This window comes from Mercenaria mercenaria, chromosome 1 (assembly GCF_021730395.1).
Source record: "Mercenaria mercenaria strain notata chromosome 1, MADL_Memer_1, whole genome shotgun sequence".
In the NCBI taxonomy this organism is placed as follows: domain Eukaryota; kingdom Metazoa; phylum Mollusca; class Bivalvia; order Venerida; family Veneridae; genus Mercenaria; species Mercenaria mercenaria.
This window is the reverse complement of record NC_069361.1, coordinates 76,691,063-76,979,420: the sequence shown is the minus strand read 5'-3', so window position 1 is coordinate 76,979,420 and position 288,358 is coordinate 76,691,063. Positions and strand designations below refer to the sequence as shown.

Here is a 288,358-nt window from a genome sequence, read left to right as displayed (position 1 = left end):
TCACGTCCATTTTCATATAAATTTGTAATACCTATTTTTCCGTTTTTATTGATAGTTTGCTATTTAAGCATGCTTGAGCGAAAAGTAGTGATATCGTGAACTGATTTTATGTTTCCATGGAAATGAACCACGCGACGTATATATGTAACTTCAGGATTCAAAGGCTTTGACACTGGCCTTTTTAAGGAACATAGGTTCAGTTATTTAAAGACACTGATTCTGGTATGCCAGGTATGTGGCCTATGGGGATGATAAGGTCTGCGTATTGGCGGTAAGGGCCAATACACAAGTCTGGACCATTGATAGACTTGCTTCTGTTTATCATAATAAGCGATTGTATAGCTATACTGTGCAGGTGATATTTCTCACCTTTATAGCAAATCAGTTCTCACCTTTATAACGAGTTTAGAAAGCTTGATTGAATTAGGGCTAAATAAACAAAGTGATAAGATACAACAGTGTTTTTATCATATTTTTAATAAATCAAGTTTTTTAACAATTACATCTCATCATTGCTGTTTTTTTTATCAAAAATATAAAAAAAATGCATTCAGGCACATAGCTTTTATAAATAATAAATTATGTGTATTTTGAACAATGATATATCTTTAATGCTGGATTTTATTATACGTAAAAGAAACATTATTTAGACAACACAAGGGGAATTATGCATTTTTAATATATAAAATCCTTCTGTCCATATTCCTTTTTTATCTATTAAAAATGCAACTGAACGCTTCTTTAATTTCTAATAAAATCCAGCAATTATCTTTCTGGTTTTATTCTGTTACTTTTGATAAAAAAGATCATATTCATTGAATAAACAGACTTGTAATTTCTCTTATTAAGTTTTAAATATTAATTATTTTATTGTTTATAAAAAAAGGTGAGAGTTTCCTAAAAGTAGTGAGAATTGCTTTGCTATCAGATTTATAATTTAATTGGGCAGGACATTACTCAACATGACTGAGCAATCAAAATTAATATATTATCAATTAAAATAATTTTGTGTACATTCCAAAAAAAAAAAAAAAGCAAAAAAGCATTTCAATCAATAAAATACAAAACACGACAGGATATAACCAATTTATCTGTAGGCAATAAAATTTATGATTCTCTGACAATAATTAGGCTGCATGTCAAGTCTACAGGGGTTTTATGGACCCTTATCAGACTGGACCAGACAGGATCTTGTATATTGGGGATTAAAAAGTCTGGTATTTGGGGGGGGGGGGGGGGTCACTTATATAGGAGATTTTCTTTGCCTTTAACTATATCTTCAAAATTGTCAATGGTCCAAGATAATAATTCCAAGAAAACATCACTTTTCCATATAAAAGTCGAATGTAGGGTATTACTGTAAGTTAACAATTAGATAATTGAAAATAAAATAAAAATATTACTTACATAAAAATAAAATATTTTGAAGGTTCATAAAAGGGAAATATTATTCTATTTAAATATTCTAAAGAAATTATCAAAATAGTAAGATATAATACATTTTAAACATCCCTGGTGCCATAGCAAATTATAATTCTAAGATACGACATGGTATCTTTATTATTATGCATATAAACATACCCAAATATTCCATATCGGTCACAAAGAAAAGGGCACCAAATCATATATTTTTCCTTATAAATTAATGAAAATGCGTTACCGTGGAAAGACGAGCTCCGAGTCATATACTTTATAAGCTTATAGTAGTGACAAAGGGGTAAAAAAAGACATAAAACATACATGAAGAAGGAACACAGTATGGTACTGCCTTGGAACGTTTAGCGTCAAAAACACAACTTGCGAGTTAAAACTAGTTTACTGGCATCAAACCTTAATCGTTAAGCCTTACCATGTTCCCATATAACAAAACAGTATAAACAAAAGTACTTCCCGCCTAGCGAATCCCTAGCAGACGAAATAATAACCACAGGAACACATTGTAAAACACAAAAAATGCTTCCGTAAAGATATATTAATCTAAACACATGGACACGAAAACATATATACTCGATGACTTTGTAGATGCCAGAACATCAAGTGGGGATTCCATTAAGGGCACGAAGAAGCAGGACAGGCGACAAATATCAAACCAGTCCGTCCTAAGAGAGGGATTTAAGAGCTAGCTACCATGGAGTCCCAAACCTGTCCCGTCATCGCACATCAAAGAGGAAAGCGTAGTGACCAACTGTAAAAAGGCTGAACAGTAAACATGCAATGTGCCTCAGAACAATACGGTCATAGCTTCTTGTAATAAAACGTTTGATAATTTTGATAAATAATTTTCAGATATGGCTATGCCTTGTAAATCTCCATAAATATATAAATACCTTGTCGCAGAAGGGTAGTTAAATTACTTATGAATTTAATCACTAATTCCAAAATACGCTGATAAAATTAGCAAACGATTTATAAAGTTTATGATAACGGTATCCCTGGTGAAGAAGTTTATTGGTAATAGCAATACTATGCAGACATGACTACAGGCTCTGGCTTTAACAAATGATTTCAAACACAATGTCTTCTTTCAAGTCGACACGCCTTGTCCGAGGATCGAACGCATTATCCCCGCGATCCGTAGATCTGAGCTCTCCATATTTGGCTATGCGAGAGAGTTGATAGCAATGTGATTGTAAGGACAATATTACTAAGGTGATATTTTTTCATGATAAAGAAACGACAAGAGGCAGGAATTAATGAATAAGGTGTCCTTCGTTCACTGGGACTTCAGGAAAAGTTTTTATAGTCAATCAAACGCTGTAATAACGGGAATGGTCCATTTCACGATAATTATGTGAATTAGAAAACTGTATATAGCTGTATCAAAAGGAGTGTTGTCTCGATTGTTATTAAAAGATAACTTGCACCGCTGAATATGGGTGACGTTGTGATACGTCTGTCTTAAGGGCTTCATGTACTGTTACACCGATAAACGGAGCACTAACATTGTGTCAGAATAATTTGTATGTTTGATACATTGATAACGTAACACATTAAGCACAGATAGTGCTTGACTCCCTTTCCATGCTATCATTGCTATAATTATTGTTGAATTGCTGTATTAATAATAGGATTTGGGTCATTTGTGGCTAATTTGGGTTAATTATGTTAATAGCTGGATCCCAGCATCACACATTATGTCATATACGGGCGCTTTTGTTTGCAAAAATCCGGTTTGGGTTTTAGGTTTTGGTCTGGATAAAAAATAATGATAAACTTAAACTGGTTTCTGTAAAAATGAGTTCTTGAACAAACAGGCGGTTTGTAGAAACAAAATGACGAATCTAGAAAAGCTGGTAATTAAATTTATTCTAAATGGAGATAAATGACAGCTTTTGTATCTAAGAGCCAAACATATTAAATAACATGTACTACTATTACTACTCCTCATGTGCCGACACTATTTAACATGTGTATATAGCAAGGCTAATTATGGCATAGACAGTTGAGTCACTGCCTTTTGCACTCACTAACATAAGCCATTAGACCAATTGAGTGAATACAAATGTTTGTTTTTGTTAAGCTTAATGTCAGACTGACAGAATTATAGGTCATATATCAACTTTCAATGCATTATTTAAGGCATGGACGGGCAGCTAGGTTAAGCCACTGTCCTTTAAGTCAGCTGGATTACTTAAAAATCCACACATGAAAGAATTCTACACCCTGAGCAAGGTTTCGAACACACAGCAGTGAAGGACAAATAATTTAAAATCAACTACCCTAACCATCCGGCCACAAAGACTAAGACTGAGATGTAATCATTTAACTGTATCCACTATCCAGCAGACTTTTTTTTATTTCAATTTGCTGAAAATTAGAGATTAAGTGTTTTGTAACAGGGATAACTCCTAAATTAAAATCATTGCTGTTTCCTTGTTTTAGACACACTCAGCAAAGTTTGACAGTTGTGATGTAGTTAATGTGCAAAAATAGATGATGTTATACTACTAAAGGTTCAAGCAAAGCACATATACTCTGACTCTGGTGCTGAACTGATTTAAGTAACCAGCTGTATTTTAGGCCAGCGATTGTATCTTATATCACAAAGACTTGTTTAGATAAATATTAATTAAGATTCTTCAAAAAATGGTTGACATATTTAATCTCTGACATTTTTTCTGATGACACACCGTACATCCAAAATCTGGCAACAATGAGCTGGATGGCATCCAATGACACCCCTGACTTGATCAGATAATACTTAATACTTTGAACTTTTATGTCACTGTATTAAGGGGGACCAGAAACCATGGATATACATTATTAAACATAATTGATATTTATGTATATAATTATATGTATTTCGGTGAATTGAAATTTCTCTACACTACACGCAGCCACAGGAAAACACTGCAGCAATTACAAGGCACTCATGAAGGCCGTCTCAATGATTGAAGACTCGGCAGAAGAAAGCTCCTCAGTCGTCTTTCTCACAGATGCACTGTCTGTCATGGAAGCTCTGATCAACAATAAAGCTCCGCAGCTAGCCAGGAGAATACAGACCCCGAGTATAACCTACAAAGTAGCACTTCAGTGGATTCCATCCCATTGTGGACTTGCAGGCAATGAAGAGGCAGACAAACTGGCTAAGCTAAGAGCTCAGTCAGAACAACCAACATAACCTGTGAGTTACAAGGAGAAAGTCACCATCATCAAGGCACTAACGAGACAATGCATTATCAATTGAAACAAACTTGTGCAAACTTGTTTCCGAAGTTAGCATTGTAATAAATTGTACAACATTTGACAAGGATCAGCTCTTTTTACAGACTTAATAGTCATTTTATTTTTGTAGTTGATAACTGCTTTGTCTATATTGAAATGGCTATTTCATGGTGACACGAATTTATGGAATTCAACTTTTGAAGATAAAAACGATGGTATTTTTCGGCTTGTTAGAAATTAATTACACAACTATGAAATCCATGAAAATTAGTCCCCCACAAGTATTTATGACTTTGCAGTGTTTTTCGGACATTTTTCTGCATAAGTTAACAGGTCCTAGAGCTGTCAGTCAAATTATTTTCAATTAATATCTTGTCAGGGATAAAAAAAAATGAAAATTTAGTTGGAAAATGAAATGTTCATCGACATGAATAGTTGTATGCATGAAAAAAAAATACTCATTTTGCTCTTAAAATTTAAAACTGCACCTTTTAGTCAGGCTAGAGAACTGCTTTGCATATGTATTTATATACTAATGATGTTTATGTGCATATAAAGTTATGTCAATGTGCATAGGGCTTCTTGCTAGGACTTGAACCTAGAATTCTTACAAAAGTAAGTGTGTTTCTTTACACTACAAGAAGTGATCCCTTGCTTAGCAACAGAGACATTTATTTAAATACAAAATATTGCATATGTATGTTATCCTTCAGAAACAGACACATTTACTATAAATTAAAACTTTATTCTATAACAGTAATTGGATTTTGGACTGTTGGAGGTCGAATAATCTTGGAACGAAATGAATGGAATATTTCGATGGTTAGAGAACCTGATGGAAAACGATGTATGCCAATCAAAGAGAATGTTTTTAGAAGTAATTATTGACAAATGAATTCGGCTGAGCATAAAGATTACCACGGGTTTTCACCAGAAATGAACCAATTCTTAATTTTTTTCTTTACCCGTTTCCATTTTGGTCCACACAGTCCGCCATTTTTTCTCGAACTGCAATAAATTTCGGATACAACAAACCGAACAAACCGCCTCCGGGGGCAGTTTGGTGGGTTTGACAAACCGGTTAGCGGTTTTTGAAAACAAATGACACAAACCTTTTCGAGATCAAAACCAGTTTTACAAAACAAATCGAAAGTTTGGCAAATCGGTTTGAAACCGAACTGAGTTTGTTACAAACAAAAGCGCCCTACAATAGTTAAAGGGAACAAGATATTTGATTGAGCAAGTACTCGTTGTAAAATACTACGTATACATTTGGACCAATCAGAAAACGTTCTATATATAGCACCAATCAAAGCTCACGTTTGCTAAGGTATAAATAGGTAGATGGAGGACAGAGAGATCATTCGGTATCCAGCGATGGAAGAAAAGACACATCGAAGATTCAACTAATAATTTATCCCAGTACCTTGATAAGGAAGTTATTGCAACTACCCTGTCAGGGCGGATAAATTATTAAAAAGAAAACGTGTGAGGTTCATAGACTTAAGAAGAGTTGCAGAATTTCAAGAAGGTTTCGAGCTATAGGGCCAGCGCAAAGGCGTTTTACCTTAACCGTAGTTGAATGCTATAGACGATAGCAAATATAGGCTGAACATCGGAAAGCTGAGACAAAGACCCAGAGTTTGGTAATCTACTGAGATAATAGGAGAGTTCCAGCTTATAGACGGTTCAGCGTTATTGGCGAAGTACAGCCAAGGCATCGGGGATATACCTATAGGGTAGCTGAATGCTATATGTGATAACATATAGGCGCTGAACATCCAGGAGTCAGGGCAATCATATAAAGTTGCAACTTCAATTAAGAGGACAGAGGCCGAGCATCTATGCGATAGGACTCGTATGTTGTTGATTCAAAGACATTGTCTGACGGGAACTTCAACAAAAATACCAGTCAAGTATAGAGACTCCAGCCTATAGGAGTCTGAGCCAATTATTATTAATTGAAGATTGTTAGTTTGAACCATTTAATGATTAGCCTGATCCCTGAAATTATCTAGCTCATAATTGAAATCATTTAAGAATCATTGGTACACGAATCATTTAGGCAAGGTAGCCAGAGGAAAATTTTATATATGAGATATTTGGTCTCACCAGCTATACGTTTTAACAAAGGACATTCTATATCGTTTGTCAACTAGTTTAAGACATACTAGTAGTCACCTTAGCGGTTGGACCCATTCCATTGTTCAAGATACTAAAGGCGTAGGCACTTCCCTGGGTCAAATAACTCGTATCCTGACACATTGTACGTATCAAATACATAAAAGATGTAAAGAAAAACAATTACTTTTTTACTCCAAAGTTACATTTCCATTTATGCATATAGCAATGTTTTGGAAACAACAGTGGAAACGTCCTGTTTATTTAGAATGCTTGTTTGTTTTGTTGGGTTTAACGTCGCACCGACACAATTATAGGTCATATGGTGACTTTCTAGCTTTGATGGTGGAGGAAGATCCTAGGTGCCCCTCCGTGCATTATTTCATATTTAGAATGAGTAGGTTCGTTTACTTTAATGTAATATAAAACGAGAGGGTTCTTGTATATCACTGTATAGAATGTGTGCGATAATAGGTAGCAATAATACATATCATTTGCCCCACAACCAACCAACACTAACTAAACGGTACATTGAATAACGTTTCCGATTAATAATATATGAAAATGCATTTACATGAACTTGAATTTAAAATACTTTAATAATTACGAAGATAATATTCAACAGATCAGGTATCACTTTGTATAGTTGAAGTTAATTTATCAATTTCATGAACTGCAAAGTGATCTATTTTATATAAAAGTATCAAAAAGTTCATTACATTATCATGTACTCTCAGAATCCAATTAAACTTTATTTTTACTTTGTTCTATTTTTTTTGTATTTAACCCTTTGGAGGCAAGTGATTCTGTCTTTGTGATCAGTGCAGACCAAATTCAGCGTGCACATCTGTGCAGACTGATCATGGTCTGCACTGTTCGCCATTCAGTCAGTGTCTTTTTGGTAAGCACTCCTTTTAACAGTCAGTTAATGGTACTGTCTAAATTGAAAGATGGACTAGTTCATTATAGAAATTAAGCAGGGTAAGGGTTAATGATTAATATTACAAACCTGACATGAAGTAAAAACATATTTGTCAAAAGATTTATATTTTAGCAAATTTAATGTAAAACTCAGATTTTTAATTTCAATTGTTTGTTCGAAGCGTGAAAAATCAGTTTATACATTCTAATCAGAGGACTATTTGATAAGCTTTTCGTTAAAGGTAGTACAATTACATTCAGTGCTAATGTAACTCTTTAATTCTGAATTTAGACTTTAATGTATATTTTAAGACTAAATATAAAAATACACTTAGATAATGACAGTTGTTGGAAATTCATGCGAGTCTGTTAGAATTGTATGAATTCAATTTAACATTCAAATATTTTTTTGTGTGCGGTCAAGGCTCTGGGTAGGTCTACTAACCTTCTATTAACCAGCTGGATGACTCCCTTGCATGAACAACAGAGGTATCGTACATGCAGTAAAAGGTGATTGATTGGTAATCAGCGACAATATCTAATCGCTGACGGATTGCATTGTATTTCCAATACCATCAGGTTCAATCAAACCAAGTTTGCAACATTTTCAGTTTTGTCGTGCTGGGCTAATATGAAAGTTCTATGTTTTTAAATATCAATTTCAATTTCAGGCCGATTGATGGAATATCAACAAGCATAGCTTTATTCATTTTATGATACACGTTAGTGTCAAACTGAGTGTGCTTACGGTGTACTGGTATCCGGTATTACTTCCATGTTTAGTATAATTTTCTAGTCCTGATCGTCACATCGTACTTTCATAGCATCTTTTCTCCTTTTATCTCAGGCACAATGTCCGATAGAAAGGCTGTAAAAATAATGTAGACATACCCGAGGATCAGCAATGCTATAGATGAGACTTTGTGGCCGAGTAGTTAATGCCGCTGACTTCAAATAGTTAACCCCAAACCTGTGGGTAGGGTTAAAAATTAGTGCATGTGATGAAGAAATCCTGTTGGCTTCTGGGTGATCTACAGCTCTATCCAATTGACCGCCCGTGAGGAATGATTCCAGGGGTAACAGGGTCTTCCTTTACCAACAAAAGCCAGGAAATCGCCATACGATCCGTAAATGTTTTCGTGTGACGTGTGACGTCAAACCCAATATATAAGTAACAACGGTAACAACGTCTGTATTTGAATCTAATGTGGAGGACAGAGACATACTGACATCTGCTGAATCGTTACGGAGAACATACAGTGATCCTGGGGATCAAAGTTGCAAACTCTGAAGGCAAAGCATTATGCTCTAATACTGGGTTAAACAGGTGGCCTTACGTGCCAAAATGAGCATTTAAAACAAAAGTGCCATATACTGGAACTACAAAAAGTAGTAAAGTTCTAGCAGTATATTTATTCGTTATTTTATCTCAGCACGCTCTATTTCTGTAGTTTGATAACTGGCAAATCTTAAAGAAAGAATGCTTCCGCGTACCGATTAAGGTATTGTTGGTTAGAAGCAAATGTAATGTTGTGTACGTTATATGCAAAGCATGAACGCAGGTTATTATTTAAATACCAACTTACTAGTCAGGTTAGTATGTGGTTAACAACCTGCGCACGTGCACTTTCCAGGTTAGCATACTCAATACTAACCCTATCACAATAATTATGTAATAAAAAGAGCCAAGCGGTAAATATGATATAATCATAGCCTTGGCGTGTTTTGGGTCAATATATAGGTAACAATTTTATACTTTTTACAGTTCCTTCAATATTTACATAATTTGTCATATCATTGAAATGCTGCTTTAAAGTGTTTGTATTTGTTAATGGTTTATCTCGTGGTTTTGGATGATTATCAGCTCTTATCCAAAAAGCACATTTATACGGTCATATGAGAAATGTACACAAAATGAAATGTATGCATTACTTATCCCGTCTATGTACATTATTCTGAAAGAAGCAGCACTTCGCTTGTTTTCTTAGGCTCTGCATTCATATTTAATTGCGACAATATTTATACTAGTATTAGAACCATTGGTTGAATACTTGCACTTTAATTTATCAATACGATATAAGGTAAGGTCAAATAATATAATAAAACATATTTATTTATTTATTTATTCGCCTTTAGAATAGCATTGGCCTTAACATTTTCTATGTCCAACAACTTTGTAAAATATTATATTTGCTGTTTAAACAACTATTCTATTATTGTATTTCTTAAATAAAACATACGCACATATGTTGTAGTCAATTGTTGAAATGCTCATGAGCACTTATTTTCTGATGATACAGTAGCCCGCCCACTTTTCACAAGCGTAGAGTTCCGCTTAAGCCGGTGCTAGGGGGGCATGAGAGGTGTTGCACATTTCATTCCCTCTCATGAACACACTCAATCAAACCGAGTCTGCTATTATTTGTTGCATTCTTTGCTTCCAAAGGATCTTTTTAAAGATTTTATTAACTATCACAACAGCAATCTTTAAGTGCCGTGTGACGGCTGTAAAATGACTCCCCGTACTTGGATTCAGTGTTGTTATATTTTCTGGTCCTTTGGGATCATGGAGTCCAGACAATAAATGTGTAATAGAGTTCCGCTCAATCCGGTGCTAGGGGGCGTAAGAAATGTTTCATTACCTCTCATAAACAGACTTAATCAAACAGAGTCTGCTATTATTCCGCTTGGTTGCATTCTTTGCTTCCAAAGGATCTTTTTACAATTTTTATTATTTCTTTCTTAAAATTGTTGATCAACCATCACTAGGTGATATATCCAATGATATTAAAGACAACTTGATGATAAATATTATAAAAAGAAAGAATCGAAAACAGATGTATAGTCCGAAAATGGTATTTTTTATCATTTTCTAATAATTGAGGAAAATTATTTCATATACCAATTAAATTAAAAATGATTATCAAAGAATACTCCTTGGTTAAATTACCATCAGTTTTGTTTGGAAACAGCTAATGAAATTACTACATATACTGCACCCTACTAATTTATTAATACGCCCGCACATTCAGGTGAACGAGACGATTTTAGTATATCACCGTATAGAAATGGCGCCATGATAGAAAGAACTAATGCACTTATGCATTGCAAGATATTTGCTGATCAGCCAACAAACTATCAGTAAACGGTACAATGAATATGTAAAAATGATATTACATGACTCTGCGTTAAAAACCTCCACTCAATACGAAGATACTTTTAAAAGGTGATACTTCAATTGATCAGGTAAGCTTTTAAATAATTTAAACGTTAAATTAGTGCTTTGTATTTAATTGCCTGCCACGGGATTTATTCAGAACAAATATAGCAGATACTAATTTTATATTAAGAGCGTTTTTCAAACAAAAATGCAAATTTTAAACAAGATTTACTGAAATGCTTTTTATCTGATTTGCAAATTTGTCAGATGCTTAATGAAATTTCTTGTGATGGTTGATTTATATATGTTACATTTTTTCTCCTGTCTCTGACAAATGCCATTATTTCTCTTGGTTTCTAATGTACCTAAAATATAACTTAAATTCGAACTTGAAATCTCAATATAAAAAAGGCTTTCAAAACTGCACGAAAACTGGTTACAACAAACTTATATTTTATAACGGGTAGATTATGTTTTCCACCACATTATCACATCATTCAATAAATTAAAAATAATTAGTACAAATAACGAGAATCTTTCATGACAGAAGAAAAATAAATAGTAACAGTATGAAATAAAAATGAAATATTCTTTATTTTATTGTGGATTATAAAATGAAATAATACTTGAAGTGCAATGCCATTGACGAAACCTTGATAAAACTTTTAACGGTAAAGGTGTTTTAAATGAATGAAGTGGACGAGATACTAAAATATGTAAATGTATGGAATAAAAAGTGTAACAGGATATCAAATCTTCATTGCTGATTATAACATCAGTTGCATACATTTGTAGCAGCTGAACTAAAATAATACTGAATTTTTTTGTTTATTTTTCTTTTTATTAATATTTCTTCTTTTTTTGTTGTTGTATTTTTTTTTCGTGTGTTTTGAATATTAATAAAAACAAACTTTCTGTGACAGGGGAAATAATAATGAGTAACAGAATGATAAATGATAAATGTTTGGCTCGGATAAATCGGAAAACGTTTCCAGTTTCAAACTAACTTTGATACCCTTTACATGTTTACATCAAAATCCTTAGAAGTCATTTATTGACCACACTAGCAAAAGTTAATCAGGTTAAATCAAGTGATGTATTTATTTGAAACTTTAACAGTTGGTTATTTAAACTTAAATACGTTCACTGAGTACTAAATACATCTTATATTTTCACTGAAGCTTTTTCTTAAAAGTTGATTTTCCTATCCTGGTTGCCTAAATAATACGTATGTATAAATTTGTTAAACATAATCCGCCTAAGGAATAATATGTATCTAATTGTTTTTTCTATCATATTTCTCAAAACTGTGCATTGACATGATTAGATTAAGCCGAATTTATATTCAAGTAGAATGTACGTTTGTAAAATATTTTCTACCTCCTGTTGCCAATAATAGCAATGCAACCAAGATAGATTTGAAAATAAATGAATTAATTTATATGTGGTTTAAAACTTGTCTTTTGGTTCAGATTGTTGAAATATAGTGCAAATCTAAAACTAGAATATATATTGAAATAAAAAAAAAACATCCCGCTTTTTAGATATTTTCATACTACGGAAGAGTAATTACATTTTTTATAAAAAAAAATAACAAAACACGTAATTCTAAAATGGATCTTACCCTTTGTCATGGAACTTCTTGTTCTTCTTGTTCATCAAACAAATGTCTAGGAGAATAATAAAAAAAAGCAGAAAATAACATAAATGTTGCTTAAATGTGAATGATCACTTTTTTAAAAAAATACGCTGTTTACATAAGCAAAGGCGTAGGTAATTGATTTAAGTCTTGTTATCATTGTGACCTTGACCTTTGACCTGCTGACTAATAAAATAATAAGGGATTTTACTGACCAGAGTAGTCATGCTATGAAGGTCGAACGCGAAAGTGCAAAAGATTTTCTAGAATTTAAGCCGAAACTATTTTCAGTGTTGAGTTCAATGTGACATTTATGTTTTATCCACTGATCTTTTAAGGCATTACGTTATACATAGTGAACAAAGACAATAACCCATATAGTTTGACGATTGTATACTAAAGCATTCATTAGTTATTTAGCGAAAATCGTTTTCATTTGCCTACTGGCCCCCAAAACAATAGGAGTCATCTAGTGACCGCAGATAATCATGCTGTAAAATTTGAATACTGTAGGCTTGTGTATTCTCTAGTAATTGGTCAAAAACCAATTGATGGGCCGATAGACCAACAGTCAGCAAAATATAGGGCGTATTGCTTTTATAATTTTGTGAAAGAAAGATTCGTATCGAGTTAACGACTCACGATAATCACCTTTAAAAACATCGTAACTTCAACATACAGCCAATAAAATTATATGAAGAAGATGAAATTCAAATTTTACAGGTTTGCACTGATGTGTGTAGTTTTTATCAAACGTTAAAGATTTTACACAAGCAATAAAAATGTAATGAAACCAGTGTTTGATAAGTTTTATGCAAAGTAATATTTGAAAAAACATTATGACGAAATATTTAGCCCTATATTACATATAAGTTCACATTTCCATACAAATGAATCAGTAAGTATGCAAAATGTTAAAAAGTGATAATTGGAAAGGGTGGGGGTAGCAGTCAGTATGGGATGAATTATTTGAAATATAGTAAAAGTCCATATGAGACATGTAAAAAGGGAGCGTTAGTAGGACTGGTGGATTGCGGGATGTAGATGAGAGATACTTAGAAACCATATGAGTGATACCAGTTCGTAAAAACATTTTGAGATATAAAATGACATTGAGAAGCGTATTTAACCTGAACCAATCTTTGCCCAAAGCGACCTTGGCCTTTAAGTAGCCTGTCCCTAAAACAATAAATGTCAATTCCTTTCTTTATAAGATCAGTGCTTAAGTGGGGTTTGATGATTTTAGGGGTAGTAGTTAAAAAGATAATGTTTAAACAGTATTTTTTCAACATTTAATCCTTGCCTTAACCCTTAGGATACCTGACCCTCAACAAATAATTGTCTGTCGCCTATCAGTGTCAACCCTCATATGAAATTTGATTATAATAGGAGCAACAGTTCGAAAGATATAACGAATTGAGAAGCTTCCTATAAAAACTTTAACCTGTTGGCAACGGCGTCGCCGACGCCAGGGCGAGTACAATAACCTGGTTATTCTTTGAATAGTCGATATAAAATGACTTAATCTGAGTGGGTTCTGATTGATAATGATCTCTTGACTAACTGAGAATAATTTACTAATTGATTGACGACAGACGGACGCATAAGATAAGATAAGATAAATTTTATTTTAAGTCGGCGAGACAGAGAAACAATACAACATAAGCGACAAGCGCTTTTTAACCGACTATATATAACAAAGATAAACAGTTAAAACATATAGTAAGCAAGCTGTAAAATAAGAGATAGGGTTATACAATATTACATGTAGCAGTACAACATGAAGTTAAACCTGTGAAAGACCTGCTGCTCTTGACCAAAAGCCTAAGAACTATTTAAGATAAACATGAAATAAAAAACTGAAAGGCATTACTGGCGCAAAAAGCTGAATAAAAAATATGCTAAACGAGAATATCACCTCAGATCAGATCTGAAATGAACTGAGCAGCAGCTCCTTCACAGAAGCACATAAAACATAGCATGAAAATAAGATGTAATAATGACAATAGCACATAAATAACATAAAATGCATGCAAATTATTACATAAAATAATAGAAAGAAAATTGTGCAACTAAAGCAACAAAACAAAGAAACCAGCTAAAGCAGCTGAACATGGAGAACAAGGCATAGATATAAGTCGACTACACAAGGAAACAAGGTATACAAAAAATAGCTAAAGCATGCAAAGCAAGACAAGTATTGACAACACAATGCAAAAACACAACAAGTAACTAAAGCAACTAAGCATGGAGAAAATAGCATAAAACTATGTCAAATACACAAAGAAAGCAAGGTACACATACTAATTGTAGCAAACTATGAGGGACAAGGCATACACAAAAACAGCCAAACAAAGCAAACACTACCAAGCAAATAAAAATAAAAATATCAAAAATAAAAAAGCAAAAGACCACAATGAGAGTACAAGCATAGAATTAAACTGGTTGGGTGTAATGAAAAGAGATGCCGTCCGGGCCTGCAGAACAAGCAGCTAAGTATGTTTGCACATTGAACATTTGCAGTCTTGATCATTCCAGTGTGAAATTAAGCTTTTAAATTGATTAAAACTAGATGTTTTCCTAAAATTTTCTGGGAGCGAGTTCCACAGAACCGGAGCGGCGTATCTGAAGCTTTGTTTACCATACCTAGTTGCTGTTACCCGGGGAACTTCTAGTAGGTTGGAATACCTAAAATTGTAACCAGTATCATGAATATGAATTAAATCATTTAAAACAGGTGGAGCGATGTTGTTAAAAAAATTAAATGTTTCTATGGCCATTGCTCTAGTTCTTCTGATATACAAGCTAGGAAGGTTTGCTTTACTAAGTAGCTGTTCATATGTACTTGAATAATCTTCATAAACAAAACGAAGATCTCTTTCTTGTATTTTTTCAATCTTATTTGTACTTTTATTGGAACAAAAATGCCATGTCAGAGGACAGAAGCTGAAGTTTGATAAGATAAAGGAGTGAAAAATAGTTAACCTACTTAGTTTACATAGATTTCTGCCTATTCTTTTCAATATGTTTAGTTGTTGTGCTGCCTTACTGCAAATAGTACTAATATGATTTTCGAAAGTGAGAGAAAAGTCTCAGTTTACTCCTAATACTTTAACTACATCATCACATTCTATATTGGCATTTTTAATACTGAGCTTAGGCTTCCTAGAGTGTGTTTTATTTCCAATAGCTATAGCTTGAAACTTATCGGGGTTAGCCTGCATACAATTAATAGAGAACCAGTTTATAAGAACATTGCTTTCATTTTGAAGGACTTTAATTAAAGAGTCGAAATTTGATGAACTAAAAGAAAGGGTGTTGTCATCTGCGTAATTATATAAAGATCCTTGTTCAATAAAATAAAATATATCATTTAAAAATATAATTGGGGCGTTCCATGAGAAAACCCGTATTAGTAACAAAAAAATCAAAATTGATATAATAACATATTCATAAAGAACATTCTTTTATCTTTCAAAACCGAAAATTTGAAGTGATTGTCTTCACTATCTTAAGAGCTACAATGTTTTAAAGTTAGTCACCGAGGGTATTTTGAGACGTGACGTTAAGAACGTCATGAAAGCAGTATGACGTCGTTGTGTATGGCGTGTATTTTTCAAGTCATTAATGGAACAAATTATGCGTAACACTTACTTAACATCATGCATTTGAATATTTAGGAACAGTTTAAAGCGATTTTACTGAAAAATAACTTAACCGTATATTTTTAGTTTCATCATGAGCCTTTTATCTATATACCTCTATATTTTCATGACGCATGGGTGCTTTGGAATTTCCGTTGCCATAACAACAGAAACAACATTTATATGAAAAATATGTTAGAATTTGATTGGTCTTAGATGACACAATTACAATATATTAGTTTCTAGTTTCTGGGGCAACATAAGAAAAACAGCCATTTTTCAGTATTTTACACTATTAATTATACAATAGTTACATCATGTCACTAATACAGGTTTTCTCATGGAATGGCCCATATTAAAAAGTAGAGGTCCAAGGGTCGAGCCCTTAGGCACCCCTTTAACTATCTCAGCCCAGCCACTAGTAGTATTTCCTATTTTTATCTGTTGTTTTCTTTTTGAGAGGTAAGATGTTAACAGGTTAACAGAGTTTTCAGACAAGCCATATGCTTTAAGTTTACAGAGTAAAATACTATTCTAGTTTTCTGATATTTTGCCAAAACGTAACAGGTTGAAAAATAAATATGGTACAAGAAATGTTCTAGTAAAATAGGATAAACATCACTAATAATAGAAATTTGATTCTATGTTGACGTAAATGTAATTTCTCTATACGGACATAACGTTTCCAATCCCCTTTCAATCTGAAAACCTTCCTTTTATTAAATTACCTTTTTTTCTGCAGTACATTTTATTACTAATAACTAATATCAGTATTATCAATCGTCTGTAGCTATCCTAGCATATAAAGGTTTGTTCCATCTTTTATTATTATTTCATTGTTATGGATTTTGTATGGAGTACTAGTGCTGGCACATGAATTTGCATTTTGTAGTACTTTTATGAAGAAAAAAAAATTTATATTCAGCTGTTGTATAGATATGTTAAATTCCATTTCAACGGTTTGTTCTAAGCTCTAAAAATAAAATTAATCTAAATACATCCTAAATTAAGGTCTATTTCATAATTTTGTTCCTTAAAGGTTATACGTTCAAAATTAGAATATAAATATGAAAAACCGACTTCCACGTAGACTGTAAATGTATTTTTCGTAACCAACAGAAAGTGTTTCTTATGCCTTGAGTTTGTTATAAACGTATAGCGAACAAGTCTCTTATAAACATTATCTGAATAGCGAAATTGCTTTATATATAATTATAATGGACTGAATGAATGTGTACGGAATACCAATTTTCTTTTAATTGTTTAAGAAATGTGATAATAAAATGTAGTTTATTTTTAAAATTAATTTATAATATTATCGTTTTGACTTTAGCCCAGCAAACTTAAGTGTTGAACTACAGTAGTCCGGTCAATAACACAAACAATGGACAGGCGACTTTTATTAGGAACCATGTAATAGCAAATAATGATGAGGATTCCAATCACTCGCCGGTCCGATACCCTGCCTGGGATGTACAATTCGTTCATGTAAGGAATAAAATCTGGAAAGTAGATCCCTCGGAAGCACCGAGAACAATGCAAACAGTGAAAATTGCAGACTCGGTTTGATTGAGTCTGTTCATAAGCAGTAGGAAGTCAGCCAGGTGGCTTACGGTTGGTGGTTGTACCTAGGTCTGCATCGATGCTTGGGATAATTCTCTGTGGGGTGGACTTTCTTTCGCCGTTAAAAACTGGATGATAGCATGCATTTCCACTACCGTCCAAGAACAGGTTCAATCGAGCTGAAGCCTGCAACATTTTCATTTTTGTCTTGTTGGGTGGGGTGACCTGTAAAGTTTCTTAAGTTGTGTGCGTGTGACTTAAAACTTAGTAAAAGGGATTTTCAGACTAGATATTGTATATGTTTATAAAGAAGAATACATTTGAAAAGGTCGTCCTTTTCATTTACGTCAATGAAAATTTTGTCAGCTCGGAAGATTTCAATGGAAAAACATATAAGTCTTCAGTGTGTATAATAACAAAACTTCAATTCAGGTATCAAGGAAAAATATATAAAATTAACTTTACATGGTTACTGGAAATGCACTCAAGTCATTGATGAAAAGTGTTTTAAACATTCAAATAGGTCCTCTCACTGGCTTTGTAAATACGAATTAATTGCTTTTTTATCAGTTTATTGCACAATTTGAATGTTGAAGAGTATTGCAACGAAGTCAGAATTTCTAATGGCTATTTCCATGTAATAATCTCATATTTTCGTGACTTTTGTATGTCTAATTGATAGTACTGACTGTGAACTAGTCTTTGAACCTTGACGATAGAAATTGCCAAGAATGAAAATGAGAACGAACTGGTAGCAATTGCTCACTTTTCTTTCCAGGCACAATGTCCGAGAGAAAGGCTGTAATCAAGAATGCGGACATGTCCGAAGACATGCAACAAGATGCTGTAGACTGCGGTACACAAGCCCTGGAAAAATATAACAAATTAAAGGAGGTTGCCGCCTACATCAAGAACGAGTTCAACAAAAAGCACAACCCCAACTGGCATTGCGTTGTTGGAAAGGAGTTTGGAAGTGACGTCACTCATGAAGCTAAACATCTTATTTTCTTTGCGCTTGGAGAAACTGATATTCTCCTGTTCAAGTCGGGTTAAAATGTTCTGTCGGAATAGTCTATGTAGATCAAGTTGATTTCCTCAAACAGATAAATATAAACAATAGATATAACGCTTATTTTAGACAGCATGGATATATCCAGTAAGTGTTATTCTTTAAAGTGTGAGTGCTTAGCAATGCGCAATATAAAGTTACACTTACTAACTGTTGTAAACACATTAACCTTATGTTCAAACTTTTTTTTTGAATTTCTGAAATAATAGTTTAGTATTAAGTAAAAATGTCATTTCTTGGGCTTATCATATCAGATGTGTTTCCATTTCCAACATGCACCGCGCAAGTTCTTGGCACCTTAACGGTCAAGGTTACGTTTAGAAACCAGACGTCTTTGTTTGGACGATAAATTTGCCTTTTTGACCTTTGAAAACTGAAAACTACCAAATTTTTTTCTTGAATTAAAGAATATAGATACTGAGAATATTGTTTGACATATCTATTTGTCCTAGATCTGCATCAATGACAAATAACAAAAATATTCAGTTGTTTACAAAAAATAACGTTAAGAGCAACACAAACTTTCAGGAGGGCTTGAGGATGTATTGAATCATGTCCATATATTGTTTTATGTATGTCCCAACAAAGTTTATATTATATACCGACGGATTTTGAGAATGCCGGCCACATGTATCCAAAGATTTTCATTACGAAATTAAAACAAGTTTTTCAAGTATATTCAAATATATTCCACCGAGCTTTAAGCCCATGGTGGCAAACATTTACATAATATATGACGAACAGTGAAATATATATAAGTGGAAAAGGTATGACATATTACAATTTGACATAATTATACGATTGCAGTTCATATTATATATCAATCATTGCAAATGTATATTTAAAGTGTCGGACAATATTTCTCACTGCTGCGAATATAGCTTATTACTCTATACCTTTACGAAACGAATATGAGCCGTGCCATGAGAAAACCAACATAGTGGGTTTGCGACCAGCATGGATCCAGACCAGCCTGCGCATCCGCGCAGTCTGGTCAGGCTCCATGCTGTTCGCTAACAGTTTCTCCAATTCCAAAAGGCTTTAAAAGCGAACAGCATGGAGCCTGACCAGACTGCGCGGATGCGCAGGCTGGTCTGGATCCATGCTGGTCGCAAACCCACTATGTTGATTTTTTCATGGCACGGCTCATATGTATATAGTTTTCTTATGTTATCATATAATTGGCATTCAAACATGAAATGAAATTCATACTTTTCTGTCACTTATTGGTTCACTTGTAGGCCTTGTCTAGAGCCCAGCTTCTATTTGTAACCTATGTGACAATACTCGTAATCTGGACAATGCTTTATTATATGTATCTACAGAATATTGTTCTATAAAATAATGCTCTTGACGAGTCTTCTAACTTGCTATGCCAAATTTGTAGGAAATTGTCTCTTAATCTTTGCTTAACAATAACTAACAACATATCAATATTACCAATATTTTGCTGGTGTCAAGCATCACAAAAACAAAAATAAACATAATTACGTTTTTATTGAAGAACACCAATTAACTGTTTGTGGAGCTTTATCAAAATCCTTACATTTTATGTATTTTATAAAACATATTTGGTGCTAAGAAAATGCTGCATATTGCATCGATGTACTTAAGCCAAGATATGTTCGTCATAGGCCATCATCAGAGTGCATATCAGGTATGTAATATAATCAGATTATGCATTATTTGCCGACGTAGAACAGTGAAATATGTAAAAATTGTAATTGAAAACTGACTAGAATCCTTGTTACCTTGTTTGGCACCGCTTCCTGAATGTCTGCGAGTGTTCCTAAATTGTTGCAGACAACTGCAAATGAAAATGAACCTGTAAGGGATGTCTATGAGAAGATGAACTCGTTTGGCACTGACTCTTAATAGTCTACGAATGTTCCTGAAAATGTTCCAGACCAATGCAAATGAATATGAACCTGTCAACGTCTTTATGGGAAGATGAAATAATTTGGCACCACCTCCTGAAGGTCTGCGAGTGATCCTTTATGTATCACAGACCAGTGCAAATAAACTGAAGCCTACTGGTGATGTCAACAGGGGGAAGGACTTGTTTGACAACACCTCCTGAAAGTCTCCGATTGTTCCTGCAAGCGTCGCAGACCAGTGCAAATAGATTTAAACCTTTTGGTAATTGATACAGGAGGAAAGACTTGTTTGGCACCGCCTCCTTAACGTCTGCGAGTGTTCCTGAAAATGTTGCAGACTCGTGCAAATAAATATTAACTTGTAAGGGATGTCCATGAGAGGAAGAATTCGTTTGGCATCGCTTCTGAAAGTCTGTGAGTGCTCCTTTAAGTATCGCAGACCAGAACACTGCAAATGGATTGGAACCTGTTTTGGATGTCTTTAGCAGGAAGAACTCATATGGTGTCGCCTACTGAAAGTCTTCGAGTGTTCCTGCAAGTGTCTCAGACCAGAGCACTATTCTGTGAAACTTTCAGAAACACTCGCAGACTTTCAGGAGGTAGTGCTAAAACGAGTTCTTCCTCCGTATTCATCACCAAAAGGTTAGAATCCATTGGCACTGGTCTGTGACACTTGCAGCAACACTCGCAGACTTTTAGGAGGGGAGGCTGAACAAATTCTGCCTCTCATAGACATCCTTTACAAGTTTACAGCTTCATATTCATTTGCACTGGTCTGCAACATTTTCAAGAACATTTGCAAACTTTAAGGAGGCGATGCCAAATGAGTTCTCCCTCCTAAAGACATCCACAACAGGTTCCAATCCATTGCACTTGTCTGCGATACTTTAAGGAGCACTCGCAGACTTTCAGGGGCCATGCCAAATGAATTATTCCTCTCACAGACATCCCTTACAGGTTCATTTTCATTTGCAGTTATCTGCATCTGCAACATTTTAGGAACACTCGTAGACTTTCAGGAGGCGGTGCAGAGTTCTTCCTCCTGTATTTATCACCAACAGGTTCGAATCCTATTGCAATACGGAATCCTGCTAGGACCATTTCGTATGTCGTCTATCGCGCTTTGAGGTCGACGCACGACAATGCGACACGACATCGCGACAACGCGACACGACACATGACAATGCGACGCGGCACGTAACACGATAATAATATCGTAGTGTCGTGTCAAATTGTCGCCTTTCAGAACCACGATATTTCGCATTGTTGTGTCGTGTCGAGAGTTCTTCCTTCTGTATTTATTACCAATAAGTTCGAATCCTATTGCAATACGGAATCCTGTTAGGACCATGTCGTAAGTCGTCCGTCGCACTTTTTAATTTCGACGCACGACAGTGCGACACGACACACGACAATAATATCGTAGTGCCGTGTCAAATTGTCGCCTTTCAACAGCACGATATTTCACATTGTCGTGTCGCATTGTCGTGTGTCGTGTCGCACTGTTCTGCGACACTTTCAGGAACACTCGCAGCCTTTCAGGCGGCAATGTCAAACGTGTTATTCCTCCCGTATACATCACCAAAAGGTTAGAATCCATTGGCATTGGTCTGTGACACATGCAGAAACATTCGCAAACTTTGAGGAGGCGATGCCAAACAAATTCTTCCTCTCATAAACATCCCTTACAAGTTACTATTCATTTGCACTATTATGCAACATTTTCAGACCACTGGAACACTCGCAGACTTTAAGGAGGCGGTGCCAAACGATTTGTTCCTCCCGTATCCATTACAAAAAGGTTCAAATCCATTGCACTTGGCTGCCGAAGCTTGCAGGAACAATCGCAGACTTTCAGGAGGTGTTATCAAACAAGTTCTTCCTCCTGTTGACATCACCAGCAAGCTCCAGTTTATTTGCACTGGTCTGTGATACATAAAAAAACACTCGCGGTTCACTATTTCATCTTCTCATAGACAACGTTAACAGGTTCATATTCATTTGCACTGGTATGCAACATTTTCAGGAACATTCGCAGACATTTAGGAGTCAGTGCAAAACAAGTTCATCCTCTCATAGAGATCGCTATCTTGCAGTTGTCTGCAACATTTTAGGAACACTCGCAGACTTTCAGGAGGCGGTGCCAAACGAGTTCATCCTCCTTTGAGGTCGACGCACGACAATGCGACAAAACATCGCGACGATGCGACACGACATCGCGACACGATATTACTAAAATGTCGCTTCGCATTGTCGAGCGTCGCTTCGCGTTGTCGCGATTCAGACACAGACACGACGCAGAACATTTCAAGACAATTTCATTGCGACACAGCATCATGACAATGCGACACGACAATGCGAAGTTTGAAGTTTTGCGTCGCATTCTCGCATGTCGTTTCGCGTATGTCGCGATTTCGGCACTGTCACGACACAAGACATTTCAAGACGATAATGTGAAAAACTGCTTTGCATTGTCGAGCGTAGCGTCGCTTTCTCGCGTTTAGTGTCGCGTTGTCGCGAATCGCGAGCAGCAAAAAAGGCAGACTGCAACGCACGACAATGCGACACGACAGTGCGACATGACATCGCGACAATGCGACACTAAAATGCGACAATGCATAATATCGCTCTTTGGCGACCAAGTGACACGACACTACGATAATATTGTCGTGTGTCGTGTTGCATTGTCGCGATGTCGCGATGCAATGTCGTGTGTCGTGTCGCGTTGTCACGATGTCGTGTCGCATTGTCGTGATGTCGTGTCGCATCGTCTTGTGTCGACTCAAAGCGCGACGGACGGCATACGACATGGTCCAAACAGGATTTCATAACAATGCGAAATATCGCTTCGCATTGTCGAGCGTCGCAGCAAAAGAAGGCAGACCGCGACGCACGACAATGCGAGACGAAATCGCAACAATGCAACATGACATTGCGACAATGTTTTCACAACTCACGAAAACGCGACACGTCACACGACAATGCGACGCGACAATGCAAAATATTGCGCTTCTGAAAGGCGTCAATGTGACACGACACTACGATATTATTATCATGTGTCGTGTCGCATTGTCGAGATGCCGCGTCGCATTTGTCGTGTGTCGTGTCGCTTTCTCACATTGTCGTGTCGCATTGTCGCGATGTCGTGTCGCATTGTCATGCGTCCACTTTAAAGCGCGACGGACAAATACAGCATGGTCTTAACAGGATTCCGTATCCAGCTGTACAAGGATCACTATGAAAAAAGTTTTTAGCAATCGATGCTTTTTATGCCGACGGAAAAAAAGTGAGCATCGAAATTTTAAGCATTATGAGGTGTCAGAAAACGGTCTCGCTTCCTTGTTACTGCTGTAATTTATAACGTTCAAAAGGGCTAAGGATGCATTGAACAATCTCGATATATTATTGGTATTGTTTGTTGCTGTTTTTTTTTTTTTTTTAAATAGTACATATTACGGATTTTATGAATGCCGATGACATGCGTCCAACTATGGCCTCATAACAATAACCAAAATATGTTTTATTTCTCAATAACTTCTGTGTTCTGCAAAAAAGGTCTGGGAAGATGCAATGTCAATGTTACATCATCAAAGGTGATCGTCGGAGACTGTTAAAAACACTATGAAATCGGTCTTAGAAACATTTACATAGACATAATTTCCATACAATGAACTCAAGGATTGTAATTCTGGTCATTTTTTCAGGTGTTTCAGAAAATGGACTCGAATCCTTGTTAAGTTCTCCTCAACTCAAAACATTCTGGAGGGCTTGAGGGTGCATTTAATTGCATGTATGTTTGTCCATCGATTAGTTCTTGTTACATTGCCAACTGTTTTCAGGATGTCGCGGAAAAATTCAAACGAAGATCTCATTACGAAATGAGAACATAATAACACAATTTAGTGCTTAGAAACTTCTGTATTCTTCACCAAAGCGATTAACTCGAGCCAAGCTTCTGTCATCTTACGTCATCATAGGAGTCGTTATGACACAATATGAAATCAGTTTTAGCAATTTATGAATTATGTGCTGACGAAGAACAATGAATTATTCTAAAAGTGTAATTTTGATCATTTTCAAGTGTCAGAAAATGGGCAAGTATCCTTGTCACTGCCGTAATACACAGCGTTTAGCAGGGCTGAGCATGTATTGAACCATGTCGATATATTACTGATATGTATGTCCGAAATAGTACATATTGCCTTGACATGGTGGATCTCAAACGATGAAATAGGAACATGTTTTGGTGCTTTGATACTGCTGTTTTTTGTCAAAACGATGAATTTGAGACAATATTTGGTCAACTACGGTATTTGTCGGAGACTAAGCAATATGTGCAGACCAATAACGGTGGAATCTCTTTAAAAGCATAAATGGGAGCATATTTCTATGTCCCACTTTAGGCTGGAACCTTTGTTACTGCTGGAGCTAGCAACGTTCTTGGGAGGTCTGAGGATGGATTCAACCATGTCTATGTATTACGGGTATTATTTTTCAGTAAACAGAAAATGTTATTGTGGCGACAGTTTTCAGGATGCCGGCAGCATACATCCAAATAAGTCCAAATCTAGAAAATTGAACATTGTCTGGATGTTATTCAAAATATGCGTTCTGTCTCAAAACAGTCATGCTGTAACTTTTTTTTCCTAATCTAAAAGCAACAATTAAAAGATGACTGGGTTAAAGTCGTGAAACATTACATTTTAGAAATGTTTACATGTTGATTCTAACACGATCCGATTCATTTTCCTATTAAACAAAGAAGGCTGGAGACAGTGATTTATTAAACATTCTAACACGATCCGATTCATTTTCCTATTAAACAAAGAAGGCTGGAAACAGTGAATTATTAAACAACAATTCACTGTTCTGACGTCACAACTATTACGTCATAGCGTGAAGCGGCGCGCTGGAAAAGAACCCGACTAAAAACGGGCAAATATTTAATGCTCGCCGACAAGGGTGTACTTTAAAGTCCTTGATAACGTGTTAGAATCGAAATATTACATCTCATTTAGTGATTTGCTCTTGAATAAATCACTGTTTGTCGTTCAGATGCGTAGCATTATATCACTCGGGCTACGCCCTCGTGATATAATTCCTTCGCATCTGAACTCCAAACAGTGATTTATTCAGCGACAAATCACCGATGAGATATATTATTTCTTAAACAATTCACTGTTCTGACGTCACAACTATTACGTCATAGCGTCAAGCGGCGTAACGGCGCGCTGGAAAAGAACCCTATTGAAAATGCGCTAATATTTAATGCATGCCGACAAGGTGTACTTTAAAGTCCTTGATAACGTGTTAGAATCGAAATAATATATCTCATTTAGTGATTTGCTCTTGAATAAATCACTGTTTGTCGTTCAGATGCGTAGCATTATATCACTCGGGCTACGCCCTCGTGATATAATTCCTTCGCATCTGAACTCCAAGCAGTGATTTATTCAGCGACAAATCACCGATGAGATATATTATTTCTTAAACAAAATCAACATTCTTCATTATTCATTAAAAATATTTACCGTTCTAAATGTTTTTTTTTTTTGTTTTTTTTTGTTGTTGTTGTTGTTGTAGTACACAAATGTAGTTGTTTTTCGTTAGGTTGACATTACACCGACACCATGTCATATGGCGATTTTTCTATCTTTTTATGATGGAGGAAAATCCCATCCGAGTATTGCTTCAGGCATACCTATGCAGCTGAGTAGAATCAATGACCATTCGTATGCCAGTTCGCTACTTGCATGAAGAATTTATCACTCCAAGCGAGGTTTTAAGCTATGGGAATGTGACTAATAGTGACCTCAACCATTGAGGCCCTAATATACAAGTCTATACAAATAACACTTTTAAGAAATATCAACGAATATCTAGTCAGAGCCTATTATTTCAAACGTGATGAGGTCTAACGCAGATTTACAAACATTTCCCATTTAGTTTAAACAATATTTTATTTTTTGAAGCAACATACACATAACATGTACAACAATTTTTTACATGTCAAGTACATGGATTGGAAAATATTTCCCATTTACATTTATATAATGTATTCACCGTTTTCAATTTCCTAAATTAGGTTATTTTGCTGGTACAACGATTTCAATGTCGGCATAGTGAGGTTTGGGTCAACTACCTGTATAAGCATCGGTACATGTATAATCGGTTTCTTGTAATACTCGTTTTTTTTTAGTTCAGAGTGACAAAAATTACTATCAAGGAAATTGATCGAGACCACCTCAGTTAAGATTGAAGCAGAGTCAAGGAGTATGAAGGGTTCTTCGTGGACGTCTGCACGAGGTCGCATATGTTAATCCCCAGTGCTGACAAGTGATCTGTGTATGCCACACATTAGTTGAAGGTTTTTTAATTCAGCTGGTCTAGAACATGTGTGGTGATGAATTATTCACCTTTATTGTTCAATGACAGAAATTTCTGATTTTTTTATTTTGTTTTTATCCTGTAAAAGATTATTGCGCAGAAAAATGAAATAAGGAATATCACTGGTGTTTAAATTTCAGTGAATAATATAACTATTTTTCCCTTACATATCTTTGTACCATTTCTACTTTGTTAACGTTATTATCATTATGTTTACCAATTTCATAAAAAAAAAGAACACTTGAACAGCTCTTTGAAGGTTTTTCTTTAAGACACTGAAAGAAAGACTTTGTTTCACAGTCTTAGCACAAAATACAATTTAACCTCAATACCACTGTGTTTTTAGAAGTATTAACATGGCTTTCTCGGGGATGGAGATTAATTATTGAATAGACAGGGAATTCGTTATATGTATATTGTGCTTTGTACGTCAAGAAGTTAAAGATTGCCAAGATCACTGAAGGTCAAGATCGATTGTTGTATTCTGTTGTAAGAGAGGTCATTTTTTTCAGTATAAGAATATTTTGTCGATTTTTTTTAGATAGGAAACAAACATTTGACAACATTAAAGATGGCTTAAAATGTTTTAAAAAAATCCTTTTACCAAATCACTTTGAGAACTTTATAATGATGTAGTTTTTATCTGGAGTCTTGCAAAATATGGCCACATTTCGTGAAAAATCACGGTTGCGTTAAAGCGGAGGTGTGATTTTGCCCGGTTGTGATTTTTCTGCTCGTTTCACAAGATGCTACTTAAAAGTATTTAGGCGAAATTTGATAGTATAGCACATGTTCTATTCACTTCTCTCGGACGTCACCATTTGTTATATAACTACTCGATCTTCCTAAATTTATCTATTGGATTTCCAGTATTGCTTTTTTTATTTCAACCTGTCTATTTTTATTTGAACCAGTCAGGCGACTTGTTTTAACAAGCGTTAGGCTAAATGGACTTGATTCTGGATTTTGGCTAAAATGATTTTTCTTTAGAACAAAAGTTTCATCATATTATGAACATAAGAACATGATATTTTGTTTCTGAACTATCTTAAGAAAATGTGAAATCAACAAATCGGGAATCGAACACGGGCCGCCGCGGCAATAATTTTTTTCCTGTGTTTACGACTAATATACCACAGAGGAAAACGTCCTTGCCGATTGTTAAATATAAAGAAATTAAGGCAGTTTACATCCGGTACTCCGTTACACATGCTGGAAAACTATAGGGATTAATGTGTGTATTTCTTTCTTTTCAAAATTAAACATGTAAATAATGACAGTTTTTTACGGGAAAACCGTTTAATCAAGTTTATTTGCCATTTTTAGTACCATTGTGTTGTACTGCAATATCATTTACCTTGGTGAATAAAAAAAAATGTTCTGTTCTGAAACAGAAATATTATCGAGTTGGCTGGTACGTAATGGCACTCGGTAATTTCCGTGGGTTTACGTGTTGTATTTTTCGGACAGAATGGCTGACTTTTCGCAAATGGAGAATACGTCATTGAACGGAAAGAACCCAGAATACGAAAGAAAACTGAGCCGCACCATGAGAAAACCAAGTTAGAGGCTTTGCGACCAGCATGGATCCAGACCAGCCTGCGCATCCGCGAAGTCTGGTCAAGATCCATGCTGTTCGCTTTCAAAGCCTATTGCAATTAGAGAAACCGTTAGCGAACATCATGGATCCTGACCAGACTGCACGAATTAGTTCGAATGGCTGACGGTTTCAATAAGAAATGTTTTATTTTATCAGTAGGACATGAATATAAGAAGCGACAGACTCACCCGCACTCTGAGAGACATGTTGTTTTAACCATGACGAAAACTGACCTAGATTTTAACCATATATCAGTAAGAGCAGCCTGTCGCTTCTGACTATTGACAATAAATAACAAATACTGATTGAATGGGATAAGGCCGTGACTTTTATTATTATAATATCATTACAGAAAATTAATGAAATATCAATGGCATATTGTATGAGATAGAAGTATCATGAAATGAAGCATGAAATGATAGATTTCTAGCCAAATTGCATAGAAACAAATAGGCAACGCTATGATGCCGAAGCTCGAACATGTACTAGACGATGGAGAATGCAAAATTGCAAATTGTGCTAGCAAATCCAGCTGCCGAAAATCTGAGGCCAAGATGCTCAGCGAATTCTCAACATCATGATGATGGATTTTGCTCTGATTGCCTAAATTATGCTGATTGTGTATACAATATGCCATACCGAAATGCACAAGTGTGTTGAGGGCCACCAAATATTTTATGAAATAAAATTTTCCCATAAAATGGTACATTGAATATTGTATCTAATTACTGAATAGCCACATGCAAGCATTCATTTCTTTAATTATACCAGATTTTCCGGATAATATACTTTCAAAGATGGCAATATAAGCTATATTCAACTCTATTTGACCATTATTTCTCTTGATTTTATCTAATCAACACTATGCAGCAGTTACTTTTCCCCTCATAAATTTGTTGGATCTAACCCGAAATAGGTCAAGCGGTAATCTTTATAAGACACGTACTTTATAATTCAGTCATTGTTCAAGTATGTAATTACGTATATTTGAATAGATCAAACGTTTTACTTAATAGTGTTTGGCTTACCCTGCTAGCAAAGTTTCCATTTACTTTCACCAGTCTAAGGTGAAAGAACTCCACTGAGGTCATGCCACCCTGCCACCCCGAGTGTATATTTAGAGTTAGCAAAGTCTCTCATGCAATCCACCAAATGGTACGGCAGTGCTCTCAGGCTGCCCTTCTATTCCTAGTGTACTGTTTGACTCGACAGTGCTTCTTCCTTGGCTCCGGTATAATAACATATATTGACAGTACAACGCCTGTGACAAGAGGATATAGAAGCTGCATACACAAGCATTTAAATAAAAGTAAATATAATATCAAAATTATTATCTATTATGTTGGGTTTAACGCTGCGAAATCAAATAACTAAATAATAGAAATACTATACAGTTTTTGATTATTGATAAATGATTTCGTTATTACGATAAAGTCACAAAGCGCACAGCCCTAGATTTGGCACTGTGGACGAAAATTATTAACTAGATGGCGGCATTAAGATATCATACTGATGCAATATTCGAGAATCAATGGTACTGCAATTCCTGTACGACTAAGCCACTGGCAGTATAATACGGAGTATTTTCTTACATAATACATGCATGCACAGGAACCATCTAGCACTGAAAACACAGTCAAAGTCGCAATTCAAAAGCAAAATTTGTATGACATATGCCGTTCAAATCAGTTCGATCAATTTAACCTCCTTAGAAATTTTGATTTAACAAAAGCCACAGCAAAACAATTTAATTACAAGCGTAAACATAGATATTATGGACATAAACCAATGTATAGTCTGTGTCATATACGGTAGAACAAAACGGACCAAAAACAACTTTTCAATAACATCGAAATTTTATCTTCCGCTTCTACAACAACCACATCAAAATAGTTTTTTATAAAAAGCGTTAACATAAATAATGTGGTCATAAACCGATTTAGATGGTAGAACAAAAGGGACCAAAGACAACGGTTTAAACACGGTTGTGATGTAATCCTTTGTTAGTTTTGTCCATTATATATGTTATTGTACCGATACCGTTCTAAACACACGATTATTTTACTATACATGTCCATTATTAACCTGTAACTGTCCATTCTTAAAATAATGGATACCTTAAGAATGGACAGGTACAGGTTAATAATGGACAGGTATAGTAACAACGTTGTACGTTGAGAGGGTGTGAGTACATCAACCTATGTAATTCGAAAGTTTCAAAATATAAACTGCAACGTTTTACAGAACTTGTAACTGCAATAAAAAAAAAACCCTGAAGAGGAACGTATGACTTTAACCCAAATCGCCCCACAAATTATCAGTCAAATGAAAATCAAACAATTTGCCAAAAGTAATTACAGAATGTTAGTTTAAATCTTCAATCGTTAGAAAGTAGTAAAGTCCTCTTTGTGTACTCCTAAAGCGCAACAGAAAAGTATCGCAGATATACACCTGGTATGGCATGTCGAAAGGGGGGCATAATTTTGTTAAATTGCAAAAAGGGTTATGGAACCTGTACAATGTATATCAGCTCATGACAATTGTGTAAGTTTCAATCCATTCCCATGAGTGGGTACTGAGATACCAGCTAACATACAAAAATTTAACAAGCAACTACTTAGTCGAAAAAATGGCATAATTTTGTAAAAAAAGTAGAGTTATGGAACCTGAGCACTGCATGTCAGATCGTCACAATGAACAAGTGTGTGACGTTTCAATCCATTTCCATTAGTAGGTACTGAAGTATTAGCTTACATATAAAACCTTAATAAAAAGTTATACAAAATACAGTTATGGAACCTGTGCAGTGTAAGTCAATTTATCACAGTGAATAAGTGTGTGAAGTTTCAATCTATTCCCACAAGTGGTTATTGAGATAGCAGCTTACATACAAAAACTTAACCAAATCGGGACGCCGACGCGGACGCCGACGCGGACGCCGACGCATGGATGAAATAAAAAGTGGAAATCCACAGGTCGCCTAACACGACATACACGAAAATTTTGCAGGCTCGGTTTGATTGAGCCTGTTTATGGACGGTAGTGGAAGTGCAAGCTACCGCCCACGCCCTCTAGCCTCGGGTTGAGCAGAACTCAACATTTACACAAGTTATAAGTACCAGAATGTAATTTGGAGACATCCGCAGATGTATTCAGATGTATTCATACGACGGTGCACATGGAACCTTCAATGATGCACAGAGTGCAATTCCATGAAAAGCGGCGTGTGGTCCCCAGAAAAAATAATGGCTGTGCCCTAAACGAGATAACAATGGGCAGAAATAAACAAACTGGAGTCCAATAGCTCCACCTTTTCTTTGAATACTAGTAGTCGAGCTAAAACACAATTTTCCTTTCTTTTTCAAATGCTGCAGACCTATCTTTCTCACGCAATGTTCGTGTAAAATTGGTTAAATTTGTGCCATAACTGACATTTGTTGCAGTCCTACCAAGAAATGTGCAATTTCACCTTTCTACTACTAAGACAAAAAACGAAAGAAAAAAACAACGTCAAGTTCCCTAAAGGTTTACTGCACGTTTCGGTTTTACAAGAAAATTTGGCCGTAATGATCTTAATTAAAGTTGAATACAATTGTCTTGCAATAACGGTATTATTTATTGTAATAACGAAATATTTTCTATTAAAAACGAGATGAGTCATAACGAGTAAAGATCTCATGTGATACTGGTAATTTTCTTCTAATAAAATTGATAGAAGATCTAAGAACGATTGTTTTCTAATAATGATATAAAATACATATACATACATTTTAGAATGTCTTCACCTGGACCCGGCATTTATTAAATTACTTGATTTATATAAAACTGCAAACTCAGCACGAACAAACTATTAATACATACATCATAAGACCAAGTTAAATTTTGCTTTTTGTAAAGGTACTTCAAGTCATTTATAGATATGACAAAACGAGATATTATCGAAACTTGAATATCATTAGTGTTTAAAAACTTTTAACTGCAATAAATATTTATATGCAGTCTCTAATTTAAACTCTATTTGACTTGGTATTTTCATTTAGCTCAGAGACACAAATCAATGAATGGTCTTTGCCTCAAAGAGGACAATATTAGAGACATTATATAATATCACGACAATCTTGATTTTTTCGTGAGGATCGTGTTTTAAGTCAGAGAAAAGCCTCAAACTATCCATTATGTGAAAGAATGGACAATCTCGGCGCGTTGCGCCTCGATTTGTCCATTCTTTCACATAATGGACAGTTTTCGGCTTTTCTCCTTTACTTAATGACATGTAACTTTTACCTGACTACTTACCTTCAGGTATTGCTACCAAATAACATATTTTAACTACATTACCCAACACCAGCATAAATTTCTATTGTCCACATGCCTGTTTTCTTTACCCATCGCTCAAAAGAAATTTACTTTCAATACCTGCTTAAAAAAAACAAAAAAACAATAGATTGTACTGCTGTACAATGAACAAAATGTAACGCAATCTAGTACTTAATGCATGATTAATTTTTAAACCATTTCCAGTTTCGGAAGATCAACATAGTACTGCTGTAATTATTACCCAATGTACAGTAAAATGCATAGTCTAATCATCATCATCATAACCGCCACCACTATCATCGTCATCACGATATTTTACTTTTGCGTTTAAATGTATGATTAATAGCTCAACGTCGTCATCAACATCATCATCATGAGGATACAATCAAAATTATAAAAATAGAACATGTAGTAAATAACCACGATATTATATTTCTTAAACTAGAGATGCTTTTGAGCAAGGCGCATGTCTCCCACAACTGCCTTATCAGACTTTCAGTGCTTTGATTATAACGCGACTGCCTTATCAGACTTTCAGTGCTTTGATTATAAAAAAACACAAGTTTCAAGGGCCTTAATTCCGAAGTGCCTGGACCGATTTGGCAAGTTATCGAACTTGGCCGAGATCTTATGGTCAAACACATTTCGTCAAGTTTGGTGAAGATTGGATGAGAAATGTTCATCTTAGAGTGCGGACAAGCTTTGTGACAGACGGACACACACACACACACGCACACACGCGCGCGCGCAGGAATAAATAATATATGTCTCCCATACCACTATGCGGACCTAGGAGACTGAAAATATAAGTTGATATCCAACGCACAAAATACTGGAGAATACTATTCCACAAACTGATAAATAAGTCATTACCATTTTAAAGCTAAATATATAAATGAATCCGTTTAGTAAATTTGTTTAATTATACATTGTACGCAACAGACACGGGTGCAAAGGTGAGGATCGGGCACATTGTGCCGCGCAATAGTTAACCCTCCAAGCAATCAACTGCACTAAGCGGCACACAAGAACATAAACAGTGGGGTGATGTCTGTTTCAACATACCCAAGTGTTAGAGGTTTGTAGCAAAGTGATCCACAAATATATAAAATATATAATATGTACTGACTTACAAGTACACATTTATAAACAACTTTCGACGGATCAAAGATCAATTGGCCGAAGAGTTGTAATCCCTGTTTAATATAAGATACAGTCAATTCGAGGAATTTGGTTGAACGGCCGACCATGTAGGTCAAGGCCCCCTCTAACGGTTAAGAAGCGCACGCCCTTAACACCAATAATGAGAGAAGGCCAGTCGAACGCCAAACTTAAGATGCTGATCTAGCGGCCAACCTAGGAAGCGAGCTTGAATTTTAAGATAATACCGCAGTATCAAACCTTTAAAAGGCATACCAAAATTGTGGATCATATAATTTTTATATAGCTCACGTGATCAACACGGACAGCGTAAAAAAAGCATTTTTGAACAAACAAACAAACAAACAAAATTAATTCTCCTGTACGAGTGCGTTGGACCAGTATCTCCTCTGAGAGACATAATAACAACGTCAGTAATAAAATTGATAATCGTTGTGATCATCATCAAAATCATCCATTCCAATGTCATCACAAGAATCGTCTTGACCACTAGTCGTGTTCACCAACATCGACCTTTTCTGTACATACATCTACTAAATCCGTTCTAGTATACTTTGTATTATCACCATCTGCAACGACAGCAACATGACCATAATTGACAGCATGATAAATTATTACGCTTTATAAGTATCAGCTGCTAGTAGCAACAACCATAGAAAAATGCGTTCATTCATTCTCAAATTTTCAATCGTTTTTTTTTTTTTTTTTTTTTTTTTAAATTTTTGCATTTCATTTGTAATAGAGTGTATATCTAAGGCAGTAGTGAAACAAATAAAACGTTGTTGATAATGCTGTTGTAAAATATGCACGTATTGAGACCTTCGGTCTTGAAATGTTCAAAGATATTTCATTTATTCGCTTTGGATAGTCGTTCAGGTTTGACTGTATAAGCAGTGTAAACTTTGAGCTTTCATCCTAAATTATTAGAATTTTGCGAGCTTTGACACGAGACATGTAAAACTGTCATCCAATATCCAAAACACAACGTCTCAACAAAAGGCCAACAAACAAATAATGACGATTGCTGCTACTTTTCAATAGAAACGGGGGTTTCCCTCTAAAAGAACCCAGTCCCTGATACGGCAAACAACGAATGACTGTTGGACACAAACAACAATGTATTCATGAGCCCCAGCGGCCAACCATTAATTTAATGAAATATGCTATAAAGGAAAACGACAATTTGTTCAAAAACCTTATCTGCATTTTTCTTGCATCCTCCTCTCTGTGGCAAAATTACTGGAAAACGCCAGCTCTTCAAACATGTGATGAACATATTTTTATACACGAAGTGTCGACTTGCCTGCTTAGTTATTTGTGAAGGAATGAACCGGTTTGAAATATAAAATTGATCAAAATGACCACACCCGTGAACTGCTCGTGCGTGAAATTGATTAATCGAGGCACGTTATATTATATGGACTGGATTAGAGTAACAGAAACAGAAATTATAGCTCTTGCGTACCTACTGAAAAATAACATAGATTTATTTCTCAAGAGAACATAAATTCCTTTAGTTCATCTGGGATTACAACTATGAAGAAAAAGTAGATATTATTTACTGTTTGTGCGCAAACTATACTACTTCTTACAATATTACGAATTCAGATAAATTTAGTTCACAACTGATGAACAGCTCAATGAAACAGGTGAGACTTGTTATTTTTATTATCATCATCATCATCATCACTATCATCTTTTTCAGTAGTTTACTATTATCATTGTAGTAACCACAATTATCATCATTATCCTCACCATCATCATTAATTGTCGTCATCATCGTCATCATCATCATCCTCTGCTTATGAAATCTATAGGGCTTCTAAATATACACTGCAACGTTTACAGAAATGTTCATGTGTTAAATTCAATTTATATTCAACGTAAGAATTATGCACATCAATTTGCCGACAATGGTATATACTTTCAGACTGCAGTCGCAGTTTTATAAACAAATACATATTTCTTTATTTTTTTCGGCACTTATCAATTTCGAAGTGTTTTTTTTTTTTACATTTTTGACAAGTATCATATCGCTTCCGGTTTGTTACAGGAAGTGTTGAACAGCAAATGACCGAAATGACGCCAAATATAGTTGACGTCACGTCACAGAGTCTTCTTATTTGGCAGAAAAAAAATATAATTGAATGAATTTACCAAGCCGTTAGATAATGCGCATTGGTAAATTCTGTTACTTATTAACCGACGAACGTAAATGCAGTCAATATTTACTAACTGAGCGATTGTTTTGCCTTTCTGATGGTATAAGAATATAAGCAACCGTATTTCTAAAACGAATTTCATGAAACATTAAAGTTTAAGAAATTAACAAAAGTCCTGATGTTCGCCAACAATGTACGCAACGTCTACTATATTTCAGCATGTTGATATCTTCCTTAATATATATTCTATATATTTATATTATAACAGAGACGAAAGATATGAATTCAATTATCTACATACCCTTGTTCTAAACACAGATAAACCCTGTTTTGTACTGAGTAAGAAATAAAAGTTAAATTTAGTCTTAAAAATGTACTTTAAAAACATTCAAATATAACAAAACGAGACCTACTTTATACGCTTCTAAAAAACAGCATTGAATATTATCAATGTCATGTCAAAACTTTTAATTGCAGAAAAGGTTCGTGCAATTTAATTTTAGCCCCGTCTGACTTGTTTTTAGTTTAGTTCAGAGACACAGATTAATGCATTATCTTTGCATTAAACAGTAGAATGACTCCGAAATTTTGTAACATTATAAATATCTTGACATTTTCTTGAGAACCATGTTTTAGGTCAGAAAAAAGCCTTAAATTATCCATTGTGTGAAAGAATATATTAAGCTTTCACTGACTGATGGTGCGGATGGAAATATCTGGCTCAAGAGTAACTGTTTATGCTGTAACAAGGCTCTGCCGAGATACCGCAAAACAGTTACTCGATAGTCAGATATTTTCATCCGCACCTACAACCAGTGACAGATTAAATTATTTTTCTTGCAAACCATATACGCTCAATAATTACAAGACGAGAGAATTTTTACAAACCCAGGGTGTAGGATTAATTTTCCAGCAAGGGCAAAAACACGACTGCTGTCTGGCATGCAAAAACAGAGAAGACGCATTGCGCCACGATTTTTCCATTCTTCTACATAATTGTCAGCTTTTGGTTTTTTATTTTACATAAAGACTTACCAATATTTCTATAAACTTGTTAGTTATATTACTGTTGACAGACTGCTAGTTTTACAATTGATATTATCATCATCAACAACAACATTTTCATCGTCGCCGGCGTCATCACTATCGTCACCCTCGTCCTATTCATCGCCATCATCAGCAGCAGCAACAGCCACATCATCTCTATCATTGCTGTTACTTTTACGAACAAACTAATTTCAGTGCATGTTTTTAAACGACCCGATGTATTTCCCTACTAATCAAAGTCGATTGAAACTACAGATGGCAAACATTAATTATGTGCTAGAATCGAAATAATATATCTCAGACTGTGGTTTGCTCTTGCATATTTTTCTTCCTTTTTTTTTCTTTCAGAAGCATATTTTTATATAATACGTGTTGCACCCCCGTGATAAAAGTCCTTCCCATTTAAACTCCAAATAATGATTTTATTCAACCGTTATCATCCTGGATCTCGTGTTAGAAACGAAATAATACATCTCAAACAGTGATTTTCTCTTGAATAAAATCAGTATTTGTCATTCAAAATTTTACTGGGTACTGTTATATCATTTGATCTCACCTTCGTAAAATAATTTCTTCGCATCTGATCTCCCAGCAGTGATTTTATGGTTATGCAGCGCCAAATCACTGTTTGGGGTACATTATTTTCCTGAAAAACGCACGCTCACAATCTACTTTGTTTAACAGGAATCAAGTCATGATTAATACTGTTTTTAAAGTGTTGCTTTTTTTTTCTTCTCAGGTAACGTAAACTCCGATTATTAAACAGCGGCAAGAACTTTACAAGATTCTGGAAGAATTAACATCAAAAGAATCTGAACATGACAGTGTATTTAAATCATTTGAGGATATCCTAGACAAGGTAATATACGAAGAACAAGGCGATTTTGAAAATGACCTGAACCTTTTAGTGACGTCGGATGAAGAGTCGGAAGAAGAAGGATTTTCTTTAAATTTGGAAAGACGTTTCCAAAAGAAAATAAAAAATACATGCAATGACATTTGTCTGTATAAAGGGAATAAAGAAAGAAAGGTCATTGTAAATGATTCTGTTCAATTGCTCAGCATGTAAAAAATCATTTAATAACACTGCACATTTCAGTGAACGCATGGATTTTCACAAAGGCCATCGTTTTCAATGTAAACATTGTGACAGGTCGTTTTCGGCATCTATTTCATTACGAGATCACACGAAACTGCACGAAACAAGTTTACAAGGTCAAATTTTAACCATTACGTTTGTAATATTTGCAGTAAGTCCTACAAGGTGAAAGTTAATTTAAATTTGCATATGGAAGTGCACAACGGTACACAGAAAGAGGCATGCAACATTTGTGATGCAAGGTTCAGCAGGAAAGCTGATTTGCGGAGTCATATTTTAACACATACTGGAGAAAAGCCTTACAAGTGTATGCTATGCCCGCGGTTGTTTCGACAATCAGGCGAGCTTGAAAGACACATGGCATGGCATCGGGGAGATTACACTTGCAAATACTGTGGGCGTAGATATGCGAGAAGAGTTGAGCTGTTAAGACACGTTAGAAGACATGAAAGAGAATTGCATATTAAAATAAATTGCAATGTAAATGCTGTTATAAGGTTTTAAGCACCGAATACAGTTTGCAACAGCATTTAAAAGTACATAAGTGATACAAATGTGATGTTTGTGGAAAACTGTTGAGTAACAGTAGTAATGCAGTTTGCAACAGCATTTAAAAGTACATAAGAGATACAAATGTGATGTTTGTGGAAAACTGTTGAGTAACAGTTGTAATTATCACAAACATACGAGAAACAAACACGACCAGAAGGTAAATCTCGAAGGTATATTGAATATTGACCCCAAATCTCAACATAAATTTCAATGTAAATGCTGTTATAAGATTTTAAGCAACGAATGCAGTTTGCAACAGCATTATTTAGAAGTACATAAGAGATACAAATGTGATATATGTGGAATACTGTTGAGTAACAGTAGTCATTATCGCAGACACATGAGAAATATACAAGACCAGAAGGTACATGGAAAATATCGGAAAGTGGAGAAGATGGAACGTTCGAGTGTGATCTCTGCTAAAAAAATGTACCAAAGCTAGTAAACATAGTTTGAGAAAGCACGAGAATATCGCGCACTTGAAGACAAATTAGCATGTTTGCCACATGTGTGATCTATGGACTGTCTGCAAGAAAACAGACCTAAAAATACATAAAGAGAAAACAAAACAAATTTAACAAGCCATTCTAATCATTGGAGGTGCGTTAAAATCCTGAAACAAACATCAATTTGGTATCATGGTTAACCTCTGGTATGCAAGAATGTTAACAAGCAAAAGAGTGTCGTTTATAGGGGCAGAATTTATCAACTAAAATTCAATGTTTAATTTGTGTGTTTGGAACGTCTATGTTTCTGTTGTAAGCTTAGCCTTATTTTACATAAAAAATATATTGATGAAGAAATCTTTTGTCGAGATATTGATATCTGAACATGAATATGCGTTTATTGATAGTAATTAAAAACGTATTGCAAACAAAAAAAAGATTCGCTGCATTTATCAACGTTAAAGGAGAGGCTGGCTGAACTTGTGCACACAGAGGGGTATAAACCGCATTATAACTTCTTGCAAGTCCATTAATTACATAGTATTGATCTTTATCTTGCCTCCTACAACTTTCTTGCATTTCTATTGGTCAATAGACGTCACGTGGAGACAGGATATATTCCATATCCTGCCAGTACATTTCAGATATGAATTTTGATTTTAAAAAAATGGCTACCGCTTTGTTAATTTACAAAATATTAGATAATAGCGTGTAAGTAAAGGGTAGTTGGCAAGATAAAATCGTTACACAGCTTGTTGGTGACAGGATACGGGATATACGTTGTTTCGAAAATCCATATCAGGCTCGAGCGAAGCTCGAGCTCGAGCCTGATATGGATTTTCGAGACAGCGTATATCCCGTATCCTGTCACCAACAAGCTGTGTAACTAATATCACCGTCTGTAAAAAGCTATAATGTTTAAATTTGAAACTTGAGTTGCCGGTTTTGAAAGGCTTTTATTTTCGAACATTTTACTTATGTTTTGGGGTGAATTATAGGATCAGGTCGCGTGTGCAGTCCGACAGAAAAGGGTCGTCCGATATTAATGCTCCTGTACTGTTTTTATGAAAATAAACGGGGTTTTATATACAAAAATATTTCAAACAGACATCATTATTTCATTATTGATTTGATATACGCACGTGTATTTACAGCAAAAACTACTAGTCATATAAGTGTAATGCGGTGTCAATTTTATTTTTAGAAACGGTTCCTGTCAAAAAGTAATTAACAGGAAAAAATGTAAATTTCATAACTGTTTTTCAGAAGTTTTGGCATTGTGTCTAGCTATATGATAAGGCTTTCGCACAAGGCCTTATTATTTTGTTCTTAAATTAAATTCGGCACCGTACGACTTATAATAGCAGAGCCATATTCTTAGTTTAACTACATGTACCTCGTTCCAAGACGAATTCATTGGTATGTACTTTTCGTACTGTTTTACAGTAATAAACCCGCAAATGTATTTTTATTTAGACCCACCCCTTTTTAGACAAAATGAACCTGAATGTACTTTTTAACATTGGGGCGTGCAAATGCGTTCCTTATATCCAATAGATTCGCTATAAATACGGTCATTTTACACAGAGCAAAGAAGGACTAAAATCGGTCTGTTTAAAATAGTTCCGTTTAACCGTTAGTTTAAAGGTGAAGTTTACTGTCTTTTCATTTAAATTTTAGTGAGTGACCTCTGTCGCTGAGTGAATAATGTTGTTTATTTCCAATCAATCATCTCATCTTTACAACACCACAATCATCCACGGGGTTACTGAAGGTCTATGGTTTTACCTAGGTCCTCGTCCGTGCCAGAGAGGAACAAAGGATTTTTCTCGGGCGTTAAAAGCTGTCACCAAAGGACTAAAGTTGTGTCAATGTAACTTAGAATCCAACAAAAAAGATTTTTAGACTTAGATACGTGTGTATGTCGATAAAGGATAAGCAACATTTGGAAATGTCGTACCTTCATTTACGATAATGGGAAACATTGCCACATTATAAGATTTCAATGCAAAGCATGTAAGCTTTCTACTTGAATTATATTGTAGAACTTCAATTAAGAAAAAAACATGTAACAATAACTTACGAGATAATGACGGACATTGGAAAGGCATGCAAGTCTGTTGTAAAAAAGCGGGTATTTACATGTACATATAATAATATATTATTTCCATGACCTTTTTGTGTAAGATGTAATAGGTAGAGAACAGAAACACATGGGTATCTAATTTATTCGAGGGGGCGTTTTTCCCGGGAAGAATCAGTACAGGCCTCATAGTTAGGCGGGAGACACTCAAGAGCATCTTAGAAATTTCCAGTGCCTGGAAAGGGATTCGAACCCCACACCTCTGAATTGACAGTCAAGCATGTTACCAGTAGACATAGAGTTATTGCCCTTTAATTGTTTAAAAATATATCAGCAACCTAAATAGTGGATACATGGATTGTGAAACAAAAGAGGGTCATTGACCCTAAAGCGCTCTCCTGTGTACAAGGTTTTAAGTGTGTTTGTATAAGTACAGAGTTATGTTTCTTCTATGTTAGCCTATATTATATACATGTCACACACTTTCTGAACCTAGAGCAATAATTTGAACAATTACGGTAGACATTTCAACTCAGATATTACACGCCAAATATCAGGGCTCTGGCTATTATTGATTCAAAGAAAAAGATTTTCTTATATAAAAGCCGTTTATAAATACATGTCAGACACAGGGGCGTGGCCATTTTTTTACCTTAGGGCAATAATTTGGACTAGTATGGTAGAGAGTCAAACCCTTATATCATATGCCAAATATCAAAGTTCTAGAAAAAAGGATTTTAAAAGTTTGATAGCTGAAAACCTATTTTTAACCTAAAAGACCCGTATGTTCAATGAATCGGAACCATTTGAACTACTTTAAAAGAGGGCTGCCCAGAGATTATTTGTGTAAAGTTTCATCAAAACCCATTCAGTAGTTTTGGAGGAGATATTGTTTAAAGAAATTGTTGATGAAAAGTGACCATGCCCTCTGACGGCCATGTTTTATTGACGAATCAGAAAAAAAATGAAAACTATTTGTAGAAGGTCACACAAGGACAAATTTTATGAAATTATTTTAAAATCGGGCTGATAGTTTTATACAAAAAGATTTTCTAATTTTCTACTATATAAATAAAGGGAAAAGTGACCACGCCTCCTGGCAACCATGTTTTTTGACAAATCGGAATAATTTGAACAATTTTGGTAGAGGGTCACACAAGGGCTATGTGTGTAAAAACTTTAAAGTCGGGCCAGCAGTTTCACACAAGAAGATTTTTTAAATTCCACAATATACTTATAGGGAAAAGTGAGCATGCCCCCCTGGCGGTCATGGTTTTTGACAAATCGGTAAAATTAGAAGAAAAAAAATCTTGGTTGAGGGTGATATAACGAACATTTGTGTGAAATTATTTCAAAGTCGGACCATCGGTTTAGGAGGAGATGTCGTTTGAAGATTTTTCTATCTTAAGCTCTGGTGGCCCCTATGTGCAACCAAGCAGTACCGTTTGAACAATTTTGATAAAAGACCATCCAAGGAACATCAATGCCAAGTTTCATCAAAATCCATTAAGTGGTTTTGGAGACGATGTCTTTTAAACACAGTTGTACACGACTGACGGACGGACGGACGCACGCCGTACGAAGCGTAATCAGAATAGCTCACTATGAGTACTGCTCAGGTGAGCTCAAAAGGCATGTAAACTATTCTTATCACTGATTGTCCTCTTAGCTTAGCACGGTATTTTTGCACCATTTATTTCCCATATAAACGATATGGCTAGTTTTCTGATATAAAGTGCATCCACATTTCATAGCCGGTGACAATGCTTGAAAACTTCCTTCGATCAACTTTCGATCACAGTTTCAAAGGTATTGTTTTTGCAAATAGCACTTTATTCGAAAATATGTTTTAAGTTCAAATTAAACAGTTTTGAAATGCTATGCAAGTTGTATATTAACATTTTTGTAAATACCTGAGTAAACTCTATACTAAAATTAATCTGAAAGAAGTTAGTAAAGATTTTATCATATAAACAGCATTTTACCATCAGTACTTATCCTCATGAATACATTTAATGCATGTGACGACTGTTGTGATATTTCAAAAACTATTTTATCTGGAGTCCGCGACAGAAAATCCTTTCTAAGTTCAGGTTCAACAGCTGTTACATTATAGGTAAGCTGTACATGTGGACACTTTGAAGCGACTCGCATGTAAAAAACATAAATAAATAAATAAATAGGTTTCTGCAACCCCCCCCTCCCCCCTCCAAACCCTCAACCCCACTCCCATCCATACAAACACACACACACGCACTCACACTGATCCTCAGCGAACAACACAGGACAGAAAATCGAATTAGAGAAACCTACTGTATCACCGTATAGAATTGGCGCGGTGATAGAAATAACTAATATTAAGAGTTGCTCAACAGCCAACGAACACTTTGGATATGTTTCCAATCTAATAAAATGTACGAAACCGCAATCAAAACATTTCACTGAATAGGAAGAGACCGAAAGTGATTCGACATTAAATCAGGTAAAAAATCTAATAATTTGACAGTTTGTAAGTGTTAATTAAAGGTAGCCTTTCATAATTATTCATATATTTCAAAGCGGTTTATTCAAAAGAAATTTTCGTTCATAAATGAATACAATATCAGTCGCTTCTCATATTTCGTTTTACTCTTTTCAATCTTATATGTATACATGACTTTAGAAAACCATTTTCAGACAATAATATGCTTCAGCTGTATTGATTTTTGTTAGAGCTAATGCTTAATTTTCACTTCAGTGGGTTTCCGATCAATACTTTGCAATACCACAAGAACTCAGATTCTATTATTAGACGGAATCGGGTGGCGTTCTAATTTAAAGGTGTTTCTCAAATTGTTGGGAACATAAATACCAGTCGTGTATTGAATCAGCATTCCTTCAAATGAAATATAAAAGAATAATGTTAAATACATTCTACTACAATGCAATACTGTTTCAAACTATGTGTTGTAAACCTGCAAAAATCATCTTATTTGCATCAGTGATGATTAAGTTGATAATGTTAAGGCTACAATGTTGTGACACTTTTTTTGCATGTATTAACCACATGCACTTAGGAGAAACGCATATAACAATTGATTAATGGAAATGCGTTAATGTCTATCGATACAATAACAAAAGCAATATTAAGTAAAACGCTTGTGTTGTGTATGCCAAACAAAATTCCATTCGAAACCAGAAACCAGAAAATGACGAATGAAAAATTCGTCATTTTCTGGTTCTAAAAGATGACTTTCATGAGCCTTGCTTTGGATATTGACAGACGAACTAGTGACTTATTATTTTCCAGGTAGAATGGGGGAAAGAAAAGCTGTAATTAAGAATGCGGACATGTCCGAAGAGATGCAGCAGGATGCTGTAGACTGCGCTACACAAGCCACGGAAAAATTTAACATAGAAAAGGACATTGCCGCTTACATCAAAAAAGAGTTTGACAAAAAGTACAACCCCACCTGGCATTGCATTGTGGGGAGGAATTTTGGAAGCTACGTCACGCACGAAACCAAACATTTCATCTACTTCTATCTCGGACAAGTGGCAATTCTCCTATTCAAGTCAGGTTGAACCTGTCATCGAAAACTATTTTTTGGCTCTGCTGGAGTACATTCTATGAACCGCAAGTTATGTTGCTCCAAAAACAGAACTACCAACATCAACTTTATAAAATGGGCAATGGGAATTTATCAATATATCCAATATGTTTGATATAATTTATTGTTGTTATAAAAACATAAAGGTTTGAAAGCTTTGTTAGCTTACTCGTTTTTAGTCATTCGTTTACACAATCCCAAGCAGATCTGAAAAATGTTTTTGTCTGGGTTGTCCTTAGAACTGTTTTGTTTACAAAGGACATTGTTGATTTTGTTATATGCATTGTTTTCATATTTAAATAAAAATCATCAATAATACTTTCGTTTTTAATCCATTATACATATATTCGTTGTTACTGATTACAATAAGCAGCGTTTGTATTTATTAGCTAGGTTTATGTAGGGCCCACTTTCTTGAGTTTAGACTATTTTTTGTCATTATTGTAAAATCTATAACAAAATCCTTTGGTCGCATAGAACGAGATGGTTGAGTCTGTTCCTCTGATAAATGAGACGATAACACTATGTGTTAGGCTGACGTCTCAGCCCAGATAAAATAGAAAAAGAGGAAACTTCACAGGTCGCTCAACACGACAAGAATGAAAATGTTGCAGGCTTGGTTTGATTGAGCCTTTTCATGGACGGTAGTGCAAATGCATGCTACCGTCCACGCCTTCTAGCCCCTGGTTGAGCAGAACTCAACATTTACACTTGCTACAAGTATAAAATCAATCTGGAGACACCCGAAGTGTTCATTCGGCAGTGCACATGGAACCTTCAATGATACACTTGCGTGTAATTCCATGAAAAGCGGCGTATGGTCCCCAGTTAAAATAATGGCATTGCTCTAGACGAGAAAACAATGGGCAGAACTAAACAAACTGGAATTCAGAAAGGAAATCTGAGGATATGGAGTCTGCATATCACAGAAATTGCTAAAAGACAAAATCAAAAAGCAGGCATAATATCCAAGGAATGGTTATACAATATACAAAGCTATGAAAGCGGCGGTATTGGAACCACCCAGCCTGAAAAATTAAATATCAAAGTGCAGGGACATATGTGGACGTAAAACATTTACCTTCTGTTTTGTATCTGGTCTATTGATTGGTTCCCGCGTAAGACATAACGGGTGTTTTAGAGTCAAACATAAAGACGGTCTGTTCAATAACTCTTTACACCAAAGCCCCTCATTTATTGGCACAAATGTTCCCCTAAGTTTAGCGACCGCCAATGTTCTCCCTATGCGCTTCCAGTATAACATTTGGTCGTGCACTGATGTTATTATTTTCAGGGGGAAAAATAATACTTTATCTTTATATTTAATGTATGCTTGTTAATTCTGATGACAGGTTTGGAAACCTTACACTGTTTAACTTTTTCAATTCACATGAAACAAGACAATTTTAGTCAAATGGTGTACAGTATTGCTAGAAATAAGGAAAGGCCAAGTTAGGGAATTACTTTTAGAAAACCGACCAATAAGCGTTACGTTCCTTCACCTTGAATTCAAAGCGGAGTTGAAGAAAAATTTATTGAAGCCTAGGACGCAACCAAGCAACAAAATAACACATTCGGTTTGATTGAGTCTGCTCATGAGTAATAATGAAATGTGCATCACCCCTCACGCCGGTTAAAATGGAATTCTATTACATGTATAGCGAAAATTAATAAACACTAATAAAATTGATGCACACCTTCATAATTTCAAGCCAGAATAGTGCAATTTTCAAAGAATGGCGAAATACGGGTGCTCGTTGGAGACCACGAATAACGGTAAACAGATTTTATATACTTTCATAGAGCAACTAGTGTCGGGCGGAGAATTCATTGAAAAAGATGGTGAATTACCGCAAAACGGTGAATTCAAAGCAAAACGTGATGAGTCCACAACGGTGATTACCCCGAGAAAAAATTGTTTAATATCATGAAATGAATAATAAATTCGATTTACTTTTCAGTAAAAGAAATATTTATCTCTTTAAAACACAGATATTTTGGCATCATAAAGTCAATTCAATGATACTATTTGAGCCTCACCATGAGAAAAGCAACATAATGCATTTGCGACCAACATGGATCCAGACCAGCCTGCGCATCCGCGCAGCCTGATCAGGATCCATGATGTTCGCTAACAGTTTCTCTAATTGCAATAGGCTTTGAAAGCGAACAGCATGGATCCTGACCAGCCTGCGCGGATCTGGATCCATTCTGGTCGCAAACACACTATGTTGCTTTTCTCATGGCAGGGCTCAAATACACTATTATGTACGTGTCGTTGATATCAGCAAATAGAATTTAGAGTATTTAAATGTGATTATTTTTTCATTAAACATTTGCATTAAACATTTGGTCTTGGTCTAAAGTCTTTAATTAGAAGGAAATACATTGTCAATTTACGTGTAACATACATACATAAGCATTTAAAGCAAATGCCGTTTTAGCGGGCTTTCATCATTTTTGAATGTTGAAATGATTTATTATTCGCGTGAAAATGTAAGGCAGTTTCCAGTAAACGCAGGGAACGAGTTAGCTGTTTGTCATAGACAAAAAGGAATTTCAATGTGCATGTAGTTGTAGTTATGTGTGTGGACTACATTTGTAGTCAATTTAAGCCTTTAAGATAGCTTAAGCTTTTACGTGATTTGTGCCTAGAAAAATAAAATAAATCTACGAAATGGTCCAAAGTTACTCACAAGTATTGAATGACATTTGAAATCAGTGAATACATTTTTGATTTTCTACAAAGTGACCTAGAACAGAGAAATGAATGAAGTCAAAATCGTAATCAAATAGTGACACAAAATCTGATGTCGACATATTATTGTTACATACTCGTCATACAACCGTGACACCTGAAATTTTACAGCTTACCTGAGCACCAATTGCTCATGAATCGTTGGATATCCGTCCGTCCTTCCATCTGTCACAATTTTTTTAAAGAACATCTCCTAAACCACTCAGCCAAAATCAAACAGACTTTACAGGGATGTTCCTTGGGTAGTCACCTTTAGTCATCCATTCAGAATTCTAATAGGCATAAGAACCAAAAGGAAAAATCTTCTCCTCAGGAACCCCTGGTCCGATTTTTAATTAATTTCACCGAAATATTCCTTGAGCAACCCCCAATAAAATTACCTCAGATTATTCGGTTTCGTAAAGGACATGCTCGCTAAGAAGTGAGGCAAATTTTCCATACATGCCTATACGGAAAACTCTAAAACCACTTGCCCAATTTCAAAATCACTTAACAGCAATGCTCTTTAAGTGACCCTATACAAAATCCCTTCAAACTAATTTTAAAATTTATTTAACAGCAATATTTCTCGGGTGACGCACTACCAAATGTTTTCGTGCCATTTGATTCGTTAAAAAACATGACTGCCTGAGAGCTAAATCATTATGATTTGTTAAAACACATGACCATCAGAGGGCGTGGCTATGTTTCTGTATATTAGGGAATTCTGTTAGGACCCTGTTTCCGGTCTGAAATGTAAACAGACGGAAGTAAATATTCTGCTACAAAACTGCAAATTTCTGTTATTAAACGCACAAGATAATCACGGACATTGATACAAATCATTAACATTATATTAGTGCTAACCACGAACGTTGAGTTTGGTGCTCTACATCATCGCGCTGTCTGGCTACGACGACTAGAAGATTTGCCCCACCCAGCTGTATCTACATGCTTTTCCTCCGTTTTTAAATTACTAAATTTTTAATCTATATGATCATATTGGATCAGCTAGGTGTGTTGAGCTTGTTTACCTGTAGAGTGTGTCTACTATCTTTCCTTCTTTCACTTCTTGTTTAATATATATTGAAATAGAAACATATTGTCATTATAAGCGGCTGTGCCGTACATACACCAACACACAAAACATATATTTACACAGCGGCTGTGCCGCATATGTATGATGTATAACAAAGTTGCACGAAAAGGTCCGGGCCGACATTTTCTTGATATTTCAAGAATTGTTGGTTCTACGTTAGACCCGAAAGAGGAACATCATGTCCGGTATAGTGTGTCAAGGCATATTTGTATTATAAAGGGTAAAACTGTAAACCTCATACAAAATTTAAATTTGAGGAAGATAGCGTCGGAGATAGGAAAAACCCTTAGTAACGTAACACGTGTCACACCATTGGCGTCTGGCAGCTTGCTGTTAGAGTTTAAAAGTGCGGAAGCACTGACTATGGCCTTAAACCTCTCTAATGTTTATATTGGAGGGGTTTTTTGTGATATTCAACTGCCGTCTTCAGTTCCGACATTTGACATTGTAATACATTGGGTGCCGATTTCTGAAAATGCTTCAGATTTTGTCAAACAGTTAGAATTTGACACAACTAGAGGAGCTATTGTACTCAGAGCTCAGCGTTTAAAAACCAAATATGGTAAAGATTCTGGGGCTATCAAAATTACATTTAGTGGAGCGTGTCCCCTACAACTTAGGGTAAAAGATACAAATATAGTGTATCTAACTGAAACCTATATACAGCCCCCAACTCGCTGTTTTAATTGCCAGGACTTTGGCCATACTGCCAGTGGCTGTAAAAGACCCCCCCCCCCCGTTGTTGCCGATGCTCCGGGCAACATAGAACCGACTCCTGTAGTTCGCCGTATATCAAATGCATAAACTGCGGAGATGATCATGCGGCGGCCTACAGGGGTTGTGTTCAATACACAAAAGCTACGGCTATTACAGCCATATCAAAAAATAGAAAAGTTTCTTGGGGTAGAGCAGAAGTTATTTTAGCGGAAGAACTTGCCATTATTGAGCAAGAAAACTTAGCCCGGGGTCCGGGGACTGACCCCTCCCCGACCTGTTCACCAATTAGAAAACAGGGGGAGCAAATGGCACACCGGTTACAGAGCAGTCAAACAGTAAATGACCTGTATGGCAGCAGTGTGCGGGGGAGGGCTGGGTCCCCGGAAGTCAGGGATTCGAACCAGTCCGAAGTTGTACAAAATAATTCTCATGGTAATATACATGTACCGCACAAAAAGCATCTACCCCAATGGGACCTAAATGTACAAATGAAAACCAGGCTCAAAATATATTAGAAATCTCATTTCCAAAAAAAATAACAACAAATAAGAATATAGAGATAAATAGTGAAGTTCCATTTGAGGTACCGGACTCTCCGTCAGTCTCTATGGGATCTAAGGATACCACCGTTAGTGACGACGGAGGGTTTGACATCACAGATGAGGACTCAATAGTTTCCTTACACTCCTCACTTTTTAACTCTAGCACCTCTCCTCAAAAAAATAAGAGTAAAGTTAAAACAGAAAATTATAGTAATTTATCAATTTCTGGTTTGGTGGCTATTGAAGAAACTCCAACAAAAATGGAGTCTAGAGTAGTTGACAGATCTGTACAAACTTCACCTCTATCTGGTCAAAAAAATCTGTCCATTTCAAAATTCAACATCAAGAAAAAGTAAAACATACTACCATTGACGATTTGACTAAAATCATCAAAAACATCATAGCAAGCAAAGCTAGACCGGCAAAAAATAAGTTACATTTTTTTATTCAAAATAAATTAATCAGTGGCCTGGATTTAGAATCAAATAAGGAAGAGGTGCTAGACAGGAAAATCACTAAAAAAAAAACATATTTAGAGCTACATCTACCCGGGGCACGGCCATGATCGGTGGGGGGTGTAATATTCCTAGCACCCCTAGAAAATTAAAATGTGGCAGACAGCAAATTACTAAATTGATCAAGTCTCCATTCATTAAAACAATATTAAGTAATAAAGTAGGGGGAGGTAATATCAACCATGTCTAAGTCTTTAGAACTTATTAGTTTTAATATACAAGGTTTGACTAGTGTCAAACATACAGAATTAAAACTTTTTTCTAGAAAATAACCATCATATTGATATAATATGTGTCCAGGAAACAAAATTTACTAGTAATTATATTAGGACTATTCCTGGATACTACTCAGAATTTAAACATTATTCCAATCCAAAAACAGGAAAAGGGTGTATTGCTGGGGGACTAGCAATATATATTAAGCACGGAATTAACTATGAGGTGGTCACTGTAGACAGCCCCAGGGACAAAGATGGGGAGGTGGTCTATGAAATTCAATTGATAAAAATATATACATTAGGATCTCCTCTATTCCTGGTCAATTTATATGCAAGGGGAGGTAACCTGGAATCACTGAACAAGATAACAGAACATCTTGTTCAAGATAACAATCTACAAGACTGTGTGATAACAGGTGACTTTAATGCTTATCATGAAAATTGGGGGTCAAATTATACAGATAAGAGGGGTAGGGATATTTGGAACTGGGCAGAAAATCAAAGTTTGGTTATTATGAATGATGGTACTCCCACAAGGTTAGATAAAAGTAGAGGTATATTCTCCTGTATAGACCTCACTTTGGCCAGTCCCAAGATTTCGGCACAATTGGCATGGGGAGTAGTCAATGATAACATGGGATCAGACCACTTCCCCTTATATATATCATTAAATACAAAAATACAAGAAAATATAGAACAGAAATATGGGACTAAATATAATTATGAAAAGGCAGATTGGTCTACTTTTCATCAGCTGTGTTTAGGTATTGAACCTGAGGATGTCTACAGTGATAATATTGACACCTTTACTACAAATTTAACTGAAAAGATACTGGACATGGCTGAGAAATCTATTCCTGTCTCTACCTCTGGACCAAGAAAGGGCAGGTCAGTCCCGTGGTGGAATGATGCCTGTAAAAATGTGGTACAGGAAAGAAAACAGGCAATAAATCAATTTAAAAGAAACCCTAGTCCTGATAATCTGGACAATTTGACTCAAGCAGAAAATAAAACCAAACAGGTCATCTTGGAAGCTAAAAAACAGAACTGGATGGAATTCTGTGAAAACGTATCAACTAGTAAATGTAGTGCAAAAATATTTTGGCAAAAAATTAAAAGAATTAAAGGTATAGCTTCCAACCCTGTACCACTATTAAAACTAAACAACAACATTGCAAAAACTCCCCTTGAAAAGGCTCAGTTTCTGGTGACGCACTACAAACAGGTCTCAAGTGACTCAAATATGTTACCAGAAACCCTTCAATATCAGGCAGATTTTGAGTCACGTCACAGAAATACAGTATATGAGCCGGGGGAAAATGATACCCCTTTAAATCTACCTTTTACTCTTCAGGAATTAAAAGATAGCATTAACAAAAGGCGTGATTCTGCGGTGGGGCTGGATATCCTGTCCTATCAAATGTTTAAGCACCTGCCCGATACTATATTGGAGTTATGGTTGTTATTATACAACAGGGTGTGGCAGGGGGGTGTGTACCCAGCAGTGTGGAGGGAGGCGTGTGTGATACCACTACATAAAAATGGAAAAGATAAAAAACGACCCTAAATCATATAGACCAATTAGCCTTACCTCCCACTCAGGGAAATTACTGGAGGGGATGGTAAAGGCTCGTTTAGATCACTTTCTGGAATCAAAAAATATCATAAACCCCTTTCAATCTGGCTTTAGAAAGGGAAGAAGCACTTTGGATCAGCTTGCGCGTTTGCAGCACGATGTGATCCAAGCCAAAAACAGATCACGTTCAGTGCTTGCAATATTTTTGGACTTAACTGCAGCTTTTGATTTAACGTGGCATTTTGGTGTACTATATAAGCTTAAAGAATATGGTATCACAGGCGCCTGCTTCCAGTACTTAAGGTCCTTCCTTGAGGGCAGAAAAATTTCTGTTAGAGTAGATGGGGTACTTTCGGATCAAGAACCTCTTGAACGTGGAACTCCTCAAGGTTCGATCCTCTCACCTTTGCTCTTTTCTATTATAATCAACGGTCTCCCAGATACTCTCTTAAACTCTGGGATGGTCATCAGCCAGTTCGCAGATGATTCTGGAACGTGGAAATCAGGGTCCAATTTGGTCAAACTAGCCCAGGATGCACAGGCAGGTTTGGACTCATTATGGGAATGGGCTAAAAACTGGGGATTTAAAATTTCAGAAACTAAAACAGTAGCTATTCTTTTTGGAAATAAAATACAGCACACTTTGAACGTTAATTTAGGCGGCACACCAATAAAATTTGTTAAAGTTGCTCGATTTTTAGGAGTACTATTGGATAAAAAACTCACATTCGAGCAACATATATTAGATTTGGTTAAACGGTGCCAGAATGACTTAAATGTTATGCGAATGTTAAAAGGCACAGATTTCGGAACAGATAAAAATAGCCTTTTACTACTATATAAGTCCCTTATACGTTCAAAAATAGATTATGGTGCTCAAATCTATTCTGGTGCTAGTAATACTCTACTCAATAAGCTTGATAGAGTCCAAAACAATGCCCTGAGGTTGGCCCTGGGTGCCCTCAGCTCCACCCCTGCACAGGACCTTGAGGTAGAGGCAGGGATACCTCCCCTGAAACTAAGAAGAATGGAACAAACATTAAAATATTGGACCAGAATTAAGGCCTCTAAAACTAATAACCCTGTACACACCTTATTAGGTACAGGTTATTTTGCTAAATCAAAGTTCAAAAATTACAGTCTTCCATTTGGGGCTCATTCCCAGGAATTGGCTGAGAATTGTGGCCTAAGAGATGTAAATGTTGCCGAACACACGGTTCCGCCATGGACTCTCAAATTGCCAGATGTTGATATTTTATTAACAGAAAAAGTGAACAAATCTGATTTGCCGCAATTCGCAAATACAGAAACAAAAATCTATTTCGAAAAATATTCAGGTCATGTACATATATATACAGATGGATCAAAATGTCCGAATTCAGGCAAGGTAGCTTCTGCTGTTGTAGTACCATCAATGAATTTCGAACAAATCGACAGGTTAACTAATAATACATCCATCTATACAGCAGAACTACTTGCCATCAAAAATGCTATGTGCTGGATTTTGGCCAACAAATCAAGCAAAGTGGCCATTTTTTCGGATTCACTTTCATCACTGACCTCACTGAAATCAAATAATAGTCAGTCGAGGCCAGAACTGTTATCAGAAATAATTAATTGATATAATGAGGGCCTGAACGCAGGCCTAGAGGTCACCATAGTATGGTGTCCAGCACATATAGGCATATCTGGCAATGAGAGAGCTGACTTGGCGGCCAAGGCGGGACTGTTGTTTGACAGTGTAACCAAACATATTGACCTCTCACCCACTGAAGTATACTCCAGGATTCGAACCTATATTCTGGCCAAATGGCAAGCAATTGTTTCTATAGGTGAACCGAAAAATAAACACATCAAGACTTCTGTGGGGCTCAGCCGTCCATTGATATATTCACAAGATAAAAAGGTGGATAAGACCATAACACGGCTGAGACTGGGCACAAACCTGTTGCCCGGTAGTATCGGGCAATATATCAGGAAAATTGAACCGGTTTGTGCCCAGTGTAGAGTGAAATATGATACTAAACATCTGTTACTGGACTGTGGTGAATTTGGCACCAATAGAGAAGATTTAAAACAATCACTATCATTCTGTGGCCTCAATTATACAATAAAAAACATACTAGATCCACCAAAAATTAATAGAGTAGCTGTCTTTAAAGCACTAGAAAAATTTATTCTAGACTGTAGATTAACTGATAAAATCTAAAATAAACATTATTAAGGTTTTCTGCTTCCCACATGTGTCTCTTTTCATAACATAGAGTCATAAAATATAAAATAGTGTAAGATTTATACTGGATTTTTATACTTGACAAAATAAAGAAAAGTATTATACACAATATACCTAAAAGATCTGGTTGTATAAAGCATTGAATAATTTTATAATGACTTTATAGAGTAAGGTAATATTAATAGTACATGGAGGAGAAATTTAAATATTAATGAGGTTTTATACTTGACAACACCAGAGTATGAACCAAATTTGTCAGTTTTGTCAGAAACATTCAATATTTCTATATAATAATAAGGAAGGGTTTTTTGAGGGAGTGCGGACTGGCCGTACATCCCCATTGTATATATATAAGAAATCTAAATATTAATGAGGTTCTATACTTGACAACACCAGAGTATGAGCCAAATTTGTCAGTCTTGTCAGAAACATTTAATATTTTTATATAATTCCAAAGAAGGGTTTTTTGAGGGAGTGCGGACTGACTGAACATTCCCATTGTATTTAATATAATGGAATAAGGTAACATTAAAATTAATTAGTATAATACATAATAATAAGATTGTTTCAGATACTCCATATATATACTTTAATAATATAGAACACAAAGTTGGGTAAGCAGTAAACACAAAACAATAACAACAACTGAACAGATATAGGGGTGCTAGTATATTCTACTTAACTTATAATAGAAATCCATGGGATTGTCAACATTTTACATATATTCTTTAAATAAAAACTCTAAAATAGTTAAATGGCACTTAGGACCCAGTTGTTTGGGTAATTATGAGTAATAGCCAAAGACGGCAAGTCTTTTTCTTTGACAAAGCAAAAATTTTAGGTAATTACATGTATTGTTTTGGCATCAGTAGACCAATATAACTATGGAGTAGTGATCTTATATATTTTAATGATTTTTAGTAAAGAGTAATATTAAAAAAGTAAGGTTGATGTCTGGTGAATGTAAGGATCGTGTGAACTGTCTTACATCCCTCTGCAAAGCTGGATATCAACCCGAAATCATATTAAAAATAAATAAAAAATAAAAATAGTTAGACGGTAAGATTAAACTGACAACATTCTTGGTCATATATTGATAGCTGAAAAATATATGTTGGTCAAGCGAGATATTAGCAAGAATAGTTGAGCTTCATCATATTCATATATAACCGGTCACCCCAGGAACTCTATTAATTACCAATCAGCTATAATTGTTATGGCTGATTCAGCAAAGGAGATAAAGACAGTAATAAGCTTATAGAAAGAATAATAACAAAAAAAACTATGTTTGTTGCTTCTTGTCCTGTCCCTCCTATAATACAGTACAGACGCCATGGGATACACGAATATATATACTATAATTGTGTAGGCTTTAATTGTTGCCATATCATGTGACCCTTATGTTTTATCTGTAAATATGCCAAATGTAATTATTTTATATATTTTGATATTTTTAACAGTGGCCCTAAAAAGTAAGCCGTGAAACGGTGTTTTTTATATATTGGATTGTTTTTATTATTCATATCTTAAACAGGGTCACATGAATGGCATTGTCTTAAATATTGTTTGATCGATGACCATTATTAATCATATGGGAGGAAGGGAGCTACATGTTGCCTGATATGTTAAAAAAGTCTCCATATTGTACATAAATATATACTATTTCTCTTTTATAGTATAAATAATTTTAGCAGTTTACTGCAGAAATGGGCTCAATGTAAATGATATGGAGCAAAAGTCATCATGAGCCCATCCAAGAGTGAAACTATCTTATATATGTTCAACAAGATAATTTCACCACATACGAGGCAATACAGACATTACTGATAGCTAAATGGGGCTTTAGTCTACAACTCAGATTTGTCAGAGTTGTTAGAATCTCAGTGTGATATCTGGCAACATTGTTATTCTTATATGGTCATCATCAATATTCAGTAATAATAAGGTCCAGATATTAGTTAAGTATGCCAAAATAAAATTTAGGCAAAATGACAGAGACAGTATATAAAAATGATTATGACTTATGTAAAAACATATTATTTAACATCAAAAGTGTTCTATTTTCTATTTACAGTAACAATCAGGTGGTTAAATTCGTTTTTTCTGGTTTTTCAGAAAAATCGGATTGACCTACTTGATTTGTAAACAACTTTAGGACAGCCAATCACGACAAAGCAGACAACGCGGTTTTAACCAATCAGCGTTGGCCTGCCAAAACCGTGGTTCGGCTCAAAAATGTAAACAAACAGAAGTTTTTCAATAAATTTAGGACTTTGCTGTCTCTGTCAGACTTATAAATATAGTTTTAAATATAAAATATGTTTTAATAATTAATATAGTATAAATTGGGGAAAACAAAATGCCTTGACACACTAAATGAGGTACAAGAAAGAAGATACACATACAAAAACGAAGAAGTAAAATAAGCTAGTTTTTTCTTCTAACTGTAGTTTTTATGATAAATGTATGGGATTAAGTTCCCATCTTATTCACAGTCCACTGGAGGTCACTTTGACCTACTTTAGACTGTGAATTATGGTACACACTCTACACGTAGCCTATAAAGTGTTGTTATATAATTGAAGCTATGCTCGCCCATATGGTCTTAACCGGCGGCGAGGATAAACAAACTCAACACACACACACACCCTGTCCCATTGTCGTCCGTCGCACTTTGATGTCGACGCATGACAATGCGACACGACATCGCGACAATGCAACACAACATTGCGACACGACACTTGACAATGCGAAGCGACATCGTGACAATGCGAAACGACGGGCGACAATAATATCGTAGTGTCGTGTCGTATTGTCGACTTTCAAAAGCGCGATATTTCGCATTGTCGCGTCGCATTGTCGTGTCTCATTGTCGTGCGTCGACCTCAAAGCGCGACGTACGACATACAATATGGCCCTAACAGGCTGTATAGAAAACTTTTAAAATCTCCTCGTCTGAAACTGCTGGCCCGAATTCAGCATAATTGCACATAAATATTCTTTTGGTGACTATCAAATTCCTTCTAGCTGCGCCCACATTACCCTCTACGACCCACCGCCACACTTTTTTACTTTTTGTTTATTGTATTTCTTAACATTGAATCTTCGTATCTACCGCCACCCACATTACACCATCCCTCGTCAAACAACTTTCATTCCTCTCAAGTGCCGCCCCTGCGTGTTTGGGATACGCTCTGGGTTTTTTTTGCACATAAAAGTATAGCATATGGTAGATTATATAGCTATATTGAGGGGAGATATATGCCACCATAACAGCAAACTTACGTATATAAAATGTGTATGTAATTCTAAAATCCAGCGCATTAGCTCAATCAATATTATTTAGCGAATCACCGGATAGAAATGGCGCGATGATAGAAATAACTAATATAAGTTGTTAGCGCTATAGCCAATGAAAATTTAGTATAACGTTTCCAATGCTATATAAAATGTCAATAGACCTCGAAACAACCCATTAAACTGGAAAAGAACTTTCAACAAGCGATTAGACCGTAGATAAATCAGGTAAATCTTTAAATAATTCTGTGTTATTTTGTTTACTGAAAATGTTCAAATAAATGCATGTATAACTCTTATTTCATTTGTTTTCAATAATTATATATGTATTCAAGATTTACTTTCAATAATCTCTTAAGAAGAAAAAGAAAATGATTTTTTATTAAACCGATGATGCTTATTGAGGTTATTGAGTTTAAGTCCGCAACCAGTTAAATTGTGTGTTATATGTAGAGCGATTTAGATTGATTTAAGTACATTTAAAAGACCTTAAGTTTCGTTAAACTGATTTTTAAAGCTTATGTTGTAAGCTTACAATATTTAAAATTATTTTAGACTTAAATGTTTGTATTGTAATATGTTCTCTTCAAAAATAGCAGTTGAATAAAAATAAAAACTTCATTATTACACCACATTTATATAGAATTCTTTTTATAGTCATATTATTACGAAGCAAATTAATGAATGCTTAACTATTATTGTTTAATAGATGTTGAAAATGAAAATTCACGTGTCAGTGAGCTTTTAAAGGACCTCACCGGCTTGCTCATGTTCCATTGTGTTATTTAGAAAAGATTTCATAATGTGTTTTGTTTAAGTTACAGTATCGATTTCCTATTGAGGATTAAAATTAACGTTTTTGCATGTGTACTTACAACTTCATTCACTAACTGTGTAAATTAATATCAATTTTGTGTGAAACTAAGTTATATACCAATCGCTCGATAAAAAAATACATCAATTTTATCCGTCATTTGCTGGTCCCGTCCGGCGGCTAGTATTTACTTAATATAAAATAAAGAAACTTCATTGAAATATATGCAATATATTTTTATTTTTCAGTCACAATGACCGACAGAAAGGCTGTAATTAAGAATGCGGACATGTCCGAAGACTTGCAACAAGATGCTGTAGACTGCGCTACACAAGCCCTGGAAAAATATAACATAGAAAAGGACATTGCCGCCTACGTCAAGAAAGAATTTGACAAAAAATACAACCCTACATGGCATTGCATTGTAGGAAGGAATTTTGGAAGCTACGTCACTCATGAAACCAAACATTTCATCTACTTCTACCTTGGACAAGTGGCAATTCTCCTTTTCAAGTCAGGTTGAACCTGTTATTTAAAATTATGTTGGAACATGCCATGGATAAAAAGGGCTTCAACTATACAGTACGATCGATTGGATCAATCAATATCCCTAATACACTTGAAAGGCTTGAAAGTATTGATGATTTGTATACGCATGATTACGTAGCACTATAGACTGAATGACTGTTGGTAAACATTTCTTCTTTACCTGACCTAATGCAATGGTTTATCTTCTAAAGTGATAAGTCTGTGTTTTCACATGATTTATAAAAGAACAACTTTGTTTGTGTTGTCCCGGGAGTTTTTTTGATCTTAAAGATGTGCGGGGTTTTCTTTTATTAATACAGCAATTTTTAATATATGCACGTATTGAATATAAATGGTAATTATTTTCGTTTTATCATATCCCCTTGTTATTAAACATATAGTCAATGGAAAATATGCGAACCTGGTGTTTACCCCCGTTTTTTCGATCTGTCAATTTTCCCCAACCCCATCCTAAACCCCCCCAAATTTCAAAAAGCTGTTCATGGTAAAAAGAAAAATTTAAAAGAACAGTTTTCCCCCATGCTTCTTTTTTTTGGCCCGGTTAATAACTTGAAATATCCGGGTTTTGCCGTGCAGATGTATTTATATTTGGTTATAACCTGCGATGTGCCGAATTTATATTTGGTTACAAAATGTGCACGGCAGGGTTTTTATTGGTTTAAAACCCTTTATTCGTGATTGCCCTGGTTGTGATACGGACAACACATTAAATGCGGAAATCAAGTTTTATTTAGGGGGTAATCACCAAAAAAATCTGAAACTTTTACAAATAGAGGCCAAACAGCTGTGAGTTTGACCTTTTGGGGAAAAAAAAAAAAGTTTATTTTTTTAAAAAATAAATTATTTTATGGGTAAATTCGAAAAACTTTTAAACATTTTAAAGGCAAAAGCTGACGCTTTTTTGTTTGAAAGATTATAATTATTATTATAAACATTTTCAAAAATTAAAAATTCCAGGTTGTGTATCTATACTAAAACGCAAAAAAAAAACTATCAGTGTATAATGGGTTTTTTAAAATAAACACTTAAATTGAAATTTGACTTGTTTTCTTCATACAATTTACATTTGAAAATTAAAGTGTTAAATTTTAAAAAAAATCGATCAACCGTAAAGTCAGAGCCCAAATAGCCTTTTTGCACAAAAATTTCCCGTGGGTTGTAATTAACGTTTTTCTTTGTGAATTTTTTGTATTGGAAACTTTGATGTTTGCTCACTGAAAAACGAAAAAAAGATTAAAAAAAATATTTTTGGGGTAGCATGGCACTACTAAATTAAATTCAGCGCAGGCAAATTTGGGGTTGTTACATGCAACAGACGTGCAGAAGATTAGCCAGAATTTTTTGAAAAACGGTATTGTGGGAAGTATGATTTACGGTTGATCGTTTTTTTTAATTTTAAACATTAAGTTTCTTAAAGGTAATGGGTGTAAAGAAAACAAGTAAGATTTGTAAATTTAGTGTTTTTTTAAAAAAAACCCCGTTATACATCTGGATAGTTTTTTTGTTTTCTTTTATAGAAAATTTAAAGCAGTGATCCGTGAATTCAATTTTGTGTTTTAGAGATTGAATGCAATCTGTAGTGATTAAAATCGTGATGTTCTGTAAACGGCGGGAATACCCGAATGAAATTGCAAAATGTTTTTCATGTTGTCAGGGGAAAAAAAAAAGTTCCACTTTACTTTATATTTTTCAGTGTTTGCTTTTTTTTAATCGAACTGGGAAAAAGGGGGATTTCTGAATTAAAATTTAAAATACCCTTAAATTCCCAAAAGATTAGATGTACCGAAGCAGAGATAGAGACAAAAAGGTCGATGCGCTCAGATTGTAAACATTTTGATAATCCTGTTTTGTTATCACTTGGCTGCGGCGTGCTAGGTGTTGTTTGTGCCTTTATTAATTGTCTGAGACTTTTTTTGAAACATTTTTGTGGGTTGTGGTTTAAGGAGGAAATTTAAAAAAGCCCTCAAAGTCTACAATTTTTGTGGTGTTTTTGAGATGATTGAGTTTTTTAACCCACAGGGTTTTTAAAATTTATTGTTGCTGTGAGTTTTGTTAACGGTGAAAATAGAAAAGTGTTTGGTGTTGTGGATTGTTTGCAGACATAGTGTTGGAAAGAAACCGCCGAACAACGTGTAGAATTAGCAACATTTTCCCGAGCTCTAGAGATTAATTTTTTATGGCTTAACCCAACATTGAAGGTTTTGGGGGACGTTTTAAAATTTTAAGTATGAACTCCGTTTAAAATTTTAAAAAATTTAAATTTTTTCTAACGGGGTTTCTGTGTCATATCGCTTCGAGACCAAATTTTACACCAACCAACCAAAATTTGTTTAGGGTTTTTTTTGAGTCATTAAACCCAAAAAGCCTTATTCCAGAGGAGATTTTTTGTTCTAAGTTATTGTTGACCCTGCTTTTTTATTCTACCCCCTGCTTTTTCTACCTGCAAAAGTAAGTCAGTTGTTCAGGCGTCGTTTTTTTTATCTCAAAGGAAACGTAACTTTCTGTCATAATTTCAAAATTCAAAAAGCGAAAATAACAGAAAACAAGTTCGCGTTGTGCCCTGTTTTTCCGTAATCAGCGCCAAAATGGCAGACAAATTAATTCGCAATGCAAAATTTTGTATATGTCATTTGTTTCAAAAAACCCCTTTGGCGCCTTTTGCTACAAGTTAACCCCCATCTGTTCTCCCGCAATGTTTTTTTCTGGCATGTGCTGTCTTTGCATAACTTCCTGTCATGAGTGTAAAAAAATGGGGCCCGGAACTTCTGAAAAGAGAGTTGAAACGGTAATTTATTATATTTTTAAAACGTGTTTTTAAAATCGGAAACATAATCTGGTGGGGAAAAATATTTCAGAATTAAAATTGAAAATAAAAAAGTAAAAAGGGGGATAAAATTGTTAAAAAAAAAGGCTGGCCCTTATTTTGACCAAAGACATGTGTAAAGTTTTTTCCCAATGTCTTTCTCCCAGATATCTAGCATAGGTTTTGGTTTGGACAAGAAAATTTTAAAAGGATTTTTATGTAATATTTAAAGCCTTATAAAAATAGGGTCATGATTCAATAACCTTTGTAGAGGTCTACAAAAAGATGTACTAGAAAAATATTAGTTGAGCTTTTTGTTTTGTAGCAGATTTTTTTTAAAAAATACTTTTAATAAAACTTTGTAAATTGGTCCCCTGGGGGGGTCAATTTTGCCCCCGGGGTGGCTGATTTGAAAAATTTGATGATTATGAAATACCTATTAAGTGGATTTTGTTTTAGAAAGGATTACGGTAAATTTTTATGAACTGATGAGATATGTGATCAAAACTTCTATTAAATTTTTAAAAAGGTTTGGACAAAAAATGGACAAGAAATGAAAGTGCTAGGGGGTAAAAGGGTAAAATAAGCTTTTGTATTTCAAGGGCACTTCAAATTTTAAACTAGATTATCAAATTGGCCAGATTTGGGGCCCACTACATGCCCAAAGTTTGTTTTGACTGTTTCAAAATGGGAGTGGTGGAACGACAATTTGGACGAAAAACCCAAGATCCTGATGCTCAGATGTTGTCGGGTGAGCTAAAAAAGATTGAAGATCATAATATAATTATTATGCGTAAATTCATGAATATTATAACATATATGTAATCACACCAACTTGGCACCTAAATTCGTCAAAGAAATAGTGAAGAAACAACCGTATGCCACTTGTTTTTAAATAAACCAAAGTCAGTCACTGCTTTACTATTTGATATTCCGTAAATTAAGATGTGTTTATTATGTCCCTTTTAAAAATTGTGTGCTTTCCCCTGAAGGGAGACGAACGGCAATGCGAAAATGAATCAGACAACGTCAAGTTACTTGAAAAAAGCGATGTTTCCACGACTGCCTAGTTTTGATAGTATATAGAGTCCCCCATGCCCAAGACCTAATGTCTTATCGACTTTCAAGCTTTGATTGTCAAACAAGTTTCGATGGCCATAATTCCGAAGTGCCTGGGCTGATTTGGTGGTTATCAAATTGGCCCGATGACTTTTTTGGAAAAACAATTTTGTTAAAGTTCGGTAAAGATGGGATGAGAAATGTTCGCAAGGTGCGGACAAGTTTGTGACAGCACCAGACTGCACCTAACAACCAGACGGGTAAATAAATTATGTTCGAAAGACATCATATAGAAAGCAGTTTTAGTCCACGTTACACAAAAATGTGGATTCAGTATGGAGTCCATATTTGACTGACAAAACTGAACCGGTAAATTTCAAAAGCGTTAAAGAAGCATTTGTTTAACATCGTTTTCAAAAATGTTTTTAAATGTGGAAAGATAAAATTTTTCTAGATTAAATACCGTTTTTTTCTTTTGAGGGGCCTTTTCTTCAGCCTTCGTTAATTGGAGGGGGATGTTGGACCCCAATTTTTTGATGGCCCCCCGATATCCAGCATGGTACGCGTTTAAAAGCAGCGTTTTAAAAAAGAAAGTTTTTCCCCTGTCAGGAGTCCTATAGAAATGTTAAGAAAGTAATATTGAACTGAATTATGAACTGCCCAAGTTAAAAAAAAAAAGTGTATTGTTTTACATTAATGTTTTTAAATTAAATATTTTATATGAAGTTTAACGTTAATTATCGAAAAATGTTTGATGTTTTTGAATGGAAGGAAATCGATACTTTTTTTTCAAAATGTGCACAAAAATTGACTTTTTTAAAAAGTAAGTTTAAAGCATTTTGCCCAATTTTTAAATGTACATCATCTGTTATATATATTTCTATGAAACTATAATATTTTCGTTTAGAAACTAGAATTGAAAGAGTAAATGAAAAAAGTCTTCAATACACATTAAATCAAATCAAACTAAACATAAACCCAAAGCACTCGGGTAACTGGTCCTGTGGCAACTTACACAGTTAATATCATCACTTTTGAAATTAAATGAAATACTTAACTGTTCTTTTGTCAAAATTCATTTCGAATTTATTTAAAAGTATGCTTTAAAATTGATACGATTTTACTGAGTATTTTAACAAAAATATTTTGTTGGTTTTATGCTCTCGACAATCCCCGGTGTGACAAAATCTATCTAAATCGTATTCTTTGTGACATGGACCTGTGGTTGGGTCATAGTTGGTGGATTATTCTGCTGTGAACTCGCCCGATAGAATTCGTATTGTACTCAATTGTTAAAAAAATCATTGATATATAAACCCATAAGGGGTATATAGTAGAAAAATTTTTTTTCTTATGTGGCGTAAAATTAATTATTCACGTTTCCCTGTTCCTAACTACAAAAAAAACAAAAAAAGAAATGTAGGATACTTTGAGGTCTTAGTTTTTTGGAAAAATTCCAGGTACAGAAAATACGAATATAGTTTGAAAATCCCAGTTGGCGATGTTGCGCAACGTGGAAATGGGTAAATGCGGTTATTTTACTTTGAAAACCACTCGCCTGGAAAAATATATAAAAATTTTAAAAAAGCAAAATTGTGTTCATAAAAATCTACAGTAAAAAATGTGTTTTCTTTTAAAATCCGAAAAAAAAGAAAAAAGGTAATAACTTGAATCATTAATCAGAATAGTTAAAAGCATAAAAGGGGCAATCAGGTTCTTCAGTTCTTTGGAAAACACAAATCAAAAAATTAGGAATAATTTAGATATGAAATTGGGGAAACCCTATTTTTCACAGTCAATTTAAATCTCCCTTTACTTTCAAATTTTTTACAAGCCATCAGCAGTACCATAAAGAAAGGATAGTCCGTAGGAATAAAAAATAATCAAACATTTGTTTGCTGAAAAAATTTTAACCTGAGTGAAAAATTACGTTAACAATTATTTAAAATGTGCATGAAAAATAAAAAAAAATGTGAATTGCAAGAAGAAAGCGGTAAAAAAAAAACTCCCCAGGAACGGGAGACAAAAATTGTTCCCGATGAGGGAAAAACGTAAAAAATTTCATATTGTTTTTAAAAAATTAACAGTTCCTGAGAGCTGAACACATCAGGTCTTTTTAAAAAAAATTTTACTGCTTAAATTCTTAAATGCCCTTAAAAACCACAAAAAACCCCAAAAAAAGTTGGGTCATGTATTTTTTTAATTGAGATTTCGTGTCGGGAATGTTGCAAACTAAAAGCAAAAATGGGGTTTTAAACATGAGTTATAAGGTTTTTTTAGTTTTTTAAAAATAAAAAAAAAAACATGAGGATTTTTTTTTTCCCGTCCCTTCCCTTTATAGCTCGGAAATGCTGTTGGATTCCCTATTTGTTATTGTCCCTAAAGCGCGCTACTCATGAAAGGGGGTTTTTTAAAAAAATCAATAAAGTACAAAAATGCAAATTAAAAACTATCAGGATAGAATTGGCGCGATGTAGAAATAACTAATAAAATTTGTTAGTCAAAGCCAACAAAAACATAGTATTACTTTTCCAAATGCAAATAAAATTAAATTAGCCCTCGAAAAAAACCCTAAATAGGAAGAGAATTTTAAAAAGGGACTAGACCGTTGATAAATAGGTAAATTTTTAAAATAATTTCATTTTATTTGTTTACTAAATTTGTTAAAAATAAACGCAGTGTTTTTTATTTGATTTTGTTTTTTTTAAAAATTTATAGTATTTAGATTATTTCTATAATTTTAAAAACGTGATGTTTAGGGAAGTTATTTATTTGAGATTTTAAAAGTCTGCAATCAGTTTAATTTTGTTATTGTAGGCGTTTTAAAAATTAATTCAAGGCTTTGAAAGCCCTTCAGTTTGTAAAATGATTTTTTTTAAAAATTTGTTGAAAAAAACTTACAGCATTAAAATGAAATTCAGTTACATTTTAGCTTTAATGTTGTTTATATATATTTTTTCAAAAGTGTGTTTGTTGGGTTTTAAAAATTTTTTTTTTTTATTTTTTAGTTTTTTTAAAGCGTATACTGGTCAAACGTGCTTGGCCCATATTCGGGCAAATTTTTTTAAGCTTAAATAGATGTTTAATAATTTTGGGAAATGATGTTTTGGGGAAAAAAAATGTTTAGATTTAAAGAACCCCCCGGGGCGGGGTCATGTTGCAGTAAACTGAAAACGCAGATTAAATTCCATTGTGCTATTTAAGAAATTATTTGATAATATGTTTTGTTTAAGTGGAAGTATTAATTCCCTTTGGTTTAAAATTAATTTTTTTTGAAGGATTAAATTTTTCTCCACTAGGGTGTTTTTTCCCTGTATAAAAAATTTATTATCAATCGCCCGTTTAAAAAAACAACTTTTTTTTTCGCATTTTTGGGGTTCGTCGGCGGCTATTTTATCAATATAACTCAATAAAAATTTTCTGTAAAAATTAAAAGTTTTGAAAATATGTTATATATTTTTTTTTCAGTCAAAATGACGACAGAAAGGCTGTAATAAAAAATGCGACTGTTGAAGCATGAAAACGGGATGCTGTAGATTTTTCTAACAACCCTGGAAAAATTAAATAAAAAAGGGGACTTGCAGCTACGTCAAGAAAATTTGACAAAAATACAACCCTACTTGGTTTGGGTTGTAGGAAGGAATTTTTCGGAAGCTCGTCACTCATAAAACCCAAAACTTTTCTTTTTCTTCTCCCTTGGACAAGTGGCAATTCTCCTTTTAAGTCGGGTTAAAATGTTATTTAAATTTCTTTTGGGAAACAGCATGGAAAAAAGGGTGTGAACTTTACAACGTCGATTGGATCAATAAATTTTCCAAATACACTTGACTAACTTGAAAGTATTGGTGTTTTGTATCGCTGATTAAGTAACCTATAGACTGGATGAGTTGTTAAACATTTTTTTCTTTACTGATCTAATACATGGTTTGTTTTAAGTAATAAACCTATTTTTTACATTATTTTAAAAATAAACTTTTTTTGTGTTGTGGGAGTTTTTTTGTCTTAAAGATTTGTGGATATCAAAATTTTAATATATGACTGTTTGAAATAAATATGAAATTTAAAATTTTTTCGTTCTTTTATATAAACATTGTTATTAAGCATTTAGTCAAAGATAAAAAATGCGAAATGTGTATCTTACATCCCCTTTTTTTTCGATCTGTCAATTTCCCAGACCCATCCCTTACACCCACCAAAAATTTCAAAAAAAATTAAATGGTTGTTTTTTGTGTAAACCTTGGCAAAAGATAAGAACGAACCCGTTTTAAACGGGATATCAACATGCAACTTTTCTCGGCTTAATGACCCTTATGAGTTGTGCTGAGGCCCCGCCAGAAAAAATTTGTGTGATATAATAATAATGCTAAACAAAAAACAAGCGTAAAAATTTCCTTTTAAAAAATTTTACCAACTTAAAAAACTACCCAAAAATTAAGTTTTTGCTTTTTTTGTAAAAGGGATTTTTTGTTTCAATGTTGATAGTTTGGTTTAACGAAATTTGATATATCAAAAAAGTAAACGGAGATGTTGTCCAACAATGAAAAACAAAGAGTAAAATTGGGGGTAAAACATAGGTAATTTGTTTATTCTTTTCAATTAAACATTTTTTAAAATTTTTTTTATGCTTTTCTTATTTTGAGGGGCTCCGTGGCGAGTAGCTTTAAAGGGCGGGCCTAACTTAAATCCTTGCCCCCCCCTCGATGTGGGTTCGGCCCCATGGGGCGTTGAATTTTTGTGTGGGAAGTATTGTAGTTCGGAAGGTCGGTGGTTTACCCAGGTGCCTGCTCGTGATGAAAAAAGACGGGGGGACCTGGGGGGTTTCCCCCATCAAAAAAGGGTTTCGCCTACGACTAAATTTTGTCGGTGCGCGTTAAACCCAAAAAAAATTTTTACTTTTTTTGAACATCTCTTGACTTTCAGGAGAACTTTGCCGCAAATAGTGTAACACTAAAAGTCACTGTCATTTTGGCGACTTATATTTTTTAAACAAACTAGGCAAGCGGGTAACTTAAGATATTTACATTTATTTACAACCCAAACATTTTACACAATTGAAATTGAGTGTTTCATGAGTGTAAAATTTGTGGGGTTTGTTTCATTATAAATCTTTAATACTTCTTTCAGGTCAATTTTTGGGATGGCTTTGGTACGTTTTAAAAAAGAACATTTTCTTTTCACTCAGAATTTTTCATGAGTTTTAGTTTGGTAGTCTTGGCTTTTGAATTTACTAAAAAAACAAAAAAAAAATCGTTAAGCTCTTTGAAGTGTTTAAGTAGATAAACTTACACTTACTTGATCTATTGAATTTTTTTCTGGGTTATTTCGCGGTCAAAAAAAACTGCGTTGTGGGCCCAAAAAATTTTGAAAATTTTAGACTTTTGTATAGGCATAATAGGGAAATAAAAAACAATGAAAAAATGTCAAAAAAGGTTTTCATTTTGAAAAAACAAATTTTTATTATTACTGAAGAGGGAAAAAAATAAAAAATTTTTTTTTTGTAAAAAGATGCACTTAGACTGTCATTCACACTGAAAAAACCCGGGGAAAACGAATTTGAATTTTTTAGGTACATCTCTATTTAAACGTTTAAAAGTTAATTCCCGGGGTTTATTTATGGCGATAAAATGTACAAGTTGTTTATTGGCAATAGCTTTAAAAGCATCTGTGTTTTATTAAAAGTCTAACATTATCAACTGTTCTTTTTAATGGGACCCATTATGTTATAAAGTTGTCCGTCTGTGTGTCCGTCCGTCTATCCACATATCATTTTCGGACTTTTCTAAGTCAAAATGTGTTATAGTCAAGACTTTCACTTTACATGATAACGAAGTAACCACTACAGAAAGTTTCTTTTTGCTTTTAAAGTTAGAATGTTAAGGTCACAATGGCTCTGTACTAAAAAAAGATGAAGGTCCGGGGCCAAAGTTTAAGATCCCAAACAAAAAAGTAAAAACAAAAACTTATGGGTTAAGTAAAATATATTCGTTTATTGTAAAAAAATGAGAAAATTGGGAAAACATTTGCAGCGAAGATGATGGAAAACAACATTGCAATGCGATAATGCAGAATCTACGGTAATTTTGTCTGGTTTCTTCAAAAATATTGTTATTTATTTTGTCAGGCATAAGTTGAGGGTGTAGGTAAAACAGGTACGGTGTGTTTTATTGAAAAAGGGGGCAAATTGGGAATGGCGGGGAAAAAGGAAAACAAAAAAATTTTTATAAATCTAGTGTAAAGTCTTACTTTTTTAAAAAAAAAAAGTATAAACGTATTTTAAGGTGCTGCGGGAAAGGATTAAGAAAATTTTTTTAATCATGTACAAAAAATAAAAGAGACGACATGAGAAAACCAACATGGGCATTTTCGCCAGCATGGATCCCCGCAAAATTTGGGCGGGTCCTGTGTTCGTTTAAAAATATGCAAATTAGAGAAAACCCTTAGGAAAAGCTGGTCCCGACCAGCTGCGCGGAAGTGCAGGTTGGTCTGCATCCTTGCTGGTCGCAAATGACTATGTTGGTTTTTCTGGTCGGCTCAAAAAGTGCTTTTTACATGAAGATGTAAAAATAAAATTTCAGTCAACTACAGCTGAACAAAGTGCTTTAATTTTTTGAAATTGTAATGTACGTCCCCTTGGTATGAGCTTTTTATATTGTTCCGAAATGTTTTATGTATTTTTAAGGCAGGCCCCCGGAGTTTTGGGTAAAAAATGGCCTTTCTTAATTGGTTGGATATTATGAAATTACGTTTTTGGTTCTAAATATCTTAAAAATGCCAAAACAGAAAAAAAAAAAATGCCCTAGTTGGGAATCGAACCGGGGCGCCCCGGAATAAGCTTTTCCCGGGTTGACCATTGGGGGTTAAATTAAAAACTTTAAAATTAAGGCAGTTTACTCCCGGGACCCCTTACAAAACACTTTTTAATTTGAATACATTTTATTTATTTACATTTGCCCCATTCTTTTTATGGAAAATTTATTACTTTCATTTAGCATGAAAAAGCAAAAGGAAAGGGCCCAAAGTTACGTCAAGCTGCTTTGTGATAACGGACCCTTGCTTTTCGACGTCCGCCCCAGAGAAACGTTCCTTAGATGACGTCGCATTGTTCCCTTTTGGTAAACAGAAGAGGCAATTGATTTTAAAAGTTTAAAAGCAAAAAATTTTTTGAAATTTAAATTTAAACCGTTTCAAATTTGGGAAAGGAGTATTTTTGTAAATTAAGAATGAAACATTTTTTCGGTCTTCATGGAAAAGAACGACAGAATAGGATCGGAGATTAAAAATGAATCGCTTTAACGCGTTTCATGGATCTACCCAAAAAAATTTTTGTCTTAAAAGGAAAAAAATAGTAAAAATAGTAATCCTTTGGTTTTCCCTAACTTATAATTTTTTAATATTCTTTGAAAAAGCAGCAATAATAATTTTCTGTATCTAAAAACAATTGTTTTTGTTTTTCGTACGATTGGGGTAAACCCTAAATTTTTGGGGGTGGTAGTCTATAATGAAATGAATTATAGGGATTTTGGTTTTTTATCGGTGATTCGTTATGAAAGCTTTTCTAGAGTTAACCACACCAAAATGTATTAAAATAGGTGGTGGTTAGCGGTATCTCTTTTGGGGTGGGGGTCTTGATAAAAGTGGACCTAATGTTTGCCTAAAATGGAAGCTTGCTCGTATTTTTAAGCTTTTGGTGTCGGAAAAAGTCCCGTGTCAAAACTTTAAAAGGCACTCTCGTCAAGCAGCAACGATGACGGAATCCCCTGCCCTAAATTTAGAAAAATGTCATCACGTTTTATGGCTTACGCCCCTTTAAAGACGAAATAAAATTGTCTTTTATTGCACTACTTTTCAGTCCGATTTGGCAGACGATCAGTATTGACTAATTGGATGTTTGTTGCTTATGGTAGTTTTTGTCCTTCAGAAATTTTGTTTTCTTTAAAGATTTTTTGTTGCAGAAAATCCGTATAAATTTTTAAAAGTGCCGTTTATTACATACTAATAAAAGTTTATGTTATATTTTTTTCTTGATTGTGAGCGATTCGGGGACCCCAAGAGGTTTAAATTTGTACTCACAAAGTTCTGCGATTTGATGCATTTTTACTGAAAATACCATTTGTAATTCGTTAGAATGTGTATTATGCCCTTTATACAGTTTTCGTGTCAGGAATGTTTCGTTTACCCAAGTTAGACATTGTGAAGTCAAGTGATTGTATAGCACTATGATAACAAGTGAATGAGTGAATCCAGTTTCCCCAAATGGGAAGGGGCAAATTCGTTGGCTTTTTTTTAGTACCCGGGAATGGTGGAGGCTCTTTTTTGAAAAGGGGGAAAAAGCGTCGTATTGAAAATAGGTTTTGTCATTAATATGTTTCACTCCAGAATAAACTGACTAAAACATTACTGTTTTTGTTTTGAATGGTATGATTGAAACGAAGTTACACTTTTTCAAAAATGATCATAACGCAGAATCAAAAAAGAACAAAGGATTTAAATTTGCATACTTGTATTGAAAACTGAACTTGTAAATGAATTTATACTGTGTGTTTAGAAAAGATGTTGTGTACAAAAACACCCCAAATTTATGTGATGAAAAAGGATTTTAAAAATTTTAGAAAACTTTTTTTTTTATTAATGATTTTTTGCAAGTGATCTAGAACGAGGAAAAAAATTTTTATCAAATCGGAACACAAAAATGATGTCGTCATCAAAACTGTTACTTTATGTATACAAACCCTAGCCTCAAACTTTAATTCAATAAGCTGCTCACTTGAGCATTTAAATGCTCTTTGGGGTGCTTTTGGAGTTGTATGTCCCTTCGCAAACCTTGGAAATTTTATACTTACATGAGGGGTTTTCCTTTAGATTTTTTCAACCCAGTCTCCCCCTTAAAAGATTTGGTTCCCAAAAAAAACAAATTTAAAACCGTTCAGGCCGATTTTAAAACAAATTTACAGAATGATCTTGGGGACCTCTATCAAATTTTTTCAAATTATTTGTTTTGTTTTAGAAAGGCCCCAAGAGACTAGTTTTTTTCATATGGCTGTTAGAAAACTTTTAAATTTCCTCTGAAAACCTGATCTAATGTCAAAATAATTTCTAGGAATTTCCCCTGAGAGAATATCTACTAAAATTTTTTAAATTTTTCTTTTTTTAAAATACACGCGCCAAAAAGCAAGAATGGAAAATTTAAAAACTTCTTCTCTGTAAAACCTGGTCTTTTTCAAAAAATTTGACAGCAATGTTTTTTTTGACCTTCTACCAATTCTAACAAGCCATCTGACTTGTTAAAAAAATAGGGGGTGCCTAGGGGGGCAGGCATTTTTTCTTATGGTTTATGAAAAAACGTTTTTAAAAAATCTTCCTCAGAATGCACCATAATTGCATACAAATGTTCCCTTTGTGATTTCTACAAACTCCAAATAATTTATTTTTTCTTGTACTGTTCTTTGATCACGTCATCGTCAACCCTAGGCCTAACTATAGTAAAGGGAACCGCGTTGGGGCCTTTGGGTAGTCGCGAAATGGGGACAGGTTTTGAACACTAATTTTTCAGTTGGTTGGTAACGAGGTTAATTTTAAATGTTTCTGGTTTTAAATGTCAAAGTGGAGATTTTTTATATTTTGGTAGGAAAATAGGAGAGCAGGTTGTATTTGGTGAAGTGAAACTCAAATTTTTGTTGAGTAGTATCCGATCAAAGCAGTTTGATTTGGTGATTTTAGTAAACAATGTGACAAGGAAACTTTTAGGAGTACTGCCGTACCTTTTTTTTCTTTTTTTATCGGTTTTTCATAACCCTTTAAAAAGAGGGAAGGATTTGTTTTTGAAATGGGTAAGCTATGTTTGTAGCTTTTGAAAAGTCAGTTTTTTATAGATTTTAAAATGGAAAAAAAATTACTGTTTTGACCACTAGTTGGGAAATGCTGACTGATTTCCCAATTTTGTAAAATTGTTCCCTAACCCGAAAACAAACCAATATTTCATTCCCCTTGAACTATTCCGCCCCCGTTTTGGGAAATTTTCGGCTTAAAGTATTAAGGAAAAGTTTTTCCCCACCATATAGGTAAAAACGGGTTTTTAAACAGTAAAGTACAAAAGTAAATTTTAAAAGTTCCCCGGATAGAATTTGCGCGATGATAGAAATAACAATACAAGTTTTTAGGTATAGCCAATGAAAATTTAGTAAACGTTCCAATACTTATAAAAAGTCAATGCCCCCAAAAAAATCCCTAAATTGGGAGAGATTTTCAAAAGGATGACAAAGTCAATAGGTAAAGTTTTTAATTTTTTTTATGTTAATTTGTTTCGAAAAGTTCATAAAATACATGTGTTACTCTTATTTCTTTTTTTTTTATTTTGGGAATCAGCGTTCAGGGTAACTTCAAATTTAAATTAAAGAAGCGAAAGAAAGTGCTCGATTTTTTTGAGAGTATGCCCAAATTTATGATAAAAGGGTGAAGACTTTTGAGATTATTTGTTTTTTAGGCGGGAAAGTTTATATTGTGCTATTTAAGAGCGCGTTAGAAATTTAAACAAGAATTTGAGTAAAATCAAAAGTTCGAAAATAATGTACTTTCTTTAAAATGAAGAAAAAAAAAATTGTGTATTTAAAGGTTACATACTTAAAGTAAATGCCCTTGAAGTATTTTAGAAATTTAATTTGTGTTATAATATATTCAATATAAAGTAGACTTTTTTAGGTTTTAACAATTTAAATTTTTATTAATACACCGCATTTTTTAAAATTATTTTGTGTGTATACAGGTCAAACGTGCCCCGGGCTTTATTCGGAGCAAAAAAATTTGAGCCGCACATGTGAAAACCAACATAGGCATTTGCGACCGTATGGTCCAGCCGATGGCATCCGTCCCTGCGTTGGTCAGTATCCCTGTGTTCGCTTTCAAAACCCATTTCAATTAGAAAAACCGTTGCGAACAACTGGATCCTGACTAGATGGTCTTGATCCATGTGTCGCAAATGCACTATAATGGTTTTTATGGGGGGGTCATTTTCGTTAAGTTTGATGTTTTTTAAATGTTGAATGCGTGTCTAAAAACTTATTACGGCTTTTAAAGATCTTTTTCGGCTTGGTGAAAACTGAAAATTCGTTGTGATGATCGATTTTGTTTTAGCGGGGATATCAGTTTTCATGAGGTTTAAAAAGAAAGCATGTGTAATTTCGTAACTTCTCACTGCAGTGATTCTTTTTGTGTAGATAATATACATTTTTTGTGAAACCAGTTTGTTTTTGGTGGTGTGTGTGTTTTATGTGTGTTTTTTTTGGCTATAAAAAGACACTGGTCACAATTATGGGCCATATTGCGACTCCCCGCTTTTCAAGTGGAGGGGGGGCACCGGGCCCTCCGGGGGATTATTTTTACGAGGGGATTGGGTAGAACCCAACTTCCCTCGCCAGGGATGGCTTCCTCAAGTGGGCTAAAACCCCCGTAAAGAAACCATGGTTATGTACGGAATGCAAACCCTTCCCCCTCCCACCCCTTCAAAAAAATTGTTTGAAATTAATTCGTCATTTTCTGGTCTCGTTTGTGACTGGTATTCTTCAACATTAAAAAGGTGAAAAATTCCCTGAATAAAAAGGGGTTTTCTTTAAAAATGGTTTTTTTTTCAGCACAATGACCGATAGAAAGCTGTAAATTAAAAATGGGAATTGTCCGAAAATATGCAAAGGATGCTGTGACCTTTTAACAAACTCTGGAAAAAAAATAACATGAAAAGGACATTGCGCCTACATCAAGAAAGAGTTTGACAAAAAGTACAATCCCACCTGGCATTGCATTGTGGGAAGGAACTTTGGAAGCTACGTCACTCATGAAACCAAGCATTTCATCTACTTCTACCTCGGACAAGTAGCAATTCTCCTATTCAAGTCTGGTTGATCCTGTTATTTAAGATTATGTTGGAACATGTCAAAACGAGCTTGGACCATAAACCACGATCAGTTGGATTAATCAATATACCTATAACACTTGAAGGCTTGAAAGTATTGGCGATTAGAACACGCATGATTAAATAATTTTATTAACTGAATGACCTCTTTACCTGATCTGATACAATGGTATTTAAGTAATAAATCTGTCTCACACAATCTTTAAAAAGCCGTTGTTTGTATTGTCTTCGCTTGTTTGTATTGTCCTTGGAGTTGTGTAGCCTTGGAGATATGCTGGCATATCGATATTCTTGAAATATGCATTTTATTTATTATAAATGTGAAATTATATTCTTCGTTCTTATTCTGTAACTCAACATTATAAAACATATAGGCAATGGTAAATATGCGACACCTGTATATGTTACATTGCAGTTTTACTCATTTAGTCAATGCTCCAATAAGGAACCTCCAAGCAGCCCTATGTCCACCACCCCATTAAAATATGTAAAAAAAAAACAACAACAAAACAAAAAAAACATCGGTTGCCATGTTTAAACCTGAATACAAAAAGCGGTATAATTATGTTTGTATAGTAGTCCTTTTAAACGTTAAGTCGAGTGTTTGCTTTATGCGCGATGACTGTACACGCATGACATGACTTACACGCCCTGTCAGGATTAATAAAACTTCATAGAAGAGCACAAACATCGCTCACCATAGCTACTAATAAACTTTGATAATGTGGCAGTTGACCTCAATGCAATCGACACTATTTATTTTCTAATACAGATAAATCCAATATTTGCTTTACAATGGATCTATGACGGATTATCTTTGAACAACCCTAGACTTATTGAAATCAACTGCCACATTATCAAAGCTTTTTAGTACCGCACAGTATTATGGCGTTTAGAAGTGAAAACAAAATAATAACATAAAATTAAGTCATTACACTAAGTTTACGATTTAGTCAGTGTTTCCTCGTTAGCCGAGCGGTTACGGTACATTATGTACTTGTATTATACCTGTTTATACCCTTGCTGAGAACTGCGACTCCACTAGCACACAGAACCAGTGTACAAGTACCAGCTGTTTGACAGGTTACCTGAAGTAATGTGCCAACAATCTTTGCACATGCAGTCGTAAGCACAATTAATATCATGAGCTGATCTACTTTAAAACTTGCAAATATTCGTATTATATTGTTTTAAACAAACATGTTACTTTGTTTCGACTGAGGAAAGTTATGTAGTAACCATCCGGATATATCTATTGTCCAAAGCGTTTCCTTCCACTGGGTGTAGATTCAGATGGGAGGTAACTGTTTTGGCGGTAACGAGTCCCTGACAGTTACCCGAGAGCCGGATATTCTCATCTGCATCTACAACCAGTGGTAAATGCATACCGTACTTAAAAAATTATGGAATAAAGCAAAACAAAATATTTTTTTTCTTTACAGCTTTCTTTCTTTTAAAAGCGTATTTAAACAAAGCGCGGGAAATTAACCTCCGTAAACAGAAACGATGTCATGACTTTTGGATAACACGCAACAAAAAAGTTTCAGATAAGTTTTATCATTTCTAGCATGTAATGTAAGATATTGTTGTTGCTTTTTGAATCGAGAAATATACTAAAAGGAACTAGAAGAACATCTATCATCGTATTTGATTTTTATCGCATTTTGAAACGTCAGGACGTCTGCTATTTGGGAGTATTCCAACAGCTATCGTTTGTTTACTGACCTACTACTACTAACGTATTTATGGTCATTGCAATTCTACACTGTAGCGTGTGCAAATAATCTGACCAATCAAAAACCTAGCTAATGATTGATGATGAGGTAATTAAAGTTTCTAATTATAGAATAGGTTACGATGAACTAAAATCAGAACTAAATACTGTAATAAAGTACCGTATATATTATGAATGCAACTTAAACGCCGATTCCTTCACTTTTTTTAACAAGAGTTGTCCTCTACTAACCATGTGTCTTTATTATTATTATTAGAATGTGAATCTCATGTTTAAGTTATGTACATACTGAGAATTTAATAATAAACTTGAAAACTTGAAACAATTTAGCTATAAATACATTGTTATAGAAAGCAACATCACTAAATAACGATTACTTAAGCAAAGATTTTAAAATATCATTCTTTCATGTTCATTTAAATGTTTAGATAAAAAGTATGCACGGCTTAATTTATCCGAGTAGTACTGAACCGGACGTCATGCGGCAATTAGACGTCATAATGCTCTCTTACCACCGCGTCAAACACTGTTTATCGCAGAATATACAGAGCTTGAAAGTGTGGCCTCTTTAGGCAGCCTTTTTTTAATTCATTGTATATACATCAGTACACTGATATTTGTTTTGTACAGCAATAAGCATGTTTTGTTTTCTGTTCAATTTTTCATTTTAAACTAACCTTTCTTTCTATGATTTGGTGTTGTTTGAATATTTTTTCTCAGAATGTAAGGCTAAGCGTTAAAGTGTGCGGAGGCCAGAGATTGCATGACAACACACTCTTTCCATTGACAACTTCGGGAGAAATGCAGTTTTTGCTTTTAACAAACAGTCGTAGTTAATCGAGCATTAATAGCTCTGAAATGTTCTGCTTTGGTATCACACAGTCATCTAATGAAACACAATGTTTAATATTCACTTATTTTATACACTAATTCAAATTATTTCCTTTATAGGTCGTCCAAATAGTTGGTTGTAGCATAGAGACATGAATATTTTTTTATTCTATATCTATTTTATCTATCCGATCGTGAACATGTTTCTCATTACAGAGCTGGTGCAGCCGTTCTGCGCATGCCCGGAATGATTATCAGTAAGGAGCGCACGGCAAAATTACGCATTTTTAGCATGTCCTCACGCATTTAGTCTATAATATGCATAACATACTGACTAAAGGTTAGGGTTAGTATCACCATGGTTACAAAATGATATGCATTTAAGATATTTTTCGTTAAAATTTAGTTAATCCGGTATGTACCGGAGTCTGTAATATATCACAGGCGCACCAGCTCTGTTTTTAGTCACAGCCCATTATATTACCTTATTGGACGCACGTGCATACAAAAATCCTGTATTTTTTCTCGTATTTGGACGGTTCAAAACGTCCTATTTAAACATATGATAAAGCCTGATATGCGTGAAAATGTTCCGAATGTAAATCGGGTGAAGTAAAAAGTTATTTAACATTAAACTGTGTACAACACGAGATATATTTGGACTCGTACCCAGCTCGTCTAATATGGTTTTCTCAGCTAGGTACGAGCCCAAATATATCTCCGTATTGTACAGAACAATGTTCGAAAACTTAATGATATTGCCACGTGCAATTTCGAATTTCATTTTATGCAAGGACGTGCCTAAACAATATCTGATACGCGAAATGCTTACAAAGACATATAGTATGTCCCGTCTTTTCTTCAAATGAACGTATAGAAATTGATTTAAGGCCACGCTTCTTTTCATATGCATATTCATTTTTCAGTTCAGGCAATCGTTCCAAAATATCCTGATGCAGGTCTTCATTCAACTTAACAACCTGGAATATCTAACATTATTATACCTCACATAAATGTCCAATGCAAATTTCCCATTAGTTTAACTTGAATAATATAACATATTCCTCAGTGATTTTATATCACATGCGCAAAATCGTTATTTTCAATTTCTGCGCAGGTGATATGATCCATAATTTCCGTTGGTTTATCTTTTTCTCAGAAACTTGGCTAAACTCTAACGTACCAGATGAGGATCTTTACATACAAAATTTTAAACCACCTTTCAGATGCGACAGAAGGGATCGAGGCGGCGGAGGGGTCGCCATTTATGTCCGTGACACGATACACGCTGTTGAACGTAAAGACCTACATATGAATAACCTTGAGGCCCTTTGGATTGAAATCCATGTTAACCAGCGAAAACTCCTCACAGGTGGAATTTACCGTCCTCCCGATTATAATAACACTCAGTGGCTTAACATGGAACACAGTCTTGACCAAGCGTTCAATGGTCATTTCGATGACATACTAGTTACAGGCGACTTCAACGTTAACATCTTGGCCTCTCCTTCTAATAGAATGAGTAGACTCATCGACTCTTATAACGCCGAGCAGTTGATTTCGACTCCTACATATTTTACTGAACACTCTTCATCTCTTTGTCAAGAACCCTTGCCACATTCTTTCTAGTTTTGTCGCTGACCCCGTTATTCCGGATCTATCTCGCTTTCATTGCCCTATTGTTACTGTTTTCAAATTCCACAAACCCAAACAGTCAACTTATAAACGTCACATATGGTTATATGATAAAGGGGACTATCCTAAATATAGAAACAATCTAAACACAACGGACTGGAACTCCATCTTAGATTGTGATAATCTTCATGAAACTGAAGATAAGATAGCTGATGCTGTACTTAGCACAGCTGCTGATAGCATTCCGAACAAATCGATAACAGTTAGACCTGGCTACGTCCCATGGATCAATAAAGGTGCTCGTATGATGATACGTAAGCGAAATCGGGCACACCAACAAGCAAAGACTTCTAATAATGAAAGAGCATGGGCAAATTTTCGCAAAATTAGAAATGATACTATCAACCTTATCCGAAAAACAAAGAAGGAATACACAGAAAAATTAATAGAGGAAATTAATTCCGAAAATACTAATGTTTAAAAATGGTATAAACTTGCTAAAAAGTTCTCAAACAAAAAATCTCCGCCGATTCCTACATTAATAGACAATGGTACTGAAGTATCATTAGATAAAGATAAAGCAGAACTACTTAACACTTTCTTTTGTAATCAGTCTACTTTAGATGACACCAATCACACACCTCCTATTATACCTAATTTTACCCATTCCGTCTTGTCAAATATTTCTGTAATTGCCGAAGATATTCGAGAGGCAGCTTCAATAATAGATCCTTCTAAAGCTAGTGGTCCATACCTTGTCAGCCCAAAAATGATCAAAGAAGGCATCCAGGAATTAGCCGGTCCACTGTCATCCTTTTTTAACACACTTATCTCTAACTCAGTTTTCCCAACTTCTTGGAAATGTGCAAACGTTTCTCCAATATTCAAAAAGTCTGACCCATCAAAACCAGCTAACTATCGACCAATATCTCTTCTCAGCTGCCTAGGAAAACTAATGGAGCGTTGTATCCATTAATATTTCTACAACTACCTTTTTTGTAATAACTTCATCACACCATTCCAGTCTGGATTTGTTAAAGGCGACTCTACAACAAATCAGTTATCGTATCTCTACAACGATATTATAAAAGCTTTAGACGAGGGTAAAGAAGTCCGTGATGTCTTCTGTGACACCTCTAAAGCGTTTGATCGGGTGTGGCGTCGGGGTCTCTTAACTAAACTATCATCTATTGGAGTACAAGGCAATCTCTTGAACTGGTTTGAATCTTATTTATCAGATAGAAAGCAACGAGTAGTTCTTGCTAATGCTTCATCTAATTGGTCTTCAATAAATGCCGGGGTCCCACAAGGATCTATCTTAGGCCCTCTTCTCTTTTTGCTCTACATAAACGACATTGTTGTTGACATAAAATCCAATATTCGCCTATTCGCCGACAACACAAGTCTTTACATTGTCGTGGAAGATCCTTTTATCTCTGCTGCTGCTCTAAATGAAGACTTGTCTCGAATTACCTCTTGGTCAAAATTATGGCTTGTTTCTTTTAATCCAGCCAAAACAGAATCTATTGTCTTCTCACGGAAACGAAACAAACCTTTCCATCCAACCCTTTTCATGGACCATATCCCAGTAAACATGGTAAAAACACACAAACATCTTGGTCTTGCTTTGTCTGACGACGCCAAATGGTCTTCCCATCTTTCATCGTGTATTAACAAGGCATGGCAGAGAATCGGAGTACTCTGATCGCTCAAATTTAAATTGTCAGGAAGTAGTCTTGAGAAAATGTATATCTCATTCATAAGACCACTCTTGGAATACGGAGACATCGTTTGGGATAACTGCACGAACGAGTTTAAAAACGATCTAGAAGCGGTACAGATAGCAGCAGGAAGAATTGTAACAGGGGCAACGAAATATTGCAACTCAGAACGTCTCTTGAAAGAATTAAACTGGGAAACTTTGTCTGAACGGAGAAGAAAACATCGGCTAATACAGTTTTATAAGATGAAAATCAACCTCACTCCTATGTATCTACGAAATCTCATTCTTAATATTAAACCTTATTCCGAATTTAAAAACAAACTTTCCATTTGTAAGAATAGCTCCAAACCACTCTTTAACGTCGGGGTACGAAAGTACCAAATTCAACATACCCGCTTACGACTCGGATGCAGTTCTCTAAACTTTGAGCTTCATCGTAGAAATATTGTTGAATCTCCTCTCTGCGAATGTGGTGCAGTCGAAACTCCGCTTCACTTTCTCCTTCAGTGTCCGAGGTTTCACCTTGCACGTCAACGGTACTTATCTGATCTCCCATGTGGTATCACACTCAATAATCTTCTTCATGGAGACGAGCATCTTGCATACGAAAACAACAAACTAATCTTCCTACGTGTTCAGAGCTACATGATTTGACACATGACGGGGACATATTTGGTGATATTCTGCACTCCTTTTATCCCTTGCGTGACATCATGACCCATACCAAATCACAATTTGTTTCTTTTTTTATTTTATATTCACCTCAGCTCTTAGTCTATATACTATTACATACCTTACACAACTGAATAACAATGATAAAGTTATTATAATATTTTTTTTGCGGTAAACGTAATGATATAAATCCTTTTTGCAAAAGTTTCAATTAAAAACTACTCTCACTAATTTACATTACTTTCCGGTCGAATAAGTGCAATGATAAATAGGCCAACTCCACCATGGAAAGGAATTAATATAAGCATTTACTTGCTTGTTTTCTAATCCAACATTTCATAAATGTATTTTGCACAATGACTATGTAACTTTATCGAAAGAAATAAAATATGTTTAAACTAACGGACAAGACATTATACAAGAAAAGGTAAGCTATTTCGATCTCAATTTGCAGTTGCCAAAATCCGTTAACTGGGCACGTCCTTGCATAAAATGAAATTCGAAATTGCACGTGGCAATATCATTAAGTTTTCGAACATTGTTCTGTACAATACGGAGATATATTTGGGCTCGTACCTAGCTGAGAAAACCATATTGGACGAGCTGGGTACGAGTCCAAATATATCTCGTGTTGTACACAGTTCAATGTTAAATAACTTTTTACTTCACCCGATTTACATTCGGAACATTTTCACGCATATCAGGCTTTATCATATGTTTAACAAAGGACGTTTTGAACCGTCCAAATACGAAAAAAAATACAGGATTCTTGTATGCACTTGCGTCCAATAAGGTAATATAATGGGCTGTGACTAAAAACAGAGCTGGTGCGCCTGTGATATATTACAGACTCCGGTATATACCGGATTAACTAAATTTTAACGAAAAATATCTTAAATGCATATCATTTTGTAACCATGGTGATACTAACCCTAACCTTTAGTCAGTATATTATGCATATTATAGACTAAATGCGTGCGGACATGCTAAAAATGCGTAATTTTGCCGTGCGCTCCTTATTGATAATCATTCCGGGCATGCGCAGAACGGCTGCACCAGCTCTGTAATGAGAAACATGTTCACGATCGGATAGATAAAATAGATATAGAATAAAAAAATATTCATGTCTCTATGCTACAACCAACTATTTGGACGACCTATAAAGGAAATAATTTGAATTAGTGTATAAAATAAGTGAATACTAAACATTGTGTTTCATTAGATGACTGTGTGATACCAAAGCAGAACATTTCAGAGCTATTAATGCTCGATTAGCTACGACTGTTTGTTAAAAGCAAAAACTGCATTTCTCCGTAAGTTGTCCATGGAAAGAGTGTGTTGTCATGCAATCTCTGGCCTCCGCACACTTTAACGCTTAGCCTTACATTCTGAGAAAAAATATTCAAACAACACCAAATCATAGAAAGAAAGGTTAGTTTAAAATGAAAAATTGAACAGAAAACAAAACATGCTTATTGCTGTACAAAACAAATATCAGTGTACTGATGTATATACAATGAATTAAAAAAAGGCTGCCTAAAGAGGCCACACTTTCAAGCTCTGTATATTCTGCGATAAACAATGTTTGACGCGGTGACTGGTAAGAGAGCATTATGACGTCTAATTGCCGCATGACGTCCGGTTCAGTACTACTCGGATAAATTAAGCCGTGCATACTTTTTATCTAAACATTTAAATGAACATGAACGAAAGATATTTTAAAATCTTTGTTTAAGTAATCGTTATTTAGTGATGTTGCTTTCTATAAAAATGTATTTATAGCTAAATTGTTTCAAGTTTTCAAGTTTATTATTAAATTCTCAGTATGTACATAACATAAACATGAGATTCACATTCTAATGATAATAATAAAGACACATGATCAGTAGAGGACAACTCTTATTCAAAAAAAAATGAAGGAATCGGCGTTTAAGTTGCATTCATAATCTATACGGTACTTTATTACAGTATTTGGTTCTGATTTTAGTTCATTGTAACCTATTCTATAATTAGAAACTTTAATTACCTCATCATCAGTCATTAGCTAGGTTTTTGATTAGTCAGATTATTTGCACACGCTACAGTGTAGAATTGCAATGACCATAAATATGTTAGTATATAGTAGTAGGTAAGTAAACAAACGATAGCTGTTGGAATACTCCCAAATAGCAGACGTCCTGACGTTTCAAAATGCGATAAAAATCAAATACAATGATAGATGCTCTTCTAGTTCCTTTTAGTATATTTCTCGATTCAAAAAGCAACAATAATATCTTACATTACATGCTAGAAATGATAAAACCTATCTGAAACTTTTTTGTTGCGTGTTATCCAAAAGTCATGACATCGTTTCTGTTTACGGAGGTTAATTTCCCGCGCTTTGTTTAAATACGCTTTTAAAAGAAAGAAAGCTGTAAAGAAAAAATATTTTGTTTTGCTTTATTCCATAATTTTTTAAGTACGGTATGCATTTACCACTGGTTGTAGATGCAGATGAGAATATCCGGCTCTCGGGTAACTGTTAGGGACTCGTTGCCGCCAAAACAGTTACCTCCCATCTGAATCTACACCCAGTGGAAGAAAACGCTTTGGACAATAGATATATCCGGATGGTTACTACATAACTTTCCTCAGTCGAAACAAAGTAACATGGTTGTTTGAAACAATATAATACGAATATTTGCAAGTTTTAAAGTGGATCAGCTCATGATATTAATTGTGCTTACGACTGCACGTGCAAAGATTGTTGGCACATTCCTTCAGGTAACCTGTCGAACAGCTAGTACTTGTACACTGGTTCTGTGTGCTAGTGGAGTCGCAGTTCTCAGCAAGGGTATAAACAACTGAAAACAATATCCACAAAACACGTAAATTCTATGTGGGATAAAAGATGCGAAAGTAACTAACAGAAGCATTTTATGACACCTAGGGTTAATTTTGTTGTAAAAAGTAACAAAAAACATGGACCGAACAATGGACAACTTCAATCATTAAACTAGAGTTATCAATCGAGTGACGATTACTATATGAGCCGCGCCATTAGAAAACCAACACAGGCCTAGTTCGTTTGCGACCAGCATGGATCCAGACCAGCCCGTGCAGTCTGGTCCGGATCCATGCTGTTCGCTAACAGTTTCTCTAATTGCAATAGTCTTTGAAAGCGAACAGCATGGATCCTGACGACGAGACTGTGCGAATTCGTAGGCTGGTCTGGATCCATGCTGGTCGCAACGCACTATATTGGTTTTGTCATGGCGCGGCTCAGTTATGAAATACTGCTGATTTACATTGAATTTATTTAAAAAGAGAGATATTAAGTTGATATAACGTTTTAGTCTAAACAAAACTTCTTTTCATGTTCAATAGACGTCAACAACATCCCCCATGCCATTTGTACAGTGGTTATTATTGTCAACAATAATTCACTTACCAAGTGCCGCTGCAAAGACAAGCAGCGTAGTTCTCATTTTCAATGTTTTGAATACGACTGTCACAATGAGAATGATTTTTTTGGAACGTCTGGCCAATTATATAGATATATATCATATATTTTTGCAAGTCAGTGCAACAAAGCGATCAAGTGCTACCTCATGTCAATTCAGTTATCCGCTTTTTGAGCCGAGGAATATCACTCTTATCTCAAACCGGATATTTCATAAATGTGTCATAATCGTGATGAGTGATAGTAGTGGAAGACACGTTTCTAGTAAAGGTTATCTCACATATCATGTTAGACTGGTGCCCGTGTTTACTCTCTACGTTCCATAAACGGCTGTTTGGAGAGAATGATTCTCGATATACAGTCGGGTACCAGGCTAATATCATGTATATACTGTGATTTTACAAAGATTTAAAGAAGTGCGTATTTTATCTGTATGAACTAACCATCTAAGTAGGCTTTTGTTTCGGTTAGTCTCAAAACAAAGTTTGATGCACAGATTGTTTGAAGGGCTCTTGGGTTACTTATTGCCAAATGTATGTAGCTTATGCTCTTTTGGAGGCGATTAGTCACAGGCTGAACAATACGTTTCAGTTTCTCTTAATACCATATGCCTACAAGCAACAGTAAGCAATCGCCCCCCGAAATAGTCCTGACATTTCCGCAGAACAGTAATAACATGTATGGCATATAAATTTGTCCAAAATGCATATAATACTATAACAATTATTTCTACTTGATTATGTAAATGATTATGTCATGCAGCTCTCAAATGATCATGTCATGCAGCTCTCTGTTATCCTTTCAGGTAACATTAGAAAATATTACATAATTAAGGTAAATTAATTCACCCCCTATGAATGAAATATACGTATGAATGGAACTATTTCATCTTTGATAATGTAAAACTTATTAACATAATACACACACCGTGTAATATGCAGAGATAATAGCTGATAAATCATGCGAAATATAAGACGTATTTAACAAAAATATACAGCACATCGAATTAAAATTTTACCGAAACACTTAGATAATGTTTACATGTGTTGTTTAACTGGAAACGGGATTCCAATGACCATTTGACCTCGGTCTATAAATAGCTCATTAAACAAACACTGGTTCCGGGCACAGTTTCATTCATAACAAATGTCGATATGAATTATACTGCGCTTTACTAATTATGGTAATAAAAGTATTACTTTTACTAGGCATTATTTTGCATTTAATACAATAGACAATGAATACAAAATATGAATAATGTAAAATGGTAGCATAAGTTTTTTAAAAAAATCTTCCAGATCAGTTGCTCTAGGGGACGTAAGTGCTGCGTGGAATTGCCACAGTAACATGAGAAGAAACAATTGACCACATTCTACAATTTGCATACCGAATCAGCTTACATGTTATATTTTGCTACAGAAATAATGTTTACATTTACAATAGAAACTATAATATTATTTGATTTAACGGCAGTTTAATGGAAAAAAGTTTGGTCCTAGTGGGGCTTGAACCTACGCCCTCCTGAAATATTAGTTAAAGTAGGCTTATGGTAGGACTTGAATACTCTTCAAAAAAGGAGGTACACTATTACGTGTCCGTCTATTTTCCAAACCATTGTATAAGGGAAAGAACAGGACTGGACCATAATCATAAACAGTCTGGTTTGCAGCGGGCTCCGAACCCAAAATTTTCCTCAGACCGACAAGAAAATCGCCCCATCAGTACTTCAGTGCTTTGATTTTTGTCAGTTGTCACGGACACAGTGTTTAAATTATCATTTTTTCATCCCGCAGTTTAAAAGTATACTTAACAAACCTATGCCAACAATGGTTACATAGAATGCTAGTTTCTCTGAAAATTTAAATTAAAATGTTTATGCCTGACTTACAGCAGCACGACCAAAACTAGACCGAATCAACAATCGCATGACACATGCAACGAGGAACATTTATGCCAAGCAACATAAAAAAACCCTCGATGGATTGCAGGGTTCTTGTGCAGATATGTAGCTGGTCATGTTATCCTTTTATCTCAAATGATGACCTTGACCTTTGACCTAGAGGGTCTGTGAGTAGCATATGATGCATCACCTCATTATCCGGAACATTTGTGCTGATTTACATTATGCATGATTCCTTGATAGAAGATACAGTTATGAAGCTGTCATAAAACAGATATTGTTAACATTTTTAACCACCAAGTGTAACCTTGACCTTTCCTTTGAGGTAGAGTTTTTAGGGTTGCATTTGACACATCGTCTTTATGTGAGAAACTGTTGCGAAAGAAATATTAAAAACCCATGCAGGCCGGATTTGAAGCAGACAGGAAAAAAACAACCTGTTGACATTTAAACTCAAAGTGTTAGGGCCTTTCATGAAGGAGTTTGAGTGTGCTTCGTTATGGAAAGTATTTGTAACAAATGTTATGATAATCCCTTGACAGATGACAGAATTATGGACAGGACACGAAACAGGCCCTGTTAATACACTGTTAAGGCTAGGCATCAAAACTAGTGTCACTTCCCGATACTAAACGGACAGACAGAAGAAAGACCAGCGGACAACGCTAGAACGATGTTGCTTCATGTATAATTTGTCAATCTCTCGCAAATGTTCGTGGTTTGACAACATAGGAAAATATGCTTAAGACACAAAAAATAGCCGGATTTCTTGTTAAAACTATTGTGTAATGTCGTCCCAAAAACGTGATGTCGATCACAAATTTCATAGAAAATGTGAAGATATGGACGGTCAGGTAGAAAACATTATATCCTTTTCTGCGATAAAACAGGACCGTATTCCTCACATGTGTAAAGAATGTGATTTGTGATAAATACGGTCCAAAACTTACCTCCCTTTGAATTTAGAATTGTTTAAATTGAAACTTATTGGCATGTCTTGTTTTTGTTACCCTTACACTTTTCGCATTTACCCCTTTGAACGCCATTTAACGGTAGAATTGACGACGTACGTATGATGTCCCGAAGGGGAGCTAACAGCATTACCTGTAATTTACCTCTCTAAATTCAGTGATATCCCTTTTATTATAACGTTATAAGGTTGTAAATGACCTCCAATTTTATAATGTAAAATACCCATACACAGGAAAAAATGCGAGTAATTTCAGGCCCTGGTTATGTTGCCCGGCATCTTACTAATTATGGAATAAATGAAGCTAAAACAATGTTCCGGTTTAGCATTATCATTTGCTACGTAACATTATGTTTTTCCGTAAAATAATATTTTTTAGTAGAGAAATATAATACATATGTAAGGAAAAAAGATCAAAAGTCAACATGATTGTTTATGATTTAAGTTTGCATAAGCAATATACAATCAGCGTATGAATCTTAAGTTGTCATCAACAACACGAGAGTCATCTGGCATGGGGAAGCTGGATGGTTTTTGTCGTAATGGGTAAAATCACAAATGTGCAAGAATATAATAACCTGTCCGGCTGACTGGTTTTAAAAGCGGTTGGGAAATCCGGTTTGAGTGTAATTGTTTTTGCGGTAACAGGATTGCATTTTCATGTTAGAATGGTCATGACAGAATAATTTCATCTTTTTAACGTTTTATTCTTGATCTGTTTATAGAACCGGATCATAAACAATAATGAAAGAAGTCCAGATACATGCATGGTTCGGGTGCTGCTCAATTTGGCGTGCGTTGCTCTAGGCTGAAATTTTCTATGATTCTTTTTTTAATTGGTGTTATGTGTCGAGTTGTGATTGATGAGTGGGTATTAATAAACAGAAACTAACAAAAAATGTGCTTGCATCTTTTTTTTATTTTTAGGGTAAAACAATATAACAATGACGAAAATAAATTGCTATAAAAGTGATAAAATATTTCTATAAAAATATATAATCATCTTTGCATGTTACAAAAGCTATTTCTGTTCAGTAAAGCTTATTTAATTTTCATAGCAACAAGTTTAAAAATCTAAATCGACAAGATATACATAAGTTGGCACCTGCTTTTAATTTAATGCTGTCCTCACACGAATTTGATTTCAGCTATTTTCAGTTTAAGTTTGTATAGTTTACATGTACTTATCATTATAAATCATGACAACTTTTCAAAGTGAAAAAGAACTGAACTGGCCCAATGATTGGTAATAGGACGCTATGTGGAATTCAAATGACCCTGGTTGTAGCAGATACATACAGTGTTGAACACTTTCAGTTTGATCCAAAACAGCTTACTTAATTAGTTCAACTAGCATAGATTGTAGAAATAGTTTCCATATAATTCTAGATACTTTCATATATGTGAACTTTAATTGCACAGTAATTCTATCACAGTATCTTTCTTTGCTTCCGATATCACACTTAAAATAAGCATATGCAAACAATATAGATAAACTGAAAGTGTACTTGTCACGATGTTTTAATCACATAGGTGGTTTAGTTTGCCTGGTCGTTGCTAGCTGATGCTCACTCTTCATGTAGCTCAGCCAATCATAAAATCTGTCGACCAATATAGAGGGCGATGCACATGGGCACGATATCCGAGATTTTGTTTTCGCCGCTTCGTCCGCCGCTTTTTCACTTATGTTATCACCTTTTTTACAAAACTTAACCAGACTAGAAGCCATCTTTGTGACTGAGCCCGTATCATTTTCCGGTCCGCAAAGGGATAACAATGTCGTAAAACCCAGTAGAGAAAATACCAAGGAAATTCCGACAGTACTTAAAATAAATATCCCGAACTGAAAGAAAAACTGTATTTTTGCAAACAGCATAAATACAGCAGCGCCCATGGTTGTTATAGCACCAGATATTACAGAAAGTCCGATTGATTCAAGCATGTCATGAACTCTGTCCAAGCGTCTGGGTGACTTTGACATCCGGTAAGCTTCTGCGAGATGAACAATGTAGTCTACAGATAGACCGACGACCATACATAGATTGATCGACTCCAAGACCTGGAGTAGAAAATCAGAATGTCAAAACATATATTTTTTATAAATCACAAAATATTTATTGTTACATAAATGTGTTGTAGTTAGAATTTAGACTACCAGTTCGTGCATTGTGTTACCAACATAAGGTAGAACAAATGCTCGAGACATTTCAAGCTTGGCGTGTCTGTCAAGCAGAGATACTCATCATACTGTAAAAGTCTGTACCGAACCACTATCAAGTAGTAACTTTTGTGCAAGCGATAAATCAAAATAGTTCTTGGCAAAAATGATTTAAAATGATAAATATACGACACCACGTACACTGTTACATTCTGCTAAAAGGACATGGCAATACTTTCGTAGAAGTTGTCATTTTCACGATGTTAAGACTTACGAAATTCTAAACCTGAAAGGAAAATAAAAAAAAAATTGTTACCCCGAGTTTCCAACCAGCTAGAGGTATAAGACCTATGACACAAGCTGTGACCAAGCCTATAGTAACGGCGGCGATTGTCCCTATGATGAAGTTAAAGGTCGTCAGTACGAGAATAGGCCAGGCTGACAACAGTCCGACAATAATACCCGTTATTGCGGAGGAGGCTAGAGTCTGAAATAGCACATTACATTCATATACAATTATTTGGAAATAATCATATCATTTGTAGTTTTACTGACAATTTCCCTTCCTTTTCTTCCGATTCTTTGACAGAGATCAGGCATTTTTACAACATGCCTATATTATATATAGATTTGAGCAGGGCCTGTTCAAAATAAGTAAATCCACATGCGTGCTGTTGAACAACTTTTAAGTCAAACTTAAAATAACAGTAGTTTTTCTTTAATATATAGCTTGTGAGTGTATTTTCGTCTTTAGTACTGATTTCTCGCGTATTTATGTGGAGTCAGTTTTCTTCACCATTCTGGAGCAAGTATATGAGAAGCCGGTGGGCGTAAAATCTATGTTACACCTACAGGGAAACACTAACATGTGAACTGTAATACCGTAATTGATATATGTATATTTATGTATTATAACGACTGGTGCAGAATAATTTTGTTTTGCATATTTACGTTCCTTCATAACTGATTACACACATGATTTATTTCAGATGCGTACACATTTCACCCACGTTGTACGGACCGTGAACACTACATATACAAATGGTAGCCTAATAGAATTTCAAAATATGCAATTTGCAGGACTAACTCTAAGAAAACAAGCATGAGTTTACCAAAAGGCCAATGTTTCTAAAATAAGATTTTTAAGAAAACCTTTAAAGTAATTTATATTGTATTAAAATTCTTCGACCAAGAAAGACAATACCTCTTGCACGTGAAGCCAGTGCCAAAGTGTTTCAGTAACCTGTATGCCATTCTTGAGAGGTGCAGGCATTTTTCTGTTCTGAAAACAAATGGATAGGCAATTTAACTAAAATATTAGAGACTTGGCAATTTTATGTCATTATAAATAAAGTCACTGTTTGTGCGTCACAATTATTACGTCATAGCGTCAAACGTGTATGTGGCACGTTTGAAAAGAATACCATGAAAAACAGACAACGGTTCGACGGATAGCCTATATCTTCAAGGATGCAGAAAATAAACCTTGAAAACGTGATTGAATCGAAATAATATATCTCAGACAGTGATTTGGTTTGAATATAACCATTGTTTGTCGTTCAGATGCGTATTATTATATCACTCGGGCTGCGCCGTCGTAATTATAAGTCCTTTGCATCTGAACTCCAAACAAAAAAAATTTCAACAACAAATCATGGTTTGGGATATATTAATTCTTAAATAACAACATATTACACTGCACAGTCGAGCCTCTGCAAAAGAAACAGTATGATCATTCCCAACTTTCCAAGAAACGGGTCAAAGTTAATCAAATAGCTGCAAGCATTTGTTGCAGTGAAAGTAAAGTTTTATATTAATTATTTATTTGTGTTAACGTCTTTGCTAGAGACGTCCGTCGCGTGATAATTTTTGTGACCGAGGAATTTCACGTTTTATTAGCATAGGAACGAAATATTTAGCAAAGCGGTGGTTAAACACTATTATACACGCGTAATAGTCGAAATAATTCATGGTGCATGAAAATTAATATAACCGATCGTGATATATTTTATTTTTCTAAATTTATTCTTAACACTTCGACATTAATTTGTATTTTACCCTTCAAACTGTCAACCTTTCTTCGTAAGAGCGTAAATTCAATGTTGTGATCTTATCGAAATATTGTACAGTAGCCATATACAGACTATCAAATATACACTGAGGTTCTAATTTAAAGGAAATAATCAAATGTGTTTATCTCTCAATTATTACAAACATAAGATTAACAAAAATCTTCGTATAAGTAATTTATATTGTATTAAAATTTTCGACAAGAAAAAATACCTTTGCACGTGAGCCAGTGCAAATGTTCAGTAACCTGTAGATTCTTGAGAGGTCAGGCATTTTTCTGTTCTGAAAAAATGGAGGCAATTAACTAAAATATTAGGACTTGCAATTTTATTCATTATAAATAAAGTCACTGTTTGTCGTCACAATTATTACGTCATAGCTCAAACTGTAGTGCACGTTTGAAAAGAATACCATGAAAAAGACAACGTTCGACGGATAGCCTATATCTTCGGATCAGAAAATAACCTTGAAACGTGATTGAATCGAAATATATATCTCAGACAGTGATTTGGTTTGAAAAACCATGTTTGTCGTTCAGATGCGTATTATTAATCACTCGGCTGCGCCGTCGTAATTATAAGTCCTTTGCATGACTCCAAACAAAAATTTCAACAAAATAGGTTTGGATTATAATCAAATAACAAATATTACACTGCACGTCGAGCCTTGCAAAAGAAACAGACTGATCATTCCCAACTTTCCCAAGAAACGGATCAAGTTAATCAAAAGCTCAAGCATTTGTTGCAGTGAAAGTAAAAGTTTATATAATGTTATTCTAATATCTCTGTTAAAACACTCTTACGCTAGAATGACGTCACATTAATGTGCGGTGACGTCAAAGTTTTCTGTTGCGACCAAGAAAGAGCGCTTCTATATTTTATCTACTGTTTTAGATTTAGGGCATATAAGAATCGAAATAATTTATAGCAAAAGAGTGTTTTAACACTATTTATACACTCGGGCGGTAATACGTCGTACGAATAATTTCACTCGGGCTACGCCCTCATGAAATTATTATGCCCGACGTATAACCGCCCATCGTGCATAAATAGTGTTAAAACACTCTTTTACTATAAATTATTTCTTAACTAAACGAACTACTTACTATGCTCTGAATGAAGTTTTCCCACTCCTCAAATACAGGCAAACCTTCTTCGTAACCGAGACTGTATAAATTCATGGTCGTGTTGATCTCTATCGCCAAATATTGTAGCTTAGTACCATAGTACAGACCTAAAATATACACCGTGTTCTAAATGTTAAAATTGGGAAATAAAGTCAAAACTGTGTTTTCTTTCAAAATATTAATTAAAAAGGCTAAAGAATGTGAAAGTCTTAAAATGTCTCCGACTTCTAGGTAGATTTAGATCTTTTTAAATTTTCGGGAACAAAAATAAAATTCCTGATTTTTGCTGCTACAGTCTGACGTCTATAAATTCATACCACATTCATGATTCTTGCCAAAAGAAGTGGATTCTAATATTTCTTCAACATTAATCTGATCAGTGTTTTTCTTTAAATGTATGGACACAGTAAAATTTACAAAAATATGTACAACAAAAAATAGTCGCGAAATATCATTACCCGAGCCTGAGTAGTACGCATTTTGAGTGACACCTTGGACACGCCTCTCGGCAAACAGCTCATTATACCGGAAGTAATCTTTTGTCGGGTTCAGATCGTATCCATCAGTAAGCCAGTATGAGATCAGAAGCTGGAAACCAAAGACATTTGCAACATTTTCAAAACTGACACAAATGAGACAAATACGTCAAGCATTTTAAAAGTGACTAAGTCCATTTACAAAAACAAAATGTAAACCGAAGTAGCCAAAATGAGACGATTTTTTTTTTCAAGAAAATCTAAGTTAAAAGAATATTAGCCAAAGTTTATTTCTTTCAGGAGAAATTTCTAGACTGGCATATAACACGCACATGCTTTTAGACACAGTATTATATTTTACAAGGAATGACTCAGGCTACAGATAGAATTACACAGTATTTGCAACCTTAATTAGAACAGTTATAGTAAGCCTGTTACTCTTCACGTTCGCTGTTACTGTTAATGCGTCAAAAACGGTGTAACAATTGACACATATATCACCCATATAAATAACTATAGCAAAATGATACTAGTAACTTTGCATTTACAATGAATTACAAGTTTAGAATATTTTTCAACATACTAAACATCTAAAATATACTTTTAATTGTTACCTCAAAATAGTTTGTAAAGTCGTCTGGTAAAGATACTCGGTAGATATACTGATATGCGTCCATAAGTTTAGTCACGTGGTCCGAAGAAACCGGAAGTGACAAATTCATATCCGACGGAAGCCGCCAGTTTGAAGCTACTTCATTCTGAAAAAGAGAAAATGAGTATATTCTAAAGATCGCAATATTTAGCTAGGTGTTGTTAATTCGTCATCGAAGTAAACAGAAATCCAAGATACGTATTGGTGATATTAACATATATTGCAGTGAGAGGGCTAAAGTTTTAACATTTAGCCTGCTAAATTTCTAAAATGGACTGGTCTGTCATTCAGTTTGGGCAGTACCATTTATACTTTGAAGGGCTGTCTACAGGCTAAAGGTTAATTATACCATGCGCACCAGCCTTTTGTCTCATTTTTAAAAAATGAGATTAAAGCATAAACATTTTGTTTAGCACGTGTATGAGTATTTTCCCGTGCTTATGTAATCTGTAACACGTATTTGGGCACTGTTGATGGTGTGTAAATCTTACGTCCATGTACGAATTCATCGGGAATTTGCACATTGGAAACGTACTGATGAAGCCGATGGAACAACCCTTTTAGAAGCTCTACTATAATTTACTACAATGTCAAAATGTACAATTTTGGTATGCGAGATATAGTATATTAAAAAATGGTCCAGATTTTAACGTTAGGTTCTATTCATATTATTCATCTAATTTCAAATGAAGGTTAAGTGATCAATAAACAGTTTTAACACGCATTTCGCATAATATACTTTCCAAATATTTGCTTTAAAATCTGTTTGAGTTTCTTTATATGGGTTCAAATAAATACACAGGCGGACATTTAATGAAAAGTAAACATTCATAATGCTCTGTCTACAGGCTATAGGTCATGATACATTGATTTTTGGCAGATAGTTGGTCCTTTGTTGAAAGAGTAAATGACTTGATGAGCAACAACTTTTGGTATAACTGTTTTAAACAATTTCAACAATAAATAATATATACGCATGTATGACAAAAGAAACGCGCCAGTCATGATCAGTTCATGTTTACCGATAAATACAAAATCAAAGTTCACCGGATGATCCAAAAATGTATTTAAAAAAAAATGAAATGTATTCTTCATTATTTTTTTTAATTTAACTTGTATATGATACATATTACCAATCGGTAAGATATTTTGCAGTGTCCCTATAACGAGACGGAGTCGGACGGAGTTACGTATTTGAATGCTTTGAAATGACGAATAATTTATCATTCTTTAGCATTCTGCATAGGTTTCATGTTTTCCCAAGTGTCAGGTGTACTTTTACATCTCTTCACATTTACGTTTCCCCCAAATTGTGAACTAGAAGCTTTAAACAGTGCTTTCAGACAATTATAAACACTTAGTACGGCACTTCTATGTTTTTCACACGATTTTCCTGTGCTGTATTAACAATTTCTTATGTTATTTTCAATTTATTTTGGGATTAGCCCCGTTTTTCAACAGTATTTCAGTCATCTAACAGCAAACAGTGAACATAACCAGTGTTTCTTGTTTCTGTACAGTATACTAACTGTTCTCCGTATGTAAATGCCAACTTCCACTCATGATACAGAGGTGGAGGATGAAATAGTTCCTGACGTAAGGTATTATCAAATCGCCGAGAAGGACATATGCCTCGCCAGGGGATCGAACTCACGACCCCGCGATTCGTAGATCTACACTCTTCCTATTAAGCGAGCGGGCTTAAGTAATATTACGTTTATAGTTCAAATTCTCATGTATCTCTTTAAAAGCCCTACAAATACACAAATTTTAGGAGAGCAATCACTGATGACACCAATAGCAATTTTTTATTGGATTGTTATTGGATTTTGTTAAACTTTCGAACTTTCCTTCATTTCTTAAGTCATGTTATGTTGTAACACTAGATATCATGTGTTCGTAATTATAAACTTTAAGAGAAGTTACAGTTTTCTTTTTATGTTACCGAAATAGCGGATTATTAAAAAGAATTAAAAAGAAAGAGTTTAATTTTCACATACAGTAGATGCATTTCTTAACAGATATTCGAAACTTGTGTCTTATTGGCATTTATGGAATGGAAATGTAGCTAGTGTTTATTTGATTGTCTTTAATAACATTCTTTGTTTTAAAACAATACCCACGGCGTCTAACATTTGAGTTTCACTTCTAAATGAATAAAAAGTCGATTTTACATTTCTAATGCAAATAAACCCCAGAGAGATCACCCCAAAATTCCTATAACGAGAAATTCAGTGTTTTCAAAGTAAACTCATTCTCCTTTTGAAGATGTTGATATGATACTATACAAACATATTAAAGGTTAATCAGCCTTTGTAATGAGTCTACGAATAAACATTCGTGTAACCACGCATAGTTGTTTCAAAACAGACTATATCGGTGCATGGTTTTCTAACACTTTTCAATACTGTAAAATGGTAAAATATTATATTAAAATTGTGAGAATACTGGTCTTAAATGTACTGAAATTAGGCTAATTGTTATGGACACTGTGTCCATGGTACCGCAGTGCCTGGTAGTATTTGGTAGTTCATGATAATTGATAATTAATGGCAGTACGTGGTGATTCATGGCCGTCCATGGAAGTTCATGACTATTAAAGAAACTCGTGGTAAATCGTTGTGGTTCATTTTAGTCATGACAATCCGTGGTAATTCGTGGTAGTCAAAAGTAGTTCATTATTATCCGTAATAATTCATGGTAATCCATGGTGGTAATCCATGGTAATCAATGGTAGATCATGGTAGTCCATTTAAATTCATGGTACTTCCTGATAGTTGGTAGTTTTTGGTAATTCCAGGTAGTCCATGGTAATTTATGTTAGTTCGTGGTATTTATCGGTAATTCATGATAGTTCATGGTGATAAATGATAGTTCATCTTAGTTCAAGCATCGTCGTAACGACATTTGGATACCACAGAAACATAAAGGACATTATGGAAAAAAATAACTTATTAAAATGAAAATTGATATTTTAATATTCCGCCTTGGAAAATGTTCGTCTCAGGTTTGGCTTCGCTCTGAAATTTTAATCTATGTGCTCCTGTTATATTCATTTAACACTAAATAACTCACGTACCTCGAAATACTGTTCGAAGTCTTCAGTAAAGCAGGCAATTTTTAGTTGGTTATTAATACTGTCTCTCTGAATATGAAGTCGGTCAGCCAACTTTGCATCTAGGTTCTTTAAACGATTGCACAAATCCTGCAAAACAAAACAATATAAAATGTACATTTGTACATTGCCTTTCTGGATTTTGCAGTTTATCAGTAAGCTTCGGCAATATATCTTGCTGTTTTTACGTACTGATGCCGAATTAAACTTTATAAGCGTGCATGTTTTATTTTCATCAAAGTGTTGTTCTGGGAAGTCAGCGTAATATGATGACTGAACAATGATTTAAGTGTCTCATACAGATTATCTAATATTACACTGAAAGACTGAGTTTTCTATTTGCATATAGACACACAAACAAGTATATACCTTAAATGCTATTTGAGCTGACTCGGTATTCATCTCGAAATGCCTGTCATACTTGGGTTCCCCGAAACAAAAGTCTGCTGATTTTTGATCGCACGCGCTGATATCCGCCGGAAGTATTCCCCAAACCAGGTAGAGGCGCTGGTATTCATCATCTTGGTTTCTCAAGAAGTAGAAGTAATGTCTATCCGTCGCTTTGGCATAATTATGGTTACCTCGAAACAGTCGCAGCTTAAAGAAATAAATCAAACATGTGCTATGAGTGGACAAGAATTTTTTAATTTATCTTCTGTAAAAATGTGAATAATCTCGCGAATGGTCATAAGATTATAATACCTCTGTTGTAATGACTGCCGCACACAAAATGGATTAAACTTTTGAGATTAATGTACAATAAATCTGCATAATCAACTTCACCATCATAGAGGCCTGAATGGGCAGACTTATCCTTTCTTCTGTTTCAGATCCCATGCCCGCAGAACATTTTTCGGTCTCAACTGAGTTTGAGATTGAAATTTTGAATGCTTTTACTAGACCTTCAAATTCAAATTTAAACTGACCATGAATACTAAATAGTCATTTGAAAATATTTATTAACTTAACTTTCTGATATGCAATCTGAAAAAATGTTTCATGAGCATGAGACGTATTTGCTTTTTGGGGTATCGAATTTACTTGGATTGTCCTGAACATGCTAAAAGGAAATACGGGATGCAATAAGATACAAACATGAGTTTTTCAGACGTACTTTAAAAGTATGATTGCTGTAACAAATGAATTTTATCTATTGTAAAAGTTACCTGGTGAGTATCTGGCTCTATCATGGTTGCTCTGTGAATAAAGAAAATCGCCACACCCAGGAACAATATAGGGATCATGATTTTAACAATTCTTTTTGTCATAAAATCAAAAAAAGTGTTCCTTAGAAACTTCACAATTCTGTTTCTTTCCTCAAACGATTTCTTAGGCTTGGATCTTTTCCTCATTAAATACTCTTCCTTCGCCGTGTCAGATTGAATTTTTTCCCAACTTAACACGGAACCTGGACCAGCGCGTGGTGCTCGACCAAGATCGTTCATAACTCCATCTTCGAGTGTAACAGTAACTTCCGGATGAATGTCACGTGAATTGTCTACCAATCGAGGCGTACTGGCGTGACTGGGTGAAGGTATACCGGAAATACTTGGAAGCACGGTACTTTTTGGCAATGTATGTTTTCGAGGACTGCTTGCTAAAGTGTCATTGTCCTGACTAGAACCAGTTAGTAACCCACGTGCACTGTTCGTTTCTGATAATGAATTAGTGTCCGCATTTGATGCCGTTTTGCCATCTTCCTGTAATCCTGGAAGTCTTTCCGCCAAACAAATTGAAAGCAGGAAGCGGTGAAAACGCCTCCATATATTTTTAGTCTTTGTATGATGAATAATGATTATTGACGGAAAGTATAGTATCACCCATAAATAGTTAACTGCTACAAGAAACCCTGTAAATATTCCAAATGTTTTCACTGGAAGCAGTGGAGATAAACCGCTGACCAGAAAAGCTATCGTAGTCGTCAATGACGTCACGAAAGTAGTTTTCGCCGCTTTCCGGAAACAGTCGGAAAGCCGATAGGCGTTGCTCGGGTATTTCGTATGGCCCGTAAGACGCCATGTGTCATAGAATACAAATAAATCGTCAGCACCGATTCCGAGGATAAGAAATATTGCAATGACGTGAAAAAATCCAAAGTATTTGAACTGAAAGACATAGCGGTAAACTAGATTGGTTAATAGAAAACTTGAAAGTATACTTAAAACGCCGAGACTCGTAACAACTACAGAGCCAGTTTGAAAACACATGAACAGGAAAATAAAAAGAACACTTCCTATTGCAAGCATTATGTCTTTTAATGCTTGTTCGACTACATCATGTTCATACAGCATCTTACTTAGGTAATATACATCCAAACGTTCAACTAGATAAAAATCTCGTATATTCTCGATTTTAGGCTTGAATGTATCAGCGAGATAATTTTTGATATCTTCCTCTCTACCCCATTTGCCATTCTGTAATTTATAAAGGGGCCATCCCATGAAAAAGAAAGACCGAGTAATGGATGTATAACTTCCGGCTGGGGTTATCACACTGTCTTTGCCGAGAAATAACTTCAAATAGTCTTTTGTTTCGTTATAGATGGAAGCTTTATATAAAACTTCGTTAATGTTGCTAAAATTTCTATTATAGAAAATCGAATCAACATTTGAATAAGTTCCATCAAACAACCTGACTAAAGACTGTGGTTTTACACAGTTGTAATTGTGATCAAGCAAACAAAAATCCTCCTGGAAATTTATCTCGTTGAAAAGACGTTCTTCTGCTGTTTTTATCCAAAAAAGGTGCGCAGGCGTCAAAATATTTTCGCCTGGTTTTTCGTAGATAACTTCTACAGTATCCCTGATTGAACCTCGGTAACCTGTGTTGATATTGTAGCCATACACAGGTCTAAAAATATACCCGTCGAAGGATGTCCTCGACCGCCATGTCAGTTCCTTGAGTCGGACATCATTGTAAATATAGAGCGGCAAATCGTCGAAAACGGCGGGAAATACGTCATATCCGGAAAAGACGAGGCCTAATGTAACTCCAATGACCGTTGTATGTATCAATGTCACTGCAACTGAAAAGAAAGTAAAACATGTTAATCCATGGCACTTTAGATATGTATACTGTCAAAAAGGGTATTTGGATACTTATTACAAAATCTGGTTCAGATTTTGGGTCATTTGTAGGTATTCATGCGGGTAAGGCGGCGGTCGTTCAACTCTGAGATGCTGTTCGAGCCCTGCTAGAGCCATGGCAGCATCTACTTATATGGCACCAGGTATGAACAGATGCAGTCATCTTGCAGATCCTTATACATCACTTTATACCTCGAAATCTTAAAATTTAAACTTTACATATTTCGATATCACCTAACAGTGTTTTATACTAAATTCTGTATTGTTTTTGTTGTATTTTTGTAATGTGGAAGTTATAATTTTTTTAACGCTATTCTTATGGACCAATTAAATTTTTTGCAGAAGATAAGACCTAATGTTTTGCATTAAATATGTAGATCTCTAGATGTTTTCTTTAGATAATTTTAACGGATGTGCAGTTATTGCTTATAAATACAAAAAGAGCTGTTGATCAAACAAACCCGAGATTTGGCGATACGACAAGAAATATATATGGATAAAGACACGGTTTAGTTAAGCAAAACAGTCGGCATAGCGGAAGGAGGGAGGGGGTGGCAGATTGCTTATGAATTAAGTTCATTCAAACTATACATGTATAAGTTTTATGTCTAACTCGGATGTGCAAAAGACTTAACACCCTATGGAAACTTCTATATAAAACAATGCATTGCGGGTGGTATTATCGCTTCAGATGTACACTAAAGACAAACTAGAAAATGTTAAATAGGTATCTTGGTACCTTAATATGTTTGCACTTATTTCAAGTCTTCTTAAATCTGATTTATTCATGTTTAAAGATTAATTCAAAATATACCCAAGATAATCCGATTAAAGGATTAATTCACGTTGACATAACCTTAAATCATTTACGGCAATTTCCTAAGAATGCGTCTTTTGAGGGATACTCCAGTGGTCCTTCGAACGAACGACATTGAAATCAAAATATGTTTTTCTGTTTGTTTAGGCTTAACTGCGTTATTTTATACAATATTAAATCTTAAAAGAATATTTACATAAATAAGCGTTCAGAATGTCAAATATAAACGGTCGCAAAAACGTTAAATGACTTTCCATGTACAAAGATATTGAAAAAATATATATCGTATATATGACCTTCTCAATGATGTTAAAACATTTTTTTTCAGACATTGAATAGTATTGGCTCGGCTGGTAACCCGGACACCGCGAATTCGAACCTGGCTAGGGTCACGACACCTCCTTTTATTGAAAACTCCATCACAGTATTACTTCCCCTTATCGACGCGAAGGTTGCTATCATTCAACGCTTTGAGTTCAGTATGAAATTAAATAAAATTCAAACAAATATTATTACTATAATTTTTCACGAATCTGGTTTCTGGTAGTTCCTGAATGATTTCGAAATAGCATGCAATTTATTTGTAAGCACTATTGCTCAAAGCTCGAGATCCAAGTCTAAATTCAATAATTTAAATGTTCATGAATCTCTATCAAATACTAGCAACCTGTAGGAAGCGGTCTTCGGGGTGGTTTGATCCTCTAAACTGAACAAATATAGATTATAACCAACGTACAAAAGAAGAGTTCTATGGTAATCGTTAAAAGTACTTAGTAGGGCACTACGAATGCTTAAAAACAATATGAAACTTACAAAATGACAATAAAGGGAACTTTGTGACAACTTTGCAGAGTTTCAGAGGTTCTGGAAACTCTTCTTGATTTTCACTTCCGGTGTCTGTTCCAACTTCCGGTTTATGTTTTGGCCGCGCTGTTCGTGCAGTTGGATCAAGCTCTAGTCTAGAAGAAATCTGAGGTAGTTCAGACGACCAAATGGAAATTTTTGACGAGGTTCTCTTTAGATTAACCAAACGTTTCTTTTTCAATGTTCTTTTATTTTCTTTCTTTTTATAAAGGCCATGAACATCACCATTCGGCAGACGACAGTTTTCACTTTGAACGTGAGCGCCGTCATATTTACCCGCCAGATGGCGTTTTTGTTGTAATACTGATCTTGGAGAAAAGGAACTTGCTAAAAACAAGTCATATTGGACGGATGAGTTTCCTTCAGGTTTAACAGCACTATTGCTGGCAAAATCTTCGGCCACTGCGTTATTTTGATATAATTCTCTTCCTAACCAGAGTTCATCAGATGGAAATTGTGGCGAATTCCGTTTCCTGGTCTTTCCCGATTTATTTTTCTTTTCGTTTCCATTTTCACAAGCACCAGTCTTACTTTCTGTCGTTTTTCTTTTCTTTCGTTTATGTTTTCTTCTTTTTCTTATTTCTTCTTCATTTTCTTCTTTATCCGTTTCACTGTCTCTATTTCTATGTATTTTATCATCTTCATTCTTTTCTCTCCGCTTCTTTTTCTTCTTTTTCTTTTTAAGACTTTTTTCATCCAACTTGTCCGCAGTTATATCATCTAAAGAGCCTTTATCTCGATTATGCTCTACAAACGAATTACCCTGAACTTTCTTTGCTTCATTATTTTCCAGCGAATTTATACAAGTATTTTTAAAATATCCCTGACGATCAGGCTTTAAGTTACATCCTTCACATTTTGCGTGTTCTGTACTAAAACTGTTAAAATCATCAAGAAATTTATTGCCATGATGTTCTTTTTCATCTTCCATAAATTTAACACAAGTATCAGCTAAGAAAAAAATGTACTTTCACTTTTCCGACGTTCTTTCCTTTTTCGGATTTATTTTTCAAAATTATATAGAAGAAATGCTATAGTCATATCGGTGATTTGTTCAATAATAGTCCCTTTTAAATTTATTCTAAACTAGAGTCGTGATTTTAAAATAAAACCTTTCTTACTATTAATTTCAGTATTATGCGCGTCCTGTTTAAGTGACTGCACTTTTCCTTATTGTAAAATATCCAATTTTACTTCGATCGTGATCTTACAATCCACGGTCCAGTGGTAAGACGGCTTAAATCTATAACATTTTTAAAATAAAACTAGATTGCGCTTGAAGCAATCGACTTTCCAAATTTCACATTTAAGTACATATTGTATATGTGTGAACCGCTATTAAACAGTTAATTATTGTATGCATACTCTTCCATTGACACGTGAAAAACATCATTCCGTTTAACATCAAAATTTCCGATATGTTGTAACTTGTTCCAATGTCCAAACATGAATCCCCGTAGTACTTAACACTCCAGTGATCTTATATCAGAATTTAATAGAAATGCACTGAATTTGAATATTAAAAAAAAAAAACTTTCACGGGAAAAAACTGAAATACTATTCCGGTGGTATTTTAAAAAAAGACAGTTAATGTAAATAGTAATATACATTTGCTGTCCTTTCAAAAAGAAGAAAGCATTTGGTCATCGCTAATATAATTTTCTTTTTCTTTTTGTTTACTTTCAAAATCAATATTCCGTATAAATCGCGATTCTATATTCAAATTAATGCATTTGTATATATATACGAGGGTCCATTTACGTTTCATCGACCATTGTCATTTTTTCTTCTATGTGTTTAATAATTCATATTTATGTTGTATTGACTGGCTCATTATAACTAGTAGCGGACACTCCCTAAGGATATGCGGAGAGTCGGCTAGCTTCAGTGTATTTATCAATTACTCTTCTAGGCCAGGCAAAAAATAATCTTTCTTTTCTGTCAAACATTCATCACCACAATCATCAAAATATAAGCTTTTGTGACAGTCCATTTTATTCTTCTAGTTTACTAAAATATTAAGAAATAATGTTTTCTGATTGCTTGTATTAAGAAAGAAAAAATCTTATTAAAAAAAAAAGAAACTTCTGTTTAAAAATCCATAATAACTAAATAGCCCAATTTCAGTTTCTAGGGAATATGTTACTCTACATACAATATAAGATTTATTTTCTACTAGAATTTTTACAAAAAGAAAATGGCATTAATTGCATACTTTCAAACCGCTTGTCAACAAAGTTAAGTTTTGTGTCTATATGCGCAACGCTTTGTTATCAGATTTTCTCGTATTGAAATGATTCGGATTACAAGGTCTTTGTAACCTTCACATCTATCTAATGATCTGCACCCAATTGTGCAAACAGTATAAGTAGTCCGATTTTATCTGTTCATTTTGCATTTTAAAAATAATCGGGAATACCTATAAAAAAAGGACATTTCTAAAATGGCGATTTCAAAACGACATTTAGAAAGAGCGTCTTCAATATAGCTGAAATATTATCTGATTATTATAATTTTCAGAGCATTCAAATATACGTACTTTGGACTTGTTTTTTTTTTTTCTTTTTTTTTTTTTAAACAAAATATCACAGAAAACGTGTAATTTTCTTTATAGAAGTGGAGCAATTAAAGAAATATAGAAAAAATTATATTACCACCCCTTAGGCAGACCTACATATTGGTGTTCATTGGTATAATCACATTACTGATTACTTTTTTTTTAATCCACACAAATAATTGCTGTTCCTAAAAAGAAGCACCCGATCAATAACTGTTTCGCTATATGCATCATATTTCACTTACTTATAGTGCACAGTATACTTGTGATTGGCTCCTGTGTTATAGTTAATTACTAGTACAGATTCGTATTTCATATCCTTTGAAAATGTATTGATTACTGATGAAACTATAACTAAATAGGGAAATATAGCGCCACTACTGTGACTGCGTGTACATATGTAGGCACACATGATTTGAAATATAGAAAGTATATGCGCGGTTAAAGCCCCAACTTTTACTACTCTGGCAGTAAGTTTTGTAGGAGGAGCCTATCAAATAACAACGCTACTCTAGGCTGTCTGTGAGCTAAAAATAGCTCACTTTAAATGATTCACAGGCAGATGTAAACAATGGTCAGTTGAAGAAGAAATTTGAACTAGTTTGCATGTTTTGATGGTAAACAACTATTATTATCCATATTGTGCATCCATATCAGTATCAATCCTATGAAAAATTGAGTCAAGACTAGCATTCCTGATTTTAATCTTGTTTACGTAAATTTAACAATGAAACTCAAAATCAAACATTCATTTAACTAAAATTATCATTGCTGGCTGGTCCATTAATTGAGATAACCTAGCAATAAATGTAGAAATAATAAACTTTAAGTCTGGGATGCAGAACAATACACACAAATTAGCAAGTGCTGCTGTGATAAGGACTAATAAAAATGATAAGCTATTTGAAATTATATTTATCACTGTATGTCTGTAATTAGTAGTTCCCTATTTCTTTAAAACATTTTTATGATATGACATATAAAAATATAACTGTAGAAATGACTATGATATTCTATTTGGTTTAAAAATTCAAAATTACTTTCTGGAGAAGTTTTGCAATACACTCTAGCTTGGTGTTAATTCCATTGATACGAAGCCTTCTGACGATCAGGTTTGTTGATAAAATTAACCACGTGGGAATTGTTTACATTCTCTGTTCCTCTAGGGTTCATGACCTCATTAGCTCCTCCCGGCAAATTCAAATTTTTGGCAGTTAGGTTTAAATAATTTTTTGAAACTATACTTCAACAATTTTTGTTTTAAAAAATAAAAACACCAATTGATAAAGAATATTTCAATGTGTATTTATGCAATTTTTCATAACTTTTTATTCAGTGGTTTATTTAAAATTTTGAAAAAGGGCTCTCTGATGTGAAACATGCATAATTTATATAAAAACCTGCCCCGGCACCATCTTGTGGCTTTTATATGGCAGTTGGGGGTTTAAGTCTATAGAGTCTATCAATTCATTTCATAAGATATACAAGTTTCTTCTTTTTCCTTCGTTGAAATTTTTTTTTTACCAAAATTGTCTTAAATCAAAATGAAAAAAAAAACAACATCAAAACAAAACCATGTGGTTCAATTTTATCTGTATCAAGCGTTTTGAAATTATGTCTACACGTACTTGATGAACTTGCATTCTCCTAACAGGCTAGTACCCCTATCAATCAACGCTTGATTTTAGACATAAGTCTTGAAATGCTAAAAACATTAAAATGATAACATTTTTCAACAGAACTCGGTACAACCTCGTTACCGCATCAATAGTTACATTCGAGCTGGATATTCCCACTTGCACCTACAACCAGTGAGACAGTCGAATAGGTCAAATAAATGATGTCTGAAAATGGGTAATTCGTTTCAAACCGGGTACCCGCATTACAGCTACGACGAACGGGTACCCTGGTGCTCGTCTGGGCCCTGGTGTTTCAGGTGACAAAAAATGCACGAAATGTCAATTAATACGCACGACTGTACATATATATTCCGCCAAATGTAAAGATATAATCATTTTTTATCTAATTTACAGACTTTTAAATTTTACAAGTACCCGAATGTTGAATTTTCAAAAGGAAAACATTTCAAACAGCTGATATAAATACAAGTTCTAGATTCACAGGTACGGAACCTGAATGTAAAACAATAATCCTCTCTGTTTCTAAAATTTAACACATTCTTCAAGTACATTATCCTCATGTATGTTAACAAGCATCCATGAAATTCATATCTTTTCAATCTGAGTATATCATTACTGACATTATTATAAAAAATTATTGATGAAGATGTCCAAATGACGCAATGATGTGATACAGATGTATGGAGTACCACAGCTGTCTTACATGTCATTTTGTATTGTCCATACATCGTTTGTTTCTGTCTAAAAGCTGTGTTTGTTTCATGCTTTACAGTGGATTACTAAAATACTCCCGCTAAAACATAGAAATCCAAATATAAGTGTCACTGGTACAGAACTACACTTAAACGCGAAAGAATAAGAAGTATAAATAATTACACATTTTTATCGAGAATATGCTTCAGTAAAGACAAAACGCACGCTTAAATGTAAAGGGAACATGCACATATTGTCTACGAATAATGTAAACTTGCCTACGGAACGTTTTATCATAAGCGAAAATACACAATTTAATATATAAGTGATCTTGACTATCAATAAGGTAACCTTGTTTATGGAACAAGGACGTACCTGTATGTAAAAAGTGTATGGTGTTTTGTCGTTTTATGGTGTACACTGTACATTATTACGTGGTAATTTTACATACTAAGACACTATTTAGACAAGGTCCGCCGTTCTTCGACTTCTTCTTCTTCTTACAACCTACACTGTCAGACCAGCAGCCTCGACGAAGCGTGTGGTTCACCGCAGATCCTCAATGCCTCCATACAGTCACGTTCTGGTGGATCGAGGTATCTTTTGGCCAAGTCGCAGCTCGCTCCTGGCCGTGCCTTTTACATAACTGGAGTGCATGCTATATGGTCTGGTCTTCTTTTCACCACATGGACAAGTTGGTGATGGTGCCAGTCTGTATTTCTTGTACATAATAATAATAATAATAATAATAATAATAATAAAGCCTTTATTTAACGAGGAAACTCATTTGACGAACAACATCAATCTTCCATGAGGCCCTCAAAACAATACATAACATATACATCTAAAATATTTACATGGTACATTGTAACATATAGAAGACAGACAAGTGCATTTAATACCAGTATTTTGTTTATACTATAACTATACGAAGTGCAATATTAGAAATATTAAGTATTATGATTGTGTGTTGTGCCAAGCAATGTATAGTGATTTGAATTGCCCTACTGATGATGCTCTTTTTATATGACTTGGTAAGGAATTCCAGATAGTAGCACCAGAATAGGTAAAACTTTTTTTAAATACTTCAGTTTTCGGTCGAGGAAGGTAAAGCTGCAAATTAGAATCTGACCTCAAAGGTCGAGCATTTATGTCATGTATATCACAGCTAAATGTAAATGAATTTCTGAGGTAAATAGGTGCTTGATCGTTTAGACTTTTGTACATTAAAACTGCTTTTTGAAATATTACCCGCTCCGGAAAAGTCATCCAGTTTAATTCTCGAAATAATTCAGCAGAAGGGGTATCGAAGTCTTTATCAAGAATTAGGCGAGCTGCTCTTTTTTGAAACTTAACAATTTTGTCTTCTAATGAATTAGAACAGCTTCCCCATATTACACAACAGTAATCGAAGTGAGGCAGTATGTAAGAGTTATAGAACATTTTCCTCATATGTACAGAAAGATATACTTTGATGCGAGACAACAGGTATAAAAGTGAATTGCATTTTTTCAAAATATTATCAACATGTGTATTCCAAGACAAATCATTTTCAATAGTAACGCCGAGTAACTTTTCTTTCGTACTGCAGTCTAGAGTTTCATCTCTGAAATGAATAACTGGGGGCTCGTCATATACTTGCTTGACTTTATGTTTTGATGCAACATACATTACTTTGGTTTTTGCAGAGTTTATCTCCATTGCATTAGTCTTACACCATGCATCAACATTTTTACTAATATTGGATAATGTTTCAGTCACATTTTCAAGATTTGAGTTCGATGTTGATATGGTTGTATCGTCTGCAGAAATATCTGTGACTGCCGATGAAACCGATAATGGAAGGTCATTTATGTATATTAAAAATAGCAAGGGCCCTAGCACCGATCCTTGAGGAACACCTGGTGTTACTATGCTGGGATCTGAATATACACCAGAAATGAAGGTTTGCTGAGTCCTGTCATGAAGATAAGATGAAAACCAAGAAACAGTGGAATCATGCAAACCATATGAATTTAATTTATGTACCAAGATGTCATGATTTAGTAAGTCAAATGCCTTAGACAAGTCAAGAAATATAGTCCCAACTATTTCATTGTTATCAATTGCTGTGATCCAGTCATCTAAGAGTTTCGCAAGGACTGTTTGACAGGAGTGATTTACTCTGAATCCAGACTGACGACTATACAGCAAATCATTCGACTCAAGGTACTGTCTTAAATGCAGGGTAACATGACGTTCAAGAATCAAAGATATTGTTGGAAGAATGGAAATTGACCTATAATTAAGTTTGTCATTTTTAGGACCCTTTTTATGAATAGGGATAACCTTGGCTTTTTTGAATGCCCGTGGGAATGAGTTGGTAGCAATACTATTGTTATATATTTTAGTGAGCACTGGAGCAATGACAGAAGCAGCTGCTTTTAAAAATTTTGGGCTTATGTTATCATAACCTGTGGACTTCTTTATGTCTAGATTCTTTGAGCAATGAGCTTGTTGTGTCCTGAGCGAAGCCTGACCAGCATCACTTGTTCCGACCAGTCAAGGAGATGAAAAGCATCTTCCTCAATCCTTGGTCTCGTTAGTGCCTTGATGATGGTGACTTTCTCCTTGTAGCTCACAGGTGTTGTTGGTTGTTCTGACTGAGCTCCTAGCTTTGCCAGTTGGTCTGCTTCTTCATTGTCTGCAAGTCCACAATAGAATGGAATCCACTGGAGTGCCATACTTTGACAAGTTGGGATAAATATCTTTTTGATAGAATAAGACGTTATATAGTCGACACATAATAAGACAACTGTGGCGTTCCATACAAATTATATCAGGTGTACCCGCAAGTCTGATATATGACACTTAATCAAATACATGTGTGAATATTGTACATGTATAACTTGCCTGTCTTTTATTTGATTAAAACATCACGCTTCTTATTACAAGGCGCCAACCTCCGCTATCCACTTCCAGTAAATTCTATTTGTTTTACACGCTTGTTACATTGCTGGTCACGGCTTAACTTATGTGTGTGCGTACGTGCGTGCGTGTGTTAAGAATTGAAATGATTTTTTTCGGTGTTCATGCGAAATGAATGACAAAATAGGATCCGCGTAGGATAGCATTGTTAGTCATATTAGAATTTGTGTTTAGCGTCTTTTTAAACATGTTTTCAGTCAATTAATCAACGATGTCTACTTTTAGCAGATGGCACAGTTTACATCTCACTGGATTATCATACCGTAGACACAACATGATATACAACCCAGTCACATTATCCCGAGACCAGGCTGACCTGTCCTAGAACCATCCTCTTAATGCTAAGATTCCTGTCAAATGACTGCTAGAAAAACATGGAAGTGGGTTAATATTATGCACAAACTAAAGTTCTCATTAGACTGTCGATCTCTTGAAACAATATATGCCTCCTTTGTAAGACCTATTCTCGAACACACTGACATGGAGTGGAGTTGCTGTACTAAATGCGAGTTCGATCAACTAGACAAAATACAAAATGAAATGTGCATGCATCGCCTCTTGTATATGCTACTAGACTTGTTTCTTCAGAAAATCTATATCTACAGTAACTACAGAAACCCTCTCAGTCAATACAAACATAGACTATGAACCAGCTTACCTATCTTCTCTCGTTCTTCAGCAGGGTGATTCACATTACAAAAATAAGAAGTTCTGAAGAAATTCATATAGTTCCTGCTAGAACAACTTTCTATTATAATTTCTTTCTACCCACCATTATTCGAGAGTGGAACCTACTGGCACCAGCAAACCGCAACTTACATAAAAATTAACAATACACTCCGCCATATTATTACTCTGGTGACAGGAAACCAAGTGTGCCATCCAAGACTTCACGCTTCTTTGAGTGTCCACTTTTTTTCTGCCTGTCGTAACAACCTTTAAAATACTTCAAAGAAATTTGGTACAAACTTTAGCACAAATCACTATGTCCACGAAGGAGAAGATTCTATAAGACTATATAAGTCTTTCATTTTTATCCTTTCCTGCTTACCATGTACAGCCTATAATGTATGTATTTATTATATACCTATATAAATTCTATAAAACATCGGCTTGTATTTCACAGGCAGAAAAAAATCCGTATTGTACCTGTACCTTCCGTATTGTATGCTGCCGGACTACTTTCATTAATATGTATGAACTTACACCGTTCTATAAATAACGCACATAAAAACTTCACTTAGGTCCATTTTGATATCAATAAACATTGAAGATTTCGTTCAATAACAAAACAACAAACAAATAGGTAGAGGTATATAATAAAAGGGTCATCATAACAGTAGCTAGACCTGGAATTTTGTACTCGGCTCTCATGGATTTTCCAAGGTCTGATCACACTCGGCGCTTGCACGCCTCGTGAGATCCGATCTGGCAAAAATCCACTCGAGCCGAATACAGCATCCCAGATCAAGCCCCTATTGTAGGCCTATTTAATTAATCTTGTAGAATTACATGTATTACTGGGAATAGCTACGTCTAAACTGAAACTAATGCTGAGCGCCAAGCGAGGAGGTTAATACTGACATTTTTCTCGTATTTGGTACGACACAGTAATCGAATCCCCGGAACCATTTACTATGATGGTGCAGGCGCTCTGCCCCAGGGCTATGGGAAAAGGATATGTGACTAAAAAAAGATCTGGTGCGCCTGTGATATATACCAGACTCTGGTATATACCGGATTCAAGCGATTGGAACAAAAAGTATCTTTAAATAATGTGTATATTCTGTAACTATGGTAATACTAACCCTAACCTTTAGTCAGTATATTATACATATTACACACTAAATGATTGCGGACATGCAAAAATTTGCTTAAAAATACATTGTTCTGGCATTTATAAGGAAATGTAAATCAAGCAGGGAATAAATGTTGTGCTATAACTGATAGTTTTTTTTATTTATATAGTACACATTCATATCAAACAAGACATATTGGTAACTTAATAAATGTTATTAAGAAAAAATATCGGCCTGGATGAACTTGTTACATTAGTTAAAAAAAAAAATACATTCCTCGATTAAGGATTTGATCCCAGGACCGTCATCTTGGATAAACCGGAACTCATGCAGGACGTCTTTATCAATAGATGCTTTGGACGGACTTCTTCTCATTTATGCAAATAAGATGATTTTACATATTATACGTCAGTAAACTGGAGGACTTTGTTATATTGTCTGCCTTGCTCTAAAAATAAATAATTCTAGAATGTAAAAAAAATTCTATGTCTTTTAATTTATAACGGATCCATATATGGAAATCTTACATTCTAACATGACTCGAGTTGTTGATTGTCAGTTAAACAAAGAAGGTCAAGCAATGTATTTTTTGCTATAAACATCAGTTGACGCTCGGACCGGTAAGAGATCATTATGATGCCAATAATGACGTCAAATTGCCGCGTGACGTCCGGTACTACTCGGATAAATGAAGTCGAACATAATTTTATTCAAAATGTTTCAATGAAAACAATCAAGACATTCTTGTGGTACATAGTCTTATTCACCACGTCCCATCGTTCAAATGCTTAGATAATTAACCGCTCGGACTAACGCCCTCGTGTTTCACTTCCTGTGCATTTTAACTCTGAACCGTGATTAAGCAGGCGAAAATCCATTCGAAGGCCTTGATAATTTGAAAAATAAAACAAAATGTGGATATGAATAACGTGCACTAAAACATGAAAAATGATTAACATCCCGAAAATAAAATGAAAAAGGCGCAACAATGTCCTTAACGTGATAAAAAACTAAATAACTAAATAAAATACAATGTCTTCGGATTATAGTTCTAATTTTGTTCACACGTCATTTTAACGTTTTTATCAAATGTTTGAGGTCGTGGGAGTGAAATAAAGGTATTACATGACTTTTGCATTACACTAGTTTAATAAAGCTTTGATGTTGACGTTGTTTGAAGTATAAGAGACGTTGGTCGAATTTATTTGGTCTGTAACAATTAAAGATAGAAGTTTTGATGCGTCAGAAGGAAAAGCTAACATAATACATTTGTGTCTATCCTCATTAAATTTAGTAAACTCGTTGAACAAAATTGATAAAATGCTCGGCACAGCCTCGCATTTTATTATTTTATTAAATTCAATACAAAAAGACACTCATGTAATAATACTGTATCTCTATTTACGTGACGTTAACCGGTCGCGACATTGTGCGTTACGTTGTTAACATCTTTTTTTACAACTGGAAGATATCAAAAAAATTTGCACACAGACATAAACATTGTATTTGAATATATGGTAAAATAGGAAAATTTCATAAAATGTACGCGAAAATGTCATGAAATTTGTGCATTTCTCAAGGTACACGGCCCTAACATATTAGTTTGCAAAATTTCCTTTTATGATACTTTGGTGTAGATCTAACGCACGTTTTTCCACCGAAAGCCAAGCTGATGGATTTGTTGGTGCCAGAATCCGTATAGCAGGTGTATCACTGAGTTATATGGATTTTGATTGAAACCTGCTTGGTTTCAGCGAAGTTGGTGTTTTTCGTATCTTTCATTTAATCATTTCGAGTGTTTTAAACCGAAAGTGAATTTGACATTTTAAGTGTATTTTTACCTTTTAGATGATTTTGACCTTTTAGAAGATTTTGACGTTTTTGGCGACTTTGATCTCTTAGGTGAAATTAACTTTTTAGGTTTCGTTGACCTCTTACTTGATTTTGACCTTTTTGGCGACTTTGATTTCCTTGGTGATTTTAACCTTTTAGGTGCTGTTGACCTCTTAGGTGATTTTGACCTTTTTGGCGACTTTGATCTCTTAGATGGTTTTAACTTTTTAGGTGTTGTCGACCTCTTAGGTGATTTTGACCTTTTTGGGGACTTCGACAGTTTCGAGACTTTGGACTCGTCTAGAACTTTTGATCTCTTCGGTGACTTTGCCGACTTTACCATTTTTGGTGATTTTGACGTTTTGGGCAATTGTTCTTTTTTATACCCCTTCGTGGACTTTGATTTTTTCCTTTTACTGTCGTCCTTTTTGTTGAACTTTGAACTGTCCTTTTTACTTCTGTTGGGCCATGAATTGTTTCTTCTACTGTCATCCTTTTTCTTGGGCTTTAAATTATCCTTTTTATTGTCATCCTTTTTATTGTCATCCTTTTTATTGGACTTTGAATTTTTATTGTTACCAGTGTCCTTTATCTTCGAATATGACTTATTATTGTCATCATTTTCATTCGTTCTCGTATTATACTTTATATCCTCGTCATTTCCTGGTTTTATACCTGACATATTGCTGCGATAATCAGCACCTGACTCAAATAGCGGTAAACTGCTAAAACTGCAACTTTCTAACTCCACGTCCGCTATATCTGGGAGGTTTTCTGGTTTCTGCAGTAACGTAATATCGTCTGGTATCAGTTCTTGGTCAAACTCAAGGATGCTTTGTATTTCTACAATTACATGTAAACATCGGTCTTACTAAAATACTTGTGGAAGCCTTTTCCACAGCAGGAAACTGCAAATCGACGAAAAGATTTTAATATTGATTTTTTAAAGAGAATATAGGGTTAATACATTTTCGCTGCGGATGTTAACACATGAAAATAACCTATATAGATTACATCGTATTTTATTATAACGTTATTCAGTTATATAATATTATATGTAAGACATAAAACAAATATATTAGGTTAGTATCACCAGTAACTGAATTACATAGTCGGTTTTTCTCCATGTTTCGTTTATTCAATAGCAATATGAATATAAATAGGATCTCACATACAGAAAATACCCAAAAGTGCACCATAACATAGATTTTTTTCAAAAGGTTGCTTTATTTACGGAAACAGAAGTTCCTGTATCATGGTACTGAAATGATCTCCTTAAAATATTCAAAATGCGGCATATTAACGTTTCTTTTTTCCACCACCGCCGCGCTTTTTCCCTGATTTTCCCTTTTTCGGCGATTTCATCTTTTTCGGCGACTTCATTTTTTTCCTTGATTTTGATTTTGTTTTCGCTGACTTCTTGGATTTCGGTTTGTCTTTTTTCTTCTTATTCTTACTATTTTTCTTACTTTTACCACCGCCACCACCGCCGCCACCACCGTCGCCTCCGTCGTCATCACCACCACCTCCTGAATCCATGAGATCTTGGAGCTTATCAATCCCGTCTGCTAGCGTAGAGTCGTCTGCTGTCGTGTCCTGATCTGTGCTTTCGCCGCGGATGTTTTTCAACGCTGCAAGATACACAAACGTACATTATTCTTTCAGAAAGCACTCATATAACCAAAAAAACAACAACTTTTCAGCATTCCAGCGTTCCCAAAATACAAAGAAATTATTAAAAAGATCTCTTCTAGTGTATGATATCGTTTAAAGCCGGTTCCCAGCATTGTAAATGTCAAAAAGTGTTCCTGGACCCCGTAAAGTAATTGACAAATTCTGTCTCACACGAATTAAAGAGGACAAAATTAATGATTTATGTAGAAAATGTAAACAAAGAACATTTTCTCGCCCGGTCGTGTTCCACCATCTAAGCTAACAGGGATCAGTTAGAAATATCGAAATTTAACCCTTATCATGCTGGATTTATTCTGCCTTTGCGACCAGTGCAGATCATTATCAGCCTGAACATCTGTGCAGTCTGATCATGGCCTGCACTATTTGCCATTCTGTCAGTATCTTTTTGGTATTCACCCCTTTTAACAGTTCGTGTTACTGTAAAAATTGAAAGATGGACTGGTTCATTATAGAAATTTAGCAGGGTAAGGGTTATGAAGGTAGTAGACCGCTATAACAATCGGAATTTTCCGTTCGAATTCGAATTCTCCTTGAATTCTGTGTCAAGTATCGGTTTTTGTACATTTTGTAACGGTTTGAATGACATATGTTTTCGAAAATTTATAAAAAAAAAGAAAAAAGAAAGATATCGATTTCGTAATGTTAAATAAAATCAGGGTTTACTTTTCAATGACGGATGACCGTCTTTGTATACCTTCTAAACAATATATACAATATACCGAATTCATAGACTCTTCTACAGTAGCCATAATCGTTACAAAAAGCACAACACTGAGACATTTATCGACACCAAACTGGTACTATACTCGGAATTCAACCGTCCCTCGCATACCTAGTACAGCCGATATGGTTAACTTAAAAACAGCACGCATGACTGAGACTACACAATCTATCAACCGGTAAACCTACCTTTTTCTTTGTATTTTGCTGCATTTCCACCAGTGCACGATTTGCACATAGTAGGGAACAAGAAGCCCCGCCCGGGTCCCTCGGGGTCACCTTCTTCGAAGGCACTCTGCACAGAGGTCTGTAGATACCTCAATAAAATCATCACAAATGCCTGAAAGTGCGAGAAAGTATGAGTTAAACTACGTATTGTTTAAGTTTGTGTTTCTTAAAGAATGTACATTTTTATCATTAATGAGTATCTATTATTATTAGCTATTTCTCTTCCCCCAACCACCATAACCCCTTGGGTTCATAGTAATAAAACTTTGTCAAATTAGAGCTTCATTGCATAAAGAGAGAATATCAAATCTTACGTTTAAGGGTTTTCTATTTTCATGTTCAGTAGACAATAGTTTCTGTGCTGAAATTTAGTATAATAAATTTGAGCCGCACAAAGAGAAAACCAACATATTGCTTTTGCGACCAGCCTGGATCCAGACCAGCCTGCGCATCCGCACAGTCTGATCAGGAGGCTGTTCGCTAACGGTTTCTCTAATTGAAATAGGCTTTGAAAGCGAACAGCATGGATCCTGACCAGACTGCGCGGATGCGCAGGCTGGTGTGGATCTATGCTGGTCGCAAATGCACTATGTTGGTTTTCTCATGGTGCGGCTCATTATATTATTATATATTTTGACATTTGTAGTCACCTGACATACTTCCCTGACTAGAGTAAAGTCTACACTGAGGCACATGTTTAACAAATCAAAGTCCGGAGCGACACTTTCCTTCAAAATAAGAATGTCCCTACATTTGTTCCGAAACATTCTTGCATAAAAACTACCTTTTTCACTAGATCCGCCCATGTATTAACGGGAGAAAAATCGTGTGCAAACAAGGCAATTCGCGTGCTGTTAATACCCGATTTTTATTTTTGAAAAGCTTTCCCAGGGACGTATATGTATTTCTGCGCAGATTGACATCTGATATCTGCTTGCGTCTTGTTTCTTTCATAAAAACCTCTTCTTGAAGCATAAAAGATGCAATCTAAACCATAGAATGTTTTGCTGTATCAGTAACTAACGCCAAATGCGCTGCCCCCACTCCGGTTTCTTCCCTTGTTTACTCCCCTTTTAGAACTCGCCGTCGATTCAGATTTTGTAGACAACCGTGAATGTTAAAGAATGGCGAGTAACCTGTGCGATTCTTTGTTTTTAGGAATCATATTTATGATTTTGGTAAGTATCAGTCGGTATGTTTTTATCTAATTTCTCGAAGAATTTATATAAACTTATAAGCTTGGAAGCTTGACACTACGTTCATACTCATCCGTACTCCAACTGTGTCCGTACTCAATATGACTCGAATGTAAAGTTATTATTCTTGAAATTGTGCTCGAGTCCACCAGATTGTGAAGTGATACAAAGAGCTATAAAAATAATATTTATACTTCTTTGAGTGATATGAACAATTACTGGTAATTTTATGTTTGTAATAACGAGAGATAAAAAAAATCGTTTAAAAACCTTCAGGATGTGCTTTTGATAGTGTTGTTTATTTCTGGACCCTGGATACGGATATTTAAAACATGTTTACCGTTTCCAAGAACAACAGAATGGTAAATAAAAAATGTACCTGAATCGTCAAGTCATCACATATGAAAACAATACATAAAGTCGTCGTGTAATGTTTTTTTATGCAAGAATAGCGACAATACACGTTTGTTTTGTGTATTAACGTCTGCAGAAGCCCTTGGGATATGTTTGTGATCTCGACCTTCGGTCTCGGTCACAAACAACCCCGCAGGCTTCTGCAGATGTTCCTACATTAAAGTTAATGTGTATCAGCAAAGATTACTACGAAAACTTCTTAGTATTTTAGCACTGGCAAAGAATATGTTTCAACATTTGTAAGTATACCTGTGCGCCGAACAGAACCATGATAGCAGATCCTGCTGGGTGCAGAATTTTATTCTCAAATTCGTCCATAAGAACTTCAGTACAGCCGTTACCATACAACGTCACAGTTTCATAGTTCTTGTGCATCGATCTGTTTTCAACGTTGTTGGTGACGCAAGGACGATGTACCCTGACGTCACAGCAACTGAACGGAACGTCATCGGTAAAAATATCATCGTCCTTCATTTTGCTAGGAAATATAAAACATAAAATGCATGGAATTACTATTAAAATCTATGGGGAAAAAACTTGTCACATTGAATTCTTTCTTTCTTTCCTCGGCAATCATTTTTTGAACCAGTGTTTAAGATAATACAAATTTTGTTTGAATTTACACTTAAACCAGGGAATGTATTTTTAATGGTTTAAACCATATTTTACCAGTTTTAAATCATAACTAGATCTGATGAATAGATAGCGTACAATGAACGTGTGTGTGCATTTATGCGAGAGAGCATTAGGCTTTGTCATGTTTAAGCCCCGCAAATTTGATATTATCAAAACTTTAACAATGACTTTTTACTTCCACACACTTTTCAGTCAAATCTAATAATGTAAATCCACCTAATGTTTGATCTACCTTCTCCGCAACAAACGCTATTTTCTCAATGATTTCTATTGTAGGAAGACACCATTCATATTTTTCTTCATTCTAAAGAATTCAAAGGGCCGCTATAGAAACTTTTTAAAAATTTTGAAATATCTTGAATTGTTAAGAATTTATTGTCAAAAACGTTTTTGATATCGTATATTTTTGTAATTACCGTTTTTAAATTTTGTCTGATTTAGACAACAAATACACGTACTTAAAAGTCCAGTTTTGGCTTCAATTGTTGACTGAATGTTCTGGCTTAGTTAGCAATAAAACAATATTTGGAGTTAATGATATAACTCTAAGAAAAGCCTTATAATTATTTAGTAATATTACTGATTGATAAAACAGCCTACATATCGTACGTTATATAATTTTACAATTACGTCTGCAGCAAATCCATATACAAACGACCCCATCTGTGTAACTTTTAAGGATCCCCGTTAAAAGATATTGCGACAATCCGCGAAGTGGTTTGTTATAAAACCAGCGCTTTTAAGAGTGCTGTCAATATCGGGAAGTACGTACCTTCTCACAGTTGCATCTTTCTTGTCAACATAGTCTGTATTTATCCAGCCAACTTCAAACCAGTCCTCGAACGAGCGACTTCCGCAGCATCTGGATCTCATCTGTAAACGGTCGATTGCGACTTTCACTGGCAGACTACTTTTATAACGCTTCATAGAGTCGCGAAGGCCGGTGTGCAGGGCATCCTCAATAGTACCTCTCATTGCAAGTGTGCCAATACCTGCAGCCAGTACGACCCAAATGAACAAAAACATAACAATCAAAACTGGAATAAGAACTAACCGAAATTTCTCGCATGTGTTGGCGAATCCGGAGTCGTATGCAAATTTAACAGTAGCACCGTTTATCAGAAACATGAGTGTTCCAGCACTTACTAAGAAATGAGGAATGACTCCGGAATTATAACTCTCGAGCAGAATAAGCTCATCAGAAATGTGAACTTGGATAAATATCCCAACACAAATCACACACAGACCGGCAAGGGCTAAGACTGCACAAAGAATTGCTGTCACAACCCCGAGCTTGTTTCTTGCATTTTCCGTTAATACGATCGAAACGACCATGTTGTAAGTACTTGTCGTCTCTAACTGGTCCCGTTCAAATATGCTAAAGGATTTGCCGATCTCTCATTCAAACCAACAGGGTATGTACCAGCGCCGCCATTTGTAACAATAAATATGACGTTTTACTGACGTCATACGTCAACGTTTTAGTGCCGTTGCCAGGTTTTCCCGCCATACTTAGTTAGGTACGTATTATTCTACATGACAATGGTTTTGGTATTTTCTTTATAACCTTTTTGATGATCACATTAGCATTATGAATCACTCTAAAGAAGTCAGTGTCGTAAAAATATGTGTCGGTTAGTCCAAAAAAACATATAAAGGTATTTTTCAACGAAATCATAATACTTTTCAAGTAGACTTAAACTTATCATTATGTGTGATATTGATATTTGACCAATCGTGAGCGGTTATGACTGTAGATACTTGGGCAACAACCTGATAGGCGCAGATAGTTTGGAGAGACAATCCGAGTGCGATACCCAATGTACATTTTGATTCTTAAACGTGTTCGAACACGCAAAGACCTCTTTCTTGGGTAGCACAGATATTGCCATCTTAACTGGGCGAAATCTCAGAAATGTTCAATGTCCGGACCGGAATTTGAACGACAGACCTCTTGATTGGCATTCAGCAGGAATGTTCAGTGTCCGGACCGGAATTTGAACTACAGACCTATTGATTGGCATTCAAAAGATTTACCAACAGACCACCAGACTCATTGTACATAGCACACATATACATCATAAACAACGCCTATGAATTTAATGGAAATGGTTCGAAAGTATTAACAATCTATGTGTGGCAGATTATAATGCAAAAATTCTAAGTCGGCTTTTTCCAGAAGTATCAGCTGTCAAATAATAAGGCAGAATATTTTATACATGTGATCACCAAAACGTAATGTATATATGAGCCGTGCCATGAGAAAACCAACGTAGTGGGTATGCGACCAGCATGGATCCAGACCAGCCTGCGCATCCGCGCAGTCTGGTCAGGCTCTATGCTGTTCGCTTTTAAAGCTTTTTGGAATTGGAGAAACTGTTAGCGAACAGCATGGGTCCTGACCAGACTGCGCGGATGCGCAGGCTGGTCTGGATCCATGCTGGTCGCATACCCACTATGTTGGTTTTCCCATGGCACGGCTCATATGTCAAACATAGTGCAGAATAACTTGTTATTCATAATCATTTTAAAGATATCCAATACGCATTTTTCACTTAATAATCTATTTTTAAATATCAACACCAGATTTCGGAATATAAGATAGAAATTGGCCTATATTGTTGAACATTTAAGTCTCAGACTTTAAATCTTTAAACATTAATGTTCTTTTATTTTTTATTTATTGACGCAGTTGAAAATATGCAGACCTTTTCGTAGGCATGAGAGCTGTCTTTAATAATCAACGTTTTTTGAACAAATGGTAGTCAATTAACAAAAACAGTGCTAATTGAAACTTTAGTACGCAGAAAAAAAAACCATCATGTTTATGAATATGTGAATCGTAGGTCTGTTGCAATACAGTCAGTACGTACCCTGCAAATAAACTAAATCAAAATAAATATTTTATAAAATACATTTTTTCTGCATACAATTGTATCTGTGAAAATAACTGTTAGGTTCTAAGACGCAATTTACATGCAACTTAACACTTTTACCTTTTATTCCAGTTAGCGCAAAAATTCCTTTGATCGTGTCAAAAATTATCCATCCATCACGTTCATTACCCTTACCTATATAACTCTTGCAGTTCAACATTCACCTGAATACTCTAAAGCTGTTAAAAAATCGCACGGCTGATATTGAATTATTTGTATATAAAAATCTGTAACGTAACACTTGATCAAATGCTAATTGACAATATAATTTTGAACTTTGGCATACATTTGGGGAAAAAAATATTGTTACTGACATATCATTTTTATTTAAACTCAAAACACTGAATCAAATAACTTTAATCATTTAACGATCTCTAACTATTTTTAAAATTAAGTCACAGTCAGATTCAGCTCAGCTGCAACAGGACCTTTACCATCACTAGCTCTGCAAATACCTTCTACCATAGTTGACTACTACAAGTACTCATTCTTCCCCAGAACTATGTTAGAGTGGAACGTTTTACCATCTCATGTAGTCAGTGCTGAAACAATCTTCGGATTCAAATCAGTACTGGCTGCATCGATGCTCCAACCATGATTATTACATATACTTGTTTTATCCTATTTTTAACCCTACTAATATTTCTCTTTTCCTGCACAACAGCTTATGTATGTACATGTCTTACACTTAGGGCAATAAGGTGTCCGGTTTTTTTGTACCTTTTTTTATCAACAACTGTCAGGGAGTACTAGGTGGACTGAGTAGCTTGGGAAACCTGATAGTCTTTCACTTTTTTAACCCCCCACGCATGGCCAAAATGTATCAGTATTGAACGAGGCCATTATCATAAAAGAAGAAGAAAAAAGAAGTAACAAAAGTAGACATTTGTTAATCGCATTTCTTAAACGAACGAAGTCCATAGCAAGAAAACAAAATCATAAAAAAAATGGAAAAACATTGTCATTCTTCCAAATATATGATCATCTATTACAATTTTTCGTGGTTTCTGAACACATTTGTCGCAAAAATACTGTAACTAGACTATACAGAAATGTTGTACGCAGTTTCTTGGCCCAACAGTTCTAACTTTGACTTTTTGGCTGAATGGCGACTCGGTCGATATTCATATTTCTCGAGGTGAACATTTTTCACATCACCCTGTCAGTAAAGCAGTCTGAAAGACAGCTTTATCACCCCGCCGCTGTTATGGATAGTGAAAGGGTTGATAGTATTGGGTGGAAGCATTGACGTTGTTAAGTATATTTTATAGTCCATGTATCATGAGTTTGCACATCGTCTTGATGAGGTGATCATTTGACCCAAGTTTCATGAAAATCCTTTAAGGGGTTTAGGAGATACAGAGCGGACACAAAATGGAAGGCTCAAACCTTTGACCTTGAGTTGTGACCTTGACCTTGAGCCGACATGGCGGACTCATAAATTCTGCCTATCGTATCGTCTTGATGAGGTGATCATTTGACCCAAGTTTCATGAAATATTCTTCAAGGGGTTTAGGAGATACAGAGCGAACACAATATGGAAGGCTCAAACCTTTGACCTTGAGTTGTGACCTTGACCTTGAATCGATATGGCTGACTTATAGGTTCTTCACATCGTCTTGATGAGGTAATCATTTTCATGAAATATTCTTTATGGGGTCTAGGAGATACAGAGCGGACACAAAATGGAAGGCTCAAACCTTTGACATTGAGTTGTGGCCTTGACCTTGAGCCGACATGGCTGACTAATGAGTTAAAGAGTTTTGCGCATTGTTTAGATGCGGTGTTCATTTAACCCAAGTTTCATGAAAATCCTTCTAGGAGTTTAAGTTATATGGAGCAGACACAATTGTTACGGACGGACGGAAACCATTCATATACCCCCCCCTACCCCAACCCACGCACCCGCACCACCACCACCACCACCACCACTCGTTCGGGGGATTTAATAAAATACTGACGTCGATCTTCTTATTCCATTCATTTTTTGCAAATAATACCAAAATATATTTATGAAATCCGCATCATTCTACATGTATCATCTAAAATATACCGTCGATATTTCTAATACAGTTATGAATGGCCAATTCTGGCCACCTTTCCAGTTTGGCTTCGAAACCACACTAGAACTGTTTAGTTATTTCCGATCATTCATGTAGTGGAACTATCTGCCTGGCTTGGTTTGCGCAATGTCTTTGGCTCTACAAAGGCCTACGCTTGAGTCTGAAATGATGTCCGGGGTGACTTTATGGAGTTTCCTTCAAAATCCGCTGTTTCTTCGACATATCTTCAGAATTAGGCTAGGTTTTATATTTTTGAATTCTGGACAGTTGACCAAATGTAAAAGTATATTTGAATTATGCAAAATCATCTATGTAATCAACTATATGCTGTAAAGCTAGTGACTGTATATATGTGTGCACATGATGGCATCTTCTTTGTATCCGACTTTTGTATATTAATTAAAGGGACGGGAATCGAGATTTTAGCTAAAAATATCTTTCTATAAAACTGAACTTTGTTCATATTATGAGCATAAAAACATGAGTTTTTCTTTCTGAACTATTTGTAGAAATGTTAAATGAGTCGCACCATAAGAAAACCAACATAGTGCGTTTGCGATCAGCATGAATCCAGACCAGCCTGCGCATCCGCTCAATCTGGTCAGGATCCATGCTGTTCGCTAACGGTTTCTCTAATTGCAATAGGCTTTGAAAGCGAACTGCATGGATCCTGACCAGACTGCGCGGATTCGCAGGCTGGTCTGGATCCGTGCTGGTCGCAAACGCACTATGTTGGTTTTCTCATGGCGCGGCTCAAATCAAGAAATAAACTTCCCTTATAAGGGAATCGAACCAGGATTATTTCAGAAATAAAAACGTTCCAACCATCTTGACCATATACACCAAGTAGGAATTATAACAATAATTTCCTGATATCTTAAAATTTTCTAATTGTCTCCCTTTAACTAATTTAACTGATCTTACAAGTGTTTATGTACCAAATACAGTTTGGAGTTAGGATACCATTTCACACATTCATTCCTGATTCAGCCCATTGAATATATATAATATCTATATTATGCATGTCTTTATAATGGAATGAAAGAAAGTTAGAGGAATGTCAATACATCCTTAAACATTTAATCGATCTATTTTGTGTACTTTAATATGTGTATAACATTATTTCTCACTATTAAATAGTAAAAAAAATGATGTTACTTGGATGTTTTAGAAAGTGTTGTTGTTTTTATCGTTTTTTATTTACAAAACATGAATAAATGCATACTTATTATACTTGTATGTAAATTTTAAAACAGTAGTGGAGTCAAGAGATACTTGAAACAGACGAAACAAAATGGCTAACAGAAGTGGCAAATTTTGATAATATAACAAAGGTAAGTACGGCATTTTTTCTACTGAACGTTAAAGCCGGGTAAAGTATATATAGAGTGTTTTAATCGAGCGCATGACAACGGCTCGAAAGGTTCTTACTAGTAATATGGCATTACCGAAGAAATCAAATCACGCTCATTATGTATTTTGAACACCAGACAATAGCATTTTGTTTTAAAAAGAGATACTAAAATACACTGACGAGATAAAGAAACGCCTCATTCAAACTTGGTATACAATTTTTCGTTAACCGTGATTCAAAATTAGAAAAGAACAATTTCATTCGCAAATTAGATGCTTTACAAGAATTTATGGTCAATAAGAAATCATTTCATTGTCGCATTATGCTTAAATCTTGAATTTTAATAGCCCGGTCGGAGAAATGCATTAGAAAAATCAGTAGCGCGTGTGGCCACCTCTGCTAGCAACCACAGCAGCAAGGCGACGCCTCATAGAGCCGCACCAGTTGCGTAACAGATACCGAGGGATTCTGGCCCACTCCTGGTGCAGCGCTGCTACCAGTTCCCGGACGTTTGCTGGCTGGGGTTGACGTTGGCGTAACCGCCGTCCGAGATAATCCCACGCGTGTTCAATCGGATTGCAGTCCGGTGAACACGCCGGCCAAGGTGAAACATTAATTTTTCTAGCCTGTAGAAAGTCCCTGGTGACGCGTGCAACGTGAGGTCGCGCGTTGTCGTGCTGATAGACTAATCCTTGACGTTGACGGAATAAAGGGACAACTACATGACGTAATATCTGGTCGATGTAACGCCTGGCTGTGAGATTACCTTGGCAAACGACGAGTTTGGACTTAAACCTGTGGTTGATTGCTGCCCACACCATTACTCCACCTCCACCGTAACGATTGTGCTCCAAAACGCAATTGTTTGCGTAGCGTTCATGGCGTCGTCTATAGACACGGATACGTCCGTCGGCTTTCCACAAGTTGAAACGCGACTCGTCACTGAACACTACGTTCTGCCAACGCTGGCCGCGATGGTTGCGGGCCCAAATAAGACGTTGGTGACGGTGGCGTAACTTTAGAATTAGACCGCGGTAGGGCCTACGACAGGTAATTCCGCGTTCTCTGAGTCGATTTCTCACTGTATGTCGACTAATTGGACGTCCACGGTTACCTACAACTATACGTGACGTAGATTGCGCCGTCACAAATCTGTCACGTAAATGACGTTGACGTATATAATTATCCTGTCGTATTGACGTTACACGCGGTCTGCCTGAACGTGGTCTATCGATAGACGTTCCCGTGTCTCTAACACGTCGAATAAGACGCACAATTGTCGAACGAGAGACGTTGAAACGTCTAGCAACTTGTTCCTGCGTTCGCCCACATTCAAGCATAGCCAAAACCTGAGCCCTCTCTTCAGAATTCAGCCTCGGCATTACGAAAACTAATGTTTTTTTCAGAGAATAGCTGAAAATATGGTTCTGTGTCGTATTACACATGTACATGTGCAAAAATCGTTCAATCAAACCACATGGTTTACATGCACGGACTGCACGAGGAAATCATGACCAGGTACATGAAGTGAACAAATGGCTGAATGAAATCGCGCGAGTTTTTGTTCACTGTGTTTGTCGGTCAGAGTACATGTAGATTTACTACGTTTCACAACAATTAAAAGCGTTAGGAAAAGAAATAACGCCAAATTTAAATGAGGCGTTTCTTTATCTCGTCAGTATATGTATTCTCGGGTTTCTAAACACACGTAAAAACGTGTTTCTATCATTGGCAATTAGCATTACCATATGATATAATAGCTGATTTGTTTGATTTATGTATTTTCGTACCATTTTATTACAATCAACAATGTCTGAATAAATTCCAGGTGAAAAAAAAAATCATTTGTAAAAATTTGAGATTTTATACATTTATTTTTTTTTTTTGCAGATATACTAGTAATTGCATTCCACAAGCGGCCATCTTTACTTGCTCAAGACGATCATTGTGTATTTATACGTTATTATATGGAGGGACAGTTCGCAGTTCTATGGGCAATGGTTCGAGCATGCTGAAGTCAAAGAGGACCAAGCCTAGAGTAGTGCTTGAGTCCCCGCAAGGTTCGAGCACAGACACTTCGCAGCCTAGAGTGACGTTCGCCAATAAACGGACCGGTATGAATTTAATCAAGGCCCGTCCTCAAATGACTGATATTGGAACAATGCATTCTGACTTGTTAAAGGGAGGACGGGTTCGATTTCAGCGTAGCCAGTCAAATAGACTAGGTTCGAATATCACCATGAACGATTCGTTTACTTCCATTAGATCAACGGCATCTGGTCCGGTGGATGGGGTATGGGAGCCCATGTTAGATCCATACGAACGGACAAACGATACAAACATGGCACGTGCAAATAGGATTACACAAAATGGTGACGTTAATTTAAACGAAAATAGTTACTCTAGGTACATTGGATTTAATGAAAGAGATTATAGTTATGGAACTAGGGTTGAAAATGGTTTGGCAAAAGTTGAAGAAATATGAGTCGTGTTTTACACTTACATCTTCCTGAAATTATCTTGTTTTCATGCATCATATCATTATCTCGTTATAAACAGATGTAGAATATATTTAGTAAATGCATAAAAAAAAAAAAACTGTGAGCTATTAGTTTTTTTTTCATCATGAAACATGCAGGTGTTCTGCAGATGTATTGCGAGACTTTATGAGCGCAATACTGTTCTGCGACAGAAAAGATGTACATTTCTCAATGGAAAGCCACTATTCTCTTAATTACATACGCATCTTATTGGTTTTATACATCGGACATGTAAATAACATTGACATACGGAAACATATTGACGTCTCATGTCCTATGCAGGTAAATATGTAGATGAAAATGCGTACCTAATAAAACGGTCCTATTGAAAAGTTATATGCCGACGACTAGTGTTGGCCATCCTCATCATAAACAATAACTTAATTGAAATGCAGTTTCACTGCAATTGAAAGAAAACACTGGCCAAGCTCACTCGTGATTTAATCGACACTGCTGTCAAAATAGTTTCACTGCACTTATTAATATTTACCTAGCTTTATTTAAAATAATTATTTTTAACCACATTGAAGATACATTTTGAATAAAGGCAGTGGAATCATTTTGACCACATAGAAATTGATTTAACTGCAGTTGAAATCATCTTTTTGAAAATTCAGTCATTAGCAACTCATCCAATTTACCTATTTTTACTGCAGTGAAAATATTGTGAGTGCAATGTGAATACTAATAATTATCTATGAATGAGATATGTCGACGGTTGATTTGAACTGCAGCAACTTTTTGATATCGTACACACGGGGAATTTCGTTCGATTCATGTAACATTTTTGTTTGTAATTTTCTTGTTACTTTGATATAAAAACGTTGACGAAAAATTGAGTGTTTTTCCCCGTTTCCCCGGCAAAAAAGCACAAAAACCAAACAACAACAAAATAAACGTTTGGTTTAAACAATATTTATTTTCCAAATATGCACCATACACATGAGCTTAAAATAAATGTTTGTCACTCTTAATCAATACTGTCTCAAAACCGGCATTTCGCCCAAAATCCGCTACATATTTGGTCCGTGGAAAAAAGTAATGAGAAAAGTATTTAGAATATCTGGCAGACGCTTCGTGGAAACTTCCCATTTTCTTGTCTTCGACGTGTACTGTACCGAAAAGACACCCTGTCTACAGTGTAAATATATTTTGCAATAAAAATGATAGCTGACCAACCATAAACGACTGGTGCCTGACGCAAACATAATCATGACGGCTTCCTAATAAAACTTTAGTATCTGTAGTTCAGTAGTGACTTTTGGGTTGCTTAAAATAAAAATTAGGAAAACAACATATTCAATGAGATAATGACTGCTTATTCTTACAATCATGACAGAATCCAGGAATCAAGCAATACAATGTTTTTGTGAATTAAGAATATTTTATAAGTGACAGACTGAATGCGTGACTTTTGAAAGGCCATGAGCAGTAGGTGTCAGGAATTGTACTCGTTTGTTTGTTTTCAGTTTATGGCCGTTTTTCACTTCTGTACTTGACCGGCGGGCAGTTTACCTAACCAATGTTCAAGGATTCTGTACAAGTACAAAACTGTTCTCCGCAAGTAGGTGCCAAAATCCCCACATGAATCAGAGTGGAGGACGAATGATTTCAGACAAAATGTTCTTGATCATAATTATTTCAAATTGACACCTGTAGATTTTGTATAACAGCACTGATTTTACAGTTGTATATTTCAATTTACGGCTGTGAAACGACTGTAAAACAGTTCGGATTATGCAAATGAGAAACATCTGTAACAAGAAATATCTTTAAAAATGATGGTCGGCGAATTGTAATAAGGAAAGAAGTTTATAAATTTTTCATCTAACATTCATCTTTCATCTAATATTTTTCAAATTGCAAAACTAAACACCGCACTTTAACAATTTCAATGGTTCTCTTTTAATTTTTCGCAAAGGTTTCGTAGGGTTGCAATTTTGTTTCGTTTATCCTTAGACGAATAATTACAGCAGTAGTTTGATGAAGATTCATGAAGCGGTTCATGAGAAGAGGTCATTAAACGTGTTAATATTTTTAGCGAAATTGGTCCCTTTACCCATTTGTAACAAAATAGCAGGAGACCTTACGATATTGTTACACAAAATCCATTACATTTTAGTGGATAATGCGAAGAAAGGCGTATCTACTTTTAGCTATAGTGGTCCCTAATAGGGCCCAAGTTCCTATATAAATAAATTTGGAAGAGGACCTTATAATGATGCTCCAGACGAAGTATGACAAAGATCCACCAAGCTGTTCATGAGACGCTGTATAAAGGCATTTCTAGTTTCAGCTCCTAAAAGGGGTTAAATGTCCCAGCTGAATAAAGTTGGCTGCGGGCCTAATAAAGATGCTACAAATCAACTTTGATTAGAATACATGAGAAAAAATCAATTAAAGGAATGTTTTTATTTATTATTTTTATTTATTTCTAAAATAGGCCAACTGATCCCGCTTTAACAAATGCATATTCGCTATTCATGAATCTCTGGACAATGACGTCACACCTATAAAAAAGTGAAGGTCAAGCAAAACATACAATTGTAATTATTTCAATATTTCTGTTTCATAAGCAGAGATTGACCGTAATAAACTGTATGCAGCGTACCTTCATTTCAGTGTAATGAGATTCAGTCACTATATAGCATATATATAATAAAACAGATTTCAACTGAGTCCAATATTTGCATACCATACTAAAGAAAAATATTCATATATAATAAATCAGTTAAATAATTTATAACAAATATATCAAAGCAAACAAGTACTCATTTTAATATGCAATCTGAATAAGTCACAAAAGCAAGAAACCTTTTCATATACAGACGACAATTGTACAAGGAAAATCTTTTAAAAAGCACTTCTCTACATAAAAGACTCTTATCACACCCTTATTCATGTGATACGCAGACCGTATTCAGCTCTTTCTTTAATTTGATATATGTTGGTATTTGAACAGGTTTTTATCATATTTATTAAACTTACTTATCATTTTGAGATATATCAATATTCTTGCTAAATATACTGAGCCACAGTTAGCTTTAAAACTGTGAACAGCGTCGTTTAGGATAAACGCGTTGTCTACATTTCAATCAGCGTAGCACAATCAACAGAGTGAAAGAAATTGACACTCTCGTCCAATCAGGCAGAGTGTTGCATAAATCTTCCATTTTGATAAATTATCTATAATGCGTTATCAAGTGTGAAATTATTCTCGTTTCGAAATTATCAGGCTGTACGGTAATTTATTGATCTTTTTTGGCGGGAATTTAGAACGGGGTTTTCGTGGTAATTCGGGGGTATTTAAGCGTTACACAGGTGTAGTCGTCACTTGAGGCTAGAATTTTGACAGCAATACACATCAGGATGACAGATGAATCGAGTGTTGAACTGAGGAAACAGGTTGTTTCAGATTTGGAGCAGCTTTTCGACAGCAAATTTTCACAGCTCAAGAGGGATTTGACAGCAGATTCTGAGTGGATAGCAGAAAACACGAGAAAGAAGGTTAGAACTGATAATTCAATTACTTTAAAAAACTTGTCAAACAGGAAACAATTTTCATTTAACTCGGAGATTCTTGACTTGTTGGCTTCTATTAAAAAGGCAGTTGAGCTTAGAGAGGCAAAAAAGGCCTATGAGTTTATTGAAGAAGCTTCTGACAAAATTAAGCACAGAAATAAATTGATCAGAATCGCTGACAATTCGCCCACTGGTTGGGCAACCATCCAAGAATATGAATTGTATGATATGGCCAGCGACTCCGATGATGACAAGAGAATTCGTAGGGCTGAAGAGAGAGCAAAAAACAAAATTGAAAAATCTAAAAAGTCTGAAAGTCCTTCAATTATTAATCCTGCTGATCAGTCTTTTCGCAGCTTTCGTGGCAGAAACAACGGCGCCAGAACTCCAATGGCGGGAAGATTCGTTCAGAGAGGAGAAGTCGTCTGCTTCAAATGCGGATTGGGAGGACATTTCGCTTCCGGCTGCGCAACAGACATATCCCAATCAGGATCCATGGGCTCCACGCCAGCACCAACTTCCGGTTCGGCAACAACTGTGGCAGAACAATCCAAGAAGTGAAAGCTTGCATTGCGACCATCATGATAAGTATTGGATTTTATCTGATCCTTATGTAGACTTCACAGACTATAGTTTTCAAACTTTATTTTGTGAACATTCGGAAACCACCTTTAAAGTATCTGATTGTTCAGTTAAAGGTAGAATTAAAAATGCAGAAAAGTTTTGGTCAGATGTTATTCAGCCGGACAGTGATGTCATGTCAGTTATTCAAAATGGCTACGTCATTCCATTTATTATCAAACCGCCGACATATGTTATGAAAAATAACAAGTCAGCAATAGAAAATCAGAAATTTGTTGATTCGGCAGTTACGGAATTACTGGAAAAACATTGTATATATGAGGTACCGTTTATTCCGCATAACGTTAACCCTCTCTCTGTAGCAGTTAACTCATCTGGCAAGAAGCGCCTCATTTTGGATTTGAGTATTTTAAATACTTACGTTAAAAAAGAAAGTGTTAAATTCGAGGATTTTAAAATAGCTAAACAGTATATTGTACCTAATGGATACATGTTTAAATTTGATTTATCTAGCGGTTACCACCATTTTTCGATAAATCCATCACATCATACTTTTCTAGGTTTTTCATGGTGCTTACAGGGAAAGGTCAAGTATTTCGTTTTCTCAGTTTTACCTTTTGGTTTATCATCAGGACCACGTTTGTTTACAAAATGCTTGCGGCCATTGGTTAAATATTGGAGATCGTGTGGCTTAAGGATAGTTCTTTTTCTTGATGACGGATGGGGTGTTAATGTAACGTATGAACTGGCTTTAAAAGACGCCGTTTTTGTACGTAGCACTCTTGATAATGCTGGTTTTTTAGTAAACATAGAAAAGTCCATTTTTATTCCTACACAACAGTTAGAATGGTTAGGTTATCTTTGGGATCTAGAATCTGGAACCTTTAAAATCCCCAGTAGAAGAATCGAAAATATTCAAAATTGTTTACGGGAAATTTTTCGATTCTATCCTTATGTTACCCCAAGGAGGCTGGCACAGCTCGCCGGGAAAATTGTATCTGTTTCTCCTGTATTGGGTTATGTTTGTTTGTTACAAACAAAACCCTTTTAAACTGGGATAAGGCTCAAAATATTTCAAGTTGTCTACAGTGTTTACACTTTTGGGACAAAACACTGTCTAAGCCGTTCAGTAAACCTCTTTTTCAGGATTATTTACCAGCTATTTTTGTTTATTCTGATGCTTCAGAAGTTGCTGGTGCTGCTTACATTGAATATGATAATTCTGTTGCTCATAAAACGTGGTCTGAATTTGAAAAAGAACAGAGTTCGACTTACAGGGAATTATTAGCAATAAGATTTTCACTTTCAAGTTTTCTCCAGCTTTCTGGAAAAAACGTTATTTGGCATACAGACAGTAAGAACTATGTAAATATCATTGAAAAGGGTAGCATGAAAACGTGTTTAAATCAGATGGCTTTAGAAATATTTTCTCTGTGTGCGGCTCATTGTATTTCTTTAGAAATGAAATGGATCAGTAGGGACAATAATAAACAAGCAGACGAAATAAGTAGAGTGATTGATTACGATGATTACGGAGTAAGCAAAGAGTTTTTCTGTTACATAGACAGTTTGTACGGTCCTTATGACATTGATCGTTTTGCAAATGAACACAACACAAAGTTAAAACGATATAATTCAATGTTCTGGACCCCGGACACTGAAGCTATTGATGCTTTTACAGTTAATTGGAAAAGTGACAATAATTGGTTGGTTCCACCAGTTTATTTAATTCCAAAAGCTTTGAATCATTTGTTTCATTGCCGCGCAAAAGGGACTTTAGTAGCACCGAACTGGCCGTCTAGCCCGTTTTACCCTATGTTATTTGGGAAAGATTCTATTTTACATGTGCATATTGTTGAAACCTTGGTTTTTAAAACTACACAAGGAATTTACGTGCAAGGTAGAAATAAGCAGTCGATATTTGGTTCTGACAGATTTACAAGCAACGTTTTAGTTGTAAGGCTTGAATGTAATATGTAATATTTCATACATGATCATATTACTAAATTTGTAGTATTTTAGCACGTGAACTGGACAACTTTATGTATATTGTTGTATATTCATATTACAGGCCTCTATAGTACTCAGAGATGGACAGATGTTAAAAATAATTGTTTTTTTGATTTCGGACCAGCCTGAGGAATTGTTCTCAGAAGTAAAAAGTACTGTTTCAAGCGGAAAAGAACAATCTACTACACGTAACTATTTATCATATTACAATAAATTTGCAAAGTGGTGCGACGAAATGAGTTTAAATCACTTACCAGCTACGCCAGTGACAGTAGCATTATATTTAATATCAGTTATTCAAGCGGAAAGTGCTTGCGGAAAATCCAAACTGAACAATATTTTTTACGCTATAAACTGGGCTCATATAATTTCTCATGTGGAAAATCCTTGTAAAGATGACTGGCTGAAATTATCTTTGTCCGGTTGTATCAGAAAGGTTTCAAGACCAGTTCATAAGAAAGAACCAATGACTTCAGATATAATTAAAACGCTTATTTTACGTTTTGCCTCTGAGAGCAGTTCTTTGGCAGATTTAAGAATTGTATCTTTGTTTGTTCTTATGTATGCTGGATTTTTTAGGATCAGTGAAGTTCTAAATTTAAGGAGATCTGACATTACATTTTTTGACACGTACTGTCAAATATTTGTTTCAAAATCTAAAACGGATGTCTTAAGAGACGGCAATACTGTTGTAATTGCCCGGACAGGTACATTTTCCTGTCCAGTTCGTTTACTCGAAAGATACTTGTCTGAAGCCGGCATAAATTCAAAGTCGTCAGAGTATGTTTTTAGATCGGTTCAATACTGTAAACAGTCAAAAAAGTACGTTTTAAGGAAGAAAGATAAACCTCTCTCCTATACTGGAGTAAATGATTTGTTCAAGTCTAAACTTGAAATATTAGGTTTGAATCCTGGCTCTTATGGTTTACACTCATTCAGATCCGGTGCAGCATCAGTAAGCGCTAACAATAAAACATGTGAAAGACTTTGGCAACGGCATGGCAGGTGGAAATCTGTCTCTGCTAGAGACGGGTATGTTAAAGACTCTTTACCGGATCGTTTGTCAGTCTCTTCAAATTTAGATTTATAATTTACTTACATGTATATATTTCAGTATTTGAAAATATAACGTTGAAGTATTTTTAGTGATCTTGTATACAAATCTTTTTCAAATACTCGTTTTTGCATTATCAATATGATAGATTACAGCATTATATTTATTATTTATTAATGCAATATGTTTTAAGTTCTATCTAATGAACTAAGTGATATAGTTGTGTGACGTACTATCAGCTCAGATTCTTCTCTGCACAGTATTTCCGAATATGAATAGAGACAGTTTTGGAACGTTAATATAATTACACATGCTGTATATGTGGTTTATTATTATACTTATGCTTGTTTATCAAGAACTATTTTGTTGTCATTTACTGTTTGAATTATTAAAATGAGATTCAAGTTTAAGAAATTAGTTTTATTCAAACAGGACACAATTATGTGGCATAGTAAAACCTTCATTGCATTTGCATGATTTAAAGTGGTTTACCATCAAACATAATACATTGATGATAATTTATTGGTCACTTTATGCGCATACAATGTGATAACTTTTAATTTCTCAGGTCACTTATGCATACTACAGGGAGATAATGAAGTGTTATGTACACAGGTCGCTGTTTGCAGAATACTAGGCGATATTGCAGTCTTATATGAGAGGTCAGTTTATGCAGGATACAGAGTGATAATGCAATGTTATGTTCACAGGTCACTACACTTTATATAGAATACAGTGTGGAAACACAATGTTATGTTTACAGGTCACTTTATGTAGAATACAAGGTGATAGTGTTATGTTCACAGGTCATTTTATGCAGAATACAGGGCGATATCTAATGTTCACAGGTTTTTTATGCAGAATACACGGTGATAATGAGACGTTTGGTACATACTTCCCTTAATGTAGAATACAAAGGGGAAATGAAGTGTTATGTTCACAGGTCACTTAATGCGGAACAAATGAAATTTAGTATTGTGTACAAAAATTAGTATTTTCGTATTACAGCGTGATATTTCAAATTATTACACGGGTCACGTTGTACAGAATGTATAATAAGAACATTATGCAGACTTGGGACACAGGTTCTTTTTGCAGAATATAAGCTAAAATTCTGCATTGACATATTCAGGTCATTTATAACGCGACGATATTGCCGTTATTCACACAGGTTATTTTATGAAAAGGTTATAATGTGGAGTTATGAGCTTGCAGATTGATTGATGATAGCATTGACTTTTAAGTACAATCATTATGTGAATTTGTCAGTACGGGTGATAACTTGGAGTTATGTGCCTAGGTTACATTGTATGATAACCAGGTTTATAAAGGAACGCGTACGGGTGATAACCGTTTTGGTTATGTCCCTAGGTTTTATGTTGAATGCACGGGTGATATCCTTATGTACCCAGGTTGCTTTTTGTGGAACGTACGGATGATATCCTTCGGAGTTATGTGCCCAGTTTACTTTATGTTGTACGCACGGGTGATATCTTTCGGAGTTATGTGCCCAGGTTGCTCTATGTGGAACGCACGGGTGATATCTTTCGGAGTTATGTGCCCAGGCTGCGTTGTATTAAAACTTGTTGTACGCACGGGTGATATCCTTCGAGTTATGTGCCCAGGCTGCGTTGTATTAAAACTTGTTGTGCGCACGGGTGATATCCTTCGAGTTATGTGCCCAGGCTGCGTTATGTTTTACGCACGGGTGATTTCCTTATGGTAATGTGCCCAGGCTGCGTTATGTTTAATACACGGGTGATAACTTTTGGGTTATGTGCCCAGGTTGTATTAGTTGGTTCGCACGGGTGATAGCCATCTGGTTATGTGCCCAGGCTGCGTTATGTGGAACACACGGGTGATAGCCATCTGGTTATGTGCCCAGGCTGTGTTATATGGAAAATATTGATGACATGTCCAGTTGACAAGATGGTTTTGGAGATGCATGGATCTGATGTTGTCGATAGAATAGTGATTGTGGCTTGGTTATGGTGTGATGTCATGTCCACTACTGACTGTTTGAGATAAGTATTGTTAACTTCTTGTTTGTGGCGAGAAAAGTATACCTGAATCGGTTGTCTTACAATTTTGCTTCTATTCATTCATATATTTCTATATTTTACTTAGACTGTTTAGTACACAGATAGTTAGCTTCTTTTTGCTTTCACTGAACTGTTTTAGATTAAAATATCTAATTATTAATTTCTCTTCGGATATATTGTTCGTACGAATAATAGAAGTATCATGATACAACAATAAGAATACATTTGTTCCGATAGTAATATTAGTATGAAAGTGATGCTTTCTTTATAGCTTTTAGAATATACTGATGATTAATTTATTACACTCGTACTTTCTGATGACATCATACTGAATGACATTTGAATATTTTAGAACTGAATGGGCAGATTTGATATAAAATAGTACGAACCTGGATTGGATGCTGGATGTACAGGAGGGCACAATAACTGCAGTTGAGGTTAAGAATGTTATAGTTACAAGTCTTCAAATTAGCACCAGATGTTAAGATGGTATCGTATGTTATTTGGTATTTCTTGGTAATTTTTCCCTCTTTGTTGAACTTGATATTTGCTGTCAAAATACATAGTCTAAACCTATACTGAATCTGTTTTTGTTCTGATAATTGAGATTAGAGAATAACTGATTTACTCACAGCTTTAGTGTGAGTAAGTGAAATTATTCTCGTTTCGAAATTATCAGGCTGTACGGTAATTTATTGATCTTGTTTGGCGGGAATTTAGAACGGGGTTTTCGTGGTAATTCGGGGGTATTTAAGCGTTACACAGGTGTAGTCGTCACTTGAGGCTAGAATTTTGACAGCAATACACATCAGGACCCACCCACCCTCCCTTATTTGAAGCTGAACTAAACTATTTAATGGACCATGGATATATCAGAGACTTATAGCTTTATCGCTTTATAAAATAAGAATTATTGTGATCCGACTTTAGAATAATTAATTACACTGTTCATTTGGATTCAAAAACATGAATAATATACATTTAGAATCATAATTTTAAATAATAGTTTCGGAAAGCTGAGTATTTTAGTTTTGAATAACACGTTTGTACGATTACTAAAAGTATGTGTTAGTTTCGTTTCAGAATATCTTAAAGAATCAAGCTTACAATCCATGCCAAAGTCTGATGGGTACAACAAGAGGAAATCCACACTATAGAAATGTTGTATTTACTCCGCGAAAAATGTAAAGATATTTGCTGTCAAAATACATAGTCTAAACCTATACTGAATCTGTTTTTGTTCTGATAATTGAGATTAGAGAATAATTGATTTACTCACAGCTTTAGTGTGAGTAAAGTTTGATTTGCAAACTGAAGTCACGTGGCATAGGTAACGAAAACGAATTTAGACGGCGTCGCCGGAAAAAACTTACAGCTATAAACATGAAAAAGTTACAGCTGTAAATACGCACAGGAAGTTCCAGATACGCGTAAAAGTTACAGCTGTAGAAATGTTACAAGTGTTGAAAAAAGGTGGAATTATTTTAAGGGAAGAAAGCATGGGTACAAAAAAAATAGGATGAAATGTAATTCTCTAGACAGGGTAACATTTAATACAAAGAAGGCATCTAACACTGCAATAATAGCACCCCAAACTGCTGTATTAGCAACTCACGTATACTGCTGTATTAGTTCCTCAAACTGCTGTATCAGCACTCACTCTGCTGTATTAGCATCTCACATTGCTGTATTAGCACCTCAAACAGCTGTATTAGCACCTCAAACTGCTGTATTAGCACTAACACTGCTGTATCAGCACTCACACTGCTATATTAGCACCTCAAACTGCTGTATCAGAACCTCAAACTGCTGAATTAGCCCTCACACTGCTGTATTAGCACCTCACACTGCTGTATTAGCACCTCAAACTGCTGTATTAGCACCTCAAACTGCTGTATTAGCACCTCACACTGCTGTTTTAGTACCTCACACAGCTGTTTTAGCACCCCACTCTGCTGTATTAGCACCTCACACTGCTGTATTAGCACCTAACACTGTTGTATTAGCCCCTGATCCTGCTGTATTTGCAACTAACAAAGGTGCTGTATGAGCACCTGGCAATGCTGTATACGCACGGCACACTACTGAGTAGTATAGGGGTCGGTTTGGGGCCAGATGTGCGCATGCGTGAAAATGACGTCATGTGCAGCGGCCATTTTGAATTCTATTTTTAGATTGACATCATCTGTCTATTTTAAGAATGACTTCACAATGTTATAAATAGAAACGATCGTTATAAATCTGTTTTAAGACTGTCATACTGGAAAGGACTGAATGTTCTATGAATAGAAAATGTCTCCCAGAAGTATACGGAGCTGACTCGCATACCTATCTAGGGCATGGTCGCGCACATTGAGGGTCACGTGCTCAGCCCAAGACGGGGAGATAACACGAAAACAAAATATTACAAGAAAATCAAATAGAATATTAATTATATTTAACCATATAAATCCATCTCAGACCTAAATGAACAAATACATGTTTTTAATCAAAACTGATTATATTAAAAAGCAAAGAACATTTCTAATCTAAATCGAACTATTTATCACATTAAAACCAAAAGACTAAGCATTGTTTAAGATAAATACATGTTTAAAAAGCAAGATTTACTGAAGATTAATTTTTTGTCGACGATGTGTACCCCTCGGCGTCCACTAAGTAAATGACCATGTATCTGTTTTAACAAGAGGTCATTCAAATGAACTCATAGTCGAATTTTAGAATGAACTTCCGACCTCGGTGCAACAATTATTAGGTACTGTATACACATAGCGATGGTCATTAATCAAACGAGTTTTTGATGGTTGAGCTTTGGTATTCATGCGTAAATTTGTACCGGATGAAAAAGTCATTAAATTCTCCATTTGGCACTCAGGCGTGAAAGCGCACTTCCTGCATCTCTGAGTCTATGTGGTAAACTCATTATCTTTTCCGGAATAGCGCTGAAGCGTGAAAGTGCACTTTCTGCCTCTCTGAATACACGTGGAAAACTCATTAAGTTTCCTGACTTGGAATTCACGCGTGACAATGCACTCGATGCCTATCGGAGCAGGTATGGAAAACTCGTTATCTTTCACCGACTTGGAACTCGGGTGTTAGTGCCTCTTTCATACCATCAATAATATGATGTTAAAGAACATTTTGATAGCTTTCTAAAAATATTTGCCAACATTTTCAATGACCATCTAGAGTTTTAGAACCAGTAAGGTACTTTCTGAGAAGACTGCTTAAAAATCATCAAAAATAAGACGTTTTAGGGTCCATTTTTACATTTTGGGTATCTGACATTTTTGAAAAGCCTATAGGGTACACTTTACCATAACCTAGGTGCAAACCGGAAATGAAGTCATTAAATTTCAAAGTCATCGTACAGGCTCGGAACCGGTACCGTTAGAAAGATCTTTTCAAGTAGGTTCCGAAAATATGTATTATTATGGGTCTATCTCTATCCGTTTTCCAGATATTGAGGTTAAAACCGGAATCATTCATCCGGAAACACCCGGCTTCATGCCTTTATTATTAAAGATAACCTAGGCATGTTGGGTATCTAACTGACGAGTACTATAAGTTGGTACACTCAAACCGGAAGTGAAATCAATCAAACGTAAAATTCACATTTTCTGCGCGTTCCTAAACTCGAACCTGGTCTTAGCATCTCACACTGCTATATAAGCACCTCAAACTGCTGTATTAGCCCCACACTGCTGTACACTGCCCTCCATTGGGCCAACATCATTTTTTCGTCTATCACGGTTCGTCTATAACTCTGTTTCTTTGTTGGCCAAAGATGGATGCCAACGCTATCCCAACGATAACGAAATTGAAAAAAAAAAGACTAAAACTAGCATTGTTTAATACTTGTTTTATTTTCAAATAGTTGTGATTTTGTTAACATTTAACAAAAAGAAATCTAACATTTATTTAAAGTTTGTTTGCAATTTTCCTGAAGAAATATAACAGAATATTTCATCACTATAACATGTAAAATACTGATTCCAGTCTTTTATAAATCTAAATATTTTTCTTATTTCAGTCACTAATTAAATCCTACTGAAGTGAATTACTGTCTGTATATTAACTCATTATATATCCAAGTTCTGTTTGTTTGTTTTATTTTCTCACTGACTTGCAGCTTTTCATATTTTTATTTTTTCCTGTGCACCACAGTACTAGGCACTCCATTATTACTCCCTTGAACAGCACCCTGTAAAAAACAAAAATCATAATGTTGATTAAACCATCTACGTCAAATTGATAACAATAACTAAAGAAATGCACATAAACCTCTGGACATAAACTTGCGTAAAATGTATGAAATTAATTTTTGTCTGTATTTAACCGAAAAAATATGTTAGAATTAACAAGAAAATGAGTTATTTTATTTACAGAATTTAATACTCAACACAAGTGCCATCCGCCAGCTTTAGATATAAGTATTTAACAGATGTTCAAGTCATATGGATATAACATGCATACAGGATATAAAAAGAAATTCTGTATAAGATTCCACAACTTTATCAAAAAATATTTTAAAAAAAAATAAACTTCTACTTACAGTTTATAGCTGGAAGATCGGGTTTTTGTTAATTCTAGACCTATCACATGTATAATAGTTTCCTTTACTTCACATGTCTATAAAGCTAGAAATCTGGTCTAGAGAGTAAAATTAACCACATTTTCTGGGATTTCTTACATAACTCGGGTTAACGAGAGTTCATGTTCTGGAATATTCAACAGATTTATTGTAAACATTTTATGATTGTATAAAATTAGATATTTGTTATAGAGTTAGTAAGGGTTTTTTTTCAATACTTTTTTCACAATTTTTTCAAGGTAGTAGATTTGAAATAGTTCAAAATATCATTACGGCTGCAGATAAGCTTTTAGTTTAATTAGCCCAAATTTAACTGATTACGAATTGGTGCAGATAAGTGTATATAATAATTAATTAAATATTGCATGTTACACCTACACAACCTGTGTTTACCTGTGGGGGCTTGTGATAAAACAGTGACCTGTAAAATACACAATTATTATATTATTTTTTCTAATGGACCAACGTTGGGCCAACGATGTTTTCTCTGTGTAAGTCTTTCTCTGAAAATCAATATAGGGCCAATGCAGAGATAACTGTGACTGAAATTTAAAGTTGGTTCAACGTTGGCCCAACAGCTGTATTTACAATACTTATTAATCATTGTTGGGCCAACAGTGGCCCAACAACGATTATCCTTTGACGGTTTTCCGTCGTTGGCCCAATTACTTCATGTTTACAGGGGCTGTATTGGCACCTCACACTGCTGTATCAGCACCTCACACTGCTGTATTAGCATCTCACACTGCTGTATTAGCATTCGCACTGCTCGATAACATTTAAACGGCACAAACACGTCTTAAATGAATAATGTTTATATCATTAAAGAAAAGATAACAATACAGCTGAAATAATAATAGTAATAAAAAACGCCATTCATCGATAATACTATGATTCCATACGGTACTAGTATGTCTAAACAGGTTTTAGTCAGGTTATTTGTAAATTTCACAATCGATAAGGGAGGGTCTTTTCACCCCAAAACACCCAAAGACGCCTAATTATCCTATTGTTTAGTATCAAAATAATAACATATTTTGAAGTAAATGGTGATAGCGAGCTCGAAGAGCAGGCCCGAAGGGCCTACTCGAGAATCGAGCTTTACGGTAACGCAAGTATACTTCCACACTTGGTGATGGATTTGAAAAGTTTCGTCGGAAGTTCTTAAAAAGCGCACCCTAACGGATAGGTGCTCACAGGAAGTACTTCTTTCCGGAGTGAATACAGAACTTTATTTAATTGCCAAAAAAATATTCATCACTCAACAATAATGAAAGAATGCTTTCCAGTTGTTTGAAAAAAAATATTATTTTCATTTAAAAGATCAAGCATCGGCAAGAAAATGGAAAAAATGTCATTAATAAGCAGTAAGAAACGGGAACGCGGTGACGTCACCGTGACACCGGCTTCCCATAATTTTTGCAACATATGATATTCACTGTTACAGGCATGGTGACACTAAATGTAGACTTTTTCAAGTGAATAGGTTCTCCTGAATTCTTGTGAGTATGGAATAGTTTCTTTGTGACAAATAAATGATGCATAATATTTTTAGCTAAAACAGATTTCTTTGAGCTCGCTTTGAGGCTTTGCCTTATTTCATATTAATTTTCATTTGTGTTTTTTTTATCGTAGAAACGGAAACTGTAGAACAAAATAATTCAAGGGGAACAATCCAAAAGCTTAAATGTAATAAAGCTTTAGGCATTATTCCATTCCGATCTAGTTATTTCCCTTCTATTCAGAAGTTACTGTGTTTGTAAAATTTGTTAGTAAATTTGAGCAAAAAAAAAATGTTTTTAACTGTAAGGGCGTCAGGCATTCGCTGGGTGACCATATCCAAGGGAAACAACTCAATATGTAATTCACATAGTATAATGTTGGCTTTACCTCCCTTTATCATTGATAACAAGTTCGTTTCAGCTGATGTTCTTAGATGTATTTCCTTGAACAAACCTATTCTAAAGGTTATTTTAACTGTATTAACATGTCTTTTATACGGGAAAACCGAAGGTTTTTTCGTCTATAGATAATGTGTACGTGTATATACGTCAAAGTAAATCTATATACCGTTCAACTTGGGAATAAGTTCTATACCTTCACCGGTTTTGTTGTTGTTGTTCTCCCATAATTCTACCGGACCTGCTGCCGTGCTTGTGCAATAAATAATTTTCAGGACGACATTTGATAAAATAAAATTTCTTATGAACGATCGGGCGCCGCATTATTAAAACAAATTATTCTATCGAGTTGAAAATTCGCGGTATCAATAGAAATCGGTGTTATTCGGGTTTCTTCATGAAACGAGTTTATGGATGATTCAAGCAGCCCGCTTTTTGTTTCCAATAATGAATTATGATGTAACTTACAGTAAGCTATATTACTGCACTGTTTGAATAACAAAACCATTGTTTATTTATTTCTTAGATTGTAGAAAAGCCAATAATTTCAAAAAGGTCAATGTAAAACAAATATAGACACGCTGCACTAACAAAAATTATTTATATACATAATTTTATCGCACATTTCTGTCAAAAGTTCTGTCGTCCAGTGGTTAGCGCACATATTTTCCATGCGCGAGGTCTGAGTTCGAATCTCGTAGATTGCTTGAATTATTTTTTTTTTTAGCTTAGGCCCAATTTAATTTTTTTTCTTGATATTTATCACACTTTTTTTAATTACTGGAACACAAATCAATAATAAGTATAGTTAACAAATGTTCTGTCTGTAAATTTAGAACAAAATATTCGAAGGCATGGAAAAGCATATATCGATATTGCTTATCTCCCCTCCCTTCCACAATCTTTCACATACATTGCAACTACTTTCTAAAAGTCAATTCATTGACTACAGTTTTGGTAAAATTACACTTAAAAAAAAAATGTTGGCTATAAACTTTAGAGGCTCACTACGATCCCTATCAAGCTAAGAAATTAACCTTAATCATATTCAAAAAAAGGTCCCAGACTGTTAGCAGTTAGGTAAATTAAATTGAATTTCGACCAAGAGTGTTTGTGTTATATATAAAAGTCTGGTCAAGAACTTTTTACAATGAATTTGAAATAAGAATATACAAGTAAATGGTTGTTTGTCATTCTCACATACACGAGTTTTACCATAGCTGTATTGGTGGAACACAATTTGTCCTAAAAGAGTGTCATTTGACAATAATGGCATTTAAAAGAATTAAAATAGTCCGTGTTTAGGATAGCAGGATTATGTAAGTTCCGGTATCTATACTACAAAAGAATATCAGAACAAGATGATATTGAATGTGATGTTACACAGGCATAATGTGTAAATTGTTTTGTTTTATTTTTTGGATTGTTTGTCGTTTTTAGAAACTATTTGTTTGTAACAAATGAACTGAAAAGAATATGTGCATGCATTCCCGGATTCAGAAATTTTTATCAGAGAAACAAATTGATAGCAAATGCATGATCGTTGTAAACAGAAACAAAATTGGTAATATTATGTATAAATAAATGACTTGCATTAAAATATTTATCCAAAACTACTGAGGAAGAGTGTGTTTTACGCATGCTCACTGACAACACATAAAGGCCTGATATTGGGTCACTTTTGAATGACTGTTGCACCATATATAATACTATGAGGAAAATTTTGTAAATGACAAAGTGTTCGAATTTATCAATGTTCGTACAGCCCCCATTTTACATATCCCTTTCCGGCGCTCACTTCGTGTGAGTTAAAATTAGCTTACTAAATATAAATTTGAATTATGTAAAATTTTCAGCAAAAGCAGCATTATTTTGATAACAATAAATGATAACAATTTGCAGATATAAAAAAGTGACAGGTATAAAATCCCTCGTTATCTGTCCGGGTTTATGCAACAGTTTCATTTTTGTCGTGTTGAGCGACATGTGAAGTTTCCACTTTTCTCTATTTTATCATCAGTACAACTAATGATGCATTTTGGGACTAGATTCTGTGCACCCAAATATCACTATTATCTTTAACTCATAAACACTATTTTCCATTGTCTGTCTAGTCTTGATACATTTCAAGAAATGATTAGATCTATGTTCATTTCAACAAAACTTTTTAAAACATTTCCCCTTCTTATTTTTATAACAATAGCAAAACCATCAGGCTTACTGTCAAAACTGAAAACCAAACAGAAAATATCTACATCTACATCTACATGATACTTCCAACAATCATTAACGATTATGACTGGAAGGCGCTTGTCTGGGCAGTGTTAAAATCAGAAAGAACAATTTAATGCAGAAAAAAAGAAAGAATCCGTATCACTATCACTAGGTTTTCCCGTCAGATAGGCAGCGCCTAATTTCATATTATATATATATTTAATAATTGATACAAATAAGTTAATAATCTAGGTGTTTTGGGGTGTCTTGGGGTGAAAAGACCTTCGTATTTACGACTCCGTATTGCGTACAACAAATAAAACAAATAAATTAAAAGTTTAGTAAACAAAATAAAGAACAAAGTCCTGAGATCAAAATCTTCATGGTTTAATCACAACATAGTACTTTTCAAACAAAATAAGCTTATTTCAACTTAAGATAAAGAGGAAATACTCTGTTATTTTTTATTGTTTTATTACTGATGTAAGCTGCTTGTCTGAATCATGACCGAGTGCGAATCGCAAAAACCAGTCGTTATGGAAAACATTGATAAATTCGACAATAAAAAGCAAGTTGTTGCGGATAAACTACAAAAGAGGGAAGATGAAAGACTCGCTGATATTCAGAAACGTAAAGAAGAAAAGTCATTAGTGACCTCAGCCCAGGAAAACACAAAATTCTTCCATGATCATTTTACAAGCGAAAAGATCGATCTAGAAAGCGAGCTTCAAGCATGTGACTCACTGGATAAAAATAAACTTGTTGAAAAGTTTGATGACTTATCTGTAAGACATCAAAAACTGCAGCGATTTCTGACTGAATCCACTATGTTTTTGCCATCGTACGATGTTCGTCAGTCACAAGATATTTTGGCAAAATTGCAATCCCAGATACAGGAAAAGCGAGATGAGTTGCTTCCAAAGAAGAAATTTACGTTTCGATCTAAAAAGAAAGGTACTGTTTCAGAAAAGCAAGAGGAGGTTAAAAAAGAAACTATACCAGAGGATGAAAGTGTCATTTTAGCCGATTGTAAATTTACTGACAAGAAAGGACTAGATTTAAAAATGGAAGAGGAAATCAATAAGAAAGATGTTGCTCTTGCAAGGCTCGAATCCTGCACTGTAAAACTTTGTGGAGCAGCATCTGCTATTCACATCAATAAGTTAACAAACTGTACAATCCTTTCGGGTCCAGTGTCTGGATCTATATTTATCAGAGAATGCAAGAATTGTACATTTGTGGTTCCATGTCAGCAGTTACGGATACACACAACAACAGATACCAAGTTCTATATTCATGTAACTAGCAGAGCTATTATAGAAGATTCCTCAGCAGTAAGCTTTGGTCCTTATAACTGGACATATCCAAACATTGAAAAACACTATGAAATTTCAGGACTAGACAAAAGTAGAAATAATTGGGATGACATTGACGACTTCAATTGGCTTGCTGCAGACAAGCATTCACCAAACTGGAGTCTTATACCAGAAAGTGAAAGAAGTAGTAACTGGAATTAAATTGTTGCTTTAGTTATTTAATGTCGTACGCTTTAGGAAACCAGCTTTGTTATACCAATGTTGATTGTTGATTTTTTAAATGTGAATAAACTAGTATAGTAGATAAAAAATTTATTGTCATTTTACCTACTGATTTTTAGCAGTATTAAAAGTATAATTCAAAATTCTCTATCTTGCGCTTTTTATTGTGATATATGGTAAAAGAAGTTCTTAAGGTTCATGTAAAATGTTTGTGACCACCCCTTGGGTAAATTTTTATTTTTGAAATTATACCCAACAGGCCCATAATATTCATAACATATATATATACAGAGTTGTTCAGAAGAAGTAAAAAATACTTTCTATAGAGGTCACCTTGTTCGGTAATATTTATTTTGTCATACAAAACTTGTACTTCAACTGTCCACATTATATTTTGTACAAGCTATCAAACTTCTTTTTCAAACATATTTTTTCTCTAAGTTTGTTTTTGTTGTGTGTCTTGTATACTTATCTAGGTACTCCAGGAAATGAAATATAGTTTACTTTTGTATTTGTTGAAATACTGCAGTTTTTTGTCAATTTGACAGCTCTACTTTCACTTTCATTTTGCAATGTTTGCATTTTTTTGAAATGTACATGGTTTGTAACACTTTCAACTCCCGGAGTACCTGGACAAATATGTTAGACACACAATGATTATAAAAGTAATGACAGAATTCTTTTGAAAAAGAAGCTTGATATCTTCTACAAAATAGAACATGAACAGTCAAAGCACATGTGATATAAGACAAAACGTGTTGTCCAAAAAGGAATAACCTGTCTTAAAAGTTTCTCCTACTTATTATGAAGGATTTGGTGTATTCTTTATGATAGACCAAGGCCTATGTGGCGTAAAAAAAACTAAACCAAAAATTCACCCAAGGGGTGCTTTCAAAAGACTTTACATGAACCTTGAGGAAGTGTTGTTCATAGCACTGTTGAAATAAACAAGTGGGTCTGCATTTTATAATTAATTCAAGTTTAGATAATGTGACAGTTGTGTTTATGGCAATGTTCATCCGTCAACATTGTCTTTTCTGGATGCAAGTTACAGTATTACCTTGTATACTTCTTTCAAACTTATAAAAATCACATTCCTGAAGATACCTATGCACTGACTCAAGGGGCCATGACATAAAATTTTAGCTCACCTGAGCACCAAGTATTGTGATCACGCTGTGTCCTTCGTTCCTCCATCGTCAACAATTGTGTTTAAATGACATCTCCTCTAAAACCACTTGAATGGATTTTAATGAAACTGTGCGGATGGTCCTCTACCAAAGTTGTTCAAATGATTCCGGTTGGTTGCACATAGTGGCCACCAGAACAGAAATAGAAAAATCTTCAAATGACATCTCCTGCTAATCAATGGTCAGATTTTGAAATAATTTCATCCAAATGGTCCTTATGTCACCCTCTACCAAGACTATTTAAATTATACCGATTCATAAAAAAACATGGCCGCCAGGGGAGGGGGCATGGTCACTTTTCCCTATATGTATATAGTGGAAATTTAAAATATCTTGTGTGAACCTGCTAGCCGGATCTTAAAATAATTTAAAACAAATGGTCCTTGTGTGACCCTCTACCAAGATTGTTCAAATTATTTTGATTCATAAAAAAACATGGCTGCCAGAAGGTGTGGTCACTTTTCCATATATATATGTATATAGTGGAAACTTAGAAAATCTTCTTGTATAAACTACTAGCCTAATTTTAAATAAACTCACAGAAATTGTCCTTGTGTTACCTTCTTTAAATAGTGTTCAAAGTTTTCTTATTCATCAAAAAACATGGCCGCCAGTGGGCGTGGTCACTTTTCATCAACATTATCTTTAAACAACATCTCCTCCAAAACCACTGAATAGATTTTGATGAAACTACACAAATGATCTCTAGGTAGCCCTCTTTCAAAGTTGTTCCAACAGTTCCAGTTCATTGACCATATGGGTCTTTTTGGTTAGAAATAGATTTAAGAAATAATATATCTCATCGGTGATTTGTCGCTGAATAAATCACTGTTTGGAGTTCAGATGCGAAGGAATTATATCACGAGGGCATAGCCCGAGTGATATAATGCTATACATCTGAACGACAAACAGTGATTTATTCAAGAGCAAATCACTAAATGAGATATATTATTTCGATTCTAACGCGTTATCAAGGACTTTAAAAGTACACCCTTGTCGGCATGCATTAAATATTTGCCCGTTTTCAATCGGGTTCTTTTCCAGGGCGCCGCTACGCCGCTTGACGCTATGACTTAATAATTGTGACGTCAGAAGAGTGAATTTTGTTTAATAATCCACTGTTTCAAGCCTTCTTTGTTTAATAGGAAAATGAATCGGATCGTGTTAGAATTTCAGTTATCAAACTTTAAAAATCTTTTTCTCTAGAGCTTTGATATTTAGCATGTGATATAAGGGTTTGACTCTCTACCATAATAGTCCATATTATTGCCCTAAGGTAAAAAATGGCCACGCCCCTGTGTGTGACATGTACTTACTGAGGTGTATTCAAAAACAAGAATGATAGAACTTGACCCCCCCCCCCCCCCCACCCCCACCCCACCTTTGTGCCATGGATCCTAAAGTCTTTTTAAGGTAGTGCAAAGTCATTGCGTAAAGTTTGAAAGAAGTATATAAGAAACTTTGAAATATCTTCTCTGAATCAATAATAGCAAGACCTTTATATTTGGCGTGTGATATCAGAGTTGTACTGTCTACCGTATTGTTCAGATTATTGCCCTAGGTTCAAAAATGTGTGTGACATGTATATAATATAGACTGACATAGAAGAAACCTAACACTGCACTTTGTTATACAAACACACTTGAAGCCTTGTGCACAGGTGAGGGCTTTAGTGTCAATGACTGAAAGGCTGATATGTAGGGTATTATCATCTTTTCTGAGAAAATGTTTTTATCACAGTGCACTCTCAGCATAAAGGTCCTTTCCAGCATTTTAGCTTTTGTGACTGCTTAATGTCCGTCGTTAGTTGTGCGTCGTCAGTCGTGCGTCCGTCAACATTTTCTTTTGTTTAGTAACTTATTAAGCGTGACTTCATATGTTCCTGGTCTCTAACAGTAACTGTTGTGTTCCATTTCCTTTTAAATGAGTTTGTTAACTGCTTTTATCAATTTACTATTTAAATGGAAGCTAGCTGACTGAAGGTTCACTTGGGTGTCTGTCCTCATCTGAAATTATACCTGGAGGGGCACTTGGGGTATTCCTCTATCAACAAAAGCTGGAAAATGACCAGTTCCCATAAGCAATGCATGTCTTTTTTTAAAACTACTATACATATAGGATGGTTGATTAAATTGCTTTCCACTAGTGTCCTTGAAATGTTCCAATCAATGGTCGAGTACCATAACTCTGATGCAGGCTGAACATGGTCTGCACTATTCGCAGTTCAGTCAGTAAATTTTCAGTGACTATCCCCTTGAATAATAAGTGGTTCTGCCAAAACTGAATGATGGACCAGTCCATTTTAGAAATACAGCAGTGTAAAGGTTCAGCAACCAGGCATGCTGGACCATGAAGCTGGTCCATGATGTGTTACAATTTTCTTTTTAATCGCTACATGTTAATGTTTTGAAATGAAAAAGATTGTGTCACTTTATGATCTGTATGTATAACCCTTTTTATGTCCTCCTTTAAAGAAAAGGTTGCATATTTGTTCACTCATGTTGACTGGTCCATCTTATGATGGACAATTTTAATTCCAGTGAATAAGTAAAAAATGCTTAGGTTGTCTTTGCCCTGTCCATTCATCCATCCCACTTCATTTCCGATCAATAACTGGAGAACCATTTGACCTAGAACCTTCAAACTTCATAGAGTGGTAGGGCTTATGGAGTAGACGACCCCTATTGTTTTTGGGGTCACTCCATCACAGGGACCTGAACATGGAAAACCATTTCTGATCTGAAACTTGAGAACCATTTGACCCAGAAATGTTGAAACTTCATAGGATGACTGGATTTGGGGTCAATCGATTAAAGGTCAAGGTCAAAGGGACCAGAATATGGAAATCCAATCCATTTCTGATCAATAACTTTAGAACTGTTAGACCCAGAACCTTCAAACTTAATAAGATGATAGGACTTACAGAGTAGAAGACCCCTGTTGTTTTTGGGGTCACTTCATTATGGTCAAGGTCACAGAAGCCATATGCCTGTCACACTTCATTTTGGGTCAATAACTGGAGAATCATTTGACCTAGAACCTTGAAACTTCATTGGGCGAGAGGGCTTATGAAGTAGATGACTCCCATCATTTTCGGGGTTACTTGATCAAAGGTCAAGGTCACAGGGGCCTGAACATGTAAAACAGTTTCTGAATAATAACTTGAGAACCGCTCGACCCAGAATGTTGAAACTTCGTAGGATGATTGGAAAGTTAAGAGCAGATGGCCCCTATTGATTTTTGGGTCACTTCATGAAAGTTCGAGGTGACAGCGGCCAGAAATGGGAAAACAATTTCTGGTCAATAACTTATGAACCATTTGACCCAGAACCTTCAGACTTCATAGGATGGTAGGACTTACAGAGTGGATGCCCCTCATTGATTTTGGGCTCACTTGAGCAAAGGTCAAGGTCACAGGGGCTTGAACATGGGAAACTTTGTCCGATCAATAACCTGAGAACCACTTAGCCTAGAATGTTAAAATATCTTTGGATGATTGGACTTGCCGAGTAGATGATCCCTAATGCAGCCAACTATCAGTGTCTCTTGGACTTTCGCTCCAGTCCCCTATTGATTTCTTGCCTATTACTACTGGGCATTGGGTGAGACATGGGCTTTTCTTCAAAAAGCATTTTCTAGTTGTAGGATAATTAGGTCAAAGATAAAGATTACAGTAAACTTGAGGCTATGTGGTTTCTGATAATTAGTTGTATTACATAAGGGCCTGAGTATATATGGGCATCAAATTTTATAGCATTACTGACTATGGTCAGTAGATGGCCCCTACTGTTTTGTGGGCTATAAGGTCAGAAATGATGACGAGACTTGGAGTTGGTTTCCAATCAATAAAAGGAGAATGCTTTGATCTCGGTCTGGCGATTGCTTTGTCAGAGTTAAAAGTCATATTTGTATACATGTACCTTGAGGCTAAAACTGTTTCCAATCTATAGCAGAAGGTTGAGCCCAAAGGGGTCCGGCACATGAGCGGATAAGTTTAATGGCTTATTTTTGAGTCCTAGAGCCATAATTATGTAAAAAATCATACTAATATAACTACTCCCTAGACAAGGGTTTTTACCCTGCAGAAGCTATGTTTTCAACAACTTTCTTTACATGGCCAGGAAAAAAATATTATCAGCTTTTTTCCCATTCAAACATTGCATTCAGTTATTTATCTGTTTTTCAACAATTCGACATCGTACCGAACAATACTTACAGCGAATCCGAAGTCTAACAACATCGCGTAACAACGAATAAAGATATAAGCAGTCAGTAAAATCAACGTTCTGGACCATTCGCGAACAAAACAACCATTGCAATATGAGTTTTAACTAAAAACTACAAACTAACCGCCAAAGTTGTATTTACACATAGCACCAACATCGGCCATAATCCTTGTTTCAGACCTTTTTCTTTCTAAAATATCTAACCGCTACCATTTTGCTTCGTACGTCATATGTTTGCACATACGCGCTCTGATTGGCTCACTATTTTTACCTGACCAATCGGCGACTTAACTGTATTACGGGGTTTTCCAGAGTCGTGTGATTTGTAATTTGACAGCTACTTTGATCAAATAAAAATAATAAAGTGTTGGAGACAACCTTGGCTTGACAGGAATTGAACTTTGCCGGTTAGATTATTGTTTTTATTCACCATTTGTATTGCAATGGTTGCTTTCTCCGAGGAAGGTCTAGAATGTTGTCTTTACTGACTGCGTATAGCTTGATATGTTGTTACGCGATGTTGTTAGACTTCGCACTCGCTCTGTGTATTGTACGGTATGATGACGAATTGTCGAAAAACAGATAAATATATGAAAATATGTTGAGGTAATTTTAAAAGTTGATTCATTTGAATAACTGAATGCAATGTTTGAATGGGAAAAAGGCTGATAATATTTTTTTCCTGGCCATGTAAAGTAAGTTGTTGAAAACATAGCTTCTGCGGGGTAAAAACCCTTGTCTAAGGAGTAGTTATATTAGTATGATTTTTTACATAATTATGGCTCTAGGACTCAAAAATAAGCCATTAAACCTAATCAACTCATGTGCCGGCCCCCTTTGGTTGAGCATATTTACATCAGACCTTATAGTATGACTGTCACTGGTCACTAAGTCAAACAATCGTCAGTGCATATGTTTTAAAAACATTTCTTGGTGTGCTCCCTGAAAAATGTTATGGGGGGTGCAAATCATTACCCCTTTATCCTTCCGTCTGTCTCAAAAGTTACTGGTAAATAATTTATATCATCTATATTTTGACAACAATTACATTTTTTTATAGACAAAGAATCCCATCTCTGCAATAATTCCTTCCCTGTGAGGCTCTAGCCATATTTTTATAAAGGAAGGGTCCTGGAAGAGTATTAAACTCGAGATTTTGTCAAATGACTCATTTATTCAGAATAATTTAAATACCATCACTTGACTCTGTTATTAAATACAGATGTACTATTACAGTATAGATGACTGATACATGGCTTACATGTATATTTTGTTATTAGCTTTTTTATCGAGGAAAGTCTTTATAACTCTGAAGTAACACGAAAAAAAAATTGACAATATGCAGGAGTTACATCATGCAATATGTTCTGCTACATTTGTGGTATTTAGATAAAAAAAAATTTACTAGAAAGTTTAATTATGACTAGCACATACCGCATTACATGAAGGATTTGATAAGTTTTCAGAATCTGTGTAATATGTAATATATTGCACATCGTTATTGCACTTAACTGGGATAATATGGGAATGTCCAATTTAGTTATGAAACTGACATTATAGCACTTAGAACACATCTTGGACAAGCCAGTGGTAGACAGCCTTTTCTACCATAATACTCTCTTATCACAGATAATGTTTCTGACAACTTTATATTGCCAATACTTGAGTCTTTATTCATTCTCTCCAGCTCTCTTGTAAATGCTATTTTAGTGTAATAATGTCCACAGGTGAAAAAAACAGCTGGAGTGACTTGCCCCTGACATTGATCTGGATCACTCAGATGCTCATGCAGACGATCAAGCTCACTGTGTGTGACATAGATGTACTTCCTGCCATCTTGACCTTTCCGTAAGTTCTGCATGATGTCCTGCCATAACTGATCATACGGCAGTTTGTCACCTTCTAGCATTGCAACTGGTACAGAATTAAGCTCTGTACTCCCTAATTGCTGAAGGGTAGTTGCGGCACTCGATTCCCTCCAAGCATCCGTCTGCAATTTATTCAAAACTGATGATGAAAGTTTTATGCAGAATTTTGTTGTGAAAGAATCTAGGAAAGCTAGTGTTGGTTCATTCAGGGAAGGCTTTACAACATCTGTCTTCTCTTCTAATATCTGTTGTGACTTTCTGAAATAAGACGAAACACAATAATTTGTAAAACCAATCATCTAAGAGTGTGACTCTCAGCCAATTACCAATATTATGTAATCTCTCAATCCACAATCCTGTGTATGGGTTCATCTAGTTCATGTACATTTGTTATTTAATCATCTATAAATTCATTCTGGCACTTTGCATATTTGCCATTCTTAAGACTAGGTCAAAGTTACAGTCAGATATGGGCAACATACATGGTCTGATTATTGCAAGTTGATGGGGTTCTACAACCAAATGATTGTAAAGCAGAAATATTCATTGTAATAAATTTTTTTAATATTATTTGTCCTTTATATCACTTCCAAGGTTTAATAGAATGTCTTTTGCCAACCTGAAAATGATGGTTGCAAGTTGAAGAGACAGATCATCCAGAACAGAATCCAGAAAGGCTTCTAGAACAGAAACTGGGCACTTCCCTACCTCCCAGTGGTAGAATACCTGAAAATATAGACAGAGCTTTTGAGAAAAGTTGTATTATATGTAGACTAGCTCCTAGACTATGATATATCTTTATTTCTTTTTTATGATCAAGTGTAGTGAACTGAGCCAGTCTATATCCTATGTCCAATATCATAACATCAACATCATTCCTCTGTGAAAATCTCTAAAATAGACTGACTTTTGTCTCTATGAAATTGAAGTAAAAAAAAGGGGGAAAATGTAGAAATATATTATCAGTCTAGTGGATAGTCTATATTATATGAAGCTCAAAAGCAAGAAAGATGAATAATTTCTGATTTTATGCCCCTCAGAATGGTGTTGTTTTGGAGAGCACTTGACACAGAACAGCCATGCTGCTAAACTGATCTATAGATTAGTTCTAGCATTATAATTTTAAGACACTTCTTTAAGAACAAGAGCTGTATTTTGAGCACATACAATCCCACTAAGGCCTGTTGGAGGTGACTGTGCAATTTTAAGCCTTGAATCTTCTATGATCACTGATCAAATGCTCTCAACAACTATTTCAGGATTATCAACTGGCCATAGGGTCAACATACGAAGTTGAACCTCTGTATGTCCAAGCCTTCTGAAGTTACTGTTTGAAAACAATTTCAACCTCAAGGCCATCGTTACCCTGAATGATCTTTCAAAAGCAATCATCCTATGAAATTTGATGGCCTCAGAACCAAGCATTCTCAAATAATTAATCATTTAAAGAAAACCATTACCTTGACCTTTGATATACTGTTCCCTGAAAGGGTCACCTACTGACCGCAAACATTCATCCTATTAAGTTTGGTGACAGTTTTATTATCCTTCTACAGTTCTAAATCAGAAACAGCTTTCAATCTTTGAAATACTGACCTTCAAAACAATAGGGGTCATGACTACTGACCATCGGAAATTATTTGGTCCCAGAGCCAAGCGTTCTACATTTACTAATGTAAAATGTTATTTCTTCATCTTGGGAGATTTTATAGAAACGTATTGAAAGGAAACCACGAATACAAAAAGATGAAAACTACCTGATGCAGAAAGTTCTTGTATTCCTCCTCATGTGATGACTGCATTTTATTCACCAAACTATGAAACAGAAAAAAATCCCCATCAAGCATTTTAAATTTTTTTTTCCTTCCTTGACAAGTCTTGGTGTAATCAGAAAATAGCATTTTTTTTTCATCAAGATGGATTTGTTTGTACAATTTCAGTTTTTTAATCTCCAGTTCAAAGTCCTTTTTAATAAATGGAATTATTCCTTATCATTAATTCTAATAATGACAAATAATGTTTACTTTCCATAAATTATTATGTCTATCTACTTGTAGCAACAAAGAAATAGGGTTATCATATTTGATTTACAAATTTACATATTAGAATTGAAAGAAGCAAATTTCAATTTATTAAAACACTGAATCGGTTATATGCCACACAAAATATATCCATGGAATATATATCCTTTTTATCATGATTGTTAAAATTAATGAAAACACGCTTCTGCTATACAGTCAAACTTTGTTCTCTCAAACTTGAATAGTTTGGGCACTGCCCGTTGCTGGAACTCATCATCAGGTCCAAGCAAGGTCCCTGTATAATGTATATTGTTAGATGGCCCGGACAACTGATAACTTGAACAAATTTTGCCTGGTCCCTTGAGTTTGAACACGCAGAGTTTGACTGTATATTATTACTAAGTAATAAAACTGCATGACAATGATTTATTCAGTTGAAACAATCTACAACCTTCATCTATACATACCTGTAGTAGTGCTTAATGACTTTCAAACTTGTGCTAGCAAAATCTTTCTTTTCTTTACAATTACTTTTATCCCGTAGCACCATAAGATGGAAGGCCATGGCCTAAAATAATAAGAAATTTTTCATTAATATTCGTGGGGGACTAATTTTCGTGGTTGAGTCAATTCACGAAATTTAATCCCAATGAACAAGTAAAATTCCCATTCATTTTATGTTCAAAAGTTGAAATCCATGAATTCATATCCCCACGATATGGTGGTTTTGATCAAAACCACGAAATTTCATGCCCACGAAATTGAATGATTTTACAGTATAATAGTGGATTACATCTGAAATGTTTACAGTTTCAATCACAGTGTCATATTATTTCATTCGAACAGAACTACTGTTGAAGGCAGAAGAATACATATTATAATTGAATTTTTTTTCTCAAAAATATCTTTCAAGAAAGGCAATTTATATATGTAGGTCATTTTCGGGTTAAAAGTGAATTTTCTGCTTTTGTGGTTTTGGGGATGTATGATTTGAAGGCAGGGCTCTGACAAATTCTTTGAAAGCAAGTAGGACAAGATGCTTAGAAATTTTATTCATCCTGCAATTCACTAAAGATTCTTCCACGCAGTCTGGTCAGGATCCATGCTGTTCGCTTTCAGAGCCTATAGCAATTAGAGAAACTGTTAGCGAACAGCATGGATCCTGACCAGACTGCGTGGATGCTGGTCGCCAACCCACTATGTTGGTTTTCTCATGGCACGGCTCAAACACTGAAGTATTTCACAGTTGTAAACAATAAATTAACTTCTACTTTCGGTGGCTGATGTTCCAGCTTTACTATGGTTCTATTTTCATAGAATGTACTATATTTTTGGTAGAAATTTGCACTGATTGCACAGGACAAGTATTACAGCAAGTTCTACATATCCACAGCTGCTTTCTACTCGTATTTATGCGGAGACAAGTAGATTTATAAAGCCCTGACAGGATTTTTAATTTTTTTTAAAAAACAAGAATAGTAATGACAAAACTATGAAAACTTATTCCACCATGATTCATAGTGAGGGCACAGTTTTTTTACTTTCAAAACATTAATAATACATTTTTCTGTTACCTGTGTATAATTCTGCAGGAAGTTGCTGATACTGGCTGCAACACACCAGTCCTTCATGTCAACAGCATTTCTCAACAACTGGTTGCAGTCACATAAATTTGGCACACACTGTAGTAGAAAAGTTACAGTCACATAAATTTGGCACACACTGTAGTAGAAAAGTTACAGTCACATAAATTTGGCACACACTGTAGTAGAAAAGTTACAGTCACATAAATTTGTCACACACTGTAGAAGAATGTTATAGTCACATGGATTTGGCACATACTATGGAAGAAATGTTACAGTCACACAGATTTGGCACACACTGTAGTAGAAAAGTTACAGTCACATAAATTTGATACAATGTAGCAGAAATGTTAAAAAATCAAAATTTGGAACATATTGTAGTTAAATTCTTTGACAAACACTAGTCACATAAATATGAAACATTTTAAAAGTCACATAAATTTTGAACAGGCTGTAGAAACATACTGCCAAGTTGGTTAAGGTTTTTTTCAATTCTCAACAAATTTGCCACCCTCTCATAATATACCCCTGTGACAGCAAAAAGACATTCAATTTCAAAATACACTACATACATATTGTGTGTGACTGCAATTTTGACTGATTCAAGGGCCATTACTCTATTAATATTTATCAAAACTGGTTGGTTATCAAACTTGACTTAGATTTTACAGAAATTAACAATATGAGCCGTGCCATGAGAAAACCAACATTGTGGGTTTGCGACCAGCATGGATCCAGACCAGCCTGCGCATCCGCACAGTCTGGTCAGGATCCATGCTGTTCGCTTTCAAAGCTATTGCAATTAGGGAAACTGTTAGCGAACAGCATGGATCCTGACCAGACTGCGCAGATGCGCAGGCTGGTCTGGATCCATGCTGGTCGCAAATCCACTATGTTGGTTTTCTCATGGCACGGCTCATTTATGTAAATCTGATATATCTCCAAGAAAACTATTACAATTATTATAACTGAACACTGTAATTTCAACAGTTCTGATAAATTCAAGGGCCATAATTCTGGAGATGCTAATTTAATCTGGCTTGTTATCAAGTCTGACTTGAAGTTTAAAGAAATACAGTCATACACATTAAAGTGATAAGCATTCTGTGTAAATTTTAGTTCCAAGAAAAAAAAAACTATACTAATAAGAGTAAATGCTGTACAGTTTCACAAGCTTGAGTTATTCAAGGGCCATAACTCCATAACTATAAGGACTATTATGCTGATTATCAAACCTGGGTGAGATATTATACCCATAAACATAGTATACACATTCTCTATAAATATGGTTGACATCAAAGAAAAATTACTCTAGTTATTGGGAGGATACAGTCAATTTTGACTGCATCAAGGGCAATAACCCAGGTGATACCTGCCTGAATGGCTGGTTATCAAACTTGTCCTAGATTTTATAGAGAAAATTTAGAAGCTGAAATAGTGTTGGTGTGATATTTTAAGAATCAAGAGTAAATGCAGACATGATACTGACATACCTGTAAAATGATTGGTATTACAATTCTGTTATACATACCTGTATAATGACTGGTATTACAATTCTGTTATACAAACCTGTAAAATGACCGGTATTACAATTCTGTTATACATACCTGTAAAATGACTGGTATTACAATTCTGTTATACATACCTGTAAAATGACTGGTATTACAATTCTGTTATATGGCATGGTCCCTATCTCAGCAAGATTTGGAATGTTTATATGTGTGTCCGTACCACTCTCTTCATCAAGCTAAACCATATAATCAAAGTTTGTTATACTTTGCAATATACCAATAAAGACATGTAATTTAGACTTAGTATTCTCTTCTTTGTTTTGAATGTGACATTTGATTGGCTGACTAACAAACAAAGACTCCATAGTATTTCACTTTTGTAACAGAAATCAGTTAAACTTAGCATGCTCCTTGCATAGTAAAAAGTGAAATAAACAGGACTACTGCTCAGCAATAAAGGTCCCCTTCCATAAATGGCATTTGTCATATTTAACGCCTTATGAACAACCTTTTTAAACTGAAACAAAACTGAAGGACCTGCATATGTTTTATGAAAAAAATCTCTTGTAGTTATCAAAAGATCTACTTCTTTGTCACATTCTGGAATATTTGTTGCCATAGCAACCACATTTGTTTCCACAGCAAAGTAATAAAATGACATGCATATTCTACATCTATCTGTGAACCGAATTCAAAGCAAAAATACCTTGTATATCAAGAATATATAAGATTATCACAGGATCCCAGTTTGTATGACCGAACTTCCAACTGCCAGAAGGCATACCGAAAGTCCCCATAGTGAAACACCAGAAAGGGACTAATAAAGAAGATTATCTTGTCAAATGGCAGATTAGTGCTCTGGTTGGCACTTATTGCAAAAAGATGACACATCCACAGATGCAGAAGTTTCAAATATACTGTCCAATAATGTGGATTACAAATCGAAGAAATTCCTTTTCAGTTTTTTTTCCTAAGGAAATGTTTAATACTCTTCCCAGTATTAATTTACTGAAGGAAAGTTCTGTTGTTCAAAATATTTGGAAAATGTCCATTATACTAAGCTATCAAAGAAAGTATCACACTTACAAAAGATAGACTCTCCATTGATTCTGAAATACTGAAAGATTCTGCCAGTGATCCACTTTGCCATGTTGAAGTTGGGGAGCCAGGCAAGAGATTTAACAGGGTTGGTACCACCACTTCTGTCAGACTCTGACTCACATTCTTTGATCCAGCTGTCTTGATGACCTTGTTTGACTGCCTGGCATCTGATGCCTGTAATCCTAACTGGAAATACAACACAGCAGATGTTAGAAGATTACATAACATGTAGTAAGTCAGTGGTTGCTCAGGAATACTCCGGACAAGAATTGCAGAACCTACAGACAGATGAACAGACGAAGTGCCAATATATATGCTTCCTATTTCAATTAGAATAAAAACCATCAACTGTGGATGATGACTTAAACTCAACAGTATGCAACACAGATTCAATTAATATATGTAAACGAGAGAGAAAACTAAACTGTAAGAAGTAGGTTCAGTGAATTTGATTTCCTGCCAAATAGATTGGTTTGTGAATGTGGGATAATACAGAAAGCGAGTTACAGTCATGTGCTAAATAATAATTATGTGAAGTTTGGTGATTCTAGCTAAAGTGCTTTTTGAATTATTAGCATTTTCAATTTTTTTACCAAATCAAGGGTAAAAACTGTTTTTACTGGGTCAAATTGATGATATTAATGTGAGCAAAGGTTATGTGCTAATTAATAAGTATGTTACGTTTTGTGATTCTAGCTTAAATACTTTTTGAATTATAAGCATTTTTAATTTTGGATGGACACATGGACGCAAGAAAAGACATAATTATGGACAATGCGAAAACAATATCCCTCTGCCTTCAGCTGGCGATAAATATGAAACACCATTTGCATAATTTACATTTAATATGTGTAATATAAAACTGGTTTTGTTTAGAAGTCGAGACCCATGTATTTCATATAAAAATGAAAACAACAATTCAAATCTTATATTAACACAAGTGTGTTCTAATGCTGCACTGAAATCTTTGTATATGTTTGTATATTGCATGGAAATGGCATATTTTTTACATTTTTAAACACTTCTCAAGAGTTAAAACAAATGAGACATGCCATGAAAAAACCAACATAGTGGGTTTGTGACCGGCATGGATCCAGACCAGACTGCGCGGATCAGGATCCATGCTGTTCGCTAACAGTTTCTCCAATTTCAATAGGCTTTAAAAGCGAACAGCATGGATCCTGACCAGACTGCGTGGATGCGCAGGCTGGTTTGGATCCATGCTGGTCGCAAACCCACTATGTTGGTTTTCTCATGGCACGGTCCAAAAAAAGACCACTTTACCCCTTGGAAAGTGGTTACAAGTTTGACTAGATGTATGTCCATAGGACACATGTGCCACCAGCTCCTGTCACTGTACGTGGTTTCATGACTCAATGTTAAACATTTTTAAGATGTTTGTAACACAATCTTTTAAGAACTTCATGTGTATTTTTCACTTAGTAAAGGACTATAACTCTGGCCTAGCTCAGTAAAATCCCAAACAGAACACCAGGTGCGCAGTTTCACATGCTATATTACAATCCCCTAATGTTTTATGACTCCAAGTCAAATACTTTTTGAGATACATGTGACACAACTTTGTATCCCATTTATGCAAATTTTTGACAATCAAGGGCCAGAACTCTGTCTGATAAAAATCCAAAACAAATTTCCATGTGCACAATATCGTATGCTGAATAATACTCCTATGATGTTTCATGATCCTATGTCATATACTGTTTGAGTTATGTGCAACACAACTTTTATGCCTTTTTATGCATATTTTTTACAAAGTCAAGGGCCATAACTCTGGTCTGATGGAGTGATATCTGTAACGAAACCCAAGATGCACAACTTCACATGCTGAATAATATTCCTGTAATGTTTCATAATACTGGGTCAAATACTTTTTGAGATACCTGTGACACAAACTTAGGTTCTTTTTATACCTATTTTTGACTCAGTAAAGGGCCATTACTCTGATCTGACTGTGTGAGATCCAAATTAAAACCCCTGGTGCACTGCTTCCCATGCAGAATAACAATCCAGTGAGGTTTGATGACTCTGGGTCAAATACTATTTGAGATATGAACAACACGAATTTGGTTGGATGGAAGGACGGATGGATGGACAAGAGCAACTCTAAGTGCCCCCCTAAAATCTACTTATTAACTTTAGATACTACACACCTGACAAAATTCATTCCTACCCCACACCCATATCTGACCGTCTATATCCATGGCAACATTATACTCTCCTCCCGATGTCAGATGTATGATGTTACGATCGTTGATTGTAGTTACCATTTGTGGTATTCTCTGAAAACAGTAGGATAGCCTTTTTAACATATCACTATATTTTAAATATAAACAGTTTGTCTGCATAATCTGCAGTTACAAATATTTCCAGGTCTGAACTCCTAACCCCTGTAGAAATATATTTGTTTGTTTTGGATTTAATGCCATTTTTTCAACACTATTTCAGTTATGTAATGGCGGACAGTTAACCTAACCAGTGTTCCTGGATTCTGTACCAGTACCAACCTAGCTGTTCTCACAAGTAACTGCCAACTTCCCCACATGAATAAGAGGCAGAGGATAAATGATTTCAGACATGATGTCTTTTATTAAATTGTCACTGAGAACATACACCATACCCCAAGGATCAAACTCATGACCGTAGATCTGTGCTCACCCTATATAGCCAAGTGGGCCAGCTTGTAGAAAGATGAAGCCATTGTATCACATAAGCATTATGATAAAAGAAGAACACCTTACATTAACTCATCACTAACTGGTTCCATTCCATTCCATATTTTCTAAGCATGATTGTTATAAATATAACTTTTGTACAACAAATGTGTAGCAGTCTTTTTGACATAACTTGGTAGCATCCAAACATTTACCACATCTTGTCGTGTTCCATTTCCAAGCTGACCATCAAGGTTCCTGCCCCATGTATACACATCACCATCCTTAGTTACGATACAACTGTGGAAACTACCACACACAACCTATAAATTGATATATACCACATCATACAGTCATATTTTTGTCCGCTTGAACTTGATGGGACCGGCAGGACTTGTTTGTGTTATCAGAAGTCTGAGCCACTGAACAATAAACATTATACAGGGACATTACCGGAACCTGACAATGAGTTTGAAAGAGGGGCAGTGCTCAAACTATCTGAATTGGAGTAACAAAGTTTGACTGTACAATAAAGAACCAAGTGCTCGCAGTCATGTGATGATGACCAAAATGCACAAGTTGTCAAGGGCTTCAAGCAATCCAACTATAGTAAATATAATGCAAACTGACTGATGACCACATGAACTGCTCCAGTGAGCCAGGATTCTTCAGCCATCACTACTCAAGTGAGCAGTTTTTCACTGAATCATTTGCATATTTCACTTTATTCAATGTAGCATCATCTTATCCACATTTTTTTGTTGGATTAAATGTTGCACGAACACAACAATAGGTTGTATCGCAACTTTCCAGCTTTTGATAGTGATGGAGACCCTAGGCATTATTTTATCACTGGTGGGTACATGTGTAGATCCATCAACCTTCCTGGCTACCTCACATGAAAGAATTCATCATCCCAAGCAAGTAACATCAACAACTCAGCCTAGGAGACCCTATCTGATCCATAAACTAGTATAATGGCCTATGCCCTTGCATATATGGCCTAGACTGTCATTAACTCTCACATATTTTTACAACATTGTCCCTATACTGTGTTTAAAACAATATTACTATTTTAAAATACAATAAAAACTTGATCTTTATTCAGTACAATATAACAAATAATACATGAAACTTTATTCCATAACCAGTTTATGGACTGGACAGTTAGATAAGATGTTTATGCAATATGAACCTTAGTTCTATTTTCTCCATATGATATTTCTAGTATGGTTGTTAAACAAACTAGTACTTTTAACCGTCAAATATTCTAATTATAAGAACTCAAAATTATAGCTCTAAAAGGTTGTGTAATTATGTTTTAATTGACATGAATTAAAGGTATACTTACTTTTCTAAAGATTTAAGAAGAATATCGTAAAGGTTAGGAATAACAAAATTCTACGTTTACACTGATATGCAATTTGCATGTCAGAAAAGAAGTAAATTTAATCAGACTTTCAGAACTTGAAGTGTCTGTGATTTGATATATATCAAACAAACAAATACCTGTTTGATTCTGCCATTCACATAAGTTGTATCAACTAATCTAGGTCTGAGATGACCGTCTGCTTGTTCAAAGTTACTCTGACCAGATTGTCGTGCCCGACGCTGACTATGGACAAAATGCCGCAAGCCATGTGGGTGACTTCCCCACTGATATACATGATTATGGTTGTCTACTGCTACCTAAGGAGTTACAAAAACATTTTTTAAGTTACCAGATGATCCAGTAGGTAGGTATAATGAATTATATGCAGATCTGAAAACTGGAAGTTTTTCAAAACAAATAGGATTTACATACTTTACCTTGCATTAACACAAAATATAAAAATTAAAAAACCTGAAGTTTTAAAATGATGCCATAATTAATACATAATTTTCTTACAGTCATACTTGGTAACTTGGTTACTGAAGCAAAGATCCTGTAGAGTAACTATTGCCTGTTTAATAAATGTATGAGGAGATGCAAATGAAGACAAAGTACTCTTGTACAATGAGTAACACCAAAAACAAAACTCACACAATGAAAAAACTTGGTTGCCATGGTGATGATTTTTTCAGGTATGGCGCTGACTTTGACTGGAAGTGTATGTTTGATGCTTGTTCCCAAACCAAGCTGACCGAAGAAACCACAGCCAAAGGCATAAAGTTCTCCCTGAAAAGTTTAAACATGCAAAGAAAGGACTTGTAAATTCTAATCTAGGCAAACTGTATTCGAGGCCAATCGCATTTCTCTTATCATCTGATTGGCTGATTCTGATAGGAACCTTGAAGCAGACCAATAGCATGGCCACATTCTGTGGCTGGTCTCCTAACCTTGAATTCCCCAAAAGTTAATTTCTTTCATATACAATGGCATAGGAGTGATTTCAAAGTTGTTGCATGTGTATGCTGGGGTGGGTGGGGAGGGAATCTATCAATATTTTCTTCGAAATCTTTAAAAAAATGTTTACCTTAACCACTGACAATAGACAACAGTCGCTGTAATTTACTTTTCGAAAAAGAAAGAATATCAGTACATCTAAATGCTCTTTCAAATATGCTTCTTTCACCTGTCTTTAATGTTTTCTACCAAAATAAATATTTTGGGGCCAAAAGTTTAGGGATGGGGTGTTGGGCATAATCATCTTGGCCCACTCTTCACTCCTAAACCTAAAACATATTCATACAATCAAACCGTAAGTAGAACCAGTCAAAATATAAATTCAAAGTCAGATGCATAATTTTATAACCCCTGGATGTATTTATGTATTTGACTTTATATTCGTCAGCTCTGTTATGTTTTTTTCAGGGTTGCTCTTTCAAGTGCAGCAATTAATTAATCTAATGCTTTTTTGTATAGGACTGTAAGGGCTGAGCAAAGAAATGAAAATCACCAGAATTATAACTGTCACCCTGATCAATTTATCAAATACATAGACACTTGATAAATAAATATTAAAGAAGCATCTTCTTTGACCAAAGAGATCTCATTTGCTTACCATGAGATTTAAGGAAATTTCACTCTATGTTCTTATGAGAGTTTCAGATTCACTGTATTTTTAAATTATATATCTTTGGACTGAATACCTACTTGTAGGGTTAGAGCCAGAGTATGACAGTATCCAGTTGCTATCTTAATGATGGACTGGTTACTGAAACTAGTGATCAGTTTTGGCACCAGTCTCTCCTCCGTGTCACCATGACCTAACTGTCCATGCACACCCCAACCCCAGCTGTACACTCTGAAAACCAGGACATAGTTAATTATAGCTGACAGTCTCAATTCCAACTGTCTAAACATGAAAGTATTAATGCAAATAAAATACTACATTTATTCATACCCTACCCACAGTAACTGCTGTGATATTGATGAATTACCTCTGCTTATCTATAATACAATGTACCATTTTAACCTCTGTAGCAAAGTGGTTACTGACTGATTCACTTGCTCCTCCCACTGTAGGTTTGAAAACTGTTGATTACAATAACATTTGAGCCGCGCCATGAGAAAACCAGCATCATTAGTGCATTTGCGACCAGCATGGATCCAGACGAGCCTGCGCATCCATGCAGTCCGGTCAGGATCCATACTGTTCACTTTCAAACCCTATTGCAATTAGAGAAACTGTTAGCAAACAGTATGGATCCTGAGCAGACTGGTCTGGATCCATGCTGGTCGCAAATGCACTATGTTGGTTTTCTCTTAAAACGTCATTTTGGGGGAAAATGCCGTTTTCAAGGGCAGATAACTCTTTTTCGATACCGGTGACCTATGATTTTTATTGCATTTTTTTGTTTCTTAGATGATTGTCCTTCAATATCCAAAGTTTAAAGAAATTCTGTTATTGGGAAAATTTTCACACCAAATTCTAGCATACGTCCTTAAACTGTTCAATTTCAACTTTAAATAAACCATCTAAAAATAAGGATCTTTTTTAGTCTATCTCAAGCACAGTCTTTAGACAGGTTAGATTGTAATTAGAAGTCAATACTTACTGAGCATCATCTGTAAGTGCTACAGTATGGTACTGTCCGCAGTCAATGGCAATACACATCACCTTGGACATCTCCTCTATAGGCATTGGACGCATGTACAAGTGCTTCGTTCCTAGGCCAACCTGGCCATACTTTGATGATCCCCATCCATACAGCTAGATATGACAACAGTAAAATGTAATATGGAATAACAAAACTTATTACTACACCAAAATAATATGAAAAAAGGCACTGCCTCAATCTGGAATTGATCCGACTTCAAATCATCCCATAACATTTGAAAAGAACTGTCTAATGACAAAATGGAAGAACACATGTTTTAATTCGATAGTAAATATCTCATTCAGTATATCGCATGTTACCACAGAGGGATTGGTCCCGATTTTCGTCACTGTCCACAGTCAATGCTCTGTGCACGTGCCAGAAGTACACATTTTTTAATTCGACAGTATATGTCTCATTCGGTATATCGCATTTTACAGTAAAGGGGTTAATCAGTAAGATCGATTCCCTAATAACCATCAAGTAATTCTAATTTAATATAGTTTATCCTGCCTTAGCAGCCACCTGTAGTAAGCAGCCACTAGCCATAACAGTCACTCATATAATTTCCTAAATTGACTGTTTGTTCTAATTTAACTCTTATCATGCCGGACATGATTAATTCTGCCTTTGCGACCAGTGTACATCATGATCAGCCTGCACATCCATGCACCCTGACCAAGATCTGCAAAGTTCACCATTCAGTCAGTATCTTTTTAGTAAGCAACCCTTTTAACAGTTAATGGTACTGTCCAATCTGAAAGATGGACACTTTCATTATAGAAATTTAGCAGGGTAAGGGTTAAGCAGACAGACTGTGTTGCTTTCATTGCATGATGCTTAATACAGATTTGACTGATATACAATCATATTTTTTCTATGTCTTGTCTGTCACAATTTTAGGGCTGTGACACTGATACAGTTGGAAAACAGGCATATTACCAAAGTGTTGTACACTGATATAAAACAGACTACAGGTACAAGTCCAAGTAATAGATCTACACTGCATGGATGTTCAGGCTGATCATGATCTACATTGGTCGCAGAGGCAGAAGCAACTGTGTCCAGCGTAAGTGCTAACAAAACCTCTGTCTGACTTACCCCTTGATTTGTAAGTGCTATTGTATGTTGCATTCCACATGCTACAGAGGTCACTTTGATCTGTAATGTGTGAAAATTTCCAACTTTACATGGTCCGCATGATGCAGGACTGCCTTTCTGCTCACCATGCCCCAACCTGTCATATTGAAAGTGAGTTTGCTCAAGTTTAACACTGACCTAATAAAAAGATATGCCTTTTTGAAAGTTGAGGAAAACCTTATTTGTTGCAAGTCACACATTCTGCACATCGTGTAATCATTTTATTTATTTCAAAATTCCTTACGGATGGCAAAGTTATGGACAAAAATTAGGTAGACCTTATACACTATATCCTAAAACGTGATTATGACCTTACAGCCCTGAGTCTTCCCTTAAATAGGTCAACAAGTTATGGTTACTATTCATGTGAAATTTTTCTAAAAATTCCTTTGGCAATGACACATACAGGAAACTAAATCTTGAACACTAGGTTTGTAAATATTTGTGGAGCACAGATTTTTGTGGTTTTCTGGTTACATTTATCAATGAAAATCAATGCCAACAAAAATATAAAATTCCTGGGTTTTTTTATCTTCAGAAGCTAAAATCCACGGTCTATATTGAAATAGCTGTTTTGGCAATTACCACAAAACTTTATGTCTCAAGCTAACTAAACTGATTAACATGAAATAATACATCTTACCTCATAAGGCTTTTTTATGTCCAATGTAATGTTAAAGGAAGTTTTTCATTTTGTACATTTATTTACAATCTACAGTACTAACTGTGTGAAACCTGACCTGCCATGGTTGGACTTTCCCCATGTATAAAGGTCACCATTTTTCAAGGCTACTGCTGCATGGGTTTGTCCACACCCTACAGGATTTGATCTGCAAGATATCTTCTGTCTGCTAGACTGGGAACATTCCATCTGAATAAACATTACAGACAACATGATCATCTTTTAAGATATTTAAATTTGAATCATAGTCAGCAAAAACGTGTTACATGACCAAAGTATTTGAGATTTTTTTTTGGTTCATTCTGATTAATTCTTCAAACTCATTTCATCTGAGGTTTGCCAAGTCAAGCCGTATGCTGGTCACACTCCATAATATTAGCATATGTCTTCTTACAGATTTCAATTTTGAAAGACTTATTCAAATTCAGTTTTACTATCATCCTGTAAAATAAAAATACATCAGTATTAATATTCTATAAGCAGCAGATCAAGGATTTTGGTTTAGAGCCGGCATGAAATTTCTAGCCGGTTCTGGGGACATGCCCTATCAGAAAAAATTGTTTGCAAATATACCCCAAACGGTTCAACCTGATTATATTTGGCAGAATGGAGCCTAAACATTTGTCACAAAATCTGTAAATTACAAGAAAGAAATCTGATTAAAATCATAGCTTTTAAATTTGACTCTCGCCACATTCCTCCTCTTCAGCAGTTACAAATTATATTAATTTCATGTTCTGCAAGTGAAGCTAGCCCAAAATTTTTCATCTGTCAAATAACAGTTGTCTCAACTTCTGACATTAAAATTATATGCCCACTAGATTTCAGAGCAGTGTATAGTGCATGTGCCCCAGCACTCCTCTGAATCCACCCTTGTCTACTGCATATTCATTTTGATCAAAATATCTGAAACAAAACAAAAGAGAAAATCTGTATCTGACTATAATTCCAAATGCTTTGACTTTAATCTTTGAGGCTTTTTAAAATACAAATTTTCTTAATCATATTCTAACCAAATTTGAACCACCTCCCAAACATTCTTAACCTTTAGCCTGCTGGCGGCAAGTGATTCAGCCTTTGCGACCAGTGCAGACCAAGATCAGCCTGCACATCCGTGCAGTCTGATCATGGTCTGCACTGTTCGCTATTCAGTCTGTAAATTTTCAGTAAACACCCCTTCAAATGATAAATGGTACTGTCCAAATTGAAAGACGGACCAGTCCATTATAGAAATTTAGCAGGGTAAGGGCTAATAATAAATGAAAGTTTCTTTAGCAATAATGTCAGCATAATTTATAAGAAGTTTTACAAGAAGGTAAGTGTTTAGTACTCACAATATTTTTCAAAATATCTTCTACATTTTCAAACAGGAAGTCAGTATTGACTGGTTCACCATCTAAAGCTCTGCTGTTGTTCAAATGAAGGACTACCATAAGGAAACAGTGAACCATTCTGACAGCATCAACACTCTTCAAGTCCTAAAATGTAAGTTTCCATGTAACAGCTAAAAAGGCTTTACAACTGCTTCTCCTATAAAAACAAGAGCTGTCCGTAAGACAGCCAAGCTCGACTATTCGAAATATTGTCACAGAAGCAGGAAATTATTACCCAAAATGTTAAATATCAAAAGAGTTTTAAGTTCGAAAGGGGACATAATTTGACCAAAATACATATCAGAGTTATGGGACTTGATGCTATCAACTAGTTTTATAACCATGAAGAAACATGTTAAGTTTCAATTCAATATCTGCATTAGTTTTGGGGATAGTAACTTGCATGTAAAAATTTAACCAGAATTTTCTAAGTCCAAAAGGGGGCATAATTTGCTCAAAATACATGTTAAGAGTTATGAAACTTGACCCAATGAGGTTGGTAATTGACCTAGAAAAAGAATAAATAAGTTTCAAAGCTATATGCCTTTTGGTAATAGCTATATGTACTTGCACTCAAAACTTTAACCAGGATTTTCTAAGTCCAAAAGGGGGCATAATTTGCCCAAAATACATGTCAGAGTTATGGGACTTAGTGCTATCAACTAGTTTTATAACCCCGAAGACACATGTGAAATTTCAATTTAATATCTGTAGTAGTTTTGGAGATAGTAACTTGCATGTAAAACTTTAACCAGAATTTTCTAAGTCCAAAAGGGGGCATAATTTGCTCAAAATACATGTTAGAGTTATGGAACTTGACCCAGTGAGGTTGGTAATTGACCTAGAAAAAGAATACATAAGTTTCAAAGCTATATGCCTTTAAATGATAGCTGTATGTACTTGCATGCAAAAACTTAACCAAGGTGTGACGCCGACGCCGACACCAGGGTGAGTAGAATAGCTAGACTATTCTTCGAATAGTAGAGCTAACAAAACACATATCCCCACTCCCTAAAAGTCACACACCTGACTGCATCACTGATCTTAACCTTGACCTTGTTGAATACAGACAGTTACTAAACAAACTACTTTCTTGCATTCCAAAATTGTGCAGTAAAATGAAATACTGCAGCATGACTGACTCCAAACAAACAATTAAAGGTTTCATATCTCAACATTCATAAAAATATGTTTACTCTAAAAAGAAACAGAATTTAAAGCAGCATGCCTCCAGATCGTTCGACAACAAAAAAAATATTTTTTTTAGATGTCTTGAAATAAATGCTATATTTCTTAAGAAGGCTTTAAAACTTAATTACTGACAAACTTTAAAAAAAAAAATGTTACGGAAACACATGAGAATTTGCTGTTTTTACTACTTTTTACGATGAAAATCAAAAAGCGTTTGTCACGCTTTTACTCCAGGTAAACTGTCTCGATTATAAATATCTATATTTTGAAGTCATTATTCACTACTTCAGCTATAGCGCTATTGGTTATATGACGACGGGAAAATGTCTTTATTGCCGCGGCGGTCCGGGGTTTGATTCCCGATGCGGTCATCTTTTTTTCTTGATTTGGAATTTTTAAAATATTTTAGAAACAAAAATTCATATTCTAATGTTCATAATATGACCATTTAACCTTCAATTTGTAAGAAAGATTATTTTTTAGCCAAATCTGGAGGCATGCTCCTTTAAAGAGCAAATTCCGTTATAAAACACATTATATAAAGCATGTAAAACATATGAAAAAGCAAGTCTGTGTGAAAATATTCACCCACTTATTGTCCCTTACAAAACTTTAACTGCCAATCAAATATATACTGACTTCTATACAGCTGATTTTCTGTAAATTTGAATTTCAGATAAGGGTAGTTCATGATCAGGATCTCATGACAATTTTTTTTGCTTTATATATTTGAGCCGCGCCATGAGAAAACCAACATAGTGGGTATGCGACCAGCAAGGATCCTGACCAGCCTGCGCATCCGCGCAGTCTGGTCAGGATCCATGCTGTTCGCTTTCAAAGCCTATTACAATTAGAAAAACCATTAGCGAACAGCATGGATCCTGACCAGACTGCGCGGATGCGCAGGCTGGTCTGGATCCTTGCTGGTCGCATACCCACTATGTTGGTTTTCTCATGGCGCGGCTCATTTACTAAAATATTTTGTCGATAATCACAAATATTTTAATTAGCATGTGATGTAATGCAATTTGCAACATGTATATTTTTTATATGTTGTAGATGAACTTTTCAATGAAATGCATTTATATTGTTAACACTTCAAAAACAACAACAACAACAAGAACAATATACTACTTTTGAAAAGTGCATGAACCCCCATACTCCTTCATTTAAAGGAAGCCAGAGGTAACTAATATGTAATACCTGGGTAAATGTTTGCCTGAATTACTTTGCATAAAACTTATCAATTACTGGTTTAGGTTTTTAGGTTTAGTATATATTGGTATGGCTTTTCAAAAATCTTAAACCCAAGATGAAAACTACATTGTACAGAACTACAATATCTGAATTGCATCTAAGTAAATGTATATATTACTAGTGTCAAATGTCTGGAAACATTTTTTGGGAGACAGTGGGTCTGTGAAAACAATAAGTATGATTTTATTGATGAAAGTCTGTGTATATTTATACTTTGTTTGAATCCTTCTTGATTTATTTTCAACAATTCAGCTGTACTGCCCGATTATTTGAACTAGGGAATAAGGCTATGCCCAATATTTTCTTTTCATCTTTTTTCGTTTACTGTCTTGATATATGAGCCGTGCCATGGGAAAACCAACATAGTGGCTTTGCGACCAGCATGGATCCAGACCAGCCTGCGCATCCGCGCAGTCTGGTCAGGATCCATGCTGTTCGTTAACAGTTTCTCTAATTGCTATAGGCTTTGAAAGCGAACAGCATGGATCCTGACCAGACTGCGCGGATGTGCAGGCTGGTCTGGACCCATGCTGGTCGCATAGCCACTATGTTGGTTTTCCCATGGCACGGCTCATATTACATCAGTGTTATAAGTATGACACAGCAGTCATATTTAAACTGTGTCCAAGTGACATTATAATTCCTCTATCATTGTGTGCAAACATTTCTTACAGTAGTTTTAGGGTTATGCATTGGACAAGAACATTCAATAAAGGGAGATAACTCAAAAAGGAAGAAGGTAGAGTTATGGTTCTTCCACATGACACATCATCATGTCATGCTGATCACTGTTGCCAAATTTTTTCTTAAAATCCATCCATAAATGACAAAGTTACAAACCGGAAAGGAAATCCTGATGGACAATCGATAAAGGGAGATAATTAAAATGTAATCGGGGTTGATTTAAGGTTCTTACACACAACACATTGTAATATCATGCTATCGTGCTGACCATTGCTGTAAAGGTTTTTCAAAAATCCATCAATGAACAACAAAGTTTAATACAGACCAGACATGAAATCAGAAAGGACATTCAATAAAGGGAGATAATTCAAAAATAATTCACTTGTGCTCCTGCTGTCTGTGAAGTAAATCTCAACTACCAACTTTAAAAATTAGAAGATTAAGATACATGGCCATTGAAACTTTTTAGATAATTGATAGGCAGTCACCGTCTTAAGCTAAAGATATTGTCTTAACTCTCAACCCTTTCCATTCTGCAGCTCCCAGACCATAGAACTCATTACCCTAGCATTTCAGAGATGTATCCACGGAGTCTGATTAGCTCGTGGGACTGGCAGAATTGTAGATGCTCTTGTTGCTCTAAATATATTATTTTTGTTTTGTTCAGTTCTTCCTTTTTTCAGCCTTCTATCAATCTTTGTATATTTCAGTGTGCTTAGTATTATGCATGTCCTGCCTAGTTGCTCATTGACTTGCTTTATATTTATTTTAGCTTGCAACAAGTACCTATTATTATGATTTGCTTTTAACTAGTTTTTAGGCCAAGGCCAAGATTAACAGAATCTGATGTATTTCGAGGTTTAACCAAATTTCTATGAATAAACTGTATTAGGTCTATAAAAAAATTCTCTGTTTCCGGTAACATGCTAAAAAAAATTAGGGTAGGTAGGTCGGAAAATTTTTTTGTTTTTTGAATTTTTTTTTTATAAGGGAGATTTTTTGGAAATTATTTTTTTTGTCAAAAAATGAATAGAAATAAGGGGGTTATGCCTTTAGAGCATCAGTAAGTTGATTTCTAACATCACTGGCCATGTTTAAAGCATAAAAAGTGCAGTTTTGCAACTTTTTGTTAAAAAGTTGAAAAAAATATTCTCCAAGGCCATAAAAACATTTAGGGTCGGGCCAAAAATTTAGGGTAGGTCCGGATACCAGAAACAAACAATTTTTTTTTTTTTTACGCCTTACTTTGTTGTGCTAATATTATTATTCTATTTATTACGTACACTTTTTGATATGTTATAAAATTAATGTACTTTTGTTTTTTGTTACTTATGTTGGTCAACAGCTATACATAGCTAATGTCTATTTATGTAACAATGACTTAAAATAAAATTTGTATCTGTGTGTTTTGTATCTTGTATTTCCTGTACCCTTAAAGGCACATAATGCTTTCATTTAAAATCAGGCTGCCACATTTTTACATTATGAAAATAAAATACAAATTAGTTTCTTGTTAAATCCTATTTCTGATAATTACTTACTTTAACATTTGTCAAAGGTTTGAATATTCCTGAATATACTAGAATGTTTTATTGAATATATTTATTACCTCCCTTTATGGCTCTAACTATAACAGTTCATGTGCAATATTAAAAGCCATTACCATTAATAAATATACAGCTTATACAGGTGTCTTCAACCTTTAGCCTGCTGGCGGCAAGTGATTCTAGCAGGATGATCATGGTCTGCTCAGTTTTCTATTCAGTCAGTAAATTTTCACTGAATGCCCCTTGAAGCAATAAATTGTACTGCACAAACTGAATGACGGACCAGTCCATTTCAGAAATTAGCATGGTAACGATTAAATGTATAAAAAATAAATGCTGTTACCCGCAAGGGGCCTCAAATGAAAAAAGAAAAAAAGATTAATAGTAAGGGAACACTAGAGTAATATTGCACCCATTTTTTAATATGACACATCTTATGTAACCATTACTCCTTCATATCGCACATACCTTTCGGACACTAGTAGCACCATCTCCAAACTCCCCCGAACCTGTCAATGAGGTCAATGAGCTGGTCCTTCTTCTAGAGTGAAGTTTTCTCTGCACAAAACCCCTTATAACAGGCTTTGAGGGATCTAGTACTTCCACTAACTGTAACAGTGCACTCAGGTCAAGGTCACTCAGGTTGCCTAGCAACAGATCAGGATGTTGGGCAACCAGTTGTGGTCGTTCACAGAATATCTTCACAAGTCTTTTTGGATCAAGAAGATTCAGGAATGCACCTGGAGTACAGATCAAACGTTCTGAGAAATGATTACTAAATGTATATTGTTCATAATCCCAATAAGCAAAACTCACCAAAATTTATGATAAAGCCAACTGCTTTTAAAATATACCATTTTTGTAACAACCTGCATGGCTATTTTGGAATCATGTACTTGATAATAGCAAGCAAATAATAGCATGTTATTATACTAGAAAACCACGGGCAACATGTCGAGCCCACCCTTTGACCCCTAACTGTGACCTTGACGTTTGAGATAAGAACCTGGGGTTTGCACATAGCAATCCGTCTCATTGAGTTAAACACCAAATGCAAAATATAAACAAGATTCCTCAAAGCATGTCAAAGTTATGGGCCAGACAAGGTCTGACATGACCTTTGACCTACAACTGTCACCTTGACCTTTGAGATAGAAACCTGGGGTTTGTGCATGACACTCAGTCTCAATGAGGTAAATATTCATGCCAAATATAAACAAGATTGTTCCATGCATGTTAAAGTTATGGTCACGCACATACACTGTACAGCCATTTGGATGACTATGTCTTTGCTGCCGTCTTCGCTGCCGCAAGTGGACTCGACATGTGGACAGAAGTAGCAAGCATTCATGTTATAACAAGTTCTCATGAGACAAATGCCAACTAAGTCCAATTTTTACTATGCTTTGTTCATACCAGCTTGCCTTGCCATTTCTGAAGTTTCAAACTTGTAAACTACCTTCACCATTACAAAAAAGAACAGGACAATTTCTCCCGTTTGATCAAACTTATGGTTGGTATCTCACCACCCATCTAAATCGTAGCACCCAGCTATAAAAAAAAACATTCACAGGTTTTATCATCTATAACATATAACACCCAACCCCTCCCACCCCTGCCAAAGTTGAACCTTTCAACCAACATTGAAAAAGGTCAATATAAGGATGTTTCTGACCAAGTTTGGTGGATATTCATCAAGCTGTTCTTAAGAAAATGTTGTTTGAAGGTTTTTCTAGTTTTAGGTCTGGCAGCCCCTTAGTGCAGTGAAGCATACCAGTCAAAAGCAATTGCGGAAGGTTGCACCTGATCAAGTTTCATGAAGACCAATCAAAGTTTGAACACTAAGAGTTTTATCTATTTTAGCTCTTTCAATCAAGCTAATTACAAGCAGCTAACGCCTGACGGCATTTTGGCCAGGTTTTTCGAATAAGGTGATAATGAGTTAAAGTTCTAATAATGGCCTACAATAAATAACCCCCAAATTAATAAGCACTATTGAAGGAAAAAGGGAGAAAAAAAGAAATGGACATGAAGAAAATGAAATTAAAGAAAAAATAAAAGTAAAAAAAAAAAAAACATTTTCAATGTTTATATCCCTGTGACCTTCACCTTTGACTCTGAAATCAATGGGGGTCAGGTACACATCAAGACCAATGTAACTATGAAGTTTCAAGGTCTTAGGTGAAATACTTGTCCAGATATGCAGCGGAAACCATTTTCAATGTTTGACCTTGACCTTGACCTTTGACCCAGTGACCCAGAAATCGAAAGGGTTCATGTACACATCAAGACCAACACATCTGTGAAGTTTCAAAGTCCTAGGTGAAATACTTGTCAAGATATCATGCAGAAACCATTTTCAAATGTTCAGGTCACTGTGACCTTGACCTTTGATCCAGTGACCTTGAAGTCAATAGGGTTCATGTACACATCAAGACCAACATACCTGTGAAATTTCAAGGTCCTAGGTGAATTACATGTTCAGATATTGAATGAACAAGCAAATTCGATGAATTGGTATCCCCCGCCTAAGGAATTTCTGGTGAGTAATGGCAAACAAGAGGGCCATGAAGGCCCTGTATCACTCACCTGACCCATTGACCTAAAGATCATCAAGATAGTTTCATTAAGATATGGTCATAAATGTGGCCTCTTAAAGTGTTGACTAACTTTTCCTTTGATTTGACCTGGTGACCTTGTTTTTGACCCCATATGACCCAGATTGGAACTTGACCTAAAGATCTTCAAGGTTAACATTCTGACTAAGTTTCATGAAGATACAGAAATAAATGTGGCCTCTAGGGTGTTAACAAGCTTTTCCTTTGATTTGACCTGGTGACCTAGTTTTTTACCACAAATGACCCATATTCATTCTTGACCTAGATTTCATCAAGGCAATCATTCTGACCAAAATTCGTGAAGATTAATTGAAAAATACAGCATTGCTCAGGTGAGCTAAAACGCTTTTCCTTTGATTTGACCTAACGACCTAGTTTTTGACCCCACCTGACCCAGATTTTAACATAACCTATAGATCATCAAGATTAACATTCTGACCATGTTTCATTAAGATATGATCATAAATGTGGCCTCTACAGTATTTACCAGCTTTTCCTTTGATTTGACCTGGTGACCCAGTTTTTGACCTTAATGACCCAGATTCAAACTGGACCTTGAGATCATCAAGATTAACATTCTGACCAAGTTTCATGAAGATACAGTCATAAATGCTGAGAACACACAATTTCAACCGAGGCAAGTAGGTGACCAGGTGTGGGTACACAACTTCACATGTTTATAATAAATGTTCATAGTAAAGAATGAAAGAAGTTTAATGAAATTCTACCATTTGGTTATTTTGTTATGTACAAATCTGTGGATTTTTAAACAATTAAAGGGCAATAACTCTGAAGTTAGTAAAGAGATCCGGACGAAATTGTGTGTTCTCAACCACATTATGGTGATCTAAATTCAATTTAAGTTTCATAGTTCCTGGTCAAATATATCAAAAGTTATGAAGCAGAAATTGCCATATTTATAGTGCCCTATATAATTAACACTAGAAACTTCTAAGGGCCATAATCTGGTGTTACTTGGGCAATCTGGCTGAAACTTGACGGGCCACATAACCTCATAGTGGTGAACATGTATATGAAGTTTTATTTAAATATTCCCAACCACTTCCTAAGATATGGCTCCGGATGGACGGACAGATGGACGGACAACGCCAAAACTATATACCTCAGACTTTCGTCGGAGGATAACAAAAAGGTAAACAAGAGACTCATTATTCCATCCATCCGCCCGGACAGACCTAATCTACAAGCCAGATTTTTCTTCGAAAACTCGGCCAAAAACATTTACCTGATGCAACTTGTGCAAGATGTCCACCATATCCTCGATTGATCAACAAGTCAAGTGATGTCTCCGACAACTGGTACTGTTCCTGTCTCGCCAACTCCTCTAGGGCCTCTATAACTAGACCTCTAGCCTGAAATCGAGGAACAGATTAACAACAGATCCAGAGTTTTTGTATAGCCTATAACTGATAGGCTATCAGTTCTTTTTTGCATTTAATTTGATATTGTTCATAAGAAGAGAGTGGCCAAAACTTAGTTATCTTGAAACATGTATGCAAGCATGAAACAAAAGTATTCTTATTTTCAGCTCTGGCTCCGTGCTGCAGTGCTAAACCATATTATAATTATTATAATATGAAGAATTTTATTCTGGTGGAAGTGGGTGCGGGTGGGGTGGGGATTAATATTGCACCAACACAATTATAGGTCATATAGTGACTTTCCAGCTTTTCATGGTGGAGGAAGACCCCAGGTGTCCCTCCAGACATAATTTCAGGCATGAGCTGGCACGAGAGTAGAACCAACAACCTTCAATAAGCCAGCTGGATGACTTCCCCACATGGAAGAAATCTACACCCCAAGCGAAATCTCCACCCCACAATGGTGGCAGGCAAGTGAATCCAAGTCACAGATCCATGTGGTAAAATCCATGTGTTTAATGAAGTTGTTCTAGTAAGCTTTGGCTGTGTGTAGTTGAGAAAAACGATTTTGTATGATGCAAGGTATCCATCATAAGGTTCATTTTCATTCAAACTCATTATTTTTAGGGCTTCTATTTTTACCTCTTGTTGTATGCAGCAAAACAATTTATTTTTAAAGATAATTTTAAGAGAGATCCTTCCAAGGACATTTCAGACATAGCATGGGGAAGATCCGTCAGGTGGTTCATGAGACAAGTAGTTCAGTGTTTCTTCTGTTTTGAACTCTAGCTGAAGCAAGGAAACATTGCTAAAAAAAACCTTCTGATGACAGAAATATTACAATGACTTACCATAGCAAAGTCTAGTAGTACAGCCTGGAGCCCAGCTTCTGTTACTGTTAAAATACCAGTCTGAGACAGTACAATGACTTACCATAGCAAAGTCTAGTAGTACAGCCCGAAGCCCGGTGTAACGGTCAGTTTTTTCCCCAGTCAGTTCTTTCCCCGGGGAAAAAACTGACTAGTTAGTTTCTTCCCCGGGGGAAAGAATTGACTAGTCAGTTTTTTCCCCGGGGAAGAAACTGACTGGTCAGTTCTTTCCCCCCCTAGTCAATTTTTTCCCCCCAATCGCAACTGGTTACTCTTGATCATTCTTATGGGGGAAAAAAACTAACTAGTCAATTCTTTCCCCCCTCATCAATTTTCCTGGCAATTATTTCCCCTGTTAGTGAATTGGAACTGGTTATTCTTAACTAGCCTGTTTTTCATTTCCGATAGTCGGTTTTCATTTAAATTTCATATAAAATAAAAATAATGTTTCGTATTTTGTGTAAATTAAAGAAATGTTTTTAAATGAACTTATTTTAATTTCTGTTGTATTTTTTTATTTGCCTTTTTCCTGTTTCAATTTCTTCTAAGGTAAGGAAATTACTGCTGGTCAGTTCTTTTCACACGTAGCCAGTACTTGACCAGTAAGGTGGGTGAAGTAAATTGACCAGTCAGTTCTTTTCCCCCTAGCCTGTACTTGCTCTGTTAGGTGGGGGAAGAAATTGACCGGTCAGTTCTTTCCCCACTAGCCAGTACTTGACCTGTCAGGTGGGGAAATGAAATTGACCAGTCAGTTCTTTCCCCACTAGCCAGTACTTGCTTTGTCAGGTGGGGGAAGAAATTGACTAGTCAGTTCTTTCCCCTCCAAAGCCAGTACTTGCTCTGTTATGAGAAATTGACCGGCTTGAGGGGAAAGAACTGACAAGTCAATTTCTTCTCCAACCTGACAGTTCAAGTATAATGCTAGGGGAGAAAGAACTGACCGGTCAATTTTTTCCCCAACCTGACAGATCAGGTATATGCTACAAATGTAGGGGGGAAAGAACTGACTAGTCAATTTCTTCTCCCCACCCGACAGGTCAAGTACTGGCTAGGGGGGGAAAGAACTGACCGGTCAATTTCTTCCCCCACCTGATAGGTCAAGTATATGCAAGGGGGGAAAGAACTGACTAGTCAATTTCTTCCCCCACCTGATAGGTGATATATATGCTAGGGGGGAAAGAACTGACTGGTCAATTTCTTCCCCCACCTGATAGGTCAAGTATATGCAAGGGGGGAAAGAACTGACCAGTCAATTTCTTCTCCCTACCCGACAGGTCAAGTATATGCAAGGGGGGAAAGAACTGACCAGTCAATTTCTTCTCCCCACCCGACAGGTCAAGTACTGGCTAGGGGGTAAAGAACTGACCGGTCAGTTTCTTCTCCCCACACCACAGGTCAAGTACTAACTATATATAGGGGGGAAAGAACTGACTAGTCAATTTCTCCCCCCACCTGACAGGTAAAGTACTGGCTAGGGGGGAAAGAACTCAGACTAGTCAATTTCTTCCCCCACCTGACAGGTCAAGTATATGTTAGGGGGGGAAGAACTGACCGGTCAATTTCTTCCCCCACCTGATAGGTGAAATATATGCTATGGGGGAAAGAACTGACTGGTCAATTTCTCCCCCCACCTGACAGGTAAAGTACTGGCTAGGGGGGAAAGAACTCAGACTAGTCAATTTCTTCCCCCACCTGACAGGTCAAGTATATGTTAGGGGGGAAAGAACTGACCGGTCAATTTCTTCCCCCACCTGATAGGTCAAGTATATGCAAGGGGGAAAGAACTGACCGGTCAATTTCTTCTCCCCACCCGACAGGTCAAGTACTGGCTAGGGGGGAAAGAACTGACCAGTCAGTTTCTTCTCCCCACACCACAGGTCAAGTACTAACTACATATAGAGGGGAAAGAACTGACTAGTCAATTTCTTCCCCCACCTGACAGGTCAAGTACTTGCTAGGGGTGAAAGAACTAACTAGTCAATTTCTTCCCCCACCTGACAGGTCAAGTATATGTTAGGGGGGAAAGAACTGACCGGTCAATTTCTTCCCCCACCTGATAGGTGAAATATATGCTGGGGGGGAAAGAACTGACTGGTCAATTTCTTCCCCCACCTGATATGTCAAGTATATGCAAGGGGGGAAAGAACTGACCAGTCAATTTCTTCTCCCCACCCGACAGGTCAAGTATATGCAAGGGGGGAAAGAACTGACCAGTCAATTTCTTCTCCCCACCCGACAGGTCAAGTACTGGCTAGGGGGGGAAAGAACCGAACGGCCAATTTCTTCCCCCACATGACAGGTCAAGTACTGTCTAGGGGGGAAAGAACTGACCGGTCAGTTTCTTACCCCACCTGATAGGTCAAGTATATGCAAGGGGGGAAAGAACTGACTAGTCAATTTCTTCCCCCACCTGTATGCTAGGGGGAAAGAACTGACTGGTCAATTTCTTCCCCCACCTGATAGGTGAAATATACGCTAGGGGGGAAATAAGTGACTGGTCAATTTTTTCCCCCACCTGATAGGTCAAGTATATGCAAGGGGGAAAGAACTGACCAGTCAATTTCTTCCCCGCACCTGACAGATATTAAATAGTAATGGCAATCAAACAGAAGTTAAAAAATTTTATTTCACAAAAAAAACATTGATTAAAGTTACAAAAAAGAAACATACAGGTTTATTCAAATGAAAAACAATACCTGTTTCATCTGAAATTTAAATGGAAAATGAATAGACACTTGTATCCCAAATAACAATACCGAAAGAATCCAGTACTTGAAGCAAAAACTAGGGGGAAAGAACTGACTAACTAGTCAGTTTCTTTCCCTATCAGAAAACTTATTCCAAGGGGGGAAAAAACTGCCTGGGGGGGGGAAGAAACTGACTAGTCAGTTTTTTCCCCGGGAGAAAGAATTGACTAGTCAGTTTTTTCCCCGGGGAAAGAACTGACTGGGGGAAAAACTGGGCTGTTACACCGGCTTCTGTTACCAGTCTGATATGGTACAATGACTTACCATAGCAAAGTCTAGGAGTACAGCCCGAAGCCCGGCTTCTGTTACCAGTCTGAGACAGTACAATGACTTACCATAGCAAAGTCTAGTAGTACAGCCTGAAGCCCGGCTTCTGTTACCAGTCTGAGACGGTACAATGACTTACCATAGCAAAGTCTAGTAGTACAGCCTGAAGCCCGGCTTCTGTTACCAGTCTGAGATGGTACAATGACTTACCGTAGCAAAGTCTAGTAGTACAGCCTGAAGCCCAGCTTCTGTTACCAGTCTGAGACGGTACAATGACTTACCATAGCAAAGTCTAGTAGTACAGCCTGAAGCCCGGCTTCTGTTACCAGTCTGAGACAGTACAATGACTTACCATAGCAAAGTCTAGGAGTACAGCCTGAAGCCCGGCTTCTGTTACCAGTCTGAGACAGGTTCTCTGCAGGTCTTCATTTTCCAAAAATTCTAGAACAAACTGTCTGAAAAACAGAAATTTAAAAGAACAGTTAGTTCAAAGTCTGTGACTCTTTCTGACAGATAACAAGAGCTGTCTCCATAGGATGACACATGCTCCTGATGGCACTTTGAATGAATAGTTATGGCCGATGTTAGAGTTTAGGACCTTTGTCCTACAGAGCTGGGTCTTGCGCGCGACACGTCATCTTACTGTGCCACACATTCAAGTGTAGTTATTTTAAAATCCATGCATGAATGACAAAGATATGGACCGGACACTCCCATCAATGCACTATCATGAAAAATGACCTTTAACATCTAAGTGTGACCTTGACCTTTGAGCTACAGACCTGGGTCTTGCGCGCGACACATCATCTTACTGTGGTACACATTCATGCCAAGTTATTTGAAAATCCATCCATGGATGACAAAGATATGGACCAGACACGCCCATCAATGCACTATCCTTTAACGTTTAAGTGTGACCTTGACCTTTGAGCTATGGACCTGGGTCTTGCACGCGACACGTCGTCTTACTGTGGTACACATTCCAAGTTATTTGAAAATCCATCCATGGATGACAAAGATATGGACCGGACACGCCCATCAATACACTATCTTTTAACGCCTAAGTGTGACCTTGACCTTTGAGCTACGGACCTGGGTCTTGCACGCGACACGTCGTCTTACTGTGGTACACATTCATGCCAAGTTATTTGAAAATCCATCCAACGATGACAAAGATATGGTCCAGACACGAAAATTGCGGACAGACTGACAGATTGACAGACCGACAGACTGACAGACTGTTCAAAAACTATATGCCTCCTTTCGGGGGCATAAAAAGTATCAAGTGTAGTCCCACCTCAGACTCATGCTCTGAAAGATGCAGAGTAGTTTAGAATAGAAAGACAAGTGGGCTGTGATGGGCCTAGATTACTCACCTGAGATACACTGCTTGCTTGAACAGTTTTGGTTGATGCAAGGAAAATGTGTATGAATTACTTTAAAATAGTGGCAGTGTTTTCTGACTATATAAGAAGTGTAAGCAATTGGGGGAATGATGATATAGGATACTAACAGACAATATCAAACAAGTAGATTATTAAAGTTTCCATTACGTATATATAGGGGAAAGTGTTTGTATATCCTATCAGTTCTTTTTTGCATTTCATTTGATACTGTTTATTAGAAGAGAAGTGGACAAAACTTAGTTATCTTGTAAGATGTATGCAAGGATGAAACAAAAGTAAAGTTCATGTGGGAGGGAAAAGTAGGTCACTAGGTTGTGATGGGTCTTTAAAAAGGGTTTTCTGAGAGTTAATATAATTCAAACTTTAAAGGACAAACTGTGAGACAACAAGAAAAAATAGTGAATATAAAAGGAAGGGCCATAGCTCTGTTACTTCTGACCTGGTGTTGGACAAGCAGTATTTGTTACCACTTAGAAATGTTTCAGTTTTAAATAAAGTCAACTAGCTAATGCTAAAAACTGTTTTGTTTTCAAAAATAGTTCGCTATATTTATCTATCACAAATTTTGTAGCAAATTAAACTTTACAATATTCAACACATTATAGAATGTTTTTAATAATTAGACTTTGTCTAGATATTTGTGAGTAAATTCATTGCTGAAATAATTTCAAAATAGACCTTTGCTTCTGGTATTGGGCAGATACACCTAAAACTCTTATATTGAACAGAATTTAACTCACAAAAATAACTTTAAGGACAACAAATAACGAAATGGCCTGGTGGTAAGATCTATTAACAAAAATCCTTCCAATGATGCTACAGACCACTGCAAGTTTGATAAAAATCTATCAACTGGTTCTAGACAATGATCATACAGCAGCTTTTTTTTTAAACACTATTCTTATTTTAGCTCTGACAAACTATTTGAACAAACATGACAGAAGACTTTACAATTAAGGATGCTACAAACCATTTTGGTGATGTTATATCAAGCGTTTGACGAGATTTTTTTTTTCAAGTTTTTGTTTTTAAAGTTTTAGCTCAGATGGCCCCTAAATGGAACCAGACAAAAACCCTCTGATAAAATTTGAGAGAAGACTTTACATGCTACAGACCAAATTTGATGAAGATCCATCAAGTGGACCACTTGTGAGCATCTGATGGACTGACAACAGACATCCATCTGTCGGACATCAAAAATCCTATGAGCTAGGACCAGAAGACAGACAAAAGACGCAACGCAACAACTCAAAAGTAAAATATCTTGACATCTGTAAAAGACCTATTTATTATTGACAACCTTGTACTGTATAAATCTATGTATTATTACATAATTTTACAAGAACTCAATCTAATGCGGGGCATTACAGTTCACCTAAGTTGCTCTGCCAATGGAACTGCTCCATCCCATTCCCATTAAATTTAATTGTTAAATGATATGATTTAACCCTTACCATGTTAAATTTCTATAATGGACTGGTCCATCTTCCAATTTGGGCAGTACCATTTATCATTTGAAGGGGTGTTTACTAAAAATTTACTGACTGAATAGCGAACAGTGCAGACCATGATCAGACTGCACGGATGTGCAAGCTGATCTTGGTCTGCACTGGTCGCAAAGGCAGAATCACTTGCCACCAGCAGGCTAAGGGTTAATAGACTCCGCCCAGTAACACTGAACCTGTAACTGGGGCTAACTGTAAGACGGTTGTAAGTTGAATACAACAGTTTTAAAGTATTAACTCGCTTCGCTAATGATCACTCTAAATATTTATCTTAAAATCTTAAAACTGTCACATGTTTTTAACCAATACATATAAGCCCCATTCGCAAGCAGACCGAGATTGTGCATTAAAAGAAATTTTTTACTTTATTTTCAATTTACAAAATGCATAGCTAAATTTGAATTTAGTCTAGATGTAAAATTCATGGTCGAAATAACTTCAAAACAGATCTCAATGTAAGCTGTAGTTTACAAGTATATATTTGACATTTCGGAGAATATTAGTAGATGTTCATAAGCCACAGAAATTTTATTTTGATTTTCTGGAGTGAATGCAAACCAACACAACTGCTCAAAACTAGGGAAAAATCAGGTAAAATTCTTTTATTCTTTCAAATATATCCTGGAGACTGGACCTCAAACAATCATGCAAAAATATAGAATAGTATGGTAGATATTATGCTTTTGAATAAATTTTACCAGAATATTTTCTAGTTTATCCAGTAGACAAACTCCTGAGTCACTGTTTTTGGTATGAAGTGATGAACTGATGGGACATAGGCCTTTAAAGGAGCTAACCCACACATTTTAGGTGAAAAATAATTTCTCTCAAAAATCCATAAAAAGTGAGTAGTCTGAAAGTGACTTGTGGTACAAACTTACTAGCGTACTATTTTTGCAAGATATTCTTATAAATAACCAAAAATATTATGCAGAAGGTAGTAAACCGTTGCAACGCTTTTGAAATAATGCAGAAAATTTACCAATATCTTAACTTTTATCATCACCCATCTTATCATTTTTCAGTATCATATAATATTATACAGTCTATGCCAAATTGGTAGAAATGAACATGCTGAAAATCTTCACCCAAAATGTGGGAGAGTAGCTTTAAGCTTGACTCACTGCCACTACTCCTTTAAGAAACCAAAACTATTAATAATCTATGCTATATTTATCAAAGCATTTACAAATAAACAGAAGAAATGTCTTGGAGACAAATATTTGACTGGGTTCCATATGTACCAAGAAGAAAATATGGTTTCTAAAGCATTAAATTATTAAATAAGGTTTTTCTATGATTTTATCTTGTGACCTACGTTTTGATCCCAGATGACAGTTTCAATCCAAAATCCAAAAATTCAAGCCAAATTTCAAACAGAACAGGTTGAAAAAAAAATGTCGTCTAAAGTGATAACAAGCAAATTCGATGAATTTGTATCCCCCACCGAAAGGGTTTGTGGTGAGGAATGGCAAAGAAATATATCAGGCAAAAAGTTAAGGATGATACTAAGAAGCAAATAATTTCATTACATTTTAAAGAAATTCTACCAATTGGTTAGTTTGTTATGTACAAATATGTGGATTTTTAAACAATTAAAGGGTAATAACTCTTAAGTTACTAAAGAGATCCTAACGAAATTGTGTGTGTACTACCACATTATGATGATCTAAATTCAATTTTTAAGTTTCATAGTTCTAGGTCAAATATGTAACAAGTTATGAAGCAGAAATTGCCATATTTATAATACCATATATAGTTAACACTAGAAACTACTAAGGGCCATAACTCTGGTGTTACTCAGGCAATCTGACTGAAACTTGATGTGCCGCATTTCCCTGTAGTTGTGAACATATATATAAAGTTTTATTTAAATATTTCAAACCACTTCCTAGATATGGCTCTGGATAGACGGACAGCCAATGCCAAAACTATATCCCTTCGCCTTCTGCGGGGGACAACAACATTGTTTCTGTGATTTTACCTAGTAACCTAGTTTCAATCTTGACCTAAACTTTATAAAGACAAACATTTTTACCATGTTTGTTCCATACAGATCAGGTAAAACTAGAGCTATCACTAAAGGTGATGAATGTACCCCCCGCATGCACTGACACAGTACATTGCAATTTGACGCACACAAGATTGCATAATTATGTGGACTGTATGTATAAAGACTGTATGTATACAGTATAGTAACAAAAAACAAAGTCCCATAACTATGCAGAATATTTATCTTAAAGAATGTAACATGCACCATGCACAACTAGGGTTGGTACTGATCACTTGTGTGAAGTTTCATTAAATTGTGTGCAAGGGTTTGGTAGATTAGGCACGCACAAGATTGCATATGCAGACTGTATGTACATAGTATGTTAACAAGAAACAAAGTCCCATAACTCTGCAATTTTTGTAGTATAGTAACAAAAAACAAAGTCTCGTAACTCTGCAAAAAATTTTCTGAAAGAACCTAACATGCCCCATGCACAACTACTGTTGTTACTGATCACTTGTGTGAAGTTTCATTAAATTTTGTCAAGGGGATGAGGAGAGATGGTGTGCACAAGATTGTGTCTATGTATATAGTATAGTAACAAAAAAAACAAAGTCCCATAACTCTGCAAATTTTTTTCTGAAATAATCTAACATGCCCCATGCACAACTACTGTTGTTACTGATCACTTTTGTGAAGTTTCATTAAATTTTGTCAAGGGGATGAGGAGAGATGGTGCGCACAAGATTGTGTCTATGTATATAGTATAGTAACAAAAAAACAAAGTCCCATAACTCTGCAAATTTTTTTTCTAAAAGAACCTAACATGCCCCATGCACAACTACTGTTGGTACTGATCACTTGTGTGAAGTTTCATTAAATTGTGTCAAGGGGATGAGGAGAGATGGTGCGCACAAGACTGTGTCTATGTATATACAGTGTAACTTCCGAAAACCGGACCTTCTGAAAACCGGAAACCTTTGAAAACCGCACGAAACTCAAAGTCCCATTTTTTTCTGTTCTTATTTCTATATATGTTCAACTTCAGAAAACCGGAACTCCCGAATTCTGAAAACCGGACGATTTTTGAAGCACCGTTTATATTTTAACACTAAAATTGACTTCCGAAAACCGAACAGCAAAATTTTTGCTGGATTAAAAGTGTCACCTGATAATCCAAAAAAAAATGTGTCAACATCTTCTTTTGTTTATCTATTAGCGGCACGTGTTTATTTTGACACGTTGTATAATCACAATGATCATCTGATGCAATAGTAAGGAAGTAATTAGCGATTATTTTCATTTGTATTCAATTTATGAAAACATGAAGAATTAAATATCTTACGTATTAAAACCTTTCTTAATGTTTGAATGAACGAAAGATAGGTTTTGTTTGTTTGTTTTGGGTTTAACGCCGTTTTTCAACAGTATTTCAGTCATATAACGGCGGGCAGTTAACCTAACCAGTGTTCCTGGATTCTGTACCAGTACAAACCTGTTCTCCGCAAGTAACTGCCAACTTCCCCACATGAATTATCAGAGGTGGAGGACGAATGATTTCAGACACAATGTCTTTTATCAAATCGTCACGGAGAACATACGCCCCGCCCGGGAGAAAGATAGGTGTTTTAAATGATTTAGTTACATCGATTAAACTATGCATTATCAACATTAATTAAAATTTAATGTTGACAACTCAGGACTCCAAAGATGGTAAAATGTAAGTGGAAAATGTTTGCATAAATGCTGTTACTAAAGTTATGTTGTTTCTTTTTATACTTGTTATTTATGTATTTATTATCCTAAATGTTTGTAATTGATTATTAATTAATTAATTAATTAATTTCTTTATGTGAAATTGTAAAATTAAAAAAAGATAATAATCTCCTTCATCCTACAAGTAGGAAAGCATAACTCTTTGTGCACCATGTCCACTTTGCCTACAGATTTCCAAACTTCTGAATTCCGGAAACTTCCAAAAACCGAACTTTTAGGCTGGTCCGGAGGTCGTTCGGTTTTCGGGAGTTACACTGTAGTATAGTAACAAAAAACAAAGTTCCATAACTCTGCAAATTTTTTTTCTAAAAGAACCTAACATGCCCCATGCACAACTACTGTTGGTATTGATCACTTGTGTGAAGTTTCATTAAATTCTGTCAAGGGGATAAGGAGAGATGGTGCGCACAAGACTGAGTCTACGGACAGACAGACAGACAGACAGACCGACGGACAGACAGACAGACAGACAACCTGAAACCAGTATACCCCCCCTTACAACTTTGTTGTCGGGGGGTACAAAAATATGACCTCTAGAGTTTAACAAGGCTTTTCTATGATTTGATTTATGATCTAATTTATAACCTATGATGACCCAGTTTCAAAATCATCAAAGATGTAATTATGACAAGCATCCCCAGCAAATTTCATTAAGATTGGGTCAAAAGTGTCCTCTTGTGTGTTGACAAACTGTGGACACCAGACGCCAGATAATCCATCTATACTAATCAAAGTTTTGCCTTATATGTTCATAAATTTTGATCAAGAATAAAATTTGAATTGCATGTATCTATGTAATATCTCGACACATGTTCATATAATTAACAACACAACATCTGTTACAACTGATCTGGTGTAATATTAATTTGAATGTTTATACAATCTGACTAAAGTATTGATCTTCTAAACGAAGATCTGAGAATGACCCATTCACATTCGTCTTCTGTATATTTTGGATTTCTGATATTGCTATTTATTTTCGCAAATCTATTTTTATTTGAACCAATCAGATGACTTGTTTCAACAAGCATTTGGGTGAACCATCAAAATAGCGTCGAATGTTTAAGGGTGAGAAAAATGTGCAGTCAGTCTGGGGCTCGAACCCGGGACCTCTCGCTAACAGGGCGAGTGCCCTACCGACTGAGCTAACATGCTGTCAGACACCTTACGCGACCAAGTCCGTACCGTGACATATGATACCTCTCAAAACATGAGGGCATAGTCGCAATGTGGTCTTCATAAGAATTGTAAATATGAAAAACCCAGGCTAAATAAAGATTTTTTTAACTTCTACTTTCACATACAAAATGTTGTAAGTAAGGCTCTGATTGACTAGCGGAAGGGTCATCAGAACGAGGCTATCAATAGCACGTCTTCAGATCCAATGTGCGTAGCGTTGATTGGAGATGTACTTTAGTCAGACTGAATGTTTATATATGTTGATCAAGACCAAAATTTGAAGTGTTTGTATATATGTAAATTATCAATACATTTTCATATATAACAACACAACATCTGTTACAATTGATTCAGCGTAATATTAATTTGCACCATAATTTATACATGCATACCATACAAGTTTTCTTCATTTTATGTTCAGGTTTGTATACATATACATCACGAAAAACAGTCATAACAAAGGATGGAAGAAATTCTGTACCAAAGAAAAGTAGAGGCAAATGATAGTTTAGGTATTTTAGAAAAGCTTGGATATTCCAAAGAACTGGCTAATAAAAGGGTTCAGATATATGAAAATGCTGGAAAAGGAATTGGTTTATATGAAACAGTTAAATTCCAGGTAGATTACAATGTAATTGTTGCAGGCAGTCGAGGTGATGGCACTGGGGTTTATGTGGACTGTGATGTTGACAAACTCTTAGTTCAAAATAGTTTGAAATGCATTGAAAAGGGCTTTGACGCCAAAATATACAATAATAGTTCAACAGTGTTAGAACTTGATACAGAGGATGTTCCTAATGGATATACCAAACTAAAGTTCATTTCAAATGCAGATGACCAAAGAGACAAAATCCATACTAACATTCTAGAAGCTCTAGAGCTGAAAAATGAAAATGGACAGCTGTATCTTAGAAATGACTGCATTTTAAGCCCTGGCATTGGTAGAGTATACACTGAAAAAGACTGTGGCTGGATTGAACAGAACCTTGTACATGCGGATACCAAAACTGGTCCATCAAAACCGTACAGAATTAGAACACCTTTTTTACCCAACTACATTCTCTTAGATGATGTATTAGCCTTTCGGTGTTTTTTTCCAACCATCATAGACACTTGGTGCAGTCGTGAAAGATCAAAAGATTGGCCTTCAAAAGAGTTAGTAGAAAAAGTAAAAGAAATGGAAGTGTATGTGGTACCTGTAGGTGTTAAAGGAAACAAGGATGAACATTTACAGTGGAGAATTTGTCTAACTCAAGCTGAGCTTGCATTGGTACAGTCTTTTAATGATACACAAATTAAGGTGTATGGTGCTTTAAAAATGATCACAAAACACCATCTTACACCAATATGTGAAAACATTACATCATATATCATTAAAACTATCCTATTTTGGCAAATGGAGCAGACGTATTGCAGTGAATGGAATGCAGAACACTTTAAGGAAAGATTTGTTAACTCCTTGGTATACTTGAAAACTTGTGTTGAAACTGAACAACTTTCAAATTATATGATACCAGCAAGGAACATGCTACAGGATAAAATAACTGCATCAAAACAGGATCTGACAAAGAAAATCAACCTCTTAATAAATGGCTGTCCATACACATACATCAAAAGTATAGTCATAAAAGAAGTCTTCAATGCAGAACCTGATGATTTTGCATATGGGATCCAAGAGAAAATGTTTACTTCCATGTCAATAGATGAAAAAGAATCTGACCAATTAACAAAGTCTCTTCATCAACGAGTGGTTAGAGAACAATTTGTACTGGCTATCTTTGCTCTACCACCAGAAGATATTGCAGCTGTTTTAAAACAAGTCTTTGAAGTGAAAGAGCAAAGTACAATCATTGAAATAGTAGCCAAAAAGGTATTACCCTACATAAGGCAACATAACCCATATGGTTTCTTCAATGAAATAAAATCTATGGATGATGCTGGAATTACTTTTATTTGTGGCAATAGAAATCAAAGTTGCATTTTACTGTAGCCAAACCATGACGATTCCAACAAAGTCAGAAGAGGACTGCATAGGCAAGGAGATAACTGATCATCTTGGCAAGATTTAAACAAATGTCTTAATTGAAATATAGTGACACTGTCAGTGCAATAATATATATCATGCAATATCAAAGTTTCATTAAATTGTGTGCAATGCTTCGGAGATAAGTAAAAAAAGCACCACGGCAGTGTTATATAACTGTTAAATGAGCCGTGCCATGGGAAAACCAACATAATGGCTTTGCGACCAGCATGGATCCAGACCAGCCTGCGCATCTGCGCAGTCTGGTCAGGATCTATGCTATTCGCTAACAGTTTCTCCAATTCCAATAGGCTTTAAAAGCGAACAGCATGGATCCTGACCAGACTGCGCGGATACGCAGGCTGGTCTGGATCCATGCTGGTCGCAAACCCACTATGTTGGTTTTCTCATGGCACGGCTCAAATGAATTCATCACAAGTTCAATCTAAAGTTTATATAAACTTCTAAATGAAAAATATGTATTTCCCCCGTGATTGCATCATTCAAACAAAATACAATAGGAACACATGTATAAGTATGTCAGGGTAAATGCATGATAAACAGGTTTCAAGGCCTTTTTGTTTTTTTTACATACAACTACCTGTTTAGCTAATATCTGAAAAGTAAATTTTGGTTTCTAAATTTAATAGCTTATGCCTTTTATAGACTAAGACCACTTCAACACAAATGTAATCTAATATTGAAGCTATATACGCATGAAACCAGACGTCCATTTTTCTATGTAAATAGTGCCTGATACAATTATTCTATTATAACACAGAATGCCTCTGAATGAAAAACTACCATTACATCAATATTTGTCATGTAAACAGTGTTTTTTGAAAAGAGCAGCTGGGTATTTCAGTACTTCCTTTTTTAAAACTATCTCAACTCTTCTCCCTTCACTGTCTATTAATCAGGTATGCAGATATACTTTATTATCGCATAGTGTGGCAATTTTCCTTTGATCTTTGCAGTATGTTAAACATGGTAACACACATTAATACTACAAAATCTGTGCTGATATTTTACAAAACTGTTACGATATATATCAACAGAAATCTCTATAGAGTTTCATTAGAAAGAAACTGTTGCGATATATATCAGCACAGTAAAACTGTTCCGATAAATATATATATATATATCGTAACACTTTTTCTCTTATTGTGGCCAGTGAGGTCCTATCGAGGGAGTATAATTTTTTCCTTTCAAAGAAAAGATGATTTTAGCTCCAATTTACAGTTCACAGAGAAAGAATTATAACAAACACCTACAGTTTATAAAGTAAAATTCAGAAATACATGAAATTCTGAGATTTCTAAAATGTTTCTTTTTTTTTGTTTTTTTTTTTTTACAAACAAAACAACAAGTTTTACAATATGTTTGGCCAATGAAATGCAAAGATTTAAAACCAATGCAGAAATCTGTTGGATACTTTTATCTGGGGAACACATTTTCTAAAACAGAAGTTTTAGTGTTTCAGTCTGAATTTAGCGAGGTGCAGAAAGGGAATCAAAAGTGTAAAAATAATAATAAACAAATTTAAAAAATAACATATAAATTTTAATGATAAAACTATGCGATAAAACAGTTATAATATGTAATGCTCGTGTCTTACGAGGATATATAAGAGCTAGGGGTACATCTCGGTATTTTTCTCTACACATATCTGTCTCGGCCTACCGGCCTCGACGATATGTGCAGAGAAAAATACCCCCGATGTATCCCTAGCTCTGATATATCCTGGTAACACACTCTCACACATACTATAACTATTACATAGCCAGTTTCTTCTCCCTTTGCCATCTATAACTGGCAACAAGAGCTGTCTTGTGATGGCATGCTTGACGTTATGTAACATTTCCACTAAATTCTAGCAATACAAAAAGTTGAAAAAGGGACATAATTTTCTGACCTGTAAGTTGAAGATAGGGAACTAGATTCATATGGTCATTTGAAAGCAAGCAGAGCAATAGTTCCTGTGAAACCAGTGCTTACATGCACAATTTTCACCACAATATCTATGTGAAAAAGGGGTATAACTTCTCCAAACTAAAATTAAGTCAGTGTTATTAGACGTGCCAGGTGAGGTCATCTCATGATGCAAAATATGTGTACAGAGTTTGAAAACATTCAGTCCAACGATTTCTAAGAAACATGCTTACATGCAAAACTTTCACAATTAACTAGATGTGTATCCATAGGACACAGGTGTCCCCCACTCCTGTCACCGTACGATGGTTTCATGACTCAAGGTGAAACATTTAATTTTAAGATGTTTGCAACATAAACTTTTAAGAACTTTATGTACATGAGTATTTTTCACTTAGTGAAGGACCGTAACTCTGGCCTAGCTGAGTACCAGTAAAATGCCAAAGAGAACACCTGTTGCAAAATGTCATAGTCTATAAAACAATCCTCTAATGATTTATGACTCTAGGTCAAGTACAATTTGACATAATTATGATGCACAAACTTTTATTTCTTAACTGACTCAAGGGCCATGACTCTGGTCTTGCAAAGTGAAAAAAACAAAACTTAAGTGCACAGATTCACATGCTTGATAATATTCCTACTCTAGGTGATTTTTTTAGATATATGCAACACAAGCACTTTATGGGTATTTTTCACTAAGACTAAGTCTTGTTGAACCAGTCTAATGTTCAGCGGTACCAATTCATCATTCTGACAAAGTTTAGTCAAAATCCCCCTAGTAGTTTCTGAGTGGATGCGAAATTGAGAAATTGTTAACGGACAGATGGATCCAGGACCATGGATGCAGAGTCATTTGAATATCCCACCATCTGAAGATGGTGGGCTAATATTAGACCTCTACTTTAAAAGGAAGATACACCAAGATATAAAAAGCTGGAATTTTAGATGTCCAAGCAACTAAGTAACTAATGTATTATAGTATATTACACGTAAAGTAAAGTTAACATCAGCCTTTATATCAATTTTATACTTTGAGTATTTTTCACTTAGTGAAGGACCGTAACTCTGGCCTAGCTGAGTACCAGTAAAATGCCAAAGAGAACACCTGTTGCAAAATGTCATAGTCTATAAAACAATCCTCTAATGATTTATGACTCTAGGTCAAGTACAATTTGACATAATTATGATGCACAAACTTTTATTTCTTAACTGACTCAAGGGCCATGACTCTGGTCTTGCAAAGTGAAAAAAACAAAACTTAAGTGCACAGATTCACATGCTTGATAATATTCCTACTCTAGGTGATTTTTTTAGATATATGCAACACAAGCACTTTATGCATATTTTTCACTAAGACTAAGTCTAAGTCAAGGACCATAACTCCATCTGGCAAAGTGAAATCCAAAACAGAACACCAGGTGTGCTAGTAACTTCACATGCTTTATAACAATCTCCTAATGTTTTATGACTATAAACAAACTTCTATCCAATTTATGCATATTTTTTGAAAATCAAGGGCCATAACTCTGGTCTGAATGATAAAAACCCCGGACAAAATCCCAGGATTCACATGCTGAATGATATTCCTAAGATGTTTCATGATCCCAGGTAATATACTTTTTGAGATATGCACAACACAACTTTTATGCCTTTTTATGCATATATTTTTACTAAGTCAGAGCCGTAACTCTGGTCTGACTGAATGATATCTCTAACAATACCCCAGCTACACAACTTCACATGCTGAATAATATTCCTGTAAGTTTCATAATACTGGTTCAAATACTTTTTGAGATACATGCGACACAAACTTAAGTCCTTTTTATGCACATTTTTTACTAAGTCAAGGGCCATAACTCTAGATGATGCTACATACCAAATATCAAAGCCTTGGGCTCTGTGGTTTTGGACAATAAGCCTTTCAAAGTTTCTCTCTATATAAATCTATGTAAATTATAAAAATAAACAAAGAGCCAAACAAAGAGCCATAACTCACTCAAAAATTGTTGAACCAGTCTAATGTTCAGCGGTACCAATTCATCATTCTGACAAAGTTTGGTCAAAATCCCCCTAGTAGTTTCTGAGTGGATGCGAAATTGAGAAATTGTTAACGAATGGATGGATCCAGGACCATGGATGCAGAGTCATTTGAATATCCCACCATCTGAAGATGGTGGGCTAATATTAGACCTCTACTTTAAAAGGAAGATACACCAAGATATAAAAAGACCCTACTACTCAGAGGGGTTAAAGGTCAAGTATGTAAGGGGTAAAGAAATATTTTTTTTATTTCAAGAGTACCAAAGATATGTCTATAAATGAAGCTTTCGAAAAAATTTAACATGAATTCCAAGTATAAGAACTTGGTGACCTTGACCTTGGGTATAATAGTCCCAGTCCCTGACAATGTTTATGTGAATTTACAGTAAGATATAAGCAAAAATAACAAAGATATGACAGCAAAACAAAGGTTGCCGAAAAACTTTAACATTAAAAATAATCTACCGGTAAGTGTAGCACCTTGGTGACCTTGACCTTGGGTATAATGGGCCCAGCCCCTGACAATGTTTATGTGAATTTACAGTAAGATATAAGCAAAAGTAACAAAGATATGACAGAAAAACAAAGGTTGCCGAAAAACTTTAACCTTAACAAGAGGGTCATGATGACCCTGAATCGCTCACCTGAGTAATATGAGTCACATGTTTAAAATGGCAAACTGATGCTAAAATATTAAAAAGTAGGTCAGTAGGTCACATTCATGGTCACTGAAAGTCAGTTTTAAGATAGGTGTGCAAAACTGTACATGTCATCCAAATTTCAAGGCTGTCTCTTAAAAAACAAGAAAGTAGGTCAGTAGGTCAAAGTGACAGTCAAGCGACCCCTAATTGCTTGTGGTCATCAGGTAATTATAATTAAACAGTCTAGGAAATATGATCTGATAATCCTTGAAGTATTTATTCCTATATAACTCATATAACAAGTGACCCCAGGATGGGGTCTCTTTCATCCCAGGTGTATAATTTGAACTATCTTGTTAGGGATTCACTAGGCAATGCTACATACCAAATATCAAAGGCCTAGGCCTTGAACTTTCAGACAAGAAGATTTTTTCCCCCTATAAAGTCCATGTTAAATTTTGGCCTCTTTTCACCCCAGGGGCATAATTTGAACAATTTGGTAGAGGACCACAAGGCAATGCAACATACCAAATATCAAAAGCCTAAGTGTTGCAGTTTCAGGCAAGAAGGTTTTTAAAGCTTTTTCCTATATAAGTCTATGTAAAACTTGAGACCCCAGGGGCAGGGCCTCTTTTCACCCCAGGGTTATAATTGGAACAATTTTTGTAGAAAACCACAAGGCAATGCTACATACCAAATATCAAAGGCCTAGGTCCTGTGGTTTTAGACAAGAAGATTTTTAAAAACATTTCCTATACAAGTCTATGTAAAACTTGTGACCCCCGGGGCAGGGCCACTTTTCACCCTAGGGGCATAATTTGAAAAATCTTTATAGGGGACCATTAGATGATGTAACATGCCAAATATCAAGGCTCTATACCTTGTGGTTTTGGACAAGAATATTTTTAAAGTTTTTCCTTTTGGTTGCAATAGCAACCAGAGTTCTGCATGGAATTCAATTCTTTGAACAACTTTGAAATGGGGCCACCCAAGGATTATTCCTGTGAAGTTTGGTGTAATTCTGCCCTGTGGTTTTCAAGAAGAAGATTTTTTTAGAAAATGTTGACGGACGGATGACGGACATTGAGCGGTCACAAAAACTCACCATGAGCCTTTGGCTCAGGTGCCTCAGCTAAAAATAACCTATGTACAACACCTTGGTGACCTTGACCTTGTGTATAATGGACACAGCCCCTGCATATACTTTGTTTGCATGCTGAACAATGTTAATGTGAAGCTACAGTAAGATATATGCAATAGTAACAAAGAACAAGAGGGTCAAGATGACCCTGGATCGCTCACCAGAATAATATGAGCTACATGTTTCAAATGTCAAACTGATGATTTTTAGAAATTTTTTGGAAGATTTTCTGATGTACAATCAAGTAAACCCTGGGGCGGGGCCAATTTTACCCCGGGGGTCATGATTTGAACAAAGTTTGTAGAAGTCTACTAGGAAATGTTACATATCAAATACCTAAATCTAGGCCTTCTGGTTTATTTTTAGCAAATTTATAAAGATTTCCCTTTGTACAATCACGTAACCCCTGGGGCTGGGTCAATCTGACCCTGCAGGGGGTGTCAAGATTTGAACAACTTTTGTAGAGGTCCACTAGGCAATGCTACATGTCAAATACCTAAGCTCTAGGCCTTCTGGTTTATTTTTAGAATATTTTGAAGATTTTGCTATGTACAATCAAGTAACCCCATGGGGCGGGGTCAATTTGACCCTGGGGGTCATGATTTGAACAAATTTTGTAGAAGTCTACTAGGCAATGCTACATGTCAAATATCTAAGATCTAGGCCTTCTGGTTTATTTTTAGAAAATTTTTGAAGATTTTCCTATGTAAAATCAGGTGACCCCTAGGGCGGGGTCAATTTTGACCCCGGGGTTCATGATTTGAACAAATTTTGTAAAGGTCCACTAGGCAATGCTACATGTGAATTATCTAAGCTCTAGGCCTTCTGGTTTATTTTTAGAAATTTTTTAAAGATTTTTCCATGTTAAATCAAGTGACCCCTGGGGCGGGGTCAATTTTGATCCCGGAGGTCATGATTTGAACAAATTTTGTAGAGGTCCACTAGGCAATGCTACAGGTCAAATATCTAAGCTCTAGGCCTTCTGGTTTATTTTTAGAAAATTTTGAAGATTTTTCTATGTACAATCAAGTAACCCCCATGTGGCGGGGTCAATTTGACCCTGGGGGTCATGATTTGAACAAATTTTGTAGAAATCTATTAGGCAATGCTACATGTCAAATATCTAAGATCTAGGCCTTCTGGTTTATTTTTAGAAAATTTTTGAAGATTTTCCTATGTAAAATCAGGTGACCCCTAGGGCGGGGTCAACTTTGACCCCAGGGTTCATGATTTGAACAAATTTTGTAGAGGTCCACTAGGCAATGCTACATGTGAATTATCTAAGCTCTAGGCCTTCTGGTTTATTTTTAGAAATTTTTTAAAGATTTTTCCATGTTAAATCAAGTGACCCAGGGGGCGGGGTCAATTTTGATCCCGGGGGTCATGATTTGAACAAATTTTGTAGAGGTCCACTAGGCAATGCTACAGGTCAAATATCTAAGCTCTAGGCCTTCTGGTTTATTTTTAGAAAATTTTGAAGATTTTTCTATGTACAATCAAGTAACCCCATGTGGCGGGGTCAATTTGACCCTGGGGGTCATGATTTGAACAAATTTTGTAGAAATCTATTAGGCAATGCTACATGTCAAATATCTAAGATCTAGGCCTTCTGGTTTAAATTTAGAAAAATTTTGAAGATTTTCCTATGTTAAATCAAGTGACACTGGGGCGGGGTCAATTTTGACCACGGGGGTCATGATTTATACAAATTTTGTAGAGGTCCACTAGGCAATGCTACAGGTCAAATATCTAAGCTGTAGGCCTTCTGGTTTATTTTTAGAAAACTTTGAAGATTTTTCTATGTACAATCAAGTAACCCCATGGGGCGGTGTCAATTTGACTCTGGGGGTCATGATTTGAACAAATTTTGTAGAAATCTACTAGGCAATGCTACATGTGAAATATCTAAGCTCTAGGCTTTCTGGTTTATTTTTAGAAAATTTTTGAAGATTTTATGTAAAATCAAGTGACCCCTGAGGCGGTGTCAATTTTGACCCCAGGGTCATGATTTGAACAACTTTAGTAGAGGTCCACTAGGCAATGCTACATGTCAAATATCTAAGCTCTAGGGCTTCTGGTTTTTGAGAAGAAGATTTTTTAAGATTTTTCAATGTAAAATCAAGTGACCCCTGGGGCGGGGTCAATTTTGACCCCCGGGTCATGATTTGAACAAATTTGGTAGAGGTCCACCAGGCAATGCTTCACACCAAATATCTAAGCTCTAGGGCTTCTGGTTTTTCCTTTCGGTTGCCATGGCAACCAGAGTTCTGCATGGAATTCAATTCTTTGAACATTTTTTGTAGAGCTTCACCCAAGGAACATTCCTGTGAAGTTTGGATGAAATTTGCCTAGCGGTTTATGAGAAGATGTCATTTGAAGTAAAAGTTTAGGGACAACAGACGACGGACACCGGACGCCGGACGGTGAGTGATCCTAATAGCTCACCCTGAGCCTTTGGCTCTGGTGAGCTAAAAACAAACGTTGCCGAAGAACTTTAACCAAGTAAGCTCATGCCAACGTGATGCTGGGGCGAGTAAAATAACACCCCTATTCTCTGAATAGTGGAGCTAAAAGCCAAAGTTAAATGCATAACTCTGGAAATGTTGCAAGTAGAGAGTTAAACAACTTGTTACACTTACAAAAATTGTCACTATTTTTCAAGTACAGAAAGTTCAAGTTGAATATCTAAACAAATCCACAAGATACTGGTCTTCATAAATAACTTAAACCAATACAGAAGTAGACATGGAGGCAAGAGCAACAGGCCCCTCCTTATTCTTCCAAAAGTCATGCTAAAAAATCTGTGAATGGAAAACAACTATAATATTTCTTCAAGCCTTTCAGCAGCCATTACTTTTCTTATTTCCTTTATCTAACTGAATAAATACAGAAGTTGAAAAAAGAGGCATAATTTTGTAAAACTGCGAAACAAAATTAAAATGCAAAACAGAGTTATGTAACCTGTGCATTTGCATGTCAGATCATCCAAGAGGACAAATTGTGTGAAGTTTCAAACCATTCCAATTCATTGGAATTGAGAGAACAGCTTCCATACAGAAACTTTTAAATTACTAAAACTTGCTAAACTGAACAAGTGAAATTCTACCAATAGGTAAGTTTGTTATGTACAAATAGTGGATTTTTAAACAATTAAAGGGCAATACATCTGAAGTTACTAAAGAGATCTTGACAACATTGTGTGTGTACTACCACATTATGGTGGTCTAAATTCAATTCAAGTTTCACAGTTCTAGGTAAAATATGTCACAAGTTATGAAGCAGAAATTGCCATATTTATAGTTCCCTATACAGTTAACACTAGAAATTTCTAAGGGCCATAACTCTGGTGTTACTTGGGCAATCTGACTGAAACTTGATAGGCCTCATTTCCCTATAGTGGTTAACATATATATGAAACTTTATTTAAATATTCAAGACCACTTCCTTGATGTGGCTCCGGACGGACGGACGGACAATGCCAAAGCTATATCCCTCCACCCTCGGCAGGGGATAACAATTTTACTTGACCTTCAATAGTGACCTTCACCTTTGATAGACAAACATATGGGTCATGTGCACGACACACTGTCTCATCATTGGGAACGTTCATGTGTAGCACTAAGATACAGTGAATGTGGCTGAAGATTCAAACCATTGCAACAAGTGGTAATGTGATACCAGCTTACAAACAAAAACTCAACCAAATCTGGGGAATGATGCCGACAACAACAAATGGGCAAGTGCAATTACTCTATCTATTCTTTGATTAGTAGGGCTAAAGAGCAGTCAAGGGTTATGAGACTTCTTCTGTCAAGTTTCTCATAAGCCAACAGTTTTATGTAAAATTCCAATGAAATATGTTCATTGGCTTTCAGAGCTATTTAAGGAAAACAATAAATTAACAAGAGCTCATACAACACGAAATGTCCCCCTTGATGCATTCAGTAATTGCACAAGGAACAGAAATTATTTGGTCACTGTACAGAAAAGTTCTATTGTTCTGGGGCAATGTGACCTTGACATTTTACCTACTGACCTCAAAATCAATAGGGGTCATCTGTTGAACATGATCAACCTCCCTATTAAGTTTCGTGATCCTAGGCCTAAGCCTTCTCAAGTTATTGTTCCTGATCAATGTGACCTTGACCTACTGGCCTCAAAATCAAACTCTGCCAGTCATGATCAACCTTTCTATCAACTTCCGTGATCCTAGGCCCAAGCATTCTTGAGTTATCATCTGTAAACCGTTTAAATGTTCCAGGTAACTGTGACCTTTACCTTTGACCTACTGATCTCAAAATCAATAGGGGTCATCTGCTAGTTATGACCAACCTCCCTATAAACTTTCGTGATCCTAGGCCTGAGTGTTCTTGAGTTATCATCCGAAAACAGATTGGTCTTCACACTGACAGACCGGCCGAACAACCTACCGAGCGACAGACTGACCAACATCTGCAAAACAGTATACCCCTCCTTCTGCGAAGAGGGGCATAAATATTGCAAATCACCCCCTTGAAAGTCCAAAATGAGGAATAATTTTGTCAAAGTAAATGTAGAGGTTATTTGAAACTTAAATTTGAGGTGTTGATTTTTGTATTATGATCCCACATAGTTTGTAGATGTGAGTGCAATAAGAAAAGTAATTTTGTCAAAATAAATGTCAGAATTATGAGACCTTACATACAAATTTGCCTTATGATCATTACAATCTGTTTTGAAGTTAAAGGAAATACTTGGTTTTGGAGTTTTTTCTTTAAGAAAACAACAATTTTGTTGTATTTCTGCATAAAAGGCAGGTTTATAGAAGCTAGTTGTAAACTGAAGGTTGTGTGAAGTTCCAACACATGCATGTATAGGTTTCAACTGTCAAAAAAGGGAAATAATTTTGTCAAAACTAAAGTCAGAGTTATGGGACTTGATACATGAACTTCACTTTTATTCCTTCCAACCTTTCTGAAGTTCCAGTGCAATACCTTCATTTGTTTTAGAGAAAAAAAGACATAAATTTTGTCACATTTTCTATGTCAAAAAAGGGAATAGTTTTGTGAAGATATAAGGCAGAGTTATGGAAGTGTGTTAACCAACATTATCTCAAATTACTTGCGTGTAAAAAGTTTCAATTTTCAGATCAATCACATGGAATCAGCCCAGAAGTTCTTCAAGTTACGTACATTATTTGAGCCGTGCCATGGGAAAACCAACATAGTGGCTTTGCGACCAGCATGGATCCAGACCAGCCTGCGCATCCACGCAGTCTGGTCAGGATCCATGCTGTTCGCTAACAGTTTCTCCAATTCCAATAGGCTTTGAAAGCGAACAGCATGGATCCTGACCAGACTGCGCGGATGCGCAGGCTGGTCTGGATCCATACTGGTCGCACACCCACTATGTTGGTTTTCTCATGGCGCGACTCATTTATATTTCAAATCCAAAGCAAAACATGGGTCACTGATATTTCTACTCACTTTTTCATTGGATCAATTTTCTCTTCCTCAATGAGGTGTTTCTCATGTTTGTAATATTACCATTTAAATAAGTATGAGTCACATACTATTTTGGAGTCTGAACAGATATCACAACAGATATTGAAATTACAGTTTAAAATGACATTACGGATAAAACTGAAAATGTATTTTAGCTTACTGTTAACATTGCTTTCTTATTTATATTTTTGTAATGGAGAAAAGATTTACAACAAAAACTGCAGACAGGGTGATAATATAACCATCATTTGCAACCACATACTGAAAGAAATTCCAACAGGAACTTTGAAATTTCGTCTAGAAACACCTGGAACTCTTGTGTTAAATTCTTCAACTTTTACAACAAAAAACTGGAGTAAACTGCAGTACTTGGAATTTACTGAAGTTGAAAAAACACATGTGGTGTTTAAAGACAACTGTTTAAACAGATTCCACGCCTTAGAAGAACTACACATACATATCTGGATCCCAGAAGTGTCTAAAAACTCGTTTTCTGGATTAGACTACACAACAACACTGGATCTTAGTGGGTGTGGATCTTTATCAATAGAACAAGTCAAGCTTGCTTTAAGTGGATTAAATATACTTCCAGGACTGCGTAAAATTGTTCTATCTAACTGGAACTTGTATGAAGGTCAATATGCTGTTGACAATAATTTAATAGAAACAATTCTTCCAAGAAACATAACACACATTGATATCAGCAGCTCACAAATAAGTACAATAAATGTGACAGCAGTCTCAAAGAAACTAACTGCCTTAGAAGTTATAAATGCTTCATACACAAAAATCGGTGATACCTATGGCAAAGGAATGTTACAGGAGGATTTAAAGCATATTAAAGTATTAGATATGAGTCATGCTGTACTTCCAATGAAAGCAATTCCTGCGCTGCCCATAGAATTTCATTTCTATGACAAAATTGGTAACTCAAGTAATATTAAAGATAATTTATATAAGAATTTATTTACACCAGAAACAGTTAACTACAGTGGTATAATACCACATACTACTTCTTTATGGATATATAACTTTACACTAATAATCGATACTGACCCTTTCTGGTATAGTAAAAGTATCATTTTGCAACAAAATAACTTCAAAAGACTGGATATTCAACTGATTTGTCATAAATTTTATTTTTCTTCAGTTCTGACACTAGATATTTCTAACAATGGACTGGAATTTTTACACCCGACATGGTTGTCTTGTTCAAGAAACCTTGTAAAAATAGACTTATCTAAGAATCAGTTGTTTAAAATGGTTGAGGAGAACAGTTCATTGTTTCAAGACCTATTTTCAGGATCAAAATATCTGAAATCAATTGGAATGTCAGCAAATGGCCTGCATAAGATTCCAAGAAATCTCTTCCAAAATTGTAGATCTGTTGAGAAAATTGACCTCTCAAACAACAGATTAGAACAGGTGTACTTTACCTTAAGTGACCTTGACAACCTAAAAGTTCTCAACTTACAAGGAAACAACATTCATATTTTGGATTCTCTATCTATAAATAATCTAAACTCTATTCCACATAAAAAAGTAAATACTTCTACTTTAATTTTGATGTTAAATCCCCTTTTATGTTCAGTTTGTGAGGCAAAATCTTCCCTCCGGTGGCTTATATCTACAAATCTATTCAACACAGTGTTCCAGAAGCTGAAATGTTTGGGTGAAAATGGTAAACATTATGATATAAATGGCAAAACATTAGAAACGGTAAAGATAATCTGTGAAAGGAAAACAGTTATAATTTCCACCATTATTGCAGTAGCCATTACTTTTCTTATCTGCCTTATTTGCACATTAATTATTTCCAAACGAATCAAGAAAAGGCAAAAGAATAGAAAAATGGAAAATATTATAAGGGGTTTACTAAAAGGAGAAGGGAAATACAAGTTTGCTGTTTTTCTATCATTCAGCAATGAGGATGAAACATTTGTCAATACATATGTTTTAAACCAACTGAATGCAAATCTTCAAGAGTACACAGGTATAGACAGAACCCTAGTCTGCACTGGAGACCAGCATTTTCGATTAGGCCAAATCATCCATGAAGAAATCTTTCGACTGCTGGAATCCGCTTCTGTCCTAATTGTGGTGGTTTCTTACAATTTTCTTAATAGTGGCTTATGTCAGTCTGAACTAGAAAAAGCTTATGGAGAAGGCAAGCCAATTATTTTAATGTTTAAAGAAAGTGTGGACCCTGATCATATGACAAGGACAATGAAATCACTTTATCAGAAATATACCAGAATTCTTTGGACAGTTGATAATGGGGAGTATGTGCTCAAAACATCATGGGAAAATATCTGCACATCCATTCTAGACCTTATTTAACGTAATAAATCCTTTCCTAGGCAGAATATAGCTGCATTCTATAAGTTAATTGCCTTGAAGAAATAAAATGTAGTTACATGCATTTTTGCAAGTTTTGGAGGAATGGGGATAATGGGGTTACACCTAATTTATTTTCTACCAAGTTTTTCACATAGTGTATTACAACGTACATTTTCTAACGGCAAAATCTTAATAAACTTCATGTCTTAAGCATTTATGACCTATTTTGAGATACACTGACACGTGTGTTCAGTGTTTACCTCTTTTGAAGTTGGACCATACCTTTCCTTCATGATCATGTCTGACAGGATAATAGACAGGCAGTTTTAAAAGCCCACTGGGACTGAACTGCTTTTGGTTTTTGTTTTCTGGGCTGTATATTCACTGGGCTTTAATGGTATATTGCTTTGTCTTCTGCAAATCATTGAGTGCATGGACAATAATATTCTGTGGGGATTTTTTTTGGTTTTTATCAATATGAGCATGTGTTTCTTTATTTGGTTTTGGTTTCAAGGTACTAACACAGTACTGTAAAAGCACATATTTTCGCTGGGTCAAAATTTCACAAATTAAAAATTTTGAATATGTTCGCGAGGTTTAATATTCGCGAAATTGTTAAAATGATATCATACTTAAATTTGAATTATACTAATGGTGAATATTTACTCGAGCATTAATTTTCGCGAGATGTAGGGCCTCGCGAATATAGCGAAAATTAAACCCTCGCGAAAATGCCTGCTTTTACAGTATAAGTTAAATGGTGCCAAAAAAGACTAAATATTTTGATTTCACATCTCATTTACATCAAAACAAAAACATGAGGTATTGAATCAGAACTTATACTTGCTGGAATCAAAGAGGTCAGCAAAACCAAGTTTCCAGAACCTATTAGTTGCCAATGGTAAGGACAGTGGTTCAAATTCTTTTCATACACAATCATTCCAGAACCACATGAAGCAAGTTTATGGTTAACATAGATGTTAACACAGTTTTTTGGGATTAATTTTGTTCACACTATCCTGTCAGTGTAACTCTTAACATGTGAGAGTTTGTGCAACTGTTTCAAGCTCTACAGCTGTGTATAAAACACTGACTGATTGATGGTGCCCTAAATGATTGTGTTGTTTATTCATTTGTATTTTCTTGTTGTTTATTCAATTGTTTTACTTTATGTACATTATACTTTTGTGTTCATATCTATTTCCTATACATGTACATAATGCTGCTGTAGGGTTCGGTATTAAAGAAGGCTGTATAGTTTTAACCGTTATAATGCTTGAGATGATTGATTCTGCCTTTGTGACCAGTGTAGATCATGATCAGCCTGTTCGCCATTCAGTCAGTATCTTTTTAGGTAAGCACCCATTTTAACAGTTAATGGCACTGTCAAGATTGAAAGACTAAAACAAGTTCATTATAGAAATTTAGCAGGGTAATTCATTTTGTTTGCTACCATTATGTTGTTTTCTAAGTTTAAGAAGAAATGGCTGAAATTTTGTTATTCAAACATGTTTGTTTTGTTTGTTTTAACATTGTGCAAACACAATTATTGGTCATATGACAATTTTTATTGCAAGCACAGGAGAACACCTGTATAAAACCACCAACCTTCAATCCATAATCCTGCTGATGACTTCCTCACAAGAATTCTACGTATAAGGCAAGGTTTAAATCCCACACTGGTGAAAGGCAATGATTCCAAGTCGGCAATTTTAACCACATGTGCATGAAGGCCTTTATTCACATATGCTGGTCACTTATAACATCACCCACGCTACTGGCAGTCTAAACCTCCCTCTTTATGTAGAATTTTTCATGTGAGGAACCCATTAAGCTGGTTCAAACAAAGTGCCCACCTATATATGCAGGAAATAAGTCCCAATGGCACATCTTCAGTCCCTCTCTACAACCATGCAACTCTTAGTCAAACATACTTGCTCCTACTGCACCTTACATTTGTGCTGTGCCATGAGAAAACCAACATTGTGGCTTTGCAACCAGCATGGATCCAGACTAGCCCACGCATCTGCGCAGTCTGGTCAGGATCCATGCTGATCACTAACTGTTTCTCTAATTGCAATAGGCTTTGAAAGCAAACAGCATGGACCCTGACCAGACTGCACAGATGCATTTTGACTAATGAAATTATTTGCTTCTTGGTAACATTCTTAACTTTTTGCTGGATATATTTTTTTGCCGTTCCTCAACTCTGACCCTTTCGGCGGGGGATTCCAATTCATCGAATTTGCTTGTTTCTGTATATTTACATGTATATGTGGACCATATTGTAAATTGGCTTAGCCAAATATGTTATCCACTATAAATAAAGTAGTTATTATTATTATTATTATTATTATTAACACACCCTAATACTACTTCTTTTATAGCACTTCAAGGGTAGTCAAATTTTATCATAATTATGATATTTTGATAAGGTTTATATTTACAAGATGTGACATCAAAGATCAACATCTACCAGGAATATTGTCAAACAATTATCCCTGCCTTCATGTAAATCACATGACGATGGTACAACCATGTGATCCTAAAATGGTGACACGCTTGGCAACGCCTGGTAAATCAAATGCTTGCCATAATCTACAGGCATATTGACATTTATGTCACAACCTTTATGAACATAATGGAAGCTAAAATATCGTCAAGTAATTTCATTGTTTACTTTTTTAGCAGGTGTGTGTCACAACACATAACTGCATTATGTTTTAGTTTTTTGCTTGTTTTACAAACAAAATCTATAACATATAACAACTGAGATAAAAACTTTGTACAACAAAATTAAAATAATGAAAAATATAACTTGAAATTCAGCCCAATTTATACATGGTGGCGGTGTCTACTGTACAGATAAGGGGAAGTAACACTGTGGTGGAGTTTGATCAAAGGTATACAAAAATATTGTTTGTTAAAATATAAAAGCAGAGTTCTTAGAAAACGAAAATATGCAGTTAAATTAAAAGGCTTTACCCTTAGGGAGATGATCTTTAGCCTGCAGTCTCCAGAAAATGGATAAGAAGTACTACATCAATTTTTAACAATCTGATTCAAAGGAATTCTGAATAACAGAACTGTAATTGGCCATTTTGCCACGTGATACTGCATATCATCATGATCAATACCAAACATTAATTTACACTGAATAGCTTCGTAACACTTTAAATATGAAGTATTTAGTAAAGAGAAAGCATATCTCTACAATAAGTAAGAAGATGGTCTGTGGTCACAAGATTTAGTGAGATTTCACTTATTTAGCATGGGGGTAAAATCTTTATAACAAGAGCTGCTTTTGAGAGAAGCATACGTCTCTCACAACTTCCACATCATCTAGATTGGCATTTCTTCTCTATTATGTATCTGTGTCAACCATGCACCAAGACCTGTATCACTGGCATCAGTATTTTCGGTAATTCAACGGCCATTATTCCGAAGTGCCTGGGCAGATTTGGCTAGTTATCAAACTTGGCAGAGGACTTATTGTCAAACACATTTTCTTCAAGTTTGATGAAGATCAGATGAGAACTGTTTGATTTACAGCACGAACAAGGTATGTTACAGACAGACACACGGACACACACACAGACAGAAGTAAATCAATATGTCTCCCACACCACTAATAAGCAAGACAATCTTTAGGGGTCCTCAGATTTAGCAAGATTTCTTTCTATGTCAGATCTGGTTTACTTTACAGCTCGATCATTTTTCAATTAAATATGTTAAAAATCTTACCTGAATAAGTTTATGATCTCTTCATTGTCAGGCTCTTTAGAAAGTTTTAGCACCAGTCCATGCAGTCCAAGTTCTACAAGCTTCCCGTAATCTTCCGTACTCAGTTCACTATTTTCCTTTCGTAACAACTGCTGCAAGAATGGCAGTATGTCTTGTATATAACCATATTTGGAAAAGCTTGATATTCGGTTTATCGGATTTCCTTTAGACATGTGAAATAATCTTGTTGCTTGTTTGCTGTTACCGTGAGAAAGCAAAAAGTCTGCCGCGGCCTCAAACAAGAAGTTTAAATCTAGCCCTAGACTGATTCCAAGTTGCTCTACAAGTTTACAATCTGTCTGGTTCACACAAAGTTCTAAAAATAATCTTTCAGGGGAAGCCCTTGGTCTACATTCATATACTGTGCTGTTTGTGACAATAATGCAACCATCTAAAACTGTGTGTAAGCTTAAAGGAATTTCTAGAGCAGACAATACTTTTGAAGAATGAGAACCAGTAAGCTTCTGCTCATCCTGGTCATGCAGCAGCTTTATCTGATCTTCTTCAAGCTTCTCATGCCAGTAGAATGGAAATGACTTCTGCATGACAGATATTAGTTTTTCATCTGCAGGTAGTTCAAACTGTTGTAGTGTTGCTTCTTTATTGAAATCCTGGAAAAAAACATAATAATTATACATGTATTTTCTTACTATTTTATATTTCATTTCTAACATTCTGTTATGGTTTCAACATGTTCTACTGATACCCATGAAGCCATGTAAACTGTTACATTCAATCATAGATTTCAGACGTAGTTCTAAAAATATTAGACGGAATAGAAGCTACGACTAATAATTATTGGTACATGTATATTTTAAGACCTGATCTGAATCCTCTGATATTTCTGCTTTCTGATTGGACAATACAATGAGTTTCTGGTCCCCAGCAAGTTTTGTAGCCATGAACATGATCCTATCTGTAAGAACAGTATGCAGGGCACCAACAGGAAGTCTGTACACAAACAATGGATGGTGTTCCAAGTTGCTGTCAAATACCTGCAATACAGTATAGAAGCTATATTCTTCATCTTATTTATAAAGCCAGTCACTGTGGCTTAGTGGTTAAAGGCATCCATCTCGGGATCGGGAGGTCGAAGGTTTGAGCCCCAAGGTGAGCATTGGTCCAGGGGATGTTTGTCATGGTACTCATTCCTAAAAGGCTGATTCATGGACCACTAGCTAGTTAAATGATGGTTACTGACTTCCGCCTGGTGCCTCGCATAGTGGTAGGAGTTGGGAGGTAATTGGTATTCACAAAAAGGTGTCTAATAAGCCAAACTGTCTGGCCCTTTCAATAGGGGTGACACTATAATAAACAAAACCGTTACCTTTACCTTTTATAAAGCATCAAGTCACAAAGTCTTGGGATATACCTTAACTAACATAGCTTTTTATTGAATAGACATATATACATCCACTTAAACCACCTACAAACCTCAATCTCTGTTTTAACCAAGAAACACTTGATTAAGATAGCTTTTGTAAATGAATTTAATTTTTCCAAAAATTCTAGACAATTAATAGCATAATATGTTTGAAAATAGTCATTGAAGGTCGTACTTGCATTTGAATGTTCATTTTTTTTATATAACGTTAAGGTTACAGCGGTCCTTTAGCCTTACAAATATTCAAGGATTCCACCATAGTACTTACCATTTCTTTGCAAATAAATGTTTAACAACTTCCCTACAGCAAATAACTGACTACTTCCCCACAACAAGTAACTGACTACTTCCCCACAACAAGTAACTGACTACTTCCCCACTGCAAGAGTGCAAGTAACTCACTACTTCCCCATTGTGCATAGCTCAAACTTCCCCACAACGAGTAACCAACTACTTCCCCACAACAAGTAACTGACTACTTCCCCATTGTTTGTAACAGACAACTTATCCATAGCAAATAACTGACCACTTCCCCACTGCAAGTAACTGACTACATCACAACTGGAGGTAACTGACAACTTTCCCACAGCAAACAAGCGATTACTTCCCCACAGCAAGTAACTTCCCAACTGCAAGTAACTGACAAACTTCCCCACAGCAATTAACTGACAACTTCCCAACTGCAAGTAACTGACAACTTCCCCACAGCAAAAAACTGACAACTTCCAAATTGCAAGTAAATGTCTAACTTTCCCACAGCAAGTAACTGACAATTTAACTGACAACTTCCAAATCGCAAGTAAATGTCTAACTTTCCCACAGCAAGTAACTGACAATTCCCCTCAGCAAGTAACTGACAAACTTAAGCATAATGACCTTTGCAAGTTTGAATGTACAATATAAATGTCCCAAATTATATATTAAGGTATGACTTAAATAATTAACTATTACAGCGTACTTATCTTTAACTATGAATATGACGATAAAAATCAGTATGCTACTTTTCCCACATTTCAAGTTTCTTTTAAATTATAAGTGACTGAAAAAAGTATCAATGACTTACAGTTTGAATGTACAATCTAGGCCAAATATGAAAGACATAAATCACGATCTATTATTGCAGTTTGTGATCAGCATTTGTACCTAGGGCATTAAAATCGTTCTTTTTTCATGATACTATGCCAATAAAATCATAGCTAGTTCATAATTACAATTTCTTTAGTGATAGTCTGTCCCTGGTAAAAAAAAATGTCTTTGTTACCCAATTTTCAATAGGCACAAAAAATGTTACTTTGTGTATCATCTGTGTGACACCAGTTAAAAAATCTATCACTTCATGACTGCCCCATCAACCATAGCCAGAAAACTCCTTTTTACCCTCTTTTGTGCCCCAATAAAATGTCTTTGTGACCCATTCAATGGCCCCAATTAAATGTCTTTGTGATCCATCTGGTGACCCCAAAAAAATGTCTATCAACTGTCTGGTGCCCCCCTCCCAGAAACTGTCTTTATCACCCATCTGGTGGCCCCAATAAAATGTCTTTATCACCCATCTGGTGGCCCCAATAAAATGTCTTTATCACCCATTTGGTGGCCCCAATAAAATGTCTTTATCACCCATCCAGTGGCCCCAATAAAATGTCTTTATCACCCATTTGGTGGCCCCAATAAAATGTCTTTATCACCAATCCAGTGGTCAAAAAAGAAGTCTTTATCACCCATATGCTGGTCCTAGAAATATGTTTTTATCATCCATCCTGTGGCCCCAATAAAATGTCTTTGTCATCCACCCTCTGGTGGCCCCAATGAAATGTCTTTATCATCTATCCAGTGGCCCCAATTAAATGTCTTTATCACCCATCTGGTGGCCCCAATAAAATGTTTTTATCACCCATCTAGTGGCCCCAATAAAACTTCTTTGTAATTGCACAAGGAACAAAAATCATTTGGTCAATGTACACAGAAGTTCTACCTTTCTTGGTTAATGTGACCTTGACCTTTGACTTATTGACCTCAAAATCAATAGGGTCATCTGCTGGTCATGATCTACCTCCATATAAAGTTTTGTGATCCTAGGCCCAAGCATTCTCAATTTATCGTCCGGAAATTGTTTAACCGTTCCAGATCACTGTGACCTTGACCTTTGACCTACTGACCTCAAAATCAATAGGGGTCATCTGCTGGTCATGACCAGCTTCCCTATCAGCTTTCATGATCCTAGGCCAAAGCATTTGGAAGTTATCATCTGGAAACCATTTAACAGTTCCAGGTTATTGTGACCTTGTTTTTGACCTACTGATCTCAAAATCAATAGGGGTCATCTGCTGGTCATAACCAACCTCCCTATCAAATTTCATCATCCTAGGTGCAAGTATTCTACAGTTATCATCCGGAAACTGTAGAAACTGTTCTGGGTCACTGTGACCTTGACCTACTGATCTGAAAATCAATAGGGGTTATCTGCTAGTTATGACCAACCTCTCTATCAACTTTCATGATCCTAGGCCCAAGTGTTCTTGAGTTATCATCTGGAAACGGATTGGTCTACATACAAACCGACTGACCAACTTCTGCAAAACAATATACCCCACCTTCTTCGAGGGGAGGGGGGTGCATAATAAAAGAGAGCTCTGAATCTTTTAGACTTTATTTAATTTTATATAAGCTTTACTCATGACATAGTGATATAGCACTTCTAAGTTGTGTAACAGTACCACTGAAGAACTTGTGCATATTTCTCAACACTTACTGAACAATCTATAATTACCTGAAAAGTTGAAGTCTTAGTGCAGTATGCAGTAACTAAATGCCTTCCTTTAGCATACTGTGGTGATACATTCACAGATCGTGCAAACTGTGACAACACCACTGGTGAAAATATGTCCTCCTCTTCTTCACCTGAAATAAATTGGAAGAATAAATGTGTGGAAAATATTCAAATACAACATTCATTAAACTGACAGAAAGGCCAAAGTCATCAATGTTAGTTTCCTATGATCATTTTCTTCTGATGTTACAGGATGGAGTATGCCACTGTTGCTAGTTTTAATTTTTTTTCCTTCTGAACTGATTTAGAAGCGGAGGCTGTCAACACTAGTTAAGTCCTTGTCAATTACTTCAAAACTAGCCGAGACAATGGCCAAAAGAGCTACTTTTAACCTTTGTTAGTTACTTCTGAACTTTTGTGCAGGTAGAGGAAAATGTTATCATATCCTATGTCAGTTACTTCTGAACTTATGTGGAGATGGATGACAATGTTATCTTATCCCTTGTCTTTTGTGGAGGTGGAGGACAATGCTACCATATCCCTTGTCTATTACTTCTGAACTTATGTGGAGGTGGAGGACAATGTTATCATATCCCTTGTCTGTTACTTCTAAACTTTTGTGGAGGTGGATACAACATCATCATATCCCTTGTTAGTCACTTCTAAACTGACTAGAAGTGGATATACCATCAATATTACTACAACATTTTTCATTCATTTACTTCTCAACTGGCATGGATGTGGAAGCCACTAATTGTTTAACATTCCTTTTTAGATGCTCCTGAACTGACAGAAAAGAGAGGTCATCAATATTACTGTAATCATTTTAAATTACAGAGATAGAAGCTGAGGCATATCCTTCGAATAGTCGAGCTGTGTGTGTGTGTTCGGGTTTAACGTCTTTTTCAACAATTTTTCAGTCATATAAACGACGGTGTCTACTTGTAGCAGTGAGCACAATGCCCAACTTTATAGTGCTGCCTCACTGGAATATCACGCCGTAGACACGTGGCATGATACCCCACCCAGTCACATTATACTGACACCGGGCTGACCAGTCCTAGCACTATCTCCTTAATGCTGAGTGCAAAGCGAGAAAGCTGCTACTACCATTTTTTACGTCTTTGGTATGACGCGGCTGGGGATCGAACCCACGACCTCCCGCACTCAAAGCGGACGCTCTACCACTAGGCTACCGAGGCAGTTGAATAGTCGAACTAAAAATGGCGTAAAACCCAAAACAAACAACCAATGAAGAGACTGCCAATGTTACTTTAACTCCTGTCATTTACTTTACTTTTGAATTCATTAAGATGACAGACTCAATGCTTTTACATCTCTTACTTCTGAACAGACAGGGAGATGGTGGTCAGTAACGTTTTTATATCCCTTACTTCTGAACAGACAGGGAGGTGGTGGCCAGTCATTTTTTACATCCCTTACTTCCGAACTGACATGGAAGTGGTTGCCAATAATGTTTTTGCATCCCTTACTTCTGAACTGAATTGGGAGTGGTTGCCAGTAACATACTTCTGAACTAACAGGAAGGTGGCAATTAATAACATATTTACATCCCTTTCTTCTTATCGGACAGGGAGGTGGTGGCCAGTAAGATTTTTATATCCCTTACTTTGGAACTGACAAGAAGGTGGTGGCCAGTGATGTTTTTAAATCCCTTACTTCTGAACTGACAGAGAAGGAAGACTGTCCATATTATTGTAATCATTTTCAATTACTAATGAAGGGACATGAAGCTGGGGCCTCTAATGTTATTATATCCTTAAAAATTTATTTCTGAACAGGTGTGGAGAATAACACCATTCATTTTAATTTACTGAAACACCGAGATGTTACAGAAATGTTACATCTATCTCAAAAACTTTTTAAGGGTGCCTACTTCTTGTAAAGCATGTTAGAAACCTAGGGCAGAATGTAAATGTAAAGGAAAAGAGTTGGGTGTACCGAGGTAACACAACTTTGCTTACCAAGTCTGTTGAGTATGCTAACTATAGGCAAACTGAGTCCATCTATATGATCATATCCCAGGTCAGATAGTTCAGAATCAGGACTAGCAAGTTTGGCTCCCCTTTTCTCTAACAACATCTTCCATTGTTTACCACTATATCCTGTTATCTGAATATTATAACAGTAAAATTAGTCATGTCCATTCAAAGCTGCATTTTTTGTCAATAAAAATCAATAGCAGTATTAATCCAAATTGTTTCTTACTAAGGGGAGAGAACAGCAAAACTGAAATATCCTGAATCATCAGTAGTTGTCGGTGTCTGGCTAAGTTTTCTAAATTTTCTGGTTAAATTACAACCCCCCAAAAAAAATATGGCTCATACTGATTTTACAATTCACATCTAAAATTACCTTATTCAAGTTATTCAAAAACAATTAATTTTAAACCAACAAAATCAATGATTTTTCAATTAACTATAAAAACAATAAAACTGAACTGACAATAAAAAACTGAAGTATTGCAATTCATTCACTTTTCAATTTTGTTTGCAATATTTATCCCACAAAGTGATGCTATTTAAGACCATAAAGTATTATTGTGAATATAATATAGTTTTACCAGTAGATGAGTCACAGTCTGTGTATCATCTTTGACCAGTTCTAAAGTCTTGATGTGCTCATCCACACACCTGTTTGTCACAAGCCTCTGCTGTAACAGGTCAACAAACAACAACTCCCCTAACTGAAAGCAAACAGTATAAGCAGTTTTTATGAAGCATTAACCTTGAAATCCTTTTATTTTAGGGAATGACATTTTGTGGTTTTTGCCAAAACAGTAATTCTGTGGGATATATGAAATCATGGATTTCAAATTTTGAAGACAGGTTGTCATGAATGGTTGAATATTTTGAAATTAAATATTTTGAATATTGCCTATTTCTTGGTTGGACTTTAATTTTCCACACTGACTCAACCACAAAATCAACAACAATTAGTCCTCTCACTTTACAGTATATCACCTGCCAGTGCAATATTAGCCTTTTGACTCCCTTTTGGACCACCTCCCCCTTCCCTCCCCATTCGCTGACATGAGGCCTGTCCCAAAAAGTTTCCATGATCATCTTAAATCATACACAGTCTTCTCACAATACCCTAAAAATCTTATATCATAGCAGAATTGTACTGAAGTTTTAATACTCTAATTATAGACATTATCCAGTGGAACCACCCACTGTCAGTGTTTTTTAGAGAGATAAAGTTATTTGGTGATAAAATGAAACTATATATATATATATAGTGTTGAAATAAAAATACTTTGTAATACTAAAAAGCATTGCATTTGACATACACCACAATTTTATTCTAACAACCACAATTGTTAATCATAACATGAAAGTAGTAGCTGGGCTTAATGTAATGACTGGGGACATAATAGCTGTTAAAAGGTTAGTTTAAGAAAATGATGTGACAAAATGTTTGATACTGTAAAAGATGCTAACAGAAGTTTAAAGCTTAACCCTGCTAAATTTCTAAAATGGACTGGTCCATCATTCAATTTGGGCAGTACCATTTATCATTTGAAGGGATGTTTAGTGAAAATTTACTGACTGAATAGCGAACAGTGTAGACCATGATCAGACTGCATGGATGTGCAGGCTGATCTTGATCTGCACTGGTCACAAAGGCAGAATCACTTGCTGCCAGCAGGCTAAAGGTTAAAGCTTAAATGCTCACTGCTCTTTCACTCAAAATGATTTTTAATGATAATTATTCATGCGCAATACTGCATCACTAACGTTTATTTACAAAATGCAAACAGATTTCGTATTATCTATATTTTTTCTTAATATAATGTTTACCATCCGCTTCAAACTCTGTATTATGTGACATAGCTGCTTTTCTGTATTTATGTCATGTTAAGTTTAGGTGCTATTTTTAAACATATGTTAATTCATTTTAACTTAACTAGTACTTCTGAATAAAACTTAAGTCAAAAGCTCCACGCAGTGTTCGTTTTCTTTTACAAGACCAAAATGATTCAAAATATCAAGCAGTACTCTACAGTCAAGCCTGTTTGTAAACAAAAACTTCAATCAATTCTGATTTGAACTGGAGCTATCACTAAAGGTGATGAATGTACCCCCTGCATGCACTGACACAGTACATTGCAATTTGACGCACACAAGATTGCATAATTATGTGGACTGTATGTATATAGACTGTATGTATACAGTATAGTAACAAAAAACAAAGTCCCATAACTATGCAGAATATTTATCAAAAAGAACGTAACATGCACCATGCACAACTAGGGTTGGTACTAATCACTTGTGTGAAGTTTCATTAAATTGTGTGCAAGGGTTCGGAAGATTAGGTGCGCACAATATTGCATATGCAGATTGTATGTTAACAAGAAACAAAGTCCCATAACTCTGCAATTTTTGTTATTGAAAGAACTTAACATGACTATGCACAACTACTGTTGTTATTGATCACTTGTGTGAAGTTTCATTAAATTGTGTCAAGGGGATGAGGAGAGATGGTGCGCACAATATTGTGTCTATGTATATAGTATAGTAACAAAAAACAAAGTCTCGTAACTCTGCAAAAAATTTTCTGAAAGAACCTAACATGCCCCATGCACAACTACTGTTGTTACTGACCACTTGTGTGAAGTTTCCTTAAATTGTGTCAAGGGGATAAGGAGAGATGGTGCGCACAAGATTGTGTCTATGTATATAGTATAGTAACAAAAAACAAAGTCCCGTAACTCTGAAAAAAATTTTCTGAAAGAACCTAACATGCCCCATTCACAACTACTGTTGTTACTGATCACTTGTGTGAAGTTTCATTAAATTGTGTCAAGGGGATGAGGAGAGATGGTGCACACAAGATTGTGTCTATGGACAGACAGACGGACAGACAACCTGAAACCAGTATACCCCCCCCTTACAACTTTGTTGTCGGGGGGTACAAATAGAAACACCTCAAGACTTTAGTGTACTTTAATCAGCAAATAATGACAATGTTAAGGCTTTCAAATGCATGGTCTTTGTATAAAGATTAAATTATAATTATTTACCTTTGTGGCTACTATAGCAATATGCTGACCATCCAGGGTGTACCACCAGGTTATGACTGTTGGCACACCTCGTGGCTTCAAACATGTAATAATAGTGACATCATCCACCCTCCATAACTGGTTCACCTGACTTGATGGATCCTGTCAGAACATACATACACTTTCATTACTTTGTTAGGTCCCTAAAATCATACTAAACTGCCTTCTTTGAAAGTTATTTTTTATCAAGTTGCCAGTTCTAAATGAGCACTGTTCAATGACAAGTTACAACAAGAGCACCGCCTAAGGGTGTCATCGCTCATCTGCAAGTGCCGGACAGTATGTAAAAATGAGTTACAGTTCAGAATTTCAAAAAGTACAAAAAGAGCCATAATTCTGACAAAATGCAGGTTAGAGTTATGGTTCTTGGCCTACATAGTCATCTAATGATGATAAACAAGTGTGCTAAGTTTCAAAGCTCTTACAGTTTTTGAGAAAAGGTGACCTAAACAAAATTTTTAACTAAGAAACTTAAATTTTCTAAGTACAAAAAGGGCCATAATTCTGAAACATGCAAATAAGAGTTATGGTTCTTGGACTATACAGTCAACTAGTGATGATAAACAAGTGTGCAAAGTTTCAAAGCTGTAGCTCTTACAGTTTTTGAGAAAAGGTGGACCTAAACAAAAAATTTAACCAACACCGATGCCAATGATCAAGTGATGACAATACCTTGTAGATTTTTTTCAAAAATCAGAAGAGCTAAAAATCAAACCAGTACAGACTTAGAAATTACTTGTCAACCCAGGTGCCAGCCCATGTCTGAATTAACTTCCAGCGGGGCACCAGCCACTTTTATGCTGACAATAGTTCCTTTAAACCTAAAATAAACACCTACATCATTAAAAAAAAGCCTATCTCAAATAAGTACTGACTTATAGTATGCATTAAACTGCTGACATCGGCAATGTGTCTTCTAATAAAGAACAAAAGAAACTGAAAGTTAAAATTCAAGCAAGTCTAAACTACATGTACACTGTACATGTGTATTACTAAGATTTGATAAACATTAACTAATTACTGCAGTTTCATAAAATTTTAAAGATTGATTTAGACGATAACTAAATGATATAATACTTACCAACATGGGGAGTGCTGGTAAAATGAAGATGTTTCCATTGTCAGTAAGCACAAGTAACCAAGTGATTGTTGGATCAAAACACAGTGACTTGATTGGATGATCCTGGGGCCATGGTAACTGCTTGATCAAAGGCTGACAACCAGTGCAGCTGTACCTCAACAAAAGGAACCCTGAAAATGCACAATCAATATCAGGATTTTTTTTCTGATTTACAAACATGTCAAACTTTTTAACTTCTCTACCTATGAACATCTGTAGCTTTTTTAAGAGACCATTCATTAATGAAGGTCTGTTACAGAACACGTACCATCAATGACTCACTCCAAAATAAAGCTGAATGGCTAAGGGTATCATTGGACCTTTCTTGAAAAGCTAAATGAAAGAAAAATGAAGACAGACCAAATACAGTTATCCCTAATATATGCATTACTTCCAAATCATTATTCTATAAATCGTAGCACTCAGTATATATCCAAATGTGAGAATGACCTAGCTGTTCCTGGTAGAGAATGGCAGAAAACCTACAAGTCTAATCACTTGATAATGATGAGACAACATGGATAGAAAATGAAAGCAATATTTTGCAATACATTTTTTTTTACTTCTTTGCTAAAGATAAAAGTTTGTTTGAATTAGATTGAATAATTGTGTTCCCAAGGTTTAATTGAAGAAGCATTATTATAACAGTTATGATTGCTGATACGATTATTTTGAAATCGTTCTTGAGTCTCGATTTACTTTTCATAGTACATGTAGGTTCCTTTCCACATAAAACCAAGAAGACTATACTCTAACACTGTTATAAAATTATAAATACAAAATTTAGGACAGGACAGGACATGACAGGGGACAGGACAGGATATGGCAGGACATGGGACAGGACACAGAACATGGGACAGGACATGACATGGAACAGGACACAGAACATGGGACAGGACAGGACATGGGACAGGACACAGAACTTAGGATAGGACATGACATGACATGTGACAGGACACAGGATATGGGACAGGACACAGAACATGGGACAGGACAGGACATGACATGGGGCAGGACACAGAACATGGGACAGGACATGACATGACATGGGATAGGACACAGAACATGGGACAAGCCAGGACATGACATGGGACAGGACACAGAACATCAGGACACAGAACATCTGACAGGACAGGACATGGGACAGGACCAGACAGGACATGGGAGGACATGACATGGGACAGGAAAGGATATGGCAGGACAGGACATGGGACAGGACAGGACAGGACATGGGACAGGCCACAGGACAGGACAGGACATACAGTGTCTCCCAAATAGTAAACATACTGGGCGGCTTTTGCTAGAAGACAGAAGATCTGATGCCAGGCTACACATGTTTTACAAAATAGTAAATGGACTGGTTGTAGTGCCAATGCCCTCTTAAGTCATACCTCCTGCCCGCTTCATGCACCCCTTGACTTACGAACAGATTCTTACACCCTGTAACTATTATAAGTTCTCCTTTTTTCCCAGCCACAATAGTTTGGTGAAACTCTTCAGACCAAGATGGTGCAGGTCACTTCCCTGGAACAATTCAGAAAGGGTGTGACCAAACGCTCCTATAAGATCTAATGTGAAAAATGCTGTTTTCAATCTCCTTTAACTGTATACTCTTATTTTTAACAACACTGTCAACTTTGATTTCAACACTTCAGGAATACACTAGTATTACTTTTACCCTCCTGTACATTTCTTCTTATAAATTTCTCGCACAAATGTGCACCTGCACGTAATACTCTAAAAGAGGGTGTGGCAGTATTAATAGATGGAACAGGACAGGACAGCTTAACACCTTCCATACACATATTCAAAATTTGTAATTTTTGTGTGAAAAATTGGGTTTAAATATGTATTTGAAGCCTCCAAAGTTAGCGACACCAATTGCTGGTTAATATACACACAGAAGGAAAACTTTCCCCACTGTTTTGAATGGTAAGTGGGTTGTATGTGGAGGAGAGATATTGACCTGTGCAAAAATTATCACAATATCGCGACTCGTGTACACTTAGTTGGACTAACAGACCCCTACTGTAGCCATAGTCCAACTAATTGTACACAAATGCTCATTCCAAATACAATCATTATTATGTCCTAACTAATGAGAAAACCTCTTTTGTAGGCAAAACACTTTTAAACTCCATGTAATATGTCAGTGTGTTTTTCGTTTCGGTCATGTAAAGCCGTGTATTTATCGTTTTTTTTAAAACCCTGTTACACATTCCGCACATTTCATTCGTTACACATTTATACATTTCAAATCATGAATAGGTCTATGTATAGGGAAGGTGTACGTTATAGTAGGTTTAACTTTTGTTTATATTTTGGCGTTTTTAAATCACTGTTTGTTTTCCTAGTGAAAAATAACCACACTGGTGAAAAAATGTGTATGTAAAACTATAATTCATTTAGTTTAAATCCCATCTATTTCCACCATAGTTTTGATCCTAACTACTCGAGACATAGAGGCAGACATGCGGTATATGTCAGTCTGTAAAATCCGGGTCTGCCTTGCAGTCGAAAAATTGAGATTTCCCTAGCCACTGCCTTCATAAAAACTTACTATCTCTCAAATAGAAGAAAAGGACACTGACAACTTGTTAAGTAGTTATAACCTTACTTATCTATCTGACTTCTAACTTTACATTTTTACTAAGCTAGTTCAGAATCAGAGGCAGGTTGGTTTACCATTTGTGCAACTGACAGCTATGAAACTTGATTCTCCATTTTGTCTCCATGCGAAGTTGTCAATATTCACTGGATTTACATCATTTTTGACAGATAATAGCCTGACAAGCTTAAAAAGGTTATACATTTCACACTATTGTATCTCTCCTGTCACATGAAATAAGGGAGGTCACTCCCATTGTACATAATATTCACAAACAATTATTCACACACGACACCGTCTTATCATTTTGTCGAATTATCTCATGTTAGTTATGAACACCACAAGGGGATTTTCCCAGGCTTGCCGTCTTGTCAGTCAAAGTGGCTTCACACGTGGCTTTCGGACAGGTCATTCTGCAGTTATGGCGCCAATCAAGGTCGGTACATTATGATATTTATTGTATTTCTTGGTTATAAAATGCCTACTTCCTGGTATATGACCTTCATGCAATCATGAAAACTGTGTCTTTCTTTCATAATTTATTTCTTAATACTACTCTTTGCAGATCAAATTGCCCTTTCAACTTTTTTGAAATCGATAGAGTTGCACGTTTACGTCACAAAAACATGAAGCTGAAGCTATTTTTGGAGTAATCCTGACTAGTTAACCCCTCCCTATTCGCAATAAATTATTAATTCATTTGTCTTGTTGTGAAAGAGTTGAATGCATTTGTTTTCTTTATCTTGACGTCACACAAAGCACGTGCTCTTTGAAATGTAAAGTCCAGTATCGCCGTACTTGCATACATTGTAAAGTACAATAAGGTAATAATGGATTGTTGTTTTAAAAGTAGAATAAGGAATATTTCAACTACGTCCAAATGGAAACAGCATTTTTTATTTGTTATGACAATAATAATTATTATAATTATCGACTGAATTTCCAACCACGCAAGGTAAGGTTTTACAGAAAGGTAGAAGAATCTAGATCTACCTGTAGGATGATTTTGGGCTTTGTAGTAAAGACTAGGTCCAACTGTATCATTGAACCTTCTAGCTATGCAACACTTGTAGATCTAATTGTAATATCCACTAAAAACTGATTAATGTGTTATTCAAACTCCTGCAGAGACTTCCGTAGGTTACCTATCGCAAATATAACTCCATTATAGATCTAGTTTTTTATTTTACTTTTTTTGGGTGGGGTTTACATGTGTATCTATCTACTATTTATTTGAAGTTGTTTAAACATTGCTTCAGTTATTTACAAACCTTTCTTCGTTCATGGAAAGAACCAGTAATAAACTCACATAAGTCAAAATAATTCGATGTTTAGTTTGTTTTATATTTGTGACCAGTTGGCACTCTAAAAGGACCAAAATAATTGAGGATAAATCACAGAACACTGTCATTATTGGTTTTATAGCTTACGCATAGTTACAATGTATGTGTAACGTTAATCGTGGTATAAATAGGTTTAAATCTCCAGATATTTCGTATTTGGGGGAATTATGATAATTTTTACATAAATTAATGAGGAATTGAAGCCCTCGTTTGATACATGTAAGTTTTATTTGAATTTATATTCGCAACAAAATCAGCATTTATTTAAATCCAAATCAGCAGAGATAACAATTTCTTCTGAGTGAAGAAAATAACTCGTTTCCTAGGATCACGTCAAAGAGTGACTAGAGTCACATATTCCATAAGAAATTACCGACTTTTTCAACGAAAGAGGCTTGGTCGGTTCCAGGAATTGAATTTAGGCCTTTAATCAATGATGAGCAAATCCAACAACGCGACCACTAGTCAGTCGCGTTTTATAATTATTGTGAAAGCAAAACATGAGATACAAGTCTGCAACAATTTAAGGTTGATCTACTGAAATTTAGGCAGAAAAATGCCTGTACATAATGTATAAGAGGGTGTCTTTTTTCACATCCACGCTACCTAAGTGTAGTGTGCATTGTGGCAAGATTCATTTAAATTTTAAATGAAGATTAGTACATCTGTTACACTCTGGTTAAACACCCGTTCCAACAGTATTTAAATCAGCATTTTATCGTCATGCAGCCAATGTAAACAAGTTCATTCAGTGTATTTAAATTACTCCTATCGGAAAAAAATACTATAAAAGGGCGGAGTTGCCTGTATAGACGATATCCAAAAATAGCTTCAGCATTGCTGCTTTAGTGACGTAAAGGTAAAAGTCTATCGATTTAAAAAAAGGCGAAAGGGCAATTTGATTTGCAAACAGTAGTATTAATAAAATTTCATTTAGCAGCACAGAATGGGAGTCGGAAGCAGTCTGCTCTTTCCAACTATGTTAGCCTAAGGCTGAACAAAATTTATCCATATAGGCATATATAGTTCTAAACTTATGGCAGCTCAGTCAGAGATGCTTAAATGTAATGGATCTCTGAGCTGAAACGAATCCTATATTGAAACCTAACCGGAAATTGTACCAGAAGTCTGTCACGCTATAATTTTCTCAAATGAAATGTCATGAACTCACCTTTTACTTTAGAATATTTCTTATCAATTTTTCTTTTGATCTGACATAAAATAAAGGCTGTCTAGAGGTCCAGTAGTCATTATTAATATTGAAAATAGGAGACTATATTTTATCTTTCAAAAGTTTGGTCTTTTTTTTTCTCGTCGTTTTTAAATACATACTGGTAAGTGACAGGAAACAAAAGTGTTTATAACTTTAATCCCAGGAAAAAAATATATAAATAATAAATAGCAGTTTGTACAGCGTAATTGGAAGCTTTTATAGGGTTACTTTGGCTCTCTTGTTATACCATAATGTTTATTGAATCTGCTTTCTAGGCAGTCTTTTATTTATACAGAAAAGCTGTGTCTAGTTGTCACATTTCTAATGCTTCATTTTACACCTAGGTTGGAGATTCACTTCCAAATGTTGATTTGTTTGAGGGAAACCCGGGAAACAAAGTTAATACAAAAGAGGCATTTGGCAAAGGCAAGCATGTGATTATATCTGTTGTTGGGGCTTTCACCCCAACCTGCCAAGTGGTACGTACAGATTGTTTTTGTATATAAATTCATAAGATTCTAATTTATAGTGTTGCACATAATACAGCCATACTAGTAACTTAACCGTTATCATGCTTAACATATTGATTCTGCCTTTGTGACCAGTGTAGATCATGATCAGCCTGCACATCCCTGCAGTCTGATCAATATCAGCACTGTTCACCAGTCAGTGTCTTTTTGGTAAGCACTCCTTTTAACAGTTACTGGCCCTCACCAAATTGAAAGATGAACAAGTTCATTATAAAAAGTATAAGTTAAGTATATTAGTTATCATTATTTGTCTTTCAGTCAATTACATGTACTGTAAAATCATTTAATTTTGTGGACACAACATTTCATGGTTTTTTTTTTTCAATATGGCTAGTTTGCTAAGTTATGAATTGTGGAATTCATAATTAAATAGAAAATAAAATTAATAAGTATTTTGCTTGTTTCTTGGAATTTAATTTCCCAAGAAATATGTGAACATTAGTCTCAAGAAAATTAATGGTTTTGCAGTAACTGAGACAAGATGTTTCTATGATTTAAAAGGAAAATTTACAGAAAATTAAGTTCTACATCTGTTTGGGATATACCTGTACTACTGTCTTGGGACAAAAAGATAAGTCACTGAAAATTCATAGTTAAAACTGTATATGGCACAATATAAACAGATTTTGTGCTCAAAGTGTCAAGTTCAAAACATTGTGTACTAAGATATTCACAAAATGCAGCACTGCACCTTATGCTGTACCTGTAAAAGCAAACTCATACGTCCTTGACTTTCCAGCTTTAATGGTGGAGGAAGACCCCAGGTTCCCCTCCGTGCATTATTTCATCATGAGCGGGCACCTGGGTAGAACCACCGACCTTCCGTAAGCCAGCTGGATGGCTTCCTCACATGAAGAATTCAACGCCCCGAGTGAGGCTCGAGCCCACATAGTGTGTTTGCGACCAGCATGGATCCAGAACAGCCTGCGCATCAGTGCAGTTTGGTCAGGATCCATGCTGTTCGCATTCAAACCTGTTGCAATTAGAGAAACCATCAATCAAAATTGAGATAATGAAGATTATTTAAAGTTTTAAAATTTTAATATTACCCTACTAAGAGCTCTTTAACCTGTGGTATTATCTTGTATCCAAAGAGACATTGGGGAAAAACATTTTTACGGAAAAAGTTAATTAAACACTGTATTATCTCAAAGATTTAGTTGTTTTCTTTGATAATTGATTGAATGACCACTTGTATTTTTATAACCAGGACCATATGCCAACATTTGTGACAGACTATGATAAACTAAAGGCAAAGGGAGTGGACTCTATCAACTGTTTTGCTGTCAATGACCCTTTTGTGATGGAAGCCTTTGGCAAGGCTTTAAATGCAGACGGCAAAGTAAGTCTTTTTTCATCCTTAGCCCTCTTTGTCACGGTGTTTTCATCAGTGAGCCTCTTTGTTGAAAGCATTTTGTCAGTAAACCTTTTTGTTGAAGCTTTTTTTGTCAGTAGACCTCTTTGTTGAAGTATCTTTGTCAGTAGGCCTCGTTGTCAACACCTTTTTATCAGTAGGTCTCTTTATTGACTTTGTAAAAGCCTTTTTATCAGCAGGCCACTTTGTTGAAGTCTTTTTGTCAGTAGAAGTAGACCTCTTTGTCACACGTATTTAACCCTTTGTCACACTGTTTTATCAGCAGGCCTCTTTGTTGAAGTCTTTTTGTCAGTAGAAGTAGACCTCTTTGTCACACGTATTTAACCCTTTGTCACACTGTTTTATCAGCAGGCCTCTTTGTTGAAGTCTTTTTGTCAGTAGAAGTAGACCTCTTTGTCACACGTATTTAACCCTTTGTCACACTGTTTTATCAGCAGGCCTCTTTGTTGAAGTCTTTTTGTCAGTAGAAGTAGACCTCTTTGTCACACTTATTTAACCCTTTGTCACACTGTTTTATCAGCAGGCCTCTTTGTTGAAGTTTTTTTGTCAGTAAAAGTAGACCTCTTTGTCACACTTATTTAACCCTTTGTCACACTGTTTTATCAGCAGGCCTCTTTGTTGAAGTTTTTTTGTCAGTAGAAGTAGACCTCTTTGTCACACTTATTTAACCCTGTGTCACACTGTTTTATCAGCAGGCCTCTTTGTCAAAACATTTCATCGGGTGATGCCTTACATGAGTTGGCCTTATTGTCAAAGCCTTTTAGTCAGTTGGCCTTATTGTCAAAGCCTTTTAGTCAGTTGGCATCCATTGTCAAAGCCTTTCTGGCAGTAGGTCACTTTGTTTAAGCCTTTTACATCTGACGGCCTCTTTTTGAGGATCACTAAGCCTCTTTGTCGTTGTTTTGTCAGTAGGCCTTTTTGTCAAGCCCCTTTTATGAGCAGGTCTGTTTGACAAGGCACTTTCTTTAGTTGGTCATTCATGGCCCTGGTGTTGTTGAAGTGGGAGGTATATAATGTTGGAACTGTTTTTCTGTCTGCCAACCTATCGGTCTGTCTGGCACACTATCTTTTGCACTCCTCCTGCAATTTCCATCCAATTCCAGTGAAATTTAATGATATGAGCCTTACCAAGTGAAAACCAAAATAGTGCATTGCGACCAGCATTGATCCGTGCAGTCTGGTCAGGATCCATGCTGTCCGCTAACGGTTTCTCTGATTGCAATAGGCTTTGAAAGCAAACAGCATGGATCCTGACCAGACTGCACGGATGAGCATGGATCCATGCTGGGTGCAAACGCACTATATTGGTTTTCTCATGGTGCGGCTCATATCATGCTATCGAGTATTTTCAGGGGTGTGAGGAAGGGAAGGAATGTGTCAGACAAGGTTGACATTGCTCTTACGTAGTTGATACAGTAGTTGGTTCGTAGCAGAATAGTTCGTTTTATAGTGGCACACCAGCATATATCAGAATTTAAAAAGTACTTTTATGATTGTAATTGTAAATAAAATGTATATCAAAAGTGCTTTAGTGTATTCTGTTTTATGAATATATTTTATATATATTTGTTTGTTTGTTTTGGGTTTAACGCCATTTTATATATATATATATGGGTGGTTTTCAAAATAATGAAGCTTTTTCTTCTCTCTCACCTTACTTTAATTCAGTTTAGTTTTAGAATGTGTTTTGGAGCAAATTATATCCAAATCAATGTAGTCAATAAATGTGTGCAATTTTATCTTGATGGCTCAAGCAGTTTTGAAGTTATATTAAATTATATAGCTAATTTTGTCCCCTGTGCACCCAAAAAAGTGTGACATTTTACATGAAGTATGGTTTTCAACTGTGGCTTACTTTTTAAAACCATGTTTTATTGTTACAGCTTTGGCCTTTTTATGTAACTTAAACTCTGCACATTTAAATAAAATACTTCTTTTCATTTACCTACATCTTATTGTTACCAATATTTCACATCTTGTGAAGGAACCCCCTTCACAAAAAATAGTGAAAAAAATACTAAATTTAAATGTTGAACACTACAATTTCATAACCTTATTACTTTTCTGAAGTCTTAATGTTTTTCTAAGATCTTTATTCTTTCAGCAGTGAAGACACATTATGATTTTTTTCTTTAATAAATCAACTTTCTCAGAAACTTGATGGGTGTCTATACACCTAAAAATGTCCCCTGTGCACCTTTTCAGTTGTTAAGTGTCAGATTTCTTTTATTCTTTAATTAAAATGGGATTTTACTTTATTTTCCTTGAAAGGGAGTTACAACAGATACAAAAGCAGTGTTCAACTTCACATATTACTGACTGTTAAACATTCACAGAGCCAAAAGTGATGTCCCCTGTGCACCCTTTTTTGACATATATCAATTGTCATAGCATTACTGTAATTTGCGGGGGCAGTTCTATATTCTTAGCAGTGTGAATGCAAAGTTTAGGCATTTCTTGATAATTTAGCATTATATAAGAAACCCTGGACAATTTAAAATTCACTGTTTGCATTTTTTTCTTAAGTTGCCAATTTTCAAGTTTAAAATTGGAAACATCAATTTTATTGCTTCTTAGGCTCTTAAGTTTACCTAAATATGTAATGTTCACTAGTAAATATTATGTAGTTAAAAGAATTTTACTTACCATGAACATATTCTATGAATAAATTTTTTGATACAATTTGTCCCCTGTGCACCCTTTTTAATAAAATTATGAAGTATGTATGAATTTAACTATTCCATTTTATCATGCATGGCATTTTGTCATTTTTCTACTATGAATAAGCATTGCATGTAAATTAAATGATTTCAATGTGTTAGTTATGTATAAAGTCACTTATTTTCATTTAAAGCATTACATTCTGTTGAATTTTCATGTTTTTGTAGTGAAAATTTTTAATTTTGTAGTTATTTTGTGGAATAAACTAATTTTTTTAATAGTATTTGTCTAAAGTTGATTACCATTAGTCTTTTTATGAATAGAAAACTAATAATGGATGAATATTACACTGATCTTCAGTATGTGTCCCCTGTGCATCTGTAAAATAACTCAATTTTGAGTTGACAATTCTAGAAATTAGAATTACTGGACATTCTTGAAATTTGGCATGTGGTTTATAAACATGCAAAGTGTGAGAAAAAAATAGGTTTTATAATTATATGTTAGTTATTTTGCATTCAGCAACAACTTTTATAGGTAAAGTTTTACTTTCATGTCAGATTTGTGCAGAAAGGGTGATTTTAAAAACCAATGTCCACAAACATATGATTAAATAAGTTTCAAACCATACACATACACCCATTACTTATCATTTATGTTGAAAAAATTACTGTTATACATATTTCCTTGTCATAAAACCATGCAACATTTATCACCCATCTTACTGGAAATTCATTGAACTTTCAAATTAAAGGCTGAAATATTTTCTGATTGGCATTTCTCAACACTTTCCTAAAGTTATTTCCTTCAAATTTGAAGTATTTGCTATCATAAAAAATAGGTGACAACCATAAGAAATCAGTTTGAATTTTCAACCCCTATGTCACACTTTTGCTTCATTATTTTGAAAACCACCCATATGCATGCATGTCACACAGTAAACTAACATTTTGCAGGAAACAGAATTATTTTGACTTTGTTATTGAATATTTTACAGGTGAGATTCCTAGCGGATACAACAGCAGAATTTACAAATGTAAGACACTTTTTTCACTTACTCTGTCCTCAGAAAAGTTGTTACTGTAGTATTACCTGATTGATTACATTAATCCTTAGCCTGCTGGTGGCAGATGAATCTGCCTTTGCGACCAGTGCAGACCAAGATCAGCCTGCACATTTGTGCAGTCTGATCATGGTCTGCACTGTTCGCTATTCAGTCAGTAAATTTTCAGTGCAAACCCCTTTGAATAATAAATGGTACGGTCCAAATTGAAAGATGGACCAGTCCATTATAGAAATATAGCAGGGTAAGAGTTAATCATCATGTACTGATAGGGCAATGTGGTTCTACCTGATATTATTAGTTACACTGCTTGTTGGTGACAGGATACAGGATATACGCTGTCTTGAAAATCCATATCAGGCTCGAGCTACCCGTATCCTGTCACAAACAAGCTGTGTAAGGATTTTATCTTGCCGACTACCCTTTACTTACATGCTGTAATCGACACATTTTGTAAATTAAGAAAGCTACTTACAGTGCAGACTGGAATCCTGCAATCATTTGTTTGGTCATCATGTTTTGTTTAAAGTTGATTTACACCAGCCATAAAATGCACAGTGACCTGTGTTTTGGTTAAATCACAAAACACAAAAGCTCATTTAAACAGGTTATGAATTGGTTTAGATCAGAAACACAAAAAAAGCTTTGTGTTCCATCCTTTTGAAAATCACCAGATTTCACGATGTCAGAAACGTCTTTAAACTTTGGCCAGTGTCTCCCATACAGAGTTATTCCGCTTTTACAGCTAAGTTTTCTCAAACTTCTCAAGCCTAAATCAAGTAAGAGATTGAAAACGGCAAGAAAACACTAAATTTACTCTCAGAAACGATGTCTATCGCTGGAGCTAATTGATAATCTGCGCCTTGATTCAGTTAAGCCAGCGATGCGACAGCCATTTTGTTTTAATCAAAATTTATATCTGAAATGTACTTGCAGGATATGGATTATATCCTGTCTCCATGTGACATCTATTGACCAATAGAAGTGCAAGATAATACATCTTAACCCTTACCTTGCTGAATTTCTACAATGAACTTGTCCATCTTTCAATTTTGACAGTACCATTAACTTTTAAAAGGGTGCTTACCTAAAAGATACTGACTGAATGGCGAACAGTGCAGGTCATGATCAGACTGCACGGATGTGCAGGCTAATCATGGTCTGCACTGTTCGCAAAGGCAGAATAAATCGTGTCCATGAAAAGGGTAAACAACTGACAGCAAAATATAAAAGGTTAAAAGTTGATGTAGATAAATTGCTTTTTAAAGGTACATGTCTCCAGACTACTAACAAATATTCCAGAGTTTAAAAAATCATTTTCTTTTCCAAGCAATTGTACATAAAAAGTAAAATGATTGTGATTCACTAAGTTCTTCATTTAAAATTGAAAGGCATTTCTATTCAGCTGATTATGTCAAAATACTTGCAAAAGTGTTGGTATTGGATACAAGGCTATTATAAATAAGAAAGATTCTAAAAGAAATAGTTTCTTTCTTGTTTTAGAAAATAAATAGAGATAGCCTTGCATGAAAAATCAAGGATAGGTAGGAGATGACAGTCAAGCAGTTAATTTATGATGGCCTTATAGAGCAGAAATGTTCCTATACTTGATACCATAGTATTGATTCTAATAACTCTTGACTTGTGTATTTGAAACTTTGATCATTATTTGGAAGCCAGTCCCTGTAAAGTACCTGTATAAAGGTGAAATTTGATTGGTTGGAATGACTTAAACATATTTATTAGTTTTCTCATGTATTTCCTTTCAGGCTTTAGACCTGTCCCTTGATTTGACAGCAATTCTTGGAAATATACGAAGTCAAAGGTATGTATTAGCCTCTACTATGACTGCAATTATGGAAAGAAATTTTATAATTTTTGTGTCTGATAGCTCCTGATAACCAGTATTTTCAACTTTTACACACAGGTTTAATGTGTTATAATGGTGTAGAGATGTTGCAGTTGATAACTATAGTGTCAATGTCAGAGTGACCTTGATATTTAAATCTGTTTCTGATCAGATAATGGAGAGCGCTGTCACCAGTGGCCTTCCAGCTTATTGGATGTAGTCAGTAAATTACTCATGTTGCTTTTTATGGGGTCAGAGCATAAAAAATTATACACCCAGTTTCTGACAGGCCAGCATATATATTTTACAAATATCTCTTGTTCATTTTAGATTTGCAATGGTTGTGCAAGATGGGAAGGTGACCGGTATTAATGTTGAAAGTGACAGCACGAAAGCTGCATGCAGCAAAAGTTCCGACATCTTTAATCTCTTATAAAACTGTACTGCCTTCCCTATTCTATAGTTGTAGTGTACAATGATATTAACCTTTTTACTTGTACTGTATTGTGTGTCTGTCTTTAAAGTTTGAGTAATTAACTTGAGTTAAAGTTGGCCATAGTGACATGCATTTTGGCCAAGAAATGGACAGACACTTCTAGTTGTTAGTTTTGCTATTGATGAAAGAAATCTCTCTTATCTGTTATATTTTGTTGTGAAAACATTATTGATATATTTGTCTCATGTTTACCAGTGTTAATGAGAACTACTACTTTTATGAATTGAATCTCTCAACATGTGTACAGTACAAAGAGGTGATGATATTAGATTTTTCTCAGAAGGTACATAAAAATACGTTTTTGCTAGGCCAAACTAAATTGGATCTATGTTAAATGTCTTCATGCAGGTAGGCTTCCGGCAGCTGTCTGATCAGGATAATGAAATCTGCAAATGTTGAAAACGCCAGTGATTAAATACAAGGCATAGTCACAATGGCCATTATTTCTGTCCATTACGATCGTTCATTACAATTCGTTTTAAGCTATTTAAACTTAAGAAATACATTTTACAGTTGCTCAAACTTTGTAAGTTGCTTAACTCTGATATATTTTTAAATGCACATTTTGTAAAAATGGGACGTATTATGTGATGGCGCATGTGTCTGTCCGGATATCATTATTTGTGTCCAGAGCATAACTTTATAACCATAAAGTTATTAACTGTAAACTTGGCATATAGGTAGGTGGCGATGAGACAATGTGCAGAGCCTTGAACTGGCTGTGTAGGTCAAAGGTCAAGGTCACAAATTGTGCTAAAATTTAGGTCAAACGGCCATCATATTTTGTGTCCAGAGCTCTTGTTTGTAGTGTAAAAGCTATTATGAAGTAACTATAATTTTTGTCTTTTATCAAAACTTTGCTTTTTCCTACCTGGTTCAGGCTGGTTGATAGGTTTTGAAAAATAATGGGGATAATTAACACAGATCCAGTTGGGTATAGTCTTACTGAGTGATTTCTAGTGATTGTAAAATATGATTGTGTGATAAATTGTGATTAACTGTTAATTATATTGCTGTTGAATATGATATTCATGATGATTTACGCTAGTGTTTGCATTAAAAATTCAAATGAAATAGTTCAGCTTTCCTGTAGTGGATAGTTTGAGATGAATTTTAACTTTGATATTAACCCCATTTACAATGAAAACTTTAAAGGGATTCATATCCAGATTATTGTCAGAATATCCAAATTTTCAAAACATATGAAATTTGTTGACATTTAAAATAGTAAATCGGTACTGAAAGAGGTATAATTCCTGCTTCAGAGCTTTGATTTTTTTTTACTTTCTGCCGGAGACCTTTCAAATGAAAATTCTACTAAAAACTGCCTAGACTTATTGGGATCACTCATTTGTACTCAATGTGAGAGATCTAGGAGCATTATTGCTGTCTTATACTGTATTTTTACAGTTAATGACAAAAGTTTTTCCTAAATTATGATAAATTTGACTTTAATCTTGAGGTGTTCCTCTTTAAGACTTGTGTATTTTGATGTGTTAAAAAGTATTTGTGTAAGATATGATGTTTACTGGTTTTGAAATGCAACAAAATATAGCATTAGTGAGAGGTTATTTTAATTGGAGACGTCTTTGAGCAGGCATAATCTAGCTGTTGTGGATTTTCAGTTATGTACTTTCAAAACATGCTTTATATTTTTAAAACTGTTCTCTGGTAAAAAAAAGGTAAAAATGTTTGTCCAAAAACTATTTTAGAGAATAAAATTTTGCAATATTGTGGTTTATAGCATTTTCAACTCTTCAAAAATCTTGATAATACAGAGAACTGTGTACAGTTTATGATATGTTAATCTATGCAAACTCATTTAAGATGTAAGATTTATCTATATCGGTTTTCATGTTGTACTCAGTGGTATGAGATAATATGGTCTAAGATTGGAAACCAGTCTAAGATTGCAGGTTTTCCATTGGTCAGTTTCAAAAGTATGTTTTGAAACAACCAATCAGATGCAGCAGTTTTGAGACTGGTCTTCAATCTCATTTTGTATAGCCATGGATCCTGTGTTAACTACATTATGTATTGCTTTTATTGCTTGTATACCATTTTAGAAGCTAGCTAGTTAAAAGCCATACTTAAAGTTAACTTATATTTCAGATGGGCAGTTAAATGGGAACAAGGTTAAAGGGATGAAAAATATATGTCTCAAATGGTTTTGCATGGTGTTACATGCTACCTGTCCATGATGATGTCATGATCAAACAATTTGCATCATACAGAGAATTTTTCCTGCATATTCCATTGTTATCATTTACTTTACCATATTTAATTATTAAGATTTTTCTCATCATGTACTAGTTGTTATAGACAGCTTTAAAATAGTAGGTGCTCGCTTTTTTGGGGTTTTTATGTGTTTAGAATGCTTATTCATTGAAACAGTATTATCATTTGCAGTGACACGAAATAAACAAGATGTATAAATAATAAAATGTTTTTGTTGTTTCTGTGCCCAAAAAAGTTTTAACGTGGGTGGGGGGACACTTTTCAGAGTTGCATCTGTCCGTTGGTTCGTCTGAATTTGTGTCATGCATATCTAAAAAAATATTTGACCAAGAGTCGTCAAACCTCACAGGATTGTTATCTAACACGAGAAGTTGTGCACAGGATGCTTTAATTTGGATATCACATAGCCAGACCAGGGTTATGGCCCTTGACGTAGTAAAAAAATATGCATTAAAAGGGTCTAAGTTTGTGTCGCGTTTCAAAAAGTATTTGACCCAGGATTATGAAGCATTACAAGAATATTATTCAGCATGAGAAGTTGTGCACCTGAGGTTTTGTTAAAGATATCACTCGGCCAGACCAGAGTTATGGCCCTTGACTTAGTCAAAAATATATATGAAAGGGCATAAAAGTTTGTGTCACACATATCTCAGAAAGTATTTGACCTAGTCATGAAATATCCAGAATACTATCCAGCATGTGAAGTCGTGCACCTAGGATTTTTTTTCCGGATTTCTGTCAGAACAGAGTTATGGCCCTGGATTGTCAAAATGTGCATAAAGGGCATACAAGTTTTTGTCACATATATCTCAAAAGGTTGACAAAGTCATAAAACATTAGGGGATTGTTATAAAGCATGTGAATTTGTGCATCAGAGTTTTTTTTTTATTTCACTTTGCAAGACTAGAGTTATGGCCCTTGACTTAGTAAAAAAAAATATAAGTTTATGTCCCATGTTTATCAAAATGTACTTGACCTAGGGTCATAAAACAGAGGATTAATATGTAGCATGTGAAGTTAGGTACCTGGTGTTCTCTATGGGAATGCTTCCCATAGCTAGGCCTTAACATAAGTGAAAAATACAGGTAAAGTGTTCAAGAGTTAGTGATGCGTATGTTTTAAAAAATATTTTCACCTAGTCATGAGACCATGTGGGGGCACCAGTGTCCTATGGTTACACATCTACTTAAACAATGTAGTGTCATGCCTGTTGTTTAATTCTGTCCTGCAGTTGATCTTTGTATAGAATAACGTTGAAAACATGTCTGACTAGCAAACTCGTCTTTACAAAGGCAATTATTTGTTTCCCATCTCACAAATTTTTTGAAAGTTTGTGAACAGATTGAAACAAAGTCTGTAATAATTTTGCTCTGCCAAGTTCTGTGCTTCCAAACTGTCTTTTTATAGATAATTATTAGAATATTGTTTATGCCTTCGCCGTCTGTCTGTCCGTCCGTCTGTGGGTGAAATTTCACAGGAGTGATCAGTACCAAACCTAGTTGTGCATATCGCCGACATGAGCTTTGCTGCACAAAATGGCCCTCAGAGCTAAAAATAGAAAAATCTTGTCCAGCTTTCACAGGTCAAACTGCTGGCCGGATTTCAATGAAACTTCACAGAAGTGATCAGTACCAAGCCACCGACACGTTCCGCTTCACTGCACAAAATGGCCGCCAGAGCTAAAAATAGAAAAATCTTGTCCGACTTTCACAGGTCAAACAGCTGGCTGGGTTTCGACAAAACTTCACAGGAGTGATCACTACCAAGCCTTGTTGTGCACATAATGGCCATCAGAGTTAAAAATAGAAAAATCTTGTTCGGCTTTCACAGGTCAAACTGCTGGAAAGATTTCGACGAAATTTCACAGGAGTGATCAGTACCAAGCCTTGCATATCGCCGACACGTTCCGCTTCACTGCACATAATGGACGCCAGAGCTAAAGGTATACATGGGGTTGGGGGAGACATGTTTTTGTGACAAAAACACCTTCTAGTTAGTATTTGTTGTTGTTTTTTTTTCAAAACAGACTAATCTTTAAATAGCCCAAGGAATCCACTGGATTTAGGTCTGCATCTTGGCCTTCGAGTTTGAAAGAACCTTGGTTTATAAAAATTCAAATTTGCAGCCAGGTTACGAAAACAACCTAGTCTTTTGTCAAAAACAAAATTGTGTTCATGGAGCTGGTGGGGAGTATGAACCAACTGCTGCATTGGAGAGACTGGTCTTGAGCCAAAGCACAAATAGCAACCACTTCGCAGCCTGGACTTGATAAACTGGAGAAACAGATTAACACAAATTGCTCAAGGTTACAAGATGGCCCTCCTGCTTATTGCAATAGGGAGAGTGCAGATCTACAGGTCTTGAGTTTGATACCAGGGCAAGGCATATGTTTTCTGTGATGATTTGATAAAAGACATTGTGTCTGAAATCAGTAACTGTTGTCCTTCCCCTCTGATTCATCTGGGGAAGCTTGCAGCTACTTGCAGAGAACAGGTGTGTAATGGTACAGAATCAAGGAAAGTGCTTAGGTTAACTGTCTGCCGTTATGAAACTGAAATACTGTTGAAAAACTGTGTTAAACCCAAAACAAACAAGATGAGCAAAATGTTGTTTCAAGCTATTCAAACATGAAAAATATATGGGAAATGGTGAAGGACCACATGTAAAGCTGTAGCTCAGACATTCCAGTAATTGAAGTTGAAGTGAGCAAGAATTTCACATCCTAAACTGGGCTTCAAGTCCAAACAGACAGGGTTAGTGACCTGGGCCCAGATGTTCGAAATTTCAACAGGTGATTAAGCTAACGGTTGTTATTTTTCAACATTTCCGAAAATTTAGAAATACAAATGAAAGAGTTAAGAATTTTGTACACAGGAAAATCTTTACAACACAATCAAAACACCATACTAGTGTTTCCCCCCCCCCCCCCCCCCCCCCCCCCCCCGCAAAGTCTACCCTGGGAAACTGTTTCTAAGTTGAACGGCATCTTGTGAGTGTTACGTTATTAGTGAAAGGAAGCCCAGTACCGGTTATTTTAAAACCAAGTTTGGGGACCAGTCTCGGAATGCAGCCTTACCATTGGTCGGTTTCAAATTTTTGCTCAGAAGCAACCAAGCAAATGCTAAATTCTGAGAGCCTTTCTTATTATCCTCAGACCCTAACTTAACTGACAGACAGTACAAGAAGGGTCATATACAATAACAAACCCTTAAGTCTTGTATAAGATTTTATTTCAGCACGTTGTACATGTGCATCTGTAAAATCCTTTCTTATGTAACAATTTCATCATGTGTATTTACAGTATATGTATAGGTATGTATGCGTCTAAAATAATTTTACAGTCAATGCTATACACCTGATTTACAACTTTACACAAGAAAAAACATGACCATTGGTTCCTGATAACACAACTTACAACACTACAATTCAAATGCACAATTATTATATTGATATCTTGTGAAGCGTAACAAAATTCATAATCCTCAAAAATAAGTAGTTAGCTCATTCTGCAATGAAATGGAAATGCGTATTTTTACAGCTTTGACAGAACTGAATTTTTTATATGAGTCGCACCATGAGAAAACCAACATAGTGCATTTGCGACCAGCATGGATCCAGACCAGCCTGCACATCCGCGCAGTCTGGTCAGGATCCATGCTGTTTGCTAACGGTTTCTCTAATTGCAATAGGCTTTGAAAGAGAACAGCAAGGATCCTGACCAGACTGTGCGAATGCGCAGGCTGGTCTGGATCCTTGCTGGTTGCAAATGTTGGTTTTCTCATGGCATGGCTCATATGTAATTAGGCCTCACTAAGTTTACAAGATATTCAGAGCTCTTCTTATAGTTTTTTTACTGTCATACACAAGTCCTAAGGTGATAGTGTTCAACCAGGTATCCAACTCAGATAATTTTATCTCGAGTAATTTCAGGTACCCCAAGTAAAACAATCAAATTTAACAATCAAATTTCTCTTAAGAAGAAAGATGGTTCAATGTCCTTATATTTCCTGGGTTTTTTTCTTTATCATAAGTCTTTCTTTGTAATAGAATTCCTTGCAGGTTTGTGAAACGGAATACAATGGGTGTTTCACATTTCATTAACTCTCATGAACAGAATCAAACCAAGTCTATTATTATCTTGCACAGTTGTGTTCTATGCTGTCCAAATGACCCTCTTATAATATTTATTCCTCAAATGACATTTATGACCTGAAGTACTTGGCCACAGTAGACCCTATTATGTCCACTCAAAGAAACTCACTGAATGTTTGTGAAACAATCAAGTTTCTCAGGTTGTTCTGGAAACAAACATCAAACCTACATCATAAATGACCCAAATTTGCATATTGTCGTATGAAATAAGCCCATCATTTGCATTTTTGTTTGATCAGAATCCCTCTAATAAATTGCCTATTTCTACATATTCAATGTTTAAACTTTATCCTGCTAAGTTTCTAAAATGGACTGATCCATCATGCAATTTCGGCAGTACCACTTCTTATTCAAAGAGGTGCTCACTGAAAATTTACTGACTGAACAGCGAACAGTGCAGACCATGATCAGACTGCGGACGTGCAGGCTGATCTCGGTCTGCACTGGTCCCAAAGGCAGAATCTTTTTCTGCCAGCAGGCTAAAGGTTAAACACGCATGGGTCATTATGTGTATTGCTTTACAATATTCCAACCTTAAATAACACAACTATATTGCAGAATGTATTTCCATTTTTAAGCTTTATGGTAATAAACTTACATTCCACATTCTTTTTTATTATCCTTAACATAAGACTTTTCACTTTTATACTTCACTCCTGTTAAAACTACTGTAGAACAAGGCAGTCTGAAAGACAGCTAAATCCCCCGCCACTGCTATGGATAGTGAAAGGGTAAAACCTTTGATTTTAGCTGTGACCTTGACCTTGAGCTGACATGGCTGACTCATGAATTCTGCACAACGTCTTGATGAGGTGATCATTTGACCAAAGTTTCATGAAAATCCTTCAAGGGGTTTAGGAGATACAGAGCTGAAACCTTTGACCTTCAGTTGTGACCTTGACCTTGAGTTGACATGGCTGACTCATGAGTTCTTGATGAGGTGATCATTTGACCCAAGTTGGATGAAAATCCTTCAAGGGGTTAAGGAGATACAGAGTGGACACCAAATGGAAGGCTCAAACCTTTGACCTTCAGTTGTGACCTTGACCTTGAGCCGACATGGCTGACTCATAAGTTCTGCACATCGCCTTGATGAGGTGATCGTTTGACCCAAGTTTGATGAAAATCCTTCAAGGAGTTTAGGAGATATAGAGCGGACACAAAATGGAAGGTTCAAACCTTTGACCCTAAGTTGTGACCTTGACCTTGAGCCGGCATGACTGACTCATGGGTTCTGCACATCGTCTTGATGAGGTGATCATTTGACCCAAGTTTTATAAAATTCCTTCAAGGGGTTTAAGAGATATAGAGCGGACACAAAATGGAAGGCTCAAACCTTTGACCTTGAGTTGTGACCTTGACCTTGAGCCGGCATGACTCATGGGTTCTGCACATCGTCTTGATGAGGTGATCATTTGACCCAAGTTTTATAAAATTCCTTCAAGGGGTTTAGGAGATATAGAGCGGACACAAAATGGCAGGCTCAAACCTTTGACCTCGAGTTGTGACCTTGACCTTGAACCGACAAGGCTGACTCATGGGTTCTGCACATCGTCTTGATGAGGTGATCATTTGACCCAAGTTTCATGAAAATCCTTCAAGGGGTTTAGGAGATATGGACCGGACACGATTTTGTTACGGACGGAAGGACGGACGGAAGGACGGACGCAGACCATTCTTATAATCCCTCCGCCACGGCGGGGGATTAATAAACTTTTCTAATCAAGTTCTAATACATGACTTGCCTTAGAGATTCTTTCATAACGAATTGTGCTCTTAATGAAACTTTTACGGTAATCAAATCAGTAAACCTTTGACCAATGGCACTTTTACTACTTTTTCCATTAATTACAACTAAACCAACTATACTTATTAAAAACACAAAAAAACTACATTTTTTTCTTCATACTAGTACCAACAAAATAAAATAATTTTACTTGCACTGTTACATTTAAAACAAAAATTCCTAGGCTTTATTACAACATTTGAAAACCACATTATAAAAGATGACAACGTCCGACTTAATATAGTAACTCTGAATTAACATTTCTGCAAAAACTTATTAACTTACCAGTACATAAAATATCAATGAATACCCTTTAAATGGTTCCAAAAATGAAAAAAACATCCTTGAACAGTTTACCGGTAGTTACAATTTAAAGAGCTATGTAACATAAACTACATTTTAGTGTCTTTAAGCGGCAGTGTGATTACACATAGCTACACTGAAACAAACAGGACATGCATTCATCAACTTGCAAAATTTTAACATAATTAAAGCACCAAATATTCACTTTGCCTCATCTTTGTTTAAATTTTTTATTTCTAGAATTCAGTTTTTAGTTTTTGAAATCTGCAGCTTAAGGAGACATACTTTTTCAAAGTTTCATTGCAACTTGTGCTTATTAAACAATAACTTAGCAAAGAGAACAATTAGCTGTTTAAACACTATTCAGATAAAGGCCCTAGTTCATTAGTTGTACACTCACACAATGGTAAACTAAAGGGGCATATATTTCACAATTATTCTTTCCCAATCTGTGCTCTAGTCTTTCAGCAAATCAATTGATGAGTTATCCTATTATATATTCTACTCATATGATCAAATGACTACAAACAAAATACAAGCTGGGAAATGAACTTAAATTCAGGCCGAGACAAATACACTGTAGACATCTTTGTTGTTTTATTATGAAATACTGTGAAATCATTAATAATCGTGGGGAACTTATTTTCGTGGATTTCGTGGTTGAGCCAACATCGAAATTTAATCCCAACGAACAAGTAAAATTCCTATTCAATTTATGTTCAAAATTTCGCGATCCACGAATTATATCCCCATGAAATTTCTGTTTTGACAAAAACCACAAAATTTCATGCCCACGAAATTAAATGATTTCACAGTACTGTCAAATCATAAATATTCATGAGGGCCTTTCATGCTTGACTCAAGTAAACTTCCCATTCATGTTATGTTCAAAAGATGACATCCACAAATTCAAACCATCAAAGGACAAGCTGTTTCGGTAAAAATGCCAAATTGTGTCCCCAAGAAACTGAATGATTCCACAAAATTGTTCATTAGACTTAGTAAATTGGCAGAACCATTAATTAGGGTATTAAGAAACATAGTAATAGAAACCTGCAGAGTTTTATCAGTTTCTTCATTAAAATAAGTAAGATATTAAGATAAAATCTTATGCCTTTGAGGCAACTTAGTGATACATATTCACAATATTTTATCAGAGTTCATGTCAAAAGTTTCTGTTTACTTTGTGTAATAAAAAAACAAATTACATATGAAAGAAATGAATTTTACGTTTCAGTATGTCATTGTAACAACCCTAGCTTAAATTCTAAAGCAAAACGATGAAGAGCACGAGATCTAGGCAAACTTAACAATTAACATTCAACATTGCATATCAGTTAAAACATTAGAAACATTGAGCCATTTGTAACCAAGAACAACCACATTATTCTTTCTTCATCTGAAAATTCTTTAAACTTTAATTTAAAGGTCTAACATAATAAAACTGAGATAGGAGACCATTCTAAAAACTCCAGGCTCTGATTGGTTGACTCCAAGCTCAATATTGAAATTGACCAATCAGAAAGCTGCATTCTCTGACTGGACTCCTGATTGAAACAGGTCTATAATTAGATCCGATGTTAAAAAATTTGACAGGCTGTAATAATTACAAGTGTCACTCACATCTCATTTTACTCTGGCTGTCCGTAAAAATGATGCTGATCAACTTGCGTGACAAAACATTGGTACACAATTCCAGATGTTGACTTCTTATCTTAATTTGTTACATACACCAGTTCGAACTTACTCTATACTAGAAGCAAGCTAACATGTAGAAAAAGTAGGTCAGTTGGCAGTTAGAAATATAATGTCATGTATAAGATGTACTTTTAAGTATAAAACAGAACAACTGCTAAAACTAGATGTTGGAAACCTTCATTAAAATGATATATGAATACCTGGCATTCAGAAATTTCAAGAGAAAAACTGGATTCAAATATTTGTTACAGTCTAACTAGCATATTGATTTTGTACATCATTTTAAAAGCAACTCGAGACAATGCTTGTGTACTTTATGAGGAAATGTTGCAAAAATCATCTAACATTTTATACAGATTTTCTTCCAGGAAATGTATTTTTGTTTGAAATTCTGGTTGAAATGTTTACAGAAATACTGCTTTAATAGACAGATTGAAGCTTCTATACTTCCATTTAGGCATGTGTGTATGGGCAAATTAGCTGAAATTCAGACATTGTCTTGAATCAAATTTGTTTTTAGAACGCTGCATTGGAGCAAAAGAATTAAAAACACAACGGCCATATTGCTACAAAAATTTATTCTCATTTTAACAGATGAGGCATATAAAGAATTTCCTTTTTACTGAATATCATTCCAAATATCCACACAAGCTTCAGGCAAACAATCTCATTCATATCATTTTTAATTAGCCTCAGTGATCGACAACACATGCATGCAGATGTAAAACCACACCCAGAAACAAAGACATCAAAAGTAAATAAACCACACAACAAAAGCTGTTTCTAAAACATGTATGCCCCCCAAAAACCGCTCGTCACGTTTTCAGTCCCCGAGGTCACTATGTCCTTGACTTTTGACATCCTGACTCCCAATATAATACAGGTCATGACCTGAACATTAACAATCATCCTATGAAATTTACAGACTGCAATTATTGATATGAAACCCTGTTCAGTCTCAAGACCACTAAGACCTCTGACCTACTGACCCCAAAGAACAACTTGGGTCATCTACTGAAACAATCAATCATACTAAGCAGAAAACATTTGAGCCGCACCATGAGAAAACCAACATAGTAGCTTGGCGACCAGCATGGATCCAGACCAGCCTGCGCATCCGCGAACAGCAGGGATCCTGACCAATCTGCGCAGATGCGCAGACTGGTCTGGATCCATGCTGATCGCCAAGCCACTATGCTGGTTTTCTCATGGCGCAGCTTATTTTCAGTGTCCTTGATCTATGACCTACTGACTCCTAAAACAATAAGGGTAATTTACTGACCACAGGCAATCATCCTACGAAGTTGAGACAACTGTGACCAGAACACTACTTACTGGGATGAGTTTTCAGTCTCCAGGTCATGTGACTTTGTCCTTTTACTTATTAACCCCAAAAGCAACAGAGGTCATTCTATGAAGTTTGATGACTGAAGGACAAAGAGTTCTCAAGTTACTGTGTGGAAACTGTTTTCTGTCTCAAGGTCACTGTTATCTTTAACTTTGACCCTCCACCACCCCCGCCCACCCCCACCACACACACACCCAAATCATCCAATAACCAAAGGCATCTGAGAGACCAAGCATTCTCTAGTTACTGACTAGAAACCAAATGGTCTACATTACGAAGGACCAGCCAACAATGAGCAAAACAGTACACCTCCTCTTCTGTAAAGGGGTGGCATAAAAATTAATGTTCCAGAAAATGATGGTGTTAAAGCAGCAAAAGTGCTCCATTAAAAATGAGCTTGGAACATGTAACTCAAATTTCAATATTTGTTTGTATATTTAGCTTTTTTTACAGGAAAATGGTCTTTTGTTAGGGAATGTGTAAATAAATTAATACTAAAAGATAAGACCTATATCTAGAAAGCATCTAAATGTTAAAATAAGAAATGTGAATTGTCATGTTAAAAAGTCCCATCTGGCAAAATGCCTTTTGTTGGGAAACAAGGTTTAAAATGACATCAAAAATAACGACTTTTCTCCTTTCAGGAAACATCACCAACTGATATATGCTGCTTTCTCCTTGATTCGAGCCTCTTAGATCGTTTAGGGTTGTGCATATTTTTGTAAACCTGTTCAATTAAATAATTTTTGTTTTTAGTTACAAAAATATTTGCATTTAACAATGGGAAATAAGAATTACACTTTTATCATCTTTTATATGTATTTTTTTGCACAAGACTGAAGGAGGTCAAACTCCGCATCATTTTAAAACTTTCTCATCGATTCGAGCCCTTTGTTTGGAAGGTCATTAAGTGTTAATGTTTGCATATTTTATTTCCATAAAGCAAATTTCTATCAAGATTGACTTCTTGTTCACTCGTTACAACAGTCGAAATATGCTCAGGATGCTTTTAATTTGAAATTTGGGCTCACAATATTACCCACTATGTAATTACCTTTACAAATAAGCAATTTTTGATGCAAAATATTAAAACAGGTATTTACTCATTTTTTCAGTGGTTTCATGACTAACATTTTCCAAGGCATTTTAAAATGTGAATGACACAAGTTTCTAATGGAAGAACATGCTACATGAGCATGAATTTTACTAAAACACAAGGGCTCGAATCGATGAGAAAGCTCGAATCGACGAGAAACAGGCATAAATCTTGTATCACACATAATATTACACAGTGAAAAGAAATCTTTTTTTTTTTTAATGAGCTAGGAGTACATCTCGACCAGAAAGTTCCATTTAGAATGACCATTCACTTAAATATCTCAAAAGCTTCTCTACAAATACAAAATATACTGAAAAACACAAGACATACTTTATAAGTGCTTCCATAACTTTATGAATGAAAATTAAAAACACTTTTTTAAGGCTAACCAATAAACTGCAGTAAAACTCAGATATAGTTAACTCTGATACAGCCAAAACTCGGATAAAAGGAACAACCATTTCATTACACGAACTTCCGCCTTCATTTAAAAATCTTTGGATACAGAGAACTTGGTTATATATACATATAGTGCAAATTTCTTCCTTTATTATTTCATCAATAATTTAATGCCCAAACATGTATATTATTGAATTAGCTTTCTAGCTTTCTTTTAAAATCTTTAAAAAAAAAGAAAAAGAAACCTAAATATAATATTTTTCTTAGACAAGTAGCAGAGTTTATTTTTGTTACATAAATTACACAACTTTCAATTTTTCTGACCAGAGAAAAGCAAAGTCCTCATTTGAGAACATCAACAAATAATTTAATGGAAACAGTTTTACGACAGACTATTTTTAATTTCAAATCTGATCCAAATTTGTCTGTAACAATATATGATTCCACCACACATTTAACAAACCGGTACATTCCTTTGTCCATACATAACTAATTATTATTATATGGATACTCAAACCCTGATTACACCTAACAAATTCAAAATTTCCCCACAAATCCGCTATATCCGAGTTTTACTGTATTCTGTTTCCCGTAATTTCCAAATTGCACTTTAACAAGAAATACATCATAGAATACGTGGTAAATATCATATGGGTGAGGAAAACTGTTCTAGCTTTAAACATCTATTCAATCTTACACGAAAATTTTTCATTCAACACTTGTTTTGATTTAATATACAAATACACTAAACAAAACAAGTTCATTCTACACGCACAGGTAAATGTCGCTATAAAAACATAATGTTACCTTTAAACATTACGTTACCATTAAACATTACATTACAATTAAACGTAACATCACTTCTATGGAATTTGCAAAACTGAATAAAAGTGATGTTACTCACAAGTATAAAAATATTCACAAATGATGAACAACTAAATTGCAAAAAATGTCAAAAACAAACCATAATCTTGTGCAAAGCGGAAGTTAAAACAAAAACTTAAGGGTAAAATATCTTGTATTAACATCAATATAAATTAAAAAGTCAATTCTAAGAAGACAAAATAAATAATCTGAGCTGCTATCAAATACATGGAGCACGAGAGATAATACTTCCATGATTATGCACATCCAATTTCATTATAATAATAAACTATATAATAACTATATACATGTCTATATACTGGATGGGCAAAAATATTGTAAAACTATGCACATGCCTAATACAGGTTCTGGATGTACTACCCATCTATACTAAAAACAAATACTAGAGATGCTTTTGAGATAAGCGCATGTCTCCCACAACTGCCTTGTTTGTCTGCTGGATTGTTCAGACGAATGGTTCCTATCAAAAATGTCTGTTTTGTCTAGATGGTCTAGACGAGTGGATCCAATCAGTAATTCAAGGGTCATAATTCAAGAGTGCCTGGGCGGATTTGGCTAGTAATCGAACTTGGCTGAGGTCTTATGGTCAAAAACATTTTGTTCAAGTTTGGTGAAGATCGGATGAGAAATGTTTGACTTAAGAGTGCGGACAAGGTTTGTGACAGACAGACAGACACACAGACAGACAGGAGTAAATCGATATGTCTCCCACACCACTGTGTGGTGGAAGACATAATTACCAGAAATTATTGTGCTTTTACTGAATAACCAACACTAAACCTCCATCACAGAGGCTTTGCTTTTTTTTTTTACAAAAATGGAAAAACCAGAGTTCTTATAGCACAAAAATGATTTTCTTCACATACAAATATCTAGGCATCTTCAGTCACCAGATGTTTTGACTGCAATTAGTATATATCTTAATATCTGGTTTCTAGTACACACAAAAGTTTAATTAGTACAAAATTTGAATATGCATTTAAAGATTATTTTTGTCACATGAATTGGACTTTTTTCCCCTAAGACTTCTAAATCTCTACATTCTAGGTAGGTTGGGACTACAGAGTGATAACCTGAATTGGTTCTATACATATATTAGTATATCTAACCCAGTCTACGAAAAACAAGCAAAACTGTTAACGTATTTTTATTGGTGGAGTGGGAGGGGAGGAGGGGTCTACATTCTTTTACATTGTGCATTAACTTCTTAAATAAATCAATTTTTATATATTGTATTCAATTCTACTGATACAAACTTTTCTTCAAAAATGTCAATCAAAATATTTTATCTGTAAAAAGTGCTTACGTATCAAAACAAGCATGGGAGTATCTAGCCTGTGTAAAATCTAAACAACTGTTCATTCTGTACAACTGAATATAAAACAATGATGAAAATGAGATACGTCCTTATGACCTATACATATAAGCAGGCAAAACAAGGTACACATGTTTATTTACAAGCTCCTTAGTTATGGTGTAATGAAAACATCTCCTATCAACCATTTAATTATCAGTATAATACACGCTGATCACTTTTTTCTGTACAGTTTGTTGATTACCTGATTTGTACACTAAAACATTCACACCTTCCAGTCAATACAAACAGCTTCTGTGATGTTTTAAAAATGGAAATGTCTGTTTAAACAGTTAACAAGTAACAACAATGGTTAAAATGTGGATGGTTATACTAGCCCACTCATTATCATATACACCTCGCCAGAATTATCATACTTGAAAATTATCATATAATGCCTGCCATAATCATAGTATGTCTTATCGTCTATGCATTAACAGTTAATTGGCAATTTGTAAAAATTTGTTATAAACATAAACATACTTTTTGCCACTTTGTTAAAATATATATTTTTCACTGATCAGACTGTCTTTCTTGTATGAGATTTTTTACAGTATGTAGTTATCATTTGCACGTATAAATTCAGGGATAACAGATATCTTTAGCATTATTTTATGTAATACAGAGTACCAATTATCCAATGTATAAAAGATGACAATTATCAAAGGTACTGGTGATATCAATTATCCTAGGTACTAATATTAACAATTACACAATGTATTTGAAATTACAATTGTCCCATGAACAGGTGATAACAATTATCCTATGTACTGGTGATAACAATTATCCTATGTACTGGTGATAACAATTATCCTATGTACAGTTGATAACAATTTTCCAATGCACTGATAACAATTTTTCTATGTACTGGAGATACTAATTATCCTATGTATTGGTTATAACAATTATCCAAATTATTGGAGATAACAATTATCGAAAGTACTGGTGATAAACTTTATATAAGTACTGGTAATAACAATTTTTGGAGTACTTATGTACCGAAGATGACATTATCATATATATCAAATAACAATCCTCATTATGTAGTAGTGGTATTTTTGTCCTAAGTACCGGTACTGGAAATATAAATTATCATATGCGGTGGATAGAAAAATTACCTCATGTACTGGTAATATATATACAAATTATTCTATTTGTATGAACAAAGATTATTAACTTAGTAGAAATTTAAATCTGTTATATTTATGAACGAACTTTTATATCTAAATGACTTAAGGATAACATGGTGTAATAGGGCTCAATTTCACCAAAAGCTACATAAAACTTGATAATTTAAGCTTTAAAAGTGTCAAACGATAGAAATAAGGTGCATATTGACAAGTTATATAGTGACAGAATTTCTCAAAAAAATCCTTTAGATTACCCCCCCCCCCCCCACCCCCCCGATAATTTTGGTCTTTCATGAGTTATCTCCCCTGAAAACTAGAAAAAAATGATTTTCTCCTTTTCCCTACGGGGAATTTTAGATTTCTTTTTGATATTTGTATCAGAATCATATAATGCAGCTTTCTACCGCAACTATTTCTTGAAACTCAAGTTCAGATTCTCATAATCAAAGAAATTATCTATTTCCCATAGGCATCAATGTTAACTTCAATACCGATTATCTCCCCAAAAAATGATAAAATTTGAAAAATCTCTCGGTGAAAAGATTTTAATTTTGAATGTCTTTAAAGTGACCAAATTTCATTTAAATATTACCATCCAGTTACAAGATATGAAATATGGCTATTACACCATGTTATCCTTAATTCAAACCGCATTCAAAAATTTGTTAACATATACACCTTCTAGACTCACATACTTAATTTATACACGTCTCTACACAACCAGTTATACCTGAATTTTACCGACATTGAACCAATATGCCAGCAGTTATGATTTTACATTGCCACCTTAAAAAATTATCCACAACTTCCATATAATTCTACCTTCAGAAATAAATTTCTTTAACGAAACTGACGAGAAAAAAAACAAACCAACTTCCGATAATATCTATACTTATTATACCAGATTCCCATTTGATCAGTTTGTGTGCCCTAACACTCAGTCCGCAGCTATTCAATATTTAACAAGTAACAACAAGGTTATCACGTTCTCTGATTATGGTAAAATTTTTTTTTTTCCATTTAAAACCTATATACACAAATTCACTGTGCACAATTACATTATGTCACTAGAATTTGATGCTACATAAACATTACACTATATTATATCACAGCTAAATAGGTTTATACAACAGCGTGGTTACGTATTTTTTACGAAATCTGTGTGTTGCACTTAATACCATTACCCCATCCTGGAAAAGAAGATAAAAGAATCAATTAAAAATATATTTATTACTAAAAGCACTTGTTTGCATATAAACATCCCATACATATAAGCAAAAGAAAACTTTATGTCTAATACAGTGCAAGTACAGTATTTTCAGTATCTTACGTTATTTTCATTCTGTTAAAGTGTGAAGTAATAAGAGTTTTTTTGTCTTTTTATTTTTTGCTATTTAAGCCAGATGACTTTTTCATGTAAATGAATTGTTGAATCTGAAATCAACAATATTTAAATAAGTAAATTTTGAATCACAGTTACTTTGGGATTCGATAGACAACTCACTTATTTTTGTGTTGTTAAGAATTCACCCTCGGAATTGTTTATACGTTAATTTGGAGAATTTTGATACCATTTGTTGCTGTGATTGCGAATACTGGCGAAAATAAATTTTTTGTTAAAATACCCTGTTCTACAGGTCGCAACAAACTTTTCTAACAAGAGGGTCATGATGACCCTAGATACCTGAGTAATATGAGTTACATGTATCAAATGTCAAACTGATACTAAAATATTAAGTAAAAGTAGGTCAGTAAGTCAAATTCACGGTCACTGAAAGTCAGTTTTAAGATCGGTGTGCAAAACTGTACATGTCATCCAAATTTCAAGGCTGTATCTTAAAAACAAGAAAGTAGGTCAGTAGGTCAATGGATCTGACAGATTCATCATGGAATCCAAGGTTTATTGTTGTTGAAGATATTTTGCAAGTTTGCATCAAATCAAACCATAAATGAAGTCTCTATATAACTGCAAAAGCCGAAATAGCAAATACTGGCCCTTTAAGGGGCCATAACGCTGGAACCCATGATGGGATCTGACCAGTTTTTGAAAGGAACTGAGATATTATGCCAATACAAGTTGTGTGCAATTTTGATAAAAGCTGATTGCAAAATGTGGTCTCTTATCATGTTCACAAGCCAAAAATATTTCATTTTGGCGCTTTAAGGGGCCATAACCCTGGAACCCATGATGGGATCTGGCAAGTTTTCAAAAGAAACTGAGATATTATGTCAATACAAGCTGTGTGCAAGTTTAATTAAAGTTGATTGCAAAATATGGTCTCTATTTTGGCCCTTTAAGGGGCTATAACTCTGGAATCCATGATGGGATCTGGTCAGTTTTCGAAAGGAACCAAGATATTATGCCAATACAAGTTGTTTGCAAGTTTAATTAAAAGTTGATTGCAAAATGTGGTCTCTATCGTGTTCAAAAGACAAAAAAAAGCAAATTTTGGCCCTTTAAGGGGCCATAACTCTGGAAGCTATAATGGGATCTGGCCATTTTTTCGGAAGGAACCAGAGATATTATGCCAATACAAGTTGTGTGCAAGTTTGATTAAAACTGATTGCAAAATGTGGTCTCTATCGTGTTCACAAGAAATTGTGGACAGACGACCACCGGACGTCAATCACAAAAAAAGCTTATATTAACACATCACAAAATGCTTCCATAAATAGTTCTAAAAATGTTATGTACATGTTACATGCATTACCTTGATTGAAAGCGCATACAAATGATTTAACATCACATGATTTGGTTCCGGTAACAATGTGGGTTCGCACTGAAAAATAGAAATGATAATCAAGACAAAGAGAAAATCTATTACATTAACAATAAAATCAAATTTAGTCCATTTTTCAGAGATATGACTAAGGCACGAAAGGATAAAATGCCATTTTTCAACAGTATTTCATATAGTTGTAAGTCAACTCACAGGATGTCACTTATTTTCATTCATAAATAATTGACTTTAAACAAAATGTCTAAGGAAAGAGCATTGCTGCTTGATTAATTTAACATGCATGAAATTTATAGGTCAGGGCCCATCTCCTTCATCTCTTGGAAAGTTTGGGTACTGAAGAAAGGAAAATAGACACTCGCGTATACCTACACGTAAAAATAAACATTGGCAAGGTCAAAGAAAATTTGATCAATATGATTCCTATGCACAAACTTAAGTTATTAACCTTCAGAAGTAGACTTTACAAGTGCATTTTGAACATATAAAACAAAACTGTAGAAATCACAATGTACTGAATGTCTATAAATGTCATACAAGTCCTCCAATAAAGAAACAAATTCTATGTGTGCTGTGGCTAGACAACTTACATGTGCTGGTGTATCTTTATTTAGTATAACTTGGAGTAAGTGTGGAGGTAGTATTGGAGGACCACTCTGTTTTTCTCCAGGTCGCCTCACTGGGATTTCCTGTGCGTAATCACCTGGCGGCGACCCCGATAACTCTGTCGCTGCAAAACAAAACACACACCGATAAACCAAGCTCTCATATAGCACATTTTTACTATAGAATCAAAGTATTTAGTAATAAAATCTGACACTAAAAATGAACATTTTTGTTCACAAATTGACTGCGCGTTAATTAGGCTAAATTGTAGGATATTCTTTAAATAATAATAGAAATGCAGCAACTTCCTTTAAATTAAAAACGCATTTAATAAGAACTTTAAATTCTTTGAAAACAAAACAAATTTGGGTCCTATATTAATGCCAACAACTCCAATGATTTTCCAAGTAATACCCCCATCACACCAAGCTCGTTTTCAGTACGTTCTAAAAAATGTAGCCGAACGGGCTCAAACTGTGTGGCAACGGAACAAACTTAGAAGCGACGTTCTACAGTCTGTCTAAAAACTTTATGGACTGGCTCGGACGGGGTTGAACGGGAATGGTGCTCCAGAACTTTGAGCCTACTCAAAAATTTCTGCCGATCATTCCGTCCTACAGTTAGACGGACTGGCAACGTATTTAAAACGAGGACACACTAAGAACTGAACCGCCGTACTTCGATCGTACTAGAGACGTGGTATGACGAAATGCGATGGGGCGTCAATTTAAGTTTTGTGTGCATCCGACCGGATCCGTTTGTAGCTCGTTTTATCCGTTCACAGAAAGATTTAACTCGACCGCATTACATCCTTCGTGCGTCGTTATTCCGTCTGAATATGATCAAAATAGAATACTAAGTTTGCAATACGTTTCTAAACAATTCTCAGAGTTTGCAATACGTTCTCAGTACGCTCTGCACGTTTTTAGTACGTTTATTCACAGTTCCTACAACGTCGATCCCGTCTGCAGTACAATTACACAAGTTAGGGTATAAATACATGCCGTTGCCGTACAGGTTCAAGATTTGGACATAAGGTTGTCATGGTAATTTTCCAAATGTATTTGGTAAAATTATAAAACGTTTTATTAAAAAGGTTACGACCCAACTGTTTTGAGACATACCGCATGTTTAGTACTAAGTTCAACCCGTTTACATTTGGACACTACACTTCCCTCTTTGATTGTGTCTGACGGATGAGGGGGAGGACTCTATAAGCAGTTTCTAAATCCTACCAGGACTGAACTGTTTTGATATCTGTCTTCTGGCCTGTTTCGTCGGGCCCTTAAGGGTTTTTCTCTTGTTGCTCTGTCTTCTGAAAAGGCATTGAGTACATACGTTTTTGGTTCTAAAGGTTTGCTTTTTATATATTTATACACAAGCATTTTTGTGTTTTACATGCCATGCCTTTTTGTTTCCATTACGTGTGTTAGAGATTCACCTGGAGGGGATTACTTTTATTTACACTGTCCCGTGTCTTTGGAACATGGTGGGGGTAGGAGTGAAGTTGGGTGCGCACCATAAACCGGTTTAAGCTCCCCAGTGGTGTTTTTGCCACTGACCGTTCCAAGGCGGTGCCCCACTGTGCTCCTTTGTTCGTTTTGTCCTCATGTGTTGGCTTTGTGTGTGTGCGCGTGTACGTGTGTGTATGTGTTTGTGGTGTGCACGTCTGCGTGCTGTAGGTTTCGTTTTGGGGAGGCTGCGATTTTGGTACGTCGCATTCCCTGTTTGATATTTGTCTTTGTTTTTTAGCCAAGTTTATGCCTTTGCTTCTTTCTTCTTTGGTTTCTTAATCGGTCCTCCTTCATCCTCGGACTTGGAGACAGAGTCGTCAAAAGGTGCAGGGAATAAATCACGACGCTCATCCTCTCGACTTTCACGTTCAGGGGCTGACTCAATAGACTCTGTATCGGCTTCTGTGAGACATTGGTCTTTTACAGCTTTAACACTTTACACACCGTCTCTGTTTGGCTTCACTTTTCTTTGTATTCATATTGATACTTGCCTATTGCTGCGGATTTGTTTGTGTCTTGAGAGGTTGAAGAGACAAACAAGAATGAGAACTGGGCGAAACGTGGTGGCTTTTAATACCCATCAGGCCAGAACATGATTGCAATTTACGTTCTGAACGTACTAGGGAGAGATGAGGACGTAATCAGAATGAGTTAAACTGTCTGTGAACGAGTTGGTCGAGTTAACAACTAGTTAGAACGTATTTCGACGTACTCGGAACGAAGTAGGACTAGTTACGAACTTCTTTAATCTGACTACAGACAGAATTGGACTGCCTACAAACGGTGTCCACATGAGGTGAACGGGCATTTTTTCCGAACTGAACTTACTGTAAAAGGACTTCCAACGGGATAAAGACGTGATGGACGTATCGAGAACTGTTTACGAACTAACTACGATCGCTTTATGGATATTTTCCGGCCAAAGACCAAACGTTCTAGCCAGATCGCAGCCCGTTTTACAATATTTTAGGACGGGTTGGGACTTTTTGAGAACTAGTTTGGTGTGATGGGGGCTTAAAGAAAAGGAAAATTTGACAATGAAACTTTTCAACCTCTTTCTCTCCCATTAACAACAAATTCAACCTCTGTGTCATTTATCTATCACATCCACACACTCCAAAATATACCTAAAATTTATATCTAACCTACATTTTTTCAGTCAGGCCTTGTCCCAGAATGAGACCAAATTCTTCAAAGGTCTGCATTTGATTTACGATAAAATATGCAGATACCAGGATTGCACTAGTATTGTTTATAATAAACTAGTATAAACCAGTTTTCAAATTCTGTGGGCAAATACCTTGGCTGCTTATGGTTACCCTTAATTTTACTTGTTAAACTATAAATCGGTTATAGATCACCTATTGACATTCTAATGAATAAAAATATGGCTTTCACTCTGATGTGCTCCGTTACTGCAAAACTTAATTTCAACAGAAGGTCAATAAATGATCTATTACATATACATATGATTCTACAAAATCTGTTTGATTGAACTTTGTTTTTTTTTTCATATTCTAACAAGAAAAAGAGCATAACTTTAAAGGCATTCAGGTTCGTGTTAATCTCAGATGACATTAGTTTTAACAATACGCTTTTAATTAACAAGCAATGTTAATTGCTTGGTAAGGTTTATAGCTTTTGTGACAGCTAAACTGTTAGTATTGAAGGGATTCACTGAGGTAAAGAAACACAAGAATCAAAAACTTTTAACCTTTGACCTTTACAGTTTACGAAGACTTTTGAAGAAATTCAAGAAGGTGCTTAGGACCATTATGCTCCTTTTAGGTTCCTCAAATTCTTCAACAGATGTGCCCCTTAATCTTAACCTTAAGTCCTTGACCTTTAACACACAATCTGAATTGTATCAGGGACATCATAGTTGTATCAAATTGAAAACACATCTAAAATCCATGGTGCATTTCAGCCGTTATAAAGTGGACACTATGCATGTTACCTGACATTCAGCTCAGTTATGACCTTGAACTTTACACAACAAATCTGGATGCTGAAATCTGCAGATACACTGAATCATAAATGTGGTGCATATTTTGTGATATATAATTATCAAGGATTAAAGAGAAATGGAGAAATTTCAAAAAACAAACAGCTTATCCAACCTTAAAATAATTACTCTGACATTCATTAATGACCTTGGCCTAAAACCATCCAGTCTAAATACTAGTCTGCGCACTGACATACTGAGCTTATGAAGTGAGAATTTTTCTCACGTTGCTTTAATACCAAAGTATTTAGTCAATATGATGCACAATTTAAACAAATCTGTTAGGAAATTCAGGACACTGTTAGTACATCAAGACCAAACAAGACCTCTGCAAAGAAGGGAAATATACACCTAAAGTTTTAAAGTGAAGGAGGAAGCAAAATATAAACAAAAACTTTGTGCGTTGGGGGTAATGGGGGGGGGGGGGGTTATGTGGCACTGGGTGGGGGTTGGAGCAGGTGTAGGATATTGTGCAGCAGCCGTGATGAGGTACTAAGGCACAAGAAATTAAAAGTGAAAAATAATTTTGGGGGAGGTGGCACTCGAGTTAATATGGGGGGTTGGGTTGGGAACAGTAAAGTGAATTATAATATTCTTAATGTTGATTAATCACTAACAACATATTCCAAGTTTCAACTCAATACCTTCAACAGTCCAAACATGAAATATAACGGACAGATTTGACCTTTGAGACTATTTTGTGATCTCAACATTTAACCTATCTATTTTATGTGCTTTGCATGTTTTCCCATCTAAACCTACTATATGCCAAAGGCAATACCTTGCATGGTTATTCAACTATGCTCCTGACACTAAATATTATGGATACATCTGACATTTGAGCCCAATTCATGACCTTGAACTTTGACCTACCAACTCAGTTCATGCACTCTGCACACCTTCTCATTCCCAATTACCTATATTCCAAGTTTTAAGTCAATAGAATGAATGTTTATTAAGTGATGCTCCAGACACAAAATGTGACAGACAGATTTGACCTTTGAGCACAAATTGTTACCTTCGACCTACTAACCAGTTCATGCGGTTTGCATCTTGTCGCATGGCCAGCTACTTATATGCCAAGTTAAAAGTCAACATCTTGAATGATATTAAATTATGCTCTGGACGTAAAATATGGCAGGCAGATTTGACCTTTGAGCACTAATTGTGACCTAACCTTTCATCTACCAATCCAATTCTTGTGTTTGGCACATCGTCTCTCTCGAACAACCTATTTGCCCCTTTTTAAATCTCTACCTTGTACAGCTATTAAATTATGCTCCATTTACGAAATATAAAATAACCAACACTTCAAGCTCTAATTGTGACCTTGACCTTTGACCGTTTCTTGTGCTCTGCATATCATCTCATTGCAACGTACCTTTATCCAAAGTTTGAAGTCAACACCTTGTAATAGTTATTAAGTTATACTTCCCACACAAATATTATCAACGAAATTGACAGACAGGAGCCTGTTCTTACAGTAGGGTAGATATATGACTCAATTTCTTAATGTCCTTTTTAGATGCATAAAAGGAATGAAACAAACAGAATTACTTTTATCTATTGTTCTAGCCAAATAACTTTCTTACTGTATGTACTGACAGAAAAATGGACAGACACAATCATGCACTGTCACATGTCACGTTTTATCAAACCGGGCCCATAAAAAAAAATGCAAAACAGACTAGCATGCAACTAGCTAACTCTTCTATACAGGAATGGGGTTGTAACACAGAACACGAGCTGGGTCAGGATCATGCCCAATTGAAAATTTAAAACAACACTACAATGTCCATACTTCATATGCTCTTTTTCCACATTTAAATACATTAAAACTTTTTAATCATATCTAGCCTAGTAAATCTCAAATTTTTACAATACTGATTTTTTTTTTCAGTTCAAGGGGAATATTCAACATCTGACTAATGTATATATTTACAAAGAATTTAATGCAAAATATAAACTGGCAAAATCCGACTACAAACAAACAAGTTATGGCAATTAAAATATTGTCAATTTAATGAAACGGCAGCCAACGTCATCGTTCTTTCCTTATATATTCATTATCAATAAGATATTTATGGCAAAATTATGAAAAACACAAACATGGAGCTTAGATTTAAAGTTCACACTTTTACACACACTAGGGTTCATATTATATTATGGCCCACAAAATATGTTTCTCTTAGTCGTTATTCACTGATTTTCCACATATGGCAATGCCCACATAAGGAAAGAATGTCACTGTGCCCAAAATGGCTGCCACTTCATTACATAGGTGGTACTCAAATGGCTACAACTTTTTTGTTTTTGTTGTCTGATTTTGATACTTTTTTCATTTAGTGTTCATGTTTCACCTAGTTCTTTCTAATAAGAAATGTTACCAAATGTTGCATATTCCCCTTTCAGTTTCATTATTTTAGGTAGTGGACCCGTTATGAAAATAGGAATTTTCAGTGATTTTGTTTCTCGGTAATTGGTAATTCCCCGTCTTCTCATGTATCTCAGTCCTGCACTAGCTTTCCTTAAAAGCCCAGACATGCAGAACTCATATACAGAAATTACCTAATTAAACACAAGTTATCAAATCTCATAACGGGGCCAAAATACCTTTAACTCTGCATCATTCTTTCATCTAACTACCAGTAATATGACGGTCGTTTTTTTTTCTGGCTACATACTATATATAGAGGATAAATGTGATTATATATATAAGAAGTTCCATGCATACTACTTACAGTGTTTATTTTTATGTGTGGTGTTCACGCTATCTATTGCTAATGCCTCGAAGACCTCAAAGTCCGATTTTTTCACAGTCACTACATTATTAAGAGATCCGAGACTGTTTGCATTCGTAGGCTGAAAGTACACAGGAAATAAACGGAGGAAAAAAAAATACAACGATGCATGCTTGGGAGTAGGAGGCGGTACTTACTCGGTTTACTTTTAGAACTTGACGTATTGACACTGTCTAATGCAAGTGCTTCAAACACCTCAAAGTCGGATTTTTTCACCGTCACTATGTTATTTAACGTACCGAGATTGTTTGACGTAGAAGGCTGAAATGCAAATATTGCAATGCCAAAACTAGACATTTTTTTTATAAATGTAAAACCAAACAATTGCACGTCACGACCAACTACACTAGACAGTGTGATAAAGCAATGTACTACAACAAATTTACATAAACATTTTAACCTTCAGCCCGCAAAATTTCTAAAATTAACTAGTCCATCATTCAATTTGGGCAGTACCACTTATTATTCAAAGGGGTGTTCACTTAAAATTTACTGACTGAAGAGCGAACAGTGCAGAGCATGATCAGCCTGCATGGATGTGCAGGCTGATCTTGGTCTGCAATGGTCGCAAAGGCAGAATCACTTGCCGCCAGCAGGCTAAAGGTTAAGGAATTTTCCAACTTCTGTTCACATTTTTTAAATCAAAATAAGTCATATGTACCGTGAAATCATTTACATTCATTGGGGAGAAACTTTTCATGACTGAATCAATCAACATCATTAAGTCTGAACAAGCCATAACACTTAGGCGTAAAAAATAATTGTCTGTTTCCGGTATCCCGACCTACCCTAAATTTTTGGCCCGACCCTAAATGTTTTTATGGCCTTGGAGAATATTTATTTCAACTTTTTAACAAAAAGTTGCAAAACTACACTTTTTATGCTTTAAACATGGCCAGTGATGTAAGAAATCAACTTACTGATGCTCTAAAGGCATAACCCGCTTATTTGTATTCATTTTTTGACAAAAAAATAATTTCTGAAGTCTTCCTTAAAAAAAAAAAAAAAATACAAAAAAAAATTTCGACCTACATACCCTAATTTTTTTGAGCATGTTACCGGAAACAAAATTTTTTTTTTAGGCCTTATCTACAACAGTTGAAAAAAAAATGTGGCCATTTTCATACAAAACCAAAGATTTCATCCTGGCAAAATGAATGATTTCACAGTATATCATGAAACTAAAATATTGTTAACTAAACATGTTAAGTTACATACTTTTTGTAACGGCAAAACCTTGAGAGTAAAATTAAATGAGTGCAACTTCAGGCAAAATCAAATTTGTCGCCTAAATGCAAAGAGTGTATAATTGCATTGAAATAAACAAGAGCTTTTGCAGTTTCTGCACTGAGACTACAATTTAAGTTTTACTGTATATACCAAAATGCATACTGATTTTAAACTCCTTTCAAGCACTGACAAACAAAATGTATTTGCTAGTTCGATGATTTACATCAAAGTTTTATAAAATTTTGTAAGGCTGACACTGATCAACAGTCCGATAAACCTTACTTTGCCAAAGTATTTCAAAATTTGGAAACATTTTATGTATTATAAACTCTTTCCAAGTACAATGTACATTTTCAGTAAATAACTTTTACTGCTATATTAATTAACACTATGTGAAATATGGCAGAAAAAGTGTTAAAAATTAACCATTAAACAATGCAAGTTTTTTGTCTATAAATCAATTCGGCTTCCCCGCATTTCTGTATTTGCTAAACACTCAAAGTCGAGTTTCAAAACACTGATATAGACTTTATACATACACATGCAATAATGAATTAATCAAATTCTCTTGATTTAATGAAATTAGTTTGTCATGATAATAGTTCATTCATCACCATCATCAAGACAAGAATTGTCTATTATAGTTTCCAATGTTAATGTTATAAGGTTTTATTTCTCAATAAAGTTCACATCTACCACAAAATTGTATTTTACTGATTCAAGCTGCGACTTGACTGAACTATTCCCTCTTGGTGTGATAGGAATAAATAATTCACTGAGTGTAAAAAACCATAAAATCTTCATCTATATAATTGCATGGTAATTTTCATCTCCAAAATGATGTGACAATTTTTCTTCTTTAGAATAACAAATATCTTCAGAACCTCTAGAAATGTTACAGACTGCATATATATGCATATTTACTGAATGGAGTCTGTAGATTTTACAGACTTTGATTAGCTTAATTTGCATAAGACAGAAAATTTAATCTACTTTGCATAAAACAAACAGGTTGCAACTGTTTTCTTTAATGGTTATTTGAACTTGACTGATCAATTTATTGTTCTGGGCTTGTCAGGCCATACAGCTGGGAGTACAGTACTCTTGGAGAATTTCACATCTCATATCATCATATAAAGCAATTACTGTGAAATCAATCATGTTTGCGGGATGACTAATTTTTGTGGATTTCCTGGTTGAATTAAATCGCAATGAACAAGTAAAATTCTCATTCAATATAATAGTTAACCCTTACCCTGCTAAATTTCTATAATGAACTCGTCCATCTTTCAATTTGGACAGTACCATTAACTGACTGAATGGCGAACAGTGCATATTATGATCAGACTGCACGGATGTGCAAGCTGATCATGATCTACACTGGGCGCAAATGCAGAATCAATCGTGTCCAGCATGACAAGGGTTAAATTTTTATATCCACTGTCATTTCCCTATGAAATACTATTTTGGCCAAAACCACAAAATTTTCTTCCCACAGAATTTAATGATTTCACAGTTCTATCACTTTCTGTCACAAAAAAACATGTATTTGATCATAATATACAAGATAGGAACAGTGAAAATCTGCTTGATTTTTATCTCAAAACTTAAAATAAAACAAAAGGTCAATGACCTAGAAATTTCAACTTTAAAACTTGTCAAAACATGGAAAAAGCACTACTTGTGTTAGCATGCAAAAGCAGTTCAATATGTCACAAAAACAGTGGCCAACTGGTCATTCAACTTTTGATCAATCTGATAGAATTCAAGGGCTATGAAAACATGAACTTCTGCTAAATGGGCCACTCAGAAATTATCAATATAACCGTCTAACAATATTTTCCAATGGCAGAATGATAAATCTAATTAAAGAAAACTTAGAATTCTTGATATTCTCTTATTTTATTTATCTGCAAAACTTCATATTTGAACAAGAGGACCATGATGGTCCTGAATTGCTCACCTCTTCCTACATGACCCAGTTTTGAGTAAGACGTCGTTTTTTCTATTATTTGACATAGTGACCTAGTTTTTGAGCTCATGTGACCCAGTTTTGTACTTGACCTAGATATTATCAAGATAAAAATTCTGACCAATTTTCATGAAGATCCATTGAAAAAAATGGTCTCTAGAGAGGTCACAAGGTTTTTCTATTATTTGACCTGTTGACCTAGTTTTCGAAGGTACGTGACCCTGTTTTGAACTTTAACTAGATATCATCAAGGTGAATATTCTCACTATTTTCATGAAGATCTCATGAAAAATATGGCTCTAGATGGGTCAGAAGGTTTTTCTATTTTTTACCTACTGGCCCTAGTTTTTGACCTACGTGGACCTAGATTCATCAGGTGACATTCGGATCAATTTTTTGCAACATCCATTGAAAAAAATGTGGCCTTTAAGGGCAAACAAGATTTTAAATAATTTTCAAGTAACCATATGTACACTAGTTTATTTTGTACCGCATAACCGTTGGTAAATTTGATCTAACTTCATCAAATGAACATTGTCGAAGCCAAAGTGTATACAATTGCCATGAAAATAAAAGGCCTCTGCACTGAGATCACAATTTTTTTTTTATTATTGACCATGCTACTGATTTATTTTATGCACTGACAACAATTTATTTGCTAGTATATTTCATCAAGTGACATTCTGACAATTTTAGGGGATCGTTCAACAGTCATGACCTCTTGAAGTTCAAATGGTTTTTATGTATTTAATACTACTGTTTTCCAATACAATGTACATTTTCAAAAACTTTTACTGATTTAATACATCAAGATGAAATTCAGAAAATTTAAATCATGAAAAATTGGCTTCAGAAGTCCAAGGTTTTTTCTATAATATTCGACTTCTGCATTTGTATTTTGCTAAACACTCTGATCAACACTGTATAGAACTTGACTGATACACATCAATATGAATCATTCTGATTTAATAATAGATCCATGATAATATATTCCCCATCTAGAAGAATGTATTTTTCAAAGATAGGTTTATTTTCATAATTAATTACCTACGACATGTATTTTTGATTCAAGTGCACTTGACTGAACTGATTCCCTCTAAGGTGAGAATTCTGGACCAAAAATTTTCATAAATTCATGAATATTTCATCTCAAGATGTCACAAGTTTTTCTATTTTTAACAATACTTCGACCTCTAGTTTTTGACGCATTTGCATTTCTGAATTGGTCTAGATTTACAGACTTTGATTAGTAATTTGCATGACAAAAATTTAATCATCCATAAAAAACCAGGATGTCAACGTTTTCTTTATTATTTGAACTACTGACTTTATTTTGGGCTTTTTCACCACAGTTGAGTACAGTACTCTTGAGAATTAAATCCATCAAGTAACATTACTGACCAATATTTTGCATGATATTTGTGGAATTTCCTTGAATAAATCCATGACAAGTAAAATTCACATTCATATAATAACCCTTCCCAACTTTTGTATTATTAGACCATACTACTGATCGACAGTGTTATGATAGAGCACGATGGCAGCTGATCATGATTACCTGGCGAAATAGACAATTAGCATCAAGGTTGAACATTTTATATCCACTGTCTTTCCAAAATCATCCCATTTTCTACAGAATTAAGATCTTCACACACTCGAAAAAATTATTGGCATCATATAAGATAGACAGTCACAATCGCTTGTTTTATCTCAAATTTTAAAACAACATGACCTAGTTTTTTAATGCAAACATGGAAAAAGCCATTGTTTCGCAAACTGTCCATAGTCAAACATCCAAGATTAACTTTGATCAATCTGATAAGATCCAAGGCTATGAAAATGTGACCTCTAGAGTGGCACAAGAAAGTTTAAACGCGTCGACATATCACGGAAATGATAATCAAAAAGCTAATCCTTGTTCCTTATTTAACTGAGACTATATTGAAAACAATGAAACTTACTACAGTTTTTGCAATTAACAAGTGTTTTAAGACTGTTCAAATTAACAGAGCAGAACAGAACAGATAATTTATTTAGACTTGTACATTGTAACAAACATGCATTGAACTTAAAAAGCCAAAAACTGCTTCATCTGCTGAAAAATAATGATTTATTAATTTTTATAATTTTATGTAAAGCACTGTGTTTTGTACTAACTGAAACCACAGAAAAATTTTATTACGACTTGAAGAATAGTGTTATCTTATTTTTCCAGATTTTGCCAGTGAACTGAGACAGAAATTAAGTTTGACCATTTTCTTCAAATCAAACTTTCATAGTAAATTAAAGGCTTAAATGGATCACACACCCAACATTGGGTAGGTTTTCTTCTTTTAGTACGGTATTTGACTAATCAAACGTTGATATGTTTGAAATATTTCCCTCCAGTATGCCTGATCAAGCATGAAAAATGTTCATGCTAAAGAATACCCAATATAGGCTAGCACCAATGGACTGATGAGAATCCTTCATAACGAAACATGTGTTCCACATACACAATAAAATTAATGAGAAACATTGACTGCTATATGATTAATACAAAAACTGTCTAATGACAGCATGCTAGGCTACTTGAGGCCCTTCAGCATTATACTACATGTAGCTTACATTCATTGTACAAAAGCTTTACAAATATTTTCAAAAGCCGAAATGGAGCGTAACTGTCTCAGAAAAATAGTATCCTTTTCACAATGCTGAAGATGAGTATTCAATACAATTAAGAAATAAGTTAAAGCAAAGTTCTAAAGTGGAAAAGGGCATCATTTTGCCAAAATTTAAGCTAGAGTTATGGAAACTGTCACATGGGGTCATCATCTCATGATGACAAATCAAGCACCATAACTTCACTGAAGATCAGTGAACCAGAACATGCCAGCGATATGCACAACAAGACTTGGCAATCATCACTTTTGAGAAGTTTTGTGTAAACCAGTCTTGCAGTGTCAGAAGAATTGTGTGGACAAACTTTTTGATGCAGGACAACACAAAATTCATATGTCTCCACACCGCTTTGTTGCAGACGACATAAATAAGTAGTCAAGCTAGTAAATGTGGTGAATTAGCAATATGCTAAGACCTTACTGTGTTACAGTCTGTGTGACCTAAGACATGACGACCTAAGTTGCTCCAGTGTAATGTTTTCTCCTGTGAACAGTCAGCATTAATTCTCCCACACAAAGTGTATGCACGTATTGAATGTACACAATTAAACCTATGTTAAACCTAACCCTAACCTTTAGTCAGTATATTGTACACCCTAACCTTTAGTCAGTACACTACGACAAAAAGAACAATATGATTTTGAATATGATGAAAGGAAGTAATAATCTGACCTCAATAAGGTAGTAAGAGAAATTGTAATGCATTAATATGTGAAGAGAAAATCTGAGCTACAATATGTAAATCTGCCCTCAGATCAACATAAACAGTGACGTAAGATACAGTAAAAATAACAAGAGATCACAGAGTGATCTTGGCGCCCACCAATTTCATTTCGGTACAGAACACTGTGCATGTGGTCCATGCATGTGGTCCAAATTTGAAAGCTGTAGCTTGAGAAATGTGAAAGTAGGTCACTAGTTCAATTTCAAGGTCAAAGTTCATTTCGGTACACAAAACTATGCATGTGCTTCAAATTTGGAGGCTGTAGCTTGAGAAATGTGGAAGTACGTACTAGGTAAAAATCAATGTCAAATTTCAATTCAGAACACAACAAGAACTGCGTTCAATAAACGCTTGATGCCCCCGGTGGCATCCTTGTCGATACAAAGCAACCTAAGTCCAAAACGAGGTCAAGGTCAAACTGAGGTCAGGTGATGTTTGAAGCTGAGGAATGGTCACAGGTTACATCTGTATAAGTATTCATTCTGACAAAGTTTGGTCAAAATCCCCCCAGTAGTTTCTGAGGAGATGCGATAACGAGAAATTGTTAACGGACGGAAGGACGACGTACAACGGACGCAGAGTGATTTGAATAGCCCACCATCTGATGATGGTGGGCTAAAAATTGGGACCAAGTAAAAATTAGAGTTGTCACAGGAGTGACAAATTATACACCCATAATACGGCCTTGTCACAGAAATAAGCCAATGTCAAAGCTCAACTTGCTTTACCTTTGATCTACTGACCTCAAAGTCGGTTTCACCTGCTGGTCACGATCAACCTCCCTATGAAGTTTCATAATCCTCGGCCCAAGCATTCTTAAGTTATTGTCTGGAAACGGTTTAAACTATGAGTTACTCTGAACTTTGACCTTTTGAACTCAAAATCAATAGGGGTCATATGCTGATCATGACCAACCTCCCTATTAGGTTTCGTGATCCTAAGCCCAAGCGTTCTGAAGTGATTGTCTGGAAACCGTTTAAATGTTCTGGGACACTCAAAATCAGAAAGGGTCATCTGTTGGTCAAGACCAACCTCCCTTTTAATTTTCATGATCCTAGGCCCAAGCATTCTCAAGTTATCATCTGGAAACCGTTTAAATGTCTTTGTGTCATTGTGACCTTGAACTTTGACCTACGAACCTCAAAGCTGAACTTGACCTGTATTTCATGATGTTACACCTGTGTACAAAAACTTATGATCCTAGGCCCAAGTGTTCTCAGGTTATCATCCAGAATCTGTTTAACTGTTCAGGGTCACTGTGACCTTGACCTTTCACCTACTGACCTCAAAATCGAACATGACCTGTATTTTCTGATGTTACACCGTGTACCAAAAATTATTTAAATCTGTCAAGCCTTTCATGAGTTATTGTCTGGAAACCATGAAAACCAAGGGACCAACAGACAAGCTCACTCCTAATATAATTAGGACCAAGTAAAACAGTGATAGCAAATACATTAAGCAACAGCTTTTGTTAAGTTTTCATCCTTATAGGTATTTAGTAAAGCAAAACCCTGTATGAAGCAATAGGACTAAACAGAATTTTTTAAATTGTGCTAAGGCCAAAAAAAAAATGTATGTTTCCTGTGACATGCCAGAAAAAAATAGGGTAGGTAGGTCGATTTTTTTTTTCTTTTTTTTTTTAGGATAGAGCAGAATACGCATCTTTACAGTAGTAGAATTCCCTTGTCTTTGCTTTGCCTACTGTCTTATCAATACAATATGTCTGTACTAGATGGTAGATCTGTACACTTAAACACACAGCTTTTATATACCCTTTGGCTTTTGTCAAATATTAATACATGTCGTCAGAATATTTCGACATATGCACCTTTGGTTTTCCGTTGGTTCAAGCCTAGCTTAGAATTATTTTTTATGTGAAGTTTAAGGCAGGGTGAAACTTTTTTTCACACCACTTGCCCTGCAGGACTAGTAACCACTAAAATCTACTCGCCCTTAGTGAACAGTCACTTGCCCTTATAATTGACATGTTTAATATTGTCACTTTTATGAAAGAGTTTTATACATGTACAATAAGTAAATTTTAAATGTAACACACAGTAACATATACAATCTCTTGCGCACTACATTTCCTTTTGAGGAAGCATATTTGTTCTCTTAAATTTCCTTTTTGCAGCAGACATTTTTATTTTTCTTTCCTATTTTTGTCAGCAGCACACAGCCATTGCTCTCCAAAATAACTGCAGTGATAGAATAATAATTAAAGTCTATCCCTACCGTATTTTCCCAAGTCTGGGACAGCATAAAATATTTAGTTAGTTTCATTTCTCAAGATTATTTCCCGAAAATAATTATTTGAAAAGTGTCCCAAAAATTGGACACAATTATCATCATCCTAACACCTGTTGTGAAAGCAGAAAAAAATTATCGGAAATTATTCTGTTTATAAGCTAAGTAATTGGCCTTGTTTTCATCATTAATTAACAACCTCCAAAAAGCTAAAAGAAGTGTGTCGGTATCATGGCATCTGAAGTGGAGATCAAAGCGGTATAGTTGCCCGAGATTGTCATGGCATTACGTCATGTTTTCGCGCCATGTGAAACATCACTGTTTGAACGTACCGCGCCTCGCTTCTTAAATCAATAAAAAAGTTTCTTCTTTAATTTTTTAAAGCGAATGTGCAATATCACGAATAAAGTGTCGTGTCAAAAATAATACTTGTACGAAGATTCATTATTTAAAACTTAATTAAAAACCGCAACAACATCATACTGCTTTATTCTAAAGCCACATTTCTATTTACATTCACGAGGTCATGTAACCTATTCTGCCGTGCTAAATCTGTTTGCGAAAAATCGTTTTACTCCATGTATTTAAATTGCTACCGCTTTTTCATTAATTAAGATTTTTTAATTCTGTTTTTTATACTTTCTGGTCAGAAGTCTGAATTTTATGACCATATTATGTATCATTTATTTACTTTAAGAAAGAAATAAGTAATAGAGATCGCGCTGTTTGAAATTTTACGAGTGATTATATGAAAATTCGGCAGTTTTTATAGAATACTGCCTACATTTTTGTTGATGTCTTATTAAAATTATTTTAGAATTCAAACTGTATTACTTCTCAAGCGGTGTTGAAAATTTTAAGCGATTATATTAAAAAACAAGAGCTGTCGGAGGACAGCAACGCTCGACTATTTAACAGCCTTGTCGTTTGAATGAATAAGAAAGTCGAAAAAGGGGCATAATTTAGTAAAAAAGTAAAATAGGGTTATGGAACCTGCATAGTGCTTATCAGCTCATGACAGTGGACAAGTATATGAAGTTTCAATCCATTCCCATTAGTGGGTACTGAGATACCAGCTTACATATAAGAATTTAACCCAAAAACTCCTAAGTTCAAAAAGGGGCATAATTTTGTAAAATGCAAAGTTGAGTTATTGACCCTTTGCACTGCATGTCATATCATGACAGTGAACTAGTGTGTGAAGTTTCAATCCTTTCTCATTAGTGGATACTGAGATACCAGCTTACATACAAAAACTTAAGCAAAAATTTCTATGCTGAAAAAGGGGCATAATTTTGTAAAAAAGCAAAATAAAGTTATGGGACCTGCTTTGTGCATGTCAGATCATGACAGTGAACAAGTGTGTGAAGTTTCAATCCATTCCCATTAGTGAGTACTGAGATACCAGCTTACATACAAAACCTTAACCAAAAAATTCTAAGTCGAAAAAGGGGCATAATTTTGTAAAAAAGCAAAATAGAGTTATGGAACCTGTGCAATGTAAGTCAGTTTATCACAGTAAATAAGTGTGTGAAGTTTCAATCCATTCCCACAAGTGGTTACTGAGATACCAGCTTACATACAAAACCTTAACCAAAAATTTTTAAGTCAAAAAAGGGGCATAATTTTGTAAAAAAGCAAAACAGAGTTATGGAACATGTGCAATGTAAGTCAGTTTATCACAGTGAATAAGTGTGTGAAGTTTCAATCCTTTCCCACAAGTGGTTGCTGAGATACCAGCTTACATACAAAAACTTAACCAAATCAGGATGCGGACGCAGACGCCGACGCGGACGCCGACGCGGACGCCGACGCATGGGCGAGTCCAATAGCTCTACTATTCTATGAATAGTCGAGCTAATGAATGCACTACGCGCGTTTTTGTGTACGTGTCGATAAACAGAAGTAACGGCGATGTAAATTAAATATTACCATAGGTCACACGTGCTCGTGGAATGGAAAATTACCGGCATGACGTTTTGAAATCTTTACGTTTCGTGGGTATATTCCAGTCAATCCAGGTATTTTTTCGTGATATAATTTCTGAATTTGGTAAAGTTACGACGTAAAAACCACTCGCCCGATCGGTGGAGTATACAGCGAAGTCCACTCGTCCTATCCAGAATTTAACTCGCCAATGTGCGATGAATGTGAATATAGAATTATCAGATCCTTCCCAAGAAACTGCCTGTCGGTGGGTGGACTTGTTCAAAGAGCTCGATGAATGTCCATCGATCCGATGTTCCTAAATGAGAGCATATTTTTTTCGTACCCGTAAATTTTCGTTGGAAAAAAAGTTTAGGGTCGGGGGCTAAAATTAGGGTTGGTCGGGTCACCGGAAACATACATATTTTTTTTTTGGCCTAAATAAAATACTGATCTGAACCAAAAACACTGCTAGAAATATGTAAACTAGAGTGATCACTGAGGTGATTTATACCCCCAAATGTTGCTTTCATACAAAAATTAACATTTGTCATCATGACCTCTGACCTCAAAATGTAACCTTGACCTTGAACCTAGTGATACAGGTCATGTTTGTATCTTGTCAAAATTTAATTGCGAAAATAATTGTTTGAAAATATAAAGCAGTTTCATATACCTCGAAGAAAAAATCTGGACAGCTGAATGACTGTGCAGTACTCCAATGAAGCAAGCAAACATATACTTTGGGGGTATAATCAACCAACAGACAAGCCGTGTTCTAAAGGCCAGATAACTGGAATCTTCGAACTTACTTAACATAACAGCAGTTTATAAACAAAGCAACAGAAACATCCTTAAATACACCAGTCATACCTCATTTACATTATGGAGCCAGTTTCCGTCGACATAAAACTTATATTGGTGTTCTCCCTCCGGAAGTTCCACAATTGTGAAGAAATCACCATTACTACAATACAATGCAAAAAAAATATTTTATAAAAAAAAGAACTACTGGCACCATCTGTTCTGGGTTGTTTTTTTTTACCTCACTGGCATTATGTTGCCAGGAACCATCCACGCTAAATTTATACTGATGTTCACCCTCAGGGAGGTTAATAATTGTGTAGAAATCGCCATGACTGAAAAGAAAATATAAGATCACATAAATAATACTGAAAGCTGTAAAAAAGCAACATGTATATAGTGTGACAGACAGTCACGTGTAATCAGCCCCAAGCCCTGTGACTGTGAGTCGAGACATAAAACATGCAGAAATAGCACAAGGGTATATTGGCCAAGAACAAAGATGGCAGATCCAATTTCCAATAAAACATGAATGAGACATAGCTACATGCAATGCAACAATGACAAAATGTTACAAATGAGCCGTGCCATGAGAAAACCAACATAATGGGTTTGCGACCAGCATGGATCCAGACCAGCCTGCATATCCGCGCAGTCTGGTCAGGATCCATGCTGTACGCTTTTAAAGCCTATTGGAATTGGAGAAACTGTTAGCGAACAGCATGGATCCTGACCAGACTGCGCGGATGCGCAGGCTGGTCTTGATCCATGCTGGTCGCAAACCCACTATGTTGGTTTTCTCAAGGTGCGGCTCAAATGTCCTTTCTACCACAGTATTATGAAATAATATTTTGAGACTCTGTCAATAAATGATTAATATCATTGTGTGATGAATTTGGTTAGGAATTAAGTTTATAAACATGCTGAATTATGTTGAATTAAGTACGCTTTTTTCTTGTACAAGGTAAGCTTAAAGTTGAATTATGTAAAGCTTTTGCTGAATTAAATAAGCTTATGCTCTGAATATGAATATATGCATTCCAGCAAAATAAGAACAGTTCCAACTTTCTTTTTCGGTCTTAAGTAACAAGCCGATAAGACACTTGCTGAAAAACTTACAGTGTTCACTGAAAATTTACTGACTTGAGTAGCGAACAGTGTAGACCATGATCAGCCTGCATGCATGGATGTGCAGGCTGATCTTGGTCTGCACTGGTCTCAAAGGCAGGGCAGCAGGCTAAAGGTTACTGATTTTACAGTACAGATCATACTGTCTAGCATACTATCAAGATCAACAAGAGCTGTCGGAGGACAGCAATGCTCGACTATTCAACAGCCTTGTCAACTGAATGAATACAAAAGTCGAAAAAGGGGCATAATTTTGTAAAAATGGAAAACAGGGTTATGGAACCTGCACAGTGCTTATCAGTTCATGACAGTGGACAAATGTGTGAAATTTCAATCCATTTCCATTCGTGGGTACTGAGATACCAGCTTACACATAAGAATTTAAGCAAAAACTGCTAAGTTGAAAAAGGGGCATGTAAAAATGCAAAGTAGAATTATTGAATCTTTGCACTGCATGTCATATCATGACTGAACAAGTGTGTGAAGTTTCAATCCTTTCCCATTAGTGGATACTGAGATACCAGCTTACATACAAAAACTAAACCAAAAACTGCTAAGTCAAAAAAGGGGCATTTGAAAAAATATATAGTAGAGTTATGGGACCTGCATAGTGCATGTCAGATCATGACATTAAACAAGTGTGTGAAGTTTCAATCCATTCCCATAAGTGGATACTGAGCCAGCTTACATGCAAAACCTTAACCAAAAACTGCTAAGTCAAAAAAGGGGCATAATTTTGAAAAAATGCAGAGTAGAGTTATGGGACGTGCTTAGTGCAAGTCAGATGATGACAGTGAACAAGTGTGTGGAGTTTCAATCCATTCCCATTAGTGGGTACTGAGATACCAGCTTACATACAAAACCTTAACCAAAAATTTCTAAGTCGAAAAGGGGCATAATTTTTTTAAAACGCAAAATAGAGTTATAGAACCTGTGCAATGTAGGTCAGTTTATCGAAGTGAATAAGTGTGTGAAGTTTCAATCTATTCCAACAAGTGGTTACTGAGATACCAGCTTACATACAAAAACTTAACCAAATCGGGACGCGGACGCGACAGACGAATGGGCGAGTCCAATAGCTCTACTATTCTTTGAATAGTCGAGCTAAAACATCAAATGAAGATAAATCTGATTTCAATCATAATTAATTGACAGTCAAGGTATTTTGTACCAGTTAATTGACTGGAACAGAAACTGTGCTTCTTAAGGTAGTTCTGCATGTTTACTTAAAAGAACAGAAAGTGATGGCATTACATCATTTATCTGAAAAACCTAGAATAATGGTCATGATGGTTGGTAGTTATTATGTGGTGACTATAACGTTATGAAAATGTACTTTATTCTGTATATTAAGTGAACAATCAGCACTACTGTCTTTTGGAAATAGATTTTCAGAGGTTTTCATGTAAAATAATTCAAATGATAAAACATAGGAAGCAAATGATATTTTGCTAACTGTGAAAAATTTAGCACATGGACCAACCTATTTTCTTTAACCATATGACTGAAAATAGGCAAATCTACATTACTGTGAAAAGTTTCATTAAAATCTACATTGTGGATCTTTTTATATGCAAAACTGTCATCAAAAGTGTGATTTCTCACATAATCCCACTGAGTAAATTGACTGGAGGACCAATATTTTCAACTTAGTCTAACAAAAAATCAAGCGAGAAATCTATCCTATTTATTGGCAGAATTTTCTTCAGATAAAATGATGCTTTGAAAAAATAGAATTTCATAGAATTTTACAACACTATTTGATTCAAATGTGGAGAACTACCTTAACACTGATATATAATTGCATTTGTATATACATTGTAATTACAACTGCACAGTGAATATAAACATTAAAAGCAGATAAAAATGTCACATTGCACTAGCCCAATTGCAGCCATTCTCTGTGATTTCTGTAAGTAAAAATCTCTGATCAGTATACATACAAAAGAAACTATTTGAAAATGTCAAATACAACAAGAGCTGTCACTATTAGTGACAAATGCCCCCAAAGCAGACCAAAAACAAGAAGCTGCATTCAATAACGCTTGATGCCCCCAGTGGCATCCTTGTCGATGCAAAGCAACCTAAGTCCAAAATGAGGTCAAGGTCAAACCGAAGTCAGGTGATGTTTGAAGATGAGGAATGGTCACAGGTTACATCTGTATTAGTATCAATTCATTCTTGTAAGCGGTATTGATGCTAGACGAAACGGTCCCATTTGGTAAACCAAGAGATGGCCCATATAAAGCAACCTAAGTCCAAAATGAGGTCAAGGTCAAACTGAGGTCAGGTGATGTTTGACGATGAGGAATGGTCACAGGTGACATCTGTATTAGTATCAATTCATTCTTGTAAGCGGTATTGATGCTAGACGAAACGGTCCCATTTGGTTAACCAAGAGATGGCCCATATAAAGCAATCTAAGTCCAAAATGAGGCCAAGGTTAAACTGAGGTCAGGTGATGTTTGAAGGTGAGGGATGGTCACATGTTACATCTGTATTAGTATCAATTCATTCTTGTAAGCGGTATTGATGCTAGACGAAACGGTCCCATTTGGTTAACCAAGAGATGGCCCATATAAAGCAACCTAAGTCCAAAATGAGGTCAAGGTCAAACTGAAGTCAGGTGATGTTTGACGATGAGGAATGGTCACACGTTACATCTGCATTAGTATCAAGTCATTCTAGTAAGGGGTATTTATGCTAGACAAAACAGTCCCATTTGGTTAACCTCGTACGGACGGACGGACGAACGGACAGGACAATCACTATATGCCTCCCACATCAGTAGATGCCAGGGGCATAAAAATCACACATCACACATGATCTTGGGTTAGGGTTAAGGGTAAGACATCGTTTTGTAACCTTGACCTGAGAGACCCGGGTCACAAGCGCAACACACCTTCTCAATATGGTTATCATTTGTGTCAAATTATTTTCAAATCCCCCAATGAATGTTGAAGCTACAGCCCGGACAAGAATTTACAAGGATGCACACACATATGGACAGACAGACAGTGTGATTTTAATATACCCACTTTTGGGGGGCATAAAAATATTTAAATTTCAAATAACATCTACCTACAGTGGCATCAATAATGTGCAAAATTTAAACTAAGCAGGGAATAACAATGCCAAAAATACTAGTCAAAATAGTTAAAATGAATAACAATGCAAGCCATGCAAATACTTTCTGTCCAAACTTTGACTAGTGTTAATTGCAGCAGTATTAAACATATAGGCAAAGCATTGAATACTTGGGTGAATTCTAAGATATGTTCAACTGTAATATGACTGAAAAATCATGAAATTATTACAAACAGGAAGTCAGAATACAAATAAAAAATTAAGGTACCTGTTATTAAACCCAGTCACTTAAAAAGATTAAGATTATCAGTGTGCCTGGGCCTTAACTATGAGCAATTTGTGGAAACAAACTGGAAACTCGAGAAGACATATTGTCTTGGGTGTTACACCTTGAACTTCTAAGTGAAGCTTGTTTAAAATTTAGATGCAGTGTACAAAATTATGATACTTAAATTAGTAAAATTACTAAAGAACCATAATTTCTATCACATAAAAAGAAAATATTTGATTCCTTAACAAGAGCACCACAATGTGGAGCAATATACACCTGAAGGTATGACCTTTGACACCTAAGAGTGACCTTGACCTTACAGCGAGCCATCCAAAACATGAGCTCTGCATATTGTCTCGATGTGGTGAACATTTGTGCCAAGTTTCTTTAAAAATCCTTCAAGCAGTTCAAAAGTTACAGAGCGGACACGAAACAAAGTCATATGACCTTTGACCCCTAAGTGTGACCTCGACCTTGAAGCGAGCCATCCAAAACATGTGCTCTGCATGTTGTCTCGATGTGTTGAACACTTGTGTCAAGTTTCTTCGAAATCCTTTAACCCATTACCCCATGGATACGTGTTTTAACACAATTGCGACCAGTGAAGATCAAGATCAGCCTGCACATCTGTGAAGTCTGATCAGGATCTTCACTGTTCGCTTTTCAGTCAGAAATGCTTTTATGAATATAAAAGTGAACAGTGGAGATCCTGATCAGACTGCACGGACGTGCAGGTTGGTCTGGATCTGCACTGGTCGCAAATGGGTTAAAACTCGTATCCATGGGGTAATGGGTTAAGGAGTTCAAGAGTTACAGAGCGGACACGAAATTGCTAACAGACAGATGGACACCGGCGTCATAACATAATTATGTCGCTTCGGGCGTATAATAAAGGTAATCCAATTTCCAGCTGCAAGCGGGATTTGGACAAAAAGAAACAATTCACCCTGATAAAGTGTGCTCCACGAGTCTAAAATCAATTGTATGTCAAATGCTGACCAAACCAGGGTTCATACAGACAAGGCCAAGTCAAATTCAAGGACTTTTCAAGGACTTTTCAAGCACTAGTCTTATAGTTTTCAAGGACTTATTCAACCATAATACCGTGTTACTACCTGCTGTGATTCTGCATCCCAAAACCTAATATGAAGATCCATCTGTTTTTCTTGCATCTTTTTATTTCAAGTTTCATCAATCAGAGCGACAAATGGTCCCCTGATCTTTTCAGTCAGTAAGCTTTTAAAGTGGCCAAATACACAGATATAGGCAGTTTTTCTTTCACCAAGAGCAAACTTTTTCGCTATTTTACTGTCTGGAAACATGGTTTGAAATATTTTATTAATGTTTTCATTGGACTTGTTTAAGGTATATTTCTGGTTTGCATTGTCCATATAATTTCTGCTTTAAGTACATTATTTTTTTATACTTAGTTTGAAATACTAGCACTCGATGATGCAAACAGAATGGTAACTGTTTGGGGTGGGGGTACCGTAAGACTGTCACACACTTTCCCATTACGATAAGAATTGCGATTCATGCTCCGTGACGAATTGACGCCATTTTAGTCAGGGGAGACAACGCTAAACAGAAAGTACGAAACATTCGTACCCAAACTTTGCTTTCGTCCCGAACACATTCGACCTTTTTTTATTACAGCGTTTTCGTAGCTCTGCCCATTGTTCGAAACTTGCCATTTTATTCTAAAAGATTTACTTTTGGTTTTTGGGGAGATTTTAATTGTCTAGCATACGACAAAATAAGAAATTCAAGTACTTTTCAAGGTCTTTGGGCAATTTTCAAGCACTTTTCAAGACAAATTGTGTTTTCAAGGACTTTTCAAGACTGCCCTTCATTTTCAAGTACTTTTCAAGCCTGTGCGAACCCTGCAAACTTATTCCATTAACAAAACAAGAGCTGTCCGTAAGACAGCCAAGCTCGACTATTCGAAATATTGTCCCAGAAGCAGGAAAAATATTACCCAAAAAGGTTAAATATCAAAAGAGTTTTAAGTTCAAAAGGGGGAATAATTTGACCAAAATGCATATCAGTTATGGGACTTGCTGCTATCAACTAGTTTTATAACCCCGAAGGCACATGTGAAGTTTCAATTCAATATCTGCATTAGTTTTGGAGATAGAAACTTGCATGTAAAACTTTAACCAGAATTTTCAAAGTCCAAAAGGGGGCATAATTTGCCCAAAATACATGCCAGAGTTATGGGACTTGACCCAGTGAGGTTGGTAATTGATCTAGAAAAAGAAAAAATAAGTTTCAAATCTATATGCCTTTTAGTAATAGCTGTATGTACTTGCACGCAAAACTTTAACCAGAATTTTCTAAGTCCAAAAGGGGGCATAATTTGGCCAAAATGAAGGTCAGAGTTATGGGACTTGCTGCTATCAACTAGTTTTATAACCCCGAAGACACAATGTCATGTGAAGTTTCAAATCAATATCTGCATTAGTTTTGGAGATAATAACTTGCATGTAAAACTTTAACCAAAATTTTCTGAGTCTAAAAGGGGGCATAATTTGCTCAAAAAACAATTCAGAGTTATGGGACTTGACCCAGTGAGGTTGGTAATTGATCTAGAAAAAGAAAAAATAAGTTTCAAATCTATATGCCTTTTAGTAATAGCTGTATGTACTTGCGCGCAAAACTTTAACCAGAATTTTCTAAGTCCAAAAGGGGGCATAATTTGGCCAAAATGAAGGTCAGAGTTATGGGACTTACTGCTATCAACTAGATTTATAACCCCGAAGACACATGTGAAGTTTCAAATCAATATCTGCATTAGTTTTGGAGATAGTAACTTGCATGTAAAACTTTAACCAAAATTTTCTAAGTCTAAAAGGGGGCATAATTTGCTCAAAATACATGTCAGAGTTATGGGTCTTGACCCAGTGAGGTTGGTAATTGATCTAGAAAAAGAAAAAATAAGTTTCAAATCTAAATGCCTTTTAGAAATAGCTGTATGTACTTGCACGCAAAACTTTAACCAGAATTTTCTAAGTCCAAAAGGGGGCATAATTTGGCCAAAATGAAAGTCAGTGTTATGGGACTTGGTGCTATCAACTAGTTTTATAACCCCGAAGACACATGTGAAGTTTCAAATCAATATCTGCATTAGTTTTGGAGATAGTTACTTGCATGTAAAACTTTAACCAAAAGTTTCTAAGTCCAAAAGGGGGCATAATTTGCTCAAAATACATGTCAGAGTTATGGGACTTGACCCAGAGAGGTTGGTAATTGACCTAGAAAAAGAAAAAATAAGTTTCAAAGCTATATGCCTTTAATAGATGGCTGTATGTACTTGCATGTAAAAACTTAACCAAGGTGTGACGTTGACGCCAGGGTGAGTAGAATAGCTAGACTATTGTTCGAATAGTCGAGCTTACAAGAAACAAAGGGGAAGTCTGGGAAATAATTATGATCCCAACAAAATTTTAATAACGTGGCGTGGACGTATTGGTCGAGAGGGCTAAGACGCTTTCCTACGGAAGTGAAGGCCCCTGGTTCGAATCCTGGCTACTCCCATTGCAGTGTGTCCTTGGGCAAGGCACTTTATCACGATTGCCTCAGTCGACCCAGCTGTAAATGGGTACCAGCAAATTGCTGGGGGTGAGGTATAATTGGTTTTTAACTGTTCTTAATATAGGGTCGCAGAAAAGCTCCAGAGAGTTTATGTTAATTGTTTCACCAAGCGACGGTAAATAAAACTTACCTTTACCAAAAAAAAAAAAAAATAATAAAATAAAAAGAAAAAAATTAATAAATTTTTTAATTACGTATGTACATCTACTAATCACAAACGTTCGTCTGAGAAAGTTTGAACTAAAGCTGCCTTATAACTTTGAAATGTAAGACTTCTGAGACATGAAAAAGACCTATCTTAAACAATTCCCATCAAAGACCCATGAAGCCGGAGCTCGACATTTCTAGCTGTGAACCATTTATCAGACTACGAAGGTTCTACAGGGTCAAGGTCAATTTTTATTTACACCATACATGTAGGTTAACATACAGTGATAGCGGGGGAAAGTGATTTCATATTTACAGTGACTACAGTAGAGAACCGTAAATTGTAATTTTTACGAACGAAAGTGTTTTTTTTTGTAGAAACTCAAACTGATGAAAAAAATTAAGCTGACTCAGACATAAGACTACTCTGTTTCAAAACATATATCAGCAACCCGAGGGTGACATATATCAGCAACCCGAGGGTGACATTTATCACAATACCGATATCTGTCATAATACCGATATATCATGTTGATATATATCACGACATACTGGTAATTCTGATATATATCATGATACCGTCTCTAATACTGAGAAAGAAATCATACATACACTGTTGTTTTATGATCACGGTCCTGTATATCATCACTGTAATGAAAACAGAATTAAGTCTTGTTGCATTATGCCCATATCAAAATAAAAAAAAAATATGCATACTATATAAAAAAACCTTTCCTGAAATGTAAGCTATTAGTATTACATAAAATCAGGAATATGCAATTTATTTAATAATACTTTGATCTGGCTATTCTAGGCTGGAAATAGAAGTTCTGTTAATTGCAAAGTATCGTTAAGTAATACGTAACAGAACATAAAATGTACTAATTTTATATTCGCAGCAGTATTAATGCAAAGGAAAAAGCCGAATGCTAAGTCTCATAGAAAGCCAGCAAGCCAAGTCATCAGAGTATATGACAAGGAAGTAATTTACATGCATGTACGTCTTAGTTTGTAACTTACACTATGACTGAAAACTGGTTTCCAGTTTCAATCTTAGTGAACATATCCTCATTAACCTTTAGCCTGCTAAAATACTAGTTCACCAAAAATTTACAGACCGAATAGTGAACAGTGCAGACCATGATCAGCCTGCACGGATGTGCAGGCTGATCTTGGTCTGCATTTGTCGCAAATGCAGAATCACTCGCCACCAGCAGGCTAACGGTTAACACACTTTGAAACCAAATAGCTTCCAAAGTAAAACTAACGTAGCAAATATATGGCCTTAAAGGTGGTTAATCAGATTTTGGTCAACTTTCAGATTTTTTTAAAACTTTACCAACTGATAATTTACACTTCTTTGTGTTTATCAAGTTCTTAATACACATCAGATTTTCACTGGAAGAATTTTTAAACTTTGATTTTCCTATCCTGGTTGCCCAACCAAGATAGCGTTATTTTAGCATAAGTATAAATTTAATAAACATACATTGCCTAAGGAATGTTACGAATATAAGCACTACTGTATTAGAGTTGTAAAAGATTTGCATTGACAAGAACATATTTTGCTAAATTCATTAGAAATGCAAGTTTATAAAATTATTATTACCTCCCTTTGTCTATCTTGGTTGCGCAACCAACACAGATTTAAAAGAAATCAGTTCCAAAGCTACACTTTGTTTCAAAACTTGCCATTTGTTTCAGCTAGTTGTAATATTCCAATATATATCAAATGCAAATGTAAAACTAGAAATTATATTGAAATTAAAAGAAATAATCCATTTTTTTTAAACACTTCTGTGTTAAAGGGAGATAATTACAAAATTTCTTAAGAAGTAATAAATCATACATTTCCAATAGGGATCTAACTTTATGTAATGGGTCTTTTTGTTCCTTAAATAAATCTCTAACAGAATATATGAATACTGAAAATTGTCAGAAAATGTTCCTCAAATGTGACTGACCACCTTTAAAAGCAAAATATAATGCCTCTCTCTGATTAAAATAAAAAAATAAATATCCAAATAAACAAAAATATCTTTGCTCAACATAAACAAACAAATGATTTTTCATACACTGAGATAAGGAAAAATTGTGGATAATATGATGTTTCAACAACGACTTATAGAATATTATCGCACATAATGGAAGCAAGTTTCATCATGCTATTTGACGTTTGTGATTTTATAGAATGCAGCAGCATATCAACACACATCGTTGAAGTAGTTTCACCCAAGCTGTATAACAAAAAAATAACAACCAAACATAATGTAATGTAAACAGAGCATTGCATTCATCAATACAAGGGGGCTAACATGTCTCATTAAAAAAATTTGGAAAATAAAATTCTGTTTCTTTTCTCCAAACAATGAAAAAATCTCAGAGTGACCAGAAAAATAGTTAAACTGGCAAAGTTCCAAAATTATGAACGTATGAAGACCAGTCTCAAACAGCAACTTTACCATTGGTCAATTCATAATTTGGCACTTTAACAACCAATCAAATGCTGAGGTTCCAAGACTGGTTTCCAAACTTTCTAAAAAAAAACTGGTTTCTCAAATTTTATATAGATAGTACTTCTAGATCAAGATCAAACTGCCTTATTTTCCTATATAATGTTTTGCATTCAAAACATTTCCTTTATTGGCAGAGGCTCAAAATTAATTTTATAAATAATGACTCACACAAACACATTGATAACTAATTTGACATTTCGAAACTGTCCCACAAACACAGATAAACAAAAATAAAATATTTTATTCAGAGTCCTTGGTAAATATTGACAGTATGACTTTAAAGCTACATGAATCTGCACATCTGTCCTTTATGAATATCAAAATAAAATAAAAAACAACAGTCTTAAGTTCAATGTAAAAATAAAACAAAGTTGTTTGCAATATCAAACAAATAATAAACAAGATATTTCACATAAGGTAGTGTTATTTCTATAGCAATGCCGTGGCGTGTCCCACCCATCCCTTTTGAAATGTTGCAATGCACCTTTGATATTTTACTTAATCCCATATTTTACTTGTTGCGCTCAACATGCATTGCTGATTTTTGGATGCGCAGATTACTTCAATGCGTGCAAACACAGGTAATAGATATCCTGGAGTGTTCAAATCAATTGGTGAGAGTATTGATTTAGTATACTATCAAAAAGGTGCCAATGAACAAAATGTCTGTATAAACATGGAAAAATGCAACCGCTGCTACAGTACGTTTCTGCATTTAGAACAGACCCTGCTTCTTTTAGATAGCACCCTGTCCTTTTTGAACCCTAGATATAACACTATACATATCTGATATGCCAAAGAGGAACGATATGCATGTGGGCCAGGATTTATTTAATATAGTTAGGGTCCTTGTCTGTGACCTTGACTGTAAAGACAGAGCTCTTGAGCGACACACACTTCACCATCATCAGCAACTGTTTCACTGTAATCTGTTAAATCCTATAAAACTATATTTGGACAGTACTGCCTTGACACACCAACTAACTTTTACATGGTGCCATTACTGTGTACTTCGCTTTGAAATGTCACTACATGTATTGCAACCCGATGAATCAATAAACAGTGCAATGTAACACAACTGTCATTGGGCACCACATTATTGATATACAATTTAAAGAATATGAGCTACCATGTTAAAGATATCCAACGCGCAGAATTCACTAAAATAATTTATTTGTAAATACAAACATTAAATGTCAAATACTAAGGAAGAATGAACCTAATTTGCTTTTGTTTGACATTGCAAACAATACCTGCAAAAATAACACATAGAACTATTCTGTTAGAAGTAACAGTATGGAAACATTGATGTAAAACCCAACACATACTTTATGTGTCATTATAAATTATAATTGTTCAATAGTTTTGAGCTATTGTAACTTAAAACAAAACTTCTGAGTTAATTTTTGGTACCTTTTTGCAAGAGGTATTTTTGCTTTCCAGTTGTTGAAGCTGCCAGAGACATAGACCTCTTTGCCTCCACCTTCCCACTTAAACACAGTCGGCAGGAGTCTTTCTTCTTTCTCACGATTGTCTGTTTGGCTTAATGTAGTTGCTGCCCTAGCTCTCTGAAATAAACTGGTTGTTTAAAATGCTGCAGACCGCCTCTAACCTCAAAATGTATTTACTACATACAGTCAAACCTATATTAAGCAGCCACTAATGAGAATGACACGATCTGACTGCTGAAAGCAAGTGGCTGTTAAAGGCAGACTGAAATTAGAGCAAGTCAACTTAAGAAATTATCTTGTTGCTTAACCCCAAGTGGCTGCTTCATACAGATGGCCTCTAAGACAGGTTCAACTGTAGATGTTAAACATTTTCAAATTACACAGATGTGTAGACATAGAATCCTTTATGTAATAATTTAACAACAATGTCTTCCCATAACAAAAAATTATCTTTAAAATGCATACATTTCAAGCCCATCCCAACTTGAAAGGTGCTTGCCAGATGAAAAGGATAATTGTGCATTTAAGGGAAAAAAATATAGGAACAGGGCCATAGTTTCCTTAATTTTAACTGTAACAGAGGACAGTAATATAGGCTGAACTTTGGTGGCTTCCAAACCTAAAATTGAGTCAGTATTTCTTAGTTTGTGGAATATAAATCAGAATGCCCAAAGAACAACCAAAAATAAATTCATTTATAATATTCAGGGCCTGCTCTGCCATTAGCCATTGTAGCCAAAGGCTAATGATCTGCCACTCTGGCTACACATTTTTCAATTTGGCTACAAATTTGATGGTCCATTTTGTAATTTTAAGCATATTTATATTGATTTTAATAGCTTTTTCTTTATTTGGCTACAGCCAATTATTGACCAGGACAGGCCCTGTTAAATATTAACAGGACGTTTCTCTGACACAACTGGGGACGAAAGTATCTGTTCTTCAATTCAGAAGTGTAACATGTTATAAGTATGAAAAGCCCTGCATTTTCAACAATGTTTGATGATGTTACTAAGGAGGATAACAATCTATCTGCACTAAGTGTGAACAGCACACATCACTATTTCCAATACTGCACCTTTACACAAGCATTCCTACTGCAGAATAATCACTGTTACAGTTGGAACTATGCCCAAGATTATGTGACCTATACCTACATTTGAAGTTGAGCACTTTACTTTTATGTCCAAGATATTGTGACCTAACTCAGTTTGTCAAAGTATTTGAGTGAAATCTTATTGAACACTGCATTTAACTAAAAAAAAAAAAAAAAAATGTTAGGCTATATTAAACCAAAAACACAGTTGGAGGTAGTAATAATATTACAACTTGGCAAGATACAATTAATATTTTACGCTGGGAAAAGATGTAGAAAATCAATAGATTCGCTAAAGAAATTATAAAAGACAGTAAATGCACTGTTACTGTCAAAACATTCTTAGAAATAACTTCCTTTGTTGACAACCTTAATGTCACAATAAAAACATATTAAATTACACAGAAATTCAATCTAGTGAAATTCAGTCAAGTGGAACAACTTTATAGCAACTTTATAGCTATAAAAGACAAATTTGAGTGAAAGATTTGATTGATAGCATTGTCATTATTCTAATTTCCTCTTTTATCTATGATCAAACCCAAGGTCAAAGAGTAACATTTGAAATACTGAATAAACAATATATCAAACCGTTTAATAAAGACCATTAACTTTCAAACTTAATACCATAGTCTAGTAATGATTAATCATATTCTAACGTAACAAAAATAAAATCAATCATTGCTCACAAAAGTATAAAGTCACTTCCTGGAAATATATTGATGCAAATCTTACCGTAAAACTTCTATCTGAAAGTCTTCTTGATTCAATTACTTTCAAAAATGCATTTAAGCTGTCCTTTGACTCATCTTTTTCTGCCATAATATGGCAACAATTTAAAATAAAATTTGAACACACAAGGCTGATTCATGATGAGATTTACAGGAAAACATACACACATATTTTGTGACTTTCAGAATATAAACATCTCTGTCCTTCACCTTTGCTGAAAATTATAATAATTCAAGTCAATCAGCCAATAGGATAAGTCCTTACAAATGTTGAAAGAAAAGACATAAACAAGAGGCCCAGAAAATAATGACATAGTACAATTACTATAAAGAATTAGTGTTTTATTCAATATTGTATCAGTGTAACAAGACACACATATCCAACATATCAGGTTGAAAAATTAAATTGAGAAAACTGATTATAAACAGAAAGTAGGTCAACATAAAAACATGGGTGCACAGCTGATAGAAATTGCAACTTGTTTACCCTTTGGTATCTGGGAAGCACCTGTTCATAGCCATAACTGTAATCAGTTTCGTATTGCGGTGCATCAATAAACCTGCCAGCTGTCAAAGATGGCCCCGAATCGTCTCCTGAAATATGCCTTCCTTTCTGAGACGTATTCCCCATCGCTATAACGATTGGCTGGCAGCGCGGAGGAGAAAACGCGAATCTTTTAAAGAAATCCGTTGTGTATGCTTTAAATTGTCTGTAGCTTAAAACAACAATACGGACTTTCTTTGTTGATCAAAAGCTGAGGGAAAAGTCTGGGAAACCGCAGGAAATGAAGTTCAAAACACAAGATTTTCACATGTCCTTTACACCTAAATCAAGGTGGCACTCTAACCATCTGCTAATTTCATCATGTCAAGTCACAGAATAGCATTGTCACTATATTACCAAACGCATGAATCACTCAAGAATGAAGTCGAATTCCGTTAATTACGGTTTGTAAACACCACTTTGCTCCGTCGTACGTCAGGGGAATAAACAAATATGGCCGATTAATGTCATGCTCTCGGTGTAAACACACGTTATACCCGATCAAAAGATCCGATGTTTACTAAAATTGAGGCTCTGCAGGGGGTAAAGCCTATTAAAAACAATTTTTCAGTCTGGCTCATGGTCATATTCAATAAAAAGTTGTTGATTCAATATGGTTATACTTTAATTAGGCATACAATGTATGTAAAGGAAAACAGGATCTAAAGCAGATAGATTTAGTAAAGATTCATGTAAGAATGCACGTTTTCAAAATCTAAGATACGTGATGCCAGCCTGGTGCTGATTCCGGCTGATGAAACTGCACAAAGTATTTCAAAATCAAGAGCTGGAAACTACCTGCCGCATTTGCCTCTAACTGTATACTGATACATGAAAATAAGGAATATTTGATTTAAAATCATTTTCGAACCTTCTTACAAGAGCCTTTTATTGTCGGTTTATTTCAAAGAGAAATAGGATGATATACATAAGTGTTTGTAAATAAGATACGCCTCTGGTCCGAGTACAAAGGACACTTGAAAAGATAATGGTCTGCGTTTTTTAAAAGAAATCAGTTACATGTAGAATTATCCCGTAAGTGATTGTAATGCAAGTCCGCATTTAGATTGCTAGTAGCCTACAATTGTTTCTGATTTTCGCATGATGTATTTGAAAAAATAAATCCAGACGGAACTTCTGGCGGTTTGAACAATTTTTTAAGTTTGTACTTGAACGCTGAAAGTGTACGAGTACTACGTGTGTCTATATCTAAATTGTTCCACATTTTAATAGAAGATGGTATTACTGATTTAGAATAAATTTCGAGACGTCCAGCAACTGTGGCGTAGTTGTCATTATTTCTTAAATTATATGTATTAGTAACACGAACTGTTTCTGGAAAGATATCATTCAAGTAACTATGTAATTACCCATGATTGTATTTATAAACCAAAATTAATTTCTGCATTATCCTCATGTCCGACAATGATACCCATCCAATTTCGTAAAGAAGTTTATCTATAGAAACCAATCAGTGGCAGTCACTATTCGCGCAGCGTCATTCTGAATACTTTCAAGAATATTTTTCTTTTTTTTTTTTGTATAAAGTACATCTATCTGATACTAAGCATACCCAGAAATCTAAGTCAATCTGCTGGCTTATTGACGAAATTGTCTCCCTTGAAAACAGCTTATCGAGTGTATCGATTACCCAGTATCGGTCAATTTACGCCTATTGAAATATAGAAGGGGAAAAACTTTAACACATCAAATGACATCAAAAGCATTATCTGACAATATTTATTAAGTTAACTTATTGAAGTAATCTGCAACATTTGCACTTTCTTTCAATATAATTTTTGATAAAATAAAATATGATCTTCTTGTTTCCCTAAGCGCGTTTGAAATAAGTAGCTAATTTTGATCCCGAGTTCCATTGATTTCTGTAGGAAATGACAGATTTTAAGCTTTCCATGGCCTTTTTAAATGATATATTCTCATATTTATACTCATCTCACAACATTTATTAAGTTATTGAAGTAAACTAGAAAGTTATTCTTTCTTTCAATTAGTTTATTTTTAAGTTATTTGTATGTCTTCTTGCTTCCCTAAACGTTTGAATATCACTAATTTTACTAATTTGGAAAATTTTGCCGGTCTTAGTACACGTGTACTGATGACGATTGTAGGACTTTTGCCCCCCAGGACATTTGCCCCCCAATGAAAAAAATGTGTTACCGGACATTTGCCCCCCAGTTGAAATGGCAGATATGACATTTGCCCCCCACTTCTTATTTTTAGAATGGACATTTGCCCCCCAATATTTTTGTCCTATGTGCCAGTAGATATACTGTGTTTTATGTTGTTTTATTATC

The 288,358-nt window shown here is 35.4% G+C and overlaps 8 protein-coding genes and 1 long non-coding RNA gene across 19 annotated transcripts; 5 read left to right on the top strand and 4 right to left on the bottom strand.

The window, feature by feature from the left end:
- The first annotated feature begins 18,496 nt into the window (after nucleotides 1-18,496).
- LOC123565038 (dynein light chain 2, cytoplasmic-like) lies at nucleotides 18,497-19,063 on the top strand. The gene has a single exon (XM_053537217.1). It carries the CDS (start codon nucleotides 18,497-18,499, stop codon nucleotides 18,764-18,766), a length of 270 nt encoding a protein of 89 aa, XP_053393192.1. The 3' UTR covers nucleotides 18,767-19,063.
- A 39,189-nt stretch (nucleotides 19,064-58,252) lies between these two features.
- LOC123533350 (dynein light chain 2, cytoplasmic-like) lies at nucleotides 58,253-59,383 on the top strand. Its single transcript, XM_045314996.2, has 2 exons — nucleotides 58,253-58,265; nucleotides 59,100-59,383. Exon 2 carries the CDS (start codon nucleotides 59,105-59,107, stop codon nucleotides 59,372-59,374), a length of 270 nt encoding a protein of 89 aa, XP_045170931.2. The 5' UTR covers nucleotides 58,253-58,265; nucleotides 59,100-59,104; the 3' UTR covers nucleotides 59,375-59,383.
- A 29,595-nt stretch (nucleotides 59,384-88,978) lies between these two features.
- LOC123533361 (uncharacterized) lies at nucleotides 88,979-105,353 on the bottom strand. The gene is made up of 10 exons (XM_053551476.1): nucleotides 102,386-105,353; nucleotides 98,836-100,694; nucleotides 98,039-98,266; nucleotides 97,634-97,759; nucleotides 94,517-94,660; nucleotides 93,885-94,014; nucleotides 93,406-93,533; nucleotides 91,435-91,512; nucleotides 90,547-90,717; nucleotides 88,979-90,131 (listed from the first exon to the last, which is right to left on the bottom strand). The coding sequence occupies exons 1-10, from the start codon at nucleotides 103,365-103,367 to the stop codon at nucleotides 89,598-89,600; spliced, it is 4,380 nt and encodes a 1,459-aa protein (XP_053407451.1). The 5' UTR covers nucleotides 103,368-105,353; the 3' UTR covers nucleotides 88,979-89,597.
- An 8,557-nt stretch (nucleotides 105,354-113,910) lies between these two features.
- Nucleotides 113,911-120,261, bottom strand: LOC123533371 (neurofilament heavy polypeptide-like). Its single transcript, XM_053519253.1, has 5 exons — nucleotides 119,587-120,261; nucleotides 118,428-118,656; nucleotides 116,530-116,680; nucleotides 115,230-115,556; nucleotides 113,911-114,768 (listed from the first exon to the last, which is right to left on the bottom strand). Exons 1-5 carry the CDS (start codon nucleotides 120,147-120,149, stop codon nucleotides 113,930-113,932), a joined length of 2,109 nt encoding a protein of 702 aa, XP_053375228.1. The 5' UTR covers nucleotides 120,150-120,261; the 3' UTR covers nucleotides 113,911-113,929.
- A 4,172-nt stretch (nucleotides 120,262-124,433) lies between these two features.
- Nucleotides 124,434-127,771, top strand: LOC123533381 (uncharacterized). The gene is made up of 2 exons (XR_006682820.2): nucleotides 124,434-125,147; nucleotides 127,058-127,771. It is a non-coding gene; the product is annotated as an uncharacterized LOC123533381 (long non-coding RNA).
- Nucleotides 127,772-145,995: 18,224 nt separating this feature from the next.
- Nucleotides 145,996-147,309, top strand: LOC123545473 (tubulin-specific chaperone C-like). The gene has a single exon (XM_045331796.2). The coding sequence runs from the start codon at nucleotides 146,130-146,132 to the stop codon at nucleotides 147,141-147,143; it is 1,014 nt and encodes a 337-aa protein (XP_045187731.1). The 5' UTR covers nucleotides 145,996-146,129; the 3' UTR covers nucleotides 147,144-147,309.
- Nucleotides 147,310-153,740: 6,431 nt separating this feature from the next.
- LOC123565052 (uncharacterized) lies at nucleotides 153,741-223,669 on the bottom strand. 3 transcript variants are annotated; one of them, XM_053551451.1, is made up of 27 exons: nucleotides 223,404-223,669; nucleotides 220,680-220,849; nucleotides 219,560-219,700; nucleotides 217,097-217,219; nucleotides 216,498-216,645; nucleotides 214,513-214,643; nucleotides 211,183-211,356; nucleotides 210,323-210,972; nucleotides 183,469-183,571; nucleotides 179,098-179,224; nucleotides 175,702-175,973; nucleotides 170,516-170,659; nucleotides 169,225-169,370; nucleotides 168,461-168,596; nucleotides 167,318-167,472; nucleotides 166,413-166,563; nucleotides 165,360-165,494; nucleotides 164,846-165,025; nucleotides 163,552-163,659; nucleotides 162,836-162,964; nucleotides 160,650-160,850; nucleotides 159,698-159,799; nucleotides 158,044-158,151; nucleotides 156,937-157,037; nucleotides 156,206-156,263; nucleotides 155,068-155,174; nucleotides 153,741-154,706 (listed from the first exon to the last, which is right to left on the bottom strand). In XM_053551451.1, exons 1-27 carry the CDS (start codon nucleotides 223,528-223,530, stop codon nucleotides 154,121-154,123), a joined length of 4,713 nt encoding a protein of 1,570 aa, XP_053407426.1. In that variant the 5' UTR covers nucleotides 223,531-223,669; the 3' UTR covers nucleotides 153,741-154,120. The 3 variants fall into 3 exon arrangements, with proteins under 3 accessions (XP_053407426.1, XP_053407428.1, XP_053407431.1); XM_053551453.1 differs by having other exon boundaries at nucleotides 169,240-169,370; XM_053551456.1 differs by lacking the exons at nucleotides 153,741-154,706; nucleotides 155,068-155,174; nucleotides 156,206-156,263; nucleotides 156,937-157,037; nucleotides 158,044-158,151 and adding an exon at nucleotides 158,276-158,350.
- On the top strand, nucleotides 223,600-236,300 carry LOC123533401 (peroxiredoxin-5, mitochondrial-like). Its single transcript, XM_045315043.2, has 6 exons — nucleotides 223,600-223,762; nucleotides 226,227-226,361; nucleotides 227,623-227,754; nucleotides 231,446-231,484; nucleotides 233,281-233,336; nucleotides 233,691-236,300. The coding sequence occupies exons 1-6, from the start codon at nucleotides 223,649-223,651 to the stop codon at nucleotides 233,794-233,796; spliced, it is 582 nt and encodes a 193-aa protein (XP_045170978.2). The 5' UTR covers nucleotides 223,600-223,648; the 3' UTR covers nucleotides 233,797-236,300.
- Nucleotides 236,301-239,307: 3,007 nt separating this feature from the next.
- On the bottom strand, nucleotides 239,308-286,532 carry LOC123533430 (5'-AMP-activated protein kinase subunit beta-1-like). Of its 9 annotated transcripts, none has more exons than XM_045315077.2 (8): nucleotides 285,987-286,532; nucleotides 283,635-283,789; nucleotides 280,318-280,353; nucleotides 271,720-271,813; nucleotides 260,050-260,173; nucleotides 253,577-253,716; nucleotides 252,960-253,028; nucleotides 239,308-251,438 (listed from the first exon to the last, which is right to left on the bottom strand). In XM_045315077.2, exons 1-8 carry the CDS (start codon nucleotides 286,128-286,130, stop codon nucleotides 251,361-251,363), a joined length of 840 nt encoding a protein of 279 aa, XP_045171012.1. In that variant the 5' UTR covers nucleotides 286,131-286,532; the 3' UTR covers nucleotides 239,308-251,360. The 9 variants fall into 9 exon arrangements, with proteins under 9 accessions (XP_045171012.1, XP_045171006.1, XP_045171027.1 ...); XM_045315071.2 differs by lacking the exon at nucleotides 271,720-271,813 and adding an exon at nucleotides 271,548-271,641 and having other exon boundaries at nucleotides 285,987-286,531; XM_045315092.2 differs by lacking the exon at nucleotides 260,050-260,173 and adding an exon at nucleotides 259,853-259,973 and having other exon boundaries at nucleotides 285,987-286,528.
- Nucleotides 286,533-288,358: the final 1,826 nt, after the last annotated feature.

Excerpts from the sequence above, each read along its gene's own strand:
- LOC123533430 (XM_045315077.2), bottom strand. The coding sequence starts at position 286,130 with ATGGGGAATACGTCTCAGAAAGGAAGGCATATTTCAGGAGACGATTCG. Across the intron at positions 253,717-260,049 it reads AAGTTCTAAAAGTAAACCGA|CGACAGAGTTATCGGGGTCG; the intron begins GTAAGTACCGCC and ends TTTGTTTTGCAG. Across the intron at positions 253,029-253,576 it reads ATAAAGATACACCAGCACAT|TGCGAACCCACATTGTTACC; the intron begins GTAAGTTGTCTA and ends TCTATTTTTCAG.
- LOC123533361 (XM_053551476.1), bottom strand. The coding sequence starts at position 103,367 with ATGGAAGATGAAAAAGAACATCATGGCAATAAATTTCTTGATGATTTT. Across the intron at positions 94,661-97,633 it reads ACTTCGAACAGTATTTCGAG|AATGAAGTAGCTTCAAACTG; the intron begins GTACGTGAGTTA and ends TCTCTTTTTCAG. Across the intron at positions 90,718-91,434 it reads ACTGGCTTCACGTGCAAGAG|ACTCTAGCCTCCTCCGCAAT; the intron begins GTATTGTCTTTC and ends GTGCTATTTCAG.
- LOC123533371 (XM_053519253.1), bottom strand. The coding sequence starts at position 120,149 with ATGGTCGTTTCGATCGTATTAACGGAAAATGCAAGAAACAAGCTCGGG. Across the intron at positions 118,657-119,586 it reads AAAGATGCAACTGTGAGAAG|CAAAATGAAGGACGATGATA; the intron begins GTACGTACTTCC and ends TATATTTCCTAG. Across the intron at positions 115,557-116,529 it reads AGCAAAATACAAAGAAAAAG|CGTTGAAAAACATCCGCGGC; the intron begins GTAGGTTTACCG and ends TGTATCTTGCAG.
- LOC123533401 (XM_045315043.2), top strand. The coding sequence starts at position 223,649 with ATGTTAGTTATGAACACCACAAGGGGATTTTCCCAGGCTTGCCGTCTT. Across the intron at positions 223,763-226,226 it reads CAGTTATGGCGCCAATCAAG|GTTGGAGATTCACTTCCAAA; the intron begins GTCGGTACATTA and ends TTTTACACCTAG. Across the intron at positions 231,485-233,280 it reads CAACAGCAGAATTTACAAAT|GCTTTAGACCTGTCCCTTGA; the intron begins GTAAGACACTTT and ends ATTTCCTTTCAG.
- LOC123565052 (XM_053551451.1), bottom strand. The coding sequence starts at position 223,530 with ATGTATAACCTTTTTAAGCTTGTCAGGCTATTATCTGTCAAAAATGAT. Across the intron at positions 211,357-214,512 it reads CTAAGACTTCAACTTTTCAG|GTATTTGACAGCAACTTGGA; the intron begins GTAATTATAGAT and ends ACTGTATTGCAG. Across the intron at positions 166,564-167,317 it reads GCACTTACAGATGATGCTCA|AGTGTACAGCTGGGGTTGGG; the intron begins GTAAGTATTGAC and ends CCTGGTTTTCAG.
- LOC123565038 (XM_053537217.1), top strand. The coding sequence starts at position 18,497 with ATGTCCGAGAGAAAGGCTGTAATCAAGAATGCGGACATGTCCGAAGAC.
- LOC123545473 (XM_045331796.2), top strand. The coding sequence starts at position 146,130 with ATGACCGAGTGCGAATCGCAAAAACCAGTCGTTATGGAAAACATTGAT.
- LOC123533350 (XM_045314996.2), top strand. The coding sequence starts at position 59,105 with ATGACCGACAGAAAGGCTGTAATTAAGAATGCGGACATGTCCGAAGAC.